This window comes from Bombina bombina, chromosome 4 (assembly GCF_027579735.1).
Source record: "Bombina bombina isolate aBomBom1 chromosome 4, aBomBom1.pri, whole genome shotgun sequence".
Taxonomy (NCBI): Eukaryota; Metazoa; Chordata; class Amphibia; order Anura; family Bombinatoridae; genus Bombina; species Bombina bombina.
Window position 1 is genome coordinate 791,576,105 of NC_069502.1, and position 243,793 is coordinate 791,819,897.

The 243,793-nt window shown below is 40.1% G+C and overlaps 1 protein-coding gene across 1 annotated transcript; it reads right to left on the reverse strand.

Annotated features, from left to right (window-relative positions):
• Positions 1–115,950: 115,950 nt before the first annotated feature.
• On the reverse strand, positions 115,951–243,398 carry LOC128656986 (zinc finger protein OZF-like). Its single transcript, XM_053711195.1, has 5 exons — positions 243,244–243,398; positions 230,233–230,340; positions 199,825–199,929; positions 198,062–198,175; positions 115,951–117,396 (listed from the first exon to the last, which is right to left on the reverse strand). The coding sequence occupies exons 1-5, from the start codon at positions 243,293–243,295 to the stop codon at positions 116,171–116,173; spliced, it is 1,605 nt and encodes a 534-aa protein (XP_053567170.1). The 5' UTR covers positions 243,296–243,398; the 3' UTR covers positions 115,951–116,170.
• Positions 243,399–243,793: the final 395 nt, after the last annotated feature.

The window sequence follows — 243,793 nt, forward strand, 5'->3', positions numbered from 1 at the left end:
TACCCTTCCTAGCAGTTAAGCAGGCAGAGAGAATGACTGGGGGGTGGAGCTAAGGGAGGAGCTATATGGACAGCTCTGCTGTGGGTGCTCTCTCTACCACTTCCTGTAGGGAAGGAGAATATCCCATAAGTATGGATGAATCTGTGGACTCAATACATCTTACAAGAGAAATGTTAATAGTTCAAGCAGGAACTCTATAGGGGGTCCCGCATATGCCAATGATTAACTTACCATGTACCTGACAGCCTATACCCCACCACCATGAGGGATGACAGTGTACAGACTGTCAACATCTATGGTTCCCAATAAGTCATCAGATTCTAACTAATCTATGTTGATCAGTTTCCTAATCAATGAAGGAGAGTCCAGTACAAAGGAGAATGACTCCTTTGCCACTGGTTGAAGCTGATGATCTATAAATTCAGCAACCTTAGAACACAGTGAGTCCCGAGCAGACACAATAGGTCTTCCAGGGGGGTTTACCAGAGTTTTGTGAACCTTGGGTAGTAAATAAAGTACAGGAATCACTGGAAAGGGTACATTCATAAATTCATATTCGTTCTCATTGATCATCCCTGCTTCAAAGCCACATTTAAGAATGAGATCTAATTCCTTTTTAAAGGATGTTTTACGCCAGATATATAGATGACGTATTCTCTATATGGAGGGGTCCTGTTGATTCTTTAGTCAATTGGATTGACACCTTAAACAAGCTTGAATCCACTATACGGTTTAAGTTTACATACAGTAGGGAGACCATATCATTTTTAGATCTAAATATTAATAAATATTTGGATAGTGATGGTTACAAATTTACTACATCCTTATACTCTAAGTCAACGGATACAAATTTGTTGCTACTTTCCACCAGCTTTCATCCTGAACATCAAAAAAGGAGTGTGATCTCCTCTCAGCTCACGCGAGTAGCATGCAACAACACACTTGTTGACACCAGGACTGCACAAGAAGAAGAAATTAAGTCTAAATTAAAACCGCAAGGCTACAGAACTGTGGATATTGAAAGGACTCACAGTGATATGTCACAATATGATCAGATGACACTGTTACAACCACAACCAGCTATAACCGATAATATGAATAATAATATTAATCTCATCACAACGTTTACTCCGTTACATAAAGTACTGGAGAAATCTGTGAAGAAAAACTGGGACATTGAAAAATCTAATAAATGACTCCCATTTACACGAATGGAAGCTCCTTGTATTGTTTATAGAAAAGCATCTAACTTGAAGGATATCCTTAATGAAGACCGGTGAGTGCAGCATTTTATTCTCCCTATAGGATAAATGCTACGGATACATATAAACACATACTAGCCAAAGTAAACTAGATGCCTAATTAGAATGCTATGTATAGAGGTAGTATCAGATGTGAAATGTGATAGCACCGAAAGGGTGTTAATACAATAATAGGGTTACAGTTAACTATGTGTACCAAGATGTGCACAAACATGTAACATGTGCAAATGTAAAGGCAAAGTACTACCATATTGAAACGAACAAGAAAGTGAGATCAGAAGGCTGCTAAATCCAACATCTCATTTAGGCCAGAGGGGAACAAAGATTGGAAACGATAAATCCAATAGGTCTCCCTCTGGCATAACTGAGTATAACTATTGCGACCCACAGAGGCAATTATATGTTCAAGTGGAGTTATTTTAAAAGTATGATTGTACTGTGTATAGAGACACTGTGTTTAACGGAGCGATATCTAATGTTCCTCCAGTGTTCACTCCATCTAGTACGGATTATTCTGCAAGTACGGCCCAAGTACTGAAGGCCACACCTGCAGGTCAAAACATAGATAACATAGTCACTGCCACAGTTAATATGGCTTTTAATAGTTACAACTTCTCCTGTTGCATGACATGTCACCGTTTTACTGCCATGTGTTATATGTTTACACATATGGGGGCATATCTATCAAGCTCCGTACGGAGCTTGAAGCCCCTTGTTTCACCAGAAGCCCTGTGAAACACCAGTTTTGAAGCAGCGGTCTAAAGACCTGCTCTGAGCAGGCGGACAGACATTGCCGCAACTCAACACTATCGAGTACGATCAGGTTGATTGACACCCCCCTGCTGGAGGCCGATTGGCCGCGAATCTGCAGGGGGCGGCGTTGCACCAGAAGCTCACAAGAGCTGCTGGTGCAATGCTGAATTCGGAGAGTGTATTGCTCTCCGCATTCAGCGAGGTCTGTCGGACCTGATCCGCACTGTCGGATCAGGTCCGACAGACCTTTGTTAAATAGGCCCCATGGCATCTACTTTTATTGCACCGAAAAGCTCTGATTTTGCCTCTATTATCAATAGAGGATTTTTTGTTATGCATATTTTTCTCTTTAGATATTACTACTTTACTTGGAGCTAGTTTCTGCTTTAGGGTCGGTGCTCTCCGAAACACTAATCTCATTTTTTTCATACTATTGGCCAATATTTTGTCATGATCTGTCTGATTTGTTTGTGCTCTGAATTGTATTGTGTAATAAAAGCTGGATTATCTAAATGGTTTTCATTCTTTGATTTGTCTTTTCCCTTTGCCAAAATATCAGCCCATCTCACCTTTCTTGCTCTGAGATAACTATCATTGATAAGGTGGGAGGGGTATCCTTTTTCTTTAAATCTTTTAATCAAAATCTCTGATTGTGTAGAGCTCCAAAATACTACAGTTCCTCCTAATACATCTAAACTGACTGTAGGGAATGTTCATCTTCCAGCTATTAAGATGGTTACTGGAAAAGTTGAGAAAGTTATTACTATCCACTTCTTTAAAATAGGTAGAAGACAGAACATTCCCCTTATAAGTCCACTCTAGGACTACGTCCAGATATTCAATTTTGCTAGGTTGCAAATTATAGGTAAAGGATATACCCATTTGGTTAAAATTTAGACTATTAGCAAAGAGGGTCGCATCCTCAATAGAACCCCTCCATATAAAAATGAGATCATCTATATTACGGCCATAGAATACCAGATTCGCCTTCCAGCAAGAGTTATAGATATATTTCTCCTCAAAAATGCCCATAAACAAATTGTCAAAGCTTGGGGCGAATCTGGTACCCATGGTCGTTCCCTTGATCTGTAAATAAGTCATCCAGAAATTGGAAATAATTATGAGACACAATGAATTCAATAATTTCCGATATAAATTGTTTGATAGGGGCAGATAAAAATCATTCTCCAAAAAATCCTTAACAGCCGCTAAGCCCAGTTTATGATTGGAATAAAGGGACCCCACGTCAAATGTTAGCCACAAATAATTGTTCTCCTTTTTATAAGGCATCAGTTTATTCAAAAGGTCAGTAGTATCCCTAATGTATGATGGTAATTGAATTACATATTTTTGTAAATAAAAATCGATGTATTCTGATAAGTGATCTGTTATACTGTTTATTCCTGCAATTATGGTCCTTTCTTTTGGTTTAATGTGGTTTTTGTGGATTTTAGGGAGATGATAATAAAAGGGAACACTGGGATGGTCCGGTAGCAAGTATTGTTTCTCTTATTTATTTAGAATACCTTTCGCAAACCTCTCCAAAATCATATTATTTAGAATTTTGCTAAGCGTTAGAGGCTCCTAACGCTGGTTTTAGGCTAACTCCGGTATTTGGAGTCACTCAAAAAAGGGTCTAACGCTCACTTTTCAGCCGCAACTTTTCCATACCGCAGATCCCCTTACGTCAATTGCGTATCCTATCTTTTCAATGGAATTTTTCTAACTCCGGTATTTAGAGTTGTGTCTGAAGTGAGCGTTAGAAATCTAACGACAAAACTCCAGCCGCAGAAAAAAGTCAGTAGTTAAGAGCTTTTTGGGCTAACGCCGGTTCATAAAGCTCTTAACTACTGTACTCTAAAGTACACTAACACCCATAAACTACCTATGTACCCCTAAACCGAGGCCCCCCCACATCGCTCGATTACATTTTTTTAACCCCTAATCTGCCGACCGCCACCTACGTTATACTTATGTACCCCTAATCTGCTGCCCCTAACACCGCCGACCCCTGTATTATATTTATTAACCCCTAATCTGCCCCCCACAACGTCGCCGCCAGCTACCTACACTTATTAACCCCTAATCTGCCGACCGCAAAGCGCCGCCACCTACATTATAGCTATGTACCCCTAATCTGCTGCCCCTAACACCGCCGACCCCTATATTATATTTATTAACCTCTAATCTGCCCCCCTCAACGTCGCCTCCACCTGCCTACACTTATTAACCTATAATCTGCCGAGCGGACCGCACCGCTACTATAATAAAGTTATTAACCCCTAATCCGCCTCACTAACCCTATAATAAATAGTATTAACCCCTAATCTGCGCTCCCTAACATTGCCGACACCTAACTTCAATTATTAACCCCTAATCTGCCGACCGGAGCTCACAGCTATTCTAATAAATGGATTAACCCCTAAAGCTAAGTCTAACCCTAACACTAACACCCCCCTAAATTAAATATAATTTTAATCTAACGAAATAAATTAACTCTTATTAAATAAATTATTCCTATTTAAAGCTAAATACTTACCTGTAAAATAAATCATAATATAGCTACAATATAAATTATAATTACATTGTAGCTATTTTAGGATTAATATTTATTTTACAGGCAACTTTGTAATTATTTTAACCAGGTAAATAGCTATTAAATAGTTAAGAACTATTTAATAGCTACCTAGTTAAAATAATTACAAAATTACCTGTAAAATAAATCCTAACCTAAGTTACAATTAAACCTAACACTATACTATCATTAAATTAATTAAATAAAATACCTATAATTACCTACAATTAAACCTAACACTACACTATCAATACATTAATTAAATACAATATCTACAAATAACTACAATGAAATAAACTAACTAAAGTACAAAAAATAAAAAAGAACTAAGTTACAAAAAATAAAAAAATATTTACAAACATAAGAAAAATATTACAACAATTTTAAACTAATTACACCTACTCTAAGCCCCCTAATAAAATAACAAAGACCCCCAAAATAAAAAATGCCCTACCCTATTCTAAATTACTAAAGTTCAAAGCTCTTTTACCTTACCAGCCCTGAACAGGGCCCTTTGCGGGGCATGCCCCAAGAAGTTCAGCTCTTTTGCCTGTAAAAAAAAACATACAATACCCCCCCCAACATTACAACCCACCACCCACATACCCCTAATCTAACCCAAACCCCCCTTAAATAAACCTAACACTAAGCCCCTGAAGATCATCCTACCTTGTCTTCACCTCACCAGGTATCACCGATCCGTCCTGGCTCCAAAATCTTCATCCAACCCAAGTGGGGGCTGGCGATCCATCATCCGGTGGTTGAAGAGGTCCAGAAGAGGCTCCAAAGTCTTCATCCTATCCGGGAAGAAGAGGCGATCCGGACCGGCAACCATCTTGATCCAAGCGGCATCTTCTATCTTCATCCGATGACGACCGGCTCCATCCTGAAGACCTCCACCGCGGACCCATCTTCTTCCGGCGACGTCCAACTGAAGAATGACGGTTCCTTTAAGGGACGTCATCCAAGATGGCGTCCCTCGAATTCCGATTGGCTGATAGGATTCTATCAGCCAATCGGAATTAAGGTAGGAATATTCTGATTGGCTGATGGAATCAGCCAATCAGAATAAAGTTCAATCCGATTGGCTGATCCAATCAGCCAATCAGATTGAGCTTGCATTCTATTGGCTGATCGGAACAGCCAATAGAATGCGAGCTCAATCTGATTGGCTGATTGGATCAGCCAATCGGATTGAACTTGATTCTGATTGGCTGATTCCATCAGCCAATCAGAATATTCCTACCTTAATTCCGATTGGCTGATAGAATCCTGTCAGCCAATCGGAATTCGAGGGACGCCATCTTGGATGACGTCCCTTAAAGGAACCTTCATTCGGCTAGTAGGCGTCGGGAGAAGAGGATGTTCTGCGTTGGATGGAAGATGATGGCTCCCGAAGAAAGAAGATTGAAGATGCCGTTGATAGAAGACTTCATCCGGATCATGGACCTCTTCAGCTCCCGCTTGGATGAAGACTTCATCCAGATCATGGACCTCTTCAGCTCCCGCTTGGATGAAGACTTCAGCCAGATCATGGACCTCTTCAGCCCCCCGCTTGGGCTTGGATCAGGACATCGGAGGAGCTCTTCAGGACGGATCGGTGAACCTGGTATGTTGAAGATAAGGTAGGAAGATCTTCAGGGGCTTAGTGTTAGGTTTATTTAAGGGGGGTTTGGGTTAGATTAGGGGTATGTGGGTGGTGGGTTGTAATGTTGGGGGGGGTATTGTATGTTTCTTTCATGTAATTAGCAAGAGTCCATGAGCTAGTGACGTATGGGATATACATTCCTACCAGGAGGGGCAAAGTTTCCCAAACCTCAAAATGCCTATAAATACACCCCTCACCACACCCACAATTCAGTTTTACAAACTTTGCCTCCTATGGAGGTGGTGAAGTAAGTTTGTGCTAGATTCTACGTTGATATGCGCTCCGCAGCAAGTTGGAGCCCGGTTTTCCTCTCAGCGTGCAGTGAATGTCAGAGGGATGTGAGGAGAGTATTGCCTATTTGAATGCAGTGATCTCCTTCTACGGGGTCTATTTCATAGGTTCTCTGTTATCGGTCGTAGAGATTCATCTCTTACCTCCCTTTTCAGATCGACGATATACTCTTATTTATATACCATTACCTCTGCTGATTTTCGTTTCAGTACTGGTTTGGCTTTCTACAAACGTGTAGATGAGTGTCCTGGGGTAAGTAAATCTTATTTTCTGTGACACTCTAAGCTATGGTTGGGCACTTTATTTATAAAGTTCTAAATATATGTATTCAAACATTTATTTGCCTTGACTCAGAATGTTCAACATTCCTTATTTTCAGACAGTCAGTTTCATATTTGGGATAATGTACTTGAATCAAATATTTTTCTTACCTTAAAGATTTGTTTTTTTTACAGGCAAAAGAGCTGAACTTCTTGGGGCATGCCCTGCAAAGGGCCCTGTTCAGGGCTGGTAAGGTAAAAGAGCTTTGAACTTTAGTAATTTAGAATAGGGTAGGGCATTTTGTTATTTTGGGGGTCTTTTATTATTTTATTAGGGGGCTTAGAGTAGGTGTAATTAGTTTAAAATTGTTGTAATATTTTTCTTATGTTTGTAGATATTTTTTTATTTTTTGTAACTTAGTTCTTTTTTATTTTTTGTACTTTAGTTAGTTTATTTCATTGTAGTTATTTGTAGATATTGTATTTAATTAATGTATTGATAGTGTAGTGTTAGGTTTAATTGTAGGTAATTGTAGGTATTTTATTTAATTAATTTAATGATAGTATAGTGTTAGGTTTAATTGTAACTTAGGTTAGGATTTATTTTACAGGTAATGTTGTAATTATTTTAACTAGGTAACTATTAAATAGTTCTTAACTATTTAATAGCTATTGTACCTGGTTAAAATAAATACAAAGTTACCTGTAAAATAAATATTAATCCTAAAATAGCTACAATGTAATTATAATTTATATTGTAGCTATATTAGGATTTATTTTACAGGTAAGTATTTAGCTTTAAATAGGAATAATTTATTTAATAAGAGTTAATTAATTTTGTTAGATTAAAATTATATTTAATTTAGGGGGGTGTTAGTGTTAGGGTTAGACTTAGCTTTAGGGGTTAATCCATTTATTAGAATAGCGGTGAGCTCCGGTCGGCAGATTAGGGGTTAATAATTGAAGTTAGGTGTCGGCGATGTTAGGGAGGGCAGATTAGGGGTTAATACTATTTATTATAGGGTTAGTGAGGCGGATTAGGGGTTAATAACTTTATTATAGTAGCGCTCAGGTCCGGTCGGCAGATTAGGGGTTAATAAGTGTAGGCAGGTGTCGGCGACGTTGTGGGGAGCAGATTAGGGGTTAATAAATATAATATAGGGGTCGGCGGTGTTAGGGGCAGCAGATTAGGGGTACATAGGGATAATGTAAGTAGCGGCGGTTTACGGAGCGGCAGATTAGGGGTTAAAAAAATATGCAGGGGTCAGCGATAGCGGGGGCGGCAGAATAGGGGTTAATAAGTGTAAGGTTAGGGGTGTTTAGACTCGGGGTACATGTTAGGGTGTTAGGTGCAGACGTAGGAAGTGTTTATGCATAGCAAACAATGGGGCTGCGTTAGGAGCTGCACGCGGCTTTTTTGCAGGTGTTAGGTTTTTTTTCAGCTCAAACAGCCCCATTGTTTCCTATGGGGGAATCGTGCACGAGCACGTTTTTGAGGCTGGCCGCTTGCGTAAGCAACTCTGGTATTGAGAGTTGAAGTTGCGTTAAAAATGCTCTACGCTCCTTTTTTGGAGCCTAACGCAGCCTTTATGTGGACTCTCAATACCAGAGTTATTTTTATGGTGCGGCCAGAAAAAAGCCGGCGTTAGCTTTTCGGGTCGTTACCGACAAAACTCCAAATCTAGCCGTATAATAGTTAGTGTCAAATAGAATACGTTTGGCTTCAGATACATAATCTTCATAGTCTTGTAAGACTATCTTGGCGGATTACTAAATTCTGGTCATTCACTAGTTTGTCGAGAGCATGTTGCTCATTCGGCCATATTCTCTTGTAATTATTCTTAGATGTATCATTTGTACTGAAAGCTCTTCTTAGATCATCCAACACTCATTGTTGGAAAAGATCTAAAAAGGATCCTTCATCTCTAGGTGGATTAAAGGAAGAGGTGGGTGCCAACGGGGTGTGAGATATCTGTTTAAAAAGATTGTTAGAAAGATCAGTAGTATCAGTGTATGCTAATGTTCCCAGATTTCTGGGATCCATTGTATCAGTTAGCAAGGGGGTATCCTCTAGTTTGTTTCTTTAATTATTTTCTATTTTAAGCATTAATGTCATAGATTACATAGATGTTAAAGATATTTGGTTTATTAGGGAGGCAATATGAAAGACCTCTACCCAAAATTCTAATTTTGTCATTCGATAGTATATGTTAAGATAAATTGAAAATCCCCTCTTTTAGTTTCTGTAATTTTGTTTATTTGAGGGTTTTCCCTCTCCTTCCTTGCCTGGGAATTATCTTTTTTTGTTGTTGTTTTGGTCCTTCCTCACTTGGGAATGATCTTTTTCAATTTCATTTTTTGTCTGGAGGATCTACACATGAAGCGACCCTTAGTACACAAAGTAAAAACTAATAAAGTATGTTAGGCGCTGCCCCAAAGAATAAGATTATATATACTCAATAAATTATAGTAAAAAGTAAAAGGTTACATATGGGTATATTGCAATAAATATTCCTGTATACAGTACAACTCCAAAAATCCGGACTGCTTGGGGATTTGCCTGGTCCGTATTTTTGGATTTTCCGGATTCTCGGACATTGCTGATAAAATACCTGTAAATAAAAAAATAAGACGTGCTAATGTTTTTTATTATAAATAAATACTGTACAGATCACCTTGTTTATTAAAATAGAATACTGCACCTTCCAATGTACATTCCTTTACGTTACAGGTATTTCTTTGGCACATACTGAACTGCTTGTTCACGGAGCGCTAGCATCTGCTGCGCCCGGGGAACCACTTGTGGATGGTGCTTCTGCTTTGCCCAGTGATTTCAGAGTGTTTCTCCTCTGCTTCTGTTTAGAACCCTTATCCACTTTAGGAAACATTGGTACAGTGTACACTACTGTACAATATAGTACAGTATATAGAGGTATAACAATACTGTGCAGTGTAAAGATGGTAACTACCTGCACAGGTACCGGTCATGTATGACAAACTGTAGTACGCAGTTGAGGAGCTCAGATTTCTCACTGCCTTCGTGTGCCGTCGCTTGTTGCAGCTCTGAATGCTAATTTGCACATGCACAGTGACAAACCAACACCCGGAAGTTGTAATCACTCCAGAGTCCGGATTCTCAGGTTGTCCGGATTTCTGGAGTCCGGATTTTTGGAGTTGTACTGTATATGAATCACAACACAAATAAGACTGCATTGAGTGAATATTAAATACACATATGAATATGTGTGTGTGCTCACGCACCCATAAGAGTTGCTTGTAACACTACTGCTCTCTATGCGGGAATGTTCCACTTCCCAGTGACCACTGAATGTACACAAAACAAGAAAAAGAAAGGGAGCAACTGCAACTCATATGAAGTGGTTATTTATTCAAGAATGCACTATATGAACAGACACATAATAGATATAAAAATATGCCACCATAATCCATAAAAGCACAGCCTCCACAGTGGTGGCCTCTGGAACTAGAAGCCTCTACATGCTCCATAGATTGGATATTCTTAATTGATAGGGTGACCATATTGCCGCTTTAAAAAGGTACCAATATGAAAAATACATATGTCAGGGCTGTTTCAGGGCTGTTTAAAGAAATGTTTTGTATAAGAACCCTGACACGTATTTTTCATATGTGTCCCTTTTTAAAGCGGCAATATGGTCACCCTACGGGTATATGACAAGCAATTTCAATGCAACACATTATGAACAGTTGATTACAAATAAACTACTGTTGCTGTGTTTATGTGTGCATACGATTTCCCTTTGATATGCCAGACCCCTCATAAATACTTTGTAGTATACACAGAAGAGACCATTATGGCTCAAACTGTCAGCAGAGGGCATGATGGGACACAGAGCCTTAAACTAGGAACAACACTGGGGTCATTGATAGGACAGCCAGCTCTGTAAATAAGTGCTTTTATAAGAAATAATGGTCAGAGACATAAATAATGCAATATATAATGTGTTGGGTATGAAAACTCTCCTTACAATATCCCTAAGAGATTGCCTTTTTGTATATATGTAAAAGATTTACCTAGCAGAAATTATAATGTGTTCTATAATTTCAGGCAAAGATTTAGGCCTCGATTTATCAAAGTCTGGCGGACCTGATCCGCCAGTGCGGATCAGGTCCGCCAGACCTCGCTGAATACGGAGAGCAATACGCTCTCCGTATTCAGCATTGCACCAGCAGCTCACGTACTCAATCGGGTTGAATTGCGGCAATGTCTGTCCGCCTGCTCAGAGCAGGCAGACAGGTTATGGAGCAGCGGTCTTTAGACCGCTGCTTCATAACTGGTGTTTCTGGCGAGTCTGAAGACTCGCCAGAAACACAGCCCTTCAAGCTCCGTACGGAGCTTGTTAAATGGGCCCCTTAGAGTTTATTGACTGTCATAAAAGATAGGGGACTTCCCAGCCCCTGCAAAGAGGGTTGGGCAAGCAACCTGATCTGAAAACTTGTATAAAGTTTTGTGTTTTAACATGTAAAGTTGTTCATTCTTACATGGGAAGCTGTTACTGACAGAGTAAGGGACAATTTTTTCCTGTCATATCCCTGGCGCAGATACCAAAGACTAGGAAAGTATGAGGGCTTCCTATTTTCTTATTTTTATTTCTTTCATGTAATTGGCAAGAGTCCATGAGCTAGTGACGTATGGGATATACATTCCTACCAGGAGGGGCAAAGTTTCCCAAACCTCAAAATGCCTATAAATACACCCCTCACCACATCCACAAATCAGTTTTACAAACTTTGCCTCCTATGGAGGTGGTGAAGTAAGTTTGTGCTAGATTCTACGTTGATATGCGCTCCGCAGCAGGTTGGAGCCCGGTTTTCCTCTCAGCGTGCAGTGAATGTCAGAGGGATGTGAGGAGAGTATTGCCTATTTGAATTCAATGATCTCCTTCTACGGGGTCTATTTCATAGGTTCTCTGTTATCGGTCGTAGAGATTCATCTCTTACCTCCCTTTTCAGATCGACGATATACTCTTATATATACCATTACCTCTACTGATTCTCGTTTCAGTACTGGTTTGGCTTTCTACTACTTGTAGATGAGTGTCCTGGGGTAAGTAAGTCTTATTTTCTGTGACACTCTAAGCTATGGTTGGGCACTTTTATATAAAGTTCTAAATATATGTATTCAAACATTTATTTGCCTTGACTCAGGATGTTCAACATTCCTTATTTCAGACAGTCAGTTTCATATTTGGGATAATGCATATGAATTATTCAATTTTTTTTCTTACCTTAAAATTTGACTTTTTCCCTGTGGGCTATTAGGCTCGCGGGGGCTGAAAATGCTTAATTTTATTGCGTCATTCTTGGCGCTGACTTTTTTGGCGCAAAATTTTTTTTCTGTTTCCGGCGTCATACGTGTTGCCGGAAGTTGCGTCATTTTTTTGACGTTTTTTGCGCCAAAAGTGTCGGCGTTCCGGATGTGGCGTCATTTTTGGCGCCAAAAGCATTTAGGCGCCAAATAATGTGGGCGTCTTTTTTGGCGCTAAAAAATATGGGCGTCACTATTGTCTCCACATTATTTAAGTCTGATTATTTATTGCTTCTGGTTGCTAGAAGCTTGTTCTCTGGCATTTTTTTCCCATTCCTGAAACTGTCATTTAAGGAATTTGATCAATTTTGTTTTATATGTTGTTTTTTCTATTACATATTGCAAGATGTCTCCGTTTGTCCCTGAGTCAGAAGCCACTTCTGGAAAAATGCTTAACTGAGTTTCAGTTCTACCAAAGCTAAGTTCATTTATTTTAAATGTTATAAATGTTTATCTCTAGCTATGGTTTGTAATAAGTTATTATGATATACTTTTACATGCAGATTCCATTAGTATTTATGCTTTATACATTTCCATTCTTAAGTGCAAGAAATGTTTAGAAGATTTATAAGAAATATTTTTTCTGATTAAGGCTATGTCTGACTTTGTGCCTTCTAATACGATTTTTAGGTCTTTTTCACTTCTTTTTTAATTATTGAAGTTTCAAATGACCAACAACATACTGATTTATCCTTCTCTGATGATGTTTTTTTCTCTTTCAGAAATTCTCTTCATCAGATATTGACACTAACAAATCTACTTTTTTATATAAAAATTTTTTTTATTATTAAAGTACATTTGTTCTTTGTTGAAGAGGTATTGATTATTTTGGATATTAAGGTAACTAGTTCTTTAAGACTAGCTGACACTATTTCTGCCTTTTTATTTCTTCTGTGATTTCAGAGGTTTTCTTTCCAATTCCCCATACTAGGGAATGGAATAGGCTGAGAATTGTCTTTTATTTTTAAACTATATTCTTTGTCAGCAGTTAAATTCAATTTGGAGGGTTCTCCAATTTATTGGAGCTATCTCTACTCCTACTAATTATGCTATTGTTTTTATAGCAAAATAGTATTTATTTTCCTTTATATAGTTGTATCTTATTTTTGGAAAATTATTTAGTTTCAGGTACTTTTCTTGGTCCTGTGATATTGCAATTGCTTCATTTTTTCTGTTTACTTTAAGATCAAGTATCAGATCATGATTTATTTTAGCATTGTTAAGGGACAACATTTACTAGACTAGGTGCCGTTTGCATTTGTCTTGTTGTTTTGCATTTTGCAAGTCCTCTGTTTTGACTGGTCCTTTAAACTGGACTATCATGCTAATGATTTCATTTGTGTCTTCATTTTATTGAATATATTCGCAAATGAGGGTTAATCTATGTCTTTAGCTATTTTAAATAGAAGAATTCTGTGATTTTTAAAAAAAATAAATAAAAAAAAATCCATATTTCTTTTGTTCTAAGATAATCAATTATAATTGGATTCAATTCTTAACTGTTACTATGGGCTTCAAGATTGAGTTCTAAGACTAAAACTTTAAGCTTATACTAGTTTGGTTGTTCTTATTAAGGAACGAATCCTGAGTTCTTTCCCAAGTAACATGTTTTTAATTGGGGTTCGAAATTAGCTCCCTAATGTTGCGATGCACATGCCGTATTCCAGCTTGGCTGGTAAGGGGCAGGTTAAGACTTCTTTGAAATTTATTTGGTTCTATTTTGTCCAAATTTCTTTGATTTTATTCCAGTAAGGCTAACACTTTCTTTCAGTGTGTTTCTGTCCTATATATTTTGGATACTGTTGAGGCATGGCTGGGTACCCATGGGGTTCAAGCTCTGCTCAGACCTGGAATCTTCTGGGGTTTTTATTCCAGTTCCTTTTCTAGGAACTGGGTTTTGTAGTTTTATTCAAACTATTTTGCCTTTTTGTGGTCATTGATAGCATTATTTGTTTTCTTTAGATACAATAAATGTGTATTCTTCATTTTTCTGTTTTCATTCAGATTATTTCCTGAGGATGCGGATTCTCATATGTTTCACTTGCTCTTCAGGACATAGTTAGAGGATCTTTTTTCAAAAGCTCTTAATTCCTCACGCAAGGGTCACCTTTTTTTTTAGGTTTCCAGATGGTTTATGTCACTATCTTTGTCTCTATCAGACAAGGGACAATTTGTATTGGGTTCCGTCTGTCGGTACCTTTAGTCTCTATTATTTCCTTCAGTTGCTATATATGCATAGAAGTTTTAACAGCATTGGATTCAATTCCCTTTGCTCATTTTCAATGGAAAGATCCTTTCCAGCTTTTTATGAGTGTTGTTTCTTCAAGAACATGGTTGGAGGATCAATTAACCAATCAGTTTGTTGATTCCTCAGACAAGAGTAACCTTTTTTAGATTTCCGGATAGATTCAGTGTCCATGACTCTGTCTCTGTTGGTCAGGAGACGTCTGAAATTGGTTTCAGCTTATCGAAACCTTCAGTCTCAATCATTCCCTTCGGTAGCCTTATGCATGGAAATTCTAGGTTCTTATGACTGCTGCATTGGACGTGTTCCCCTTTGCTCATTTTCACATGCAACCTCTTCAGCTCTGTATGCTGAACCAGTGGTGCCGGGATTATACAAAGATATCTCATTTAATATCTTTAAAACTGATTGTTTGACACCCTCTGACGTGGTACAGACCACCATCGTTTAGTTCAGGGGGCTTCTTTTTTTCTTCCAACCTGGACTGTGATCTCAACAGGTGCAAGTCTGACAGGTTGGGGAGCTGTATGGGGGTTTCTGACAGCACAAGGGGTTTGGGAAATCTCAGGAGGTGAGATTACCAATCAATATTTTGGAACTCCGTGCAATTTTCAGAAGCTCTTCAGTCATGGCCTCTTCTAAAGAGAGAATCGTTCATTTGTTTTCAGACAGACAATGTCACAACTGTGGCATATGTCAATCATCAAGGAGGGACTCACAGTCCTCTGGCTATGAAAGAAGTATCTTGAATACTGGTATGGGCGGAATCCAGCTCCTGTCTAATCTCTGCGGTTCATATCCCAGGTATTGACAATTGGAAAGCGGATTATCTCAGTCGCCAAACGTTACATCCGGGCGAATGGTCTCTTCACCCAGAGGTGTTTCTTCAGATTGTTCAAATCTGGGGACTTCCAGAAATAGATCTGATGGCTTCTCATCTAAACAAGAAACTTCCCAGGTATCTGTCCAGATCCAGGGATCCTCAGGCGGAAGCAGTGGATGCATTGTCACTTCCTTGGAAGTATCATCCTGCCTATATCTTTCCGCCTCTAGTTCTTCTTCCAAGAGTAATCTCCAAGATTCTGAAGGAATGCTCGTTTTTTCTGCTGGTGGCTCCAGCATGGTCTCACAGGTTTTGGTATACGGATCTTGTCCGCATGGCTTCTTGCCAACCGTGGACTCTTCCGTTAAGACCAGTCCTTCTGTCACAAGGTCCTTTTTTACCATCAGGATCTCAAATCCTTAAATTTAAAGGTATGGCGATTGAACGCTTGATTCTTAGTCAAAGAGGTTTCTCTAACTCTGTGATTAATACTATGTTACAGGCTCGTAGATCTGTATCTAGGAAGATATATTATCGAGTCTGGAAGACTTACATTTCTTGGTGTCTTTCTCATAATTTTTCCTGGCATTCTTTTAGAATTCCGAGAATTTTTCAGTTTCTTCAGGATGGTTTGGATAAAGGTTTGTCTGCAAGTTCCTTGAAAGGACAAATCTCTGCTCTTTCTGTTCTTTTTCACAGAAGGATTGCTATTCTTCCTGATATTCATTGTTTTGTACAAGCTTTGGTTCGTATAAAACCTGTTATTAAGTCAATTTCTCCTCCTTGGAGTTTGAATTTGGTTCTGGGGGCTCTTCAAGCTCTTCCGTTTGAATCTATGCATTCACTGGACATTAAATTACTTTCTTGGAAAGTTTTGTTTTCTTTTGGCCATCTCTTCTGCTAGAAGAGTTTCTGAATTATCTGCTCTTTCTTGTGAATCTCCTTTTCTGATTTTCCATCAGGATAAGGCGGTGTTGCGAACTTCTTTTAAATTTTTATCTAAGGTTGTGAATTCTAACAACATTAGTAGAGAAATTGTGGTTCCTTCATTATGTCCTAATCCTAAGAATTCTAAGGAGAGATCATTGCATTCTTTGGATGTAGTTAGAGCTTTGAAATATTATGTTGAAGCTACTAAGAATTTCCGAAAGACTTCTAGTCTATTTGTTATCTTTTCCGGTTCTAGGAAAGGTCAGAAGGCCTCTGCCATTTCTTTGGCATCTTGGTTGAAATCTTTAATTCATCATGCTTATGTCGAGTCGGGTAAATCTCCGCCTCAAAGGATTACAGCTCATTCTACTAGGTCAGTTTCTACTTCCTGGGCGTTTAGGAATGAAGCTTCGATTGATCAGATTTGCAAAGCAGCAACTTAGTCTTCTTTGCATACTTTTACTAAATTCTACCACTTTGATGTGTATTCTTCTTCTGAAGCAGTTTTTGGTAGAAAAATACTTCAGGCAGCTGTTTCAGTTTGATTCTTCTGCTTATAATTTCAGTTTTCTTCATTATAAGATTTAAACTTTATTTTTCAGCGGAATTGGCTGTCTTTATTTTATCCCTCCCTCTTTAGTGACTCTTGCGTGGAAGATCCACATCTTGGGTAGTCATTATCCCATACGTCACTAGCTCATGGACTCTTGCTAATTACATGAAAGAAAACATAATTTATGTAAGAACTTACCTGATAAATTAATTTCTTTCATATTAGCAAGAGTCCATCCTTTCTCCTGTTAAGTGTAGTCAGTCCACGGGTCATCCATTACTTATGGGATATTAACTCCTCCCTAACAGGAAGTGCAAGAGGATCACCCAAGCAGAGCTGCTATATAGCTCCTCCCCTCTACGTCATACCCAGTCATTCTCTTGCACCTAACTAATAGATAGGATGTGTGAGAGGACTGTGGTTATTAAAATTAGTTTTTATTTCTTCAATCAAAAGTTTGTTATTTTAAACAGCACCGGAGTGTGTTGTTTTTTCTCAGGCAGCATTAGAAGAAGAATCTACCTGAGTTGTGTATGATCTTAGCGGACGTAACTAAGATCCATTTGCTGTTCTCGGCCATTCTGAGGAGTGAGGTAACTTCAGAACAGGGGACAGCGGGCAGGGTTCACCTGCAAGGAGGTATGTTGCAGTATATTATTTTCTAAGGAATGGAATTGACTGAGAAAATACTGCTAATACCGATGTAATGTAAGTGCAGCCTTAAATGCAGTAGTAGTAACTGGTATCAGGCTGATATGTGTGTATGTTTGCACTGAAGTATTTCTGGGGAATGGCACTTCACTAAGAAAATACTGTATATATATATAACTTATAGCCTCTCTGCAGTGAAAGCGACTAGCAACAGGCTTTTTATTAACATCTCATATATTTATATTGAAAACGTTTACTGGCATGTTAAACCGTTTTTTCTCTGAGGTACTTGGTGAAAATTTTTCATAGGCATTATTTTTCCACATGGCTGTCGTTTGTTTTGAATAAAATCAGTTTACTGAGCTTCCCCACTGTTGTAGTATGAGTGGGAGGGGCCTATTTTGGCGCTTTTACTGCGCAGTAAAAATTCAGTCACAAGTCTTCCTGTTCTCCCTACATGATCCAGGACGTCTCTACAGAGCTCAGGGGTCTCCAAAACTAGTTTTGAGGGAGGTAATCACTCACAGCAGACCTGTGAGACTGTGCTTTGACTGTGATAAAAACGTATATATTTCTATTGTTATCCGTTTTTTGGTATTAAGGGGTTAATCATCCATTTGCTAGTGGGTGCAATCCTTTGCTAAATTAATAAATTTAATGTGAAAATTTGGTTTCTATAACTAATCCGGTTCATGTTATTTCAACTGTGACAGTTTTTTGTGTGCTTCTTAAAGGCACAGTAACGTTTTTTATATTCCTTGTAAATTTATTTGAAAAGTATTTTCCAAGCTTGCTAGTTTAATTGCTAGTTTGTTTAAACATGTCTGACATAGAGGAATCTCTTTGTGCAATATGTTCAAAGGCCAATGTGGAGCCCAATAGAATTTTGTGTACTAATTGCATTGATGCTACTTTAAGTAAAAGCCAATCTGTACATGTTAAGAAAATTTCACCAGACAACGAGGGGGAAGTTATGCCGACTAACTCTCCTCATGTGTCAGTACCTGCATCTCCCGCTCAGGAGGTGCGTGATATTGTGACGCCAAGTACATCAGGGCGGCCATTGCAAATCACTTTGCAAGACATGGCTAATGTTATGACTGAAGTTTTATCTAAATTGCCAGAACTTAGGGGTAAACGCGACCACTCTGGAGTGAGAACAGAGTGCGCTGAAAATACTAGGGCCATGTCTGATACTGCGTCACAATTTGCAGAACATGAAGACGGAGAGCTTCATTCTGTGGGTGACGGATCTGATCCAAATAAACTGGATTCAGACATTTCAAATTTTAAATTTAAGCTTGAGAACCTCCGTGTGTTACTAGGGGAGGTATTAGCGGCTCTGAATGATTGTAACACGGTTGCAATCCCAGAGAAAATATGTAGGCTGGATAAATATTTTGCGGTTCCGACATGTACTGACGTTTTTCCTATACCTAAAAGGCTTACAGAAATTGTTAACAAGGAGTGGGATAGACCCGGTGTGCCTTTCTCACCCCCTCCTATATTTAGAAAAATGTTTCCAATAGACGCCACCACACGGGACTTATGGCAGACGGTCCCTAAGGTGGAGGGAGCAGTTTCTACTTTAGCTAAGCGTACCACTATCCCGGTGGAGGATAGCTGTGCCTTTTCAGATCCAATGGATAAAGAGTTAGAGGGTTACCTTAAGAAAATGTTTGTTCAACAAGGTTTTATATTGCAACCCCTTGCATGCATTGCGCCTGTCACGGCTGCGGCGGCATTCTGGTTTGAGTCTCTGGAAGAGACCATTAGCTCAGCTATATTGGATGAGATTACAGACAAGCTTAGAGTCCTTAAGCTAGCTAATTCATTTATTTCTGATGCCGTAGTACATTTAACTAAGCTTACGGCTAAGAACTCCGGATTCGTCATTCAGGCGCGCAGAGCGCTGTGGCTTAAATCCTGGTCAGCTGATGTGACTTCTAAATATAAATTGCTTAACATACCTTTCAAGGGGCAGACCTTATTCGGGCCCGGTTTGAAAGAAATTATCGCTGACATTACTGGAGGTAAGGGCCATGCCCTGCCTCAAGACAGAGCCAAACCAAGGGCTAGACAGTCTAATTTTCGTGCCTTTCGCAACTTCAAGGCAGGAGCAGCATCAACTTCCTCCGCTCCAAAACAGGAAGGAACAGTTGCTCGCTACAGACAAGGCTGGAAACCTAACCAGACCTGGAACAAGGGCAAGCAGGCCAGAAAACCTGCTGCTGCCCCTAAGACAGCATGAAGTGAGGGCCCCCGATCCGGAAACGGATCTAGTGGGGGGCAGACTTTCTCTCTTCGCCCAGGCTTGGGTAAGAGATGTCCAGGATCCCTGGGCGTTAGAGATCATATCTCAGGGATATCTTCTGGACTTCAAAGCTTCTCCTCCAAAAGGGAGATTTCATCTTTCAAGGTTGTCAACAAACCAGATAAAGAAAGAGGCGTTTCTACGCTGTGTACAAGATCTGTTACTAATGGGAGTGATCCACCCGGTTCCGCGGTCGGAACACGGACAAGGGTTTTACTCAAATCTGTTTGTGGTTCCCAAGAAAGAAGGAACCTTCAGACCAATCTTGGATTTAAAGATCCTAAACAAATTCCTAAGAGTTCCATCGTTCAAAATGGAAACTATTCGGACAATCTTACCCATGATCCAAAAGGGTCAGTACATGACCACAGTGGATTTAAAGGATGCGTACCTTCACATACCAATTCACAAGGATCATTACCGGTACCTAAGGTTTGCCTTCCTAGACAGGCATTACCAGTTTGTGGCTCTTCCCTTCGGGTTAGCTACTGCTCCAAGAATCTTCACAAAGGTTCTGGGTTCTCTTCTGGCGGTACTAAGACCGCGAGGAATATCGGTAGCTCCGTACCTAGACGACATTCTGATACAAGCGTCAAGTTTCCAAGCTGCCAAGTCTCATACAGAGTTAGTACTGGCATTTCTAAGGTCACATGGATGGAAGGTGAACGAAGAAAAGAGTTCTCTATTGCCACTCACAAGAGTTCCCTTCTTAGGGACTCTTATAGATTCGGTAGAAATGAAAATTTACCTGACAGAAGACAGGTTAACAAAACTTCTAAATGCTTGCCGTGTCCTTCATTCCATTCCACACCCGTCAGTGGCTCAATGCATGGAGTTAATCGGTTTAATGGTAGCGGCAATGGACATAGTTCCCTTTGCACGCCTGCATCTCAGACCACTGCAGTTGTGCATGCTAAGTCAGTGGAATGGGGATTACTCAGATTTGTCCCCTATGCTGAATCTGGATCAAGAGACCAGAAATTCTCTTCTATGGTGGCTCTCTCGGCCACATCTGTCCAAGGGGATACCCTTCAGCAGACCAGATTGGACGATTGTAACAACAGACGCCAGCCTGCTAGGTTGGGGCACTGTCTGGAATTCCCTGAAGTCTCAGGGATCATGGACTCAGGAGGAGAGTCTCCTTCCCATAAACATTCTGGAATTAAGAGCAGTTTTCAATGCCCTTCTAGCTTGGCCTCAGCTAGCATCCCTGAGGTTCATCAGGTTTCAGTCGGACAACATCACGACTGTGGCTTACATCAACCATCAAGGAGGGACAAGGAGTTCCCTAGCGATGATGGAAGTCTCAAAGATAATTCTCTGGGCAGAGTCTCACTCTTGCCACCTATCAGCGTTCCACATCCCAGGCGTGGAGAACTGGGAGGCGGATTTCCTAAGTCGCCAGACTTTTCATCCGGGGGAGTGGGAACTTCATCCGGAGGTCTTTGCCCAAATACTTCGGCGTTGGGGCAGACCAGATATGGATCTCATGGCGTCTCACCAGAACGCCAAGCTTCCTTGTTACGGGTCCAGGTCCAGGGACCCGGGAGCGGTTCTGATAGATGCTCTGACAGCACCTTGGACCTTCAAGATGGCTTATGTGTTTCCACCCTTCCCGATGCTTCCTCGATTGATTGCCAGGATCAAACAGGAGAGAGCATCGGTGATTCTAATAGCGCCTGCGTGGCCACGCAGGACCTGGTATGCAGATCTAGTGGACATGTCATCCTGTCCACCTTGGTCTCTGCCTCTGAGACAGGACCTTCTAATTCAGGGTCCTTTCAAACATCAAAATCTAATTTCTCTGAAGCTGACTGCATGGAGATTGAACGCTTGATTTTATCAAAGCGTGGATTTTCGGAGTCAGTAATTGATACCTTAATACAGGCTAGGAAACCTGTTACCAGGAAAATTTACCATAAAATATGGCGTAAATACTTACACTGGTGCGAATCCAAGAGTTACTCATGGAGTAAGGTTAGGATTCCTAGGATATTGTCTTTTCTACAAGAAGGTTTAGAAAAGGGTTTATCTGCAAGTTCTTTAAAGGGACAGATCTCAGCTCTGTCCATCCTTTTACACAAACGTCTGGCAGAAGTTCCAGACGTTCAGGCTTTTTGTCAGGCTTTGGCCAGGATTAAGCCTGTGTTTAAGACTGTTGCTCCACCGTGGAGCTTAAACTTAGTTCTTAACGTTTTACAGGGTGTTCCGTTTGAACCCCTTCATTCCATTGATATCAAGCTGTTATCTTGGAAAGTTCTGTTTTTAATGGCTATTTCCTCGGCTCGAAGAGTCTCTGAGTTATCGGCCTTACATTGTGATTCTCCTTATCTGATTTTTCATTCAGACAAGGTAGTTCTGCGTACTAAACCTGGGTTCTTACCTAAGGTAGTCACTAACAGGAATATCAATCAAGAGATTGTTGTTCCATCATTGTGCCCTAACCCTTCTTCAAAGAAGGAACGACTTCTGCACAATCTAGACGTAGTCCGTGCCCTGAAATTTTATTTACAGGCAACTAAAGATTTTTGCCAAACTTCTTCCCTGTTTGTCGTTTATTCTGGACAGAGGAGAGGTCAAAAAGCTTCTGCTACCTCTCTCTCTTTCTGGCTTCGTAGCATAATACGTTTAGCCTATGAGACTGCTGGACAGCAGCCTCCTGAAAGAATTACAGCTCATTCTTCGAGAGCTGTGGCTTCCACGTGGGCCTTTAAGAACGGGGCCTCTGTTGAACAGATTTGCAAGGCTGCAACTTGGTCTTCTCTTCATACTTTTTCCAAATTTTACAAATTTGACACTTTTGCTTCTTCTGAGGCTATTTTTGGGAGAAAGGTTCTTCAGGCAGTGGTTCCTTCCGTGTAAAGATCCTGCCTGTCCCTCCCGTCATCCGTGTACTTTTAGCTTTGGTATTGGTATCCCATAAGTAATGGATGACCCGTGGACTGACTACACTTAACAGGAGAAAACATAATTTATGCTTACCTGATAAATTCCTTTCTCCTGTAGTGTAGTCAGTCCACGGCCCGCCCTGTTTTTTATGGCAGGTCTAAATTTTAAATTATACTCCAGTCACCACTGCACCCTATAGTTTCTCCTTTCTCGTTTGGTTTTCGGTCGAATGACTGGGTATGACGTAGAGGGGAGGAGCTATATAGCAGCTCTGCTTGGGTGATCCTCTTGCACTTCCTGTTAGGGAGGAGTTAATATCCCATAAGTAATGGATGACCCGTGGACTGACTACACTACAGGAGAAAGGAATTTATCAGGTAAGCATAAATTATGTTTTTTTGTGGTGGTTATGATTTTTTTGTATAAAGCACAATTATTCCAATTCCTTGTTTTTTATGCTTTCGCACTTTTTTCTTATCACCCCACTTCTTGGCTATTCGTTAAACTGATTTGTGGGTGTGGTGAGGGGTGTATTTATAGGCATTTTGAGGTTTGGGAAACTTTGCCCCTCCTGGTAGGAATGTATATCCCATACGTCACTAGCTCATGGACTCTTGCTAATATGAAAGAAATGAATTTATCAGGTAAGTTCTTACATAAATTATGTTTTTAAACTGTTTGCTTGTGTAATTCTATTTGTTAACATCTTTTTATTAATAATACATTATTCTAATTTTTCGCATAATAAATAATTCAGTTATTACGTTTTTTGCCTTTGTCTAATATTTAAACCATGTTACTGAAAGAGACTGATGGTATTAAGACTGGTAGTATTAGTACTGTAATTTTAGGTCATTTTTTGCTAAATTATAATCAGGGATTTAATTTGTAATTTTCTGGGTTTTCCTTAAGATTTCCCATATCATATAATCTTAAGTGGTGGCAGCTAGATATAGTTTTAGTTTATTGTGGGTGGCATAAAAGGGGAGTTATGGGCATTTCTTCTAAGTCTAGCGCAGACTAAAGATTGTTGTTAACCCTTGCACCCACTGAACTAAGTTACAGGCTTGTCTGGAGTGGCTAGACGGTGACACATTAGTGACAGTAGAAGGAGTCTGATAACCCTTTCTGTGCCAAACAAGTAACTGGCGCAGGGTTGGTTAACCCTTTTCGTCATAATGCATAATTTCTAAAGAATTATCCAAATCGGGATAAAGGTAAAACCTCTAAACAAAAAACAATAATAATAAGTAAACAAAATTAAACAAAATATAAGCATTGCTAAAAATGTTTGGTGACATAATGATATAAACACAGAGCTTATCAAACTATTTTGACTTAGAATCAAACCTGTATATTATACATAATTACATACATATAAGATGAACCTAACATAACTGAATAAATGCTGACATATATGAGTGAAAGTACATCTTCTCCCCTTTCTCTCCAATCCCATATGGGACTCAAATATATAGGTGCCCTAATGAATAACCACCCTATGCTTATTAATAGAAAACCTTGGAAGTGGAGATCAATATTGAGACCTAAGGGTCTCACTCTGTCGCAATCTTAGGAGTCTATTATGGTCTAGTGGGTTGGGTTTTACCCATTCCACTACCCTTATCTCCAAACCATCTGGTTTACCTTGATGGCATTTTTGAAAGTATATTGAAACACAGTCACCGAGATTACAAGTTGTGCGCTTAAACCCGGTGAGTAAATAGCGCAACATTATTGCACTCTCCATCGCTATAACGCAACCCCATTGATTTCTATGGGGAAAAGAAGATTATGTATATACCTAACACCCCAACATAAAACCAGAGTCTAAATACCCCTAATCCGCCACCCTCTGACATCGCCGACAATAAATAGTTATTAACCCCTAATCTGCCGCCCACCCAAATTGCCAACACTAAATAAACATATTAACCCCTAAACTGCCGGCCCCTCACAACGCTGCTAATAAAATAAACCTATTAACCCCTAAACCGCCAGCCCCCTAACTTTAAATTAAACACAATATAATTTACTTGTGAAATAAAAAAAAACCTGAGATTAAACTATAAATTAACCTAACATAATTATTTTATGAAAATAAAATAAAAATAAAAAAAAACTAAATTACAAAATTAAAAAATCCCAACACTACAAAAAAATAAAAAAAAACTAACATTACAAAAAAAATAAAAACACTAAAATTACGAAAAATAAAAAAACACTAAGATTACAAAAATAATAAACAAAATTATCCATTAAAATAAAAATTAAACCTGATCTAATACCCCTATAAAAACAAAAAATCCACCCCAAAATAAAAACACCCCCTAAGTTAACAATAAACTACCAGTAGCCCTTAAAAGGGCCTTTGTATGGGCATTGCCCTTAAAAGGGCAATCAGCTCTTTCGTGCCCATTAAAAAAAAAAAAACACCACAAAGAAACGAAACAAAAACCTAACACTAACTCCAGAAAATGTACTCACCATTCCTGAAGTCCGGAAGTCCAGGCCGAGCAAAGTCTTTATCCATGCGGCGAAGATCTTTTTCCAGGACAGCACCATCTTCTATCTTCTTCCCAGAGGTGTGGAGCGGTCTTCAGCGATGCGCAGATCCGTAGCACTGGTCCTCATCCACAGTGCTGGTCCTCTTCAGCGGTGGCGTCTTCGTCCACCGCACACTGAAGATTAAATGCAAGGTACTCCTTTTATATTGGGGTACCGTTGCATTCCTATTGGCTGAAAAATTGAAATCAGCCAATAGGAATGCAACAGTACCCCAATATAAAAGGGGTACCTTGCATTCAATCTTCAGTGTGTGGCGGACGATCGCATGAGGACCACCACTCCGGATCCGCGCATCGGGGAAGACCGCTCCGCACCTCCAGGAAGAAGAAAGAAGATATCCCCGTGCTGGATAAAGATGGAGCCGTCTGGAAGAAGACCTTCATCGCCGAACTTCAGGAACGGTGAGTACCTATTTCGGGGTTAGACTTAGATTTGTTTGTTTTTTGGGGGTATTTTTTTTTTTAAAATTAGGGCTTTTTTATTTTAATGGGCAAACAGTGCTGATTGCCCATACAAATGCCCCTTTAGGGGCAATGGGTAGCTTAGGTTTTTTTATTTTGGGGGGTTGGTTGGGGGGGTTACTGTTAGGGGTACTTTGTAACATTTTTTATGTAAAAGAGCTGTTTAACTTATGGCAATGCCCTACAAAAGGCCCTTTTAAGGGTTATTGGTAGTTTAGTGTCAGATTAGGGGGTGTTTTTGTTTTGGTGGGCTTTTTTGCTTTTTTAGGGGTATTAGATTAGGTTTAATTTTTATTATTTTGGATAATTTATTTATTATTTTTTGTAATGTTAGTTTTTGTTTTGTTTTCATAATTTTAGCCATATATGTCTGCTAGTTCTGAACAAAGGGGATCCCAGAGAAGCTTTTATAACCATTTGTGCCATGATTGCACAAGCGGTATATAAATAATTTCATAATTTGGGCTGTCCACTAAAAAAAATATATATTGTTTTAATAGGTAAATAAAAAAATAAACAAGGCTCTAGTGATGGCAAAAATGCTCTGGTCTGGGGGGACTTCCGGGCAGCGGCCATGATAGGTCGTGATATTGAGTGCTTCCCCAGTGTTCCAGGTTTATTTCTACATTACCACAAGTTTATGCTGCCATCTAAACCTGAGATATATAGAACCTGATTCGGATGAAATTGCTCTTCCGAAATATACCAAGACTCCTGGGATTGCTGTTAGCCCAATATTCTGGAACTTCTTTAGAGGTTGCGGCCTCTCCTAAACCCCCCCGTCTGTGCGCCTACGGGCCTCAGTCGATGCGCAGTGCCATTTGTACGCTGCTACCACACTTTTATTTAGCATAGACACATTCGCTGCCTATACGCCCAAGCTTACTGCAGAGAAGATGGATTGGACTTTAGCGATGTTCAAAGCCCTGCTAGACTTTCATCTAAACTCATTCTCCGAAACAATAAGAAGCGCATCACAACCCTCCACATGGAACCCTGATCTTAACCCCACAGAGGGACCGCAGGGTAGTGGCGGCACTCCGGAATCCCAGGACCTCTCACTTACCTCGGAGATCACCAACAATGAAATGGAAGTGATTGGTGAGGCCCGGAGCCAGAGCGAGATAGAAAGGCTCCCGTGCGCAGTACCTAGCAGCACCAAGGGGGAAAGTGCACAAACGGCCTGCACTACGGATCCATGTGAGGCTAACCCTGAGCTGGAGGATGGAACCAAAAGGAAAGGCGGCCCTGCCGACCGCAACTCCAGGACACTTGAGGTACACTTTCCACCAGCGGTATTCTACGCGATATACATACTCACTGATGCACGGAAGCCTCACCGGAGCATGCCAGTCGTTAATGCTGGAGACCTGCGTCGCCTATGTTATCCCTGGGCAAGTAGAATTTTTGAATGCTGCCTCTCTGGAGCTACAGAATGCTTCTGCATCCACTTACAACCTAGGAGCTCACACAGAGAACTATTACAAACTGTCCCTGTCAAGGTTCTATGCCCCTAGGATCGCAGGTACTGTTTTGAGGGCACTTGCGAAAGCTGGAATGCTCTCCTTTGCTGGTTCCATCTGGTCCGGCCAACATTGGCATATGTTGACCTCTCTCCCTATCCTTCATGCAGAAACCAGTACACACTTTCGGTCTGGAGTGGGGTAAATGTCTAAATGTACAGAGGGCCTCGAGGAGGCATTGACCTGACTGGGATACCGGTCTGATAATTCACTCTCTGTCTGTGTTACTATTCAGCTTTATGACAGATACTCCCCTTTGAAATATCCCCTAGCCCAATATGTGTATATACAATGATAACTCGGGAGTAGCATATACCATCCTCTCATTGTTTTATTTTATCACAGTCTTTCAGGAGGCAATAATAGGGAATCCTCTGTGTTATTTGTTATTTGTATCACTGTAGTATATGCTTTAGGTGACCTAAACAATATGTGACTTAGTTTTATTCAGCAGCATTGTACTACACAGAATGTCTTGCTTATTTATATATGCTGCTATCTAGGTATAATGCTACAGCCTCCCTCATCTACACAACTGAAAATTCTGCCCTCTCTGCCATAAACTAACAAGAGTCAATTAGTAGCCAAGGCAATGTCTCTCTGTATATTTAATCAGCCAGGTATAATATCAGCACCCATCTTTCTTATGTAGCCAAGGATTATAAAAACAGGTACCTGTCTTTCCTCCATAACTAAGCCAACTATGGCTGTGTTACATACCTCAATAGAACAAGTGGGGCTATTAACTATCTAGGGTGCTCCCTGTGGTCTGCAAAGACCTATAGTGACCTCCTCTCGTAAGGGGTGGTTGGTGAACTACTATCTGTTATATTTGAATGCCGCTAAGCTACAACCACAAATGCCAAATAACCCTTCTTGATATTATGGCTACCATTATTAAACCTTTATGCCCTTTTCCCTACTTCACCCCATTATTATTTAATTATTACTTGGGATGGCCCATGAGTTACCACTGACCATAATTAGGGGATTTATATACAATATACTGGCTAATCTATAAACAGGAGATAGCTGTCATAACCACATTAAGGGAAAATGAGGTCTGTTTCTAACTCTGGAACTGTGCATATATGTCATTGTAACAATCCACAATCATATTTGGCAATATCTCTCTTATGTGTGCCCTTATCTAGGCTGTTAGTCTATGCTATTTTTCTAGCTATTATGTTCTATGGCCCAAAAGTGGCCCTATATTCACGAGTCCCTCCTATTACCGTTTGTTACAATCTTGGGGGTCTACAAGTGACCTCAACTGCCCTGAGGAGGTAGGAAAAGGAAGGTTTGAGATTGATATTTTACGTTTCTGCTCACAGGTACTACTTGGATGGTTGGTTAGACCGTTAGGATTAATCTTTTTCTGTACCGGATGTATGTTCGGCAATTCTTTGCATGTATGCCAACTGATTATCATAGTTCACACTGCCTGTAACGTTTTTTGTTCTTGCTTATGTTTGATACCTGTATGTTCTATTCTTCAACCTTCAATAAAAAATTTATTAAAAAAAAAAAAAAAAAATGCTCTGGTCTTTTGGGGAAGTCTTAGTCAGAAGTGCCCGGTTCTTAAGGGGTTAAAGGGATAGAAAGGTTAAAATTGAAATGTGCATCAGTGCCTTTTAATGTGAAATATAAGCATCTTTACAATATACTTCCATTAGCAAAAATGTTTCTAATAAAAGTTATTACTGTTTTCTCTTGTTAAGTGTGTTCAGTCCACGGGTCATCCATTACTTATGGGATATATTCTCCTTCCCAACAGGAAGTTGCAAGAGGATCACCCAAGCAGAGCTGCTATATAGCTCCTCCCCTCACATGTCATATCCAGTCATTCTCTTGCAACCCTCAACAAAGAAGGAGGTCGCGGGAGGAGTTGGAGTTTTTACTTAATTATTCTTCAATCAAAAGTTTGTTATTTTAAATGGCACCGGAGTGTGCTGTTTTTCTATCTCAGGCAGTATTTGGAAGAAGAAACTGCCTGCGTTTTTCTATGATCTTAGCAGGCGTAACTAAGATCCACTGGCTGTTCTCGACATTCTGAGGAGTGGGGTAACTTCAGAACATGGGAATAGCATGCGGGGTCCCCCGCAAATGAGGTATGTGCAGTACAATATTTTCTGGGAATGGAATTGACTAAGAAAACACTGCTGTTACCCGTATGATGTAAGTACAGCCTTAAATGCATTAGTAGTGACTGGTATCAGGCTGATGAATGTATGCACAGTAGAGTTATTTTCTATGGACTAGAATTTGACTGAGAAAATACTGTTAATACTGAAATAATGCTTAAGCCTTATCTGCTGTGGAATCGACTGGTAGCAGCCTTAGTGATAACTTTGCATGACATTAAAAGAAGTTTGAAAAACGTTTACTGGCATGTTATTCGTTTTTGTGAGGTACTTGGTGATAAATCCTTTTGGGCATGAATTTTTTCTTATTTTCCACATGGCTAACGTATATTTCTGCATAGAAACCGTTATATCAGGTCTCCCACTGTTGTAAATGAGCGGGAGGGGCCTTTTTTAGCGCCTTATTGTGCAGTTAAAATTCTAGCACAGTCTTCCTGCTTCTTCCTCCTTGATCCAGGACGTCTCTAGAGAGCTCAGGGGTCTTCAAAATTCGTTTTTGAGGGAGGTAATCAGTCACAGCAGACCTGTGACAGTGTGTTAGACTGTGATAAAAACGTTTAATATTAATTTAATATTAATTTGATATCCGTTTTTTTGGGTACTGAGGGGTTAATCATCCTTTTGCTAATGGGTGCAATCCTCTGCTAATTAATACATTTAAAGAATTGTTGACTATAACTGAATTAGTTCTTTGTTATTCAACTGTGTTTTTTAAAAGCGCTGCAGCGTTTTTTATATTGCTTGTGAACTTATTGAAAGTAATTCCAAGCTTGCTAGCTTCATTGCTAGTCTGTTTAAACATGTCTGATACAGAGGAATCTGCTTGTTCATTATGTTTAAAAGCCAATGTGGAGCCCAATAGAAATATATGTACCAATTGTATTGATATTACTTTGAATAAAAGTCAATCTGTACCGATAAAGAAATTATCACCAGACAACGAGGGGGCAGTTATGCCGTCTAACTCTCCTCACGTGTCAGTACCTTCGTCTCCCACTCGGGAGGTGCGTGAGATTGAGGCGCCAAGTACATCAAGGCCCTTACAAATCACTTTACATGATATGGCTAATGTTATGAAGGAAGTATTATACAATATGCCCGAGTTAAGAGGCAAGCGCGACAGTTCTGGGTTAAGGACAGAGCGCGCCGATGACACTAGAGCCATGTCTGATACTGCGTCACAATTTGCAGAACATGAGGACGGAGAGCTTCATTCTGTGGGTGACGGTTCTGATTCGGGGAGACCCGATTCAGAAATTTCAAATTTTAAATTTAAGCTTGAGAACCTCCGCGTGTTGCTAGGGGAGGTGTTAGCGGCTCTGAATGATTGTGACACGGTGGCAATCCCAGAGAAATTATGTAGGCTGGATAAATACTACGCGGTACCGGTGTGTACTGACGTTTTTCCTATACCAAAGAGGCTTACAGAGATTATTAGTAAGGAGTGGGATAGACCCGGTGTGCCTTTTTCCCCTCCTCCGATATTTAGAAAAATGTTCCCTATAGACGCCACCACACAAGACTTATGGCAGACGGTCCCTAAGGTGGAGGGAGCAGTTTCTACTTTAGCCAAGCGTACCACTATCCCGGTGGAGGATAGCTGTGCTTTCTCAGATCCAATGGATAAAAAATTAGAGGGTTATCTTAAGAAAATGTTTGTCCAACAAGGTTTTATAATACAGCCTCTTGCATGCATTGCGCCGGTCACTGCTGCAGCGGCATTCTGGTTTGAGTCTCTGGAAGAGGCGATTCGCACAGCACCATTAGATGAGTCTTTGAGCAAGATTAGAACCCTTAAGCTGGCTAATGCGTTTGTTTCGGATGCCGTAGTGCATTTAACCAAACTTACGGCTAAGAATTCCGGATTCGCCATACAGGCGCGCAGAGCGCTATGGCTTAAATCCTGGTCAGCAGATGTAACTTCTAAGTCTAAACTACTGAACATTCCTTTCAAAGGGCAGACCTTATTCGGGCCCGGCTTGAAGGAAATTATTGCTGACATTACTGGAGGTAAGGGCCACACCCTTCCTCAGGACAGGGCCAAATCAAAGGCCAAACAGTCTAATTTTCGTGCCTTTCGTAATTTCAAGGCAGGAGCAGCATCAACTTCCTCCGCTCCAAAACAGGAAGGAACTACTGCTCGTTACAGACATGGTTGGAAAGGCAACCAGTCATGGAACAAGGGCAAGCAGGCCAGAAAGCCTACTTCCGCCCCTAAGACAGCATGAAGACAGGGCCCCCTTTCTGGAGACGGATCTAGTGGGGGGCAGACTTTCTCTCTTCGCCCAGGCTTGGGCAAGAGATGTTCAGGATCCCTGGACGTTGGAGATTATATCTCAGGGATACCTTCTGGATTTCAAAACTTCTCCTCCACAAGGGAGGTTTCATCTGTCAAGGTTATCAACAAACCTAGTGAAGAAAGAGGCATTTCTACAATGTGTACAAGACCTCTTAGTAATGGGAGTGATCCACCCAGTTCCGCGGACGGAACAGGGGCAAGGGTTTTATTCAAATCTGTTTGTGGTTCCCAAGAAAGAGGGAACCTTCAGACCAATCTTAGATTTAAAAATCTTAAACAAATTCCTAAGGGTTCCATCGTTCAAGATGGAAACCATTCGGACCATCCTACCCATGATCCAAGAGGGTCAATATATGACCACAGTGGATTTAAAGGATGCCTACCGTCACATACCGATTCACAAGGATCATTATGGGTACCTAAGGTTTGCCTTTCTAGACAGGCATTACCAGTTTGTAGCGCTTCCCTTCGGGTTAGCTACAGCCCCGAGAATTTTTACAAAGGTTCTGGGCTCTCTTCTGGCGGTACTAAGACCACGAGGCATAGCGGTGGTTCCGTACCTAGTCTCATACAGAGATAGTTCTAGCATTTCTGAGGTTGCATGGGTGGAAAGTGAACGTGGAAAAGAGTTCTCTGTTACCACTCACAAGGGTCCCCTTTCTAGGGACTCTTATAGATTCTGTAGAGATGAAGATTTACCTGACAGAGTCCAGGTTATCAAAGATTCTCAATGCTTGCCGTGTCCTTCACTCCATTCCAAGCCCATCAGTAGCTCAGTGCATGGAAGTAATCGGCTTAATGGTCGCGGCAATGGACATAGTGCCATTTGCGCGCCTACATCTCAGACCACTGCAACTATGCATGCTAAGTCAATGGAACGGGGATTACTCAGATCTGTCCCCTTTGCTAAATCTGGACCAGGAGACCAGAGATTCTCTTCTCTGGTGGTTGTCACGGGTTCATCTGTCCAAAGGAATGACTTTTCGCAGACCAGATTGGACGATTGTAACAACAGATGCCAGCCTACTAGGCTGGGGAGCAGTCTGGAACTCCCTGAAGGCTCAGGGATCATGGACTCAGGAGGAGAAACTCCTCCCGATAAACATTCTAGAATTAAGAGCAATATTCAATGCTCTTCTAGCTTGGCCTCAGTTAGCAACACTGAGGTTCATCAGATTTCAGTCGGACAACATCACGACTGTGGCTTACATCAATCATCAAGGGGGAACCAGGAGTTCCCTAGCGATGTTGGAAGTCTTGAAGATAATTCGCTGGGCAGAGTCTCACTCTTGCCACCTTTCAGCGATCTACATCCCAGGCGTGGAGAACTGGGAGGCGGATTTTCTAAGTCGCCAGACTTTTCATCCGGGGGAGTGGGAACTTCACCCGGAGGTATTTGCTCAACTGATTCATCGTTGGGGCAAACCGGATCTGGATCTCTTGGCATCTCGCCAGAACGCCAAGCTTCCTTGTTACGGATCCAGGTCCAGGGACCCGGGAGCGGTGCTGGTAGATGCACTAGCAGCCCCTTGGGTTTTCAACATAGCTTATGTGTTTCCACCTTTTCCGTTGCTACCTCGACTGATTGCCAGGATCAAACAGGAGAGAGCATCAGTGATTCTGATAGCGCCTGCGTGGCCACGCAGGACCTGGTATGCAGACCTAGTGGACATGTCGTCCTGTCCACCATGGTCTCTACCCCTGAGGCAGGACCTTCTAATTCAGGGTCCTTTCAACCATCCAAACCTAATTTCTCTGAGGCTGACTGCTTGGAAATTGAACGCTTGATTCTATCAAAGCGTGGGTTTTCGGATTCGGTTATTGATACATTAATACAGGCTCGGAAACCTGTTACCAGAAAAATTTACCACAAGATATGGCGTAAATATTTATATGGTGTGAATCCAAGAGTTACTCATGGAGTAAGGTTAGGATTCCTAGGATATTGTCTTTTCTACAAGAGGGTTTAGAAAAGGGCTTATCCGCTAGTTCACTAAAGGGACAGATTTCTGCTCTGTCTATTCTTTTACACAAGCGTCTGGCAGAGAATCCAGACGTCCAGGCTTTTTGTCAGGCTTTGGCTAGGATTAAGCCTGTGTTTAAAGCTGTTGCTCCTCCGTGGAGCTTAAACTTGGTTCTTAAAGTTCTTCAGGGTGTTCCGTTTGAACCCCTTCATTCCATTGATATTAAGCTTTTATCTTGGAAAGTTCTGTTTTTGATGGCTATTTCCTCGGCTCGAAGAGTCTCTGAGTTATCTGCCTTACATTGTGATTCTCCTTATCTGATCTTTCATTCAGACAAGGTAGTCCTGCGTACTAAACCTGGGTTTTTACCTAAGGTTGTTTCTAACAAGAATATCAATCAAGAGATTGTTGTTCCATCCTTATGTCCTAATCCTTCTTCAAAGAAGGAACGTCTTTTGCATAATCTAGACGTGGTCCGTGCCCTGAAGTTCTACTTACAGGCAACTAAAGATTTTCGACAAACTTCTTCTCTGTTTGTCGTTTACTCTGGACAGAGGAGAGGTCAAAAGGCTTTGGCTACCTCTCTCTCTTTTTGGCTTCGTAGCATAATACGCTTAGCCTATGAGACTGCTGGACAGCAGCCTCCTGAAAGAATTACAGCTCATTCCACTAGAGCTGTGGCTTCCACCTGGGCCTTTAAGAATGAGGCCTCTGTTGAACAGATTTGCAAGGCTGCAACTTGGTCTTCACTTCATACTTTTTCCAAATTTTCCAAATTTGACACTTTTGCTTCTTCGGAGGCTGTTTTTGGGAGAAAGGTTCTACAGGCAGTGGTTCCTTCTGTTTAGTGTTCCGGCCTTGTCCCTCCCATCATCCGTGTACTTTAGCTTTGGTATTGGTATCCCATAAGTAATGGATGACCAGTGGACTGAACACACTTAACAAGAGAAAACATAATTTATGCTTACCTGATAAATTTATTTCTCTTGTAGTGTGTTCAGTCCACGGCCCGCCCTGTCTATTTGAGGCAGGTTCTAAATTTTAAATTATAACTCCAGTCACTACTGCACCCTATAGTTTCTCCTTTCTCGTCTTGTTTCGGTCGAATGACTGGATATGACATGTGAGGGGAGGAGCTATATAGCAGCTCTGCTTGGGTGATCCTCTTGCAACTTCCTGTTGGGAAGGAGAATATATCCCATAAGTAATGGATGACCCGTGGACTGAACACACTACAAGAGAAATAAATTTATCAGGTAAGCATAAATTATGTTTTTATGCAGCATAAACACAAATTCTGTGAGGCTCCGTGCACCAGTATTCAAGAACAGAGAGCTGAAGATAGTGTGTATTGCTTCTGTGATGACAAAATTTGTGTCATATAAGCCACCACTGACTCTTTGAGCAGGTGTAGTGTTTGCATATTGGTGCACAGGCCCTTACAGGATATGTGCATATGCCAAAGAAACAAGCCAAAAATCAACACGCAAAAAAACTAAGCATGCCAAAAAAAGCCAACACACACAAACTGCAAGGGAAATAATATATAGTAAAGGATTCTGTGCCAGAGCCATATACAAAACAACAACAAAACAAGTGCCCATAACATACCTATAACGTATCTAAAATATTAATACATGATACTTACCACATAGACACTTGTCCAGCAGCAAATAAGCAGCAGACAGCCAAACCAGTACTGAAATATATCACCAGTGGTTATGGAATAGGAGTATATTGTAGATCCATAAAGGTAGGCAAAAGTCCATGCGACTGGGTTTTTGAAAACTTTGCCATGAGGTGAAAAAAGAATTATAAACCAAACCCCATATACAGGGAGTGCAGAATTATTAGGCAAGTTGTATTTTTGAGGATTAATTTTATTATTGAACAACAACCATGTTCTCAATGAACCCAAAAAACTCATTAATATCAAAGCTGAATAGTTTTGGAAGTAGTTTTTAGTTTGTTTTTAGTTATAGCTATTTTAGGGGGATATCTGTGTGTGCAGGTGACTATTACTGTGCATAATTATTAGGCAACTTAACAAAAAACAAATATATACCCATTTCAATTATTTATTTTTACCAGTGAAACCAATATAACATCTCAACATTCACAAATATACATTTCTGACATTCAAAAACAAAACAAAAACAAATCAGTGACCAATATAGCCACCTTTCTTTGCAAGGACACTCAAAAGCCTGCCATCCATGGATTCTGTCAGTGTTTTGATCTGTTCACCATCAACATTGTGTGCAGCAGCAACCTCAGCCTCCCAGACACTGTTCAGAGAGGTGAACTGTTTTCCCTCCTTGTAAATCTCACATTTGATGATGGACCACAGGTTCTCAATGGGGTTCAGATCAGGTGAACAAGGAGGCCATGTCATTAGATTTTCTTCTTTTATACCCTTTCTTGCCAGCCACGCTGTGGAGTACTTGGACGCGTGTGATGGAGCATTGTCCTGCATGAAAATCATGCTTTTCTTGAAGGATGCAGACTTCTTCCTGTACCACTGCTTGAAGAAGGTGTCTTCCAGAAACTGGCAGTAGGACTGGGAGTTGAGCTTGACTCCATCCTCAACCCGAAAAGGCCCCACAAGCCTCTTTGATGATACCAGCCCAAACCAGTACTCCACCTCCACCTTGCTGGCGTCTGAGTCGGACTGGAGCTCTCTGCCCTTTACCAATCCAGCCACGGGCCCATCCATCTGGCCCATCAAGACTCACTCTCATTTCATCACTCCATAAAACCTTAGAAAAATCAGTCTTGAGATATTTCTTGGCCCAGTCTTGACGTTTCAGCTTGTGTGTCTTGTTCAGTGGTGGTCGTCTTTCAGCCTTTCTTACCTTGGCCATGTCTCTGAGTATTGCACACCTTGGGCTTTTGGGCACTCCAGTGATGTTGCAGCTCTGAAATATGGCCAAACTGGTGGCAAGTGGCATCTTGGCAGCTGCACCCTTGACTTTTCTCAGTTCATGGGCAGTTATTTTGCACCTTGGTTTTTCCACACGCTTCTTGCGATCCTGTTGACTATTTTGAATGAAACGCTTGATTGCTCAATGATCACGCTTCAGAAGCTTTGCAATTTTAAGAGTGCTGCATCCCTCTGCAAGATATCTCACTATTTTTGACTTTTCTGAGCCTGTCAAGTCCTTCTTTTGACCCATTTTGCCAAAGGAAAGGAAGTTGCCTAATAATTATGCACACCTGATATAGGGTGTTGATGTCATTAGACCACACCCCTTCTCATTACAGAGATGCACATCACCTAATATGCTTAATTTGTAGTAGGCTTTCAAGCCTATACAGCTTGGAGTAAGACAACATGCATAAAGAGGATGATGTGGTCAAAATACTCATTTGCCTAATAATTCTGCACTCCCTGTACTGTACATTCCTTTTGACAAACACTGCACTGAGGGAAATAGGCTTCAATCTAGACTGAAAACCCCTCTGTCTGAAGAATCAAATGCACATCTTCACTCTTAAACCACCACCAGCGGAGACAAAGTAAAGAATGAGGTATATGTGAGGTGGGAGGGATTTTATAGAGCTTTTGGTGTTTGGGAATCTTTGCCTCCTCTTAGTGGTAGAGAAGAGTAATTCCCAAGAGTAAAGGATCGTGGCTCTCATTAACTGTATGAAAGAAATTGTATTCTCTCTCTTAATCATGTTGATTGGAGTAGCCGTGTTATTCCAGTAATTTAAATAACAAAATAACAAGAGTATTGTATTGAGCAATGATACTTTCGGAAGAGTTCCTTCCTTTATCAAGTCTAAAGCAATACTGACTAATTCAATGGAATTTACAGATTATATCTTGAAACACAGAATGGCTACAAAGGACAGAAAGTGTTACAGAGGTCTGAGTGCAGGGAAAGGAGGGGGTGTCGTAAAATCATGAGGGGGGCTTAGGTGACAGAGGCAGACAGTGTCCAGTGTAGGAGAACAGACAGGGGAAATATATAGTTTCACATAGAGCATATACTGACATGAACTTATATATCAACATGGAATCAAAGAATATATATATATATATATATATATATATATATATATATAATGGCAAAAGTATGGACTTCGGCTTACCTGTGTAACTTTTCATTTTAAAGGAACAGTCTAGGTCAAAATAAACTTTCATGATTCAGATAGAGCATGTAATTTTAAACAATTTTCCAATTTACTTTTAACACCAATTTTGCTTTGTTCTCTTTCTATTCTTAGTTGAAAGCTTAACCTAGGAGGTTCATATGCTAATTTCTTAGACCTTGAAGGCCACCTGTTTTCAGAATGCATTTTAACAGTTTTTCACCACTAGAGGGTGTTAGTTCACATATTTCATATAGATAACACTGTGCTCATGCACGTGAAGTTATCTGGGAGCAGGCACTGATTGGCTAAACTGCAAGTCTGTCAAAAGAACTGAAATAAAGGGGCAGTTTGCAGAGGCTTAGATACAAGATAATCACAGAGGTTAACAGTATAGTATTATAACTGTGTTGGTTATGCAAAACTGGGGAATGGGGAATGGGTAATAAAGGGATTATCTATATTTTAAAACAATAAAAATTCTGGTGTAGACTGTCCCTTTAAATGTTTTTCTTTCCATGGTGTTTTTGAAGAGCTTCAATAAAGCTCTCTGTAAACTATGTCAACACATTTGTGAAAGCAGCACAGCTAATGACAAGAGGAAATTCTATAACATTAAAGGGGCATATTCATGTATATCTGCAAATGTGGTATACATGATACATTGCACTGCATGTGAAGTGGGATGTTATATTGGAGAAACAAGTCAAAAAACAGACACTCAATCAAAAATCACTGTGAAACAAAATACTGTACACCTGTTGGTCACCATTTCACCCAACCTGACCACTCCATCTAAAACCTCCAAATCAAAATTCTCAGAGGCAACTTCAAAAACACCATGGAAAGAAAAACATTTGAAATGAAAGTGATAATGCACTTCAACTCACTATATTCTGGACTAAATGTGGACATTTTTTGTAATGTACTTTCATATAGTTTATTACATTGTATATTCCACACTCTTTATACATAGGTACACAGGCAAGCCTATGTCCATAGTTTTGCCATTATTAATATATATATATATATATATATATATATATATATATATATATATTTCTTCTTCTTCTTTGATTCCATGTTGATATATAACTTCATGTCAGTATATGCTCTATGTAAAACTATATTTTCTTCTTAAACGGGAAGAGTCCACAGCTGCATTCATTACTTTTGGGAATTCAGAACCTGGCTACCAGGAGGAGGCAAAGACACCCCAGCCAAAGGCTTAAATACCTCCCCCACTTCCTTCATCCCCCAGTCATTATTTGCCTTCCGTCACAGGAGGTTGGCAGAGAAGTGTCAAAAGATTGAAGATAGTCTCTTATGGAGGGCAGTACTCTTTGAAATTTGTTTACACCGGGGTTAGGTTCCAGAAGGAATGGTTGTAAATCGAAACCGTTGTAAATTGAAACCCAGTTTATAATGTGTCAATGGGAAGTGAGGGAGATAGGTTCCAGGCCCCACTCAAAATTGACATAAGTAACACGTAATACATTATTTTTAAAGCTTTGAAATGAAGACTTTAAATGTGAAACAGCATTATTAACCTAATAAAATAGATTGTATCATCATCAAACTAAGTTTAATGAACAAAAACATTTGCTAAACCGCACCTAATAAAATTATCACACAAACACAGACTGTATCATCATACCCCCCAACTGTCCCGATTTTCACGGGACAGTCCTGATTTTAGGGGTCTGTCCCCCTGTCCCGGGTTGCTAGCCATCTGTCCCGATTTGCCCCAGGCATAAAAAAAAAATGTATTTTATTTTTTTTAAATTCTATTGGGCCCATACTCAGAAGCAGCTGGCTTTGCTCTCACAGGGCTAGATACCTGTTATATTCCCTGTGGAAAAGGAATGTTGTGTGGGTTAAGCAGGAGTAAGAAGGCTGTATACACTCTGACCACGGGTAATGGTGACCTCTCTAACCTACCTCTGGTAGTGATGATGTCTAACCCCTGGTGATAATAATACTAGCATGCCTTCAGTTTTATACAATGAGCAGTGCTAATACCAGGGTAACGAACAGTGGCAGCCGCAGACTGCCAGCTAATGTGCTTGCCGACCCCAGGGACCCATACAATGAATTACAGATACCCATATATGATGTAGTGTACGTGTCTATCTGTATCCATAACTGTGTGTGTGTATCTGTATGTATAAGTGTATGCTATGTAGTGTGTGTGTGTCTGCATGTATAAATGTAAGCTATGTAGTGTGTGTATGTGTATCTGCATGTATAAGTGTATGCTATGTAGTGTGTGTGTGTCTGCATGTATAAGTGTATAATATGTAGTGTCTGTGTATCTGCATGTATAAGTGTATGCTGCATGTATAAGTGTATGCTATGTAATGTGTGTGTGTGTGTGTGTATCTGCATGTATAAGTGTATACTATGTAGTGTCTGTGTATCTGCCTGTATAAGTGTATGCTATGGAGTGTGTGTGTGTGTATCTGCATGTGTAAGTGTATGCTATGTAGTGTGTGTATCTGCATGTGTAAGTGTATGCTATGCAGTGTGTGTGTATCTGCATGTATAAGTGTATGCTATGTAGTGTGTGTATCTGCATGTGTAAGTGTATGCTATGTAGTGTGTGTGTATCTGCATGTATAAGTGTATGCTATGTAGTGTGTGTGTATCTGCATGTATAAGTGTATTATATGTAGTGTGTGTGTATCTGCATGTGTAAGTGTATGCTATGTAGTGTGCTACTGTGCATTTTTGCTGACTTTAAAGGCCAGAATCTAGAATATTAATGGGGAATGCAGAGAGCAGTTTTAAAGAATGTATTATTAAATGTCCAATTAAGATAAAAATATTTAGCAATGTCTTTGCAAAGGCTAATTAAATACATAGCTCACATAGCCATACCAGTGGTTTGAGCTTGTGTTTGATTTGCTGCCTAAGAGTATTAAAATATATGACTTTATCAAGAATTTTATTTATATTACTTTGGTCTTATGATTTTTTTAAGCCCCGCCCACCACATTCCAATTTTTTTTGCCGTGGGGGGTGTGTGTGTCCCTCTTTTGAATTTTGAAATGTTGGGAGGTATGTATCATCATCATCAATCTAAGTTTAATGAACAAAAACAAAATAATCACACAACAGACTGTATCATCATCAAACTAAGTTTAATGAAGAAAGGTTTCATAAAAATGTTTTTTTACTTGCATTTTTCTGCAGCTAAGGGAAGTGGCTGCTAGATCTTGTTGCTTTAAAAACGGCTCCATTGCTCAGGTCTGGTTATACACTGATTTCAGACTGCCTGTGTTTAATCACACAACAGACTGTATCATCATCAATCTAAGTTTAAAGAACAAAAACGTTTTTTACTTGCCTTTTTCTGCAAACAGTTCTCTGCATTGAGTCTGCAGCTAAGGGAAGTGGCTGCTAGATCTTGTTCCTTTGAAAGCTGATCCATTGATCATGTCTGGCTTTCTTTTCTTTTACATGTGTTTGCTGCAACACAAGCGGACAGCTCCTCCTACTGGCTATTTTAATATATGCATGTGCTAATGCTTTCAATAGCAGTCAATGCTTTTCAATAGCAAAAAAAAGGGAGTTATTCTGAAACGGCGCAAATTGAACCGTCGTAAACCGAGGGCCACCTGTATATATATATATATATATATATATATATATATATATATATATATATTTATTTTTTTTCTTCTTTGATTCCATGTTGATATATAAGTTCATGTCAGTATATGCTCTATGTGAAACTATATATTTCCCCTGTCTGTTCTCCTACACTGGACTCTGTCTGCCTCTGTCACCTAAGCCCCCTCTTGATTTTATGACACCCCCTCCTTTCCCTGCACTCAGACCTCTGTAACACTTTCTGTCCTTTGTAGCCATTCTGTGCTTCAAGATATAATCTGTAAATTCCATTGAATTGGTCAGTATTGCTTCAGACTTGAAAAAGGAATGAACACTTCCGAAAGCTTGTCAACTTATAAATATATAGTTAGTCCAATAAAAAGGTATCATTGCTCAATGCAATACTCTTGATATTTTGCTCTCTTAATCATGAAAGAAAAATGTGGGGTTTTATGGCCATTAAACGAGGTCAACATTTATTTAGCGCACCCTATACTTTGAATGGATATTGCAGGATGTGCTAGTAACGCTCATATTACATTGGCGAGATAAAGAGATAGTAAACCCCAAAATTTTATGTTTTGATTCAGATAGAACATACAATTTTAAACAACTTTCCAATTTTTATTTCTATTATCAAATTTTCTTCATTCTCTTGTTATCCATTGCTGAAGGGACAGCATTGCACTACTGACAGGAAGCTGAAAATATCTATCTATTTAGCCAATCACAAGAGACAAATGTGTGCAGGCACCAATTAGCAGCAGCTCCCACTAGTGTATGATATGTGCGTATTTCTGTATATAAACAAAATTCATGGATATGATTGCTAGTATTAAATGGGTCACATTTTAATGGGGTTATTTAAGCTTAACTGGAGCTTTTTGTAAGTATTTTAGATTTGTATAGGTTGAACTCGATGGACTTCAGTCTTTTTTCAACCTTATCTACTATGTTACTATGTTACTATGTATTCATTTTTTAATAAGGGATACTAAGAGAATGAAGCACATTTGAAAATAGAAGTGAATTTAACCCCTTAATGACAACTGACGTACCAGGTACGTCATCCAAAAACGAACAGTTAATGACAATAGACGTACCTGGTACGTCAGTTGTCTAACAGAGTGCTGGAAGCGATTGCAATCGCTTCCAGCAGCTCTCAGGGTATTGCAGTGATGCCTCTATATGGAGGCATCCTGCAATATCTTTTTACAAGCCTCCGATGCAGAGAGAGCCACTCTGTGGTCCTCTCTGCACCGGTAGCGATAGTGCCGTTCGTTGATGGGAGCGTAGCAGGGAGGCGGGTGGGCGGCCCATCGCTACCCGGCATCCGGTTCCTGTAAGTGCAATGTGCACGCCGGGTGCCGGGAGCGTGCAGGGGGACTGCACATTAGCCACTGACACCAATGAGGGGGGAACAAGTTAAATAAAACGTAAATATAAAAGGATCTTGGAGTGGGAGGGGGGTGGGGGTATTGTGGGGGGGCTGCTACACTACAGAAAAAGTTTAAAGCTCAAAAGAAAAAAAATACTTTTGTTTTTGGGGGCAAACTGGGTACTGGCAGACAGCTGCTAGTACCCAAGATGGCGGCAATTAGGGGTAGGGGGGAGGGTTAGAGAGCTGGGGGGGGGGGGTCAGGGAGGTTGGGGGCTAAGGCAGGGGTCCATCACAGCTAAAATATTTTATTATTTTTATTTAAAAAAAACAAAACTCCTTTTATTTAGTACTGGCAGACTTTCTGCCAGTACTTAAGATGGTGGGGACAATTATGGGGTGGGGGAGGGAAGAGAGCTGTTTGGGAGGGATCAGGGGGTGGGATGTGTCAGGAGGGAGGCTGATCTCTACAATAAAGCTAAAATTAACCCTGCAAGCTCCCTTCAAGCTCCCTAATTAACCCCTTCACTGCTGGGCATAATTCACGTGTGGTGCGCAGCAGCATTTAGCGGCCTTCTAATTACCAAAAAGCAACGCCAAAGCCATATAAGTCTGCTATTTCTGAACAAAGGGGATCCCAGAGAAGCTTTTACAACAATTTGTGCCATAATTGCACAAGCTGTTTGTAGGGTAAGAAAACTGAAAATGGTCTGGTCATTAAGGGGTTAAAAGTGTCTTAAAATTACATGCTGTATCTGAATCATTCAAGTGACTTTCCTATCCCTTTAAGTGCTATACTTGAGCGCATTACAAAATAGCACTGGAAAAATTAGTGCTTTTGGAGACCTGAAATAAAATTGTTAAAAGGACATAATAAACAAAAAATCTTCTTTCATGATTCAGATAGAGAGTGCAATTTTAAACAACTTTCCAATTTACTTCTAGTACCAAGAGAATTAAGCAAATTTTTGTTATCTTCTGTTAAAGGAGCAGGAATGCAGTACTGGGAGCTAGCTCTACACATCTGGTGAGACAATAACAAGAGGCGTATATGTGCAGACACCAAACATCAGCTAGCTAGTAGTGCATTTCTGCCACTGAGCCTACCTAGGTATCCTTGTTTTTTATGCAGAAAGGGACTCAGCAAGGTCACAATAGCCGACCTCCAGATGTTAGCGCTCTTGAGGCTTTGGCTATTGCGATAACATTTTACTTTTAACTTGTAATACCAGTACAATAATATGAGCGCTATAGATATAATTTTTGCGGAGTTAGCACTCAGTAGTGCTTATATTTGTGTGCTTCATTTGTAATCTATCCCTTAGTTATTCATACATGAGCTGCTCACTGACTTGTGTCTGCTGTGTAACCATTAATTAATGACAGACGTACTCTGTATGTCCGTGGTCATTAATGGTTTAACTAGTGCAGCTTCACCGGCAGTGGTGAAGTTGTGCTAGAACTCCATGACTTATTTCTGGAGAAATACAAATAGCAGACCGCTATATCTGACGGATGTTTTGGGGGTATGTCAACCACCACTGAAGGCATAAAAACAAGTCCCTGCGACCAATTATGGAAGGTTTGTGATACATTATGTTGTATTTTGGTTATGGTTTATGATTCAATGGTTTCACCTCATGGGAAATCTTTTGTAAACCCTCTGTAATCGGTCGTAGGGGCATGTCTTCTGCCTACCTTTATGGATATACTCCTATTTCCATAACCTCTGCTGATATGTTTGAGTACTGGCTTGATTGTTTGCTGTTTGTTTGTGAGTGTCTATTAAATAGTGCTGTTGTAGTACATCCTACCATGAAAATGTTTTCAAGGCTGCAGTTTTCTAATGATTTTCCTACTCGCTCCCTTTCAAACAAGCAGTAAAGTATTTCCTATGGGATTTCTGTCCTCAGATGTCACAGAGACTTTTACTGCAGACTTCTACTATGGGATTCTGGTATTTATTTCATGTAATTGGCAAGAGTCCATGAGCTAGTGACGTATGAGATATACAATCCTACCAGGAGGGGCAAAGTTTCCCAAACCTCACAATGCCTATAAATACACCCCTCACCACACCCACAATTCAGTTTTACAAACTTTGCCTCCTATGGAGGTGGTGAAGTAAGTTTGTGCTAGATTTCTACGTTGATATGCGCTTCTCCGCATGCTGAAGCCCGGTTCCTCTCAGAGTGCAGTGAATGACAGAGGGATGTGAAGGGAGTATTACCTATTGAATGCAATGGTCATCCTAATGGGGATCTATTTCATAAGTTCTCTGTTATCGGTCGTAGAGATTCTTCTCCTACATCCCTTTTCAGATTGACGATATACTCTTATATACCATTACCTCTACTGATAACTGTTTCAGTACTGGTTTGGCTATCTACTTTATATAGATGAGTGTCTTTTGGTAAGTTTGTTTTCTTTTATTTAAGACACTTTCAGCTATGGTTTGGCACTTTATATGTAAAGTTCTAAATATATGTTTTGTACTTATATTTGCCATGATTCAGGTTTATCAGTATATTTTTTTTTTTGCAGACTGTCAGTTTCATTTTGGGAAATGCATATAAAAATAAAAAAAAATTTTTTTTCCTTACCTGAAATTTTCAAATTGACTCTCTTTTCTAAAATGCGGGCTGTTAGGCTCGCGGGAGCGCAAAATGCTATAATTTATTGCATCATTCTTGGCGCGAGACTTTTTTGGCGTGAGAATTACGTTTGTTGCCGTAATTTCGTCATTTCCGGCATCTTAGTTGGCGCCAAGAATTTTCACGTAGCTGCATCATCTATGACGCTCGTGTTTGTTGCAGACGTTCTTGGCACCAAAAAATATTTTGTCAGTTGTGGGCGTCATACTTGGCGCCAGACTTTGACATTATTTAAGTCTTTATTTTATTTTGCTTCTGGTTTCCAGAGGCTTATTTTGTTTGCATTTTTTCCCATTCCTGAAACTGTCATATAAGGAAATTGATAATTTTGCTTTATATCTTTTTTTTTCTATTACATATTGCAAGATGTCTCAATCTGACCCTGTCTCAGAATATACTATTGGAATCCTGCTGCCTGATGTCGGTTCTACCAAAGCTAAGTGCATTTGTTGTAAACTTGTGGTAACTGTTCCTCCGACTGTAGTTTGTGATAATTATCATGTTAAACTTTTAAATGCAGACAATATTTCCATTAGTAGTAATCCATTACCTGTTGTTGTTCCTTCAACATCTAATGCTCAGGATATTCCTGTTAATGTGAGAGAATTTGTTTCTAATTCCATTCAGAAGGCTTTGTCTGTCATACCACCTTCTAATAAACGTAAAAGGTCTTTTAAAACTTCTCATAAAATTGATGAATTTTTACATGACCGACATTTTGATTTATCTATCTCTGATGAGGATCTATCTGGTTCAGAAGATTCTGCCTCAGATATTGACAATGACAAATCGTCATACTTATTTAAAATGGAGTATATTCGTTCCTTATTAAAAGAGGTGTTAATTGCATTAGATATGGAGGAGACTAGTCCTCTTGATATTAAAACTAGTAAACGTTTAAATTCGGTTTTTAAACCTCATGTAGTTATTCCAGAGGTTTTTCCAGTTCCTGATGCTATTTCAGATGTGATTTCTAGGGAATGTAATAGACTGGGTACTTCTTTTACTCCTTCTTCAAGGTTTAAGAAACTGTATCCTTTGCCGACTGATAGATTGGAGTTTTGGGAAAAGATCCCCAAAGTTGATGGGGCCATCTCTACTCTTGCTAAACGTACTACTATTCCTACGGCAGATAGTACTCCTTTTAAAGATCCTTTAGATAGGAAACTTAAATCTTATTTAAGGAAGGCTTATTTATGTTCAGGTCATCTTCTTAGGCCTGCTATTTCTATGGCTGATGTTGCTGCTGCTTCAACTTTTTGGTTGGAAACTTTAGCACAACAAGTACCAGATCATGATGTGTATAGCATTGTTAAGCTAATTCAACATGCTAATAATTTCATTTGTGATGCCATTTTTGATATCATTAGAATTGATGTCAGATATATGTCTTTAGCTATATTAGCTAGAAGAGCTTTATGGCTTAAATCTTGGAATGCTGATATGACTTCTAAATCAACGTTGCTATCTCTCTCTTTCCAAGGTAATAAATTATTTGGTTCTCAGTAGCGATGCACCGAAATTTCGGCAACCGAAATTTTCGGCCGAAAATGGGCCTATCCTATTTCGGCCGAAAGAGAGGCAAGCTGTCCGAAAATTGCATGTTACATTTGTGCCACACTTACACTTGCTGGCCGCCGCTAACCGCATCCACCCACACCTAAATTTAGACCGGTGTAACTAGAGGCTTTCTAGGCCATTAGGTTACTAAACTACATTTCCCACAATGCCACTCACGCATGAACAGCACAGCCTCCTCCCTCCCTTCCTATCTAGAGGAGTTTGTTTCAGAAGAATCTGCAGTGCGTGCACTTCCTGAAAGGCTCCGATAACTATTTTGCCGATTTAGTGCTGCTGACCTTAGTGAGGAGGAAGAGTTGCTCCAGTGCAGGTTCAGCTCTGTTAGAGACAATGAAGGTTTGATTTACAGCAGCCTAAAACTTAGCAACCCCCCTCTATCTCCAGGCACTACAAAGCTGTAAATCAAACCTCCGTTGTCTCTAAGGGAGCTGAACTGCTGAACCGGAGCAACTCTTCCTCCACACTAACAGCAGGTTAAACTCTTCCTCCTTACTAAGCAGCAGCAGTTAACCCTTAGGCAGCAAAAACTGCAATACTCTAGTCCTCAATCAAAGTCCCATAGGCAGGATAATAGCATACGTGGAACACCTTCCTGATTTAATTTTAGTCAGCTGACATGGGTGAAGTTAAAATATATTTACTAATGCTGCTTTTAAGGATTTACTATTTTTTATGTTTTGTTATAGAGCACAAGTATTTAGCAAATGTTAAACTATTAGAACTGTCATTTACATAAGTGCCTTAAACAGAGAGCTGCCACTCACATATGTGAATGACAACTCTCAGTATAAAGCACTTATGTTACTGTCTTCTCTCTATAAAACACTTCTGTAAATTACAGCTCTGTATAAGCCTCTTCTATGAATGACAGCTCTCTGTATAATGCACTGCTGCTTATTACAGCTCTCTCTTTTATATAGGGCACTCATGTGACTGACAGCTCTCTGAATAATGCACTTCTATTACTAATAACATCTCTCTGTATAATGATCTTACATTACTAAAAGCTCTTTGTATAAGGCACATCTGTTACTGACACCACTTTGTTGTATAAGGCTCTTCTGTTACTGTCTGCTCCCTGTATAATGAACTTCTGTTTCTGGATTCTCTCTATATAAGGTACTTATGTTACTGGCTGCTCTCTGTATAAGGCATTTCTCTGAATTACAGCTATGTGTACTATGAATGACAGCTCTCTGTATAAGACACTTATGTGAATCACATCTCTCTGTATAAAGCACTAAGGTACACTATTAATAGAGAGAGCTGTAATAAGCACCAGTGCATTATACAGAGAGCTGTCATTCACAGAAGAGGCTTATACAGAGAGTTGTAATTTACACAAGTGTTTTATACAGAGAGAAGACAGTAACATAAGTGCTTTAAACAGAGAGCAGCCAGTATCAGAAGAGCCTTATACAAAGTGCTGTCAGTAACAGATGTGCCTTATACAGAGAGATGTCAGTAACAGAAGTCTTATACAGAGAGATGTCAGTAACAGAAGAGGTTTATACAGAGAGCTGTTAGTAACAAGAGCCTTATAAAGAGAGATGTTAAGTAACAGGAGAGCTTTATACAGAGAGGTGCTAGTAACTGAATAGCCTTATACAGAGAACTGTCAGTAAAAGATGAGCTTCCAACAAATAAATATCAATAGCAAACTTAGAAGAGTCTTATACAGAGATTTGTTTAAATGGATAGGTAACCCAAAAATTTTCTTTCATAATTTAGATAGAGCATGTGATTTTACACAACTTTCTAATTTACTTCTATTCATTTTTTCTTAGTGCTCTTGGTATGTAATGTAAGCTTAGAAGCCAACCCATTTCTGGAGCACTATTTAATATCAACAATTATTCTTCATTCAGTCCTATATAATGGAAACAGATTTAACAGATTTTTATTTATATTGGTTTATTAAGTTTATTTTCTGTCTAATTTTGGTGAGTTACTTTCAATAAAAGTGTGGTTATTTATTTTAATGGCTTGTAGTTTTTCATTTTAGAGTAATTAAATTCATTAAAAAGTCTAATATTATTAATACAATTATAGAAAAAACCTATTTTAAAATCATTTGGGAAAAAGGTCATTTTCGGTTTCGGTTTCGGTTTTCGGCCAAGGGCATCCTGAATTTTCGGTTTCGGTTTCGGTCCAGAATTTTCATTTCGGTTCATCCCTAGTTCTCAGTTGGATTCTATTATTTCAACTGTCACTGGGGGGAAGGGAGCTTTTTTGCCTCAGGATAAAAAGTCTAAGGGTAAATTTAAAGCTGCTAACCGTTTTCGTTCCTTTCATCAAAATAAGGAACAGAAACCTGATCCTTCCCCTAAGGGAACAGTTTCCAATTGGAAGCCTTCTCCAGTCTGGAAAAAATCCAAGCCATTTAAAAGATCTAAATCAGCTCCCAAGTCCGCATGAAGGTGCGGCCCTCATTCCAGCGCAGCTGGTAGGAGGCAGACTAAGATTTTTCAAGGATGTTTGAAACAATTCAATCCAAAATCATTGGATTCAGAACATTATCAATGAAAACAAAATGAATTGCGCTAAAAAATATGACTAATAAATAAATAATCTTATTGTTACAAATTTGTGTCCCTATTCATATGGTGTCACCTTTTGATTAGAATATTCTATAATATATTTTAGAATTATACTTCAAAATTACGTTTAAAAAAACCATAAGAATCAAACAACCATAAGAGTCAAAGAAATTAGGAAAGGTTAAAAGAACAACATAAGTGCACAATCATATATAGATATATAACTGTATAACCTAATCCTATGTAGCCTGTAATTTGTCCAGGTAATATCAGTAAAAGAGTTTCAGCAAAGTAACGGCAAAATGACATATTGCAAGATGTCTCAATCTGACCCTGTCTCAGAATATACTATTGGAATCCTGCTGCCTGATGTCGGTTCTACCAAAGCTAAGTGCATTTGTTGTAAACTTGTGGTAACTGTTCCTCCGACTGTAGTTTGTGATAATTATCATGTTAAACTTTTAAATGCAGACAATATTTCCATTAGTAGTAATCCATTACCTGTTGTTGTTCCTTCAACATCTAATGCTCAGGATATTCCTGTTAATGTGAGAGAATTTGTTTCTAATTCCATTCAGAAGGCTTTGTCTGTCATACCACCTTCTAATAAACGTAAAAGGTCTTTTAAAACTTCTCATAAAATTGATGAATTTTTACATGACCGACATTTTGATTTATCTATCTCTGATGAGGATCTATCTGGTTCAGAAGATTCTGCCTCAGATATTGACAATGACAAATCGTCATACTTATTTAAAATGGAGTATATTCGTTCCTTATTAAAAGAGGTGTTAATTGCATTAGATATGGAGGAGACTAGTCCTCTTGATATTAAAACTAGTAAACGTTTAAATTCGGTTTTTAAACCTCATGTAGTTATTCCAGAGGTTTTTCCAGTTCCTGATGCTATTTCAGATGTGATTTCTAGGGAATGTAATAGACTGGGTACTTCTTTTACTCCTTCTTCAAGGTTTAAGAAACTGTATCCTTTGCCGACTGATAGATTGGAGTTTTGGGAAAAGATCCCCAAAGTTGATGGGGCCATCTCTACTCTTGCTAAACGTACTACTATTCCTACGGCAGATAGTACTCCTTTTAAAGATCCTTTAGATAGGAAACTTAAATCTTATTTAAGGAAGGCTTATTTATGTTTAGGTCATCTTCTTAGGCCTGCTATTTCTTTGGCTGATGTTGCTGCTGCTTCAACTTTTTGGTTAGAAACTTTAGCACAACAAGTACCAGATCATGATGTGTATAGCATTGTTAAGCTAATTCAACATGCTAATAATTTCATTTGTTATTAGCTAGAAGAGCTTTATGGCTTAAATCTTGGAATGCTGATATGACTTCTAAATCAACGTTGCTATCTCTCTCTTGCCAAGGTAATAAATTATTTGGTTCTCAGTTGGATTCTATTATTTCAACTGTCACTGGGGGGAAGGGAACTTTTTTGCCTCAGGATAAAAAGTCTAAGGGTAAATTTAAAGCTGCTAACCGTTTTCGTTCCTTTCATCAAAATAAGGAACAGAAACCTGATCCTTCCCCTAAGGGAACAGTTTCCAATTGGAAGCCTTCTCCAGTCTGGAAAAAATCCAAGCCATTTAAAAGATCTAAATCAGCTCCCAAGTCTGCATGAAGGTGCGGCCCTCATTCCAGCGCAGCTGGTAGGAGGCAGACTAAGATTTTTCAATTCAAAAAAACAATTCAATCCAAAATCATTGGATTCAGAACATTATCAATGAAAACAAAATGAATTGCGCTAAAAAATATGACTAATAAATAAATAATCTTATTGTTACAAATTTGGGTCCCTATTCATATGGTGTCACCTTTTGATTAGAATATTCTATAATATATTTTAGAATTATACTTCAAAATTACGTTTCAAAAAACCATAAGAATCAAACAACCATAAGAGTCAAAGAAATTAGGAAAGGTTAAAAGAACAACATAAGTGCACAATCATGTATAGATATATAACTGTATAACCTAATCCTATGTAGCCTGTAATTTGTCCAGGTAATATCAGTAAAAGAGTTTCAGCAAAGTAACGGCAAAATGACAGGTGAACATTAAGTAATACTTAATCTTCTATGTATTAGTGCTGCCCCTTTAAATGGTATATTATACCTTTTGCTGACTGAGTCCAATCAATTAGTTCTGTATTTTCCAAATGTGACAGAAAAAAGGAGACATATAATATTTTCCTTAAAGGGTTTTGGAAGTCGCTGTGTCCGTTCTGCTTGTAATCAGCTGGGTAATCCAATCCTCAGCTCCGATGTAGTAACATGTAAAAGAGAAAAAGAAAGAGGCGCACAGGGCCAAACTCAAGTGAAGTTTTTTATTACAGGTGAATACACACATAAAAACAGACACTTACAAGATTTGTAAGTGCTAAAAAGCACATCTGTTGAGCACTGTGTTAACACAGCTGCTAGTCCTCCGCACCAGGGTTAGATCAAGATTATCAGGGGTAGGATGTTTCAGCAGCTGTTCAAACACTTGTTTCTGGATAGCCTAACACGTTTCCCCCGGTCAGCGGCCGGTCTTCTTCATGAGGCAATGGTAATAGAGAATCTATTAATAGAATCTCTCTATTACCATTGCCTCATGAAGAAGCCCAGATTTTTTTCCTTTTCAGGAACGGGGTCTGGGGTTTTATTCAAATCTGTTCATTGTTCCAAAAAAGTAGAATTCTTTCAGACCAGTTCTGGATCTAAAAATTTTGAATCGTAAGAATACCTACATTCAAAATGGTGACTATAAGGACTATTCTGCCTTTTGTTCAGCAAGGGCATTATATGTCTACAATAGACTTACAGGATGCATATCTTCATATTCCGATTCATCCAGATCACTATCAGTTCCTGAGGTTATCTTTTCTAGACAAGCATTACCAATTTGTTGCTCTTCCTTTTGGCCTAGCAACAGCTCCAAGGATCTTTTCAAAGGTTCTCGGTGCCCTACTCTCTGTAATCAGAGAGCGGGGTATTGCAGTGTTTCCTTATTTGGACGATATCTTGGTACTTGCTCAGTCTTTACGTTCTGCAGAATCTAACACGAATCAACTAGTGTTGTTTCTTCAAAGACATGGTTGTAGGATCAATTTACCAAAATGTTCTTTGATTCCTCAGACAAGGTAACCTTTTTAGGTTTCCAAATAGATTCAGTATCCATGACTTTGTCTCTAACAGACAAGAGACGTCTGAAATTGGTTGCAGCTTGTCAGAACCTTCAGTCTCAATCATTCCCTTCAGTAGCTATGTGCATGGAGGTTTTAGGTCTCATGAATGCAGCATCAGACGCGATCCCCTTTGCTCGTTTTCACATGAGACCTCTTCAGCTTTGTATGCTGAACCAATGGTGCAGGAATTATACAAAGATATCACAATTAATATCCTTAAATCCCAATGTTCGACTATCTCTGACTTGGTGGTTAGATCATCATCATTTAGTTCAAGGGGCCTCTTTTGTTCGTCCAACCTGGACTGTGATCACAACAGATGCAAGTCTTTCAGGTTGAGGAGCTGTCTGGGGATCTCTAACAGTGCAGAGGGTTTGAAAATCTCAAGAGGCAAGATTACCAATCAATATTTTGGAACTCTGTGCGATTCTCAGAGCTCTTCAGTTTTGGCCTCTTCTGAAGAGAGAACCATTTATTTGTTTTCAGACAGACAATGTCACAACTGTGGCGTATGTCAATCATCAAGGTGGGACTCACAGTCCTCAAGCTATGAAAGAAGTATCTCGGATACTTGCATGGGCGAAATCCAGCTCCTGTCTAATTTCTGTGGTTCATATCCCAGGTATAGATAATTGGGAAGCGGATTAGCTCAGTCACCAGACTTTACAGCCGGGAGAGTGGTCTCTTCACCCAGATGTGTTTTTTCAGATTGTCCAGTTGTGGGGGCTTCTAGAAATAGATCTGTTGGCTTCTCATCTAAATAGGAAACTTCCCAGGTATCTGTCCAGGTCCAGGGATCCTCAGCGGAAGCAGTGGATGCGTTGACATTTCCTTGGAGTTATCAACCTGCTTATATCTTTCCGCCTCTAGTTCTTCTTCGAAGAGTGAGTTCCAAAATCATAATGAAGCGTTCGTTTGTACTGCTGGTGGCTCCAGACTGGCCACACAGGTTTTGGTATGCGGATCTTGTTTGGATGTCCAGTTGCCAACCTTGGCCACTTCCTTTACGGCCAGACCCTCTATCTCAAGGCCCGTTTTTCCATCAGGATCTCAAATCATTAAATTTGAAGGTATGGAGATTGAACGCTTAGTGCTTAGTCATAGAGGTTTCTCTGACTCAGTGATTAATACTATTTGTTGCAGGCTCGTAAATCTGTGTACAGAAAGATTTATTACCGAGTTTGGAAGACTTACATTTCATGGTGTTCTCATAAATTCTCATGGCATTCTTTTAGAATTCCTAGAATTTTACAGTTTCTTCAGGATGGTTTAGATAAGGGTTTGTCTGCAAGTTCCTTGAAAGGACAAATCTCTGCTCTTTCTGTTCTGTTCCATAGAAAAATTGCTAATCTTCCTGATATTCATTGTTTTGTACAGGCTTTGGTTCGTATCAAGCCTGTCATAAAATCAATCTCTCCTCCTTGGAGTCTTAATTTAGTTTTGAAGGCTTTACAGGCTCCTCCGTTTGAGCCTATGCATTCTCTGGACATTAAATTACATTCTTGGAAAGTATTGTTCCTTTTGGCCATCTCTTCTGCTATAAGAGTTTCTGAATTATCTGCTATTTCTTGTGAGTCTCCTTTTTCTGATTTTTCATCAGGATAAGGCGGTTTTGCAGACTTCATTTAAATTTTTACCTAAAGTTGTGAATTCCAACATTAGTATACAAATTGTTGTCCCTTCGTTGTGTACTAATCCTAAGAATTCTCTGGAGAGATCTTTACATTCTTTGGATGTGGTAAGAGCTTTGAAATATTATGTTAAAGCTACTAAAGATTTCAGAAAGACTTCTAGTCTATTTGTTATCTTTTCTGGTTCTAGGAAAGGTCAGAAGGCTTCTGCCATTTCTTTGGCATCTTGGTTAAAGCTTTTGATTCATTATGCTTATTTGGAGTCGGGTAAATCCCCGCCTCAGAGGATTACGGCTCATTCTACTAGATCAGTCTCCACTTCGTGGGCCTTTAAGAATGAAGCTTCTGTTGATCAGATTGGCAAAGCAGCAACTTGGTCTTCTTTGCATACTTTTACTAAATTCTACCATTTTTATGTTTTCTCTTCTTCAGAAGCAGTTTTTGGTAGAAAAGTACTTTAGGCAGCTGTTTCAGTTTGATTCTTCTGCTTATAATTTCAGTTTTTTTCATTATAAAGATTAAAACTTTTGATTTGGGTTGTGGGTTCATTTTTCAGCGGAATTGGCTGTCTTTATTTTTATCCCTCCCTCTCTAGTGACTCTTGCGTGGAGTTCCACATCTTGGGTATTTGCTATCCCATACGTCACTAGCTGATGGACTCTTGCCAATTACATGAAAGAAAACATAATTTATGTAAGAATTTACCTGATAAATTCATTTCTTTCATATTGACAAGAGTCCATGAGACCCACCCTTTTTATGGTGGTTATGATTTTTTTGTATAAAGCACAATTATTCCAATTCCTTGTTGATGCCTTTGCTCCTTTCTTATCACCCCACTTCTTGGCTATTCGTTAAACTGATTGTGGGTGTGGTGGGGGGTGTATTTATAGGCATTTTGAGGTTTGGGAAACTTTGCCTCTCCTGGTAGGAATGTATATCTCATACGTCACTAGCTCATGGACTCTTGCCAATATGAAATAAATTTATTTATCAGGTAAATTCTTACATAAATTATGTTTTCCTACATGATTTCCAAAGCAATACCTGTATCTGCACTGAATGAACTCTCTACTGGATACTGCTGCATCTGCATGCCTGGTAAGCTGGCGGAGGGGTGTTTTTCTAGGTAATCAATCAGGTACAACACAGCTAGGGGACTCACCCTGTTTCTACTCTTAACACACTTTTTTTTGCAGGTTCCTGCATTCTTTATACTGTTTTAAGACATTAGATTATACTGAATGGATTTATTAACTCTCTGGCAGGTCTGTGGAGACTTTTTTTTAACCACCTTTCTGATATAGGTGTTTGGCCCACTTGAGATATCTGCTGGCATTGTTGTGCAGTCAACAGTTTAGTTGCAAACTCTCTAGTTTTGTAGGGGATGTGTTTTTTAAAGGGGTTTTAATGCTTATTTTGCTCTGTACGAAAAATGTATGGTTATTTTGCCATTTTCTTTTTTGCCTTCACTCTGGCAGTTGGCCCCGCCTCCCTAAACTTTCTGGTCTTTTTCAAATTTCTTGAGGCCTACCTTAGTCTATATAAGCAGTGCAGTGTTCTGGGTCTGTAATTCATCCAGTTTAATGCATCTGATCATGTATTTGGTTGCTAGAAAGGGGTGAGAACTCATGCAAAGTGCTGACAGGGGGCGCATTTTAGTGTGCAGTCTGTTTTTTTTAGTGTATTTAACACTAAGCTTAAAGAGTGTCAGAGCATTTATACAAGACTCTCTGCTGCGATTACTTTAAAGGATATAACTACTGTTATGTCATCTATTCTTTCAGAGGCAGAACTTTTTTTCACTTTCTGCGATGAAATTTTTTTAGTGAAAATGTTTCTGCAGGTCATTTTTAAATAAAATTCAATTTTAAATTAGGCAGTTACACTAAAGCACCAGTATGATAGCAATGTGTTGGTTAACTGGAGAATAAAGCCATTTTTAAAGTTTTATAATATAGTGCAGTAGTTGAAAATTGCATTGCAAATTAGCTGCAGACAAAAAAGAAATTGTAAAATGTCTCTTGAATAAATTGGTTTCCTTTTCTCTTTGTCTAACATAGAAGTGTGGTATTAAAAAAGGTGCATTGCTCATACTAACGTCTTACATTAAAAAAACAGCTTTGCAGACTGGTAAAGGCTGGGGGGGGCGGGTTTGGAAAAATCCCTGAGAGCCAGTTAACAATCAATACACTGCTGCTTTGCAGCTCTACTGCATATTTGACTGTTCACTTCAAACAGCACTTTGCTCTGAATGCACTGTGTTAAGAAAAACATACACAATGGAGCCAGAGCACAGCTCTGTTTGAAAAGAACAGCCTAATGTGGAGCAGTGCTGCAAAGTTAAATCGCTGACAGTTCCTGCATGTGTCCCATTCTTTCTGCAGACATGCTGCATTTTCTGCGATGACATCTCAGATCACTGTATGTTCTGCCTTGGTGCGAGAGGCGTTATCTACCTTTCCTGTATTCCAAGGCAAATGCAGAAGGAAGGAAGCCCATGTGGTTAATACAGCTTCTGATGCTTTGATGGCAATCTCAGATATACCCTCCCAGAGCTCTGAATTGGAGGGTATGGAGGTTCTGTCCAAAGGTGAACTTTCTGATTCTGGTAGTGTATTGCCACTGTGAAATCACAAAATGGAAAACAGCACACCAATTTACCTCTTCCAGTGGGGCACGGAGTAACAGACTTGCCAAGTCTCACCAAAGTCCAAAAATTTCAAAAAACTCCAGCCACCAATTTCTTTAAAAGACCTTTATTCTTTTGTCATGGGTCCCATTGATATACAACGTTTCAAGCCAGCATTAGGCTCTTAGTCATGTACATGACTAAGAGCCTAATGCTGGCTTGAAAACGTTGTATATCAATGGGACCCATGACAAAAGAATAAAGGTCTTTTAAAGAAATTGGTGGCTGGAGTTTTTTGAAATTTTTAGTGTATTGCCACTGACAGATTCAGAAGTGGTTTCCTTCAGGTTTAAACTTGAACACCTCCGTTTGTTATTGAGGGAGGTTTTAGTTACTCTGGACGACTGTGATTCAATTGTGGTTCCTCCAGAGAAATTGAGTAAGTTGGACAGATATCTAGAAGTCCCTTCTTATTCTGATGTTTTTCCAGTTCCTAAGAGAACTTCAGAGATTATTGCTAAAGAATGGGAGAGCCAGGTATTCCTTTCTCTCCTCCCGTTTTCAAGAAGATGTTCCCTATAGCCGAGGCTATTAGGGACTCTTGGCAGACGTTTCCTAAGGTGGAAGGAGCTATTTCCACCTTGGCTAAACAAACTACTATTCCTATTGAGGATAGTTGTGCTTTCAAAGACCCTATGGATAAAAAATTGGAGGGTCTTCTTAAAAAGAGTTATGTTCATCAGGGGTTGCTATTGCAACCGGTGGCCTGCATTGTTACGGTTACAAGTGCGGCGGCTTATTGGTTTGATTCTCTGGAAGAATCTCTTAAGACTGAGACTTCTTTGGAAGAGATACAGGATAAAATTAAAGCTCTTAAATTAGCTAATTCTTTTATTACAGATGCCTCTTTGCAGATTACCAAATTGGCGGCTAAGGGTTCGGGGTTTTCCATCTTAGCACACAGAGCCTTATGGTTTAAAACTTGGTCTGCGGATGTGTCATCTAAGTCTAAGCTTTTGGCTATTCCTTACAAGGGGAAGACCCTGTTCGGGCCTTACTTGAAGGAAATTATTTCTGACATCACTGGAGGAAAGGGTCATTCCCTCCCTCAGGATAAGAAATCCAAGCAGAGAGGTCGACAGAGTAATTTTCGTTCCTTTCGAAATTTCAAGGGAATCCCCCCTTCCTGTAAACAGGAAGGTATCTATTCACAAACCAAGTCTACCTGGAGACCCTCTCAGTCTTGGAACAAGAGTAAACAATCCAAGAAGCCTGCTGCCACTACCAAGTCAGCATGAAGGGTTGGCCCCCGATCCGGGACCGGATCTAGTAGGGGGCAGACTGTCTTTCTTCATCCAGGCTTGGATAAGAGATGTTCAGGATCCCTGGGCATTAGAGATAGTGTCTCAGGGATACAAGCTGGAATTCAGAAATTCTTCCCCCAGAGGAAGGTTTCTTTTTTCTCGATTGTCTGTAGACCAGATAAAAAGCGAGGCGTTCTTACGTTGTTTAAGAGACCTCTCCTCCATGGGAGTAATCTGTCCCGTTCCAATTCAGGAACAGGGACAGGGTTTTTATTCAAATCTGTTTGTAGTTCCCAAAAAAGAGAAAATATACCGACCTATCTTAGACCTCAAGAGTCTAAACAAGTTTCTCAGAGTTCCATCTTTCAAGATGGAAACTATTCGTACCATTCTTCCATTGATCCAGGAAGGTCAATTTATGTCAACAGTGGATTTAAAGGATGCGTACCTTCATGTTCCTATCCACAGAGATCATCACAGAGTTCCTGAGGTTTGCCTTTCTGGACAAAAATGATCAGAATTTTCACAAAAGTTCTGGGGTCTTTATTGGATGTTCTAAGGCCACAGGGCATAGCGGTGGCGCCTTATCTGGACGATATACTGATCCAGGCGTCATCATTTCAACTGGCAAGGTCCCATACCGACATTGTGCTTTCCTTCCTAAGGACCCACGGGTGGAAGGTAAATATGGAAAAGAGTTAATTAGTTCCTCAGACAAGAGTACCCTTTTTTTTTTTTTATCATTTTTTTTATTGAGGTGTTCATACAAACATTACAAGTATACACAAGGTACTTCACATTCAGTACAAGGATTTTACATCGTGGAAAAATAACAATAATACCTCACAATGTACTATCTGAGCTTACTCAAACAAAAGTACTCTGAAACAAGCTAATTTAAAGCTCAATTACAACAAAAAGCTATAATATGCGTACCTAACAAGAGAAAACGAAAATATAACACCTAGTTTTTTCCATTTTTTTTTTTTTCTTTTTCCTTCTCTCTCTGTTGGGTATAAGATGTGTATCCCTCGATTTATTAAAAGCCCCTTTTGGACTTCCTGTGGTGTAAAAACTTATTCAACACGCGGGATATAATATGCTTATATCAAAACAGAAGAGGAGAACAATTAATTAATAAATTGACTAGTCACATAAGATTTTAATCATATACAACATTGGATATTTATATACTCGGCTAAGGTCATATACTATATGAATTGATTTCATATAAGAAGATAAAAAACATTTGAATTTTAAAAAGAAACAAAAAAAAAAAAAAAATTAAATAATTAAAGGAAAGGAAAAAGCTCCCATCCTATCCCTCTCCTCCTCCCGGTCTCCTACCAAATACCCAGTAAAACTATCTCCGAGTTCCTAAATGGGAAAATCAATTGGTCTATTTCATTAGGAGGGAATATTTTAATAAATTTTGACCACTTATTAAAAAAAGTTGTTATTTCTTGGTCGGAATTTAAATCTGTTGCCAATTGCTCAATAACATATTGTTTTTTGAGATAATTTTTGACTTCCGTAATTGTTGAAGGGAAATTATTTTTCCAATTCTTGAAAATTAGATTTCTAGCCGCCAAGATGGCTAAATTAATTATCTTTAATTCTTTTAAGGGTAATTTCTCATCCATTAAGAAGAGTATAGTATTTAAAGAGAATTTAAAGGGAGTTGTCTTGAGTGTAGTTACTAACCAGTGCTGCAATTTCAGCCAAAATTGTTGTATTTTGGGACAAATCCAGATCATATGGATTATGTTTGCAGCTAAAAGTCTGCATTTTGGGCATTTATAAAACAATTTATTGTGCCATCTAAATCCTTTTTCTGGGGTGTAATATGTGAGGTAGATCAATTTAATATGAGATTCTCTCCATGTTTCCGCTAATGTTGAGGTGTATAGTATTGATAAGGAGCGTGATATTTGCATGCTCTGAATAATATTATCTAAGGTGAGAGAAGTCCATTTCTGGGCTATGTGTTCAAGGTTGGCCCCACCCTTGTGTGATGTCAACAATGAGTACCATGTGGATATGGAAAGATGGCCAGCCTTGACCACTATTGGCCAGTTTTCTAATGCTTTCCAAGTCCAATTCCAAGAAAAAGAGTTTACTAACTGTTGGGTATAGTGTCTGGCTTGCAGATATGCAAAGAAGTCCTGGTTACTTAATACAAATTCTTGTTTTAACTCCTCAAAAGATTTAATATTTCTTGTTGCTATGTTTATAAATTGTGATACAAAGTATAAACCCTTAGTATGCCACTTCTTAAAAATAGGAGATTGTATCCCTTCTTGGAATTCCGGGTTTCCTAAAAAAGTTTGAAATTTAGGAATCGAAATATCTGTGTCAACCCGTTTACCAATTTTTTTCCATGCTTGGATTATTGTATATATAGATTTAAGTGACTTAACTTGCTTGGGAATTAAATTGTATGGTAAGTGGATCATAGCTATAGGTAAAAATGGATAAGTTAAGTTACATTCTAAATTGTTATCTGTAAAATAGTCTGTCTCTGTAATCCAACCCACAGCGATGCGACCAAGAAAAACTTAATTATAAGCCTGCAAGTCTGGAAATGCCAGGCCTGCACATTGTTTAGGAAGTGATAATTTGAGGAGGGATATTCTTGGTTTTTTAGATTGCCACAAAAAGTATCGGGCTACCGTGTTGAACTTCCTAACATCACATGCTCTTAAAAGGATGGGGAGGTTTTGTAATAGGTATAACATTTTAGGCAAAAGTACCATCTTAAAAAGTGCAACTCGTCCCGATATAGACAGAGGTAAGTTTTGCCAATTCCTCATGTATGTAAAAATCTGCTGAAACATTGGGGTAATGTTCAGGGAGTACCATTCTTTAGGGTCTGCAGAAACCTTAATCCCAAGATATCTAAATGAATTTGTGACTAATTTGAAGGGGATCTCTATTAAAGAGTGTTCTGTCTTCCTCAACCATAGAAATTCTGATTTAAGATTATTAACTTTATACCCAGAGAATTTACCAAATGTCTCAATTATTTTAATAAGTTTTGGGATATTTGAGGAAGTATTTGAAATATATAGTAATAAGTCATCTGCATATAATGCCAATTTCGTTATATTTCCTTGGATTTTTATGCCCTCAAGTTGTTGCCTTAATTTGACAGCTAATGGTTCAATTGCTATATTAAAAAGTAGGGGTGATAAAGGGCACCCCTGCCGAGTACCTCTATTTAGTTTAATTATACTTGTTTTTATGCCATTAATATTTAACCTAGTTGATGAGTGAAGACACAAATTATTGACCAAAGTTAAAAAGTTCCCATTAAACCCGAATTGTTGCAATGAATCTAGTAGATAGTTGTGGTTAACACTATCAAAGGCTTTTTCAGCGTCAATGGCTAGGACTGCTGCGTCAGGGTGATTTTTTAAGTTATTATTGTCAGTGTTTTTTAAATAATCAATGGTCAATAATAATTGTCTGATTTTTGCAGCTGAGCTACGATTGGAAAGAAACCCTGCCTGATCTTTATGTATTAATTCTGCTAGTCCTTCTTGCAATCTTTTCGCTAAAATAGAGACAAATAGTTTGTAATCGGTATTTAGGAGGGCGATTGGTCTGTAAGATTCTTTTTTATTTTTATCTTTTCCTAGCTTAAGAATAAGTATTGACTGTGATGCCAAAAAATTAGGGGGAATTTGAGAACTCTCCTTATAATAGATGTTGAATAATTTTGTTAAGTGTGGGAGGAAGGTTGATGTTAAATTTTTATAAATTTCGTTTGGAAGAAAGTCTGGGCCGGGGGCTTTATCTAATTTTAAGGATTGTATAGCTTGATTTATTTCTGATTCTAGAATAGGCGAGTTAATTTTAAGATTAAGATCAGGACTAATCTTTAATAAGGTCATACCTTCCCAGAATTCTTCCTGATTCTCTTCCCTGACAGTAGGGGAGGAGTAGATTGCTTTATAATAATTAAAAAAAGACTCTGAGATTGCTTCTGGCTGAATTAGTAGCTTCCCGCTATCTAAAATGGATTCGATTACTGATGAACTTTTGGAGTTTTTTATTAATTTTGCTAGTAACTTACCAGATTTGTTACCAAATTTGTATAGCTGTGCTCGATATTTTAAATCTGATTGTGTTGTGTGTGAGATTAGAAATGTGTCGCGTTCCTTCTTTACTCCGAGATATCTATTCCAGTTATCATTTGTGGGGGAATTTAAGTATCTGTTGTATGCATTTGTTACCGCTGCTGTTACTTCTCTCTCTTTTAATTTGATCTTTTTTTTTAATCTAGCAGAATATGCAATTATCTCCCCTCTTAGTACTGCTTTTGCAGCTTCCCAGACTAACGAAAAATCTTCAACCGAATCTGAGTTCAGTTGGAAATACTCCTCTATCCTGGACTTAAGCCAGTTCCTAAAATTCAGATTTTTATTTAAGTGTTTTGGATATGAAAAACCTATTGCTTGTGTCTGATTATTTATGTTTGGGATGTCTAAGTGTATAGGGGCGTGATCAGAGATGCAGATTTCGGATATTGAGGCTCTTGCTCCTGTTTTATATAAACTATCATTTATTAAAAATAAATCAATCCTCGATAATGATTTAAAAGCTTTAGAATAGCAGGTAAATCCTCTAGTATCCGGATTCTGCGATCTCCAAACATCTTTGAGTGCAAGGGTAGAAAGATTAGATTTAAATATTTTATTTTCCAGGTTATCTTTTTTTGTTTTTTGAATATGTATACCTCGCCTTAACCTGTCCAGTGGATATTGGGGTGCGATGTTAAAGTCACCTGCCATAATTAGGTGTCCTTCTGTCACCTGTAAAATTTTAGTTTGGAGAGTGTCCCAGAAATTTATATCGATTATATTTGGTGCATATAAGTTGCAGATAGTATATATCGTGTTAGTGATTTTTATTTTGAGGATTAAATACCTGCTTTCTGGATCTTTAATAGATACCATTATTTCATATTTTAGGTCTTTCCCTAGAAGAATTGCCACTCCTTTTTTCCTCTTCACAGATGGAGTGAAGATTGCTTCCGCGACCCATGAAGATTTTAACTTAGTAGACTCTTCAATGTTTAAATGGGTTTCCTGTAGGAGAGCAATTGTTGTATTGAGTTTTTTAAGATGTGCTAATATTGTTTTGCGTTTTATAGGGGAAGTTATGCCTCCTACGTTCCATGAGGTAATCCTCATAGAATTTTTCATGTTGTTTTATTTAACTTAAAAGATAATATGAGGTATGATCGGGATGGAGGAGAGGGAGAAGGGAGGAGATAAGGAAAAGGGGGGAGAAAAAGGAAAAAGAAAAAAAAAAAAAAAAAAAAAGAAGAGAAAAAAATGTAAAGTCTAGAATCAACTGTGTGTAAGAGCGAAGAAGTTGCAATATTCTATCTCCCTGCCTTTGGGAGTGGCAAGACCCTGTGGCCTTTGGTGTTGTCAGCATTTTTTGTAAATTCAATTTTAATCATTGGAGTGTTAAATCATCTTATCTCGTGCTTGTTTTAATTCCATGCTCCGCAAGTTTCTTCTCTGCCTCTGTTACTGAGTCAAAGAGAAAGATGCGCCCCTCAAGTATCAATTTAAGCTTGGCTGGATATATAACAGTAGCCTTCCATCCAGCATTAATCATTTGCCCACAGACTGGGGAGAGTTCCCTTCGTTTCCTAGATGTTTCAGCAGAGAAATCCTGGAAGAGCAAGACCCTACTGTCATTATGGAGTATTGGTTGATTTTTACGATAAGATTGTAGATACATTTCTTTATCTAAATAGTTAAGAAATCTTGCAATAATTGGTCTTGGTCTCACAGGACTCCCCGCGCTGTCAGCTAGTCTCCCCAGTCTGTGGACCCTTTCAATGATAATTGGCACTTGGGGTGGGGGAATCTTTAGTAGTTGTGGCAGAGTATAAGTCATTAATTTCATGAGGTCTTCAGGTTGGTTAGATTCTGGAATGCCAATAATTCTCAAATTATTTCGTCTAGATCTATTTTCCAATTCATCAAGTTTATTTTGGATTTTAGTTAAATCATTCTGGGTACTTTCTAGCTTTGGTAAAACTGTATTTGTCACATCCTCCAGGTCTGAAATCCTCTGTTCAGCCTCCTGGAGTCTGTTGGAAAATTGTCTCACTTCTGATGTCAAGGTTATTATATCTTGTTTAATTTCTAATTTTAATGATTCGAATTTCGGCGTAATTGCCTCTAAAATACTGGAAACTAGAGATTGTGTATCCTGAGATGTTTTAGGGTTTTGAGTGGTTGTGATATTACTTTCAGAATGAATTTCTGCTGAAGTTTCACTGTGATTCTTATTTCTACGTTCCCTGTGTTTGTTTGTCATATCTGGTTTAGATTTGTTTGTGACTGAAGGTGAAGTGATGAATTTGTCCATGTAGGTATCAAAAGGAAAAAAATAGGATGGAGTGTTTAGTTCCAATATAGTGGTGAAGGAGTGGGGTGTTCAGAGTGCTGGTAGTGATGAAAAGAGGGGGAGAAAAAAAAAAAAAAGAGGCCAAAAAAAGAATTTACAGTGTGAAGTGTGATTTAATTTATCTATGTGATTAAGACCAGAATATGGCACTTAGTGAGCTTCAGTTATAGAAGTTTTTTACTAGTTCTTATATCACAATTAAACCTCTGATTTCCAGTAGTATGAATATTGTATCATTCAACACCAGTCATAAATTTCAATGATTCCTAAATTAGAATAACTTTTTTACTAACTCAGCAGTTAATACTTAATTAAACTTAATGAGTTTAGAGATATTAGCAGTTAAAGAAAGTAAGTAACAATTCCGTATTATCCGTATTAACCTTTAATCTAACTTTCCTAGCTCAGGGGCTCCCCACTTTCTAAGGTTTATAAAGAGCCTCACAGGTATGATAGCCGAAAAGACATTAATTTATAACAATCTCTATATCCAACTATTGTTCAATTTGTTAATATCAACACTAATATCAACACACTAGCAATGTTTTAAGTTTCCTTTGTACTTATACGTAGCTTCTGATAGTATATAGAGAATGTCAGCATTAATTTTTGCTGCCGGGGTTGGACACAATTATAAGGGTTAATAGGTACTTTTGCAATAGCCCTTTGATCACTTAATTTAAAAGAATAACAACCTATTGCCTAAATAACAAAAGACTCCTAGGTATTCATCATGTTAACCCCTCCTAAATAGCAGCCTTTACCGCGTATAACATCTGGCTATATTTTGCCAATCACTACATTGATTCCAGAATCTTGGAGTTTATTGAGGTCCCTTATGCTTATAAACCTCTTTGAGTGGATTATTTGTATATAAATAATAATTCTTACCATACAATATACCCAAAAAGCAAAAAACAGTCAGAAGGAAGAAAAAAAAAAACAGCAAAAAAGAAAAGGAGAAAAACAAGAAAAGTATTTTAGCTAATATTTTCACGGGGTTTCACTATTCCCCTTTTAACTTATAAATCGCTAAAGCAAGAGAAAATTATTAATTTTGTTAGTATAATTGTCTACCTGTGGTTCGCAACATTGTATCTAATAATATCAGTTAAGGTAAACTCAGGCTACAGAAATCAGATACAATTACTAAATATGAGGAAAGCCTAGCAGCTTGCAGGAATAGAAAACTAAATCAAAAATAAACCCTTAATTTCAAAGGTATAGTTCAAGGAAAGGAAATATATCATAGGACATCAGATCCTGGCATTTAAGGTAAGTTCAGGAGGTATATAGAGTTCTTGTTTTTCCTCTCCTGTTTATTAAGTCTTTGTTGTTGCGAACAGGTTTGCTGCCAATTGGTCGTCCCCTAAGCCTAGGGTGTAAGCTGTTTTCTGCTTTTTCACTTATTTTCTCTCTATTTCTCTCCTTTTTACCTTCCCATATTAGCATATGTGCGATAGAACTCGGCAATTGGTCATCGCCAGATCAAATGCTAGCTAATGTGAAAATCCCATCTTGTTAAGTTTAACATATGGTATATAAAGAAAAAGTCCAACTTTGTCCCGCACTCACCTATCCAGTGACGATGAACTTTATCTTTAGCCCTGAAGTAGTAGAACAAAGCGATAATTTCCTCCCTGATTTAATTCTTCTCCTGCTGGGCTCAGTGACTGAAGTTTGCGCTAACACTGCCCACTCTCCTGTCGCTCCGATTAACCCGCTCTGCTGTTCACTCGGATCCTACGGCCACATCGGCAGCCACGATAGAATCCTTATCGCTGAAACAGGGGGAGATCAACAGTTGCACGGGAGGGTCCGTCCTGAGGCTATACCGGACACAGCCTTCTGCCTACTCCCCACGCGCAGCACCGGTGGGTGAGGAGGGCAGTCTGGGACTCAATCTCGGTGAGAGGCTCCCAGGTAAACAGACCGCAGAGAGGGAAAGAAAAATGCTGGAGCGGACACAGTCAGCTTCAAGTGTTCACCTTGTTGCACCAGCACGGTACAGGTCACAGCTGAGATAGTCTCTCCTTGATTACAATATCTCAGGTGTCTCAAAGTGTCCGCCTCTCCTTCTTCTCAGCAGCGGTAGCTAAGGAGAGCACAACCGGCAGTGGGCTTCCCAGCTGGAGCCTAATTTCTCCTGCACGCTCTTTAACTGGGGCAAAGTTTTTTTAGTTTTTAGACATTGGGGTGAGTGCGGGGTTTATCCTGTATTGACTGTCAATTTTTAATTTTTAGTGCCGATAAACCTGGCTGTCCGCTCCTCTCACCTGTCCAGAGTGAGGGGGGGGGGGGAAACAGTTCTTTCTTTACCCTATATGGAGCTTGTACATACAGCCAGCCAAGACCAGCTCCGGGTAGTAAAAAAATCCCATTCAGCGTAGATGGCACATACGCTATGGAGGAATAGCCAGGGTGTGATTAATAACTGGCTGCAGGTTTTGAGAGAACCCAGGTGTGAGTTGTTCTCTTCCCAACACAAGGTGAGCTCCTGGCGCGAACAACCGCCTCTAGAGAAACTGCAGGGGAACGGAGCCTGTTCATGCACTGACTCCTCCTCTTCCTCTCCCTTTGTTTCTGGGCTTTCTAATCGACTATATTTCAATGAAGAATTTTCTGACGGAGGTCAGAAAGTCAAAAATTCTGAATACATGTCGACTCATTCAGTCCAAGTCCATCAGTGGCTCAGTGCATGGAGGTAATCGGATTGATGGTGGTGGCAATGGACATTGTTACGTTTGCTCGTTTTCATCTCAGGCCTCTACAATTAAGCATGCTCAGGCAGTGGAATGGCAATTATACAGATTTGTCTCCTCAAATAAATCTAGATCAGGAGACGAGGGACTATGGTGGTTGTCGCTGGATCATCTATCCCAGGGGACATGCTTCCGCAGACCCTCATGGGTGATTTTGACAATGGATGCCAGCCTGTTAGGATGGGGAGCAGTCTGGATCTCCCTAAGGACTCAGGGTGTATTGACTCAGGCAGAGTCTCTTCTTCCCATCAATATCCTAGAGTTGAGAGCAATATTCAATGCGCTTCAGGCTTGGCCTTAGTTGGCTTCGGTCCAATTCATCAGATTCCAATCGGACAACATAATGACTGTAGCTTACATCAATCATCAGGGAGGAACAAGGAGTTCCTTAGCGATGACAGAGGTAGCCAAGATAATACAGTGGGCGGAGTCTCACTTTTGCCATCTGTCAGCGATCCACATCCCAAGGGTGGAAAACTGGGAAGCAGATTTTCTGAGCAGACAGATATTTCATCCAGGAGAATGGGAACTCCATCCGGAGGTATTTTCCAACCTGATTCTCAGATGGGGCAGGCCGGAGTTGGATCTCATGGCATCTCGTCAGAATGCCAAGCTTCCGAGATACGGGTCCAGGGATCCCCAGGCCGAGCTGATAGATGCCTTGGCAGTGCCTTGGTCTTTCAGCCTAGCTTATGTATTCCCTCCATTTGCTCTCCTTCCCTGGGTGATTGCTCGAGTCAAACAGGAAAAGGCATAGGTGATCCTCATCGCCCCTGCGTGGCTTTGTAGGATTTGGTATGCCGATCTGGTGGACATGTCATCTCTGGCACCATGGAAGCTCTCGTTAAGGAAAGACCTTCTCATTCAGGGTCCCTTCCATCATCCAAATCTAGTTTTCTGCAGCTGACTGCTTGGAGATTGAACGCTTAATTTTATCTAAGCGAGGGTTTTCTGATTCGGTCATAGATACCTTGATTTAGGTACGTAAGTCTGTTACTAGGAAAATTTACCATAAGAAATGGCATAAATATCTTTATTGGTGTGAATCCAAGGGCTATTCATGAAGTAGGGTCAGGATTCCCAGGATTTTGTCTTTTCTCCAAGAAGGCTTGGAGAAGGGGTTGTCAGCCAGTTCTTTAAAAGGACAGATTTCTGCTTTATCTATCTTACTACACAAGCGTCTGGCAGATGTTCTAGATGTACAATCTTTTTGTCAGGCTTTTACTAGAATCAGGCCTGTATTTAGACCAATTGCTCCTCCTTGGAGTTTGAATTTAGTTCTTAGAGTTCTTCAAGGGGTTCCGTTTGAACCTATGCATTCCATAGATATTAAGTTGTTATCTTGGAAAGTTTTATTTTTAGTCGCTATTTCTTCTGCTCGAAGAGTATCTGAGCTTTCAGCATTACAATGCGATTCTCCTTATCTTATTTTCCATTTGGATAAGGTGCTGTTACAAACTAAACCTGGTTTTCTTCCTAAGGTTGTTTCAAATAAAAATATTAATCAGGAAATTGTTGTTCCTTCCTTGTGTCCTAATCCTTCTTCTAAGAAGGAGCTTCTGTTACATAATTTAACGTGGTCCATGCTTTGAAGTACTAATTACAGGCGACTAAGGATTTTCATCAATCGTCTTCCTTGTTTGTTGTTTTTTCAGGGAAACGTAGGGGTCAGAAAGCTACGGCTACCTTTCTTTCTTTTTGGTTGAAGAGTATCATCCATTTTACATATGAGACTGCTGGACAGCAGCCTCCTGAACAACTTTTGGCTCATTCCACTAGGCTCTGGTGCTCTTTGCCTCCTCCTGCTGACCAGGAGGCGATATCCCACAAGTAAGGAGGAAATCCGTGGACTCATAGTATCTAAAAATAAACAAATTTATCAGGTAAGCATAAATTTCCTTTTTTTTTATATACATCTCCCTTTTCACAACATCCCATTTTTAAATATATTCCCCCTTTTTTAAATATATATTTCTTCTACTAGATACGACGAGTCCACGGGTTCATCCTTACTTGTGGGATATTATCCTCCTGCTAACAGGAAGTGGCCAAGAACACCACAGCAGAGCTGCATATATAGCTCCTCCCTTCTCTCCACCCCCAGTCATTCTCTTTGCCTATACTAGTAATAGGAAGAGGTAAAGTGAAAGAGGTGATAAAATGATAGTTTTTATTTTCTTCAAGCAAGACTTTTTTTATTTTTTTATATATTATTATTTTATTGAGATCATTCAACTTAAAAACAAAAACAAACTCTAACGCCAGGATCCTATTGAACGGAATCTTGTCCGACCCTTTTAAGATAACCAACGGCACCCGACAGGGATGTCCTCTATCTCCCCTTTTATTTGCATGCTTTATCGAAACCCTTGCAGCCAAGATTCGGCAAAATCCAAACATAAAAGGGATACAGATAGGGTCCCAAACATATGTCCTTTTCCTATTCGCAGACAACATTCTATTTACTCTTACTGACCCGGAACACTCCATCCCCCCATTATTAAGTGATTTTGAACAATTCCACATGCTCTCCAATTTTAAAATCAACTCTACTAAATCTGAAGTGCTAAACATAAACCTAGATACCTCTACCCTCCTTAGGGTCAAACAAATGACCCCCTTTATCTGGTGCAAACATTCGTTACACTATCTAGGTATAGAACTAGCAACTACACTAGAGGAGACCTTTTCCAAAAACTATGAACCCATTAAAAAAACTATTATTAGAGACCTATCCTCCTGGCAATCAAAAAGACTTTCTTGGTCGGGTAAAATAAATTTCTCCAACATAGGTGTGTCCGGTCCACGGCGTCATCCTTACTTGTGGGATATTCTCTTCCCCAACAGGAAATGGCAAAGAGCCCAGCAAAGCTGGTCATATGATCCCTCCTAGGCTCCGCCTACCCCAGTCATTCTCTTTGCCGTTGCACAGGCAACATCTCCACGGAGATGGCTAAGAGTTTTTTTGGTGTTTAAATGTAGTTTTTATTCTTCAATCAAGTGTTTGTTATTTTAAAATAGTGCTGGTATGTACTATTTACTCTGAAACAGAAAAGAGAAGAAGATTTCTGTTTGTGAGAGGAAGATGATTTTAGCAAACGTTACTAAAATCGATTGCTGTTTCCACACAGGACTGTTGAGATGAAGTAACTTCAGTTGGGGGAAGCAGTTGGCAGACTTTTCTGCCTGAGGTATGATGGCCACATTTCTAACACGACTTGGTAATGCTGGAAGGCTGTCATTTTCCCTATGGGGACCGGTAAGCCATTTTCTTAGATTAAGTATAAGAATAAGGGCTTTATAAGGGCTTAAAAAACTGGTAGACATTTTTCTGGGCTAAAACGATTACTTGCTAAGCATATTTGACAGATTATAGCGCTTTATAGTTATTATAATCTTGGGGATTGTTGTTAAAAAACGGCAGGCACTGTATGGACACCTTTTTCAGATGGGGGCCTTCTCTAGTCATAGGCAGAGCCTCATTTTCGCGCCACTAATGCGCAGTTGTTTTTGGAAGGCAAGGCATGCAGATGCATGTGTGAGGAGCTAAGATCCACTGAAAAAGCTTATAGAAGGCGTCATTTGGTATCGTATTCCCCTCTGGGCTTGGTTGGGTCTCAGCAAAGCAGATTCCTGGGACTGTATAGGGGTTAAATGTAAAAACGGCTCCGGTTCCGTTATTTTAAGGGTTAAAGCTTTCAAATTTGGTGTGCAATACTTTTAAGGCTTTAAGACACTGTGGTGAAATTTTGGTGAATTTTGAACAATTGCTTCATACTTTTTCGCATATTCAGTAATAAAGTGTGTTCTGTTTAAAATTTAAAGTGACAGTAACGGTTTTATTTTAAAACGTTTTTTGTGCTTTGTTGACAAGTTTAAGCCTGTTTAACATGTCTGAACCATCAGATAAACGATGTTCTATATGTATGAAAGCCAATGTGTCTCCCCATTTAAATATATGTGATAATTGTGACATGGTGTCCAAACAAAGTAGGGACAATGATGCCACAGATAATAATAGTGCCCAAGATGATTCTTCAGATGAGGGGAGTAAGCATGGTACTGCATCACCCCCTTCTGTGTCTACACCAGTTTTGCCCACACAAGAGGCCCCTAGTACATCTAGTGCGCCAATACTTATTACTATGCAACAATTAACGGCTGTTATGGATAATTCTATTGCAAATATTTTTTCTTTCATGTAATTAACAAGAGTCCATGAGCTAGTGACGTATGGGATATACATTCCTACCAGGAGGGGCAAAGTTTCCCAAACCTTAAAATGCCTATAAATACACCCCTCACCACACCCACAAATCAGTTTTTACAAACTTTGCCTCCAAGGGAGGTGGTGAAGTAAGTTTGTGCTAGATTCTACGTTGATATGCGCTCCGCAGCAAGTTGGAGCCCGGTTTTCCTCTCAGCGTGCAGTGAATGTCAGAGGGATGTGAAGAGAGTATTGCCTATTGAATGCAGTGATCTCCTTCTACGGGGTCTATTTCATAAGGTTCTCTGTTATCGGTCGTAGAGATTCATCTCTTACCTCCCTTTTCAGATCGACGATATACTCTTATATTTACCATTTCCTCTACTGATTCTCGTTTCAGTACTGGTTTGGCTTTCTACAAACATGTAGATGAGTGTCCTGGGGTAAGTAAGTCTTATTTTCTGTGACACTCTAAGCTATGGTTGGGCACTTTATTTATAAAGTTCTAAATATATGTATTCAAACATTTATTTGCCTTGACTCAGAATGTTCAACTTTCCTTATTTCCAGACAGTCAGTTTCATATTTGGGATTATGCATTGAATTATCATATTTTTTCTTACCTCAAAAATTTGACTTTTTTCCCTGTGGGCTGTTAGGCTCGCGGGGGCTGAAAATGCTTCATTTTATTGCGTCATTCTTGGCGCGGACTTTTTTGGCGCAAAAATTATTTTCCGTTTCCGGCGTCATACGTGTCGCCGGAAGTTGCGTCATTTTTTGACGTTATTTTGCGTCAAAGATGTCGGCGTTCCGGATGTGGCGTCATTTTTGGCGCCAAAAGCATTTAGGCGCCAAATAATGTGGGCGTCTTTTTTGGCGCTAAAAAATATGGGCGTCATTTTTGTCTCCACATTATTTAAGTCTCATTATTTATTGCTTCTGGTTGCTAGAAGCTTGTTCACTGGCATTTTTTTCCCATTCCTGAAACTGTCATTTAAGGAATTTGATCAATTTTGCTTTATATGTTGTTTTTTTCTTTTACATATTGCAAGATGTTCCACGTTGCAACTGAGTCAGAAGTTACTACAGGAAAATCACTGCACAGTGCTGGAGCTACCAAGCTAAGTCTGCTATAAACTTTTGGTATCTGTTTCTCCAGCTGTTATTTGTATTGCATGTCATGTCAAACTTATTAATGCAGATAAAATTTCCTTTAGTACTGTTACATTACCTGTTGCTGTCCGTCAACATCTAATTTTCAGAGTGTTCCTGATAACATAAGAGATTTTATTTTTTAAATCCATTAAGAAGGCTATGTCTGTTATTTCTCCTTCTAGTATACATAAAAGTCTTTTAAAACTTCTCTTTTTTTCAGATGAATTTTTAAATGAACATCATCATTCTGATACTGATAATGGTTCTTCTGGTTCAGAGGTTTCTGTCTCAGAGGTTGATGCTGATAAATCTTTGTATTTGTTCAAGATGGAATTTATTCGTTCTTTACTTAAAGAAGTGTTATTTGCATTAGAAATAGAGGATTCTGGTCCTCTTGATACTAAATGTAAACATTTAAATAAGGTTTTTAAATCTCCTGTAGTTATTCCAGAAGTGTTTTATCTCCCTGATGCTATTTCTGAAGTAATTTCCAGGGAATGGAATAATTTGGGTAATTTATTTACTCCTTCTAGACGTTTAAGCAAATTATATCCTGTGCCATCTGACAGATTAGAGTTTGTTGGGACAAAAATCCCTAAGGTTATGGGGCTGTCTCTACTCCTGCTAATGTACTACTATTCCTATGGCAGATAGTACTTCATTTAAGGATCCTTTAGATAGGAAAATTGAATCCTTTCTAAGAAAAGCTTACTTATGTTCAGGTAATCTTCTTAGACCTGCTATATTTTTAGCGGATGTTGCTGCAGCTTCAACTTTTTTGGTTAGAAGCTTTAGCGCAACAAGTAACAGATCATAATTTTATAGCATTATTATTATTCTATAACATGCTAATAATTTTATTGGTGATACCATCTTTTGATATCATTAGAGTTGATGTCAGGTATATGTCTCTAGCTATTTTAGCTAGAAAAGCTTTATGGATTAAACTTGGAATGCTGACATGTCTTCTAAGTCAACTTTGCTTTCCCTTTCTTTCCAGGGTAAATAATCATTTCGTTCCTTTCCTCACAACAAGGAACAAAAGCCTGATCCTTCATCCTCAGGAGCGGTATCAGTTTGGAAACTATTTCCAGTTTGGAATATATCCAAGCCTTATAGAAACCTATAGCCAGCTCCTAAGTACCTATGAAGGTGCGGCCCTTATTCCAGCTCAGCTGGTATGGGGCAGATTACGTTTTCTTCAAAGAAATTTGGATCAATTCCGTTCTTAATCTCTGGTTTCAGAAACATTGTTTCAGAAAGGTACAGAATTGGCTTCAAGTTAAGGCCTCCTGCTAAGAGATTCTTTTCTTTCCCGTGTCCCAATTGACACAGCAAGGCTCAGCATTTCTGAAATGTGTTTCAGATCTAGAGTTGGCTGGAGTATTTATGCCAGTTCCAGTTCTGGAACAGGGGCTGGGGTTTTATTTTATCTCTTCATTGTACCAAAGAAGGTCAATTCCTTCAGACCAGTTCTGGATCTATCATTATTGAATCGTTATGTTAGGATACCAACATTCAAGATGGTTACTGTAGGACTATCCTGCCTTTTGTTTAGCAAGGGCATTAAATGTCTACAATAGATTTACAGGATGTGTATCTGCATATTCCGATTCATCCAGATCACTTTTAGTGTCTGAGATTCTCTTTTTAGACAAGCATTACCAGTTTTGTGGCTCTACTATTTGGCCTAGCCTCAGTTCCAAGAATTTTTTTCAAAGGTTCTCGGTGCCCTTCTTTCTGTAATCAGAGAATAGGGTTTTGGTATTTCCTTATTTGGACGATATCTTGGTACTTGCTCAGTCTTCTCATTTTCGAAGAATCTCATACGAATCGACTTGTGTTGTTTCTTCAAGTTCATGGTTGGAGGATCAATTTACCAATCAGTTTATTGATTCCTCAGACAAGGGTAACCTTTTTAGGTTTCTAGATAAATTCAGTATCTATGACTCTGTCCTTGTCAGACAAGAGAAGTTTAACATTGATATCAGCTTGTCAAAACCTTCAGTCACAATCATTCCCTTTGGTAGCCTTATGCATGGAAATGTTGGATCTTAGGACTGCCGCATCAGATGCGATCTCCTTTGCTCGTTTTCACATGCGACCTCTTCAGCTCTGTATGCTGAACCAATGGTGCAGGGATTACTCAAAGATATCTCAATTAATATCTTTAAACCGATTTTACGACACTCTCTGACATGGTGGACAGATCACCATCGTTTAGTTCAGGGGGCTTCTTTGTTCTTCCGACCTGGACTATAATCTCAACAGAAACGAGTCTTACAGGTTGGGGAGCTGTGTGGGGGTATCTGACGGCACAAGGGGTTTGGGAATCTCAGGAGGTGAGATTTCCGATCAATATTTTGGAACCCCGTGCAATTTTCAGAGCTCTTCAGTCTTGGCCTCTTCTGAAGAGAGAGTTGTTCATTATTTTCAGATAAGACATTGTCACAACTGTGGCATACATCAATCATCAAGGAGGGACTCACAGTCCTCTGGCTATGAAAGAAGTATCTCGAATTTTGGTTTGGGCGGAATCCAGCTCCTGTCTAATCTCTGCGGTTTATATCCCAGGTATGGACAATTGGAAAGCGGATTATCTCAGTCGCCAAACGTTGCATCCGGGCGAATGGTCTCTTCACCCAGAGGTATTTCTTCAGATTGTTCAAATGTGGGAACTTCCAGAAATAGTTCTGATGGCTTCTCATCTAAACAAGAAACTTCCCAGGTATCTGTCCAGATCCCGGGATCCTCAGGCGGAGGCAGTGGATGCATTTTCACTTCCTTGGAAGTATCATCCTGCCTATATCTTTCCGCCTCTAGTTCTTCTTCCAAGAGTAATCTCCAAGATTCTGAAGGAATGCTCGTTTGTTCTGCTGGTAGCTCCGGCATGGCCTCACAGGTTTTGGTATGCGGATCTTGTCCGGATGGCCTCTTGCCAACCGTGGACTCTTCCGTTAAGACCAGACCTTTTGTCTCAAGGTCCTTTTTTCCATCAGGATCTGAAATCCTTAAATTTAAAGGTATGGAGATTGAACGCTTGATTCTTGGTCAAAGAGGTTTCTCTGACTCTGTGATTAATACTATGTTACAGGCTCGTACATCTGTATCCAGAGAGATATATTATAGAGTCTGGAAGACTTATATTTCTTGGTGTCTTTCTCATCATTTTTCTTGGCATTCTTTTAGAATACCGAGAATATTACAATTTCTTCAGGATGGTTTAGATAAGGGTTTGTCCGCAAGTTCCTTGAAAGGTCAAATCTCTGCTCTTTCTGTTCTTTTTCACAGAAAGATTGCTATTCTTCCTGATATTCATTGTTTTGTACAAGCTTTGGTTTGTATAAAGCCTGTCATTAAGTCAATTTCTCCTCCTTGGAGTTTGAATTTGGTTCTGGGGGCTCTTCAAGCTCCTCCATTTGAACCTATGCATTCATTGGATATTAATTACTTTCTTGGAAAGTTTTGTTCCTTTTGGCCATCTCTTCTGCCAGAAGAGTTTCTGAATTATCTGCTCTTTCTTATGAGTCTCCTTTTCTGATTCTTCATCAGGATAAGGCGGTGTTGCGAACTTCTTTTGAATTTTTACCTAGAGTTGTGAATTCCAACAACATTAGTAGAGAAATTGTGGTTCCTTCATTATGTCCTAATCCTAAGAATTCTAAGGAGAAATCGTTGCATTCTTTGGATGTTGTTAGAGCTTTGAAATATTATGTTGAAGCTACGAATTCTTTCTGTAAGACTTCTAGTCTATTTGTTATCTTTTCCGGTTCTAGGAAAGGCCAGAAAGCTTCTGCCATTTCTTTGGCATCTTGGTTGAAATCTTTAATTCATCTTGCCTATGTTGAGTCGGGTAAAATTCCGCCTCAGAGAATTACAGCTCATTCTACTAGGTCAGTATCTACTTCCTGGGCGTTTAGGAATGAAGCTTCGGTTGACCAGATCTGCAAAGCAGCAACTTGGTCCTCTTTGCATACTTTTTCTAAATTCTACCATTTTGATGTATTTTCTTCTTCTGAAGCAGTTTTTGGTAGAAAAGTTCTTCAGGCAGCGGTTTCAGTTTGAATCTTCTGCTTATGTTTTTTGTTAAACTTTATTTTGGGTGTGGATTATTTTCAGCAGGAATTGGCTGTCTTTATTTTATCCCTCCCTCTCTAGTGACTCTTGTGTGGAAAGATCCACATCTTGGGTAGTCATTATCCCATACGTCACTAGCTCATGGACTCTTGTTAATTACATGAAAGAAAACATAATTTATGTAAGAACTTACCTGATAAATTCATTTCTTTCATATTAACAAGAGTCCATGAGGCCCACCCTTTTTTGGGGTGGTTATGATTTTTTTGTATAAAGCACAATTATTCCAATTCCTTATTTTATATGCTTCGCACTTTTTTTCTTATCACCCCACTTCTTGGCTATTCGTTAAACTGATTTGTGGGTGTGGTGAGGGGTGTATTTATAGGCATTTTAAGGTTTGGGAAACTTTGCCCCTCCTGGTAGGAATGTATATCCCATACGTCACTAGCTCATGGACTCTTGTTAATATGAAAGAAATGAATTTATCAGGTAAGTTCTTACATAAATTATGTTATCTAAAATGCCTACTTATCAAAGAAAGCGCGATTGCTCTGTTTTAAACACTGAAGAGCAAGAGGACGCTGATGATAACGCTTCTGACATACCCTCACACCAATCTGAAGGGGCCAGGAGGGAGGTTTTGTCTGAGGGAGAAATTTCAGATTCAGGAAAAATTTCTCAACAAGCTGAACCTGATGTTGTAACATTTAAATTTAAATTAGAACATCTCCGCGCACTGCTTAAGGAGGTATTATCTACTCTGGATGATTGTGACAATTTGGTCATTCCAGAGAAATTATGTAAGATGGACAAGTTCCTAGAGGTTCCGGTGCCCCCCGATGTTTTTCCTATACCCAAGCGGGTGGCGGACATAGTAAACAAGGAATGGGAAAGGCCCGGCATACCTTTTGTGCCTCCCCCTATATTTAAGAAATTATTTCCTATAGTCGACCCCAGAAAGGACTTATGGCAGACAGTCCCTAAGGTCGAGGGGGCGGTCTCTACTCTAAACAAACGCACTACTATTCCCATAGAAGATAGTTGTGCTTTTAAAGATCCTATGGATAAAAAATTAGAGGGTTTGCTTAATAAAAATGTTTGTTCAGCAAGGTTACCTTCTTCAACCAATTTCATGCATTGTTCCTGTCACTACGGCAGCGTGTTTCTGGTTCGAAGAACTAGAAAAGTCGCTCAATAAAGAATCTTCGTATGAGGAGGTTATGGACAGAGTTCATGCACTTAAATTGGCTAACTCTTTTATTCTAGATGCCGCTTTGCAATTAGCGAGATTAGCGGCGAAAAATTCAGGGTTTGCTATCGTGGCGCGCAGAGCGCTCTGGCTAAAGTCTTGGTCAGCGGATGTGTCTTCCAAGACAAAATTGCTTAACATCCCTTTCAAGGGCAAAACACTGTTTGGTCCTGATTTGAAAGAGATTATTTCAGACATCACCGGAGGAAAGGGCCACGCCCTTCCTCAGGATAGGTCTTTTAAGGCTAGAAATAAGCCTAATTTTCGTCCCTTTCGCAGAAACGGACCAGCCTCTACTTCTACATCCTCTAAGCAAGAGGGTAATACTTCTCAACCCAAACCAGCCTGGAGACCGATGCAAGGCTGGAACAAGGGTATGCAGGCCAAGAAGCCTGCCACTGCTACCAAAACAGCATGAAGGGATGGCCCCCGATCCGGGACCGGATCTGGTGGGGGGCAGACTTTCTCTCTTTGCTCAGGCCTGGGCAAGAGATGTTCAGGATCCTTGGGCACTAGAAATAGTTTCTCAAGGTTATCTCCTGGAATTCAAGGAACTACCCCCAAGGGGAAGGTTCCACAGGTCTCAATTATCTTCAAACCAAATAAAAAGACAGGCATTCTTACATTGTGTAGAAGACCTGTTAAGGATGGGAGTAATTCATCCAGTTCCAATAAGAGAACAAGGGATGGGGTTTTACTCCAACCTGTTCATAGTTCCCAAAAAAGAAGGAACATTCAGACCAATTCTAGATCTCAAGATCCTAAACAAATTTCTCAGGGTTCCATCGTTCAAAATGGAAACCATTCGAACGATCCTTCCTACCATCCAGGAAGGTCAATTTATGACCACGGTGGATTTAAAGGATGCGTACCTCCATATTCCTATCCACAAGGAACATCATCAGTTCCTAAGGTTCGCTTTTCTGGACAAGCATTACCAGTTTGTGGCACTTCCATTCGGATTAGCCACTGCTCCGAGAATTTTCACAAAGGTACTAGGGTCCCTTCTAGCGGTTCTAAGACCAAGGGGCATTGCAGTAGTACCGTACTTGGACGACATCCTGATTCAAGCGTCGTCTCTGTCAAAAGCAAAGGCTCATACGGACATCGTCCTAGCCTTTCTCAGATCTCACGGATGGAAAGTAAACATAGAAAAAAGTTCTCTTTCCCCGTCAACAAGAGTTCCCTTCTTGGGAACAATAATAGACTCCTTAGAAATGAGAATTTTTCTGACAGAGGTCAGAAAATCAAAACTTCTAAGCTCTTGTCAAGTTCTTCATTCTGTTCTTCGTCCTTCCATAGCGCAGTGCATGGAAGTAATAGGATTGATGGTTGCAGCAATGGACATAGTTCCTTTTGCACGAATTCATCTAAGACCATTACAACTGTGCATGCTCAGACAGTGGAATGGGGATTATACAGACTTGTCTCCGACGATTCAAGTAGATCAAAGGACCAGAGATTCACTCTGTTGGTGGCTAATCCTGGACAACCTGTCACAGGGAATGAGCTTCCGCAGACCAGAGTGGGTCATTGTCACGACCGACGCCAGTCTGGTGGGCTGGGGCGCGGTCTGGGAACCCCTGAAAGCTCAGGGTCTATGGTCTCGGGAAGAATCTCTTCTCCCGATAAACATTCTGGAACTGAGAGCGATATTCAATGCTCTCAAAGCTTGGCCTCATCTAGCAAAGGCCAAATTCATAAGGTTTAAATCAGACAACATGACGACAGTTGCATATATCAACTATCAGGGGGGAACAAGGAGTTCCCTGGCGATGGAGGAAGTGACCAAGATAATTCAATGGGCGGAGGATCACTCCTGCCACTTGTCTGCAATCCACATCCCAGGAGTGGAAAATTGGGAAGCGGATTTTCTGAGTCGTCAGACATTCCATCCGGGGGAGTGGGAACTCCACCCGGAAATCTTTGCCCAAATAACTCAATTATGGGGCATTCCAGACATGGATCTGATGGCGTCTCGTCAGAACTTCAAGGTTCCTTGTTACGGGTCCAGATCCAGGGATCCCAAGGCGACTCTAGTGGATGCACTAGTAGCACCTTGGACCTTCAACCTAGCTTATGTTTTCCCACCGTTTCCTCTCATTCCCAGGCTGGTAGCCAGGATCAACCAGGAGAGGGCTTCGGTGATTTTGATAGCTCCTGCGTGGCCACGCAGGACTTGGTATGCAGACCTGGTGAATATGTCATCGGCTCCACCATGGAAGCTACCTTTGAGACAGGACCTTCTTGTTCAAGGTCCATTCGAACATCCGAATCTGGTTTCTCTCCAACTGACTGCTTGGAGATTGAACGCTTGATTTTATCAAAGCGTGGGTTTTCAGATTCTGTAATTGATACTCTGATTCAGGCTAGAAAGCCTGTGACTAGAAAAATTTACCATAAGATATGGAAAAAATATATCTGTTGGTGTGAATCTAAAGGATTCCCATGGAACAAGATAAAAATTCCTAGGATTTTATCCTTTCTACAAGAGGGTTTGGAGAAGGGATTATCTGCAAGTTCTCTGAAGGGACAGATTTCTGCGTTATCTGTTTTACTTCACAAAAGGCTGGCAGCTGTGCCAGACGTTCAAGCGTTTGTTCAGGCTCTGGTTAGAATCAAGCCTGTTTACAGACCTTTGACTCCTCCCTGGAGTCTTAATCTAGTTCTTTCAGTTCTTCAAGGGGTTCCGTTTGAACCCTTACATTCCGTAGATATTAAGTTATTATCTTGGAAAGTTTTGTTTTTGGTTGCAATTTCTTCTGCTAGAAGAGTTTCTGAGTTATCTGCGCTGCAGTGTTCTCCGCCCTATCTGGTGTTCCATGCAGATAAGGTGGTTTTACGTACTAAGCCTGGTTTTCTTCCGAAAGTTGTTTCCACCAAGAATATTAACCAGGAGATAGTTGTACCTTCTTTGTGCCCGAATCCAGTTTCAAAGAAGGAACGTTTGTTACACAATTTGGACGTAGTCCGTGCTCTAAAATTCTATTTAGAGGCCACTAAAGATTTCAGACAAACTTCTTCTTTGTTTGTTGTTTATTCTGGTAAAAGGAGAGGTCAAAAAGCAACTTCTACCTCTCTTTCCTTTTGGCTTAAAAGCATTATCCGTTTGGCTTATGAGACTGCCGGACGGCAGCCTCCTGAAAGAATCACAGCTCACTCCACTAGGGCTGTGGCTTCCACATGGGCCTTCAAGAACGAGGCTTCTGTTGACCAGATTTGTACGGCAGCGACTTGGTCTTCACTGAACACTTTTGCCAAATTTTACAAATTTGATACTTTTGCTTCTTCAGAGGCTATTTTTGGGAGAAAGGTTTTGCAAGCCGTGGTGCCTTCCATTTAGGTGACCTGATTTGCTCCCTCCCTTCATCCGTGTCCTAAAGCTTTGGTATTGGTTCCCAGAAGTAAGGATGACGCCGTGGACCGGACACACCTATGTTGGAGAAAACAGAATTTATGCTTACCTGATAAATTACTTTCTCCAACGGTGTGTCCGGTCCACGGCCCGACCTGGTTTTTTTAATCAGGTCTGATGAATTATTTTCTCTAACTACAGTCACCACGGTATCATATGGTTTCTCCTATGCATATTTCCTCCTGTACGTCGGTCGAATGACTGGGGTAGGCGGAGCCTAGGAGGGATCATATGACCAGCTTTGCTGGGCTCTTTGCCATTTCCTGTTGGGGAAGAGAATATCCCACAAGTAAGGATGACGCCGTGGACCGGACACACCGTTGGAGAAAGTAATTTATCAGGTAAGCATAAATTCTGTTTCCCTTAAAATGAATGTCTTTCCAAGACTATTATATATCATGCAAACGCTGCCTATCCCCCTGCCAAATTCTTACGTAGCGAGTGTCCAAAAAGCATTTAGTGATTTTGTATGGGCTAAAAAAAACCCTAGAATCAATCACCATACCATGCAAAAACCTAAATCTCAGGGAGGGTTGAGTATCCCTAATATAACGTTATACAGACAGGCTATCTTCTTACAAAGAATAGTGGATTGGCATATCCACTATGACCACAAAAGATGGGTACAACTAGAGCACCTAATCTCTGGGGTTTCCCACCTGGGCAGAATTTGTTGGAGGCTGGAGAAATCACACTACAAAAAGATACAAGGCTCCCCATTAGTTAGAGAAACCTACGAAGTATGGGAACGTGTACTCTCTAAAACCACACACATCTCTTCCAAACCATCACCCCTCACCTCACTCATAGTAAATGGACAAATCACAATAGGCCATAGCGTTCTAACAGACTTTGCAGACTCAAACACTCGTGACTTCCCCATTTATAGGATCATCGCGGGTGACAGGATCCTCTCCCAAAGCGAGATATTAGACAAAGGGTACTCATTGTTTCACAACTGGTTTAACTACCACAGAGTTAACCGATTTATCCTATCGCACGAACAGAGTAGAAACATGGTTAGACCACTAACAAACTTTGAAGCGCTTTGCATCCGAGATCCTCCGATCTCCCACACCCTATCGTTAATCTACAAATTGCTAACAACTAACCCCCCGGGCCACGTTCCACAATCCCTAGAGAAATGGGAGGATGATCTGGGTATCATAATTCTTCCCCAAACTGGCGCAACAATCTTTCAAAACATTACAAAAACATCAATTTCGCTCTCTATAATTGAACTAAATTTAAAAACAAAAACAAACTTACAGGACAGATATGGACATAAGCATATGTCTTCACAGTAATTCACATACAGCATATAGAGGAAATAGACATCTTCAAAAATAAACACATGTGAATATGAGTAATTATCCTGTAATATAGATTTCTGACCTCTTTTGTAACAATAACATATTATTTCCCAGACCAAATGATGGTCACTTTTGAACCAGGAATATAAAAAATGAACAAATTTGGGAATAATACTAGATTAAGTATGTCGTATAAGGTTATTAAGGATGGGGATATCAATAGCCATAGTGTTTCAACAAATATACAATAAGTAATAGGGAGAAGTTCGATGAAATCTATGTTCCATTGTTTACTAAGTAAACTAAACCCCCCCAAAAAAGGGGGGGGGGAGCTAAAATTCTACCCACTATAGATATATGGGGCAAGAATACCTAGCCTGACTTCTATCTGTCTTAGTGTAAATATAGTTTACTAGAACTCGTAATTAAATGGGAGAATATATGAAACCCAGGTTATATATAGGTGGCCAGCCACCTGGAATCTATTGCTAACAACAGTCAATAAATGGGCATAGATACAAACAGAACCAGAGTCAAACTATATGGATTGTTAGAGATAGTCTTAATTAAGACAACTACACTTCAGGATAGATCTGGGGCCAATCTCATAAAATAATTTTCTACAAAATTAGGACTTTACAGACATATTTGTAACTAGCATGTCATACATAGGTATTTCAGTCATAAGAGTCTAATAAAGTAGCGATACTATAGACATGGTGAGATCAACAAATAGACTAGAAATATATATCCACTATTGGTGGACACTACTGTGGCTAAATTATATCACATTAATTATAGAACAACTTAGGCACATACAAATAATATAAACATTACCGTGGCTAAATAGTATCATTCTAGATACAGAACAACCTAGGCATATAAAAATAGTATAAGTCCTATAACTAAATGTAGAAATAATAACATAATGTGCAAAACAATAATATTGACCCTCTAACATAGGTATAAAATAAGTGTGATAGCATCATCCCAGTAACAGCAAAGCTCTCATAAAGAAACAGGCGCACATGGTCTGCATATTCAATAACAGAAATGTAGAAACATACCATAACAAATTCCACATCAAATAGCAATATACCTCTATCTATGATATAAATACAGCAACCTAGGGTGTACATTACAAACTTAACCTATAGGATAACCATTGTGACAAAATATACATATAAAGTGACCAAAAAACTTGCAGAGAACAAACAGGGCAAAGCCAGTTAAATTAAATAAGGGTCAATAAACTAGAGCCTTCTCAAATCTCTAGACAAAAATGAGCAATTTAACTAAATGCAACAATTAAACAGAAATATCTCAGCCACATATATAAAATAGCTTGCAAACCTAAGGTAGAATTGGTGGCTTAGTATATACAGCTAACAAACATACATACCTAAATTATGTCTGCTGTAGAGGATTGACTTCAACTAATACTGTCCTTGCCTCCCCTCTAGTGGTGAAACTAGGAATCTACAGTCTGTCACCCAATAAAATATTTTATAATCCCCGTACTGTGTTTTAAGAAATTTGAGAAGATATCTTAGACATCCTAAGAAAAAATTCTTATTACGTACTATCTAGCATAAAATAAGATATACAATCACTACCCTACTTATCTCAGCTATATTCTCTTCTGTGCTGTGAATTAAACAAATATCCCATAACATTGCCATATCCTGTATAGACATATCAGAAGAACCTAGCCTGTAAACAAAGTATACCTGGCGAAATTTTCCTCATCCATAGAGTATATATTAAAAGCACATTTTCGCCAACTTATATAACAGCCAGGCATTAATTAGATTCTACTCCCCTCTAGTGGAGATGTCCGGTCACAGCAGCAGCTCATATATAAAAATACTTAATAAGCCATCTGATGATACACGATATGTCTTAAACTAAATGAAACACTGGGGAGGTAGAAGCTTAATTGGCCTGTTGGAAACATTATTGGCTAAACATTTTATGAAATATAAAAATACTCTTTTTTGAGGCATCAAATAACTAGCTGCTAGGGAAGAGAATTAAACAATTATCCCCCCATACGGACTTTCCCAATTTAAACTAGCAGAGTGATATTGCCTATAACCAAATAAAATCTAACAATACTATCTACAACATATAATTAGCTGAACAGAAGTCACATATTAAGGGTACATTTTCGGTAACCATATAATGACCTAGAGTATAACTCTCTTGAACCACACGTCAGTTAGAAACAGTTATTTGACATAGTCTGCCGTATGCCAGATCCCCGGCAATTAGCATAAACCTATGGATTAGGTGAAAGGATGAAGCTAGTAGCTATCCAACACCCTTCCTGAGGGCAATGCAATCTCTTGAAGGTAGATTAGAGATGTCGAGTTTCAAAGTCATCGTCTTGCACACAGTACAGGGTGTACAATTTACATGCACAGAGAATACTCCACATGGTATATAGAGCTGTGAGGCTAACTTCCTGTTGCGCTTCTTAAATTGAATCGTCCTCAGATATAGTCTATCTGGAGCGTTACAGAAAAAACTCAGATCTAGTGTAGATATTTCAGATCCCTGTGATATAGTGTCCACTGCATCTTGATTGCTAGGTAAATGTGTGGCTCCTGGCGATAACACGCTCTCTGCATAGTCCACCTGCTCTCCAACTATATAAAACTTATCATGTTCCCGAGAATCGTCCGCCTCCTCTGGGTCCAAGATAGTAGTATATCCAGACACAGGCACTTCTTCAGCAGTCTCTCTCCTGAGAGCCGTAGATAGATAGCTGGGCATCATCAGCTGTTCCTGTGTAGCTCTCACCCCACACACTTTTGTGCTTACTGTGCATGGATTCATTAGCTGAGAATTAGTTGACCACGAGGCCGTTCGCCCCACATTATTATCGGACCTTATTGTCGCTATTTCAATCACACAGTCCTGGGACCAGGTATCAGTACATATGTCTCCAGAGTATGTGGAATTAAACAATATATCCAACTGGTCGCAGAATTTGCGCTCAAAGCCATCTAGGAGCGCTTGAACTGTACAACATAGTTCCTCCATGTTTAGTAGGTATACGAGTGTCAGTATATCTGTACCGTTATGTAACCCTAGGAATGAGCACCAAAGATTGGTATCTGTGTACCTTGTAAACCAGAATCCTGGGGGGGGTATATGCAGCAGCCTTCACCTCGCAGATCTCTATACACAAATCAAATATGGCCTAGCAAACCGCGTTCATGTATGGCGCACTTGGATAACATAGGTCAGGGCATCAATCCTCCGCTTCTGTACAGTTAGCAGAATGCATAGATAATTACAGGGTCCCAATATTGAAGTCATAGCAGGTGAGATCTACCAACTTTATAAGTAAATAGGACCCATATAGGAAATATTAGACAGGAGCTTCATGAAGACACATCTGGCCGCTCCAAGCATAGGCTCCGCCCCAAGCAAGACTTTATTTTAAATGGTACTGGTGAGTGCTATTTTTCCTCAGGCAGCAGATGGAAGAAGATTTCTGCCTGGAGGTCTTCAGTGTGGGGAACGTTTTTCATGCTACAAGCATTGAGGTATGTTCAGTCATTCTGAATAGACTGTGGTATTTCAGAACCGGCTGACATAGTTCCCATGAGGGAAGGGGTAAGCAGTAATCCTACATGCAATGAAGGGATGTTACTGGGACCTGTTATATTATGGGCTAATTATTGAATGACACTGGTTGCATAATGTTTGAGGGAAAACGATTTTATGTGCAGGGGCAAATAATGTTTTTATGCACTAACGTTTGTGTGTTTGATGGCACTGGAGGGTTTCACATGGCTGACAGTATTGTATTGGGTGAAAACCCACATGGCTAGTTCCTATACCGCTTTACAGTGGTTTTTTACTAGGCAGAGACATCGTTCAAGATGGGCGGGGCCTAATTTCGCGCCTGAGATGCACAGTTGTATTTCACATGAAGGCAGCAAGCTCCAGCTCCGGGGGCCTAAACTGAAGAGATAGCCTTATCGAAGTGAGAGTGTAATTCTCAGACCCCAGAGGGCAGGTAGGCGCCACAGCAGAGCTGTGGAGAGGTGCAGGGGGTTGCTATTTTATTTTTCATAACGTTTTTGGGTAACGTTTTTTCTCATTGAGGGTTAATTGTCCCTTACTTGTAGGTGCAATCTTAGGCTGCCAGATAAAACACATATATGCAAAAATTGTGAGTGTTATAACTTTTTGAAGCAGTTTTTTCTCTTAAAGGCGCAGTACCGATTTTCAGATTGTTGTGTTTTTCATTAAATAAAGTGTTTTCAAGACTTTTTGTGGTTATTACTAGTCTGTTCAACATGTCTGACATTGAGGAAAGTCAATGCTCTATGTGTTTAGAAGCCATTGTGGAACCCCCACTTAAAATGTGTCCCTCATGTACTGAAAGGGCCTTACATTGCAAAGAACATATTTTAGGTGATAAAAGTATGTCTCAGGATGATTCTCAGTCTGAAGAGAATCAGGTTGTGCCATCTAATTCTCCCCAAGTGTCACAACCTTTAACACCCGCTCAAGCGACGCCAAGTACTTCTAGTGCGTCTAATTCTTTTACCCTGCAAGATATGGCTGCAGTAATGTCTACTACCCTTACAGAGGTATTATCTAAACTGCCAGGTTTACAGGGTAAGCGCAGTAGGTCAGGTATTAGAGTAAATGCTGAGCCCTCTGACGCTTTATTGGCCATCTCTGATGTACCCTCACAGTGTTCTGATTGGGGATGGGGGATTTGCTGCCTGAGGGAGAGCTTTCAGACTCAGGAAAGATGTTCCCTCTAACAGATTCAGATGTGACGGCCTTTAAGTTTAAGCTGGAACACCTCCGCTTGTTACTCCAGGAGGATTTAGCGACTCTGGATGATTGTGACCCTATTGTAATTCCTCCAGAGAAATTGTGTAAAATGGCTAAATATCTAGAGGTTCCTACTTACACTAATGTTTTTCCAGTCCCTAGAAGGATTTCGGACATTGTTACTAAGGAATGGGATAGACCAGGCATTCCGTTCTCTCCCCTCCTACTTTTAAGAAAATGTTTCCCATATCTGACACCATTTGGGATTCCTGGCAGACGGTCCCTAAAGTGGAGGGAGCTATTTCTACTCTGGGTAAGCGTACAACTATACCTATTGAGGACAGTTGTGCTTTCAAAGATCCTATGGATAAAAAATTAGAGGCTCTTTTAAAGAAATTGTTTATTCATCAGGGTTTGTTTCTACAACCTATAGCGTACATTGTTCTAGTTACTACTGCTGCAGCTTTTTGGTTTGAGGCTCTAGAGGAGTCCCTTAAGGTTGAGACCCCATTAGATGATATTCTGGATAGAATTAAGGCGCTCAAGCTAGCTAATTCTTTTATTACCGATGCAGCTTTTCAAATGGTTAAATTAGCGGCAAAAAATGCAGGCTTTGTCATTTTAGTGCGTAGGGCGTTATGGCTTAAGTCTTGGTCTGCTGACGTGTCATCAAAATCTAAACTTTTAGCTATTCCTTTTAAAGGTAAGACCCTATTCGGGCCTGAACTAAAGGAAATCATTTCCGACATTACTGGAGGTAAAGGTCATGCCCTTCCTCAGGACAAGACTCTTAAAATGAGGGCTAAACAAAATAATTTTCGTTCTTTTCGAAACTTTAAAGGTGGACCCTCTACTTCCTCCTCCGCCACAAAGCAGGAGGGGAATTTTGCACAATCCACGTCAGTCTGGAAACCTAACCAGACCTGGAATAAGGGTAAACAGGCCAAGAAGCCCGCTGCTGCTACTAAGACAGCATGAAGGGGCAGCCCCCGATCCGGAACCGGATCTAGTAGGGGGCAGACTTTCTCTCTTCGCTCAGGCTTGGGCAAGGGATGTTCAGGATCCCTGGGCATTAGAAGTTGTGACCCAGGGGTATCGAATAGAATTCAAGGATTTTCTCCCAAGAGGGAGATTTCATCTTTCAAGTTTGTCTGTAGACCAGACAAAAAGAGAGTCGTTCTTACACTGTGTAGAAGACCTATATACCATGGGTGTAATCTGCCCAGTTCCAAAACTAGAACAGGGGCAGGGGTTTTACTCAAATCTGTTCGTAGTTCCCAAAAAAGAGGGAACCTTCAGACCGATTTTAGATCTCAAATGCCTAAACAAATTTCTCAGAGTCCCATCATTCAAGATGGAGACTATACAAACAATTTTACCAATGATCCAGGAGGGTCAATATATGACCACCGTGGACTTGAAGGATGCATATCTTCACATTCCTATCCACAAAGATCATCACCAGTTTCTCATGTTCGCCTTCCTGGACAAACACTACCAGTTTGTGGCCCTTCCTTTCGGGTTGGCCACAGCTCCTAGAATCTTCACAAAGGTGCTAGGGTCCCATCTGGCGGTTCTAAGGCCACGGGGCATAGCAGTGGCGCCCTATCTGGATCATATTTTGATTCAGGCTTCAACTTACCATCTAGCCAAATCTCACACGGACATCGTATTGGCTTTTCTAAGAACTCATGGGTGGAAGGTGAACATACAAAAGAGTTCACTAGTTCCACTGACAAGAGTTCCATTCCTAGGAACTCTGATAGACTCGGTAGACATGAAAATATTTCTGACGGAGGTCAGAAAGTCAAAGATTCCAAATACTTGCCGAACACTTCAGTCCATTCCTCGGCCATCAGTGGCGCAGTGTATGGAGGTCATTGGATTAATGGTAGCGGCAATGGACATTGTTCCGTTTGCTCGCTTACATCTCAAGACCATTGCAGCTGTGCATGCTCAGACAGTGGAATGGGGATTATGCGGATTTATCTCCACGGATAAATATGGATCAAGAGACCAGAGACTCTCTTCTTTGGTGGTTGTCACAGGATCATCTGTCCCAGGGAATGTGCTTCCGCAGACCAGCATGGGTCATAGAAAGGACGGACGCCAGCCTCTTGGGCTGGGGTGCAGTCTGGAATTCCCTGAAGGCTCAGGGTGTTTGGATTCAGGAGGAGTCCCTACTACCAATCAATATTCTGGAACTGAGAGCAATATTCAACGCGCTTCAAGCACGGCCTCAGTTGGCTTTGGCCAAATTCATAAGATTCCAGTAGGACAATATCACGACTAGCATATATCAATCATCAAGGGGGAACAAACAGTTCTCTAGCGATGACAGAGGTTTCCAAGATAATTCAATGGGCAGATACTCACTCTTGCCATCTATCAGCAATTTATATCCCGGGAGTAGAGAACTGGGAAGCGGATTTTCTAAGTCGTCAGACTTTTCATCCGGGGGAGTGGGAGCTTCATCCGGAGGTGTTTGCGGCATTGATCCGTCAATGGGGCACACCGGAATTGGATCTGATGGCATCTCGTCAGAATGCCAAACTTCCTATTTACGGGTCCAGATCAAGGGATCCCCAAGCAGTACTGATAGATGCTCTAGCAGTACCTTGGTCATTCAACCTGGCTTATGTGTTTCCTCCTTTTCCTCTCCTACTTGTGCGATTGCCAGAATCAAACAGGAGAGGGCTTCGGTAATCTTGATAGCGCCTGCGTGGCCACGCAGGACTTGGTATGCAGATCTAGTGGAAATGTCATCTCTGCCACCATGGAAACTGCCACTGAGACAGGACCTTCTCATCCAAGGTCCGTCCCAACATCCAAATCTAAATTCTCTGCAGCTGACTGCATGGAGATTGAATGCTTGATTTTATCTAAGCGGGGATTCTCTGAGTCGGTCATTGATACCTTGATTCAGACTCGTAAGCCTGTCACTAGGAAAATTTAGCATAAGATATGGCGTAAATATCTTTATTGGTGCGAATCCAAAGATTACTTATGGAGTAGGGTTAGGATTCCTAGGATTTTGTCTTTTCTCCAAGAAGGATTGGAGAAGGGATTATCAGCTAGTTCCTTAAAGGGATAAATTTCTGCTTTGTCAATTTTACTACACAAGCGTCTGGCGGATGTCCTAGACGTTTAGTCTTTTTGTCAGGCTTTAGTCAGAATCAAGCCTGTGTTTAAACCTGTTGCTCCGCCATGGAGTTTGAATTTAGTTCTCAATGTTCTTCAAGGGGTTCCGTTTGAACCCATGCATTCCATAGATATTAAGTTTTTATCGTGGAAAGTTTTGTTTTTAGTTGCTATCTCTTCTGCTCGAAGAGTTTCTGAGCTTTCTGCATTACAATGTGACTCGCCTTATCTTATAGTCCATTCTGATAAGGTGGTTTTGCGTACTAAACCTGGATTCCTTCCTAAGGTTGTTTCAAATAAGAATATTAATCAGGAAATTGTTGTTCCTTCTTTGTGTCCTAATCCTTCTAAGAAGGAGCGTCTGTTAAATAACTTGGACGTGGTTCGTGCCTTGAGGTTTTACTTACAAGCGACCAAGGATTTCCGTCAAACATCTTCCCTATTTGTTGTTTATTCTGGAAAGCGTAGGGGTCAAAAAGCTATGGTTACCTCTCTTTCTTTTTGGCTGAAAAGCATCATCCATTTGGCATACGAGACTGCTGGACAGCAGCCTCCTGAAAAAATTACAGCTCATTCTACTAAAACGGTGGCTTCCACATGGGCTTTTAAAAACGATGCTTCTGTTGAACAGATTTGTAAGGCTGCGACTTGGTCCTCCCTTCATACCTTTTCCCAATTTGATACTTTTGCTTCTTCTGAGGTGGAGAGAAGGGAGGAGCTATATATACAGCTCTGCTGTGGTGCTCTTTGCCACTTCCTGTTAGCAGGAGGATAATATCCCACAAGTAAGGATGAATCCGTGGACTCGTCGTATCGCAGAAGAAATCAATTTATCAGGTAAGCATAAATTTCCTTTCCCACCTTTTTTAGTAGTAATAGTCTATTTCGGTATCTATTTCAATTTTCAGTGGTTATCAAAAGTTCTCATTCTTATGGTTAAATGAATTAATTGGTAAATTAATTGAATTTTTAATGGACTATTTGTTTTTTAAACTAATACTGCAATCATATTTCAAACTAATGGTGCAATTATGTTTGATTTTTCATTGTTATTAGTATTTACAAAAATACTCAATTATTTATGATATATGCACTAATTTATGTTAAATTTGTAGTATATTTTCTTGTAATTTTTTTGTATTTTTCTGTAATTTCTTTGTAGTTTTTTTCTGTATCCAATAGCGCATTGGTATTATGATTTAAAAGGCTCTGATTACAGTGTTTTACATATAGGTGATGTATAAATTTGGGTAATTTATCTAACCGTTGAAAACTCTCTAAAAAAATATGCTTAATGTAATAATACTAGGATCTACAAGTTCCTAATACAAGATAATGCTGCCAGTTTAAGGAGATATTAAGGTATGATGTGAATAGCTTGTAGTGTAATATCTAGATTGTAACTATCTAGCTTATAGTGTAATGAGTGGTCCCCATACAGTGTGTCTATTATCTAAGGAAAGATAGTTACCAAATAAAGATATTAGACCTGAATTATAATTTGAATATAAAAAATGGAGGAATAAACTGCATTGTGCAGTGGTTTAATTAAAGAATGATACTAAAAAGGAACAATTCAACTAGGGAAATCAAAAGATACCAGGTATGGCATTTTTTGATTTGCTATGTGTGGTGTGAACTAGCCTAGGTTACCAAAAATTAATTAAATCAAATTCTGAGTTGAGGCCTTCTGGAACTCTCGTTTTTAAACGAAATATCCAGAAGGCCTCTCTCTCACCCAATTTACGAGTCCTATCTCCCCCTTTAGTCTGGATAGGTACTCTCTCAATGATTGTCCACGTAAAGAATCTCTTATCTTTATTGTGAACATTCGAAAAATTATTGATTAATGGAGTGGTGAGAGCACCTTCTTTTATATCCAGCAAATGTTCTTTAATCCTGACTCTAGCTTCCCTCGTTGTGAGTCCTACATATTGGAGCACACAATGTGTACATGAGATCAGATACACCACGAAGGTTGACCTGCAATTCAGGCATAGCTTCTTTTGAAAATTCTCACCTGTGACCAGGGAACAAAAAGTATCCCCTGTAGTAACCCTTTCACAGGCCTTGCAGGTAAGATGGTTGCACCTAAAGGTGCCATTAAGTCTTAACCAAGAAGACCCATCCGTCTGTTCTTGTTTTAATCTCATAGGTGCAACCATGTTGCCTATAGTCTTGTTTCTTCTGTAGGTGCATCTGATACCCTCTGACACAGTTTCTTTAAGAGCATCATCAGCTAGCAATAGCTGGTAATTGTTCTTAATGATCTGGCATATCTGGGTATACTGCTGAGAGTAATCCGTCGAGAATGTGATTTTCTTCTCGATTTTCCTTTCAGTCTCTTTTCTATTCTGTTTTAGAAGGTCAGTTCTACTGATCTTGGTGACAGAATTCCTCTCTTTCGAAATAATTGACCTGGGGTATCCTCTTTCTAACAGTCTGTCCGACAGTTCATCCGCTTGTTGCTCATATGTACTGTAACTCGTACAATTTCTTTTTAAGCGGATTAACTGCCCTCTTGCTACACCCCTGAACACTCTCCTGGGGTGGCAACTTGAGGCATGCAATAGAGAGTTCCCTGTGATTGGTTTTCGATAGGTCTCTGTAATTATCTTGTGGCCTGCTACTCCTTTGAGTGTAATATCTAGAAAATTTACTTCGTGTTGTTGAATCTCTGAGGTAAAGCTGATTCCCACAGTATTGTTATTTAATCCCTTCACAAATTCCTCCAAATCCTGAAGGGGACCTTGCCAGATGAAAAGAAGGTCATCTATAAAGCGCCTGTACCACACCTATCCCCTGCCTGAAGGGATTCCTCTCTCCAAAGACGTGGGAGAGCTCCCACCACCCCATGAAGAGGTTGGCAAAGGAGGGGGCAAACTTGGCCCCCATTGCCGTCCCACGCCTCTGGAGAAAGAATTTCCCCTCAAACAGGAAATAATTGTGAGTCAGGAGGAATTTGGTTACCCTCAGTACGTAATCTATAAAATCCTGATCATGTGTATATTTTCTAGATAGAAAAAAATCCAGGGCCTCAAGGCCTTTCTCATGGGGTATGGTGGAGTACAGGGATCTTACATCCACTGTCAACCATTTGAAGTTGCTCTGCCAGGTGATTTCAGAGAGTAAGTTTAGTACATGCTTCGTGTCTGACAGGTAACTCCAAAGGGTGCTTACCATGGGTTGTAGGATACCATCCATCCATTCTGACAAGTGCTCTAGGAGGGAACCAATTCCGCTTACAATTGGTCTCCCTTGAACATTCTCTATAGACTTGTGAATCTTGGGTAGGTGATTAAACACAGGAATGCCAGGATTTTGTATCAGAAGATAATTCTTAGTTTCCTGATCCATATAACCCATCTCTACCCCATCGTCCACAAGGGAGACCAATTGTCGCTGGAATTGGCGTGTAGGATCTTGTGACAATATTATGTAATCCTGTTCTATACTTAATTGCCTAAGGGCCTCTTTATTGAAATCCTCCCTATCTAGGACCACTATAGCTCCGCCCTTATCAGCAGTTCTAATTACAAGGTTTTTATTATTCCTTAAATTTTCCAAAGCTGTTTTCTGTTTTTTTTTTGTGATATTTGAGTTTAGACCCCTCTGTGTAGTGTACTGAAGCTTGATCAAATCATTCTCCTCACGTTTCTGGAATTTCTCCAAAAGAGGACCCCTACTTTGAATGGGATAAAAGAGAGAATTGTTCTTAAGTGATGGTGTTTTAATGCTTCTTCCATCTGACAATTCTTCCTCTCCTTGGAGAGATTCCAGAACTCTCACATCACACAATTCCTGGAAATTTAGATCAGTGATGTAATTAGGCTCTAATTCGGAGCCATCAACAGATTGTGGACTCTCATCATTTCCACTTGAATCTTGGGTCCTGAAGAATTTCCTGAGTGTCAGATTTCTAATCATCCTGTTGACGTCTAACAAGGTCTTGAATAAATTAAAATCTGTAGACGGAACAAATGTAAGTCCCAAACTTAGCACCTCAAGTTCAGATTTGTTTAAAGTGTGGCTTGATAAGTTCAAAACATTCAGTCCCTGTAATGGCCCCTCCTCTGGCCTCTCCTTTGAGGGTATCTTCTCTGTTCTCTCGGTTGCTGCTGTTGTTTTTCTGGGTTTCCTCTTCCCCCTCTTCTGATGCTCTTGGGGGTACCTGAAAAACCTGTTCTAATTGAGATTTTTCAGACTCTCCTGTATACCTAAGTGTCCCTCCTCCCTGGGAGGTCTCCTCTCTGTAATGTGACGTGGAAGGTAGAGTATCGGGATCTCTGTTCTTCAGAATTGGGGGTAACCTATTTGGTCCTTCTTTTGGTCTCACTGTAGTTTCGTGAGCCCCAAATTCCTCACCTCCAGAGGACGAACCCTCGTCCCAAGATTCCCCTTCACTCTCCTGAAAACTCACACGTCTGCCTCTATTGCCTCTAAATCTGTTGCCACCCCTTCTTCTGTTGTAATAAGGGACAGATTTATTTTGTTCTTTCCTTAGGGCAAAACGATCCCGTCTGTTCCAGATATATACTCTGTTTAAATTATAATCTTGTAAGTCTCTTAGATATTTTGTGCGCTTAGTCTCCAATAGTAGTGTCTTTGCTTCTGCCAATACCTTTTGTAGGGTGGTGTCAAATTTTAGAAAGTTGGGTTCCTCACTCCTTTTATTCAATTCATCTTGTAGTTCTTTTATTTTAACAGCTAGGTCTTCAATTGTTTTTAATTTATATTCACAGATTAGTTTCATCAGTTTGAGTGAACATTGTGTTAGGTGATTGTTCCACTGTTCAATAAATGTTTTATTGTCCGTAACGAAAGTAGGAAATTTGTTAGTCTAAGACCCCTCGGTATGAGGCCTAATTCTAAATATTTGTTCAATGTATTAACATCCCATTTCAACTGATCCTCCTTCAATAAGAGGTTTTCAACTTCTTCAAATAGAGCTATCAAACTATAGTTAGTTTTATTAAGAGAGAAAATTTGATTGCAGTCCCACGCTGCTGCTTCCCTCTCCTTGGCTGTCCGTAGAGAAAATAATGCTGGTGTCCTTTGTGTGTTGCTCTCTCCCTGCATACTTTGACTGCGGAGGTTAAGCTAGAAAATATAATTGAATACAGACACCCAGAGCTTGGCCAGAGCTCTTAGCAATAATGCTTATTGTTAACATGAAAAGAGTGGGGGGAAATAGGTTGGGTGTGTGTATTAAGTAAATATATGAAAAAATCTGTAAGGACAGAAGATTCAGTTCAATAGTATGTTGTTAAAAGCTGCTGTGCAAATAGACTGTATAAGGTGTATATATGTACATACACTATGATGGCGGTGTTTCCCCCCAAAACACCTCCCACCATTCAGATTCCAATGAGGCAGTAACAATCCACTGTAGATGAAATTTTGTAATAAAGGTGACTCACCACTCACTGCCTCCTAGGAAAAGGGGCAGCCTTGTTCTTAGGTGCTGTGTCCCCTATGTTGGGGATGTCCGTCCTATTCTGCTCACCTCCGGCTTTTAGCAATGATATAGCAAAAATGCTTTAGCTGGACATATGAAGTATGGTTCAGGAGAGTGTTCAGGGGTGTAGCAAGAGGGCAGTTCATCCGCTTAAAAAGAAATTGTACGAGTTACAGTACATATGAGCAACAAGCGGATGAACTGTCGGACAGACTGTTAGAAAGAGGATACCCCAGGTCAATTATTTCGAAAGAGAGGAATTCTGTCACCAAGATCAGTAGAACTGACCTTCTAAAACAGAATAGAAAAGAGACTGAAAGGAAAATCGAGAAGAAAATCACATTCTCGACGGATTACTCTCAGCAGTATACCCAGATATGCCAGATCATTAAGAACAATTACCAGCTATTGCTAGCTGATGATGCTCTTAAAGAAACTGTGTCAGAGGGTATCAGATGCACCTACAGAAGAAACAAGACTATAGGCAACATTGTTGCACCTACGAGATTAAAACAAGAACAGACGGATGGGTCTTCTTGGTTAAGACTTAATGGCACCTTTAGGTGCAACCATCTTACCTGCAAGGCCTGTGAAAGGGTTACTACAGGGGATACTTTTTGTTCCCTGGTCACAGGTGAGAATTTTCAAAAGAAGCTATGCCTGAATTGCAGGTCAACCTTCGTGGTGTATCTGATCTCATGTACACATTGTGCGCTCCAATATGTAGGACTCACAACGAGGGAAGCTAGAGTCAGGATTAAAGAACATTTGCTGGATATAAAAGAAGGTGCTCTCACCACTCCATTAATCAATCATTTTTCGAATGTTCACAATAAAGATAAGAGATTCTTTACGTGGACAATCATTGAGAGAGTACCTATCCAGACTAAAGGGTGAGATAGGACTCGTAAATTGGGTGAGAGAGAGGCCTTCTGGATATTTTGTTTAAAAACGAGAGTTCCAGAAGGCCTCAACTCAGAATTTGATTTAATTAATTTTTGGTAACCTAGGCTAGTTCACACCACACATAGCAAATAAAAAAATGCCATACCTGGTATCTTTTGATTTCCCTAGTTGAATTGTTCCTTTTTAGTATCATTCTTTAATTAAACCACTGCACAATGCAGTTTATTCCTCCATTTTTTATATTCAAATTATAATTCAGGTCTAATATCTTTATTTGGTAACTATCTTTCCTTAGATAATAGACACACTGTATGGGGACCACTCATTACACTATAAGCTAGATAGTTACAATCTAGATATTACACTACAAGCTATTCACATCATACCTTAATATCTCCTTAAACTGGCAGCATTATCTTGTATTAGGAACTTGTAGATCCTAGACTTTAGTTCTCTATCTATTCATTGTTTGTCATATTTTTACCCCATTAAACTTATTTTTCCGCATGGAATGAAAAGCTAATTGCAGATTTTACCCACAGTCGGTTGCTAACAAACATGCATATGTCACGAATAGGAGGATACTGCAAGCGTAGGGACCCAATAGGAAACTGTGTTTCTCCATTCCAGACTTGTGCAGTGAGACTTGCAGGGTGATTGGCCAAATCTTACGATTTTCAACCTATCAGAATGTTTTGAACAATGACATGGGCAGCCACCCTTTACAAGCCACACAGCAGTGAGCGGACGATAACAAACGAGGCTAAATGCAAAAATTTTAAGGTAAACTTTAAAAAATCTATTATACACTAAAGCATATGATACGGACTAAAGTGTCCCTCCTAAATGAATAAAACATTAAGCACTTTCACACACAGTTGGAGCGATCGGCAAGTTTAACAACTACTTGTACACAGGTATATGTTTTAGCATGCACACAATCACAGCATGCATAAATTCATATTCAGACACAATAACAGAACAAAGATCAACATTATTCGAAACTCTAAGAGTGTTAAGGTGTATTAGTTTTGGTTTTGTATATTTGCATGCTTTTTGTGAACCATGTACCGTAGAGATTCAGGTGTCATTTAATGATCATTTAATTGAATGAAGCTGAGATTTGGGGGTGTGTGCCCCTGAACCAATGGTAACACAGATGAGGGTTTTTAATGCAGTAACTGTCAATCTGTTTTAAGCAGGCTAGGAGTAAGGCAACAGCCGAAACCGGTCAGCCATTGTTCATCTGTTTGTTACTTTTTTCTTTTTTGTGTGTTCTTACCCGGGGTATATACCCTTTTGCATTTAATAAAAAAATTTAAATTTTTATCACTTCACCTGGTGCTCCTGTTACACATTTTTTTCTGCAGTTAGGAGGATAGTATCTGATGGAAATAAGTTACAAATGAGAATTGAAGAAATAAGTAGCCAGTTTACTGCTAGAGGTTATCCCTAGCATTTGTTGGATAACATCAGGCAGAAATTAAGGATAAAAAGGAAGGACACGTTAAATATAACTGTTAGGGGTAATATGAACCTGACGGCAGCCATCTTGTTCCCTGCAGCCATCTTGTGATGATTAGCATCCATTTTGTAATGAATAGACTTTATTATACTGGGTTATTATGTAGTGAGAAATATGCTGATGTTAGTAAAATTGTATTAGTATTACTGGCCTTGTAGAAGGTTCCTGGCAAGGCGCCTGGAAGGCTGTTATCTAGGTAAGATGGCCAAACGACCTTGCTTTAGGCTGAAATATGCGCACAGATATATTTTTGCTACTGTCATAAGAAACACTCCTTCATACTCTTCTGTTTCTCATGTATTTTTGTAAGCTTCTTTTGTTCATGAAATATGGTACGAGATGACGTGGTTCAAACGTGTCATCCCCTTAACCCTATATGCTGGTACTGTACACTATAAGAACTGCTTACACTGTTCAATAAACATGATTGGCTTTAGATCATAATGCTGCGTGGTCTGAGTCATTCTAAGGGACCCTTATCAGATAATCTACATATTCCTCAGGTGGTACACTGGCCCCGTGGCTTCGGCCTGACCTGACACTTACCCCCCTGGGGAAACACCTAACAATTTTGGTGTCAGAAGTGGGATTCGCAGTGAGTAAGTATGAGTGCTTTTACCATGCTTTCCATCTGTGAATTTGAACCTAAATTTAGTCTGGTAATAGGTGTTGATAATATATGATAAAGGGTTAAAGGGGTTCCTGTGGTTGAAGCACAAGTTTGCGGAGGTTATAGTCCTGCCGGCAGTTGTGATACCCCTCCAGACAGGTGTAGAGTCCTGTGCTGGGATACGACAGGTATTGTGAGTCCTGTCTGTGATAAGCTCGCAAGAAATATATGAATGCCAGTTGACGGGAGGATATTTTAAGATAAGCTCCCCGGGCAAAGGTGGCAGTGAGTGAGTCTCACGTGTGTTAAAGTTTCCCATATTCATTCCCATAATAGAGTTTTTGTTACCCACCTGAAGCTCATGTTTATATCTGATGCTTGCTTTTGCTGCTATATAAAATGATGCTGTGCGTAGAAAATATTAAGTGGCTGTGCATGTTATTATTGTGGCTATTATTGTGTTGAGAAATGGGAACTGCTTATAGATAAGAATGCACAGAGAAAATTACATGTATAAGGTAAAAGAAAAAAAGAGTTAATAGTTTCTGCAAAAGACAGAAATATTTTTAAAACACTGTCAGTGAGTACTGCTGTGTGATAAATAGAGAAATCTCTGTGTTAAAAAAATGTAGCAGGCAAAGAAGGGGGGCCACCACTGAGCGCGCACATAGATCAGAAGAAAAAAAAAAAAAAAAGAGAAAAGAAACCTGTTACAGCAGCTCCGTTTGTAAGACTTTTTTGTTTGCTTGCAGTAACAAAAAATGAAATTTTGTTTATTGAGATGCATAATGTGTGATGGTCTGTCAGTTCTCACTGTGCTATGCGTGTAACAGATTTACTGGAGCAAAAAGGGAAAGAATACACTTGAAAGCACTCACAGGTCACTTATTGAGTAATATTGATGTGGAGAAATCAAAAAATGAAGTCCAAGGTTTGAGGAGACACAATACCTACGTAATACCTAGAATTCTTCTACAGACACTCTTGTGCGCAATTTGTATTGCAATTAATTTATCTGCTTATATTCAGTTAAATAAACGTGTATATTTACACTGATAATGAGTATAGATTCTATGCAGGTATGATATATAGAGTATCTTAGATTGAAAGTCATAGAATCTATACTCATTATCAGTGTAAATATACACGATTATTTAACTGAGTATAGATTCTATGCAGGTATGATATATAGAGTATCTTAGATTGAAAGTCATAGAATCTATACTCATTATCAGTGTAAATATACACGATTATTTAACTGAATATAAGCAGGTAAATTAATTGCAATACAAATTGCACACAAGAGTGTATGTAGAAGAATTCTAGGTATTACGTGACATTGTCACGCCAAGCCAAGTAGACTACAATCGGTACCTAAGTGTGTTTTTAAAGTTTTTCCTATTTTATATTTAGACCCCAATAAAAGTTAAATTTTAATTATAGCCAAGTTTGTGTCTCCTCAAACCTTGGACTTCATTTTTTGATTTCTCCACATCAATATTACTCAGTAAGTGACCTGTGAGTGCTTTCAAGTGTATTCTTTCCCTTTTTGCTCCAGTAATCAATGTTATACACATAGCACCAAACTTAGCCATTCAGTTGGCTGATAACACAAAAGGCCTTACAAGTTGGCCAGATATTAAACAAATCAGGTCCTATATATACCTGTAGTGCCATTGGTAACTTTTCTCATAAATTCGTGTAACAGATTTACTTTAAACCAAAGGCAGAATGCATTATTTGAAAATGATTGTCCCATGCCGTGCAAAAGTGGCCATTTTGCAGGGTTTCGGAAAAAAATACATTTTGGACTTGGTAAGAAGTTAATCTAGTGTTTTTTTTATATATATGTATCGCTGTAAAAATGTAAAAATGTTTCTTTCTGTTTCTCTGCTGGGAAATCAGACGTTGTAAGAAGATATTTGGTAATGTTATTTTATATACCTGTATTTTAAAGTCACCAGCATGTTTTAAGTATGTGGTATTCATATGCAGTTTTAGTTTTAAGAGATAATTGTTTTTCGGCATGTAAAGATATGATATTGTTTTAGCAAGTGAAGTAACGGCTTAGAAAGTGGCTTTGAAAGTGCGATGGTGTGTGTGATTTTTTGTCACGCTCTGGTAAATATGAAACTGTTTCTGGTATGATTAATGGGTTAACATATGTTGTATTTGTAAGGTCTGTGCACGGCGTGGGTGCTCACAATGAAATATATTTATAGGCTGTAATTGAAAGTTTTTCTAAAAGTGCGTCCGTTTTTGTTGCAAGTAAATTAATCTGCAGGTCATGCTACAGTACAGAGGTGAAATTTGTGTGGTATTTGTGTGGTAAATCATACAAGCAGCCTAAATTATGGTTGGGAGATATATATGAGATTTACATGATGAATGGTTAGTCCTTAAAGGGACAGTCCACTGTAACAAGGTGTTGCTATTAATGTATTGTCCATGACTTGTTATACAAGCTGCATAGTATAAAATATAGGAGAAATTGCATTATTTGTATATATATGAAGTAGCTGGCTTTATGCTTTCAAAACACAGTTGATTGCAATGGGTTGAATTTTAGATAATAAGAATATCTCATTATCTTATATTTGTCTGTAAAATCAGAGCTCAGTGTGTAGACGGAGCAATAGAAAATTTACATTTTATTATTTAAAGGACCAGTGCAATAACACTGTATTAGTAGTTTGCTAAATATATTTTAAGAGACTCTTCTTTGTATATATTTATTTTAAATCTGCCGTTTAGATAGCAGATGTTTCTTTTTGCAGTATAACTTAATTCTCTCTGTAATGCAAACTGAAGTGATAAGTTGTCTACAATTTTAGTGTAGGGATCCGTGAGACTAGCGGACAGAAAAAAAACCCCCCAAAAAAAACAGGAGTGAAAATATTTAAAGGGATACAGTCAAACTGATATAACATCTGAGAATTTAAGGGAATATTTACATAAAAGACAATGAGGTTTACTGTAAGCCTAACACTAGTATATTTCACTGTGTTAGCAGTTTCAATTAAAGATTATTTTTGCGTTTGGGTAAAATGTCCCTTTAACTAGCCTGCATCTCACTGTGAGTGCGTTCTTATGCTGCTTATGCTTGCTTAGGCTATTTAATGAACGTCAGTATACATTTTTATTATAAGTAAGGCCAATGGATCATTGGGAATAATTTAAAGGGGAAATTGTATTATTCTTTTGTAGAAAGCTTAATTTTTGTGTTATATGCGGTTGATTATATTTGGCTAGAGAGCTGCAAAATGGTGAATATCAAATTATACATAATGTTAAATCCAATAATTTTGTTGTTGTGGTTAAACTAATTAGCATTTATCAAGTTTTAGTGTGAATTTTATATTTTTAAGCAGTAAACAGTGTTTTTTCCTTTAAGTAAAAATGAAACTTTGAGCTTGCCTCACTATCCTTGAGAAAGACTGATCACACTGTGCATGTTTTGGTTTTCTTTAAAAAAAAAAAAGAAAAAAAGAAAGTTCTCTCTTGTGTTTGGCTTTGTCGAGAAAGATTTGTCCTTTACATTTAAAGAGGCAGTACTGGTGTTCTATGTTCTAAAAAAACATAAATATAAATTGCTTACTAAAAAGAAACCAGTATTTATATTATATTCTGTCACAGAATATAGCTTAAAAATGATAATTTTATTTCTGTGGCTGTCAAACTGGATCTCACAGATATTACAGAACTCTTTGTTATTTAAAATAACCTCCACTGCGTTCAATACATAAATGACATATTATTTAATGAAGTGATATCAGTGACACTTTAAAATATATATAGTTATTTGGTTATTAACTAGTCTACCCCTGTTATTGCAATGACTTTGATTGCTGCTTAACAGCTAAGCCGTGGGCTATAATGTGTCTACAATAAACACCCCTACTTAAGGCGATACGGGGATGGCAAACAAATGATGCACAATTTTATCTGATTCTACTGCATTTATATAACTTGCTAATTTATCTGATTACAGTTTTAGTTTTATTTATATGGCTAACGTGTATTTTGTCTCTTGGTGTTGTAATGAGATTTATACAGCCTGTGATAAGATGCAGCCCTCAAAGGCTTAAAAAATTAGCATATGAGCCTACCTATGTTTGGTTTAATCTAGGAAGGTTGGTTAAAATTAAAAGTCCTATCTGAATAATAAAATTTTCATTTCTCCTAGAATGTCCCTTTAACAGTGGCTACCGTGGTTATCTGATCTTTCCCAAATAAGCGCAATTTTATTTGTACAATATGCAACTGAAGTTTCTTGGGCATCTGCTGTGATTGTACATAGTGGATGTTTTTAATTGTTTGTAGTGTTTTGCGAGTGTTGCATTTCAGTGAATGTCAGAATATGTGTTGCATTTTAGGTTAATTGTGGTTGTTTGAAATTTGTGTCGGCAGCTAATGTTTTGTTTTGTGAAGGACAAGAACAATTTTTATGTTTTTCTCTTTTGCGACTACGTGTGGAAGCGTGCTGTATGGACAGCATAGTGAATAGTGAAGTGTATTTGATTTTGCTTGCTATTGAGTATTGTCTCTGCATGAGTGGAGTGCATGAATTGTTGTTTATTTTCTTATGTTGTGTTTGCGTGTCACATGAGATGTTTCACGCAAACAAGGGGGACGTTTTGATGAGTATCTTTATGTGATGGGGGTGATTGTTTTTAGGAGGTGAACCATTAGGGTTACTTCATTGTCTCTCTGTGTTGTATTTTGTTCTCATATTTCAGATGCCTAAAATGTTTTATTTTTCTATGTGGTTCTTAACACTATATTTGTATTTGCAGGATGAGAGTATGCTGTATTCAGAGATTGAAAGACACTAACTGAATTATTTTTGAGTTTCCATATTTAGGTAAAATCTGTACAGGCAAAATTCCATAAGTGCACTCTTCAAAAGATTAAAGATTGAAAGCAAGTAAACCTTTAAAGAAAGAAAAGATGAAGATGAAAGACCTTTTGTCAAGCTTGTTTTAACCACCATACTGCAGTAAAAGGTGCTGAACTATCTTTGGATCCATTCTTTGCTTTGCATGCTGGTACCAGCCTCAGAACTGGACTCTGGGTAATCCATGACTGTTTCCTCTGATGTGTGTCTTCAGGACATAAAGACTATCCTTCTCTGGACTGTGCCTTACCGCTCGATATGGAGGACCTGCTATGCTGTTACAGGGTCAACCAAGTCAATTAGGGGAGTATTGTTTTAACTCCATTCCTTATATTGCTTGTTTTGTATTCTCTTGTATTTGTTTTATTTTTTATTGATCATAATTGGTCTAAGAAATCATATGCTTCATTGGTATTAGTGCACATTGTAGTTTATGTGCTTAACAAAGTAACCCTTTAGATAAAGGTAACTGTGAACTTCGCAGTAGTGTACCCTATTGAATGGCCCACTGAGTATAAAAAATATGTTTAACCCCTTAACGACCAAGGACGTACGCCACACGTCCTCAAAAAAAATACACTTAATGACCGAGGACGTGTGGCGTACGTCCTTGGTCTGGAAAGCAGCTGGAAGCGATCCTGCTCGCTTCCAGCTGCTTTCCGGTTATTGCAGTGATGCCTCGATATGGAGGCATCCTGCAATAACCCCCCTTGGCCATCCGATGCAGAGAGAGCCACTCTGTGGCCCTCTCTGCACTGGACATTGATGGCCGGTATCGTTGGTGGGTGGGAGCTTACCTGGGAGGCGGGTGGGCGGCCATCGATGTTGTGTATGGAGTGGAGGGGGGCGGGACCCACGGGGGCGCGCACGGGAGCGCGCGCGTGCACAGGGGTTGGAGGGCGGGCGCGTGCACGGGGCGGGAGCGGGTGGGAACCGCTACACTACAGAAAAACATAGTAAAAAGTATTAAAAAAAAATAAAGTTTAAACTTTAAAAAATATAATCTAAGGGATCTGGAAGGGGTGGGGGGTTGGTCTTGGTGTGGGGGGATGGCGCCCATTAAGGCAGAGGGGAAGGGTTAGAGAGCTGTTAGGTGGGGGATCAGTGAGGTTGGGGTCTAAGGGGGGATCATACACATCAGCATATGTAAATATGCTTTTTTTTTTTTTTTTTTTTAAATGGCCAAATACCTTTTATTTTAGTACTGGCAGAGTTTTTGCCAGTACTTAAGATGGCGGGGACAATTGTGGGGTGGGGGAGGGAAGAGAGCTGTTTGGGAGGGATCAGGGGGTCTGATGTTTCAGGTGGGAGGCTGAGCTCTACACTAAAGATAAAATTAACCCTGCAAGCTCCCTACAAGCTACATAATTAACCCCTTCACTGCTAGCCATAATACACGTGTGATGCGCAGCGGCATTTAGAGGCCTTCTAATTACTAAAAATCAATGCCAAAGCCATATATGTCTGCTATTTCTGAACAAAGGGGATCCCAGAGAAGCATTTACAACCATTTGTGCCATAATTGCACAAGCTGTTTGTAAATAATTTCAGTGAGAAACCTAAAATTGAGAAAAAATTAACTTTTTTTTTAATTTGATCGCATTTGGCGGTGAAATGGTGGCATAAAATATACCAAAATTGGCCTAGATCAATACTTGGGGTTGTCTACTACACTACACTAAAGCTAAAACTATCCCAAAAAGCTCCCTACATGCTCCCTAATTAACCCCTTCACTGCTGGGCATAATACACGTGTGGTGCGCAGTGGCATTTAGCGGCCTTCTAATTACCAAAAAGCAACGCCAAAGTCATATATGTCTGCTATTTCTGAACAAAGGGGATCGCAGATAAGAATTTACAACAATTTATGCCATAATTGCACAAGCTGTTTGTAAATAATTTAAGTTAGAAACCAAAAGTTTGTGAAAAAATTTGTGAAAAGTGAACGATTTTTTGTATTTTATTGCATTTGGCGGTGAAATGGTGGCATGAAATATACCAAAATGGGCCTAGATCAATACTTTGGGTTGTCTACTAAAAAAAAATATATACATGTCAATGGATATTCAGAGATTCCTGAAAGATATCAGTGTTCTAATGTAACTAGCGCTAATTTTGAAAAGAAATGGTTTGGAAATAGCAAAGTGCTACTTGTATTTATGGCCCTATAGTTTACAAAAAAAGCAAAGTAAACATTGGGTATTTCTAAATTCAGGACAAAATTTAGAAACTATTTAGCATGGGTGTTTTTTTGTGGTTGTAGATGTGTAACAGATTTTGGGGGTCAAAGTTAGAAAAAGTGTGTTTTTTTCCATTTTTTCCTCATATTTTATAATTTTTTTTATAGTAAATTATAAGATATGATGAAAATAATGGTATCTTTAGAAAGTCCATTTAATGGCGAGAAAAACGGTATATAATATGTGTGGGTACAGTAAATGAGTAAGAGGAAAATTACAGCTAAACACAAACACCTCAAAAATGTAAAAAACAGAATTTATGCTTACCTGATAAATTACTTTCTCCAACGGTGTGTCCGGTCCACGGCGTCATCCTTACTTGTGGGATATTCTCTTCCCCAACGGGAAATGGCAAAGAGCCCAGCAAAGCTGGTCATATGATCCCTCCTAGGCTCCGCCTACCCCAGTCATTCGACCGACGTACAGGAGGAAATATGCATAGGAGAAATCACATGATACCGTGGTGACTGTAGTTAGAGAAAATAATTCATCAGACCTGATTAAAAAAACCAGGGCGGGCCGTGGACCGGACACACCGTTGGAGAAAGTAATTTATCAGGTAAGCATAAATTCTGTTTTCTCCAACATAGGTGTGTCCGGTCCACGGCGTCATCCTTACTTGTGGGAACCAATACCAAAGCTTTAGGACACGGATGAAGGGAGGGAGCAAATCAGGTCACCTAAATGGAAGGCACCACGGCTTGCAAAACCTTTCTCCCAAAAATAGCCTCTGAAGAAGCAAAAGTATCAAATTTGTAAAATTTGGCAAAAGTGTGCAGTGAAGACCAAGTCGCTGCCTTACATATCTGGTCAACAGAAGCCTCGTTCTTGAAGGCCCATGTGGAAGCCACAGCCCTAGTGGAGTGAGCTGTGATTCTTTCAGGAGGCTGCCGTCCGGCAGTCTCATAAGCCAATCGGATAATGCTTTTAAGCCAAAAAGAAAGAGAGGTAGAAGTTGCTTTTTGACCTCTCCTTTTACCAGAATAAACAACAAACAAAGAAGAAGTTTGTCTGAAATCTTTAGTGGCCTCTAAATAGAATTTTAGAGCACGGACTACGTCCAAATTGTGTAACAAACGTTCCTTCTTTGAAACTGGATTCGGACAAAAAGAAGGTACAACTATCTCCTGGTTAATATTCTTGTTGGAAACAACTTTCGGAAGAAAACCAGGCTTAGTACGCAAAACCACCTTATCTGCATGGAACACCAGATAGGGCGGAGAACACTGCAGAGCAGATAACTCAGAAACTCTTCTAGCAGAAGAAATTGCAACCAAAAACAAAACTTTCCAAGATAATAACTTAATATCTACTGAATGTAAGGGTTCAAACGGAACCCCTTGAAGAACTGAAAGAACTAGATTAAGACTCCAGGGAGGAGTCAAAGGTCTGTAAACAGGCTTGATTCTAACCAGAGCCTGAACAAACGCTTGAACGTCTGGCACAGCTGCCAGCCTTCAGAGAACTTGCAGTTAATCCCTTCTCCAAACCTTCTTGTAGAAAGGATAGAATCTTAGGAATTTGTATCTTGTTCCATGGGAATCCTTTAGATTCACACCAACAGATATATCTTTTCCATATCTTATGGTACATTTTTCTAGTTACAGGCTTTCTAGCCTGAATCAGAGTATCTATTACAGAATCTGAAAACCCACGCTTTGATAAAATCAAGCGTTCAATCTCCAAGCAGTCAGTTGGAGGGAAACCAGATTCGGATGTTCGAATGGACCTTGAACAAGAAGGTCCTGTCTCAAAGGTAGCTTCCATGGTGGAGCCGATGACATATTCACCAGGTCTGCATACCAAGTCCTGCGTGGCCACGCAGGAGCTATCAAGATCACCGAAGCCCTCTCCTGGTTGATCCTGGCTACCAGCCTGGGAATGAGAGGAAACGGTGGGAATACATAAGCTAGGTTGAAGGTTCAAGGTGCTACTAGTGCATCTACTAGAGTCGCCTTGGGATCCCTGGATCTGGACCCGTAACAAGGAACCTTGAAGTTCTGACGAGAGGCCATCAGATCCATGTCTGGAATGCCCCATAATTGAGTTATTTGGGCAAAGATTTCCGGGTGGAGTTCCCACTCCCCCGGATGGAATGTCTGACGACTCAGAAAATCCGCTTCCCAATTTTCCACTCCTGGGATGTGGATTGCAGACAAGTGGCAGGAGTGATCCTCCGCCCATTGAATTATCTTGGTCACTTCCTCCATCGCCAGGGAACTCCTTGTTCCCCCCTGATGGTTGATATATGCAACTGTCGTCATGTTGTCTGATTGAAACCTTATGAATTTGGCCTTTGCTAGATGAGGCCAAGCTTTGAGAGCATTGAATATCGCTCTCAGTTCCAGAATGTTTATCGGGAGAAGAGATTCTTCCCGAGACCATAGACCCTGAGCTGTGACAATGACCCACTCTGGTCTGCGGAAGCTCATTCCCTGTGACAGGTTGTCCAGGATTAGCCACCAACGGAGTGAATCTCTGGTCCTTTGATCTACTTGAATCGTCGGAGACAAGTCTGTATAATCGCCATTCCACTGTCTGAGCATGCACAGTTGTAATGGTCTTAGATGAATTCGTGCAAAAGGAACTATGTCCATGCTGCAACCATCAATCCTATTACTTCCATGCACTGCGCTATGGAAGGACGAAGAACAGAATGAAGAACTTGACAAGAGCTTAGAAGTTTTGATTTTCTGACCTCTGTCAGAAAAATCCTCATTTCTAAGGAGTCTATTATTGTTCCCAAGAAGGGAACTCTTGTTGACGGGGAAAGAGAACTTTTTTCTATGTTCACTTTCCATCCGTGAGATCTGAGAAAGGCTAGGACGATGTCCGTATGAGCCTTTGCTTTTGACAGAGACGACGCTTGAATCAGGATGTCGTCCAAGTACGGTACTACTGCAATGCCCCTTGGTCTTAGAACCGCTAGAAGGGACCCTAGTACCTTTGTGAAAATTCTCGGAGCAGTGGCTAATCCGAATGGAAGTGCCACAAACTGGTAATGCTTGTCCAGAAAAGCGAACCTTAGGAACTGATGATGTTCCTTGTGGATAGGAATATGTAGGTACGCATCCTTTAAATCCACCGTGGTCATAAATTGACCTTCCTGAATGGTAGGAAGGATCGTTTGAATGGTTTCCATTTTGAACGATGGAACCCTGAGAAATTTGTTTAGGATTTTGAGATCTAGAATTGGTCTGAATGTTCCCTCTTTTTTGGGAACTATGAACAGGTTGGAGTAAAACCCCATCCCTTGTTCTCCTATTGGAACTGGATGAATTACTCCCATCTTTAACAGGTCTTCTACACAATGTAAGAATGCCTGTCTTTTTATTTGGTTTGAAGATAATTGAGACCTGTGGAACCTTCCCCTTGGGGGTAGTTCCTTGAATTCCAGGAGATAACCTTGAGAAACTATTTCTAGTGCCCAAGGATCCTGAACATCTCTTGCCCAGGCCTGAGCAAAGAGAGAAAGTCTGCCCCCCACCAGATCCGGTCCCGGATCGGGGGCCATCCCTTCATGCTGTTTTGGTAGCAGTGGCAGGCTTCTTGGCCTGCTTACCCTTGTTCCAGCCTTGCATCGGTCTCCAGGCTGGTTTGGGTTGAGAAGTATTACCCTCTTGCTTAGAGGATGTAGAAGTAGAGGTTGGTCCGTTTCTGCGAAAGGGACGAAAATTAGGCTTATTTCTAGCCTTAAAAGACCTATCCTGAGGAAGGGCGTGGCCCTTTCCCCCGGTGATGTCTGAAATAATCTCTTTCAAATCAGGACCAAACAGTGTTTTGCCCTTGAAAGGGATGTTAAGCAATTTTGTCTTGGAAGACACATCCGCTGACCAAGACTTTAGCCAGAGCGCTCTGCGCGCCACGATAGCAAACCCTGAATTTTTCGCCGCTAATCTAGCTAATTGCAAAGCGGCATCTAGAATAAAAGAGTTAGCCAATTTAAGTGCTTGAACTCTGTCCATAACCTCCTCATACGAAGATTCTTTATTGAGCGACTTTTCTAGTTCTTCGAACCAGAAACACGCTACCGTAGTGACAGGAACAATGCATGAAATTGGTTGTAGAAGGTAACCTTGCTGAACAAACATCTTTTTAAGCAAACCCTCTAATTTTTTATCCATAGGATCTTTGAAAGCACAACTATCTTCTATGGGAATAGTAGTGCGTTTGTTTAGAGTAGAGACCGCCCCCTCGACCTTAGGGACTGTCTGCCATAAGTCCTTTCTGGGGTCGACTATAGGAAATAATTTCTTAAATATAGGGGGAGGAACAAAAGGTATGCCGGGCCTTTCCCATTCCTTGTTTACTATGTCCGCCACCCGCTTGGGTATAGGAAAAACATCGGGGGGCACCGGAACCTCTAGGAACTTGTCCATCTTACATAATTTCTCTGGAATGACCAAATTGTCAGAATCATCCAGAGTAGATAATACCTCCTTAAGCAGTGCGCGGAGATGTTCTAATTTAAATTTAAATGTTACAACATCAGGTTCAGCTTGTTGAGAAATTTTTCCTGAATCTGAAATTTCTCCCTCAGACAAAACCTCCCTCCTGGCCCCTTCAGATTGGTGTGAGGGTATGTCAGAAACGTTATCATCAGCGTCCTCTTGCTCTTCAGTGTTTAAAACAGAGCAATCGCGCTTTCTTTGATAAGTAGGCATTTTAGATAAAATATTTGCAATAGAATTATCCATAACAGCCGTTAATTGTTGCATAGTAATAAGTATTGGCGCACTAGATGTACTAGGGGCCTCTTGTGTGGGCAAAACTGGTGTAGACACAGAAGGGGGTGATGCAGTACCATGCTTACTCCCCTCATCTGAAGAATCATCTTGGGCACTATTATTATCTGTGGCATCATTGTCCCTACTTTGTTTGGACACTATGTCACAATTATCACATATATTTAAATGGGGAGACACATTGGCTTTCATACATATAGAACATCGCTTATCTGATGGTTCAGACATGTTAAACAGGCTTAAACTTGTCAACAAAGCACAAAAAACGTTTTAAAATAAAACCGTTACTGTCACTTTAAATTTTAAACAGAACACACTTTATTACTGAATATTCGAAAAAGCATGAAGCAATTGTTCAAAATTCACCAAAATTTCACCACAGTGTCTTAAAGCCTTAAAAGTATTGCACACCAAATTTGAAAGCTTTAACCCTTAAAATAACGGAACCGGAGCCGTTTTTACATTTAACCCCTATACAGTCCCAGGTATCTGCTTTGCTGAGACCCAACCAAGCCCAGGGGGGAATACGATACCAAATGACGCCTTCAATAAGCTTTTTCAGTGGTTCTTAGCTCCTCACACATGCATCTGCATGCCTTGCCTTCCGAAAACAACTGCGCATTAGTGGCGCGAAAATGAGGCTCTGCCTATGACTAGAGAAGGCCCCCATCTGAAAAAGGTGTCCATACAGTGCCTGCCGTTTTTTAACAACAATCCCCAAGATTATAATAACTATAAAGAGTTATAATCTGTCAAATATGCTTAGCAAAGTAATCGTTTTAGCCCAGAAAAATGTCTACCAGTTTTATAAGCCCTTATAAAGCCTTTTATTCTTTTGCTTAATCTAAGAAAATGGCTTACCGGTCCCCATAGGGAAAATGACAGCCTTCCAGCATTACAAAGTCTTGTTAGAAATGTGGCCAGTCATACCTCAGGCAGAAAAAGTCTGCCAACTGCTTCCCCCAACTGAAGTTACTTCATCTCAACAGTCCTGTGTGGAAACAGCAATCGATTTTAGTAACGTTTGCTAAAATCATCTTCCTCTTACAAACAGAAATCTTCTTCTCTTTTCTGTTTCAGAGTAAATAGTACATACCAGCACTATTTTAAAATAACAAACACTTGATTGAAGAATAAAAACTACATTTAAACACCAAAAAACTCTTAGCCATCTCCGTGGAGATGTTGCCTGTGCAACGGCAAAGAGAATGACTGGGGTAGGCGGAGCCTAGGAGGGATCATATGACCAGCTTTGCTGGGCTCTTTGCCATTTCCTGTTGGGGAAGAGAATATCCCACAAGTAAGGATGACGCCGTGGACCGGACACACCTATGTTGGAGAAATAGCCTTGGTCCCAAACGGACAGAAAATGGAAAAGTGCTGTGGTCATTAAGGGGTTAAGGAAAATGCTGCAATATATCATAATATCTTAGACCCTTCACCCTCTAGAACATAAGGAGGACACGTCTCAGCTAGAAGTTTATATTAAATATACGGAGAAATATTTGTTTAGGGAATAGCATAATTATAGATAGTCCAGGAAAGCAAATGTATTTTTCCCTTTTATTAATTAGTATGGTATCTGCAAAGTGAATTTGGTCATTCCTGATGTTTGTCAAAGAAAATAATTATCTTACCATAAAGATGTGTTTACCTTTAAAAGAGTTTGTAGTTTTAAATGATGTTCTGTTTATATGCATTCCTCATACAGGAGTGTGAGAGAATTTAGGTTGCATAAAATAATTAGTAAACTAGTAGTGTTTATATCAGATGAGATTGTTGAATATTAAGATCATGGTTGGAGAATTATAAACATTATAGATAGCAGCCATGCAGAATAAAGCAACACGAGGTTCTTTTATTTTTTAGAAGTTCAAAGTGACATTGTAAAGAAATTCATTTATTTTTATTGATTGTTTTCTTGTTTTTTCATTTTTGCTACAGGGCAGGCCTTAGCATAAGTTTTGGCATAACCCTTCAGGCCTTTGATGAAGTCTGGCAGGTTTTCACTTGCTTAGTGTTCATGAAGTATCATTTAAAAGTATATAGAGAAGTTGTAAATTATTCTTTGAGAAATATCAATGTATTTAGTTTGTATTATATATCAACAATGTTTTGTTTGATTTTAAATGACATAGGATGAAAGTGACGTTTTATTTGGACATAATTGTGATTGTATTGTGGTGTGTACTCATCCTGTACTGTTTCTGTTTGCTCCCTGTGACTCGAGTGTTTGCTTGCCATGGGTATCCACTGGTTGCCTTGTCTACCCCATGAACAAACCATCAGATTTCCAGCATCTCCCTGCGGAAGAACCGTGGATAAGCACCCCTACTGCAAATGAACTGTTGGAGAACTGTATTATAGCAAAGTGTCAAGGTGCAGCGCTCTCAAATGGACAAAGATTGTTCTTAAAGTGTTCAGAGGCCACCTAGAGACAGTTGTGCTGTTGCTATGTCATGCTTTACTGTGGAAAAGGAACTAACTAGATGGGGGGCTGGTTGGGTCTCTGTGCCGGTAAACCGGTAGTTTTGGGAAGGCTGGAAGATAGATGGAAGGTATTGGAGGGGCTGTACCTATATGCAGTGACAATTAGCCTATAAAAGTATATCACAACATAGGAATATTTTTCTCTTTAGTATTCTCACAGAGTTCTGTTACCATAATATAAGGCTTTACTAATTTTCTATGCTTGTCTATTTTTTATGTTATTCTGTTAGAATAAAAGGATGGTATGTTAGGGGTAATATGAACCTGACGGCAGCCATCTTGTTCCCCGCAGCCATCTTGTGATGATTAGCATCCATTTTGTAATGAATAGACTTTATTATACTGGGTTATTATGTAGTGAGAAATATGCTGATGTTCGTAAAATTGTATTAGTATTACTGGCCTTGTAGAAGGTTTCTGGCAAGGCGCCTGGAAGGCTGTTATCTAGGTAAGATGGCCAAACGACCTTGCTTTAGGCTGAAATATGCGCACAGATATATTTTTGCTACTGTCATAAGAAACACTCCTTCATACTCTTCTGTTTCTCATGTATTTTTGTAAGCTTCTTTTGTTCATGAAATATGGTACGAGATGACAAGGTTCAAACGTATCATCCCCTTAACCCTATATGCTGGTACTGTACACTATAAGAACTGCTTACACTGTTCAATAAACATGATTGGCTTTAGATCATAATGCTGCATGGTCTGAGTCATTCTAAGGGACCCTTATCAGATAATCTACATATGCCTCAGGTGGTACACTGGCCCTGTGGCTTCGGCCTGACCTGACACTTACCCCCCCTGGGGAAACACCTAACAATAACTAAAAATAATGGAGAGGGTATTGTTTATATCTCAGTACTGTAACAAGAGTGATTGGATTGCTAAAATTATAGGAAATTGTGAAGGAATACCATCCCAGTACTAATGCTTTTCAGAATACTCCCATGATAATTTATAAACATGCACCCTCATCAAAATATAATTTTTTTGGAGCAGATATTGGTTCCAATAGGAGACATAGAACAAGATATATAACTGGAAAAAAATCTAGGTTGTTATCCCTGCTTATTAGAAAGGATAAAGTATGAAGCAATGTTGGCACTTCCCTTCAGGTGCTCGCTGCCAGCCACAGTTCTCCCAAACCGTGTATAGAAGCAGAAAGTGTTGGAAATGGTGGCGCTGTGTCACCTCCAGGGAACTAAGCTGCCCACGTCCTCTGAGTCCACCATGTTGCTTTCACCTCCAAAATAAAAGAGCTCACAATAGCGTAGCAGATTTCAGACAATGTGGGAGGTACACAAACTGGTTATACTCACAAGATTGCAGTTAAAATAAGCCTTTTATTAAAATCATCACAAAGGTGTCTTCAGGTGCAGCTTCAGGTTTTATTTAAAATACAGCTCAACGCGTTTCGGCTAAAAGAAGCCTTTATCAAGAGCATAAAGTTAAAACAATTTCTGGAAAAAAACCTGAAGCTGCACCTGAAGACACATTTGTGATGATTTTAATAAAAGGCTTATTTTAACTGCAATCTTGTGAGTATAACCAGTTTGTGCGCCTACCACATTGTCTGAAATCTGCTATGCTATTGTGAGCTCTTTTATTTTGGAGGTGAAAGCAACATGGTTGACTCAGAGGACGTGGGCAGCTTGGTTCCCTGGAGGTGACACAGCGCCACCATTTCCAACACTTTCTGTTATCCCTGCTTAGGCTGAGTGAACTGCAGTAGCATGATTAAGGGGGACACATTTTGTTCATCCAATATCTGGTAAAAGATACCCTTTATGAGGGATACTTTGCACGCAATACTAATTTTATGGTCTTCATTATCAAGTGTCCATGTGGAAAAATTATATAGGAGCATCACCCATGGGGTGCATGATCACATTGTGGAACATAGGGCTAATATTTGTGCCCAAGATGAGGAAGCTCCAGTGTCACATAATTTTTTTTCTGCAGGCCACACAGTAGAGAATCTCAATTTGTACTTCCAAATACTAGAACAGGTAAAATTACCCAGACAAGGTGGATATAGAGAATTATTATTGAAAAGCAAAACATAATGGATTTTTCATCTTAATACCCTGGTACCCAATGGCATGAATAAAGAGTTATATTGGTCCCCCATTCATTAATTGTAATTCTTTTTAAATTTAGGGTTTGCCTATTACTCTTATGAGCAGGTTTTGTTAAAATCAGTTATATATTTGTATTAGGCTAATGAAATATAAGTAGGAATTTTAATTCACTAGAGGACCTATATTTAATTTTTACGAGTTATATTTATATAGGATGGTGCAGGGTTAATTTTCATTCAACATGACTATGGGGTAACTCCTAAAACTTTGTTGTGTAACTGCAGTGCCATGGAATAAATAATTGGAAGAATATACCTGGTGTTGCTGTATGCTTTTATTTCTTGTGGATCATTTTGGGTGTCGGTAGGCACCATCAGCGTGCACAGGATTGATATCAGTAAGTGTTTGCTGGACACTTTGTATTTAAAGTATTTTCAGATGTGTAAGATCTGATTTCCAAGCAAAATATTTCCCACATTCAGAACATGAGAATGCCTTCCATCTTGTATGAATTGTCTGATGTCTAAGAGGTGATTTCAAGGTAAAACATTTCCCACATTCAGAACATTAAAAAATACTTTCTCTCTTATATGTATTTTCTGATGTCTAATAAGAGTTGATTTCTCAGTAAAACACTTCCCACATTCAGAACATAAAAATGCTTTCTCTCCTGTATGAACTTTCTGATGTGTAATAACATGTGATTTCTGAGCAAAATATTTCCCACATTCAGAACAGGAAAATGCTTTCTCGCCTGTATGAATTTTCTGATGTCTAATAAGATGTGATTTCCGAGCAAAACATTTCCAACAGTCAGAACATGAAAATGCTTTCTCTCCGGTATGAATTTTTTGATGCGTAATAAGAACTGATTTCTCATTAAAGCCTTTCCCACACTCAGAACATGAAAAACGTAAAAAAGCTTTCTCTCCTGTATGAATTTTCTGATGTCTTATAAGACTTGATTTCATGGTAAACCATTTTCCACATTCATCACATGAAAATGCTTTCTCTCCTGTATGAAGTTTCTTATGTGTATTAAGATGTGATTTCTGAGTAAACCCTTTCTCACATACAGAACATGAAAATGCCTTTTCTCCTGTATGAATTTTCTGATGCTTAATAAGACTTGATTTCATGGTAAAACATTTCCCACATTCAGAACATGAAAAATCTTTCTGTCCTGTATGAATTTTCTGATGTGTAATAAAATATGATTTCATGGTAAAAGATTTCCCACATTCAGAACATTTAAAAGCTTTCTCTCCTGTATGAATTTTCTGATGAGTAATAAGATGTGATTTCATGGTAAAACATTTCCCACATTCAGAACATGAAAAATCTTTCTCTCCTGTATGAACTTTCTGATGTGTAATAAGATGTGATTTCTCAGCAAAACAATTCCCACATTCAGAACATGAAAATGCTTTCTCTCCTGTATGTATTTTCTGATGTCTAATAAGATGCGATTTACGAGCAAAACATTTCCCACATTCAGAACATGGAAAAGTTCTCTCTCCTATATCAATATTCTGATGTGTAAAAAGAGCAGATTCCTCAGTAAAATCTTTCCCACTTTCAGAACATGAAAATGCAATATGTCCTGTATACAATTTCTGTCTTAAAAGATTTGATTTCCTGGAAAAACATGTCCCATATTCAGCGCATACATTTCCCACATTGCTTCTTTGATTTTGAAGAAGCTTGAAAGAAGTATCTGTACTTTCACCATTACTAGGATTACTGCAGTTTGTAAAGTCACCTGTTGATAAGAAATACAATGCAGTTAATATTAGTTATGAATGATATTATTATAATTTGAGGACATTTTAACTGTTCAAAATGAGTGTCTACCAACAAGAGTAAGTGGCAGGCTATAACCCCTACACATTTCCCCAGCTTCATGCTAAGACTTAAAGGGATAGTCTAGTCAAAATTAAACTTTCATGATTCAGATAGAGCATGCAATTTTTTTTTTTTAAATATTTATTTATAACCAACAATGAATACAATATCCATATCGGCAAAAAAAAAAAAAAAAAAAAAAAAAAAAAAAAAAAACAAGAGATATTTCAGTTTGTCATACATGTTATGATAACAGAGAAGAAAAGAAAACGAAAAACAATATCAACCAAACATGAAGTATATATTATAATTCATATATACAATAGATTAACCTGAATTATCCACCTATTTGGTCATTACTCATTGTTGGAGTTTTTTTATTTTATTTAAATTAAAACAAAACAAAACAAAAACAACCCGAGAGAAAGAAAAAAGAAAAAAAAAAAAAAAAACAGAAAAAAGGGAGGGAGGGGAAAGGGAAGGTGGCCATCTCTCATTCATCTCGCCCAGCTACCAGATGCCTAGTAAGATTAGTTCAGAATTTTGAAATGGGAAGATCATATATTCTTTTTCATTTTCAGGGAGTGATTTAATATATACTGCCCATTTATTGAAAAAATTCCTTATGTCCTCTTCATTGTCTATGTCTGTATCTTTTTGTTCTAATAAGCATTGTTTTTTTAGACAGTTTTGGATTTCGCATACGCTGGGCGCTGAGCGCGTTTTCCATTTTTTACAAATTAAGTATCTAGTGGCTAATATCGAGACAGAGATCAAGTTATCATTGGGGTGGCGTTCAGTTAGATTATCGTTACATAATATAATTTGATATAAAGTGAGAGTTACAGGGGGAATTTTCAGCACCTTATTCAACCAATATTCAAGCTTGCACCAAGTATTTCTTACTTTTGGACAGAACCAAAGCATGTGTTCTAAGTTGGCTGCCGGGAATGAGCATTTGGGGCATTTATCGAAGCCTGAGTTGTGAACCCTGCGACCCGTTTCCGGAGTAAAATATGCCCTATGGAGAATTTTGATATGTGCTTCCCGCCAAGTAGCTGAGAGAGTTGTTTTTTTCACTTTGCTTATAGAATGTTGCACTATTTTTGAGTCTACCCTATTTTGTTCTGACAGTGAAGTCCATGTTAGAGCAAGTCTTGCTAAATTCTGGTTGCCCCTGCTAATAGCCAAAAGATGATAGCATACAGAGATAGAAATCCGATCCACAGACGTAAGTGTAAGCCAATTTTCAAGTTTACCTAATTTCCAAGACCATCCTACCTCTCTAGTTGTTTCCAAGAAATAATGCCTTATCTGTAAATAAGCAAAGAAATCTTTGTTGGGTAAGTTATATTCCCCTTTTAATTTTTCAAATGTTTTAATGGTTTTTCCGTCCCCATCTATCAGTAAGATCAGTTTATTTAATCCATTATTGTGCCATCTGTTGAAGACCTCAGACTGTAGACCGGGTTGAAACTTTGGGTTCCCTATCAAGGTGAGGTGTTTTGAAATTTTAGGGTTAAAAGATAAAAGCTTTGATATTTTCCACCAAGCCCTGATAGGGTTGGATATAGATTTAAGTCTTTTAATTTCTGGGGGTAGCTCTTTAGGAGGGGAGTGTAGGAGTGCTAGGGGAAGATAAGGATCGCAGACATTACTTTCAAGATGGTTATTTAGGATATAGTCCTTAGATAAGATCCAGCTACTAGATATTCGTGCCAAGGAGCTGAGGTTGTATGCTCTGATATCTGGCAGTGCCATACCTCCGGAATCGCATGGGAGAGAGAGTTTTTTAAGGGAGATTCGTGCTTTTCTCCCTTGCCAAAGAAATTGGCTAATCAAGCTATTGATTAGTCTTACATCCTTTTCGTACAGGATTACTGGGACATTCAGAAGTATATAAAGGAGTTTCGGGAGGAGAACCATCTTAAATATTGCCACTCGACCCGAGACCGAGAGTGGATGTGTGTGCCAGGTTCTCAGCTTTTCTTTAATTTGCCTAATAATAGGGGGTATGTTAAGTTCATATAGTTTGTCGGCATTCACCGGAACATTTATTCCCAAGTATTTAAATGAATCTGTTATTCTCTTGAAAGGGTTTTCTGTACAAGAGTCTTTATCCCTACGGATCCAGAGAATTTCTGACTTAGCTGTGTTTATTTTGTATCCTGAGAAGGTGCCAAAATGGTCTATTATTTGGATAAGTTTTGGGATGTTAATTTTAGTGTTAGATATATATAATAGTACATCGTCTGCATATAGGCCGATTTTCATTTCATGATTTGAGATCTTAATTCCTTCCAAGTTTTGTCTTACCATGATTGCCAAAGGCTCAATGGCCACGTTGAACAGGAGAGGGGAGAGAGGACATCCCTGGCGGGTTCCTCTTTCCAGAGTTATTGATGGGGATACCATGCCATTAATGATTAGGCGTGTAGCTGAGCCTTTATAAAGGTTCTTGACAAATTCAGGAAATTTGCCCTTAATTCCAAATTTTGTCAGGGAGGTGTTGAGATGCTTGAAAGTGACAGAGTCAAACGCTTTTTCTGCGTCAATGGACAGAATAGCCATGTCCGGTGCTCCGGGCATTTCCTCTCTCCCCCCTCCCGTCTGCCGGGCCTTTTCCAAATATTCAAGTGTAAGTAATAATTCCCTTATTTTTGCCGAGGAGTTCCGTCCATTCATGAAGCCCGCTTGGTCCGGATGGATTACCTGTGGGAGTATTTGCTGTAATCGAGCTGCTAAAATGGAGGTAAGAATCTTGTAATCTGAATTAAGTAAGGCTATTGGCCTATAAGATTCTTTGAGCCTTGGGTCCTTCCCTTCCTTGAGGATCAGAGTTGTATGTGATGCCGAGAATGAAGGAGGGACTGGTTTACCATTCATATAGAGATCATTATATAAATTTATTAAATATGGAGAAATTTCTAAAGAAAGAATTTTGTAAAATTCACCAGGCAATCCATCCGGACCTGCTGCCTTACCAGTGGGAAGACCAGAAATTGCCTCAGTTAGTTCTTGCGCTGATATGGGGGAGTTAAGGATACTGATATCTTCGTCCGTTAGCGAAGGGCTTTTGATCATATTCCAGAACTCCGTGGCCTTGTCATGATCATAGCCTTTGCAGGAGTATAACTCCTGATAATAGTTCACCAATGTGGATGCGATTTTATCCGGATTTAGGATTTGCACACCCTTCTCTAGAAGTTCTTCGATATAGGGTTGCTTTTTTTCGTTATTGACCATTCTGGCAAGCATCTTTCCGGACTTGTTCCCGAATCTATAAAGTTTAGCCTGGGTTTTTAATTCCTTTTGTGTTTGTTGAGTCAAAGAAAATGTATCCCGGGCTTCCTTAGCCTGTACGTACTTAGACCAGTTTAAGGCGTTCTTCTGTAATATGAATTTATTGTATGCATTAGTTAATGCTTTTTGTATCTCTCTCTCCCTTACCTTCAGTTTCTTGGTCAGGGCTATCTTGTAGGTTAGAATTTCTCCTCTAAGGACCGCCTTGGCGGCTTCCCAGAACAACTCTGGACGTTCGGTATATTCTGAATTAAACCGGAGATATTCCTCAAATTTAGATCTAATGTGGGTTTTGAATTTCATATCTGTCGCTAAATAATATGGGAAGAAGAAGCGCGAAGATTTGAATCTTGATTGTTCAGGCTTAATGTCTAAAGTAATAGGGGCATGATCTGATAGCAATATAGAGGTGATTCCTGCTTGGGCTCTCAAGGAGCCCAAGCGCTCATCTACGAGAAAGAGATCTATGCGAGACATAGTTTTATGCGCTTTTGAGAGGCACGTGAATTCCTGAACATCTGGGTTCTGACTTCTCCAGATATCGTATAATGCTAGGTTTTGTTTTAGTTTCTTAAACATTTTAAATTCTAAATTATCCTTTTTCTGTTTTTTTTGCTTCATAGATTCTCTAAGTCTATCTAATGGGGAGTGCGGTGCCATGTTGAAATCGCCACCTATAATTGATAGCCCCTGATTGTACAGGAGGAATTTAGTTTGGATTCTATTCCAGAATTCTGGGTCAAAGGTATTAGGGCCATATAGGTTGCAAATTGTATAAATTTCCTGGGCGATTTTTACTTTTATTAGGACATATCTCCCCTCCGGATCGGGCTCGCAGTGGATCACCTCAAGCTGAGCTCTTTTACCAATTAAAATTGCCACTCCCCTTTTTTTGCCTATGCTTGGCGAGAAGTATACGTCTCTTACCCATGAGGACTTAAGTTTGTTAGATTCTTCTGAATTGAGATGGGTTTCCTGGATTAATCCTATATCAGTCTGATATTTCCTTAGTTGTGTTAATATGGTTTTCCGTTTAATGGGGGTGGAGATCCCTCCCACATTCCACGAAACTATTCTAAGTTTTTCTATTTTTCTGTGTCTTTATAGCATGAAAGTAAGGTGAGGGAGAGAGGTAGGGGAAAAGGGAATGGAGAGAGAGAAAAAAAAAAAAAAAAAAAAAGGAAAACAAAAAAACAAGAAAAAACCACCTGACACATATGGAACTTGACCCATTTAGCCCTACATAAGAGGTCTTCCCAGTTATCGAACCTACACTGTTTAAGTGGGAGCTACATCGTCTGTTGCTAAGGAGTCTAAGGATGAGAAGAATTTCTCGGCTGCGTGTGCCTCCAGGAAAAGATGTGCCGTTCCATTCACAGTAACTTTTAATTTAGCTGGGTAAAGTATGGTCGCATTTATTCCAGAATTTATGAATTTAGTGCATATAGGTGCCAGATCTCTCCTTTTGGAAGCTGTCTCAGCCGAGAAATCTTGAAAAATAAGGATCTTAGCTCCATTAATAATGAGAGGTTGTGTTTTATGGTAATGCTGGAGAATAGAGATTTTGTCCTGGTAATTGAGTAGCTTTACAATAACAGGTCTAGGCCTGTTAGATTTTTGAGCTAATTGTGGTGGGCCCAATCTGTGGGCCCTCTCTACCAAGATGTTGTTGTATAAGGGCGAGAGTTTGAGAGCTGTCTTTAGTGTGTCAGAAACAAAGAGGGCAAGGTCCTCATATTGTTTCTCCTCTGGGAGACCTATTATTCTGATGTTATTTCTTCTGCTACGGTTTTCAAGGTCTTCTAGTCTCATAAGGATTTTTTGATTACTACTACTGATGCTGTCCAGCTTAGTGCCTTGTACTACTACCGTATCTTCCAGATCCGATACTCTCTGCTCGACCTCCTGCATTCTTGAGGAGAATTGTCTGATTTCCTGAGATAGAGAGGAAATATCCTGCTTAATTTCCATCCTAAGAGCATCGAATTTGGGAGAGAGGGCATCAGAAATGCTGGCAACTAAATTTTGGACATTTAGTACTTCAGGTGTGGCTGCACTTAATAAAGTTGATTGAATCTCAGCTATTGAGTCCTGTGTGTTTTTGGATTTCTTATCTCTTTGTCTACCTGCCATTCCTGGTGAGGATACTTTAGAAGAGATACCAAGAAATTTATCCATGTACTTCTCTATAAAAGAGAAAGAAGCAGAGAAAAGGAAAGAAGGGGGGAGAGGGAGAGGAAAAAAAAAAAAAAAAAAAAAAAAGGAAAGAAAGGACCGAAGAGGTGCAAGGGAAGTGGGGGACTGTGGGGAGATGGTACGTGACCTATGGGAGGTGGTTGAGTCGGGCAGGAAGTTGTGAGTACGCCAAATCTAGGGTAGTGCCTTCGTGTGGAATTTTCCAGTTGTGTTGTTTGTGATTATAAAAAAAAAAAAAAAAAAGGAAGAAGTGAGCTAAGGAGGAATATATCTCAAGATCCCTAAAAGGGAATCAGTGGGGTGGGCGTAGAAGAATGCACCAATTCAGTGTCGGGCTGTGGCTTGTGATGCCCTATTTAATTTACGTGCTATTTGGGTGATTTGTGTAGATGAGTGAAAAAAGAGAAGAAAGAGGGAAAAGAGGGGGGGAGGGGAGGGGGGAAAAAAAAAGGGAGAAGCGTTTAGAGTAACGTTGTATATTCGCGTTTACCCTATATGTTATTTATCTGCTCGCATTTTTCTAAGGTATGAGGGCTTTAGTATTTTTGATCACTGGGTTTAGGATATTTGGCAGAATAATAGCGACAGTAAGTTGGTGGGGAACTTCTTTAGTAATAAGAAGTCAATTATCAGTGCTCTTGTTGTATTTTTAGTTTTAGTGCAAAATCGCTGAGATAGAGTATCTTTCCCAAGTTTTGAAGCTACCGGATATTGCACAGTGCTAGATATATACTTATTTACTTATGGCCCAGAATCTTTCAGTGTACTGAGTATCAGGGGTTACCATGCTCTTATTGGTAATAGATGATATGAGTAAGCAGATAATATTGATTCAGGGAGTTCTTTAATATCTAAGGGGTTGATTAGAGGTATTTTATTTCTAAGAGAAGGAGCTAGGGGAGATTACCCCTGTTTACTATTATTGTGATAAAGTATTGAATACTACAGGTAGGTCAGGGGATTGCTGCCTGTATCCCTATTGTATTTTTTTTTTTTTTTTTCCCTAGACACAAGGCAGGGAAGAAACTCAGGTAATACAGATAAATTTTGGTTTTCCAGCTATACTAATTATCGTGTAGACCTTTCAAAGGGTCAGCGAGAATGTTGATTAATAAGAAGATTCAGTTTGAGCCTTAGTGACCCAGCTTTAGTAAGATACCTGTATATATAGCGTAGTAACGCCTTTAAAAAGCCATCAAACAAAAAACAATTCCTTTTTGCATATGCAGTATAAGTATGTACGCACTCTAACAAAGCTAGACAGTGTTATATACAAAACAAGAAGAAAAGTGCAACATAATCAGTTGGTAGTATCAGGTTTTGAAACTTTTGTATCAGAGAGGAAAACAAAAGTGAAGGAGCTTATTCAAGTTTGTTAGAGACTGAGACTACCAGATATTGCGCAGTGCTAGATATATGCTTATTTCATGTGGCACAGTAATTTTCAGTATACTGAGTATCAGGAGTTACCACGCTCTTATTAGTAGTAGGTGATATGAATAAGCAGGTAATTTTGATTCAGGGAGTTCTTTAAAATCTAAAGACTTGATTAGAGGTATTTTATTTTTAAGGGAAGAAACTAGGGGAGATTACCCCTGTTTATTATTGTTGTAGTAAAGTATTGAATACCACAGATAGGTCAGGAGATTGCTGCCTGTATCCCTATTGTATCTTTTTCGTAGGCAAAGAGCAGGGAAAAAACTCAGGTAATACAGATAATTTTTGCTTTTTGCAGCTATACCAACTATCATGTAGACCTTTCAAAGGGTCAACAAGAATGTTGGTTAGTGATATGATTCAGTTTGAACCTTAATGACCCATCTTTAGGAAGACATGTGTGGCGTAGTAACGCTTTTAAAAAGCCATCAAACAAAGACAATTCCTTTTTGCATAAATAGTATCAGTATGTACGCAATCTAGTAAAGCTAGACAGTGTTATATCCCAAATAAAAAGAGAAGTGCAAGATAATCAGTTAATAATATCAGGTTTTGAAACTTTTGTAACAGGTAGGGGGAAAGTGAGAGAGCCTATTCGAGTTGTTAAGGATTAAGCAAATATTCTCATAGAAGAAGTCTTTTTGTTCTCGGTCTCTTCTTAGGTTCAAATTGCCCCTGTATATATTTCTAGTCCACAGTTATGATATCAAGATAGGGAGCAAGAGAGCTTGTTGAATGTAATTAAGTGCTCTAGACGATTTAGCGTCTCAGGTTTATCCCCCTTGGTAAGCTTCCAGGCCATTCGCCATCAACCTGATTCTTTCCCTTTCTCCCCCCTTCCTCCTCCTATTCACCTCTGCCTTTAGCAAATTGACTTTTAACGGGTCTGGCCTGAGACTTTTAGGAGCCTCTTCAGGTATCCAGGAGCAGTGTTTGACCCACAGTGCAGTAAGAAAGAAGTTCAGGTAAACTCACCCCTTGCCTCCGCCTGTCCACTCGCCGTGTTCGCCAGCGACATCCAGGTCCCCGCAAGCCGACACGGGGCTGCCTCCAGTAGCCGTTTCCCCTCCGCCCCTATCGAGGATCACGCTCGGCTCTCCTCACGCAGCAACGGTGGGAGGAGAGCAAGAGGGCTGCATCAAACACCGGCGTCAGCCGGAGAGGGACGGCTCCAGCGTCAGAACCCCAATCCAAAATCGAGCCCAGCTCCCTCCCGCGCAGCACCGGTGGGGGAGGGAGAGGGCGAACACCAAGCTGCAACGCTGCAGGGGGGGCACTTCCAGCGGTGCCGCAGGTGAGGTTCAGGTAATTTACAGAGCGGTCGAAGATGCTGAGAATTTTCCTGGCGAGGGCTACAGGCGGAGTGGGGGAGATAAGATTTGAAGTTTGAGCGGAGTGGCAGAGTTTAGTTTTGAAGGAGGAGGGAGATACAGTCTAAAGCAGAGAACGTAAATAGCGTGGTGAGAGATAGTTTTTAGGCTGGATAGGTCAAAATAGAGACAAGATGAGTCCAGGCAATGAAAAGAGTTAGTATGAACCAGTGGGATGGTGGGCCACTGGTAAAGGGTTCCAGAGCTGCTTTTACCAAGCTGTCCTTACAAAGAGCCCCAGGACTTGGGGCAGGCGCGCAAAACAATCCACCGCCAGTATGTGTGTGGCTGGAGGTGTGGGCTCAGCAACACCTGTTGAGCTCCTCCTCCACCGGAACCTCTCTCTATGGCATGTCTCTAGAGCATGCAATTTTAAGCAACTTCCTACTTTACTCCCATTAACAATTTTTCTTCATTCTCTTGGTATCTTTATTTAAAGATATCAATCCAATCAGCAAGTGCTACCCAGGTCCTGAACTAAAAATGGGCGGGCTTCTAAGCTTACATTCTAGGTTTCTTAAATAAAGATACCAAAAGAACGAAAAACAATTGCTAATAGGAGTAAATAAGAAAGTTGATTAACATTGCATGCTCCATCTGAATCATGAAAGTGTAATTTTGAATAGACTATCCCTTTTAAGAACAGTTTACTAGACATTAAGGAATATTTTATATGTATTTTATAGCAAACATTTTAAAAAAATCATGTAACAAATATATTTTCAGAAGATCTCAGATCCAAATATTCTACAGCTGTAGCAAAACACATAAGAATCACTTATACAAAATCTGTAACAGACCACTCACTATTCTATAATTAGCAAAATAATCAACTAATAACATTTATGCTTACCTTAATTTATTTCAGGGTGGTGAGAGTTGTTGATACAATACTCCTGGGAATTACTTTTTCTATCCACTAGGGGGAGGCAAGCATTCCCAAACTTCAAGGGCTCTATAAAACCCCTCCCACCTCTAAGGTAACTATTCTAATGTATAGAAAAGCAAAAAAGAGATAGAAAAATGAGCAGGGAGAAAAAGAGGTGCTAAAAATGTAGAAGTACCACCAGAAAAACAACAACAGGGTGGGGTCTCATGGACTATCACTACCATGAAAGGAATGAATTTATCAGGTAAGCATAAATTATGTTTCTTTCATACAGGTGGTGAGAGGCCATTACTCCTGGGAACTAATATCCAAGAAGTGAAGTCCATGAGTAATGAGTGTCGGACCAGAATGATATATCATCTATAAAGACGTTTGTTTTTTCAACTTTTTTGTTCACAATACAAGACAGAGTTAAAATATAATATTTTTTTATATTACACAAAAAACAAGGAAAATAAGTATAAAAAAGAGCTTTCCTATTAAAGGCTACTTCAGAAGAAGCAAAAACATAAAAATGGTTTTCTTAAAGGCCCAAGATATGGCAACAAGCCAAGTAGATTGGCCAGTAATCCATAGACTGAACCCCCTCCAAGTAAGCCTGAATCAAAAGCTTAAGCCAAGAAAACAGCCATAGCTTTCTGAACTTCCCTAGAGCCAAAAAAATGAACAAACTAGAAGTTTGCCAGAATTACTTAGTTGCCTGTAATGAGTACAATGAGCTCAGACAACATCAACATTATGGAGAAGCCTCTCCATGGAATGCTTAGGATTAGGACAAAAGGAAGAGACAACAATCTCCCTACTCATATTGTCAGAAGATACTACCTTAGACAAAAAGTCAAACTTAGTTTTCAAAACTGCCTTACCATGATGAAAAATAAGATACAAATATTCACAAGAAAGAGCAGATAACTCAAACTTTTCTAGCAGAAGAAATAGCTAAAAGAAGCAAAACCTTCCATGAAAGAAGCTTGATATCCACTTTATGCATGGGTTCAAAAGAAGGAGCCTGCAAAACCTTTAAAACCAAATTAAGACAGAGGCTCTCAGAGATAATCCGCGTAGCGATTAGCGATTTTTTAAACTAACACAAGCACAACAAATACAGCTGAAGTGGCAGGCTGAATATATGTCGGTAACAGCTGTACAGTCAAAAGAGAAGAACAAGCATTTCCCACCTGCTGTTTAGAGTAAGTCTTAATACAAATACAGAGACGGGCAGAAGTTCTTGTGTGATCACACCGTGAGAGGAACTGACAGGCCGAAACACTGAATGCTGGGAAAACGGCACAGTACAATGTCTTAAGGTAAATACCTAACAACCTATACACTTATTGAGTAACACCACAAAGGTCCGACAGAGAAGTTAACAAGCAGATGTAATAGAGGTGTAGTGATTATACCTTTGATTACACCTTAGTAAATACAATTTAAAGGTAATCACCCAACTCGCAGGAGGTCTAATTGTCATAATACAATAGTGTGGAGAACTAGGAGGAGCATTTAGCCCACACAGAATACAACAGATGGATGTATCATTTAATTACTACAGGAGTTTTCTCAGGACTTCTCTTTTTATTAATATACTTTTTTTTTTTTTTTACCAATTTTTCACAAACTTTAATAGATTTTTACCACTTGGCCCCATGTAGACTATATTAGGTACTATATACTATATATTTTGTTATAGGACTTTTTTTATGATATCCGGATAATTTATTTATGTTTTTAATGATACTTTATATATACAAATAAATTAATTAATGGGTTAATCTAATTATCTTTCTTTGTTTTTTTATGCACTATTAAGTCTTTAGATTCTTTATGTATTAATCTGAATATTCTCTTTTGCATTTTTATGCACCTTTATGCTATATTAGATCTATGGTCTTTTTTAATTCCTAGTTCAATTTAATCCATAGTAGGTTCCTTGATTGCTGACTGAGCACTGCATTCTCTGTTTTACTCAAATTTATATCCACCTCTAGGGAGTAAAAACAGTGAAGATATTATCCAGGTAAGAAAATGCCAATAAAAATAATAGCAATGCCAATAAACCCAGAAACTTTGAAAAGATCTTGGAAGCAGAAGCCAAACCAAATGGAAGGGCAACAACTGATAATATTTGTCTAGGATGGCAAAGCTCAGAATTAGATTATGATCCTTGTGAATAGGAACATGAAGAAATGCATTCTTTAAATCTATTGTGGACATAAACTGACCTTACTGCACCAAAGGCAGAATAGTCCAAATAGTTTCCATCTTGAAGGTAGGTACTCTGAGAAACTTGCAAAAACTAAAAATGAAATGTATGCTTACCTGATAAATGTATTTATTTCTTGACACGGTGAGTCCACGGATCATCATCAATTACTGTTGGGAATATCACTCCTGGACAGCAGGAGGAGGCAAAGAGCACCACAACAAAGCTGTTAAGTATCACTTCCCTACCAACAATCCCCCAGTCATTCAACCAAAAGAAAGGAGAGAAAGGAGCAACAGAAGGTGCAGAGGTGCCTGAGGTTTAAATAACAAAAACCGTCTGAAAAAAAACAGGGCGGGCCGTGGACTCACCGTGTCAAGAAAGAAAGAAATTTATCAGGCAAGCATAAATTTTGTTTTCTTTCTAATGACATGGTGAGTCCACGGATCATCATCAATTACTGTTGGGAATTATTACCCAAGCTATAGGACACAGACGATAAGGGAGGAACAAGACAGGTCACCTAAACAGAAGGCACCACTGCCTTAAAAAAAACAAAAAAACTTTCTCCCAAAGGAAGCCTCAGTAGAAGCAACATATCAAATTTATAAATTTTAGAAAAAGTATGCATAGAGGACAAAGTTGCAAACTTGTTCAACAGAAACTTCATGCCTGAAAAGCCCAGTAAGAAGAACCAGCCCTCATGGAATGAGCCGTGATTCTCTCAGGAGGCTGATGTCTGGCAGTTTCATAGGCCAAACGATAATACTCTTCAGCCAGAGCGAATGAAAATGAGCCGTAGCTCTGACCCTTGCATTTCCCAGAGAAACAGACAAACAAAACAGAAGACTAGCGGAAATCCTTAGTCGCCTGCAAAAATAATTTCTGCACACGCACCATATCTAGGTTGTGGAACAAACACTCCTTATGAGAAGAAGGAATAGGGTGCATCTATTTCCTGATTAGTATTCCTATTTGAAACCACTTTATGAAGTAAAACTAAATTAGTACACAGAGCTACCTTATCTGGATAAAAGATAAGGGGAAACATACTGCAATGCCGAGAGTTCAGAGACTCTCCTAGCAGAAACAAAACCATCCAAGATAACATCTTAATATCTAAGGAATGCATAGGCTCAATCAGAGCCTGATGCAAAGCTATAAGAACAAGGGTAAAACTCCAAGGTAGAGCAACTGATTTAACACAGGCCTGACAAAAGGATTGGACACCCGGCACGTCTATGAGACGCCTGTACAGCAGAATGGATAGGACAGAGATCTGACCCCTGAGGGTACTGACCCAAAACCCCTTCTCCAAGCCTTCCTGGAGAAAGACAATTCCCAGGAATCCTGACCCAACTCCAAGAGAAACCCTTGGATTCACACCAATAAGATATTTACGCTAAATCTTATGGAACACTTTCTAGTAACTGGCATGTAAGCCTGAAACATGGTCTTAAAGACCGATTCAGAAAAAACACTCTTAGACCAACTAAGCTATCAATATCCAAGCAGTCAGCTTTTAGAGAAAACGAAAATAGAATGAAGGAAGGAACCTTGATTCAGAAGGTCCTTCCTCAGAGTCAGTCTCCAAGGAGGGAGAGGAGATGAAAATGTCAAATAAATGACAACTGAGGCCAAGCACGCACCCTGACAAATGTACTCCTGAAAACCAGTACAGGAGGGAGTCTCTTACCTACTGATCCAGATCTATCCACTGAGACAGATCCGAACATTTTCCATTTTAGAGAAAATAGCAAAAGGAATGATATCTATGGAAACCATCAGACCAATTCCCTCCAAAACATCTGGTTACAAAGTGACTAAGCTATCTACCGGACCACCAGAAGACAGCAGGGAGAACAAAAGGAAAAAAACTAATTGATTACCTGGTCCCAGTTAGAGATCTTCTAGTAGATAGAGAATCTATGAAGGTCCCCAGTAAATCACCCTTGCAGATGGAGCAAAGGAACTCTTTTCCAGAATAATTTCCCAATCCATAGGAAAGAAGACTGGACAAGGTCACTTGAAAAAAAGCTTGGTCGAAGGTATGACACCTGATCATATAGGATCCAGAATCCCCCTTACAATATTCCAAGACCGAGAAGTCCTTCTAGGATGACAAAACTCAGAAACTTTAGAAGATACCGATCATAGGAACAAAAAATACACATCCTTCAGGTCTATGTTCGCTTTGAACAGACCCTTCTTGAACCAAAAGAAAATGGATACTACTCTGAAGGTAACTTCTTCCCTGAGAGAACTTGAGGAATACATAGATCTCATTCCAAGAATGGAACAATCATTTCAAGAGATAAAGATCTTGAACCCAGTTCAAGGAAAACCTCTCATCAAAACTGGACAGCAGATACTCTAGAAGGAGAAATCTGCCCACGGGAAGAACTCTTAGATTAAACTAAGGTTAGTTGGATACCAAGACCTGACAAACCCTGCAGAAAAAGGAAAAGAAAAATTTTCCGATAGTCCTACTATCATGACATGTGGTAGAAGGATAATTCTGCCAGACCTAATCTAACAAGGTCTCATCCTTAAAAGGAAAAACCAGAAGCGTGGGATTGTAGAAACCTAAAATATTAACCACTGCAGAGCTATAACCCTAGGCTGAACCACAGGTAGGTTTCTCCCTTGAAAAAAATCAGCCACAATGCTTTAAAAGATATGCTGCTTTGTTAAGTATGGAAAGAAGGGCACAAAGGCCCATGACTGGGTTCGAACTCTAAACCATGAGCCTTCAAACCAAACCTGCTAACCACTAGGCCACAACAGCCATCAGCGGGCTTGCACAGCAAGTCTAAGACGACAATGCATTGCTCTGAAAGAACAATTAACCTCCAGCGTTAAAGACAATGCAATAGCACTTTGTATTGTAAACTTGAAAAGCACGGCTAATCCCCCCGTAAGGGTCTCAAGGTGCTGCTCATTTTATCAACCTCGGAAGGATGAAAGGCTGAGTGGACCTCGCTGGAGATTGAACCTTGGGCTGCTACAGAGCTCAGCCACAGTGCATTATCATGCTGAGCTATCTGTCCTTTTATCTAAGGACCCGTAAAGAGCTAGCTACCCTCCATAGGAGTCTAGGCTCTCTGGCCCAAATTGCACCATGCATTTAAATGGAGTCAGCAACAGAAAAAAAATGTTAAAGAATGGGAGACAGAGGGAAATGGTATCTCCAGTACCTCCTATTCCTGTGGAATCTCCATAGCACGACTAGAAACACTACCACCTAGGAAAGAAAATCGTAGAAACTGATAAAGTTTACAAAAGTTGACAACGATAGGAGTATCGGTGTCATCCAGGTAGCTAAAACCTCCTTTAACAGTATACGAGGTGTGCAAGCATACATCTGAAGTTGTCCACTCCAGCATCAGATGAAGGAATTATACTGTTCAAATATGAAATTCCCATCAGGAACCACCAGCGGAACCTCCTCACCAGTCCAGGAGAGGGGGCGATCTGAGTAACAGAATAAACAGAAACCTTACTATCCGAAAATGTAGATGTTCTCTTGCATTTTCCCTGTATGTAAGGAAAAACAGACAAAGCTGCAGATACCACAAAAGATACCTGAGCTGCAAATATGTAAGCAAATACACTCCTCCAGGAGAATGAGAGGAACCGCAGGGCACTGCATGTGACGCCATAGAGGCTTGGGACATAAAAGGAGAAAGCTGTGGCAGTGCCTTAACAGCATCATCCTGGGAGATATAAAGTTCAACCAATCTGTACATTTAATAGCCTTAGCTAGACCAGAGGTACAGAAAAAAATAAATATTTAAACTAAATCATAGGTGTACAAGACTCTCAAAGAAAATCCTTATCTCTTTAAAGATTGCATGTAATAATGAAGGACAGATGTACAATAAAACAGATTGTACATCCAGAGCAAAACACCTTTTTGATAATTCAAAGACATTAATACTGATAATAAAACACAATTTTATTAAACCTAGTTCCCAGACCATATGATCCCTACTAGGACTTAATGACAACTCCTATTGAAACACGGGCACTCATTTATGTGCTGCCTATAGCTGCTGCAATCTACAACTGCAGTGCTTAGAAGTTGAGAGTGAGGGATCTATAGCAAACATTCTCAATCAGACTTCTGGAAAACAAGGCAGAGTCTCCAGAAACCCTGTAAGGTCTAAAAATGGCGCCACTCCGCTTCCGAGAAGAAAGGGGCGAGCCCACAAAAACAGCATGGCATGAAGCGCTTAACTTCGCTGCAAAACTCCTCCAAACACACGAGGAGTTCCTGTACACAACCATATTTCTTTATCCCAGACTGACTACATTATCCTGTGTGTAAAAAGACATCGCTACCTGCCCTTCACTCCACAACAGTGCAACATGTCACCAGCCCCTTAGGAATAGCACAAACAGAAACCGCACTCTCCTAACAGTCCCTGACATAAACAGAAGGGACTCGGAGGGGGGCTGCTAAACAGAAAACTAGAAGCAGCAGTATATGAATCATGCTCAGAGGAAATAATATTACTCCCTTCCCATGGAACTGTAACCATAGGAGTACCAGGGATAGATTGAAAACTTTCAAAAGTTAATAAAATGACTTAAAAAGTACAGTTTGAACTCCATAGCTGGTTAACACCTTCCATGAAGAGAATTTACCCCCAAGTCTCCTCACATGCCATTAAAGTGCCTGTGCACTGCCATACTTATCCTTCATAAGGATATTTGTCCCACATTAAAAACAGACAGGGCTTAACCCCTTTAGTGCCAGCCTCCTAGCCCCAGAAGACAAAAATGCACTTACCTGCAGTCTTGTCGTCCGGCAGGAGGATGACTTACAAAGCTTGAGAGGATGTCACTCCTCACAGAGACCTGTAACCAAAGAAAGGATAGAGTAAACCTACTCATACTTTCTATACCAGGGCAGCAACATGTTAGCAAAATGCAGTGAAGCCTCCTCCACAAGTTCCTAACTGCTTTAAAGCCACCACTGCCCTGCTGAAGAGACTTAGGTGAAGTACAGCTACACCCAGCACATAAGGGAAGATCAGAGCAAGCTTGCCGAAGCTTCCAAAATAAAAACTCTTGATAGAAGAATCATTAACAGACACCTAAACATTCACCTCCTCATTGCACCTAAGGCAAAGAGAATGACTGGGGGATTGTGGGTAGGGAAGTGATACTCAACAGCTATGCTGTGGTGCTCTTTGCCTCCTCCTGCTCTCCAGGAGTGATATTCCCAACAGTAATTGATGATGATCCGTGGACTCACTGTGTCATTAGAAAGAAAAGTGCGCTAAACAGCTACACATTAGCCAGTATAATAAAATAATATGATTTTCCTTAAATGCTGCTTGCATAAACAGATTATATCAGTATTGCATACATTTTACATAAAATACTTTGATACCCTAAAAATACCACCAAGTGACACAAAGTTAAAATATAAGAGTGAAATCGTAGAAAACAGTCCAGGAAAGCTTCCGGATATGAAATCAGCAGAAAGACCTGTGTGTGTCACTGCTGAAAATCAGTTCCACTATATGTAGACCTTGGTGTGTTTAAATCCCCCGGTTCATCAAATTTGGTAAGAACTTGTGTGTATTCACTTGCCTTGTATTTCGCTACACATTCGTCTCAAATAATGTCCTTTAGGGGCTCTCGCGGACCTTACCACTTCTGCGTGCGACTCAAAGGCACTGTTTCTCCTCTGCTTGCCAAAATTCCGTGTTTGCGGTCATGTGGTTCTATTCGGCCAATGAGAGTGCTTCTTGAGCCGTAACCACACTTAGTACAGCAAGTAACTGCTCCAGGATTCTATTCCTCCTCTGTTCACGAAATCCAGATGCAACATCTATGCATTTCAGCCTCTTACAGGCCTTTATCAAGATGACTGGATATCTCACTTGCTTCCCTTTATAAAGGGTTTATCTCTTTGTGGGAGTGGTCACACAGGCTCAATGATGAAAGAGCGTTTCAACCATAATTTCACGTTTTCCATCTTGTTACATTGTAAATTAGAGAGAGGGGGTAACTACAAGAAAAAATTGCTATACCAAGAAGCCAATCACATCTTCGCATTTGGTAACTATACCCAGAAGGACTTAATGTTAGATTAGACCTAAACCCATTCAACTAGTGGAGATATATATATTATTTTTGACAGCGCAAATATACCAAAACTTGATTCCCATATCTGAACATCCACTTTTTAAGACATACATAATACTTAGTACAGTGCTTGACTGGCACCTTGAAATTAACCCCATGTGGCCCAGATTTTAATTCCCCAAAGTGTTCTCCCACTTTTCTCACCTACTGCTATTAATCGTTATAAGCCGCATCTTAATTTAGTCCCTCGGTGGGGCTGGTTAATTTCTAGGCCGCAATCAACTAAACGCCTCAGAATGCTGCGCGTGTAGAGGGGTGTGTGGTTCTGTTGGCTGTTCACATGAACTTCCTTGTTGCGCCGCAAAGTGAGTCATCATCCAGAGATGAGTTCTCCTGTCAGTGCACCCTGTGTGTGAGGCGTATACCTGCCCTTCAGCCCTTGCATATATTCACCCTTCCCTGGCTCCCTGTCATTCTGTGGCTTTATTTAAAAAAGCATCTCATTGTGCAGGACTCCGGAGGAGGTTACCACCACTGCTAGTAGTGTAATGACGCCTCACTGCAGCCCTTCCTGTTTGTTTCCAAAGAAGCCCGTTTCATACCGCACTGTGCACAAATAAAGCTAGTTCCTATACCAATGCTTTATTTGTGCACAGTGCGGTATGAAACAAGGAAACAAACAGGACGGGCTGTAGTGCAGCATCATTACACTACTAGCAGTGGTGGTAAACTCCTCCTCCTGAGTCCTACACAATAAGATGCTTTTTTTAAATAAAGCCACAGACTGACAGGGACCAGAGAGGAGTGAATGGGAACTCGTGATTTTTACATTTTATCTTAAGCAGCTGTTTCTTAAAATACTTTTCAATAAGTTAAGGATCTCTGCTACGGAGCAGTAACAGCAATAGAAGTGTTTAAGAGGGAATGACTGAAAAGCTTGTGCTCACACTGCTGTCCCTGCTAATATTTCATGTGGCTACTAAGAAATTGCTATTGCTATTTTCTGTGAACTAACATAGAAAAGTGCTGCACAAGTTATTTCAGACTCCTGTTTGAGAACGTTAGAGTATTTGGCTACATTTGTTACAATTGTGCTCTGGGCAGACAGCCAAAGAATGCTGACATTTTTTATTTTTTTTAAATAATTAACATAGGCTGCTATTTTACACTTAGTGAGACACATGGTACCAGATAGCTACTGCAGATTCACCAGTTACCATTTCAACGTAATTATCTAAACTCTCTGTGATACATTTAATAGTCTCTTGTTGTCAGGGTACCAGGAATCAGACTGAGACGTGAAATGCAAAAATAATCACAAAAAATAATAGAGTCCAAAAGCAAAACGACAAGCCAGGAGTCAAAACCAGAGCAGGTAGTTAGACGAGCCGGGTCAGGAGCCAAAGCGAGTAGTCAGACGAGCCAGAGTCAAGAACAAAGAGAACAGCAGAATCAGGAACAAGCCAGGGATCAGGAACCAGAAGGGACGTCAGCCAAGCCAGGTAATACACAGAAACGGAACACAGGAACTCTGAGCAAATGTAAGGGCAAAAGCATACTAAACAGAGGCCCTTTAAATAATAAGTGATGACATAAGTCTGAGACTGCAACCTGTCACACACTGATGATGTTCACCAGTTTGGTCATAAGAGGGCGCTTAGGTGAGTGAGCAGCATTAAACACTCTGCAGTAGATTCAGTGAGAGAGGTGAGTAAAATGGCAGCCAGCAGCAAATAGCGAACAAAGCAGGATGAAACCCTGACACTTGTGAAGCCATAATTTATATGGTATTTGATAGCAGTAATATTGTAAATTAATGTCAGTGAATAAAGCATTCATTTAATAAGATCTGTGTGACCGATATTATACTTCCTTATGAAGCCATAATATTCAGCAGAGATGATAGTTGCTGCAGAGTTTAACTTTTTTTAATTATTTTTATTAATTAATTTTTTTAATAAACATTATGCTTTAATTAATATAACACAAGATGTACTAAAATTGTATTTATAAATATACTTGGGTCCATGTGTGCTTTATATATATATATATATATATATATATATATATATATATATATATATATATATATATATATATATATATATATATATATATATATATATATATGTATGTGTATATATATATATATATATATATATATATATATATATACACTTTACCAGCAAGACAGGATCTTAAATCACTTGTCCAATCACCACAACAGACTAGCACTCCAAAAAAGGGAGAGGGCAGATTCAGGTACCCCAGCAGAATACAGAAGAACCACAACAAATAGGGGCAGTTGTTAACCTCTCTAAATATGAATTGACTACTGCACAGTTATCACTTTTAAATAAAGGTTTAAGTTTTTCACCAGTCACAAATTTTGATTTATTTCACACATTCACAATTTTAGATGTGAATAATTATATACGTAAAATTGTTTTAAAAAAACACTTTTCTACTATAGATACTGAATCAAACACTCATACATCTATAGCACAACTATCTTCACCCTTTCCATCAGTTGGATTACACTATGCTGAATTAAAAGATCTAACACATCTTATCACTCTATCTGCACAATCTAATACACACCAACAAATCACACCGGATGTTAAATTTAATTTTAAGGACAAATCGTATTTCTATCCTATCCATAGTCGTGATATCAATATTGACATGTATCAAAGAGCCATTGAAAGGGATCTTATATCTCTCAACAAATACAGACTGAGACGCATACAACAAGGGATAATCTCTCTAAATTAGAAAGGAAAGCACTATACTCTCTCAAAAATAATAGAGACATTGTAGTCACTCAAGCGGACAAAGGAGGGGCTGTTGTGATTCTTGACAAAGAACAGTACCACAATGAGGTTATGTCTCAACTTAATAATGATAGCTTATATACTAAGCTTTCTTACAACCCAACCTTGGCCTATAGACAGATTATGATGTCCCTATTAGATACAGCCATAGAAAATAACGTTATGGATAAGGAACTAGTAGATTACCTTCTAATTGAAGATCCAAAAATACCATATTTTAGAATCACACCTAAGATTCATAAGACTACTACAAATCCACCAGGCTGGCCCATAGTGGCAAGCAATGGCTCTTTGTGTGAAAGATTAAGCGAATGGCTTGACCACATACTTCAACCTGTAGTACTTGCACTCCCAGGCTATATCAGAGACAGTTCGCACTTGATACAACAACTTAGTGATATAACCTGGAAAGAACAATATTGTTGGCTTACAATAGATGTCATAGCTTTGTATTCTAACATACCCCATAATCTAGGTCTTGAATCCCTGTCCAATATGCTATACAGATACACAGATTATGACTGTAACTTCATAACATTTATTGTTACAATTGCAGAATTTTTGCTGTCTCATAATTATTTTGTCTATAGAGGTGAATATTACCTACAAAAAAGCGGGACTGCCATGGGGGCTAAATTTGCCCCCGCATTCGCCAATATTTACATGGGCTGGCTTGAATTCTGTCTAATTTTTTCTGATCAGTGTCCCTTTGCAGACAATATAATTATGTATGGTAGGTTCATTGACGATCTCATTATAATATGGAATAATGAAGGGACAAACACCATTGATAATTTTACAGCATACATTAATTCTAATAAGTTTAATCTGAAATTTACCAGTATAAGCAATAAAACAGAAACAGACTATTTGGACGTCCATCTTAACATTGATACAGACTATCAGATACTGACCTCAATATATAGGAAACCCTTAGCAAAAAATACAATATTACATGCAAACTCTTGTCATATACCACATGTTAAGAAAGGAATTCCTAACGGTCAATATTTGAGAATACATAGAAATTGTTCTAATATGGCTATGTATCTTAAACAGGCTACTGACCGAAAGACTAACATCTAGAGGTTATAATAGAAATAGCCTTTTACAGACACAACATCAAGTCTCTAAAATTGATAGGACATCACTTTTTCAGTGTAGAAAGGACTCTAGAATAGAATACAAGATGATAAAATATTGTTTATTACTAGGTTCAGTTCACAATACAATCAGATATGTGATATTATATCTAGGAATTTGCCTATACTACATGTTGATGATAATCTCAAAGTTATTACTGATAGAAAAAAATTGAAATTTGTAGCGAGAAGGGCCCAAAGCCTAGGTGACATCACTAAAAGTGATTTGTCAGATAAAGAAAAACAGAACTCTAAATTTTAGTGGCTTAACCCAACTAATGGCTTCTATAAATGTGGCCATGTCCCTTGTAAAAGTTGTAACTTAACGTAAAAAGAGAAGTCCTTTCGCTCGACAAATACAGGCAAAAAATACGATATAAGGAGTAGGATAGAATGTACTACACAATTTGTCATATACCTAATTACTTGCCAATACTGCCAGTTACAATATATTGGGATTATGACTAGAACTTTGAAAGAAAGAATTAGGCAATATTTACTATCTTTGGATGAAAAAGAAGCTAAAACACCTGTTGCCAAACATTTTAGAGTACATGGGAAAGGTACTAAACATTTTTCATTTATTGGCATAGATAGTATACAAAAAACAGCTAGAGGAGGCAATAGAACTGATTTATTATTAAAGAGAGAAGTCTTTTGGATTATTGAGTTAAATACAAGAGCTCCTTATGGGATAAATAAGAGACTTGATATGGATGCATTCATTCATTGATATATAAATTGTTCTTAATTCATTTGGATTGGTATTTACTATATATTTTCTAAGAATTTTCTCTAAGAATTTTCTTTAAGAATCTTCCCTAGGAATACACTGATAGTGTGTGATAGTATGGATTGGTATTTGCCGTATTTACTTAGTTGATGTGCCATTAGGATATTGACTAAGATTAATAAATAAATAAATAATTAAATTGGTTAAATTTTACCATATATCATTATCAGTATTGACATAGATAGGTATTTCTCTTATCCTATTGGAAATAATATGGACTGGTAATCCTTGTATAATTCTATCCATTTATTATAGAATTAGGATCCTTACACTTACGGATGGTATCAGCTATATAATTTGGAATAAAAATACATAAAAATTAAGAAAAGTTCTTTCATAAATTAGGCCCCCCCCTCCCTATCTCTCTCTTTGCTAAATAACACCAAGTAACTATAATTATAATTATTTTATAGTGTGTGCTTTCTTAGCATTGATTTTATCTTCCTCCCTTATCTGTCTAGCTTAAATGCTAGAATGAGTTGAGTTTAGCTATAGGTATTTCATATTAAACATTACATTTAATTTTATACTTTCATTATGATTATGTATTTAATAACTATTAATTTATTAATTTATTTTTAGTTTTTAATATGTTTATACTTACTTTCATTTTATTTTTATTGTTCTAATTACTGTTTATTCTTTATTTATTGGTATACTTATTTGATTTTGTCTATTCTGTCTTATTTATATTTTTGATTTTTTATTATTATTATTCTTAATCATTACTGTTTATGTTACATTTTATTTATGTACAGTGAGTGCAGAATTATTAGGCAAATGAGTATTTTGACCACATCATCCTCTTTATGCATGTTGTCTTACTCCAAGCTGTATAGGCTCGAAAGCCTACTACCAATTAAGCATATTAGGTGATGTGCATCTCTGTAATGAGAAGGGGTGTGGTCTAATGACATCAACACCCTATATCAGGTGTGCATAATTATTAGGCAACTTCCTTTCCTTTGGCAAAATGGGTCAAAAGAAGGACTTGACAGGCTCAGAAAAGTCAAAAATAGTGAGATATCTTGCAGAGGGATGCAGCACTCTTAAAATTGCAAAGCTTCTGAAGCGTGATCATCGAACAATCAAGCGTTTCATTCAAAATAGTCAACAGGGTCGCAAGAAGCGTGTGGAAAAACCAAGGCGCAAAATAACTGCCCATGAACTGAGAAAAGTCAAGCATGCAGCTGCCAAGATGCCACTTGCCACCAGTTTGGCCATATTTCAGAGCTGCAACATCACTGGAGTGCCCAAAAGCACAAGGTGTGCAATACTCAGAGACATGGCCAAGGTAAGAAAGGCTGAAAGACGACCACCACTGAACAAGACACACAAGCTGAAACGTCAAGACTGGGCCAAGAAATATCTCAAGACTGATTTTTCTAAGGTTTTATGGACTGATGAAATGAGAGTGAGTCTTGATGGGCCAGATGGATGGGCCCGTGGCTGGATTGGTAAAGGGCAGAGAGCTCCAGTCCGACTCAGACGCCAGCAAGGTGGAGGTGGAGTACTGGTTTGGGCTGGTATCATCAAAGATGAGCTTGTGGGGCCTTTTCGGGTTGAGGATGGAGTCAAGCTCAACTCCCAGTTCTACTGCCAGTTTCTGGAAGACTCCTTCTTCAAGCAGTGGTACAGGAAGAAGTCTGCATCCTTCAAGAAAAACATGATTTTCATGCAGGACAATGCTCCATCACACGCGTCCAAGTACTCCACAGCGTGGCTGGCAAGAAAGGGTATAAAAGAAGAAAATCTAATGACATGGCATCCTTGTTCACCTGATCTGAACCCCATTGAGAACCTGTGGTCCATCATCAAATGTGAGATTTACAAGGAGGGAAAACAGTACACCTCTCTGAACAGTGTCTGGGAGGCTGTGGTTGCTGCTGCATGCAATGTTGATGGTGAACAGATCAAAACACTGACAGAATCCATGGATGGCAGGCTTTTGAGTGTCCTTGCAAAGAAAGGTGGCTATATTGGTCACTGATTTGTTTTTGTTTTGTTTTTGAATGTCAGAAATGTATATTTGTGAATGTTGAGATGTTATATTGGTTTCACTGGTAAAAATAAATAATTGAAATGGGTATATATTTGTTTTTTGTTAAGTTGCCTAATAATTATGCACAGTAATAGTCACCTGCACACACAGATATCCCCCTAAAATAGCTAAAACTAAAAACAAACTAAAAACTACTTCCAAAAATATTCAGCTTTGATGTTAATGAGTTTTTTGGGCTCACTGAGAACATGGTTGTTGTTCAATAATAAAATTAATCCTCAAAAATACAACTTGCCTAATAATTCTGCACTCCCTGTATATATACGCATGATTTTATTTTATGTAATTAACAAAATAACATATAATTACATTCCCTGTGAACTTGTTTGATAAATGCTGTTTTGCATTTAGGGGGTATACATTTTTGAGACAAATTTCATTGGTGTAACTCAGCTTTAAAAGGTGTTCACCTGTGGTGGATAATCACCTCTGATGAAGCGCAGGTACGCCTGCGCGAAACATGTCAGGTGTTCTGATGTCTGACTTTTTCTAACTTTTGTGGAGAAATAAACTTCTTGACTACAACAGCACTCTGATTGCCTGTGCAGTGTTTGCTTTTTTATACTACTATATATATATATATATATATATATATATATATATATATATATATATATATATATATATATATATACACACATATACACACACACAAAAAGAGAGTTGTAGATCAATCTGCTAGATGTATCCAATAGAAAACCAATATTTCTAGTATCTCTGATGTATGTATCTACAAGTGGCCGTAAGAAACAGATGTCCAGATGTCTACCGGTAGGTAGATTTGGGCAGCAACTTGCTCTTTAGTCCTCGGGGACATCTCAGCAGCAGTGTCACACGTTTTTCTAGCATATATATATATTTGTGTGTGTGTGTGAGTTTATATATAGTTTTTGTTTTGTTTTGTTTATATATATATATATATATATATATATATATATATATATATATATATATATATATATATATATATATACTGTATATACACATACATACATACATGGACATCTATGAGCCGTTCACACTCACAGTGCACTGACAAGAAAACTATGCCCCAGCCTGATGCCCTAAAACTTAACCGTTTGCTTCCTGCTGTGGAGATTGGAAGTGAATTTGAGCAAACCTTTTAAAAGTGACATCACATATATTAAAAGACTATATAAAAGACAGGTTAGTAAATATTATGGCATGGAAAAAGAAGTTCAAACCTATTCTATTATGTGTGTGTTTTTATGCATGTATACACACACATTATATATATTATACAAATTTGTCAAGCCCTGATTTAGTAGCATATTTGGAGCCTAGTATTGGTGAATGGCAACACCACTTAATACTAGATCTGCATAAGAGACTTTTTATAGAAGATATTATAACCATACAATGTACCCTTAGACAACTGTTCCCCTAATGTATATGAAATATATCTTGCAGTAGAGTAATCAAATTGATTAATAATTTGATATGTTAAGCTGCATGGTTATATCATCTATTTCATTAAGCCTTGATAAAGTGATTGTTTTTAGCTGTAAACAGGACGCAATACGTGGAAGACAATTTACTGGGATCTCAATGTTTCATCACTTTAATACTTTTTAACGCTAAAAGCATAAAAATGTGCTTTTAATTTACAATGCAACAAGATGGAAAACATGTGAAATATGATTGAAACACTCCATCATTGAGCCTGTGTGATCACTTCCACAAAGAGATAAACCCTTCATAAAGGGAAGCAAGTGAGAAATCCAGTCATCTTGATAAAGGCCTGCAAGAGGCTGAAACTGGATTTGCAGCTCATACTTTGAACAGAGTGCTCTGTGAACAGAGGAGGAATAGAATAGTGTGGTTACGGCTCAAGAAGCACTGTCATTGGCCGAATAGAACCACGTGACCGCAAACACAGAAGTGTGACAAGCGGAGGAGAAACAGTGCCTTTGAGTCGCATGCCAAAGTGGTAAGGTCCATGTGAGCCCCTAAAGGACATCATTTGAGACGGATGTGTAGCCAAAGACAAGGCAAGTGAATACACACATGTGCTTACCAAATTTGATGAACCGGGTGATTTAAACACACCAAGGTCTACATATAGTTGAACTTTGATTTTCAGCAGTGGCACACACAGGACTTTCTGCTATTTTCATATCCGGAAGCTTTTCTTAACTGTTTTCTACGATTTCACTCATATATTTTAACTTTGTACCACTGGTGGTATTTTTAGGGTATTAACTTTTTTTTATGTCAAATGTATGCAATACTGAAATAATATGTTTATGCAAGCAGCATTTAATAAAAATCATATTATTTTATTATACTGGCTGATGTTTCGCTGTTTAGCGCACTTTTTAGTTTTTGTTTTGTATTCTTCTAGGGAAGGCTGTAGAGGACTCCCCCATTTTTAAGTTGCTTCACACATCAGTGAGTGACAAAGAGTTAATTTTGTGTTTATTGTATACTCTGAGAAACTTGTTCAGATCCTTCAAAACCAGAACTGGTCTGAAACTTCCCTCTTTCTTTGGAATAATGAAAAAGTTTGAATAGAAACCTAAGTCCTGTTACAAAATTCCCCTTGGTTTGGTTTGATTAGTTTTAAAACGAATCAGAGCCTGAACAAAACCAAGAAAATAAGTAAGATTAGCAGTCTTCCTATGAAACAAAACTGAAAGAGCAGAAATCTGCCTCTTCAGAGAACTGGCAGATGCAAGGAATAACCATGATCTATACACCAAATAAAGGTCTTCCAGAGATTATGATACATTTTCTCAGTTACAGGCTTACAAGCCTGAATTAAGGTTTCAATCAAAGAAACCCCTATGTCTAAGGACTAAAGTTCAATTCCCATGCCATAAAGTTCAGAGACTTGAGATCCGGATGGAAAAATGGTCCTTGAAACAAAATGCCTAACCACAGAGGCCAAGGAGGAAAGTTTGAACCAGATCTGCATACAAAATCCTGCGAGGCCAAGCTGGAGCAACCAAGATTACTGAAGATTTCTCTAGGCTTATCTTGGAAATCCGCCTGGGTAGAAGAACCAGAGAATGAAAAAGATAAGCAAGCTGAAAATGACCAATGAACTACCAGAACATCCACTAAGCTTGAGGATCCCTGGACCTTGCAAAGTACCTGGGAAGTTTGTGTTTCAAACGAGAGGCCATCAGATCTATTTCTTGGAGACCCCAAAGATCTATAATCTGATTGAACACATACTGGGGAAGATACCACTCCCTGAATATAGAGATTGAAAACTGAGAAAGTCTGATTCTCAGTTATTCACCTCTGGAATATGAATCACAGAAACTAGACAAGAATTGATTTCTGCCCATGAGATAATTTGAGACTTCTCCCTTTTGGCTAGGGAACTATGAGTTCCCCCCTGATGGTTGACATAAGCCACTGCTGTGACATTGTCTGAAAACAGAGATGAGATTCTCTTTTCAACAGAGGCCAGGCTTGAAGAGCCCTGAAAATTGCAGGGAGTTCGAGAACATTTAATAGGTAACCTCGGTTCTCGAGGTTACCAAACTCCCTGTTCTCTAAAGGTCCCCCAAACAGCTCCTCAACCTGAGAGACTTGCATCTGTAAAGACCACAGTCCAGGTAGGATGAGCAAAAGAAGCCCCCTGAATAATAAACTGATGATCAAGCCTATAAGTCAGAGACTGACTTGTTTTTGGATCCAAAAGTTTTTTTTAGAGACAGCTGAGTATAGTATCTGCACCACTGACAAAGCATACAAAGCTGAAGAGGTCTCATGTGAAAACAATCAGATGGTATTGCATCTAAAGCTGCAATCATCAGACCTAGAGTTTCCATACAAAGATCAACCAAGGGGAAAGAGAGAGACTGAAGGGTCCGACAGGCTGACACCAATTTTAGTGATGGGAAAGAATCAGCGCTAATTTCAACCTAATGCCAAATACAAATAGGGTCCCTCTCAAAATTACCCTTGGGTTTAGAACAAAATAGACAGAAAAGTATTGGCGCTAACAGCTAGGTGTCGTGATCTATACGTATAAGAGAAAATCTCAGTATATATATATATACACCGAATCTATGTGGGAATGATAAGACTCATGAAAACTAATTAATACTAGATGGGTCAAAAAGGTGTGTTCCGTTTAAGATATCAATATATCAAAGAAGACTATTTCTCAAATGTGTGTTTTAAAATGGATTTAATAACTATTTAATAATAAAAAACAAAATTTATGCTTACCTGATAAATTACTTTCTTTTACGATATGACGAGTCCACTGATTTCATCCTTACTTGTGGGATATTAACCTCCTGCTAACAGGAAGTGGCAAAGAGCACCACAGCAGAGCTGTATATATAGCCCCTCCCCTTCCCCTCCACCCTCAGTCATTCGGCTGAAGGTATAGGAAAAGAAAAAGGAAAGGCTAAAAGGTGCAGAGGTGACTGAAGTTTACAAAAAATATAAAGAAAAACTGTCTTAAAAAGAACAGGGTGGGCTGTGGGCCGTAAAAGAAAGTAATTTATCAGGTAAGCATAAATTTAGTTTTCTTTTACAAAGATATGACGAGTCCACGGATTTCATCCTTACTTGTGGGAAACCAATACCAAAGCAATAGGACAAGGATGAAAGGGAGGGACAAGACAGGAACCTAAACGGAAGGCACCACTGCTTGAAGAACCTTTCTCCCAAAAATAGCCTCAGAAGAAGCAAAAGTATCAAATTTGGAAAATTTGGAAAAGGTGTGAAGGGACGACCAAGTCGCAGCCTTACAAATCTGTTCAACAGATGCATCACTTCTAAAAGCCCATGTGGAAGCCACAGTCCTAGTAGAATGAGCCGTAATTCATTCAGGAGGCTGCTGTCCAGCAGTCTCATATGCCAGGCGGATGATACTTCTCAGCCAAAAAGAGAGGTAGCCGTAGCTTTCTGACCCCTACGCTTTCCAGAATAAACAATGAATAAAGAAGAAGATCGACGGAAATCCTTAGTTGCCTGTAAGTAAAACTTTAAGGCACGGACCACATCCAAATTATGCAACATACGCTTCATCTTGGAAGAAGGGTTAGGACATAAGGAAGGAACAACAATTTCCTGATTAATATTCTTATTTGAAACAACCTAAAAACAGAACTTTCCAGGATAACAATTTGATATCCATGGAATGCATGGGTTCAAACGGAACCCCTTGAAGAACTCGAAGAACTAAATTCAAACTCCAGGGAGGAGTAATGGTTCTAAATACAGGCTTAATTCTAGATAAAGCCTGCCAAACGTTTGTGAAACAGAATTGACAAAGCTGAAATTTGTCCCCTTAAGGAACTTGCTGATAACCCTTTCTCCAATCCTTCTTGGAGAAAAGACAGAATCCTAGGAATCCCAACTTTACTCCATGAGTAACTCTTGGATTCACACCAATAAAGATATTTACACCATATCTTTTGATAGATTTTTCTAGTGACAGGCTTTCTAGCCTATATCAAAGTATTGATGACCGAATCAGAAAATCCTTGCTTCGATAAAATCAAGCGTTCAATCTCCACTCAGTCAGCTGCAGAGAAATTAGATTTGGATGTTGGAAAGGACCTTGAATGAGAAGGTCCTGTCTCAATGGAAGTTTCCACGGTGGCAGAGAGGACATGTCCAATAGATCCGCATACCAAATCCTGCGTGACCACGAAGGCGCTATCAGGATCACTGAAGCTCTCTCCTGTTAGATTCGAGCAATCACGCGTGGAAGGAGAGGAAATGGCGGAAACACATAAGCTAGGCTGAACAACCAAGGCACTGCCAAGGCATCTATTAGTTCGGCCTGAGGATCCCTTGACTGGGATCCGTATCTTGGAAGCTTGGCATTCTGTCGAGATGCCATCAAATCCAATTCTGGTCTGCCCCATCTGAGAATCAATGAGGCAAATACCTCCGGGTGAAGTTCCAACTCCCCCGGATGAAAAGTCTGCCGACTTAGAAAATCTGCTTCCCAGTTCTCTACTCCTGGGATGTAGATTGCTGACAGATGACAAGAGTGGGCCTCCGCCCAACTGATTATCTTGGATGCCTCTATCATCGCTAAGGATCCCCTTGTTCCCCACTGATGATTGATAAATGCCACAGTCGTGATGTTGTCCGACTGGAATCTGATGAATTTGGCCGAAGCCAACTGAGGCCACGCCTGAAGCGTATTGAATATTGCTTGCAGTTCCAGAATATTGATTGGAAGTAGAGACTCCACCTGAGTCCAAACACCCTGAGCCTTCAGGGAGTTCCAAACTGCACCCCAGCTGGCATCTGTTGTCACTATCACCCACGAGGGTCTGGGGAAACAAGTCCCTTGGGACAGATGATCCGGCGACAACCATCAAAGAAGAGAGTTTCTGGTCTCTTGATCCAGATTTATCTGAGGAGATAAATCCGCATAATCCCCATTCCACTGTCTGAGCATGCACAGTTGCAGTGATCTGAGATGAAAGCGAGCAAACGGAACGATGTCCATTGCCGCTACCATAAATCCAATTACCTCCATACATTGAGCCACTGATGGCCGAGGAATGGACTGAAGTGTTCGGCAAGTATTTAGAATCTTTGATTTTCTGACCTCCGTCAGAAAAATTTTCATGGCTACCGAGTCTATCAGAGTTCCCAAGAAAGGAACCCTGTCTGTGGGACAAGTGAACTCTTCTCTATGTTCACCTTCCAGCCGTGGGTTCTCAGAAAAGACAACACTGTGTCCGTGTGAGAGTTTGTCAGATGATATGTTGACGCCCGAATTAGAATATTGTCCAAATAAAGCACCACCGCTATTCCTTGCGGTCTGAGAACCGCCAAAAGAGACCCTAGAACCTTTGTGAAAATTCTGGGTGCTTTGGCCAACTTGAAAGGAAGAGCCACGAACTGATGTTTTTCCAAGAAGGCAAACCTTAGAAACCGATGATGATCCTTGTGGATTGGAATATGAAGGTAAGCATCCTTTAAATCCATGGTAGTCATATATTGACCCTCCTGGATCATTGGTAAGATTGTTCGTATAGTCTCCATCTTGAACGATGGGACTCTGAGAAACTTGTTTAGACACTTGAGATCTAAAATGGGTCTGAAAGTTCCCTCTTTTTTGGGAACCACAAATAGGTTTGAGTAGAACCCCTGTCCCTGTTCCAATTTTGGAACTGGACAAATTACTCCCATAGTAGAAAGGTCTTTTACACAGCGTAAGAACGCCTCTCTTTTTATCTGGTTTGCAGATAACTTTGAAAGATGAAATCTCCCTCTTGGGAGAAAGTCCTTGAATTCCAATTGATAACCGTGGGTCACTATTTCTAGTGCCCACGGATCCTGAACATCTCTTGCCCAAGCCTGAGCAAAGAAAGAGAGCCTACCCCCTACTAGATCCAGTCCCGGATCGGGGGCCGTGCCTTCATGCTATCTTAGGAGCAGCAGCAGGCTTTTTGGATTGTTTACCCTTATTCCAGTTCTGATTAGGTCTCCAGACTGACTTAGATTGGGTAAAATTCCCTTCCTACTTTGAGGAAGAAGAAGCGGGGGGTCCTCCTTTAAAGTTTCGAAAGGAACGAAAATTATTCTGTTTACCCCTCATTTTAACCGATTTATGCTGAGGTAGGGCATGGCCTTTAACTCCTGTAATATCAGAAATTATTTCCTTCAATTCTGGCCGGAAAAGGGTCTTACCTTTAAAGGGAATAGCTAAAAGCTTATGCTTTGATGACACATCAGCTGACCAAAATTTGAACCGCAATACCCTATGTGCTAAAATAGCAAATCCTGCATTTTTTGCCGCTAATTTAGCAATTTGAAAAGCGGCATCAGTAATAAAAGAATTAGCTAGCTTGAGAGCCTTAATTCTATCTAAGATGTCATCTAATGGAATCTCAACCTTAAGAGACTCTTCTAGAGCCTCAAACCAAAAAGCTGCTGCAGTAGTTACTGGAACAATGTAAGCCGTAGGTTGTAAAAGAAACCCCTGATTAACAAATAATCTCTTTAGAAGACCCTCTAATTTCTTATCCATAGGGTCTTTGAAAGCACAACTATCCTCAATGGGTATAGTAGTACGCTTAGCTAGGGTAGATATATATCCCTCTACCTTAGGGACCGTTTGCCATGAGTCCCGAATGGTATCTGATATGGGAAACATTTTCTTAAAATTAGGAGGGGGAGAAAACGGATTACCTGGTCTATGCCATTCCTTTCTAACAATTTCCGAAATTCTCTTAGGAACCGGAAAAACATCAGTGTAAGTAGGTACTTCCAAAAATTTATCCATTTAACACAATTTCTCTGGAGGAATCACAATAGGGTCACAATCATCCAGAATCGCTAAAACCTCCCTAAGTAACAGGCGTAGGTGTTCAAGCTTAAATTTAAATGACATAGCATCCGAATCTGTCTGAGGCAAAACATTCCCTAAATCAGAAATTTCACCCTCAGACAGTAATTCCCTGATCCCCAACTCAGAGCACTGTGAGGGAACATCGGAAATAGCTAATAAAGCATCAGAGGATTCAGTATTTACATTAATACTTGACCTACTGCGTTTACCCTGCAACACTGGTAATTTAGACAATACCTCTGTAAGGGTAGTTGACATAACTGCAGCCATCTCCTGCAGAGTAAAGGAATTAGACGCACTAGAAGTACTAGGCGTCGCTTGTGTGGGCATAAAAGGTTGTAACACTTGGGGAGAATTGGATGGCATATCCTGATTCTCTTCAGACTGAGAATCATCCTTAGGCACACTTACTTTATTTAAAATATGCTTTTTACATTGTAAAGCCCTTTCAGTACAAAAGTTACACAATGTTAGAGGGGGTTGCACAATAGCTTCTAAACACATAGAACAATGAGAAACCTCAATGTCAGACATGTTGAACAGACTAGTAATACCACAAAAGTTGTTTAAACACTTATTTATAGCATAAAATAAACATTAGAAAAAACGTGTACTGTGCCTTTAAGAAAAGAAAAAGTCAACAATTTTTCCAAAATGCACAAAAAAACGTTAAATTATTCCCAAATTTAACTTAAATATTGTTGGTTAATCCAAAAATTACTGCACCCAGAAGCAAGGGCAGAAATAAGGCTTTTGAAGTCTTTATATCAACATCTAGTCAAAAGATAGATAAAAATACCCTCTACACCTCGCCACAGCTCTGCTGTGGCTCCTACCTGCCCCCAGGGTACTTCGAATCAAGTTTCCAACCCTTCAGACCAGCTACACAGTCCAGGAGCCACCGAGTTACTGTTTGCTGCTGCTAAGCCTGAAGGAAATGCACCAAAATAGGCTCAAACAACACCGCATGGGAATGCAGTTTTGCACTAAAGTAGAAATACACACAATACAACCCTCAAGCATAAAACCAATAAGTTTTAAGTGCCAAAAATAAAAAACATAAAACATTTTTACATTGTCTCCCATGTCACATAAAGAGATTTTTCATAAATATTTTCAGAATATATATGCGGCGAATGAGATTAATTTTGAAAATAAAGATGGTTTTTGGAATATGGTTGAAACTCCTAAAATCTCTCTAGATTTTTTTAGAAATCCTAAATAGTCCCATCACTGTGGAAGAAGTAGGTGAGGCAATAGACTATGCCAAGTTGAACAAGGCTCCTGGCCCTGATCAGCTCACATCAGAATTTTATAAAACTATTCGATGTGATATACTTCCTACTCTGGTCAAATTATTCAATGAATATTTCATAGCTGGGAAGCCCATGTCGGAATACTTCTCGGCGTCGGCGGTTACTCTAATATTAAAGAAAGGTAAAGATCCTCTTGACCCATCTTCTTATAGGCCTATATCACTTTTAAATGTAGACTATAAATTACTTACTTCTATAATGGCTAAAAGACTTAAATCTGGTATAGGACAAATTATACATGAGGATCAATCTGGCTTTATGCCTGGGAGATCCTCTATCAGAAATATGCGTCATGTTACTTCTGTATTGGAATATTTCTGGTATAAGTTGCAGGATAATGATCAAGGTTCAAAACAAGACTATGCATTGTTAACCGCCGACGCCGAGAAGGCTTTTGACTCAGTTACATGGGATCACTTATATACTGCCCTTGATAGATTTGGATTTAAAGGGAACTTTCTCTCACTAATAAGGTCCATTTACAACTCACCTACTTCGTATGTCTTAGTTAATGGTGCCCCAACTCCTAGGTTTCATATTTTTAAAGGAACAAGACAGGGCTGCCCCCTGTCTCCCCTCTTATTTAATATTGCAATAGAGCCCCTTGCAATCTTACTGAGTGATACTATATCAGGCATAGAAATTGGAGACCAACGAATGGTCTTATCACTCTACGCTGATGATCTGCTACTATTTTTACAAGATACTAAAATTAGCATCCCTCTTGTCTTAAATACGTTCAAACAATTTAGTTCTTTTTCGGGATATAAATTAAATTTAAGCAAGTCAGAAATTTTGTGGATACATCAGAATAAAGATAGCTGTAGGGAACATCCTTTGCAGGTGGCAGAAAGTATTAAATATCTAGGAATAAATTTACACAGAAATCCCAATTTCTGGTACGCTAACAATTTCTCGGCTTTCTTTGTAAATGCCTCTGAGAAATTAAATAGATGGGCCCTGTTCCCTATCTCTCTCTCGGCCAGAGTCATGCTAATCAAGTCTATTCTCTTTCCACAATTAGTTTACCTACTCCAAAATCTTCCTGTCTTTATTTCTAATAAAGATCTAAGGCTCTATAATAAGAATTGTTCATCCTTTGTTTGGAATAGGAAAAGGCATTACTTATCTAGAACTAAACTATTCCAGTTATCAGAATATGGAGGATTTGCCCTCCCTGATATTAAATGGTACAATATAGCTATCCTTGCACGTTTTGCTTGTGACTGGATTACAGATACTAACTATTTTACAAATTCTTTGATGGAAAAACAGATGGTTGCCCCTCTCTCTCTCAAAGCCATTATCCATTGCCCAATGACACAATTACCAAAATATATTAAAAAGCTATCGGTCATCAGTAACGTAGTCTTAGCTTGGCAAAAATTATGTACTGTGCTAGACATAAATTACCGTATATCATCATATCTTCCTATTAGAGGTAACAATCTCTTCCCGCCGGGTCTGACATCAGGAATTTTTACAAGGTGGGAGGAAAATGGTCTAATTTATATTTCTCAAGTCCTTGACAATGAATGCATAGTTAGAACATTTGAATCTATTCTGCAAGAATATAATTTATCAAATCAAAACTTTTATGCATATTTGCAACTTAGACATTTTATAAACGAATTACCAAATATCAGACAAGACTTCAGAAAATTTGGTAAGCTCGAAGATTACATTATTCTACATAAAAATGGCATTCATACTATCTCGTTAATATATAACATTTTAATGTCGAAACAAGGTCAATTGGGGCTAGAAACTTTAGCTGGTTCCTGGAGATTTTATTTTCAAGAAATAACAGCAGAGAAAATCAATCTTAGTATTAAGCGGGTAAGAGAGGCCAGAATCCCTACCTCTTGGAAAGAATCTCATATCAAATTAATTAACAATTCATATATTACACCGAGAATATTAGCTAAATGGGCAGGTAATAAATCGGCTAATTGTTTTAAGTGTAAAAAAATGGAGGCTGATCTCCTCCACTGTTTCTGGTCTTGCCCTAAAATTAGGCAGTTTTGGTTTAAAGTGTCCTATTGGGCTTCTAAAGTCTTACATGAAAATGTATCATTAGATATGTACCAGGTTTTTTTTCTAACTAATGAGACTAATACTACATCTCATAAATCCATTGATACACTGATCTTGATAGGACGTAATTTAATTCTTAGATATTGGAAGAAGAAGATTGCCCCTCCGTTTGGTTTATTTAAACAAGCCGTGTTCTCACAAATAATGTTTGAACAATTAAATATCAATTTGCTTCTAGAGAAACAGATAAAAAGCTTCTTTGATAAATGGCTTACTTTAATCTTAGAGCAATCTAATAATTTGCAATATGCATTTTCCAAATGCTTTCATAAATCAGATTTTTTTTGGAACTTTGACCTTGAATAATATATTTCCTCATTCCTGGTATTAATGTCATATTTCCATGCTGGTAAGATGGGCATGTGAAATGGGAGGCAATTGACCCCTTTCTCTTGCTCCTTTCTTCTTTCCTCCCCCCCTTTTTTTTTTTTTCGTTTCTCTTTCTTTTCTTTTATTTGTGTTTTTGTTTTTGCTATGTTATTTTAGGTAAATAGGAAAATGGCACAACTGTACAATAACAAAGAGTATGACTCAGGGAAGCATACGGTAGTAATCTTCTTAATATATGATTGTGTGGATTCTTTGAATTAAGAATAACTTAAAGGGACACTAAACCCAAAAATTTTCTTTCATGATTCAGATAGAGCATGCATTTTTATGCAACTTTCTAATTTACTCCTATCACCAAATTTTCTTCGTTCTCTTGCTATATTTATTTAAAAAGCAGGAATATGATGCATAGGAGCCGGCCCATTTTTGGTTGATAACCTGGGTTATTCTTGCTTATTGGATGGTATATGAAAGCATCAAATCAGCAAGCGCTATCCATGGTGCTGAACCTAAAATAGGCTGGCTGCTAAGATTTACATTCCTGCTTTTAACATAAAGATAGCAAGAGAACGAAGAAAAATTGATAATAGGAGTAAATTAAAAAGTTGCTTAAAATTTCATGCTCTATCTGAATCATGAAAGAAAAAATTTGGGTTCAGTGTCCCTTTAAGTAATGATTGCTAAATTCTGGTTGATATATTGTATTTTGATTGATAACTATTCTTTTTCCTTTCTGTTAAACAAGAAATCTACCTATGCGACAAATCTGTATTTGTTAAATTGTACTTTGTGCTTGGAAATAAACAAATGTTTAAAAAAAAAAAAAAGAAAAAACGTGTACTGTGCCTTTAAGAAAAGAAAAAGTCAACAATTTTTCCAAAATGCACAAAAAAACGTTAAATTATTCCCAAATTTAACTTAAATATTGTTGGTTAATCCAAAAATTACTGCACCCAGAAGCAAGGGCAGAAATAAGGCTTTTGAAGTCTTTATATCAACATGTAGTCAAAAGATAGATAAAAATACCCTCTACACCTCGCCACAGCTCTGCTGTGGCGCCTACCTGCCCCCAGGGTACTTCGAATCAAGTTTCCAACCCTTCAGACCAGCTACACAGTCCAGGAGCCACCGAGTTACTGTTTGCTGCTGCTAAGCCTGAAGGAAATGCACCAAAATAGGCTCAAACAACACCGCATGGGAATGCAGTTTTGCACTAAAGTAGAAATACACACAATACAACCCTCAAGCATAAAACCAATAAGTTTTAAGTGCCAAAAATAAAAAACATAAAACATTTTTACATTGTCTCCCATGTCACATAATGCCCAAATATCAACTAATGTTAAATATAATATAGGGACTCCAGTAATACCCCACTTATAAATTAGGATTACTGCTTACCCCATTCCCATACAGGGAAATAACTGCCAGCCAGTTCTGATACACCAAGTCTCCTCAGAAAAAAAAGGCTACACATACCTTAATGCTGCTTGTAGCATGAAACCGGTCTCCACACTGAAGATGTCTCATGGTTACCTTCAGAAGTCTTGTGGGAACCAGCGTGGATCTTAGTTACAAATGCTAAGATCATCAAACCTCAGGGCAGAAATCTTCTTCCATATCCCCCTGAGGAAAATAGTACGCACCGGTACCATTTAAAATAAAAAAACTTCTTGATTGAAGAAACTAAAACTAACACCTCACTTTACCATGTCTTCCTAGTATAACACAGGCAAAGAGAATGACTGGGGGTGGAGGGGAAGGGGAGGGGCTATATATACAGCTCTGCTGTGGTTCTCTTTGCCACTTCCTGTTAGCAGGAGGTTAATATCCCACAAGTAAGGATGAAATCCGTGGACTCGTCATATCTTTGTAAAAGAAAACAGTAGTAAACATAATACCCCTCTAAAAAAGTCTAATGTAAGATTATATTAAAATCAACAAAAATAGAATAAAACACATAATATTTGGTAAATACAGGGAAAGAAATTATAAGGCAAATTAACCTAACTCTAAGGATGAGCTTGAAAAAGCAGATTACAGTAGAGAGGTATAGTGACTTGCAATGTAAATCCCTAATAGATTCAACCTAAATAAATAAATTGTAGCAGGGTACCGTCTATCCTAAAAATAAGCACTATGTAAGTGCGGTGTGCCTATGTCTAGGTTATCAGGCACTGTGTTAACACTCTCAATACATATAGTGGTCAGTAACACCAGAAAATTAAAGTAATCAATAAGATCAAAGAAAACACATATATCTGGATGTCCAGTTAAAATGGTTAAAAAAATGCAAATAGTAAAAATAGCAAGCTTGCTCGTAACAATAGTAGCTTTTCCCCGTGGTAAAATTGAGTGATAGAGGTAATACAAAGTTGCTAATTTACCTTCAGTTCTGACTAATAGATCAGATTCAATGTGGGTGATTGACAGTTACACTCTCATATGTAGTTGATCTTGCTCAAACGAGTATTGGATCATACTAGACACATATGAGAGGGGTACCTTTGATCGTAACGGACGATTTTATCTTCAAGCAAGTGATTAGAAGAAGCTGTCTGCTTCTTTCTCAGTCTGGGCGTTCTTGGCGGTGTCCGGCTAATATTGTATCAGTATTCCTTTTGCCGCTTTCTCCAGATTTAAAAGTGTGGCTGATGTTTACAGAAGATCGATCCGGCGCTGGTGTCTGTATGTCAGAATGACGCTCCTATCCACGTGTCTCAGATTACGTAGAGATGTGCCAGCTGTTTCTAATAGTTGGACTCTATCCAAATTCCCCGCTTTCAGTGAAAGCTCGCCAGATGCTTTGACTCAGCGTCCGTTGCAGCAAATCTTTCTCTTCAATCACATCCGATAGGGAGTGCTGTGTCGTTCTATGAGTTTAGTAGGCAGGTGGGTAACTTCACGTATCTCAGCTCTCATAAAAGTGTATTAGCTGTTTGTCAATAATTGGACTGTATCCAAATACTCCACTTTCAGTGAAAGCTTGCCAGATGCTTAGAGTCAGCGTCTGTGTGTGCAGATCTTTCTCCTCAGTCGCATTCGATAGAGGGTGCTGTATAGTTCTAACAGTTAGTAGGCAGGTGAACAACTTCAACGCATTTCTCCCCTTCCTTGGGGCTTTTTCAAGAAGTGTTGCTGGCTAGTGTAGGTCTTCTTATATACCCCTCCTATGGTATTTCATTGGTCAACCAAAATAGGGGGTGTGTTTAGGTTCACAGCTGGTCCTTAAGGTGGTATTTATCAATCCAGATACTTGCAAAGACCATTGTGAAAATTAATATTATTTCTAACAATAGTCTCAGTAATCTTAGGATTAACAAGCACACCAATTGACACCAATTTTAGACTTGCTCTGTTAGAGAAAGACTCATGGAAACTGAATCTATTTGAAACCCCAAAAAGTTACTTTAGTTCAAAATATCAAAGACTCTCTTGGAAAATTGATATTCCAACCATGCTGTTGAAGAAACAACAAGTCGGTTGGTGAGAGATTTTGCAAAAGGAAAAGATGGAGCTTGAATAAAGATGTCGTCCAGGTATGGAAACACTGCAGTACCCTGAATTCTGATTACAGACAAAAGGGCACCATGAACCTTTGTAAATATTCTTGGAGCTGTAGCCAAACCGAATGGTAGAACAACAAACTGAAAATGTCTGCCCAGAAAGGCAAACCTCAGAAACTGGAAATGTTCTCTGTGAATTGGAACATGAAGGTACGCATCCTTTAAATCTATTGTGGACAGAAACTGACCTTGCTGAACAAAATGCAGAATAGTCCAAATAGTTTCCATTTTGAAAGATGGAATCCTTAAAAACTTCTTCAGAGCTTTCATATCCAGAAATAAAAGTACCTTCCTTCTTTGGAACAAAGGAGAGATTTGAATAAAATCCCAACCACTCTTCCTGCAAAAGAACGGCAACAATCACCCCCATAGCTTCCAGATCTGAGACAGGCTGAGAAATTATATTCATAACCCAGGGATCTGGAACAGACTAAAACCAAGCCTCCTAAATGAGGCTTAACCTGCCCCCACCAGAACTTCTGGATCGGGGGCTGCACCTTCATTCAGATTTGGTATTATGGATAGATTTCTTAGACTGCTTTGACTTGTTCCAGTTAGCACTAGGTCTGCAGATGCCAGAGGTGCCTTGCTTCTAAGCAGGGGAGTCACCTTTTTTTCTGTATGCTGACGAAAGGAACAAAAAAGATAAGAAGCTTTAGATTTCGCTCTGGACTTTTTGTCCTGAGGAAAAAAAGCCCCTTCACCACCAGTAACAGTAGATATTATAGAATCTAAATCAGAAGTAAGCTTCTTTCCATGAAAGGAAAGAGACAATAACCTGGATTTAGACATCATATCAGCAGACCAGGATTTTAGTCATAAGGCTCTCTTGGCAAGGACTGCCAAATACATGCTTTTGAAATTGATCTTCATAGTATCAAACACAGCATAACAAATTAAAGAATTGGTACTTTTGAGCAAATCCAAAATATTTGCACTAGCAGAGTCATCAGAACACTGTTCTGAGAGACTAGACAACCAGTATGTTGAAGCAGCAGCCACATCAGCAATAGAAATAGCTGGCCTGAGCAAATACCCTGCTTGCAAAAAGGCCCTTCTATGAAAAGACTCTAATTTTCTCTATAAAGGGTCCATAAAAAAAGGGTCCTTTTGGGTCTTCCAAAAGAAGGGTAGTACGTTTAGCCAGAGTGGAAATGGCCCCATCCACCATGGGAACAGTTTCCCACAAATCAACATTAGCAGCAGGTAAAGGATATAACTTTTTAAACCTTGAAGGAGTAAATGAATTTCCTGGCTTAGGCTATTCCCTAGAAATCATGTCAGAGATAGCGTCAGTAATAGGGAAAACCTCAGTGATTTTAACAACAGTCTTAAAAACTGAATTTAAATGATTACACGGTTTATCATCCGACACTTTAGGATCTTTAATCTGTAAAATAATTAAGACCTCCTATAAAAGGAAACAATTTACGCCATAGTATCACTGTATACACAGCTTTTAAGCTTAGCTAGGGTTAGTGCAGTGATTTAGAACCATCCAAGGACAGCTGTTTTGTAGTTTTTGCCAGTCATCAGCTTGGAGTAGGTTGACTCACTGCTGGGCGAAGTTGATTTCTGGGCGAAATACAACAATTTTTAAAATTAGCTAAGCTTAAAAGGGGTGTATACAGCGACCTGCCTAAAAGCAGGCTGAAGTAAAAAAGTGAGTCATTGTGAACCTAATTTGCAGATCTTACCCAGAATCCTTTGCTGCATTGGAAACAATGTAATTCAGATGTTTTCTGTGGGAAAAGCAAGCCTTCTGACAATACATTATTTTTTTCTACTTTTTGTGCTTAGTGGAAGATTTTTTTTTTTTTCCATAATATTTTTATTGAGGTTTAGTGAAAGGGATACATAGATCATAATAACACATTCTTTTGTCATATGAAATAAGGCTTCAATATTACAGGAGTAATAAAATAAACATTCAAGAGACGCTTAGCCAACAATTTACATAGTTTGCAAACATTAGACAGATAAGGTGTTAATCTTTCAGGAACCTTCTGCAAGATACAATATATTACTTTTGGGCCAACAAAAGTAGTGGGAAAAAATGAAGCGAAAGAAGGAACGTGTTACCAGGAGACCGCTTTTGGATCTCAATGATAAACCTCCATTTTCAGGATTAATAGCGATATTGTTCCTGAGGACCTGAAGATACATATAACATAAAACATGAGGGGTATGAACTAGGAATGCTGATGTATCCACAGGGCTACTCATAATTTGTGTAGATTCAAGCGTGTAGCAACTTACTTGTGGTGAATAGGGTAGTTAGAGTATAGCCAGAGATATAATGCTATATAAGATGCAAAATGATAGTCACTTCCTATAGTGATAGACATAATCTGTAGTGGAGTGTTTAAATATAATATTTGCATCCTGTAACAAAAGATGAAGCCTGAAATGGTATATCCAAGCTAGTACCTTGATTGGGGCTACCAAATGCAGTGTGAGGATCAAATATATAGATGGAAGACAACAGTGATCAGACAACAGTGATCAGACCTTCTGATCCGGATGGTCTTACAGACTCTCCACTTAAATATTATAATGGAATTAAGGCTTAGGAAATGAGAAAAGCAGTAGTTAGATTGCGGTATACACAAGACAAACCGCGTATTGAGCCCCTCGCAAATAGAGGATACATTATTGTGGGTGGGGGGGGGGGGGGGAGGTGAATGAAATATATGAAGTAGCCCATATAACTAATGTACCAATTATTGGCTCCAAAAAGGTTATTTTTCTGTGAAGCTATTTTTATACATAGAGATATAATTTCCTAAATGGGTATTTAAGACCTTTTAGGCTTGATTAATTATATAGGAGATGTTTAGGAGAGTATATAAATTTGGTTTGTGAGAAAAGGCGAAATCATTCTAATATTTGAGAAATATGGTGGAATGTATATGGATAATGGTGTGGTGAGGGCAAGAGAGCCACAAAGATGGCCCTTCTAAGTTAGGAGGCATATTCCACTGTGTGTGTGTGTGTGTGTGGGGGGGGGGGGGGGTATGGGGGGAGTGGTATGCTGAACATAAAGAATAAAAAGCTAAATATAGGTAAGGGTCCAGCCTGCTCTAAAAGAAAGGGCATCCTGGAGAGACTTAGGTCATAACATAGAATAGGTATTAGTTAGCAGTACTGTTGTAGCTCTCTTATATATATATATGCAAATAAGTACCATTGACAGTGCAGAAGTATGCCATGGTTACACAACATTTACAGATAGATAAGCAAGGTCACATCAATAACTTTAACCCAAGGTGAGCCATTAGATCAATATTCATATACAGGGAGTGCAGAATTATTAGGCAAGTTGTATTTTTGAGGATTAATTTTATTATTGAACAACAACCATGTTCTCAATGAACCCAAAAAACTCATTAATATCAAAGCTGAATATTTTTGGAAGTAGTTTTTAGTTTGTTTTTAGTTTTAGCTATTTTAGGGGGATATCTGTGTGTGCAGGTGACTATTACTGTGCATAATTATTAGGCAACTTAACAAAATACAAATATATACTCATTTCAATTATTTATTTTTACCAGTGAAACCAATATAACATCTCAACATTCACAAATATACATTTCTGACATTCAAAAACAAAACAAAAACAAATCAGTGACCAATATAGCCACCTTTCTTTGCAAGGACACTCAAAAGCCTGCCATCCATGGATTCTGTCAGTGTTTTGATCTGTTCACCATCAACATTGCGTGCAGCAGCAACCACAGCCTCCCAGACACTGTTCAGAGAGGTGTACTGTTTTCCCTCCTTGTAAATCTCACATTTGATGATGGACCACAGGTTCTCAATGGGGTTCAGATCAGGTGAACAAGGAGGCCATGTCATTAGATTTTCTTCTTTTATACCCTTTCTTGTCAGCCACGCTGTGGAGTACTTGGACGCGTGTGATGGAGCATTGTCCTGCATGAAAATCATGTTTTTCTTGAAGGATGCAGACTTCTTCCTGTACCACTGCTTGAAGAAGGTGTCTTCCAGAAACTGGCAGTAGGACTGGGAGTTGAGCTTGACTCCATCCTCAACCCGAAAAGGCCCCACAAGCTCATCTTTGATGATACCAGCCCAAACCAGTACTGCACCTCCACCTTGCTGGCGTCTGAGTCGGACTGGAGCTCTCTGCCCTTTACCAATCCAGCCACGGGCCCATCCATCTGGCCCATCAAGACTCACTCTCATTTCATCAGTCCATAAAACCTTAGAAAAACCAGTCTTGAGATATTTCTTGGCCCAGTCTTGACGTTTCAGCTTGTGTGTCTTGTTCAGTGGTGGTCGTCTTTCAGCCTTTCTTACCTTGGCCATGTCTCTGAGTATTGCACACCTTGTGCTTTTGGGCACTCCAGTGATGTTGCAGCTCTGAAATATGGCCAAACTGGTGGCAAGTGGCATCTTGGCAGCTGCACGCTTGACTTTTCTCAGTTCATGGGCAGTTATTTTGCGCCTTGGTTTTTCCACACGCTTCTTGCGACCCTGTTGACTATTTTGAATGAAACGCTTGATTGTTCGATGATCACGCTTCAGAAGCTTTGCAATTTTAAGAGTGCTGCATCCCTCTGCAAGATATCTCACTATTTTTGACTTTTCTGAGCCTGTCAAGTCCTTCTTTTGACCCATTTTGCCAAAGGAAAGGAAGTTGCCTAATAATGATGCACACCTGATATAGGGTGTTGATGTCATTAGACCACACCCCTTTTCATTACAGAGATGCACATCACCTAATATGCTTAATTGGTAGTAGGCTTTCGAGCCTATACAGCTTGGAGTAAGACAACATGCATAAAGAGGATGATGTGGTCAAAATACTCATTTGCCTAATAATTCTGCACACAGTGTACACATAAACACCTTCTACAGAGGGTAGAAATTAATCAGCAGTATGGTTACAGCGCTCCCAAGCTGCAGTCACATATAAGTGTTGCAGAATTCACATAGGTTTGCTATGGTTTTACAGCATTTGTAGGTAGGATACTAGGGGAGGATCTAAATGTTGAGCTTATAGCAATAAATTAGGGCTTTGCTTATGTACATTGACATGTAATGTGGCGAGGGCTGTATCTGGAGCTCTGCTATGGAGCTATAAATTTGTTAAAGAAAGGCATCTCGCTGCCCCGGCCGCTGGCAGCGTGATGACATGCTCACAGATCTCACCCCACTCCCCTACATTTTCAAGCAATATAAAAGCCCACAAACATGGAGGAGTATGTAATAAGGCAATTGGATTCTGTGTCCCAGAAGGTGTAGACAATAAGAAGCATGCCGATACTTTGTAATATAATAGGTCGTACAAGCATTGCTGTTGTCTTGTAAGACACACTAGTTGGCATACATTAAACAGAGCTTTGTTTGTCGTCTGAATATTGTGTTGTCAAGATACCTAAACAGACTATACAGGAGAGTATGTCCATAGCGTGTGAACTTGACTGTGCCCATGTCTATGACAGAGGTATATTGCTTATGCGGAGATAGAAAAAAAAAAAAAAATGTTCCACAATAACTTTGAAATCCTGTGAAAAAAAAAGAATAACCAAAACAAGCAGCAAGCACGCATACTAATAATCTATAAGAAAACAGGAGGCAAAACGTAAAGAAAACAAACATGGCAAATAAGTCACCAGGGTCTCTCAACTTGTAGTCTGTAACTGAAGACAGGCTGGACAGATGACTATGGATAATAGGGTTTGGAAATAACTGCAATAGTAGCAATAGGTTTCTCTAGCCAATGCCTCTGAGAATCGCCAACTCTCTATCTGACAGCAGACACTGCGTGAATGTGGAGACTGTGTTCCGCTTAGCCACTGGTACTTCTAATCTTAGTAATGGGTGCCAGACCGGGACCGAAGGTAAGTTCTGAGGAGCCCCACACTGCTGCGACATATCGCATCCCAAAGCACTCGGCTCCGGGTTGTCACCATTACAAAGTCCGTGTGCCCCCTAGGAGTTCCAGGAGAGTGGCTGAAGGGCTAAGATGATGCGCAGGATTCCTACTTTTATTCGCCCGCCATTGCACTGCGGTGCATCAATCAGTGGTGCTTTTCCGGGTCTGGTATCAAGCTTGTTTGCTCCCAAGCCATACCGCTCAGTAGTGGCTCCTAGAACTGCACTGTTGCTCTGTCCAGCTTGCTCTTGCGTGAGGCGGTGTGGAGGAAACTGCTCCGAGGCTGGCATTAAAGATGGCGGCTGGTGGGGGACAATTGTATCTGGTGTTCGGTGCTCCATGTAAGTAGTTAGGGCAACGGGAGGGATAGAGTGAGCAGCAGAAGGCTTGAAAGCTTTGTCTACTGCTTCTAGGAGAGCTGCGTTGTGATGATTGAGCAGTTCCTTTATCTGGGTGAGAAGGAGCGCGGCCATGTTTCCACACGCTCAGCATACAAGCGGGAGTTAGAAGACTGGGGCAATAGGACTATTCAGTAAAGTATAGTTTCCCCACAGGCAGTAGGCAGATAGAGTTCCATAAAAGTAGCTGAGAAGGTTTTAAAAAGTGAGTAAGATAGGCATTGAAACCATTAAGATCGTTGTAATTATCAGGAGCTCTTGAAAAGTGCGGCTTGCTTCCCTTAGTGGAGGATTTTAAGCTCTCTTTTCGCCTCCCTATAATTTTAAAAGTTGTTATACAATAATGTACTATTAAATATTGATGATTTTTTCAAAGCTTTTATATTAGCAGTTTTTACACCCTCTCCCTTTATCAGGGGGTCTTCTAAACTTACATATGTATTTAAAGTGACATCATTATACTTTAATTCCTTATAAATTTAAGCCATATTCTAATACTAATTCATTATTTATTTAGCTTGCCTTTGCAAAAAAAACAAAACAAGAAATTTGCCAAAGATGTATGGAACTTAAAGACCCTGCTCTGGTCCAATCAGCAGCGCTAATTGTACATGCAGCACTTCTACTGTGTGTTTAACCCCTTTGCATAGTCGATGGTCATAAAATTACACGCTCTAACGGATAATCAAAATCAGTATTCCTTAGAACATTATTATTATTATAAAACAAGGCAGAACAAGCACTTTGGGCAAACTGTAATTAAAACATAAAAAGCAATATTCCTCTGTATAGTGTTATGCAAAAGAGAAACACTTCTGGCATGTGAAGCCATGCTGTATGTTACATGATAAATGTTAAAAAACATAATTTATGTAAGAACTTACCTGATAAATTAATTTCTTTCATATTGGCAAGAGTCCATGAGCTAGTGACGTATGGGATATACATTCCTACCAGGGCAAAGTTTCCCAAACCTCAAAATGCCTATAAATACACCCCTCACCATACCCACAATTCAGTTTAACGAATAGCCAAGAAGTGGGGTGATAGAAAAAGGAGTAAAAAAAAGCAAACAAAAAAAGAGGAACTGGAAATATAATTGTGCTTTTATACAAAAAATCATAACCACCAGAAAAAGGGTGGGTCTCATGGACTCTTGCCAATATGAAATAAATAAATTTATCGGGTAAGTTATTACATAAATTATGGTTTCTTTCATGTAATTGGAAAGAGTCCATGAGCTAGTGACGTATGGGATAGAAATACCCAAGATGTGTAAGTCCACAGAAGAGTCACTAGAAAGGGAGGGATAAAATAAAAACAGCCATTTTCCGCTAAAAAATAATAATATATAAGTTGAAAAGAAAAAACTTAAAACATTAGCAGAAGAATCAAACTGAAACAGCTGCCTGAAGAACTTTTCTACCAAAGACTGCTTCAGAAGAAGCAAATACATAAAAATGGTAAAATTTAGTAAATGTATGCAAAGAAGACCAAGTTGCTGCTTTGCAAATCTGATCAACTGAAGCGTCATTCTTAAAAGCTCAAGAAGTGGAGACTGATCTAGTAGAATGAGCTGTGATCCTCTGAGGTAGGGACTGTCCCGCCTCCAAATAAGCTTTATGAATCAAAAGCTTCAACCAAGATGCCAAAGAAATGGCAGACGCTTTCTGACCTTTCCTAGAACCAGAGAAGACAACAAATAGACTAGAAGTCTTTCTGAAATCTTTAGTAGCTTCAACATAATATTTCAAAGCACTTACAACATCCAAAAAATGCAAAGATCTTTCAAGAGCATTCTTAGGGTTAGGACACAAGGAAGAAACAACAATTTCCCTACTAAGGTTGTTAAAATTCACAACCCAAGGAAGAAATTTAAACAAAGGCCGCAAAACAGCCTTATCCTGATGGAAAATCAGAAAAGGAGACTCACAAGAGAGAGAAGACAATTCGGAAACTCTTCTAGCTGAAGAGATAGCCAAAAGAAACAACACTTTCCAAGAAAGTAGTTTAATTATCCAAAGAATGCATAGGCTCAAAAGGAAGAGCGCCTGCAAAGTCTTCAAAACCAAATTAAGACTCAAAGGAGGAGAGATTGATTTAATAACAGGCTTGATACGAACCAAAGCCTGAACAAAACAGTGAATATCAGGAAGCTTAGCAATCTTTCTATGAAATAAAACAGAAAGAGCAGATATTTGTCCCTTCAAAGTACTTGCAGTCAAACCTTTATCCAAACCATCCTGAAGAAACTGTAAAATTCTAGGAATTCTAAAAGAATGCCAGGAGACTTTATGTGAAGAACACCATGAAATATAGGTCTTCCAAACTCGATCTTTGGTACTGTGTAAATGTATGGATACTTGGGGTGATCAGTTATAAAGAACTTCTATATGGTTTCATCAATGTGACCTTGTAATGCTGCATCAAGGGATCTATCCAATACTTTTTTATACTCCAATGTATGGTTTTAGTCTTATATATGTCTGGGTGTCATTTAGTTGCCCTAATAGTTTGTTCTATAATATTCATTATCCAGTATGACAATGGCCCGTCCTTATCGGCAGGGCTAATAACAATAGATTGTTCATTTTTAAGCTCTTTACTTAATAATTGTCTTAGCTATGCCCCTACTCCAAAACATGATGAATTCAATAACCAAGTAGATTTCAATAGATTTCAATGCCAACTGAAACTAAAAGACCACTTTAAAAAGAGTCCAACAAATTATAGTAACTGGAAAAATCGAGTTTTTGAACCCAGTACCACCCACCCTACTATAAAAACATATATGTCAATATCAGTGTTCCCTCTAAGGCCAGTTTTGTGTGTGGTCCAGCAGTGAAGCAGTTAATAAGAGAACCATACCTTGCAGACTGCATTGTGCAGTGTTTGCTAATTGCAGGGTGTGGTTACCTAATTAACTGTTTCATGGCTGGGCCGCATACAAAACTGGCTTTAGAGGGAACACTGGTCAATATGCACTAGAAACATCCAAACACAGTGTAATACATCTACAAAACACGGGTGGGGTCAGCACTCTCAGGCTGGACCGGGTACACATCCTATGACCCTGTAACATGCAGGAAGCTGCACTGTCACCAGAGTCACAGGCAGTTAACCCGAGACAGGCCTGGGTGCAAGGCCCAAACAGGGAAAATTACAAAAAATAATACATTAATATAGCACACAGAGAAAGTCCAGCACTCACTCACAAGCTCTCAACTAAGATAAAAAGCAGCAATGGAAGAGTTAACTCTTCCATTGCTGATGTTTATCTTAGTTGAGAACTTGTGAGTGAGTGCTGGACTTTCTCTGTGTGCTATATACAGTGTAATACATCTGCCAGCCATAAAAAAGGAAATTTATGCTTACCTGATAAATGTATTTCTTTTATGATATGACGAGTCCACGGATTTCATTCTTACTTATGGGATTACGCCTCCTGGTCAGCAGGAGGAGGCAAAAAGCACCACAGCAGAGCTGTATATATAGCTCCTCCCTTCCCTCCCACTCCAGTCATTCGACCGAAATTAGGAAGAGAAAGGAAAAGCCAAGGTGCAGAGGTGACTGAAGTTTAACAAAAACAAATACCTGTCTTAGAAATGACAGGGTGGGCCGTGGACTCCTCATATCGTAAAAGAAATAAATTTATCAGGTAAGCATAAATTTCCTTTTCTTTTACAAGATATGACGAGTCCACGGATTTCATCCTTACTTATGGGATACAATACCAAAGCTATAGGACACCGATGAAAGGGAGGGACAAGACAGGAACCTAAACGGAAGGCACCACTGCTTGAAGAACCTTTCTCCCAAAAACAGCCTCGGATGAGGCAAAAGTATCAAATTTGTAAAATTTGGAAAAAGTGTGAAGAGACAACCAAGTTGCAGCCTTGCAAATCTGTTCAACAGAAGCATAATTTTTAAATGCCCATGAGGAAGCCACAGCCCTAGTAGAATGAGCCGTAATTCTTTCAGGAGGCTGCTGTCCAGCAGTCTCATATGCAAGACAGATGATACTCTTCAGCCAAAAAGAAAGAGAGGTAGACGTAGCTTTCTGACCCCTACGCTTTCCAGAAAAAACTATGAATAATGAAGATGATTGACGAAAATCTTTACTCGCCTGCAAGTAAAAAAAATTCCTGATTAATATTCTTATTAGAAACAACCTTAGGAAGGAAACCAGGTTTAGTACGTAACACCACCTTATCAGAATGGAAAATAAGATAAGGAGAATCACATTGTAAAGCGGAAAGCTCAGAAACTCTGCGAGCAGAAGAAATAGCAACCAGAAATAAAACTTTCCAAGATAACAACTTAATATCTATGGAATGCATAGGTTCAAACGGAACCCCTTGAAGAACACTAAGAACTAAATTCAAACTCCAAGGAGGAGCAATTGGTCTAAACACAGGCCTGATTCTAGTCAGAGCCTGACAAAAAGATTGAACATCTGGAACATCTGCCAGACGTTTGTGTAGCAAAATAGACAAAGCAGAAATCTGTCCCTTTAAGGAACTTGTTGACAACCCTTTCTCCAATCCTTCTTGGAGAAAAGATAAAATCCTAGGAATCCTAATCCTACTCCATGAGTAGCCCTTGGATTTGCACCAAAAAACATAATTTATGCTTACCTGATAAATTCCTTTCTTCTGTTGTGCGATCAGTCCACGGGTCATCATTACTTCTGGGATATAACTCCTCCCCAACAGGAAATGCAAGAGGATTCACCCAGCAGAGCTGATATAGCTCCTCCCCTCTACGTCAGTCCCAGTCATTCGACCAAGAATCAACGAGAAAGGAGTAACCAAGGGTGAAGTGGTGACTGGAGTATAATTTAAAAAATATTTACCTGCCTTAAAAAACAGGGCGGGCCGTGGACTGATCGCACAACAGAAGAAAGGAATTTATCAGGTAAGCATAAATTATGTTTTCTTCTGTTATGTGCGATCAGTCCACGGGTCATCATTACTTCTGGGATACCAATACCAAAGCAAAAGTACACGGATGACGGGAGGGATAGGCAGGCTCATTATATAGAAGGAACCACTGCCTGAAGAACCTTTCTCCCAAAAATAGCCTCCGAAGAAGCAAAAGTGTCAAATTTGTAAAATTTGGAAAAAGTATGAAGCGAAGACCAAGTTGCAGCCTTGCAAATCTGTTCAACAGAGGCCTCATTCTTAAAGGCCCAAGTGGAAGCCACAGCTCTAGTGGAGTGAGCTGTAATTCTTTCAGGAGGCTGCTGTCCAGCAGTCTCATAGGCTAAACGTATTATGCTACGAAGCCAGAAAGAGAGAGAGGTAGCAGAAGCTTTTTGACCTCTCCTCTGTCCAGAATAAACGACAAACAAGGAAGAAGTTTGGCGAAAATTTTTAGTTGCCTGCAAGTAGAACTTGAGGGCACGAACTACATCCAGATTGTGTAGAAGACGCTCCTTCTTTGAAGAAGGATTTGGACACAAGGATGGAACAACAATCTCTTGATTGATATTCCTGTTAGTAACTACCTTAGGTAAGAACCCAGGTTTAGTACGCAGAACTACCTTGTCTGAGTGAAAGATCAGATAAGGAGAATCACAATGTAGGGCTGATAACTCAGAGACTCTTCGAGCCGAGGAAATAGCCATTAAAAATAGAACTTTCCACGATAACAATTTTATATCAATGGAATGAAGGGGTTCAAATGGAACACCTTGTAAAACGTTAAGAACTAAGTTTAAACTCCATGGCGGAGCAACGGCTTTAAACACAGGCTTGATCCTAGCTAAAGCTTGACAAAAAGCCTGGACGTCTGGATTTTCTGACAGACGCCTGTGCAACAAGATGGACAGAGCTGAAATCTGTCCCTTTAATGAACTAGCCGATAAACCCTTTTCTAGACCTTCTTGTAGAAAGGACAATATCCTAGGGATCCTAACCTTACTCCAGGAGTAACGTTTGGATTCGCACCAGTATAGGTATTTGCGCCATATTTTATGGTAAATCTTTCTGGTAACAGGCTTCCTAGCCTGGATCAGGGTATCAATAACCGACTCAGAAAAACCACGCTTTGATAAAATCAAGCGTTCAATTTCCAAGCAGTCAGTTTCAGAGAAGTTAGATTTTGATGTTTGAATGGACCCTGTATCAGAAGGTCCTGTCTCAGAGGTAGAGACCAAGGCGGACAGGATGACATGTCCACTAGATCTGCATACCAAGTCCTGCGTGGCCATGCAGGCGCTATTAGAATCACAGATGCTCTCTCTTGTTTGATTTTCGCAATCAATCGAGGAAGCAGCGGGAAGGGTGGAAACACATAAGCCATCCCGAAGTTCCAAGGTGCTGTCAAAGCATCTATCAGAACCGCTTCCGGATCCCTGGATCTGGACCCGTAGTGAGGAAGTTTGGCGTTCTGGCGAGACGCCATGAGATCTATCTCTGGTTTGCCCCAACGTCGAAGTATTTGGGCAAAAATCTCCGGATGAAGTTCCCACTCTCCCGGATGAAAAGTCTGGCGACTCAAGAAATCCGCCTCCCAGTTTTCCACTCCCGGGATGTGGATTGCTGACAGGTGGCAAGAGTGAGACTCTGCCCAGCGAATTATCTTTGATACTTCCATCATTGCTAGGGAGCTTCTTGTCCCTCCCTGATGGTTGATGTAAGCTACAGTCGTGATATTGTCCGACTGAAACCTGATGAACCCCTGAGTTGTTAATTGGGGCCAAGCTAGAAGGGCATTGAGAACTGCCCTCAATTCCAGAATGTTTATTGGAAGGAGACTCTCCTCCTGATTCCATAATCCCTGAGTCTTCAGAGAATTCCAGACAGCGCCCCAACCTAGTAGGCTGGCGTCTGTTGTTACGATTGTCCAGTCTGGCCTGCTGAATGGCATCCCCCTGGACAGGTGTGGCCGATAAAGCCACCATAGAAGAGAATTTCTGGTCTCTTGATTCAGATTCAGGGTAGGGGACAAATCTGAGTAATCCCCATTCCACTGACTTAGCATGCACAATTGCAGCGGTCTGAGGTGTAGGCGTGCAAAAGGTACTATGTCCATTGCCGCTACCATTAAGCCGATCACCTCCATGCATTGAGCCACTGACGGGTGTTGAATGGAATGAAGGACACGGCATGCATCCTGAAGCCTTGTTAACCTGTCTTCTGTCAGGTAAATCTTCATTTCTACAGAATCTATAAGAGTCCCCAAGAATGGAACTCTTGTGAGAGGAAAAAGAGAACTTTTCTTTTCGTTCACTTTCCATCCATGCGACCTTAGAAATGCCAGAACTAACTCTGTATGAGACTTGGCAGTTTGAAAGCTTGAAGCTTGTATTAGAATGTCGTCTAGGTACGGAGCTACCGAAATCCCTCGCGGTCTTAGTACCGCCAGAAGGGCGCCCAGAACCTTTGTGAAGATTCTTGGGGCCGTAGCCAATCCGAATGGAAGAGCTACAAACTGGTAGTGCCTGTCTAGGAAGGCAAACCGTAGATACCGTTGATGATCTTTGTGAATCGGTATGTGAAGGTAAGCATCTTTTAAATCCACTGTGGTCATGTACTGACCCTTTTGGATCATAGGTAAGATTGTCCGAATAGTTTCCATTTTGAACGATGGAACTCTTAGGAATTTGTTTAGAATCTTTAAATCTAAGATTGGCCTGAAAGTTCCCTCTTTTTTGGGAACCACAAACAGGTTTGAGTAGAAACCTTGTCCTTGTTCCGACCGCGGAACTGGATGGATCACTCCCATTAATAACAGATCTTGTACACAGCGTAGAAACGCTTCTTTCTTTATCTGGTTTGTTGACAACCTTGACAGATGAAATCTCCCTTTTGGGGGAGATAATTTGAAGTCTAGAAGGTATCCCTGAGATATGATCTCCAGCGCCCAGGGATCCTGAACATCTCTTGCCCAGGCCTGAGCGAAGAGAGAAAGTCTGCCCCCCACTAGATCCGGTCCCGGATCGGGGGCTCTCGGTTCATGCTGTCTTTGGGGCAGCAGCAGGTTTCCTGGTCTGTTTGCCCTTATTCCAGGACTGGTTAGGTTTCCAGCCTTGTCTGTAACGAGCAACAGCTCCTTCCTGTTTTGGTGCAGTGGAGGTTGACGCTGCTCCAGGTTTGAAATTCCGAAAGGAACGAAAATTAGACTGTCTAGCCTTAGCTTTGGCTTTGTCTTGAGGTAGGGCGTGGCCCTTACCTCCTGTAATGTCAGCGATAATTTCTTTCAACCCGGGCCCAAATAAAGACTGCCCCTTGAAAGGTATATTAAGTAATTTAGACTTAGAAGTAACATCAGCTGACCAGGATTTTAGCCACAGTGCTCTACGTGCCTGTATGGCGAATCCAGAGTTCTTAGCCGTAAGTTTAGTTAAATGTACTACGGCCTCCGAAATGAATGAATTGGCTAGTTTAAGGACTCTAAGCCTGTCCATAATGTCGTCTAGCGTAGACGAACTAAGGTTCTCTTCCAGAGACTCAATCCAAAATGCTGCCGCAGCCGTAATCGGCGCGATACATGCAAGGGGTTGCAATATAAAACCTTGTTGAACAAACATTTTCTTAAGGTAACCCTCTAATTTTTTATCCATTGGATCTGAAAAAGCACAGCTATCCTCCACCGGGATAGTGGTACGCTTAGCTAAAGTAGAAACTGCTCCCTCCACCTTAGGGACCGTTTGCCATAAGTCCCGAGTAGTGGCGTCTATTGGAAACATCTTTCTAAATATTGGAGGGGGTGAGAACGGCACACCGGGTCTATCCCACTCCTTAGTAACAATTTCAGTTAATCTCTTAGGTATAGGAAAAACGTCAGTACTCGCCGGTACCGCAAAGTATTTATCCAACCTACACATTTTCTCTGGTATTGCAACGGTGTTACAATCATTGAGAGCTGCTAAGACCTCCCCTAGTAATGCACGGAGGTTCTCCAATTTAAATTTAAAATTTGAAATATCTGAATCCAATCTGTTTGGATCAGAACCGTCACCCACAGAATGAAGCTCTCCGTCCTCATGCTCTGCAAGCTGTGACGCAGTATCAGACATGGCCCTAGTATTGTCAGCGCACTCTGTTCTCACCCCAGAGTGATCACGCTTGCCTCTTAGTTCTGGTAATTTAGACAAAACTTCAGTCATAACAGTAGCCATATCATGTAATGTTATCTGTAATGGCCGCCCAGATGTATTAGGCGCCATAATATCACTCACCTCCCGGGCGGGAGATGCAGGTACTGCCGCGTGAGGCGAGTTAGTCGGCATAACTCTTCCCTCGCAGTTTGGTGAAATTTGTTCACATTGTACAAATTGACTTTTATTTAAAGTAGCATCAATACAGTTAGTACATAAATTTCTATTGGGCTCCACCTTGGCATTGGAACAAATGACACAGATATTCTCTGAGTCAGACATGTTTAACACACTAGCAATAACTTGCAACCTGGTTATAATCTTTTTTAGCAAAAACGTACTGTGCCTCAAAGAGGTACTTTAACGATTAAATGACAGTTGAGATAATGAACTGAAACAGTTATAGCATCAAGTTAAAATAACACAACTTTTAGCAAAGGTTTGTTCCCATTAGTAAATAACTAAATTTGACATAAAAAATTATAGAGTAACGTTTTTATTCACAGTCAATAAAAATTCTCACAGCTCTGCTGAGAGAATGTACCTCCCTTCAAAGAAGTTTGAAGACCCCTGAGATCTGTCAGTGAACCGGATCATGCAGGAAATATAATAGTAGCTGACTGGAATTTTTTGATGCGTAGCAAAAGAGCGCCAAAACGGCCCCTCCCTCTCACACACAGCAGTGAGGAGAAACGAAACTGTCACAATTTAAAGCAGACAACTGCCAAGTGGAAAATAATGCCCAAACATTTATTTACTCAGTACCTCAGCAATGTAAACGATTCTACATTCCAGCAAAAACGTTTAACATGACAATATTTATTAAAAGGATTAGTGACCTTTAACAGAGTAGTTCCGGTGAAAAACCATTCCCAGAATACTGAAGTGTATACATACATGTCATTATAACGGTATAGCAGGATTTTTTCATCAATTCCATTCAGAAAATAAAAACTGCTACATACCTCAATGCAGATTCATCTGCCCGCTGTCCCCTGATCTGAAGTCTTTACCTCCCTCAGATGGCCGAGAACAGCAATATGATCTTAACTACTCCGGTTAAAATCATAGTAATAAACTCTGGTAGATTCTTCTTCAAACTCTGCCAGAGAAGTAATAACACGCTCCGGTGCTATTGTAAAATAACAAACTTTTGATTGAAGTCATAAAAACTAAGTATAATCACCATAGTCCTCTCACACATCCTATCTAGTCGTTGGGTGCAAGAGAATGACTGGGACTGACGTAGAGGGGAGGAGCTATATCAGCTCTGCTGGGTGAATCCTCTTGCATTTCCTGTTGGGGAGGAGTTATATCCCAGAAGTAATGATGACCCGTGGACTGATCGCACATAACAGAAGAAAAGATATTTACGCCATATCTTATGGTAAATCTTTCTAGTAACAGGCTTACTTGCCTGAATCAATGTATCAATGACCGAATCAGAGAACCCTCGCTTAGATAAAATCAAGCGTTCAATCTCCAAGCAGTCAGCTGCAGAAAAACTAGATTCGGATGATGGAAGGGTCCCAGAATGAGAAGGTCCTACCTCAATGGAAGCTTCCACGGTGGTAGAGAGGACATGTCTACCAGATCGGCATACCAATTCCTGCGAGGCCACGCATGAGCGTTGAGAATCACCGAAGCCCTCTCCTTTTTGATCCGAGCAATCACCCGGGGAAACACATAAGCTAGGCTGAACGACCAAGGCACTGCCAAGGCATCTATCAATTCAGCCTGAGGATCCCTGGACCTGGATCCGTATCTCGGGAGCTTGGCATTCTGACGAGACGCCATAAGATCCAGCTCCGGTCTGCCCCATCTGAGCATCAGGGTGGCAAAGACCTCCGGACGGAGTTCCCATTCCCCCAGATGAAACGTCTGTCTGCACAAAAAATCTGCTTCCCAGTTGTCCACTCCTGGGATGTATATTGCTGACAGATAACAAGAGTGAGCCTCCGCCCACCAAATTATTTTGGATACTTCTGTCATCACTAAGGAACTCCTTGTTCCTCCCTGATGATTGATGTAAGCCACAGTCGTGATGTTGTCCGATCGTAGGATTACGGCCATTTAGGCTGAAACGCATCAGCGGACAGTCCTTTGAGTGATATCCTCATAACCCACTAAGCCACTTGTTTGTATTCACTGCTTTTAAGGAAAACAAACTCTATAATAAAGGTTTTTAACTGCATCCTGCCTGCTGGTGCTCCTTTCTCCTCACTACCTGTATGACTAACCCTAACACCCCCTAACTTAAATATAATTCAAATAAATCTAAATAAAAATTCCTATCATTAACTAAAATATTCCTATTTAAAACTAAATACGTACCTATAATATAAACCCTAATCTAGCTACAATATAACTAATAGTTACATTGTAACTAGCTTAGGGTTTATTTTTATTTTACAGGCAAGTTTGTATTTATTTTAACTAGGTAGAATAGTTACTAAATAGTTATTAACTATTTAATAACTACCTAGCTAAAATAAATACAAATTTACCTGTAAAATAAAACCTAACCTAAGTTACACTAACACCTAACACTACACTACAATTAAATAAATTACCTAAATTAAATACAATTACCTAAATTAAATACAATTAACTAAATTAAATAAAATTAGCTATCCCCCGAAGATCCACTTACCTTACCTAAGTCTTCATCCAAGCGGCAAAATGTCCTCAAGGAAGCCGGCAGAAGTGGTCCTCCAGACGGACAGAAGTGGTCCTCCAGACGGGCAGAAGTCTTCACCCAGACGGCATCTTCTATCTTCATCCTTTCGACGTCCCTTAGATTCCGATTGGCTGATAGAATTCTATCAGCCAATCGGAATTAAGGTTGAAAAAATCCTATTGGCTGATGCAATCAGCCAATAGGATTGAACTTCAATCCTATTGGCTGATCCAATTAGCCAATAGGATTGAGCTCGCATTCTATTAGCTGATTGGAACAGCCAATAGAATGCAAGCTCAATCCTATTGGCTGATTGGATCAGCCAATAGGATTGAAGTTAAATCCTATTGGCTGATTGCATTTTCTTTCAGCCAATCGGAATCTAAGGGACGCCATCTTGGATTACGTCACGTAAAAGTACCTTCATTCCAGAAGAAGACGTCGATTGAAGAGGATGCTCCGCGCCGGATGTCTTGAAGATGGAGCCACTCCGCGTCGGAAGTATGAAGATAGAAGATGCCGTCTGGGTGAAGACTTCTGCCCGTCTGGAGGACCACTTCTGCTGGCTTCATTGAGGAAATCTTGCCGCTTGGATGAAGACTTCTCCCGGTAAGTGGATCTTCGGGGGTTAGTGTTAAGATTTTTTTAAAGGTGTATTGGTTGGGGTTTTTTTTTAGGTTAGGGCTTTAAGGGCAATGCCCATCCAAATGCCCTTTTCAGGGCAAAGAGGAGCTTAGTTTTTTTTTAGTTAGGGTTTTATTTGGGGGGTTGGTTGTGTGCGTGGTGGGTTTTACTGTTGGGGGGTTGTTTGTATTTTTTTTTACAGGTAAAAGAGCTGATTTCTTTGGGGCAATGCCCCGCAAAAGGCCCTTTTAAGGGCTATTGGTAGTTTAGTTTAGGCTAGGGTTTTTTTTATTTTGGGTGGGCTTTTTTTATTTTGATAGGGCTATTAGATTAGGTGTAATTAGTTTAAAGATCTTGTAATTTGTTTTTTATTTTCTGTAATTTAGTGGGGTTTTTTTTGTAATTTAGCTAATTTTATTTAATTTAGTTAATTGTATTTAATTTTATTATTATTATTATTATCGGTTATTTGTAGAGCGCCAACAGATTCCGCAGCGCTAATTTAGGTAATTTATTTAATTGTAGTGTAGTGTTAGTGTAACTTAGGTTAGATTTTATTTTACAGGTAAATTTGTATTTATTTTAGCTAGGTAGCTATTAAATAGTTAATAACTATTTAGTAACTATTCTACTTAGTTAAAATAAATACAAACTTGCCTGTAAAATAAAAATAAACCCTAAGGTAGATACAATGTAACTATTAGTTATATTGTAGCTAGTTTAGGGTTTATTTTAAAGGTAAGTATTTAGTTTTAAATAGGAATAATTTAGTTACTGATAGGAATTTTTATTTATATTTATTTGAATTATATTTAAGTTAGGGGGTGTTCGGGTAAGATTTAGATTTAGGGGTTAATAAATTTAATATAGTGGCGGCGACGTTGGGGGCGGCAGATTAGGGGTTAATTAATGTTGGTAGGTGGCGGCGATGTTAGGGACAGCAGATTAGGGGTTAATAATATTTAACTAATGTTTGCGAGGCAGGAGGGCGGCGGTTTAGGGGTTAATATGTTTATTATAGTGGCGGCGATGTCCGGAGCAGCAGATTAGGGGTTAATAATTTAATTTTTGCAATTTGCAATGCGGGAGGGCCTCGGTTTAGGGGTTAATAGGTAGTTTATGGGTGTTAGTGTACATTTTAGCACTTTAGTTATGAGTTTTATGCTACAGCTTTGTAGTGTAAAACTCATAACTACTGACTTTAAAATGCGGTACAAATCTTGACGAGTACAAATCTTGACGGGGTAGGGTGTACCGCTCACTTTTTGGCCTCCCAGGACAAGCTCGTAATACCGGCGCTATGGAAGTCCCATAGAAAAAAAACAGAATTTATGCTTACCTGATAAATTACTTTCTCCAACGGTGTGTCCGGTCCACGGCGTCATCCTTACTTGTGGGATATTCTCCTCCCCCACAGGGAAAGGCAAGGAGAGCACACAGCAAGAGCTGTCCATATAGTCCCTCCCAGGCTCCGCCCCCCCCAGTCATTCGACCGACGGTTAGGAGAAAAAAGGAGAAACTATAGGGTGCCGTGGTGACTGTAGTGTATAGAGAAAGAAATTTTTCAAACCTGATTAAAAAACCAGGGCGGGCCGTGGACCGGACACACCGTTGGAGAAAGTAATTTATCAGGTAAGCATAAATTCTGTTTTCTCCAACATTGGTGTGTCCGGTCCACGGCGTCATCCATTACTTGTGGGAACCAATACCAAAGCTTTAGGACACGGGTGAAGGGAGGGAGCAAATCAGGTTACCTAAACAGAAGGCACCACGGCTTGCAAAACCTGTCTCCCAAAAACAGCCTCCGAAGAAGCAAAAGTATCAAATTTGTAGAATTTTGGCAAAAATGTGCAGAGAAGACCAAGTCGCTGCCTTACATAACTGATCAACAGAAGCCTCGTTCTTGAAGGACCATGTGGAAGTCACAGCCCTAGTAGAGTGAGCTGTGATTCGTTCAGGAGGCTGCTGTCCGGCAGTCTCATAAGCCAATCGGATAATGCTTTTCAGACAGAAAGAAAGAGAGGTAGCAGTAGCTTTTTGTCCTCTCCTCTTACCAGAATAAACGACAAACAAAGAAGAAGTTTGTCTGAAATCCTTTGTTGCTTCTAAATAGAACTTTAAAGCACGGACTACATCTAAATTGTGTAACAAACGTTCTTTCTTTGAAACTGGTAATCGGACACAAAGAATGAACAACTATTTCCTGGTTAATATTCTTGTTGGAAACAACTTTTGGAAGAAAACCAGGCTTGGTACGCAAAATAACCTTATCTGAATGGAACACCAGATAGGGTGGATCACACTGCAAAGCAGATAGTTCAGAAACTCTTCTAGCAGAAGAAATAGCAACCAAAAACAGAACTTTCCAAGATAGTAACTTGATATCTATGGAATGTAAGGGTTCAAACGGAACCCCTTGAAGAACTGAAAGAACTAAATTTAGACTCCAGGGAGGAGTCAAAGGTCTGTAAACAGGCTTGATTCTGACCAAAGCCGGTACAAAAGCTTGTACATCTGGCACAGCTGCCAGTCGTTTGTGTAACAACACGGATAAAGCAGAAATCTGTCCTTTTAGAGAACTCGCTGACAACCCTTTATCCAAACCCTCTTGGAGAAAGGAGAGAATCTTAGGAATTTTAATCTTACTCCAGGAGAATCCCTTGGATTCACACCAACAGATATATTTTTTCCATATTTTATGGTAAATCTTTCTAGTCACAGGTTTTCTGGCTTGAACCAGAGTATCTATCACTGAATTTGAAAACCCACGCTTGGATAAAATCAAGCGTTCAATTTCCAAGCAGTCAGCTGTAGAGAAACTAGATTTGGATGTTCGAATGGACCTTGTACTAGAAGATCCTGTCTCAAAGGTAGCTTCCATGGTGGAGCCGATAACATATTCACCAGGTCTGCATACCAAGTCCTGCGTGGCCACGCAGGAGTTATCAGAATCACAGAGGCCTTCTCCTGTTTGATCCTGGCTACGAGCCTGGGAAGGAGAGGGAACGGTGGAAACACATAAGCTAGGTTGAACGACCAAGGCGCCACTAATGCATCCACTAGAGTCGCCTTGGGATCCCTGGATCTGGACCCGTAGCAAGGAACCTTGAGGTTCTGACGAGACGCCATCAGATCCATGTCTAGAATGCCCCATAATTGAGTCAACTGGGCAAAGACCTCCGGGTGGAGTTCCCACTCCCCCGGATGGAAAGTCTGACGACTCAGATAATCCGCTTCCCAGTTGTCTACTCCTGGGATGTGAATTGCAGATAGATGGCAGGAGTGATCCTCCGCCCATTTGATAATCTTGGATACCTCTCTCATCGCCAAGGAACTCCTTGTTCCTCCCTGATGGTTGATGTAAGCTACAGTCGTCATGTTGTCTGACTGGAATCTTATGTATCCGGCCTTCACTAATTGAGGCCAAGCCCAGAGAGCATTGAATATCGCTCTCAGTTCCAGGAAGTTTATCGGAAGAAGAGACTCTTCCCGAGACCATAGACCCTGAGCTTTCAGGGAATCCCAGACCGCGCCCCAGCCTAATAGACTGGCGTCGGTCGTGACAATGACCCACTCTGGTCTGCGGAAACTCATTCCCTGAGACAGGTGATCCTGATTCAACCACCAACGGAGTAAGTCTCTGGTCACCTGGTCTACTTGAATCTGTGGAGACAAGTCTGCATAGTCCCCATTCCACTGATTGAGCATGCACAGATGTAATGGTCTTAGATGAATTTGAGCAAAAAGAACTATGTCCATTGCTGTAACCATCAATCCTACTACTTCCATGCACTGAGCTATGGAAGGCTGCAGAATAGAGTGAAGAACTTGACAAGAGTTTAGAAGCTTTGACTTTCTGACTTCTGTCAGGAAGATCTTCATTTCTAAAGAATCTATTATTGTTCCCAAAAAGGGAACTCTTGTTGACGGAGACAGGGAACTCTTTTCTACGTTCACCTTCCACCAATGAGATCTGATGCTAGAACAATGTCTGTATGAGTCTTTGCCTTGGAAAGAGACAACGCTTGATTTAGAATGTCGTCTAGATAAGGTGCCACTGCAATGCCCCTCGGTCTTAGAACCGCCAGAAGGGACCCTAGCACCTTTGTGAAAATTCTGGGAGCAGTGGCTAAACCGAACGGAAGAGCCACGAACTGGTAATGTTTGTCCAGAAAGGCGAACCTTAGGAACTGATGATGATCTTTGTGGATAGGAATATGTAGGTACGCATCCTTTAAATCCACGGTAGTCATATATTGACCCTCCTGGATTGTAGGTAAAATTGTTTGAATGGTTTCCATTTTGAACGATGGAACTCTGAGAAATTTGTTTAGAATTTTTAAATCCAGAATTGGTCTGAAAGTTCCCTCTTTTTTGGGAACTACAAACAGATTTGAGTAAAAACCCCTGTCCTTGTTCCACAGTTGGAACTGGGTGTATCACTCCCATCTTTAACAGGTCTTCTACACAATGTAAGAATGCCTGTCTCTTTATTTGGTTTGAATATAAGTGATACATGTGGAACCTTTCCCTTGGGGGTAGTTCCTTGAATTCTAGAAGATAACCCTGAGAGACTATTTCTAGTGCCCAGGGATCCTGAACATCTCTTGCCCAAGCCTGAGCAAAGAGAGAGAGTCTGCCCCCTACTAGATCCGGTCCCGGATCGGGGGCTACCCCTTCATGCTGTTTTGGTAGCAGCAGCAGGCTTCTTGGCCTGTTTACCCTTGTTCTAGCCTTGCATTGGTTTCCAAGCTGGTTTGGTCTGGGAAGTGTTACCCTCTTGTCTAGAGGCTGCAGAGTTGGAAGCCGGTCCGTTCCTGAAATTCTTAGCCTTGAAAGGTCTATCTTGTGGGAGGGCATGGCCTTTTCACCCAGTGATGTCTGAAATAATCTCTTTCAATTCTGGCCCAAAAAGGGTCTTACCTTTGAAAAGGATATTAAGCAATTTTGTCTTGGAAGATACATCCGCCGACCAAGACTTTAGCCAGAGCGATCTGCGCGCCACAATTGCAAACCCTGAATTTTTCGCCGCTAACCTCGATAACTGCAAAGCGGCGTCTAAAATAAAGGAATTAGCTAAGTTAAGGTGCGTGAATTCTGTCCATGACTTCCTCGTACGGAGTCTCCCTACTGAGCGACTTTTCCAGTTCCTCGAACCAGAACCACGCTGCTGTAGTGACAGGAATAATGAACAAAATAGGTTGAAGGAGGTAACCTTGCTGTACAAAAATCTTTTTAAGCAAACCCTCCAATTTTTTATCCATCGGATCTTTGAAAGCACAATTGTCCTCAATAGGAATGGTCGTGCGCTTGGCCAGTGTAGAAACCGCTCCCTCGACCTTAGGGACTGTTTGCCATGTGTCCTTCCTGGGGTCGACCATAGGGAACAATTTCTTAAATATAGGAGGAGGGACAAAAAGTATGCCTGGCTTCTCCCACTCCTTATACACTATTTCCGCCACCCGTTTAGGTATCGGAAAAGCATCAGGGTACACCGGGACCTCAAGGAACTTGTCAATCTTGCACAATTTTTCTGGGATGACCAGATTGTCACAATCATCCAGATTAGATAGCACCTCCTTAAGTAATGCGCGGAGATGCTCTAATTTAAATTTAAATGTCACAACATCAGGTTCTGCCTGCTGAGAAATTCTTCCTATCAGAAATTTCCCCATCTGACAAACCCTCCCTCACTGCCACTTCAGATTGGTGTGAGGGTATGACAGAAAAATTATCATCAGCGCCCTCCTGCTCTACAGTGTTTAAAACAGAGCAATCGCGCTTTCTCTGAAATGCTGGCATTTTGGATAAAATATTAGCTATGGAGTTATCCATTACTGCCGTCAATCGCTGCATAGTAACAAGCATTGGCGCGCTAGAAGTACTAGGGGTCGCCTGCGCGGGCATAACTGGTATAGACACAGAAGGAGATGATGTAGAACTATGTCTACTTCCTTCATCTGAGGAATCATCCTGGGCAACTTTACAATTTGTGACAGTACTGTCCTTACTTTGTTTGGATGCTATGGCACAATTATCACACATATTTGAAGGGGGAACCACATTGGCTACCATACATACAGAACATGATCTATCTGAAGGTACAGACATGTTAAACAGGCTTAAACTGGTTAATAAAGCACAAAAACCGTTTTAAAATAAAACCGTTACTGTCTCTTTAAATGTTAAACAGGGCACACTTTATTACTGAATATGTGAAAAACTATGAAGGAATTATCCAATCTTTACCAAATTTTCACCACAGTGTCTTAATACATTCAAAGTATTGCACCCCGATTTTCAAGCTGTTAACCCTTAAAATGTGGAAACCGGAGCCGTTTACAATTTTAACCCCCTTACAGTCCCAGCCACAGCCTTTGCTGCGACTTCACCAATCCCAGGGGGGTATAAGATACCAAATGAAGCCTTCTAGGAACGTTTTTAGTGGATTTCAGACCCTCACACATGCAGCTGCATGTACTGTACTCAAAAGTAACTGTGCAATAATGGCGCGAAAATGAGGCTCTGCCTACTACAGAGAAAGGCCCTTCCTGACTGGGAAGGTGTCTTAACAAGTGCCTGGTGCTAAAAACGTTCCCCAATGTTATAAAAGTGTGAAATTCAACTTCAAACTGCATATAATACTTAAATAAAGCAATCGATTTAGCCCCTAAAAGTGTCTACCAGTTTATAGCCCATAATAAGCCCTTTTTTCTGTTTGATTTGTGACTAAGAAAATGGCTTACCGATCCCCATGAGGGAAAAAACATAATTTATGCTTACCTGATAAATTTATTTCTCTTGTAGTGTGTTCAGTCCACGGGTCATCCATTACTTATGGGATATATTCTCCTTCCCAACAGGAAGTTGCAAGAGGATCACCCAAGCAGAGCTGCTATATAGCTCCTCCCCTCACGTCATATCCAGTCATTCGACCGAAACAAGACGAGAAAGGAGAAACCATAAGGTGCAGTGGTGACTGGAGTTATAATTTTAAAATTTAGAACCTGCCTTAAAAAGACAGGGCGGGCCGTGGACTGAACACACTACAAGAGAAATAAATTTATCAGGTAAGCATAAATTATGTTTTCTCTTGTTAAGTGTGTTCAGTCCACGGGTCATCCATTACTTATGGGATACCAATACCAAAGCTAAGTACACGGATGATGGGAGGGACAAGGCAGGAACATTAAACAGAAGGAACCACTGCCTGTAGAACCTTTCTCCCAAAACCAGCCTCCGAAGAAGCGAAAGTGTCAAATTTGTAAAATTTGGAAAAAGTATGAAGTGAAGACCAAGTTGCAGCCTTGCAAATCTGTTCAACAGAGGCCTCATTCTTAAAGGCCCAGGTGGAAGCCACAGCTCTAGTGGAATGAGCTGTAATTCGTTCAGGAGGCTGCTGTCCAGCAGTCTCATAGGCTAAACATATTATGCTACGAAGCCAAAAAGAGAGAGAGGTAGCCGAAGCCTTTTGACCTCTCCTCTGTCCAGAGTAAACGACAAACAGAGAAGAAGTTTGTCTAAAATCCTTAGTTGCCTGTAAGTAGAACTTCAGAGCACGGACCACGTCTAGATTATGCAAAAGACGTTCCTTCTTTGAAGAAGGATTAGGACATAATGATGGAACAACAATCTCTTGATTGATATTCCTGTTAGAAACAACTTTAGATAAAAACCCAGGTTTAGTACGCAGGACTACCTTGTCTGAATGAAAGATCAGATAAGGAGAATCACAATGTAAGGCAGATAACTCAGAGACTCTTCGAGCCGAGGAAATAGCCATCAAAAACAAAACTTTCCAAGATAAAAGCTTAATATCAATGGAATGAAGGGGTTCAAACGGAACACCCTGAAGAACTTTAAGAACCAAGTTTAAGCTCCACGGAGGAGCAACAGCTTTAAACACAGGCTTAATTCTAGCCAAAGCCTGACAAAAAGCCTGGACGTCTGGATTCTCTGCCAGACGTTTGTGTAAAAGAATAGACAGAGCTGAAATCTGTCCCTTCAGCGAACTAGCGGATAAACCCTTTTCTAAACCCTCTTGTAGAAAAGCCAATATCCTAGGAATCCTAACCTTACTCCATGATTAACTCTTGGATTCGCACCACTATAAATATTTACGCCATATCTTATGGTAAATTTTTCTGGTCACAGGTTTCCGAGCCTGTATTAATGTATCAATAACCGAATCCGAAAACCCACGCTTTGATAGAATCAAGCGTTCAATTTCCAGGCAGTCAGCCTCAGAGAAATTAGGTTTGGATGGTTGAAAGGACCCTGAATTAGAAGGTCCTGCCTCAGAGGTAGAGACCATGGTGGACAGGACGACATGTCCACTAGGTCTGCATACCAGGTCCTGCGTGGCCACGCAGGCTCTATCAGAATTACTGATGCCCTCTCCTGTTTGATCCTGGCAATCAGTCGAGGTAGCAACGGAAATGGTGGAAACACATAAGCTATGTTGAAAACCCAAGGGGCTGCTAATGCATCTACCAGCAACGCTCCCGGGTCCCTGGACCTGGATCCGTAACAAGGAAGCTTCGCGTTCTGGCGAGATGCCATGAGATCCAGATCCGGTTTGCCCCAACGACGAATCAGTTGAGCAAATACCTCCGGGTGAAGTTCCCCCTCTCCCGGATGAAAAGTCTGGCGACTTAGGAAATCCGCCTCCCAGTTCTCCACTCCTGGGATGTAAATCGCTGACAGGTGGCAAGAGTGAGACTCTGCCCAGCGAATTATCTTCGAGACTTCCAACATCGCTAGGGAACTCCTGGTTCCCCCTTGATGATTGATGTAAGCCACAGTCGTGATATTGTCCGACTGAAATCTGATGAACCTCAGTTTTGCTAACTGAGGCCAAGCTAGAAGAGCATTGGATATTGCTCTTAATTCTAGAATGTTTATTGGAAGGAGTTTCTCCTCCTGAGTCCACGATCCCTGAGCCTTCAGGGAATTCCAGACTGCTCCCCAGCCTAGAAGGCTGGCATCCGTTGTTACAATCGTCCAATCTGGTATGCGAAAGGTCATTCCTTTGGACAGATGAACCGGTGACAACCACCAGAGAAGAGAATCTCTGGTCTCCTGGTCCAGATTTAGCAAAGGGGACAGATCTGAGTAATCCCCGTTCCATTGACTGAGCATGCATAGTTGCAGCGGTCTGAGATGCAGGCGCGCAAATGGCACTATGTCCATTGCCGCGACCATTAAGCCGATTACCTCCATGCACTGAGCTACTGATGGGCTTGGAATGGAATGAAGGACACGGCAAGCATTGAGAATCTTTGATAACCTGGACTCCGTCAGGTAAATCTTCATCTCTACAGAATCTATAAGAGTCCCTAGAAAAGGAACCCTTGTGAGTGGTAACAGAGAACTCTTTTCCATGTTCACTTTCCACCCATGCGACCTCAGAAATGCTAGAACTATCTCTGTATGAGACTTTGCATTCTGAAAACTTGACGCTTGTATCAGAATGTCGTCTAGGTACGGAGCCACCGCTATGCCTCGTGGTCTTAGTACCGCCAGAAGTGAGCCCAGAACCTTCGTAAAAATTCTCGGGGCCGTGACTAACCCGAAGGGAAGAGCCACAAACTGGTAATGCCTGTCTAGAAAGGCAAACCTTAGATACCGACAATGATCTTTGTGAATCGGTATGTGAAGGTAAGCATCCTTTAAGTCCACTGTGGTCATATATTGACCCTGTTGGATCATGGGTAGAATGGTTCGAATGGTTTCCATCTTGAACGATGGTATCCAAGATTGGTCTGAAGGTTCCCTCTTTTTTGGGAACCACAAATAGATTTGAGTAAAATCCTTGTCCCTGTTCCGATCGCGGAACTGAGTGGATCACTCCCATGATTAAGAGGTCTTGTACACATTGTAGAAATGCCTCTCTCTTTACTAGGTTTGTTGATAACCTCGATAGATGGAAACTCCCTTGTGGAGGAGAGGTTTTGAAATCCAGAAGGTGTCCCTGAGATATAATCTTCAACGTCCAGGGATCCTGCACATCTCTTGCCCAAGCCTGCGCGAAGAGAGAAAGTCTGCCCCCCACTAAATCCGTCTCCGTATAGGGGGCCCTGTCTTCATGCTGTCTTAGGGGCGGGAGTAGGCTTTCTGGCCTGCTTGCCCTTGTTCCATGACTGGTTGCCTTTCCAACCCTGTCTGTAACGAGCAGTAGTTCCTTCCTGTTTTGGAGCGGAGGAAGTTGATGCTGCTCCTACCTTGAAGTTACGAAAGGCACGAAAATTAGACTGTTTGGCCTTTGGTTTGGCCCTGTCCTGAGGAAGGGCGTGGCCCTTACCTCCCGTAATGTCAGCAATAATTTCCTTCAAGCCGGGCCCGAATAAGGTCTGCCCTTTGAAAGGAATGTTAAGTAGCTTAGATTTGGAAGTTACATCCGCTGACCAGGATTTAAGCCAGAGCGCTCTGCGCGCCTGTATGGCGAATCCGGAATTTTTAGCCGTAAGTTTGGTTAGATGCACTACGGCATCTGAAACAAACGCATTAGCTTGCTTAAGGGTTATAACTTTGCTCAAAGCCTCATCCAATGGCGCTGTGCGAATCGCCTCTTCCAGAGACTCAAACCAGAATGCCGCTGCAGCCGTGACAGGCGCAATGCATGCAAGAGGCTGCAATATAAAACCCTGTTGAACAAACATTTTCTTAAGATAACCCTCTAATTTTTTATCTATTGGGTCTGAGAAAGCACAGCTATCCTCCACCGGGATAGTGGTACGTTTGGCTAAAGTAGAAACTGCTCCCTCCACCTTAGGGACCGTCTGCCATAAGTCTCGTGTGGTGGCGTCTATAGGAAACATTTTTCTAAATATTGGGGGAGGGGAAAAAGGCCCACCGGGTCTATCCCACTCCTTACTAATAATTTCTGTAAGTCTTTTTGGTATAGGAAAGACGTCAGTACACACCGGTACCGCATAGTATCTATCCAACCTACACATTTTCTCTGGAATTGCCACAGTGTCGCAATCATTCAGAGCCGCTAATACCTCCCCTAGTAACACACAGAGGTTCTCAAGCTTAAATTTAAAATTTGAAATTTCTGAATCCGGTCTCCCCGGATCAGAACCGTCACCGACAGAATGAAGCTCACCGTCCTCATGTTCTGCAAATTGTGACGCAGTATCAGACATGGCTCTCGTGTCATCAGCGCGCTCTGTCCTTAACCCAGAGCTATCGCGCTTGCTCCTTAATTCGGGCATATTATATAATACTTCTTTCATAACATTAGCCATATCATGTAAAGTGATTTGTAAGGGCCTAGATGTACTTGGCGTCTCAATCTTACGCATCTCCCGAGCGGGAGACGCAGGTACTGACACGTGAGGAGAGTTAGGCGGCATAACTTCCCCCTCGTTGTCTGGTGCTAGTTTCTCTATCGGTACAGATTGACTTTTATGAAAGGCAATATCAATACAATTGGTACACATCGTTCTATTGGGCTCCACATTGGCTTTTGAACATGATGAACAAACAGTTTCCTCTGAATCAGACATGTTTAAACAGACTTAGCAATGAAACTAGCAAGCTTGGAAATCACTTTCAATAAGTTTACAAGCAATATAAAAAACGCTGCAGCGCTTCAAAAATACAGATATAATTAAACAATTCTTAACAAGAAGTGTATTATTAGCAGAGGATTGCACCCAATAGTAAAAGGATGATTAACCCCTCAATACCCAAAACGGATAAAACGGATATCAATTAAGATTTAACGCTTTTAATCACAGTCAAACACACTGTCACAGATCTGCTGTGACTGATTACCTCCCTCAAAAATGAATTTTGCAGACCCCTGAGCTCTCTAGAGACGTCCTGGATCAAGGAGGAAGAAGCAGGAAGACTGTGCTAGAATTTTAACTGCGCAACCAGGCGCTAAAACAAGGTCCCTTCACTCCTATTACAACAGTGGGAGCCCTGATATAACGGTTTCCATGCAAAAAATATATGTCAGCCATGTGGAAAAAAATCATGCCCAAAGAGATTTATCACCAAAGTACCTCACCAAAACGAATAACATGCCAGTAAACGTTTTATTAAAAAAACAACATTTTCCAATGTCATGCAAAGTTATCACTAAGCCTGCTACCAGTCGCTACCACTGCAGATAAGGCTTAAGTATTATTTCAGTTTTAACAGTATTTTCTCAGTCAAATTCTAGTCCCTAGAAAATAACTCGACTGCGCATACATTTATCAGCCTGATACCAGTTGCCACCACTGCATTTAAGGCTGCACTTACATCATACGGTAACAGCAGTATTTTCTTAGTCAATTCCATTCCCAGAAAATAATGTACTGCACATACCTCATTTGCGGAGGACCCCGCATGCTATTCCCAGTTTCTGAAGTTACCCCACTCCTCAGAATGTCGAGAACAGCCAGTGGATCTTAGTTACGCCTGCTAAGATCATAGAAAAAAAACGCAGGCAGTTTCTTCTTCCAAATACTGCCTGAGATAGAAAAACAGCACACTCCGGTGCCATTTAAAATAACAAACTTTTGATTGAAGAATAGTTAAGTAAAAACTCCAGCTCCTCTCGCGACCTCCTTCTTTGTTGAGGGTTGCAAGAGAATGACTGGGTATGACATGTGAGGGGAGGAGCTATATAGCAGCTCTGCTTGGGTGATCCTCTTGCAACTTCCTGTTGGGAAGGAGAATATAGCCCATAAGTAATGGATGACCCGTGGACTGAACACACTTAACAAGAGAAATGACAGCCTTCCAGCATTACACAGTCTTGTTAGAAAAATGGCTAGTCATACCTTGAGCAGAAAAGTCTGCAAACTGTTCCCCCCAACTGAAGTTCTCTTATCTCAACAGTCCTGTGTGGGAAACAGCAATTGATTTTAGTTACTGCTGCTAAAATCATACACCTCTTTTAAACAGAACTCTTCATCTCTTTCTGTTTCAGAGTAAATAGTACATACCAGCACTATTTTAAAATAACAAACTCTTGATAGAAGAATAAAAAACTACAACTAAACACCACAAACTCCTCACCATCCCAGAGGAGATGCTACTTGTTCAGAGCGGCAAGGAGAATGACTGGGGGGGCGGAGCCTGGGAGGGACTATATGGACAGCTCTTGCTGTGTGCTCTCCTTGCCTTTCCCTGTGGGGGAGGAGAATATCCCACAAGTAATGGATGACGCCGTGGACCGGACACACCAATGTTGGAGAAAGACTATACGCAATTTGCGTAAGTTGATTTGCGGTAAGGCCAAAAAAGTGTGCGGTGCCCCAAAATCTGCAAGACTCGTAATACCAGCGGTAGTAAAAAAGCAGCGTTATAAGGCTTAACGCTGCTTTTTTACTCATAATGCAAGACTCGTAATCTAGCCGAAGGTTTGTTATTGAAATACATGGTCAAACAGTGATTTAAAGGGATATGGTCTATGACAGGGTTCAAACCACAGGTTGGGACCCATTACTGGGTCGCAACACTAAGTTTACTGGGTCGCGACTTGTGTGTGTTATATGAGAGTGTGTGATGTGTGTGTTGTACAGGGAGTGCAGAATTATTAGGCAAGTTGTATTTTTGAGGATTAATTTTATTATTGAACAACAACCATGTTCTCAATGAACCCAAAAAACTCATTAATATCAAAGCTGAATAGTTTTGGAAGTAGTTTTTAGTTTGTTTTTAGTTATAGCTATTTTAGGAGGATATCTGTGTGTGCAGGTGACTATTACTGTGCATAATTATTAGGCAACTTAACAAAAAACAAATATATACCCATTTCAATTATTTATTTTTACCAGTGAAACCAATATAACATCTCAACATTCACAAATATACATTTCTGACATTCAAAAACAAAACAAAAACAAAACAGTGACCAATATAGCCACCTTTCTTTGCAAGGACACTCAAAAGCCTGCCATCCATGGATTCTGTCAGTGTTTTGATCTGTTCACCATCAACATTGCGTGCAGCAGCAACCACAGCCTCCCAGACACTGTTCAGAGAGGTGTACTGTTTTCCCTCCTTGTAAATCTCACATTTGATGATGGACCGCAGGTTCTCAATGGGGTTCAGATCAGGTAAACAAGGAGGCCATGTCATTAGATTTTCTTCTTTTTTACCCTTTCTTGCCAGCCACGCTGTGGAGTACTTGGACGTGTGTGATGGAGCATTGTCCTGCATGAAAATCATGTTTTTCTTGAAGGATGCAGACTTCTTCCTGTACCACTGCTTGAAGAAGGTGTCTTCCAGAAACTGGCAGTAGGACTGGGAGTTGAGCTTGACTCCATCCTCAACCCGAAAAGGCCCCACAAGCTCATCTTTGATGATACCAGCCCAAACCAGTACTCCACCTCCACCTTGCTGGCGTCTGAGTCGGACTGGAGCTCTCTGCCCTTTACCAATCCAGCCACGGGCCCATCCATCTGGCCCATTGTAAGGAAAGTGGTTGCAGTAATTGCTCATGCGACACTTGCTTAAACTTGTGTGACTTTGCCTTTAAGAGAGTGTGAGCATAAGACACTTGCACTAACTTGTGTGACTTTGCCTTTAAGAGAGTGTGCCTTTAACAGAGTAAAAAACATTAATTAACTTCAAGTAGATGACAGTGAATTTCGCTAAGTCATGCTACAAGTGGTAAACAACCGATGGAGGCTGATGATAAGAAGTCAAAACCCAGACAGAACAAGGGTGCGACCTTGGCAGGGGTCACTTACTGACATTCAGGAACATCTTGATAACACATTGGTATAGGGGCTAATGCCTAGTAATATTGTTAAACAATGAATTATTATTAATTGCAATAGGCTAAGTAATATCAATTGCAATAGGCTAAGTAATAAAGCCATTATGATGTTTAGCTATTAATTATATCTATGGAAAGATTGTTATAACTATTATTGATGTATTTGACAGAAGTAACTGCATAAGACCACATAATCAGATATATAATGTTAAGCAGAAAAACATGTTTGTTTGAAACTAAAGATGACGGCATCACAGTTTAGTAATACGTCAGAGATAGTACCTGGGCATGCCCTGATAAGCTTGGTTGAGGCTAAGACAGACTGGCCAGATGTCTTGGACCATAGCCAACCTCAGAGGGAGCGGGAGCGCCAAAACTGTGAACAGTATAAAGAGGGGTACATCTAGGCAATCTGATCATGTCTGAGTCTGAGAGTCTGAGTGTCTGTGTATTTGTGGTGTGTGTATTTGAGTGTATTTTTGGGGCCTGTGGATGGATGCATCTTCAGTGTTGTTTTTCCCCGCTGATCGCCTGTTTTTCTCCTGGTCCAAAGATTGCCCAGATGTCCCCTCCCATTGCGCCCCAGAAGTGGCAGGATAGGATGATGCAACCAGAGATCACGGTGATGTATTAATTTGTTTGTATAAAACTAGCTAGACTTGTTTTAGTGGTAATGCAACATAAGATTGTTATCAGTCGTTGCGCAGGCAACTCAATGTAACTGAAAGCTGCATAGATGATTATATGAGTATTGCAATTGCATAGAGTGTTATAAGCAGGAACAGTGGTTTGTGGTATTTCGTTGTTATAATTATGTGCAGAATAAAACCATTATTGTTATTATAAGATTGCAATTGCATAATACCTTCTATATTAAGGAACTGAACTGTTCTATATTGAGTTTTATTGCGTCTCTACACTAGCCAGGACACCTGGGGGCTTAGCGCTATTGTCTTGCTACTAAAAAGGTTTTGGTTTCAGCGGTCACACTCCTGCTGATCCATTTACCTCTTTGCAAGTTTGGCGATTTGAAGCATTTGTTACAGCATATCTGCTTTTGTACCCTTACATTGTGGTGTTATCAAGGCTTATGTGACACTTTTATATATTTTAAAATAAATTTGTATCCAAGTTTTGCCTAGTGTACTGTTTTCCCATCAGTATAAAGTGGGAGTGCGCATATCCTTGAGCTTAGTGGAAAGCTCCAACAAATGTGAGTAGTCATTTGTTACAAAACAACTACTTCCTCAAAGTGCCATTACAGATTCACACTATGTTGCAATTTTCTGTTTCCTTTTTTATGGGATCTCACTGAGGAATGCTAACAAGCTGAAAAACTCATCCAGAGGACACAGACATATCCTTGATTCAGAACTTTATTTGGTTTTCCTTTTATGATTTTTGTTATCACATTTATTTCACATTTTTTTCTTTGTGATATTCGGTATATTTATTGTAGTTTTGGGAAACTAGCCCTGAGGGGAAAATGTCCCTAGTTGATTCCCAAACAAAGTCCACTGGAAAAGGATACCAATACCTGGATGGGACAAAAAGGGCCAGTGCCCCTGAAGCCCCAGGGCCAGGGTTGGACTTTCTTTCGTTGGAGGACCTGGAGTAATATTTCCAGGGCCCATACGAAACAGGCCAAGCTCCCAGTATCAGTATGGTCTATTTTAAGCAGGCTTTGATTGATACTGGAGTGGAGGCAACTTAGATTTATTAGGGGGGGGGGGGGGGACACTATAGAAGTAAAACAAGCAGGGGTGGCATTGAAAGTAGGAAGTCTCCCTAAGCAGTGATGTTTTGTTTTAATTGTACCCATCCCAGAGTATTTAATTAGCATAGATGTATTAAAAGTGAAGTTACAATGTAGTGAATGTAGTCAAGGATAGGGAGCAATGATTGGCTGCATGTGCCTGCGGGCAAGTGCTATTTACGGAATTAATTTGAAGTATGTTTCCTTCCTAGATTCTTGTTGACAGGGCTGTTATTGTAACTGGTGCTCTGTTGGGACTCCTTTTGGTCGTATGAGCCAGAGGATGAAACGTGAGGTGTCCGGTGTCAGCTATCACACCTTCTATGAGGGAAGCATGACCATTCCGTATTGCACAACATGGGCATCCTACTCCATCCCATTTACCTTTGATGACGACGTAACCTGTTTGACCAAAAATGAATATGGAAGTTGGATGTTCCTTACCAAGCGGGAAAGGGTGGTATTTGGACTATCAGAAGAAGAGACAATTACCTGTGACATCCCTTCCTTCACTGTACATTGTGTAACTAAAGATTTTTGTTCTGCTGCAGTGACCAGGGAAGACTGTAAGGACTCTAAGGAGGACGAGAGCTGGACAATTGTTTTACCGGATGAGAACTTGATATTTGAATTTGCAAGAAGGGGTTGGGTTAATTTGTGAAAATCCCAGTACGCCTTCCACTTCCCCAAAACTAACAGTGGGGATTCAGGAACGCATTTTAGGTTGCAAAACATCCACTAATACACAGGTTCGTGCTGTAATGTTAAACATATCATACACTGATGGGGAACCAGAGGGACTGACATATGTGTGTAAATATACAGGAAAAGAGTCATCTGAACCTCTTTTAATGTATATCAGGAGACCTGTAATGGATGGGAAATTATTAAACAACCGACACAAGGGAAAGAGGGACCATGCACGGCGCCATTTAGGCTCCCTGCATGCCTCCTCATGGGAACTTGATAATACCTTTGTAAAAACTGCCAAAGATGTGTTTAATGTGACAAATGTTCAGGGACCATGTTGGGTATGTGCCTCACGGGCAGACTAGGGGTTACCTTTATTTAGGTGTCCCTTTAACCATGAGTATGCTTGCCGATATGATTGGGAATAAGACTGTGTGGAATTTTACAGGTCTTAACACACCAGGTAGGGATGACTTGCTGGATAAGTTGCATCTAGCTAATAATGTGACTACAGGTGCTATTATGTTTCAGAATCTAGATGGGAATATATATAGTACTAATAACCTAACCCAGCTACCTGACATGATAATGTTAATGTATAACATAGGACGGCTAGTTAAAAATAGGACAGGGGTATTCAACATTAAACTGAAATTCTATGACTTCTCAAATTTGACATATGCCCATGAGAAATGGAAGACTAAGTTTGGTGAGCCCAGAGACCTTATTAAAGACTGGTACCAGCTTAATAGGGAAACACTAGCAGGTAACACACGGACTAAGGATGGGAGGAAGCGATTGAATAGGATATGTCCTCCTTTTGTTAAACTGCCAGTGGGATATTATTGGTTGTGTGGGAGGTGGGCAGTAAAGGTAATACCTTGCACCCATTATGGCCCATGCTTTTTAGGATATATATTCCCTGCTTTTAACATAACCACCACGCTTCCACCACCTAAATTGCATAGAACACGAAGATACCTTGACCTGGACAAAATACACAATGGAGTTAAAATTAGTGAAGGTATGCGTCTGCTTGCAACATTTGTCCCTCATTATGGGGCTGCTACAGCCCTCACTAGGTTGAATACGCTAGCTGATTTAGTAGATGGAGCTTTTAATGTAACTAGAGATGCAATAGAGCTTTTAGCATTGGAACAGGAACAAATTAGGATGGTGGCATTACAGAATAGAATGGCTCTAGACTACCTCCTAGCTGCAGAAGGAGGAGTTTGCCAAAGAATCCACCAGCAATGCTGTGTGTACATAGAAGACAATACAGGTAAAATCAAACATGACCTACACAGACTAGAAGAAGTGCAAAAGCACATACGTGAGGTACATGATGATTCATTTAGCAAATGGCTTAAAGACTTTGACTGGACTTTTGGACTGGGGGGATGGCTTGGAAGCTTAGGCAAAACTATAGTTAAATGGCTATTAATAAGTCTGGCTTGCTTGTGTGCGATATTCATTATAGTAAAAATGTTTGGATGTTTCTGTAATACATTAGGTAGGATGTGTTTTAAACCAAAGGACAATATTACTTGAGTGGATAAGTTTTAATTATTAAGGTATGTGTTTAGAAACAAGCAAGGTGTCACATAACCAAGGGGTGGAATGTAAGGAAAGTGGTTGCAGTAATTGCTCATGCGACACTTGCTTAAACTTGTGTGACTTTGCCTTTAAGAGAGTGTGAGCATAAGACACTTGCACTAACTTGTGTGACTTTGCCTTTAAGAGAGTGTGCCTTTAACAGAGTAAAAAACATTAATTAACTTCAAGTAGATGACAGTGAATTTCGCTAAGTCATGCTACAAGTGGTAAACAACCGATGGAGGCTGATGATAAGAAGTCAAAACCCAGACAGAACAAGGGTGCGACCTTGGCAGGGGTCACTTACTGACATTCAGGAACATCTTGATAACACATTGGTATAGGGGCTAATGCCTAGTAATATTGTTAAACGATGAATTATTATTAATTGCAATAGGCTAAGTAATATCAATTGCAATAGGCTAAGTAATAAAGCCATTATGATGTTTAGCTATTAATTATATCTATGGAAAGATTGTTATAACTATTATTGATGTATTTGACAGAAGTAACTGCATAAGACCACATAATCAGATATATAATGTTAAGCAGAAAAACATGTTTGTTTGAAACTAAAGATGACGGCATCACAGTTTAGTAATACGTCAGAGATAGTACCTGGGCATGCCCTGATAAGCTTGGTTGAGGCTAAGACAGACTGGCCAGATGTCTTGGACCATAGCCAACCTCAGAGGGAGCGGTCTCAGGATCTGTGGAGTTGCGCCAAAACTGTTACACAAGTGAACAGTATAAAGAGGGGTACATCTGGGCAATCTGGAGTCGGAGTCTGAGAGTCTGTGTATTTTTGTTGTGTGTATTTGAGTGTATTTTTGGGACCTGTGGATGGACGCATCTTCAGTGTTGTTTCCCGCTGATCGCCTGTTTTTCTCCTGGTCCAAAGATTGCCCAGATGTCCCCTCCCATTGCGCCCCAGAAGCGGCAGGATAGGATGATGCAGCCAGAGATCACGGTGATGTATTAATTTGTTTGTTTGAACCTAGAAAGAATTGTTTTAGTGGTAATGCAACATAAGATTGTTATCAGTCGTTGCGCAGGCAACTCAATGTAACTGAAAGCTGCATAGATGATTATATGAGTATTGCAATTGCATAGAGTGTTATAAGCAGGAACAGTGGTTTGTGGTATTTCGTTGTTATAATTATGTGCAGAATAAAACCATTATTGTTATTATAAGATTGTGAAAACCTGTGTAATGTGTCAGTCATTTCCTTGCTGAAAAGTGATATATGATAACATCATATCCTGAAAAAAGAATCACATAACACCCATCAAGACTCACTCTCATTTCATCAGTCCATAAAACCTTAGAAAAATTAGTCTTGAGATATTTCTTGGCCCAGTCTTGACGTTTCAGCTTGTGTGTCTTGTTCAGTGGTGGTCGTCTTTCAGCCTTTCTTACCTTGGCCATGTCTCTGAGTATTGCACACCTTGTGCTTTTGGGCACTCCAGTGATGCTGCAGCTCTGAAATATGGCCAAACTGGTGGCAAGTGGCATCTTGGCAGCTGCACGCTTGACTTTTCTCAGTTCATGGGCAGTTATTTTGCGCCTTGGTTTTTCCACACGCTTCTTGCGACCCTGTTGACTATTTTGAATGAAACGCTTGATTGTTCGATGATCACGCTTCAGAAGCTTTGCAATTTTAAGAGTGCTGCATCCCTCTGCAAGATATCTCACTATTTTTGACTTTTCTGAGCCTGTCAAGTCCTTCTTTTGACCCATTCTGCCAAAGGAAAGGAAGTTGCCTAATAATTATGCACACCTGATATAGGGTGTTGATGTCATTAGACCACGCCCCTTCTCATTACAGAGATGCACATCACCTAATATGCTTAATTGGTAGTAGGCTTTCGAGCTTATACAGCTTGGAGTAAGACAACATGCATAAAGAGGATGATGTGGTCAAAATACTCATTTGCCTAATAATTCTGCACTCCCTGTATGAGAATGTGTAGTATGTGTGTGTATTATATGAGTGTGTAAGATGTGTGTGTTGTATGAGAATGTGTAGTATGTGTGTGTATTATATGGGTGTGTAAGATGTGTGTGTTGTATGAGAATGTGTAGTATGTGTGTGTATTATATGAGTGTGTAAGATGTGTGTGTTGTATGAGAATGTGTAGTATGTGTGTGTATTATATGGGTGTGTAAGATGTGTGTGTTGTATGAGAATGTGTAGTATGTGTGTGTATTATATGGGTGTGTAAGATGTGTGTGTTGTATGAGAGTGTGTGTTGTGTGTGTTGTATGACAATGTGTAGTATGTGTGTGTATTATATAAGTGTATAAGATGTGTGTGTTGTATGAGTGTTTGTGTGTGTGGTGTGTAAGTTGTATGAGAGTGTGTGTTATTACCTTTTACAACACTTTCAAGTTTGACTACAATCAGGTATAAAATTCACACACATTTCACTTTACCAAAAATTGCAGCTATCTTGTTGTATATTACTTCAGAGATCTTCAGACCAAGCATAATAATAGGGTCGCAAACATATGGGGTATCATTGCACTGGGTCTTTGGGGAAAAAAAGTTTGAAGATCCTGGTCTATGATCAGGTGCACTGGGATGGACACAAAGGTGTATATGTATGTGTTTTTATTTATATGTGTATAAATATGCAGACGACTATGCAGAAAGGGACTCAGTGAGGTCACAATATCCGACCTCCAGATATTACAGTGCCTGAGGCTTTGGCTCTTGTGATAACATTTTACTTTCAATTTGTAATACAAGTACAAGAATAGGAGCTCTATAGATATAACTTGAGTGGAGTTAGCACTAAACACTGATAATAGTTTTGTGCTTCATGTGTAATCTATCCCTTAGTTATTCATACATGAGCTGCTCACTGACTTGTGTCTGCTGTGTAACCATCTTAGAAAATATAACTTATTTACATGAGACAAAATTACACTATCACAGAATATTTCGTTTACTTAACGACAGACATACCCAGTACATTTGTGGTCGTTAAGGGTTTAACTAGCGCAGCTACGCTGCATTCCTTACTTCCGGAGACATACAAATATAGCGAAGACCTTCGCTATATCTGGCGGATGTTTGGGGGTATGCCAACCATTGCTGATGCCCAGGGTACATTGGTGGTTAAGATGTTAAATAGCGCTAATCACCTGTAGCTGTATTTATAGGAACTTCATCCTCCTCAGTCTTTACGTGATCAAACACATATGCTTCTCCTCTGTGCTCAACCGCTGAGCCCTCTAAAGGCGTCACATTCATACGGCCTGTGCAATAAGAATATACATGCATATGTGTAAGTTGTTTGTAGTACTTATGGGATGTATCAATTTATCTCTCATTATATATAAATACAAATCATGTGATGACCCAAAAATTACTATGTGCACAGAAGAGAATTATTTAGTAAACTATCACACTTTCTATGTACACTCAACTGTAGCCCACATACCTCACACACAATATATATGCACACTCAGCTGTAACCCACTTACCTCACACACAATATATGTGCACACTCACCTGTAACCCACGTACCTCACACACAATATATATGCACACTCATCTGTAACCCACGTACCTCACACACAATATATATGCACACTCACCTGTAACCCACGTACCTCACACACAATATATATGCACACTCACCTGTAACCCACGTACCTCACACACAATATATATGCACACTCACCTGTAACCTACATACCTCACACACAATATATGTGCACACTCACCTGTAACCCACGTACCTCACACACAATATATATGCACACTCACCTGTAACCCACGTACCTCACACACAATATATATGCACACTCACCTGTAACCCACGTACCTCACACACAATATATATGCACACTCACCTGTAACCCACGTACCTCACACACAATATATATGCACACTCACCTGTAACCTACATACCTCACACACAATATATGTGCACACTCACCTGTAACCCACGTACCTCACACACAATATATGTGCACACTCACCTGTAACCCACGTACCACACACACAATATATATGCACACTCACCTGTAACCTACAAACCTCACACACAATATATGTGCACACTCACCTGTAAACCAGGTACCTCACACACAATATATGTGCACAGATCTCGGTCTAAATATCTAAATATGCCCAAATCGACACCTATATAAAGTGTTAGATTCATTTTCTATAAAAAACAAAAAACTGTAGCATCTTTAATTTTTTTTTAAACAGCACAAAGCAGTTTTTAGGAGTTAAAGTGAGTGGGTGTAGGGATTTAGAAAAAACACGGCACTGCTATGGGGACTGTGGTATTCCTATAAATACAGTATATATGTATATGCTTATATACATATATATTTATGTGTTAATATGTGTATATACACATATAAACACATAAATATGTGTATTCATTCATATACATCTATATTTTAATTTGCTGCCATCACTGTGCGACTTACCATCTTCGCTGTGCTAGGTTCTCATGCCATGTCTTGATATTTTGCGTTCCATTTGTAATCTGGCCCAATATACGTGCACACTCACCTGTAACCCACATACCGAAAAAGACAACATACATGCACACTCATCTGTATCCCATGTCCCTCAGACACAACATACACACTCACTTGTATCTTGTGTTCCTCACACACAACCTTCATGCACACTCACCTGTAACCCACATATCTCAAACACAACACCCATGCTACTTTCATCCCGCAGACACAACATACATGCACAATCACCTATAAACCAGTGTTCCTGAGAAACAACACACATGCACACTCACTTGTAAACCATATTCATCAGAAACAACATATATGAACACTTACCTTTGCACTACATCCTTTAGGCACAACATACATGCACAATTACCTGTAACCTGTGTCCCTCAAACACACCACATGTGCACACTCACCTGGGCTGATACTGTCACTGGTTTCCTCATCCAGCAATCCGAGCTGATGCCTCACACACAGATCTTCTGTTATCTCCACTTTCACTATATCAGTGTTATCTTCATCTGTACAAATAAAGCAGATCACATGATCTAGTTTTTATAACTTTACCATAAAACAGTTTGTGTATTTCCCAGACAGACAATAGCACCAAATACACACATTCTCCTCCTTTTCCCTCTCTATTCCTTTCTTTCTTTTTTTTTTTTTACCAGGATCCTCTATATTCCAGTATAAAACTGCAACATGAACGAAACAAGGGTTAAAGATGATAACAAGACAATACAATAACACTTAGTCTGAACTTCAAACAAGTAGTGGATTTTCTTTCTAATGACATGGTGAGTCCACGGATCATTTAATTACTATTGGGAATATCACTCCTGCCCAGCAGGAGGCGGTAAAGAGCACCACAGCAAAGCTGTAGAATATCAACTCCCTTCCCTCTAACCCCAGTCATTCTCTTTGCCTACGTTAGAGCAAGGAAGTGGTAAAGTTAGGTGTTAGAAAGAAGATTCTTCAAGCAAGATTTTATTATTTTTCAGCAGTTTAAGATTGTTCTGCTTTGTCCTAGGGTGTAGCCGTAGTCCATATCAGTCTCTTCAGTAGAACAGTGGTGGCTTTCAAGAAATGGGAACTTGTGGGGTACAATCCTCACTGCGCCTCCCATGTATTTAATGCTGCCCTATCCATGCAAGCCTGAGTAAGATTACTTAGTCTTTGTTTTTATCCACAGGTCCATGTTAGGGAACTGGCCTCTCAAACCTAGTGAGCTGCCGTGCTGCCTGGCAGAAGTCTAAAGGTAAGTGCTAACTTTATTTTTTTCTGGGACAGATTGCAGAAAATAAAGGATAGCACTTTAAAATACGATTGTGGGACAAGAGACATTCGCCTATTGCTAGGGGGATTGTTTTATTAATGGCAGCAATAGCAGGCACTGAGGCTGAGGAGACTCATGGCTCAGTAGATGGTGGTTTTGTTGTTACTTTACTCCCGACGGCTTTAGTAATACATTTAGCCGATCGGGAGGTTAACGTAACGTCCACGATGGGCGGGGTTAGCTGAGGCGGCAATTTCTATTGCGCGCCTTTTTCCTCCTACACTTCCTGTGTTCTGGAGCCGAGAAATAGCTTTGTCACAGATATAGCAGCGTTGCGGTTAACGGACTACAAATTACTGAAAAATAGAAGTTGAGTCCGGTTTATCTAGCAGAATAGTCACTCCGTTTGCAGTCAGGCAGGTAAGCACCTCAGGAAAGCTAAGCTAAGGTGCAGAGGTTGTCCGGAGTGTTTTTTGGGGATACTTTGTTGTTTTTATTGCAGAAAAATAAAGCAGTTTCTTTTTAAAATTTAAAGGAACAGTAACAGTTTTTTGTGGGGTATTTTCTAAATAAAATATCCATTTGTTTATCTGTTTATTCTGTTTATTGGTGAATAAATATGGACCAAGAGGCCCTGCAAGATGTTGCATGTTCTTTATGTTTCGGTGCTAATGTGGAACCACCAATCCCTTTCTGTTCCTCATGTATTGAGAGAACTTTGCATTACAGGGATAGAGGTTTTTCTGAGCCAACATTGTCTAAGGTGAATGCTGTTCAGAAGTCTTCTGACAATGTTCAAGATATGCCACAGCTTTCTCCTCAAGTGTCCCAAAATTTATCGTCCACACATCCAGTGCCCTGCGCTTCCTCTCTTACTCCACCTGGAGTTACGTTGCAAGACATCGCTTCCCTCATGTCCTCAGCGGTATCTGATGCGTTGTCTGCTTTTCCCATGCTGCAGGGAAAGCGCAAGAGGAAATGTAAGGTTGTGTAAGGTTTCTGACACAGTCGTGGCTATTCCGAATGTCTCCTCCCAGAAATCTGAGGAGGAATTAACTTCGGTAGCATCTGAGGGTGAAATCTCAAGACTCAGACAGTGTAATTCCTTCTGCTAATACTGAAGTTGTATCTTTCAGGTTTAAGCTTGTACATCTCCGTTTGTTACTTAAACGAACACTGAACCCAATTTTTTTATTTTGTGATTCAGATAGAACATGCAATTTTAACCCCTTAATGACCACAGCACTTTTCCATTTTCTGACCGTTTGGGACCAAGGCTATTTTTACATTTCTGTGGTGTTTGTGTTTAGCTGTAATTTTCCTCTTACTCATTTACTGTACCCACACATATTATATACCGTTTTTCTCGCCATTAAATGGACTTTCTAAAGATACCATTATTTTCATCATATCTTATAATTTACTATAAAAAAAATATAAAATATGAGGAAAAAATGGAAAAAAACACACTTTTTCTAACTTTGACCCCCAAAACCTGTTACACATCTACAACCACCAAAAAACACCCATGCTAAATAGTTTCCAAATTTTGTCCTGAGTTTAGAAATACCCAATGTTTACATGTTCTTTGCTTTTTTTTGCAAGTTATAGGGCAATAAATACAAGAAGCACTTTGCTATTTCCAAACCACTTTTTTTCAAACTTAGCGCTAGTTACATTGGAACACTGATATCTTCCAGGAATCCCTGAATATCCCTTGACATGTATATATTTTTTTTTAGAAGACATCCCAAAGTATTGATCTAGGCCCATTTTGATATATTTCATGCCACCATTTCACCGCCAAATGCGATCAAATAAAAAAAATTGTTCACTTTTTCACACATTTTGTTACAAACTTTAGGTTTCTCACTGAATTTATTTACAAACAGCTCGTGCAATTATGACACAAATGGTTGTAAATGCTTCTTTGGAATCCCTTTTTTCATAAATAGCAGACATATATGGATTTGGTGTTGCTTTTTGGTAATTAGAAGGCCGCTAAATGCCACTGCGCACCACACGTGTATTATGCCCAGCAATGAAGGGGTTAATTAGGGAGCATGTAGGGAGCTTGTAGGGTTAATTTTAGCTTTATTGTAGTGTAGTAGACAACCCTAAGTATTGATCTAGGCCCATTTTGGTATATTTCATGCCACCATTTCAACGCCAAATGCGATTAAATAAAAAAAAAAGTAAAATTTTTCACAATTTTAGGTTTCTCACTGAAATCATTTACAAACAGCTTGTGCAATTATGGCACAAATGGTTGTAAATGCTTCTCTGGGATCCCCTTTGTTGAGAAATAGCAGACATACATGGCTTTGGCGTTGCTTTTTGGTAATTAGAAGGCCGCTAAATGCCGCTGCGCATCACATGTGTATTATGGCTAGCAGTGAAGGGGTTAATTAGGTAGCATGTAGGGAGCTTGCAGGGTTAATTTTAGCTTTAGTGTAGAGATCAGCCTCCCACCTGACACATTACACCCCCTGATCCCTCCCAAACAGCTCTCTTCCCTCCCCCACCCCACAATTGTCCCCGCCATGTTAAGTACTGGCAGAAAGTCTGCCAGTACTAAAAAAAAAGCTATCCTTGATAAAAAATAAATAAAAAAAAAGGCATATTTACATATGCTGCTCTGGAGGATCCCCCCTTAGCCACCAACCTCCCTGATACCCCCCAAACAGCTCTTTACCCATCCCCCTCTAACTTATTAGTAGCCATCTTTGGTACTGGCAGCTGTCTGCCAGTACCCAGTTTATAGTAAAATATGTTTTTATTATTTTTTTTTAAATGATTTTCTGTAGTGTAGCTTGCCCCCCCCCAAAAGACCAACCCACCACCCCTCCCAGATCTCTTAGATTGACATATATGTAAATATATTTGGCAATCACTGCCACTTTAATCCCATCACTTTTCTGTAGTGTAGCGGTTCCCACCCGCTTCCTACCCCCTCGTGCACGCGCGCGCACCCGCGCGCGTGCCCGGCGTTCCCGCCCACGATCCCGCCCCCCGATGGCCGCCCACCCGCCTCCCAGACTGGCTCCCACCCACCAACGAAACCGGCCATCGATGTCCGGTACAGAGAGGGCCACAGAGTGGCTCTCTCTGCATCGGATGGCCAAGGGGGGTTATTGCAGGATGCCTCGATGTTGAGGCATCACTGCAATAACCGGAAAGCAGCTGGAAGCGAGCAGGATCGCTTCCAGCTGCTTTCCAGACCAAGGACGTACGCCACACGTCCTCGGTCATTAACTGTATTTTTTTTGAGGACGTGTGGCGTACGTCCTTGGTCGTTAAGGGGTTAAGCAACTTTCTAATTTACTCCTATTATCAAATGTTCTTCATATTCTTAGTATCTTAATTTGAAAAGCAAGAATGTAAGTTTAGATGCCGGCCCATTTTTGGTGAACAAACTGGGTTGTCTTTGCTGATTGATCAGCACCAATAAACAAGTGCTGTCCATTGTTCTGAACCAAAGAGAACAAAGAAAAATTGATAATAGGAGTAAATTATAAAGTTGCTTAAAATTGCATGCTCTATCTGAATGACAAAAAATATTTTTGGGTTCAGTGTCCCTTTAAGGAGGTTTTGGCTACCCTTGATGACTCCTACACTACTGTCGTAGTCAATCCTAAGAAGTTTAGTAAACTAAACAAGTACTTTGTAGTACTTTCTATGGTGGAGGTTTTCCCTGTACCAGATCGAGCTACAGAGATTATTGCTAAGGAATGGGAGAGACCGGGTATCCCCTTTTCTCCATCCCCTATATTTAAGAAGATGTTTCCTATAGCAGACTCTATCCAGGAGTCTTGGCAGACGGTCCCTAAGGTGGAAGGGGCAATTCCCACTTAAGCTAAGAGGACCACTATTCCCATAGAGTATAGTTGTTCCTTTAAAGATCCGATGGATAAGAAGTTGTAGGGGTTGCTCAAGAAGATGTATGTACACCAGGGTTTACAATGGCAACCTGCGGTGTGTATTGCTACCGTCACTAGTGCAGCGGCATACTGGTTTGATGCGTTGTCTGATTCTATTCGGACAGACACTCAAGATCAAGGCCTTTAAGTTGGCCAATTCCTTTATTACGGATGCTTCCCTACAGGTTATTAAGCTGGGAGCAAAGACTTGTGGGTTTGCCGTCCTGGCCCGCAGAGCCTTATGGTTAAAATCCTGGTCTGCGGATGTGTCTTCTAAATCTAAGCTTTTGACATTACGGGAGGAAAGGGTCATTTCCTCTGTCAGGATAAGAGGAATAAGCAGAAAGGATGGCAGATTCATTTTCGTTCCTTTCGAAACTTCAAGGGTAAGCCCTCCTCTTCCTCTACCAAGCAGGAACAGTCCAAGTCTTCCTGGAGGTCCAACCAGTCTTGGAACAAGGGAAAGCAATCTAAGAAGCCCGCAATTGACTCAAAGTCAGTATGAAGGGACTGCCCCCGATCCGGGACGGGATTTTGTGGGGAGCAGACTTTCTTTCTTCGCTCAGGCTTGGTTTTGGGATGTTCAGGATCCCTGGGCAGTGGACATCGTGTCCCAGGGATACAAATTAGAATTCAAGACCTTTCCTCCCAGGGGCAGGTTTCTGCTTTCAAGATTATCTGTAGACCAGATAAAAAGAGAGGCGTTCTTACACTGTGTTCGGGACCTTTCCGACCTGGGAGTTAAAGTTCCTTTTCCAAGGCAGGAACAGGGTCTGGGGTTTTACTCCAATCTGTTTGTGGTTCCCAGAACCTTCAGACCAATTTTAGATTTCAAAAGTCTAAACAAATTCCTCAGAGTACCGTCCATCGTCCTTCAAGATGAAAACTATTCGTTCCATTCTTCCCTTGGTTCAAGAGGGTCAATTTATGACAACGGTAGATTTAAAGGACGCGTACCTGCATGTTCCCATCCACAGGGATCATCACAAGTTTCTGAGGTTCGCATTTCTGGACAAACACTTCCAGTTTGTGGCTCTTCCTTTCGGCCTTGCCACAGCTCCCAGAATTTTTTCAAAGGTTCTGGGATCCCTGTTGGCGGTGCTCCGGTTGCGGGGCATTGTAGTGGCGCTTTATCTGGACGACATTCTGGTTCAGGCGCCATCCTTTCAACAAGCAAACTCCCACACGGAGATGTTGTTATCCTTCCTGCAATCTCACGGATGGAAGGTGAATTTGGAAAAGAGTTCCTTAATTCCAACTACAAAGGTAGTGTTATTGGGAACCATAATAGATTCTCTATCAATGAAAATATTTCTGACAGAAGTCAGGAAATCAAAGATTTTCAATTCTTGTCTGGAGCTTCAGTCCACTTCTCGGCCATCAGTGGCTCAATGTATGGAAGTGATCAGTCTGATGGTAGCTGCCATGGACATCATTCCGTTTGCCCATTTCCACCTCAGACCACGGCAGTTATGAATGCTCAGGCAGTGGAACGGAGATTATGCGGACCTGTCTCCACGATTGGATCTGGATCAGGAGACAAGGGATTCTCTTCTTCGGTGGTTGTTTTAGGATCATCTCTCCCAGGGAATATGCTTCCGCAGACCCACCTGGGTGATTGTAACAACGGACGCCAGCCTCCTGGGATGGGGAGCAGTCTGGGGTTCTCTAAAGGCTCAGGGGACATGGACTCGGAGGAAGTCTGTTCTACCCATAAACAATCTGGAGCTGAGAGCAATCTTCAATGCTCTTCTGGCCTAGCCTCAGCCCGGTTTATCAGGTTCCAGGTGGAATACATAACTTCGGTGGCTTACATCAACCATCAGGGAGGAACTCGGAGTTCCTTGGCCATGACAGAGGTAGCCAAGATAATTCAGTGGGCGGAAAACCAAAACTGCTGTCTGTCTGCGATCCACATTCCAGGAGTGGACAACTGGGAAGCGGATTTCCTGAGCAGGCAGACTTTTCACCCGGGGGAGTGGGAACTCCATCCGGAAGTGTTTTCCAGCTTGATTCTCAAATGGGGACAGTCGGATCTGGATCTCATGGCATCTCTGCAGAATGCCAAGCTCCCGAGGTACGGGTCGTGGTCAAGGGACCCCCAGGCGGTACTGATAGATGCTCTGGCGGTCCCTTGGAATTTCAGTCTCGCATAACTATTTCCTCCGTTCGCTCTCCTTTCTCGGGTCATTGCTTGAATCAAACAGGAGAGGGCGTCGGTGATCCTTATTGCACCGGCGTGGCCTCACAGGATTTGGTATGCAGATCTAGTGGAGATGTCATTTCTCCCCCCTTGGAGACTTCCTCTAAGGAAGGACCTTTTACTTCAGGGGCCCTTCCTTCACCCAAATCTAGTTTCTCTGAAGCTGACTGCTTGGGGATTGAATGCTTAATTTTAGCTAAGCATGGTTTTTCAGAGTTGGTCATTGAGACCATGATTCAGGCTCTTAAGCCTGTTACCAGGAAGATTTACCATAAGATATGGTGTAAATATATGTATTGGTGTGAATCCAGAGGCTAATCTTGGAGTAGAGTTCAGATTCCTAGAATTGTATCTTTTATCCAAGAGGGTTTGGAGAAGGGTTTATCGGCAAGTACCTTAAAGGGTCAAATATCTGCCTTGTCTATTTTATTACACAAACGTCTGGCGGATGTACCAGACGTACAATCATTCTGTCAGGCCTTGGTCAGGATGAGGCCTTTGTTTAAACCGGTTACTCCTCCCCGGAGTCTTAACCTTGTTCTTAAGGTTCTTCAAAAGGCTCCGTTTGAGCCTATGCATTCCTTAGATATTAAACTGTTATCTTGGAAGGTTTTGTTTCTTGTTGCCATTTCATCTGCTCGTAGAGTTTCAGAACTCTCGGCATTGCAGTATGAGTCACCTTACCTTATTTTTCATTTGGATAAGGTAGTTTTGCGTACTAAGTTAGGGTTTCTCCCTAAAGTGGTTTCAAATCGGAACATTAATTAGGAGCTTGTTGTTCCTTCTTTGTGTCCTAATCCTCCTTCTCAGAAGGAACGTCTGCTGCACAACCTAGATGTGGTGCGTACATTGAATTTCTATTTACAAGCGACTAAGGATTTTCGTCAGTCTTCTGCTCTGTTTGTGGTTTTCTCTGGGAAACGTAATGGGCAGAAAGCTACGGCTACTTCTCTTTCTTTCTGGCTCAGGAGTATCATTCGCTTGGCCTATGATACTGCTGGACAGCAGCCTACTGAGAGAGTTACGGCTCATTCTACGAGGGCTGTTTCCTCTTCCTGGGCATTCAAAAATGAAGCTTCTGTGGAACAGATTTCCAAGGCTGCAACATGGTCCTCTCTTCACACTTTTTCTAAATTCTATAAATTTTATACTTTTGCCTCCACTGAAGCTTCTTTTGGGAGAAAGGTTCTTTAAGCAGTGGTGCCTTCCATTTAGGTTCCCTGTAAGGTCCATCCCTTATGTCTGTGTCCTCTAGCTTGGGTATTGATTCCCAATAGTAATTAGATGATCCGTGGACTCACTGTGTCATTAGAAAGAAAACGAAATTTATGCTTACATGATAAATTTATTTATTTCTTGACACAGTGAGTCCACGGCCCGCCCTGTTTTCTTAAAGACAGATTTTTTTATATGTTATAAATTTCAGACACCTCTGCACCTTGTTGCTTCCTTTCTCTCCTTTACTTTGGTCGAATGACTGGGGTTAGAGGGAAGGGAGGTGATATTTAACAGCTTTGCTGTGGTGCTCTTTGCAATTAGATGATCCGTGGACTCACAGTGTCAAGAAAGAAATACATTTATCAGGTAAGCATACATTTGATTTTTTTTTCTGCCAAATTTCAAAGTTATGTCTATTTCTACTCCCCCTGTACCATGTGATAGCCATCAGCCGATCACAAATGCATAGATACGTATAGTCTGTGATTCTTGCACATGCTCAGTAGAAGCTGGTGACTTAAAAAGTATAAATATAAAAAGTCTGTACACAAAAACAAAGAATAAAGGAGTCCTAAGTTAAGAACATATCCCTGACCATAACAAGAAAGGATATGGGAGTTTATATCTGACAGAGCGATCCAACTAACCCACGAAACCCACGCTCTGATCTCCTGTTTCATTACTCCTAATGCTTTCACCTAACAGCCAGCCACCTAGTCAGCCTATACGAAGATGGATGATGAGCTGCTGGGAAAACTTATCTGGTGTGATCCGGTATCGCAGTGAGTGTACAACTAACTACATGGAAGCCTGAGGTACTCCCTGACACACAATCCTCACTCGTAACGCAGTACCTAATTACTGGCTGGCATGCAATACGGCCCTTGCCGCATATTGTTCGCTCCTCATAGGGGCTTTAGCACAGCAACAACATCAGGCTCTGTGCCACTTACTAACGGCCTCTGTTAAGATGGACGATTTTTCCACCCTAATGTATGCTCTCCTAGCTGACCCAGAGAGAAAAATGAACCGAAACTTTGAAAGCCTTACTTTATTAATAAAAAGGGGATATACGGAGGATTCCATTATAACAGATGAGTCATCAGATTTCCAAAGCAAAGATGGCGAAGATGTCATTGCGCAGCAGGAAAATTCTCCCACTGATTCCCTCTCAGCAGCACTTCAGGTTGGTGTACTCGGCAGCCTGATAAACGGCAATGCTTGCACAAAAGCAAGGAGTTCAGATAACCAGAACTTGATTAAGCAGTGTGAAAATGAAGGCCCCAGACACCGTAATACAAGCTATGGGTCTAAATGCACAATCAGTCACATAACATCTATCATTACAGGCCTGCTCACTGGTCCTGTCATTAGCCGATTCAGCTTATCTGCACAGTGGCGATCCTTATCATGCTGCACTTCCGGACTAGTACAGATACACAGAAGTGGAATTGGCTAAATAAAACGCCACGGTTAGCTCCTATCTGGATTGGGTAGGTTTTTACCTCTCCGGTAGTGGCTATAACATAGAAGATGGAGACGTTAGATCAATACCTTAAAGATATTAAGGACTATTAATCTACTATGTTGATCTCAGAGAATTCCATTGTTTGGACCTGCTTCTACCCATCCTACTTATCTGTACTAAGTTTCATTTGGTTGCACAGACTTGTCTTTGTATTATTCGTTATATAAGTTCATATAGTTTAAGACCCTCTCCCAACCTTATATACATATCCTTAAATCTAGATGGGAGCCTTACCTATACACTAGATGAAAAGTGTTGATTTGTTCAGATATATTAACAATTTACAATATATAGATCTCTAGCGGAATAAGTATGATTCTTCAGTACAGTATGTAATGTTCAAAACCATACTATTATAGCCCATTTTTTATTAAAGCTAAGGTCTCTCTGGTTATATACTATTATAACAATAGGTTATCATGCCCTTCCCTAAAAAGGGATATGCAGTCATCGCTTTATTAGAGAAGCCATAGATTACCATCTCAGTATCATAACTATGTATTTATGCTGCAAGTATTGGGATGCAAGCTATATGAGATTTTTCATATCCCTGAATATATTACTTTGCTCTAGATATAGTATGGTTCACCCTCTACTTATATGCAGCTTCAGGGTTTGCCAGACTTTTATCTCTTATATAATTATGTGACTCCCTCTATGTTTCTTGGTTGCACAAATATGTTAAGTCTATTTATTTACTATGTGGCTCTTTACACATACAGATATATAATGTCAACTGACCTCGTGCACACTAAAAAATCACACAGAAATTTGAGTAATGTTTCTATATATTGCATATCGAGTCTCATAATAGATAGCTGTATATATTCTTAGTAATCCTGCGCTTAAAGAGGGGTATTTTGCTAGATACCTGTTCTCCTTGTTAGCTTACCCTTCACATGCCTAATGAAGAACCTAAGAGTGTACTTTATTTTGATAGGGCTAATTTATGTCATGTTATTTTCAGTAGGTTAGATTAGTTTACCCACTGTGTACCATAATCGTGAGGGCATTGGTATATTATATGGTGTCCCTGGACATTTATTGCTATACTATCTCAAAGGTTAAGCGTAGTAATACTTATAAGGCCTATACCCTATATTTGTTTTCCAGTATAACATCTTACCTAGCTCTGCTCCCCCCCACTTGTCTTATTCAGAGCGGCTCTTGCCCGCTGAAATTCCTTCCCCCAAAAACCCATACTACTAACTCCCCCTTTTGCCTCCATTATTTTCTCTTTTTAGTTTAGATAAACTAGTTCATGTTTCCCAGTGCAAGGCGGGGGCCATTCTTATTCTTGTTAGAATATAAAATAGAGGTTCTATGCCACTCTACATAAAAGTTTTCTGGACATACCAGCTCAATTTACTTTTGACTATTAATCCCACCCACTAGTTCTCTATGGTAGATTAGCATATCCTAGCACAGTCTGATAGAATAGAGGACTACGTCATAAGCTCTTTAAGCACAGTGTCTGTACACATTTCTTTCCTAAGATATGGAGAGTCCACGACGTCATCAATTACTAGTGGGAATATCACTCCTGGCCAGCAGGAGGAGGCAAAGAGCATCACAGCAAAGCTGTTAAGCGTCACTCCCCTACCCATAATCACCAGTCATAATCTTTCCCTTCGTCAATGGAGGAGGTGAAGTTTTGGTGTCGGAAGAAAATTAGATTTCCTTTATCTACAAGCAAGATGTTTGGGTATAGCTGTAGTCCACTTCAATCTCTGCAGTAGAGTAGTGGTGGCTTTAAAGCAGTTAGGAACTTGTAAGGTGGGCCTTGCTGTGTTTTCCTAACATATTGCTGCCCTAGTATAGAAAGCCAGAGTAGGTTTACTCTGTTCTTTCTTTTTTCCATAGGCATCTGTAAGGAGTTGGCGTCCTTTCACGCCTTGTGAGCTGTCCTCCTGCAGGACATCTAGAAGTGCAGATAAGTGCCTTTGTCTTCTGGGGCTGGGAGGCTGGCACTGAAGGGGTTAAGCTACAACTCTCTGCATTCACTTATGGGACTAGAATCCTGGGTACATGATTAATTCTAGGCAGTGGGAAGGCACATTTGGTATGTGAGACAGATACTGGGGTTAATCTCCTTTATGAGAGGAAGGCATGAACCCTATTTCGGTGGCTCATGAGTTTATTTATTTATTATTTTTCTCAAGCATGCTTAGTTCACAAAAGGTTTGTGTGAGCAAGTTGTTTGTGGGCACGTTTTACCATCTCTGACGCAGTATTTTGTCAGGTAGCGGCTTTTACCTTTTTTGCATACAGCTCTTCCGGCCTAAAGCGCGCACTTTACATTTGTGGAGCAGCTTCAACTGCCGGTCACGTGACCTTCCGGCTCTGCTCCTGGAGACTTATCGAAGCAGTTACAGCGACTGCACTGTAGAGTCCTGATAATCCTACGCTTGTTTAAATATGAAGGGGCAGGTAGGCCCTCAGTCACAGGCCGAGGTGTAAAGGTGTACTTATAAATTGAATTTGTACTTCTAAATTTTTTCTGCCCCAAAAAAATAAAATAATAATAATTTATTTGCATCTGGTTAGGGATAAATTCTGCAAGCAGTGAAGCGCAGTATACTTCTTTTGTCAAAAATCTATATTGCCTTGTTTTTTTTTTAAAGCGACAGTACCTCAAAGAATTTTTTCTGCAAATTTTTTTAATCTCAATTATGGAACAGGATTCTGCTCCTATGGACAGGTGCCTGCTTTGTTTGGAGAATCAAATTGTGTTGCCTTTGCAATTTTGTTCCACATGAATAGATAGGACTTTTAAAACTCTTTGTTTCTGAGCCAACCATCTCTCAGGATGATGCTGTTCAGGCAATGCCACAGCTTTCTCCTCAAACGTCCCAAGCCTTAGTGGCGTCACATACAGTGCCCTGCAGTTCCTCTCAGTCTCCTGGAGGAGTTTTATTTTCCTGCAGAAATTGCTGCTCAGGTATCTTCGGCGGTATCTGTGGCTTTATCTGCTATTCCTATGCTAAAGGGAAAATGCAAGAGGAAAATTAGACACTCGATATTAAGGTTTCTGTTCAAACCTCTGCTACTCAGGTCGCCCTCTCTCATAAGCCTGATGAGGGTGAAATCTCAGATTCGTACAGTATAATTCCTTCATCTGATGCTGAAGTTGTATCCTTCAGATTTAAGCTTGAACACCTATTTGTGTATTGTTAAAGGAGGTTTTGGCTACTCTGGAAGACTCCGATACTCCTGTCGTTGTCAACCCTAAGAAATCTAGTAAATTTAATAAATACTTGTTCCTTCCTCTGTGGAAGTGTTTCCCGTTCCAGACCATGCAATAGAGATTATTGCACAGGAATGGGAGAAGGCCAGGGATTTCTTTTCCCCCGCCTCCTGTCTTTAAAAAGATGTTTCCGGTCGCTGACTCCATAAAAGATTCTTGGCACTCGGTACCTAAAGTGGAAGGGGCCATTTCTACCCTAGCTAAGAGAACTACTATTCCTATAGAGGATAGCTGCTCTTTTAAGGATCCAATGGACAAAAAGCTGGAGGCTTATTTGAAGAAGATGTATGTTCATCAAGGTCTCCAATGGCAACTTGCAGTTTGTATTGCCACTGTGACAAGTGAGGCCTCTTATTGGTTCAACGCTTTGTCGGATTCGCTTCAGGAAGAGACTATTCTGGAGGAGATCCAAGACAGAATTAGGGCTCTCAGGCTAGCCAATTCTTTTATTTCTTATGCTACCATGTAAGTTATTAAACTGGGAGCCAAGATATCTGGCTTTGCTGTTCTAGCTTGCAGGGCATTATGGCTGAAATCTTGGTCAGCTGATGTAACGTTACTTCCAAGTCCAAGCTTCTGGCGCTTCCTTACAAGGGTAAGACCTTGTTTGGACTTGGTCTGGCAGAAATAATTTCTGATGTCACAGGTGTAAAAGGGTCTTTTCTACCACAAGACAAGAAGAATAGACCTAAAGGACGTCAGAGTAATTTCCGTTCCTTTTGTAACTTCAAAGGAAAGTCTTCCTCTTCCAAGCAGGAACAGTCCAAGTCTTCTTGGAAACCCAATCAGTCTTGGACTAAGGGGAAACAATCTAAGAAACCCGCAGCTGAGTCTAAATCAGCATGAAGGGTTTGCCCCTGATCCGGGATCAGATCAAGTGGGGGCCATACTTTTGCTGTTTTATCAAGCTTGGATACGAGATGTCCCAGATCCTTGGGCTGCGGACATAGTATCTTAGGGTTACAAAATAGAATTCAAAACTTTTCCTCCCAGGGGCAGGTTCCTCCTCTCAAGATTATCTGCAGACTAGATAAAAAGAGAGGCATTCTTGAAATGTGTTCAGGATCTTTCCTCTCTGGGAGTGATAGTTCCAGTTCCAACAGAGGAACAGGGCCTAGGATTCTATTCCAATCTGTTCGTGGTTCCCAAAAAAGAGGGAACCTTTCAACCTATTCTAGACTTGAAGTGTCTCAACAAGTTTCTCAGAGTACCATCCTTCAAAATGGAAACCATTCGTTCCATTCTTCCTTTGGTCCAAGAGGGTCAGTTCATGACGGCCATAGATCTGAAGGATGCATATCTACATGTTCAGGTGTGCTAGCTGGAGGCGCTGGTTCAGCTTGTATCAGTCGTTGGTATCTTCCTTTCCTTCCTCGGTTGTATAACTCTAGGTGCACTGTCTCAGGGACCATTCGGATCTGTCTCAGAGGATAGATTTAGATCTCTCCTGTGGTGGCTTTCTCAGGACCATCTGTCTCAGGGCTCTGTCTCTGCTTCCGGAGACCTTCCCGAGTGATCGTGACCACGGACGCCAGCCTGCTGGGCTGGGGAGGAGTCTGGGACTTGTTAAAGGCGCAGGGACTCTGGACTCGGGAGGAGTCTGCTCTCCCCATAAATATCTTGTAGTTGTCCTTAGCCCGGTTTATCAGGTTCCAGTCGGACAATATCACCTCAGTGGCTTACATCAACCCCCAGGGAGGAATTTAGAGTTCCTTAGCCATGAAGGAGGTGGCTCGGTTTGTTCAGTGGGCAGAAGCTCACAATTGCTGTCTATCTGCCATCCACATTCCAGGTGTGGACAATTGGGAAGCGAACTTCCTGAGCAGACATTTCATTCTGGGGAGTGGTTTCTCCATCTGGAGGTGTTCTCCAGGTTAACCCTCAAATGGGGGGGTGGTGCTGAAGTTGGATCTGATGGCGTCTCAGCAGAACACCAAGCTTCCAAGGTATGGTTCAAGGTAAAGAGATCCGCAAGCCATCCTGATAGATCCGCTGGCGGTTCCTTGGGATTTCAGTCTGGCATATCTGTTTCCTCCGTTTGCTCTCCTTCCTGAGTCATTGCTCATATCAATCAGGAGAGAGCATCTGTAATTCTAATAGCTCCTGCATGGCCTCGCAGGTTCTGGTATGCAGACCTAGTGAAGATATCATCTCTTCCACCTTGGAGGTTGCCTCTGAGGAAGGACCTTCTAACTCAGGGTCCGTTCCTTCATCCAAATTTTGTTCTCTGAAGCTGACTGCTTGGAGATTGAATGCTTAGTTCTACCATAAGGTATGGCGCAAATACCTTTATTGGTGTGAATCCAAAGGCTACTCTTGGAGTAGGGTTATGATTCCTAGGATTTTGTCTTTTCTCCAGGAAGGTCTGGAGAAGGGTTTGTCAGTCAGTTCTCTGAAAGGTCAGGTTTCTGCATTATCTATTATGTTATCTGGCGGATGTGCCAGATATTCAATCTTTTTGTCAGGCCCTGGTCAGAATCAGGCCTGTTTTTAAGTCTGTTGCTCCCCCTTGGAGCCTTAACCTTGTTCTTGAAGTTTTGCAGCAGGCTCCGTTTGAGCCATTGCATTCCATAGATATTAAGTTTTTATCTTGTTTCTTATTGCTATCTCTTCTGCTTGGAGAGTCTCGGAACTCGGCTTTGCAGTGTGATTCGCATTACCTTATCTTTCATGCTGATAAGGCGGGTTTTTTTCCTACTAAATTGTGTTTTTTTCTTAAAGTGGTTTCGGATAGAAATATTAATCAGGAAATTGTTGTTCCTTCTATATGTCCTAATCCTTCTTCTCATAAGGATCGTTTGTTGCGCAACTTGGATGTTGTGCATGCTCTAAAATTCTACCTACAGGCGACTAAGGATTTTTTGCCAGGCCTCTGCCCTGTTTGTTTCTCTGGTAAACATAAAGGTCAGAAAGCTACTGCTACTGCTCTTTCTCTCTGGTTGAGAAGTATTATTTGTTTTGCTTATGAGACTGCTGGTCAGCAGCCTCCTGAGAGAATTACGGCTCATTCCACAAGGGCTGTCTCCTCTTCTTGGGCTATCAAAAATGAAAGCTTCTGTGGAACAGATTTGCAAGGCTGCAACTTGGTCCTCTCTGCATACTTTTTCCAAATTTTACAAATGTGATACGTTTGCCTCGGCCGAGGCTTCTTTTGGGAGAATGGTTCTTCAAGCGGTGGTGCCTTCTATTTAGGTCTGCCTGTCTTGTTCTCCCTCCCTAGTCATTTGTGTCCTCTAACTTGGGTATAGGTTCCCACTAGTAATTGACAACGTCGTGGACTCACCATATCTTAGGAAATAAAACAAAATGTATGCTTACCTGATAAATTTATTTATTTCCGGATATGGGGAGTCCACGACCCCACCCTTATTTTAAGACATTTTTGTCTACACCTCAGGCACCTCTACATCTTTGTGTGATTCCTTTTCCATTTGCCTTCGGTCGAATGACTGGGGATTATAGGTAGGGGAGTGACACTGAACAGCTTTGCTGTGGTGCCCTTTGCATCCTCCTGCTGGCCAGGAGTGATATTCCCACTAGTTATTGATTGATCATGGACTCTCCATATCTGGAAAGAAATTTATCAGGTAAGCATAAATTTTGTTTTTGTTAATGGAAGAAATTGGAAAGTTGTTTAAAATTGCATGCTCTGGTGGGTGGAGTTCCGGAGGAGGAGCTAGTGCATTGGTCTCGCTGTGCAAACCTCTAGATCCCTGCAGCTGAGTCATTGGCGGTTAATCATGTCGGACGCCCTGGAGCTTGTAGAAAGGCCGGTCATCACTCTGTGGGACTCCTGTAAACGCATCCCTTCATCTGGCGTTTTAAACCTTGTGCCTTGGAGCCACACAAATTCATGTTGTGATTAGTGCTCCTGAAGGTAAAAGATTCATCGTTCGGCAGTCCGCCATCCCACCGGTGTTGCGTGAGGGGGTTAGATAGCCTATTTATCGGATAATCTTATCCTTGCTAATTGACTCACAACGCGTTCTATATACGCTGATAACCCCCCCTCCCACCGGTGCCGTGAAAGGGAGTCGGACAATTAAGCCCCCAGCGAGTCCTGATCCACGGGCTGAAATCCTATCACCCTGCTTCAACAGCTGCAGTTCCCACCTCCCACTGGTGCTGCGTGAGGGGGTTGGAGAGCCTGTGCGAAGGACATTCGGCCATCAGTGTAGCTCTGCTGTTTCATCGCTTACTGGAAGCTTCCCCTCCCACGGGTATTGCACGAGGGAGCCAACAGCATTCTACCAACTAACCTCCAATCCTCGGAGCAATCCGGGTGATCTACCGCAGTACAGCGGAATACAATAACCCCCTTCTCGCTGGAGCCTCTTCATGCTGGTGGAGTGAGTGAGTCATATTCAGCGTGGCGCTTCCTCGCTGTCTGTGGCTCTTGTTTCTTTTCTCTTTTGCTTTAGTGTACAGGAAAATAAAAAAAAAGAGAAAAAACAGGGCTAACAGAACCGTGAAGGAAGGGGTTGAGGTGATACAGGGGCAAGGAGACGGGGATGATCCTGCGAAAGTCATTAGTCAGTAATCAGCCCTAACACCACATGAAAAGTTTAAAGTTAATTCAAGTGTTTTCAAGGAGTTGTTTCTCTGCTCAAATCAGAACCTGATATACATAAAGTTCAGTTTTGTTTCTTTTTCCTTTCTCTTTTCCTGCTATCCTCAAGATAGCCAACTTGAAATCTCAAATCGAAAACTAGCTACTAGCTCTGGAACTTAAAGTAACAAGTAAATGGTGAATGATTTAAAGGGTCTGCTTTGAGTGTGATATATCTCTCTCTTCAAGGGGTTGTTTCTTTGTTCCAACCAGAATCTGATGCATATGAAGTTCAGCTTTTTCCTCAAGTTACCCTCAATATAGCCTATTTGGCAATCATTGACTTACATGGATTAATACCCTCCCACCACTTTTCAACAGTGGAAAGGGTAAAAAGGGAAGAAAATTTGGCTAAAAATCTTTAAATAGGTTGTTTTCTGCTGAAACCTTTCTTGTTTATGCAGAAATTTCTAACTGAACATGTGTTACTAACTATGGAACTCAGAGTAACAGTAAATGGCAAGCTATTTGAAGGATCTGCTTTGATTGTGATACATTTCTCATTTAGAGTATTAGGTCCTGATACAGCACCCTTTAGATGTATATGTGTAAACTTTTGTCCTCTGATTTCAATATTGTGATATCCCATTGTACTATAGGGGTTATATACATAGAAGTCATCTTGTAGTTATTTCTATGTATCTTATTTGAAATTCTTTTTACTATTAATTATTGGGTAGGGCTGATTGCCTTGATTCAGAAATTTTTGTTTAAGTAGTATACAGTTACAAGAGCAGTCCTTAGATTTAGCAATATTATATTGCAACATATTCAATTGTTACACTTTTTTTTTCTCACTTAAATTGGATTAGTCTCACTGGTTCAATCCATGATCATATTATTTTAGGCTTGAGACTTATAATTTACCTAGGTTAACTCTGAGGATAAAGTAAAGTACTTAAGTCATATAAGTTCAGATTAACATAGACTTGCTCGTTTATACTCTTATAGCTTAAATAGTTGACAAAATATTTATTCAAGGACAAATACAGCAGGAGTGTAATCCTGTATGTATATCGTCCCTTTAAGGGGCTTGCTGAAATACAACCGAAACTCATCTATTTTTAGGACTACCTTATATCATCTTATTTCCTTGAGTAGGGAGCTTTAATTAATGATATTAACCTCCTAAAGTAGTCAGGTCTAGAGGGTTTAAGAGCTAGCATCTACTGGGTCTCTTATATAACGATTTAATTGTTGAGCTCAGTCCAGTGCTTTTGGTGCCATCTTCTGGTTTATTTATTTTTTCTTCATCACTCACTTTAAGTATACACTTGTTTGGTGCTTCTTGCTCTTCTTCAACACAGTTTGCACCATCCCTTTCCTCGTCACTCCCTGATAAATTCCCCTCACAGAGTCACCGGCTCCTTATTTTTATTTTAGTTTGTTCTCTTTTTTTATATATATGGACAAATTCCTCACTTCACCCCCTCCCACGATTAAATCTCACCCAGGCATGGCATCCAAGCACAGGGATCGGCAGAACAAGAATTCTATAGAAGCCTTGGTAGAAGTTCACCCTGAAATCACTCCAATCAAATATCCTCAATTTTAAAACAACTCAGGAATCTCAATTATTAGTTTTTAATATAATTGATGCTATAACACCCACATTTGATCTACTAAGAACTGAAATTAAGCAGGAGATTTTGTCCTTGACCACAGAAGTCAGGCAATTCTCCAAAAGGATACAAGAAGCTGAGCAGAGAATCTCAGATCTAGATGAGACTAATTCATATCTTCCTAAGATCGAGAGCAATCATACTGAGTTAGTTAAACTACAGACTAAAATAGAAGATCTCGAAAATAGATTGAGAAGAAACAATCTTAGAATTATTGGGGTTCCAGAATCTAGACAGCAGGAAGATCTGATGAAAGTCAAATTACATACTCTCCCACAAATATTAAATATTCCCCCCATCTTTGTCACCCTTTGCAATTGAGAGAGTTCACAGACTGGGGAGACCCTCGGAAACCTCAGGGAGTGTTACCAAACCGAGGCCGATAATTGCTAAATTTTTAAACTTTCAGGACAAAGTATTGTTTCTACAACATTATCGTAAAAAACAACCAATAGTATATAATGAAGTTAAAATATTGCTTTTTTAAGACTTCTCTCTGGAAACTTCCTTGAGGCGAAGAGAGGCAGGATGGCAGGCTGCGGTCATATACCCACCCAGATTGAGGGTGATATTGGAGGGCCAAACTTTATACTTTGACTCAACTCAGGAGGCAGAAAAAAAACTAGCCGAGTATGGAACTACATAAATTAGGAATAAGCTATCCAGAGTCTTTTACACAATTAAACTGCTCTACGGGCCTACGCCTAAGTAGTGTTAATTCAATCAGACAACCATTTTCTGGGGAGGCCTTTTTTTTTCTCTCCCTCTCTTTACCCTTTTATTATGCCCGTCCTTACTAATAAACTATGGCTAGGGATAATTTTCTCAGGCTAACCTCGTGGAATGTTGGTGGCATAATGTCACCAATAAAATGTAAAACAATTATATCACATTTACAAAAACTCAGCACGAGCATTGCTTTTATTCAAGAAACACACTTAAATTCAGAAGAATCTAAGAAATTAAAAACTTCCTGGGTAGGGGAGGTGTTTCCCTCTCCCACTACAAATAGGAAAAAAGGAGTTGCAATTCTTTTGGTGAAAAACAGAATTTATGCTTACCTGATAAATTACTTTCTCCAACGGTGTGTCCGGTCCACGGCGTCATCCTTACTTGTGGGATATTCTCTTCCCCAACAGGAAATGGCAAAGAGCCCAGCAAAGCTGGTCACATGATCCCTCCTAGGCTCCGCCTACCCCAGTCATTCGACCGACGTACAGGAGGAAATATGCATAGGAGAAACCATATGATACCGTGGTGACTGTAGTTAGAGAAAATAATTCATCAGACCTGATTAAAAAAACCAGGGCGGGCCGTGGACCGGACACACCGTTGGAGAAAGTAATTTATCAGGTAAGCATAAATTCTGTTTTCTCCAACATAGGTGTGTCCGGTCCACGGCGTCATCCTTACTTGTGGGAACCAATACCAAAGCTTTAGGACACGGATGAAGGGAGGGAGCAAATCAGGTCACCTAAATGGAAGGCACCACGGCTTGCAAAACCTTTCTCCCAAAAATAGCCTCTGAAGAAGCAAAAGTATCAAATTTGTAAAATTTGGCAAAAGTGTGCAGTGAAGACCAAGTCGCTGCCTTACATATCTGGTCAACAGAAGCCTCGTTCTTGAAGGCCCATGTGGAAGCCACAGCCCTAGTGGAATGAGCTGTGATTCTTTCAGGAGGCTGCCGTCCGGCAGTCTCATAAGCCAATCGGATAATGCTTTTAAGCCAAAAAGAAAGAGAGGTAGAAGTTGCCTTTTGACCTCTCCTTTTACCAGAATAAACAACAAACAAAGAAGATGTTTGTCTGAAATCTTTAGTGGCCTCTAAATAGAATTTTAGAGCACGGACTACGTCCAAATTGTGTAACAAACGTTCCTTCTTTGAAACTGGATTCGGACACAAAGAAGGTACAACTATCTCCTGGTTAATATTCTTGTTGGAAACAACTTTCGGAAGAAAACCAGGCTTAGTACGCAAAACCACCTTATCTGCATGGAACACCAGATAGGGCGGAGAACACTGCAGAGCAGATAACTCAGAAACTCTTCTAGCAGAAGAAATTGCAACCAAAAACAAAACTTTCCAAGATAATAACAATATCTACGGAATGTAAGGGTTCAAACGGAACCCCTTGAAGAACTGAAAGAACTAGATTAAGACTCCAGGGAGGAGTCAAAGGTCTGTAAACAGGCTTGATTCTAACCAGAGCCTGAACAAACGCTTGAACGTCTGGCACAGCTGCCAGCCTTTTGTGAAGTAAAACAGATAACGCAGAGATCTGTCCCTTCAGAGAACTTGCAGATAATCCTTTCTCCAAACCTTCTTGTAGAAAGGATAGAATCTTAGGAATTTTTATCTTGTTCCATGGGAATCCTTTAGATTCACACCAACAGATATATTTTTTCCATATCTTATGGTAAATTTTTCTAGTTACAGGCTTTCTAGCCTGAATCAGAGTATCTATTACAGAATCTGAAAACCCACGCTTTGATAAAATCAAGCGTTCAATCTCCAAGCAGTCAGTTGGAGGGAAACCAGATTCGGATGTTCGAATGGACCTTGAACAAGAAGGTCCTGTCTCAAAGGTAGCTTCCATGGTGGAGCCGATGACATATTCACCAGGTCTGCATACCAAGTCCTGCGTGGCCACGCAGGAGCTATCAAGATCACCGAAGCCCTCTCCTGATTGATCCTGGCTACCAGCCTGGGAATGAGAGGAAACGGTGGGAATACATAAGCTAGGTTGAAGGTCCAAGGTGCTACTAGTGCATCTACTAGAGTCGCCTTGGGATCCCTGGATCTGGACCCGTAACAAGGAACCTTGAAGTTCTGACGAGAGGCCATCAGATCCATGTCTGGAATGCCCCATAATCGAGTTATTTGGGCAAAGATTTCCGGATGGAGTTCCCACTCCCCCGGATGGAATGTCTGACGACTCAGAAAATCCGCTTCCCAATTTTCCACTCCTGGGATGTGGATTGCAGACAAGTGGCAGGAGTGATCCTCCGCCCATTGCATTATCTTGGTCACTTCCTCCATCGCCAGGGAACTCCTTGTTCCCCCCTGATGGTTGATATACGCAACTGTCGTCATGTTGTCTGATTGAAACCTTATGAATTTGGCCTTTGCTAGATGAGGCCAAGCTTTGAGAGCATTGAATATCGCTCTCAGTTCCAGAATGTTTATCGGGAGAAGAGATTCTTCCCGAGACCATAGACCCTGAGCTTTCAGGGGTTCCCAGACCGCGCCCCAGCCCACCAGACTGGCGTCGGTCGTGACAATGACCCACTCTGGTCTGCGGAAGCTCATTCCCTGTGACAGGTTGTCCAGGATCAGCCACCAACGGAGTGAATCTCTGGTCCTTTGATCTACTTGAATCGTCGGAGACAAGTCTGTATAATCCCCATTCCACTGTCTGAGCATGCACAGTTGTAATGGTCTTAGATGAATTCGTGCAAAAGGAACTATGTCCATTGCTGCAACCATCAATCCTATTACTTCCATGCACTGCGCTATGGAAGGACGAAGAACAGAATGAAGTACTTGACAAGAGCTTAGAAGTTTTGATTTTCTGACCTCTGTCAGAAAAATCCTCATTTCTAAGGAGTCTATTATTGTTCCCAAGAAGGGAACTCTTGTTGACGGGGAAAGAGAACTTTTTTCTATGTTCACTTTCCATCCGTGAGATCTGAGAAAGGCTAGGACGATGTCCGTATGAGCCTTTGCTTTTGACAGAGACGACGCTTGAATCAGGATGTCGTCCAAGTACGGTACTACTGCAATGCCCCTTGGTCTTAGAACCGCTAGAAGGGACCCTAGTACCTTTGTGAAAATTCTCGGAGAAGTGGCTAATCCGAATGGAAGTGCCACAAACTGGTAATGCTTGTCCAGAAAAGCGAACCTTAGGAACTGATGATGTTCCTTGTGGATAGGAATATGTAGGTACGCATCCTTTAAATCCACCGTGGTCATAAATTGACCTTCCTGGATGGTAGGAAGGATCGTTCGAATGGTTTCCATTTTGAACGATGGAACCCTGAGAAATTTGTTTAGGATCTTGAGATCTAAAATTGGTCTGAATGTTCCCTCTTTTTTGGGAACTATGAACAGGTTGGAGTAAAACCCCATCCCTTGTTCTCCTATTGGAACTGAATGAATTACTCCCATCTTTAACAGGTCTTCTACACAATGTAAGAATGCCTGTCTTTTTATTTGGTTTGAAGATAATTGAGACCTGTGGAACCTTCCCCTTGGGGGTAGTTCCTTGAATTCCAGGAGATAACCTTGAGAAACTATTTCTAGTGCCCAAGGATCCTAAACATCTCTTGCCCAGGCCTGAGCAAAGAGAGAAAGTCTGCCCCCCACCAGATCCGGTCCCGGATCGGGGGCCATCCCTTCATGCTGTTTTGGTAGCAGTGGCAGGCTTCTTGGCCTGCTTACCCTTGTTCCAGCCTTGCATCGGTCTCCAGGCTGGTTTGGGTTGAGAAGTATTACCCTCTTGCTTAGAGGATGTAGAAGTAGAGGCTGGTCCGTTTCTGCGAAAGGGACGAAAATTAGGCTTATTTCTAGCCTTAAAAGACCTATCCTGAGGAAGGGCGTGGCCCTTTCCCCCGGTGATGTCTGAAATAATCTCTTTCAAATCAGGACCAAACAGTGTTTTACCCTTGAAAGGGATGTTAAGCAATTTTGTCTTGGAAGACACATCCGCTGACCAAGACTTTAGCCAAAGCGCTCTGCGCGCCACGATAGCAAACCCTGAATTTTTCGCCGCTAATCTAGCTAATTGCAAAGCGGCATCTAGAATAAAAGAGTTAGCCAATTTAAGTGCTTGAACTCTGTCCATAACCTCCTCATACGAAGATTCTTTATTGAGCGACTTTTCTAGTTCTTCGAACCAGAAACACGCTGCCGTAGTGACAGGAACAATGCATGAAATTGGTTGTAGAAGGTAACCTTGCTGAACAAACATCTTTTTAAGCAAACCCTCTAATTTTTTATCCATAGGATCTTTGAAAGCACAACTATCTTCTATGGGAATAGTAGTGCGTTTGTTTAGAGTAGAGACCGCCCCCTCGACCTTAGGGACTGTCTGCCATAAGTCCTTTCTGGGGTCGACTATAGGAAATAATTTCTTAAATATAGGGGGAGGAACAAAAGGTATGCCGGGCCTTTCCCATTCCTTATTTACTATGTCCGCCACCCGCTTGGGTATAGGAAAAGCATCGGGGGGCACCGGAACCTCTAGGAACTTGTCCATCTTACATAATTTCTCTGGAATGACCAAATTGTCACAATCATCCAGAGTAGATAATACCTCCTTAAGCAGTGCGCGGAGATGTTCTAATTTAAATTTAAATGTTACAACATCAGGTTCAGCTTGTTGAGAAATTTTTCCTGAATCTGAAATTTCTCCCTCAGACAAAACCTCCCTCCTGGCCCCTTCAGATTGGTGTGAGGGTATGTCAGAAACGTTATCATCAGCGTCCTCTTGCTCTTCAGTGTTTAAAACAGAGCAATCGTGCTTTCTCTGATAAGTAGGCATTTTAGATAAAATATTTGCAATAGAATTATCCATAACAGCCGTTAATTGTTGCATGGTAATAAGTATTGGCGCACTAGATGTACTAGGGGCCTCTTGTGTGGGCAAAACTGGTGTAGACACAGAAGGGGATGATGCAGTACCATGCTTACTCCCCTCATCTGAAGAATCATCTTGGGCAATATTATTATCTGTGGCATCATTGTCCCTACTTTGTTTGGACACTATGTCACAATTATCACATATATTTAAATGGGGAGACACATTGGCTTTCATACATATAGAACATCGCTTATCTGATGGTTCAGACATGTTAAACAGGCTTAAACTTGTCAACAAAGCACAAAAAACGTTTTAAAATAAAACCGTTACTGTCACTTTAAATTTTAAACAGAACACACTTTATTACTGAATATGCGAAAAAGCATGAAGCAATTGTTCAAAATTCACCAAAATTTCACCACAGTGTCTTAAAGCCTTAAAAGTATTGCACACCAAATTGAAAGATTTAACCCTTAAAATAACGGAACCGGAGCCGTTTTTACATTTAACCCCTATACAGTCCCAGGTATCTGCTTTGCTGAGACCCAACCAAGCCCAGAGGGGAATACGATACCAAATGACGCCTTCTATAAGCTTTTTCAGTGGTTCTTAGCTCCTCACACATGCATCTGCATGCCTTGCTTTCCAAAAACAACTGCGCATTAGTGGCGCGAAAATGAGGCTCTGCCTATGACTAGAGAAGGCCCCCATCTGAAAAAGGTGTCCATACAGTGCCTGCCGTTTTTTAACAACAATCCCCAAGATTATAATAACTATAAAGAGTTATAATCTGCCAAATATGCTTAGCAAAGTAATCGTTTTAGCCCAGAAAAATGTCTACCAGTTTTTTAAGCCCTTATAAAGCCCTTTATTCTTTTACTTAATCTAAGAAAATGGCTTACCGGTCCCCATAGGGAAAATGACAGCCTTCCAGCATTACAAAGTCTTGTTAGAAATGTGGCCAGTCATACCTCAGGCAGAAAAGTCTGCCAACTGCTTCCCCCAACTGAAGTTACTTCATCTCAACAGTCCTGTGTGGAAACAGCAATCGATTTCAGTAACGTTTGCTAAAATCATCTTCCTCTTACAAACAGAAATCTTCTTCTCTTTTCTGTTTCAGAGTAAATAGTACATACCAGCACTATTTTAAAATAACAAACACTTGATTGAAGAATAAAAACTACATTTAAACACCAAAAAACTCTTAGCCATCTCCGTGGAGATGTTGCCTGTGCAACGGCAAAGTGAATGACTGGGGTAGGCGGAGCCTAGGAGGGATCATGTGACCAGCTTTGCTGGGCTCTTTGCCATTTCCTGTTGGGGAAGAGAATATCCCACAAGTAAGGATGACGCCGTGGACCGGACACACCTATGTTGGAGAAATATTAGTCTATGAAACACTATATACAATAATAGACCCAGATAGACAATTTTTGATAGCAAATTCAACCTATACCCTTTGTAACCTTTATGCCCCAAATGCCATAAACTCAACATTTTGGGACTCTCTCCAAGCCAAGATCCTTCAGATAATTGAAGGTCACCTGATAGTGGCAGGAGACTTTAACATGTCTCCTCGACATCCATTGGACAGGCTTAGACAAGGTAGCCTTCAAAAGAAAACTAAAATGTTTAAAACTATTTTTAAAAATCTTGCAGTCAGAGATATCTGGAGATCACATCACCCAGACACTTGTAATTATACTTGTTACTCCAGTTCCTTTAAATCCTTTTCAAGGATTGATCTCATCTTGACAAGTGATAGTTTATACAAGCTGGGGGCAAAATCCACAATTTCAACAATCTGTATATCAGATCATGCTCCTGTACTATTGGACATCCCACTCAAAAATATCCAGGGGCGAGCAATGCGTTTTATATATCCAAAATATTTGAATAAAAAAATTCAAATTTAGAAGCTGGTTAAAAATAAAGATGGATGAATATCTTCATTTTAATGTAGGCTCGGTTGCTAACCCCTCATTACTATGGGAAGCTGCAAAAGCAGTAATAAGAGGGGAGCTCATTGGATATACTGCAAGGATTAAAAAAGAGTCCAGATTTAGAGAAAGGGAAATTTCAGCGGCAGTCATGAATGCTTACAACAGATATTTAGAAGCTCCCTCTTAGAGGATAATTGGAGATGTTCAGAGACAAAAAAAAGAGCGGGACACCTTTTTACTGCAACATACAACACAGTCAGATCTAAAATACCAGGCAAGGTTGTATAAGTTTGGTAACAAATCTGGCAAATTACTATCAAATTTAGTGAATAATACCAAAAAATCTTCTTTCATAGAATCATTACAGGACAATGGAAAACTGCTTTCCTCACATGAAGAAATCTCAGAGTCCTTCCATGACTATTATAAAAAAATCTACTCTTCTAGGTCTGTGGTAAATACAGTAAGTGAAGAAGGTTTAACAGAGATTATTCATAAAGACCAAGCGAGTTTCCTCTTTAATCGTAGTTCTGCCGCAAAGATTAGACAATTACTTTTACTTATTTATTACTTCAAAAACTCTGAAAAAGGTAATATTGAAGATCAGTCTGACGTTGCAATACTGGCCATTAAAGCCGAAAAAGTGTTTGATTGCGTACATCATGATAATTTGATAGACACCCTGACCAACTTCGGATTCGAAAATAATTTTTTAAAGGTGATGAAAAATTTATATGCACATTCTTCTACTAGTTTAATCACTAATGGTATGGAGTTGCGCATTATTACACTTAAAAGAGGTACTCGACAGGGATGACCTTTATCCCCACTACTCTTTGAGCTTGCAATCGAACCCTTGGCTATTAAGATCAGGCATCAGAAGGCATAAAAATCGGGACAAGGGAGGTGAAGATGGCATTGTATGCCGACGATTTGCTAGTCTATTTGTCTAATACCTCAATAAATATCCCAAAACTTATGGGGATAATTGAACTATTTAGCCAATTCTCTGGCTACAAAATTAATACCACAAAATCAGAGCTACTTTGGTTGAAAAAAAATCTAAAGATTCCCAATCTGAGATCCCTTTTAAGATAGTTACAAATTCTTTTAGATATCTCGGGGTTAATATATCTTCTGAACCTCAGAACTGGTATTCTCTGAATATTCCTCTAATTTTCTCTCAAATTAAAACATATATGAAGAGATGGCAAAACCTTCCCTTATCCATTTCAGGTCGTATAACCCTATTTAGGATGGTGCTCCTGCCTAAAATATTGTATATTCTACAAAATCTTCCTGTCCTTCTTAAAAATAAGGATATTAAAAACCTAAATATTGCAATCCGTCAGTTTATCTGGTGGAATAAGAGGCCCAGACTCTCTATCCAAAAGTTATTTCTACCAAAACATTTAGCAGGCTTTGCCCTTCCTAATATGTACATTTATAATTTGGTTTTTCTTGGTCGTATTGTTACAGACTGGATTATAGATCTAGATTATTTTACAGATAACATCTTAGAATCTAACATGATTCATCCATTTTCTCCGATCTTCCTGATTCACTCTCCTCTTAATTTAATTTCTAAACAGGTGAAACAATATAAAACAATATATACTGTAATCCAGGCCTGGAAAAAAATTGGGATTTTGGCAAAGACTAATTTGAATATGCCTAGATTCCAGACCTTTTGGGGTAATCCGGAATATCAAGAGGGTACTCAATCCTCAGTGCTGCATGACTGGTGCAAGAAAGGCCTATACTTTGTGTCACAATTTCTGAATCAAACAGCAGAAAACATTAAATCATTTGAAGAATTAAAACAGGAATTTAACCTAGTAAATTGCAATTTTTTCGCATATCTTCAGGCCAGGCACTATGCAACCCAATTAGTTAACACATCTCTATGGAACTGGTCATGGGGCAAGCTTGACCACTGGCCAGTGTTGGCCAAAACGGGACACTTATCTATTTCTACTTGGTACGATTATCTTGTCTCTCGAACGGGAGAGCTGAATGTGTCAAATATAGCTCAAAAATGGGCAAATTTTATTCCTGTATCTACTAATTATATTGAACGTGTAAAATCGATCTTTAATCTTTGCTCTATCGTGCTACAATCTCTGTGACTTGGAGAGAGTCCCATCTCAAATTATTATACCAGACCTATTATACCCAAGAAAAAGGATACAAATGGCATAACAGGAATTTTAATAAATGTCCAAGATGCAACTTACTGGCTGCAAATTTAATTCATATGGTTTGGTCATGCCCGAAAATCTTTCAATTTTGGAAAAAAGTAGAATTTTGGCTATCTAATACACTTAAAATTACCTCCACTGAAATCGTAATAACAAACTTAGTAATATTAGCAGCTAGAAACTTAATTTTGAAGAGTTGGAAGGTTAGATTTGTTCCCACTATACCAGAAATCAAAAATTATCTTAAAAAGCAGTGTATTATTGAGCAGTTGGCCACAGATATGAACTCTGACCAAGAGATTATTTCCTTCTTCAAAAAATTGTCAAAGTTCATAAAGATATTTCCTCCCAGAGAAATAAATCATTTAATTTTTACTTTCAGGAATACAGAAATAGTATTATTGGGTATTTGGTAAGGTAACCCTCCTCCCCTTTTTTTCCCACTCTCTTGTGGTTGGATTCATAAAAAACTGTATTAACAACATTAGGCCTAAAGTATAGTCCATATGTCCAGAGTTGCTACATTTAGTACAAAAACCTTAAAACCTTTAAAATCTTGGTAATCTCTGTAATGAGCAAGGTACCCTCTGAGCTGGGTCAAAGAGCTCCTGCTAGTAAATAACACTCTCACCTAAATTGTCCTTACTATTTAGTTCTATTGCTTTGATTTATTTTTAGGTTAACATTTTGCGGCAGAAAGATATTCTGCACACCTTATTATCCCTAGATATTATTAAAAAATTATTAATACCCAGATAGGAGCTAGGGGGGTAATCAATTGTGCTAGGTATTTACTTAGAAACTTGACAATGACCTATTATGATTATAGATCAGCAACTTATGTATAGTAAGTCAGGTTATAGCCTTTTAAGTTGGTATTTTATTTTTTAGGACTGGTTTTGTTTTCTTTTGTTTTTTTCTCGTGTATAACAACTGAAAATGAATAAAAATTAAATGACAAAAAATAAATAATTGCATGCTCTATCTGAATCATGAAAGTTTAATTTTGACTTGAGTGTCCCTTTAAACTCATGTTGTTATCTGAGCTTATAAAGCAGACAGTAAACTACAAGGGAGAGCAGTAAGTAACTGTGTGCACAGCCCCGGCAGACTCTCACGTATTACTACTCACCGGCAGGGAGGGAGAGCAGTAAGTAACTGTGTGCACAGCCCCGGCAGACTCTCACGTATTACTACTCACCAGCAGGGAGGGAGAGCAGTAAGTAACTGTGTGCACAGCCCCGGCAGACTCTCACGTATTACTACTCGCCGGCAGGGAGGGAGAGCAGTAAGTAACTGTGCACAGCCCCAGCAGACTCTCACGTATTACTACTCACCGGCAGGGAGGGAGAGCAGTAAGTAACTGTGTGCACAGCCCCGGCAGACTCTCACGTATTACTAATCACCTGCAGGGAGGGAGAGCAGTAAGTAACTGTGTGCACAGCCCCTGCAGACTCTCACCTATTACTACTCACCGGCAGGGAGGGAGCAATGTATTTCAGTCTGATGACTATTCATGTCATCTGTCTCATCCTCTTCCTTCACCTTTAATAGCCCAGTGCCCGGGTTTTCCTCTAGACGCCCTGTAATTACAGCAGGAAGTTACCTGAGAGTACAGTACAGGGGGTAACATAAACTTATATAAAAGACGTTTGTACTTTCTGATTTTGTTTTTTACACAATTAGTAAAAGCCTAATAATTTAGCTAATAGTATCATAAAAAAAAATAATCAGGTGTGCATGTGTTATCCATTTGCCAGAACACTAGATGGCAGCACTATTTCCTGCTCCAGACTCCTACCTTATTGTCTCTTCAAGAAAGAATATCATAAGAACAAAGGAAACTTGAAAATATAAATATATTGGAAACTTTTTTTAAATTGTATTATCTGAATTATAAAAGAAAAAATAGGGATTGTATATCCCTTTAAAAGGTTAATAGGAACCAGCTACGGGAAGAAAAAAAAATCAGCATCTTGGAAAAATTTTGTTATTTTGTATGTAAATGGATTCTTGATCTCACACTCTCTGGTAAATGATCTGTACACACATAACAATTGTCCTAATAGAGGTGTCAGCATGCAGTAAACCCGGGAAGCTAGATATATATATATATATATACACATACATACATACACACACATACATATATATATATTTGCAGCAGCTGCGTTGCTCTGTATTATTCATGTGGCTTTTTATACGTTATTTAACTTTAACACTGCAGAAAAACTGCAGAAATATAAAACCTTGCACAATGTATTATGTGATAACCTGAAGCACACAATACTGCTGTGAAAAAAATCCAATATGGCGTTTTCCAGTATTAAAGGAAAATATAACCAAGAATGTTTCTTCCATAATTCAGATATAGCATACACTTTCAAACTTGCCTAATATTGTTGATATCCTTTGTTGAAGAAGCAGCAATGCAAAGGGAGCTAGTTTAACATAATCAGTAAGCCAGTAACATAAGGCATATATGTACAGCTACCAATCAGCAGCTCCTGAGGCTACCTAGGTATCCTTTTCAACAAAGGATACAAAAAGAACAAAACTAATTAGATAATAGAAGTAAAATGAAAGTTTATTAAAAATCACATGATCTATCTGAAGTACAAAAAAACATTGGGTTTCATGTCCCTTTAAAATACAAAGCTACAGCATTCAGCACCTGTAAAGATGTGAAATATGAGGAAAGCTTTAAAGGGACATAATACTCATATGCTAAATCACTTGAAACTGATGCAGTATAACTGTAAAAAGCTGACAGGAAAATATCACCTGAGTATCTCTATGTAAAAAAGGAAGATATTTTACCTCACAATTTCCTCAGCTCAGCAGAGTAAGTTCTGTGTAAAAAGTTATACTGAGCTGCTCCCAGCTGCAGGTAAAAAAAATTAAAAAAATGAAGAAATGAACAGCAGCCAATCAGCATCAGCAGTGCTGAGGTCATGAACTCTTACTGTGATCTCATGAGATTTGACTTGACTCTCATGAGATTTCATAGTAAGCTTCCTTTACCTGATTGGTGAAATAATATGAGAGTGCACGATTCTCATCCCTTCAGATGTCCCAGGACAGACACACTAAAATGCTGCTTAGAAATCCTTTACAATGGGAGGTGGCTACTGAGGAACTTTTGAGGTAAAATATCTTTCTTTTTTACATAGAGAAGTTCAGGTGATATTTTCTAATCAGCTTTTTACAGCTATGCTGCATCACTTTCAAGTGTTTAAACATTTGGGTATTATGGCCCTTTAAAGAGAGCTGTAGGCAGAAGAGGAAAAACAATAAGATGGTGAGTAGTGACCGTTGAGTTGTAGTTGTGCCTAGTTTAATATCCCTTTAATGCTAAATAGTGACGGTTATTTATTGAGGTGAATCTGTAATGATCTATGTCTATGACAGTATCAAACTGCAGTGGGACCATAACAGTAGGAAACTTCATTAGAACCCAAGTAAAACCCCTGATTTAGTGCTCCCTCTATGTGACCAACAACACCAAATACACATTATAGTAACACAGCTATGTGCCTATAAAACTTATTAAACCCCTGATTTAGTGCTCCCTGTATGTGACTAACAACACCACATACACATTATAGTAACTACACAGCTCTGTGCCTATAAACCTTATTACTCCCCTGATTAAGTGCTCCCTGTATGTGACCAACAACACCACATACACATTATAGTAACTACACAGCTCTGTGCCTATAAATCTTATTAAACCCCTGAGTTAGTGCTCCCTGTATGTGACCAACAACATCACATACACATTATAGTAAAAACACAGCTATGTGCCTATAAACCTTATTAAACCCCTGATTAAGTGCTCCCTGTATGTGACCAACAACACCACATACACATTATAGTAACTACACAGCTCTATGCCTAAAAACCTTATTAAACCCCTGAGTTAGTGCTCCCTGTATGTGACCAACAACACCACATACACATTATAGTAACTACACAGCTCTGTGCCTATAAACCTTATTAAACCCGATTTAGTGCTCCCTATATGTAACCAACAACACCACATACACATTATAGTAACTACACAGCTCTGTGCCTATAAACCTTATTAATCCTCTGATTTAGTACTCCCTGTGTGTGACCAACAACACCACGTACACATTATAGTAACTACACAGCTCTGTGCCTATAAACCTTATTAATCCTCTGATTTAGTACTCCCTGTATGTGACCAACAACACCACATATGCATTATAGTAATTGCACAGCTCTGTGCAGTATGCAGTACAACCCATCACACTAGAAACACTGTGTAATGCAAAGTGGGTAAAAAAAACCCAAAAAAACATAAAAACTGCTTTAGGCATATTTAAAGATGAGGGGCGAGATTACATATGCGGCGCAAGCTTCAGCGCAACTGCTGAAACCCACGTTGCCCGTAATTTTACCTCGCACATCGGGCTATCACGTAAACCCTGCCGGCAGTTCATAAAGTGTTGTAAGTCGACTAAACTACCGTTGTCCAGAAATGAGCGTAAATACAAATTTCTGGAGTCGCCAGTGACTTATGCTCTTTAAAAACTGCCGGCACCTAAAAAAATAAAAATAAATATCAAATCTCCCGTAAAAGTCTTACCCGCCTCCCAAAAATAAACCCGATACGTAAAACCCCTATATCCACCATCAAACCCACATCGGAACTAATAATAATAGTATTAACCCATAAACCGGCAACCCCCCACAATGCAATATGCCTAATTAAACTATTAACCCCCTAACCTGCCATTAACCCACATCTAAAAGTACCTATTAAAACTATTAACCCCTAATCCGCAATTAACCCACATCGCCAAAACCTTATAAATCTATTAACCCCTAATCCGCCAAACCCACACAACGCAATAATCCTAATAAAACTATTAACCACTAAACCACCACAACGCAAATAACTAATTAAATTACTATGCCCCATAACCTAACATCCCCTAACCTAACACCCCCTAAATTAACCACAATTACCTGAAAAAATACTAAATTACAAACAATTAAAATAAAAAGCTAACATTACTTAAAAATAAAAAAACCTAAGAATAAATTAATCTAAGATTACAAAAAATAAAAAAGTCTAACATTACATAAAATAATAAACCAAATTATCAAAAATAAAAAAATTAAACCTAATCCCTACTAAAATTAAAAAGCCCACCCAAAATACCCCCCCCATCTAATGCTAAAGTACCAATAGCCCTTAAAAGGGCCTTTTGTAGGGCATTACCCTAAGTTAAATAGCTCTTTTACCTTAAAAAAGTCCCCCCTCTAACAGTAAAAACCCCCACCCACCAAACCCCCCAAAATAAAAAAACTAACACTAAAAAATCCTAAACTACCCATTGCCCCTAAAGGGCCATTTGTATGGGCATTGCCCTTAAAAGGGCATTCAGATCTTTTTCAAAAGCCCATTAAATCCCTAATCTAAGAAAAAACAAGCCCCCCCAAAAATTAAAAAAAAACCTTGGTCTAACCCTAGATAGATACTCAGGGTTCCTGAAGTCTGGCAGTGAAGTCTTCTTCCAAGCAGCGATATCTTCTGCCTTCTTCCAGGAACAAGCCAGCGCAGAGCGGAGTGCGGAACTGAAGACCAGCGCCAACGGCACTGAAGACCGGCAACCGCGGAGCCATGGAGCGTGGAGATCCTCTTCGTACGATCACCGCCGTACACTGAGGATTGAATTCAAGGTACGCGTTTAAATATGGGGTACCTTGCATTCCTATTGGCTGATTTGAGTCTTCAAATTCAAATCAGCCAATAGGATGAGAGCTACTGAAATCCTATTGGCTGTTCAAATCAGCTCCGCAGTCACCGGTAGATAGAAGATATTGCCACTTGGAAGAAGACTTCACCGCCAGACTTCAGGATCCGTGAGTACCTATCTGGGGGTTAGACTTAGGCTTTTTTTTTTTTTTTTTTGGGGGGGTGTTTTAGATTAGGGAATTTAATGGGGCTGAACTCCCTTTTAATGGCAGTAAAAGAGCTGAATGCCCTTTTAAGGGCAATGCCCATACATTTAAAAAAAAAAAAAAAATCTTTATGGGCTATATAAATAGACCATCTACAAAACATTTATGCAAAGAAAAAATGAGTGTATAATGTCCCTTCAGGGCCGGAGTGGGAAGTCAGACCGGCTCTGGAAATTTATATGGCCCAGCCCTGCCCCCCCGGCTCAGCCCCGCCCCTTGCTCACCCCTGCCCCCCTGGCTCAGCCCCGCCCCCCTATGGCCCAGTCTCCCTCACCTCCTCACACTGTGTTAGCAAGTGACTTTTTGTCTAGGCATAACAACTGTGTCTTACATACTATTAGCTTTAAAAGCTAAACAAACAATCATGCTTTTGTAGAATCCATGTTAGTTTATACATAAAGTTTAAAGTAATACATTTAGGGCTTAATAAAAAAAAACTCAAACTGCACAGTGAATTTTTATATTAAAGTTTTTCATTAGGAATCACATTTCTATGTGGTGCATCTGGCCTTTAACGTTAAAGTTAGTTCCACTGAATTGTAGCATATCTTCCAAGTTGCACTCCCACACCCTTACCCCAATGATTCATAGCAACCGGCCTAGTAAAGAAGATATATTAGTTAAAAAAGGCTGTTCTGTAGCATGAAGTGAAAGGGCATGCTGTAGACAGACACATTAGCTGTCATTTTCTGGAGGGGGAGCCTTAAGCCTGGCAGCAAGAAAAAAACACACACACAGAGTCACACACATCTCTGTCATCACCTCATGTAGTGGCTAATCTATCCTCTCCGTTTTGAAAGCCCAATCTCTGCTGAAATATTCAGTGCTATGTTGGCAGAGGAGTTATTCTCCCAATAGAGCATTATAGTGATAGCTGCAGTGCAGACTGACACTGACAGTCTGTGTTACTCTTAATAACTCCTCTGCCGAACATAGTACTGAATTTTGCAGCAGAGGTTGGGCTTTCAAAACGGAGAGGAAAGCCTGTGCATAGCAAAGCATAGTCATACCGGTGAGCAGTGACCGGTCCGGTGCACAGGTGAATCAGCAACAACCCAACAGGGGAATTTCAGTTACTAATAATCTGCCCTCAGTGCCTTGAAGAAAAAAAAAAAAAAATATATATATATATATATATATATATATATATATATATATATACTTACCGTAAATGTCGCACCAGATTGTGGCAGGTCATTCTATCTCTCAGCAGCTCTGTCTTGTCCTCCTCAGCAGCTCGTTTGGCTCGCTACTACACACTTCCTGCCTGTAAGCTCGGCGTGAGGAGGGGAGTCACACTGTGCAATGTTGTCCAGTGAGCTGGTGGTGTTCTCAGACTCAGTCTCTGCGTTGCCGGCCGTGAACGTCCATCCCACACACTGCGCACACGTTACCCCACATGGCCTGCTCCAACTTACTCAACTAGGCGGCTTGCTGATGCTCCCTCCACTATGTCACGTGTGACAGCGTAACATGAGACGAAGTCAGTCCCATTCAAGCCTGGCCGACCCGGCCCGGCCCACCCCCGCATTCCCTGTCGGCCTAATCATCCAATTGGCAATTGTGAGTGACAGACACAGGCTTAGTCTGTCTGATCATTGGTAGGTTGCTTTGCGGTTGTGGTTGGTTGGTTAGGTTATTATTGGTTACGGTTAGAAGTAAAGGTTAGAAGTAGGGATGCACCGATACCGATACTAGTATCGGTATCGGTACCGATACCAAGTATTTGCATGAGTACTTGTACTCGTGCAAATACACCGATACTTAAACCGATACCTCTACTTCCTACCCATATGCTATCTTGTGGCGTTTTTTCAAACTGCATGATCTCATTTCATTTTAAACTGGAGAGGAGACTAAACTAAAAATTGTTTACTACTATTCTGACAATACAAATTGCTGTTATTTGTATTATTGTAGTAGAGATCACTGTATCTCATTCAGACAAACCCCTGAAGTACTAGGCAGTTATTAAACAGATTTCCAGCTCTGGCTAAAATGGTCCAAAAATATCTTTCTGCCCCATGCAGTAGTGTGGAAAGTGAAAGACTGTTCAACTTAGAGTCGAACCTCCATACAAATGTCAGATTGATGTTATATAACAGCCCTACAACCCAATTGTATCACCCCTTTAAATTTAATATTTTATTGTAATATTTTTTATTTATAAACATGTTCAGTGAACTTTTTTATTATTTCATAATGTCTTTTGAATTACAGCCCTTTATAATTATAAAGAAGGAATCTTAAATAATTAGTCTGTATTGTGCTTGGTAAACTGTCACATGACATTAAAAAAAAAGTATCGGTAATTGGTATCGGCGAGTATTTGAAAACAAGTATCGGTACTTGTACTCAGTCATAAAAAAATGGTATCAGTGCAACCCTAGTTAGAAGTGAACTTGAAGAATTTTAAGTAGTAAAATTAAAGACACCGACAGTTTACTGGTGTGCCACTGCCTCCTGCCCTTAGCCTAAAGCAAGCATCATATTATTATCACAATCGTTCACAATATATATCGGCAGCCGCATAGCATCAAAAATTGGCTTCTCTCAGACAGTCTTTACTGCAGCAGCTGAGCCAGCCCCGCTGCAAAATCCGGCCCTGTGTCCCTTTAAGGGCAATGGGTAGTTTATTTTTTTAGTGCTAGGTTTTTTTATTTTGGGGGGTTTGGTGGGTGGGGGTTTTACTGTTAGAGGGGGGAACTATCTATCTATTGGGTTCTTGTAAAGCGCGGCTATTCACCCGTAAGGGTCTCAAGGCGCTGAGGGTTGCAGTTCAGTCGAAGAGCCAGGTCTTGAGGTCCTTTCTGAACTTTGTTAGGGTGGTAGCTTGTCTGAGGTGCAGCGGGAGGGTGTTCCAAGTCTTGGCTGCCATGTGAGAGAAGGATCTGCCTCCCGCTGTGGTTTTCCTGATGTGGGGGATGACAGCGAGGGCTTGGTCGGCCGATCAAAGTTGTCTGGTAGGGGTGTAGAAGGTAACACGGTGGTTCAAGTATTCGGGACCGATGTTGTGGAGGGCCTTGAATACGTGGATGAGAAGCTTGAAGGTTATTCTTTTGTTGATGGGGAGCCAGTGCAGGTCCCGCAGGTGTTTGGTGATGTGGCATTGACGAGGGATGTCAAGGATTAGTCTGGCCGAGGAGTTCTGGATGCGCTGTAGTCTCTTTTGGAGCTTGATGGTGGTGCCGGCGTAGAGTGCGTTACCATAGTCCAGTCGGCTGCTGACGAGGGCGTGAGTGACAGTCTTCCTGGTCTCGGTTGGGATTCATTTGAAGATCTTTCGCAGCAGGTGAAGTGTGTGGAAGCATGCAGAAGAGACGGCGTTGATTTGCCGGTCCATGGAGAGCGATGAGTCCAGTATGACACCTAGATTTCGTGCACGGTCGGTGGGGGTTGGAGGGTGTCCGAGGGCTGTGGGCCACCATGAGTTATTCCAAGTGGATGTGGTGGGACCGAGGAGGAGGACTTCGGTCTTGTCTGCGTTCAGCTTTAGGCAGTTGTAGTTCATCCAGGTGGCGACTGCTGTCAGCCCTTCGTGGACGTTTCTCTTGGCTGTGGTGGGGTCACTGGTGAGTGAGATGATTAGCTGGGTGTTGTCGGCGTAGGAGACGATGTTGAGGTCGTGTCGTTGGGCGATGGCAGAGACAGAGGCCATGTAGATGTTGAATAGGGTGGGGCTCAGTGAAGAGCCTTGGGCTACAACGCCGCTGATTTCTGTGGGCTTGGAGGTGAATGGTGGGAGTCTAACTTTCTGGGTTCTGCCGGTGAGGAAGGAGGTGATCCATTACAGGGTTATGTCGCGTATGCCGGCATCATGTAGTCGGTTGCGGAGGGTGAGGTGGGAGACAGTGTCGAATGCTGCTGAGAGGTCTAGGAGAATGAGGGCGGCGGTCTCTCCTAGGTTGGGTAGGGCAAGGATGTTGTCTGTGGCGGCGAGGAGGGCGGTCTCGGTGCTGTGATTGCTCCTGAAACCGGATTGGGAGTTGTCCAGGGTGTGGTTGGCTTCGATGTAGTCAACGAGTTGCACGTTGATGGAGTTCTCGATGACTTTGGCCGCAAAGGGGAGCAAAGAGAGATTGGGCGGTAGTTCTTCGGATCATTGGGGTCAGCCGTGGGTTTTTTCAGTAGGGGTTTTAATTCTGCGTGCTTCCAGTCATCCTGGAAGGTGCCGGTTTCGATGGAGCAGTTGATGGTGCTGCAGAGCTCGGAGGCGATGGTGTCACCCGCTTTGTTGAAAATGTGATGTGGGCATGGGTCCAAGGGTGCTCTGGAGTGGATCGATCTCATGATTCTGATGGTGTCCTCTGTGGTGAGGGGGCTCCAGATGGTCAGTGGGGGGTAGGTGGTGGTGTATTTGGGTGAGGTATCAGTGGGAGTTGGTGGGTAGGCGGTGGTGGATGAGTTCTGGGGCGCGAAGCTGTCATAGATGTCGGTGGAAGTACATTGCAAGGTTATCGCAGAGGTCCTGGGAGGGCGGGATGTCATTGGTGTCGCTGTTGGGATTGGAGAATTCCTTGATGACTGTGAATAGCATCTTGCTGTTGTGGACGTTGGCATTGATTCTATTTTTGGATGGCTGTCTTCTTGGTGTTTTTGATGAGGTGGTGGTGGGTAGTGATGGCTTCTTTGTAGGCTGTTTTATTTGAGGGGGTCTTGCTGGATCTCCAGGTCCTTTCCAATCGCATGCAGTGGTGTTTGGAGTCCTGGAGGGCAGGTGTGAACCAACTAGCCTTGTTGGTGGGTTGGCGGTTGGACGGTTTCTTGAGAGGGGCAAGGGTGTTGGCGCAGTCTGTGAGCCAGTGGTGGAGGTTGCGGGCGGAGGAGTTGGCATCTGATGAGGTAGCTGGGGGGCACTTGTTCAGGGTGGAGTGCAGTTGGTCTTCAGTGATGTTGTTCCAGTTTCTGCGGGGTGGGTGGTGCTGCCGGAGGTGTGCGGTGGGTTTGTTGAAGGAAAAATGTATGCAATGGTGGTCGATCCAATGGAGTTCGGTGATGTGGTTGCCTGCAGAGAAGATAGGGTAAAGTGTGTGTCCGGCTAAGTGGGTTGGGGAGTCGACGAGTTGCTTTAGTCCGATGGTTCCAAGGTTTTCTAAGAGGTTGGCAGTGTTGTGGTCATTGGGGTTGTCTAGGTGGAAGTTGAGGTCACCGAGGAGGATGTAGTCTGTTCAGGGGAGGGTGTGGGGTGCGATGAGGTCGGTGATGGAGTCACAGAAAGCAGGACGAGGTCCGGGAGGTCTGTAGATGAGGGTGCCACGGAGGGTAGTGTTGGGACGAGCTGGTTGTGACGTGGAGGGAGTGTTTGTGGACGATGGCGATGCCTCCTCCAGGTCGGTTGCTGTGGTCCTTGTGGGAGATCTTGTATCCATCGGGAATGGCGATGTCCGGCGTTGATGTGGGGTTCAGCCAGGTTTCAGTAAGGAAGGCAACATCTGGGGAGGTGGAGTTGAGCAGGTTCCAGATTTTGACGGCGTGCTTGCGGACAGAGCGGGTGTTGAGGAGGATGCAGTTGAGGTGGTTGCGGTTGTTTTTGCGTGAGCTGACTAGCAGGTTAGTGGTTCGGAGGGAGGAGAAGGCGTGCGAGGTGACTGGCAGGTTAGTGGTTCAGAGGGAGGAGAAGGCGCAGTTGCGGCAGGTGAAGGGTCCTATGGTGTTCGTCGGGGATGCGTGGTGGCAGGCAGATGATCAACCAGTGTTGAGATGGAGGAGGGTGCTGGCGTCGTAGTGGCGGTGGTTGTGGGAGCCAGAATTAGTGGCGCTGGATGCCGTCCAGTCACGGACAGGTGCAGACGGGCTTGCCTTTGGCCTTCCATTAAATAGGTGGTGGGAGGGCTGGGAGGCGGGGGGCAGGGCAGTGGCTGTGGAATAAAGTTAACAAAGGGAGTTACCTGTGCCATGCTGGTAGGCGGGGGGAGGGCAGTGGCTGTGGCATGGGAGAGACAAGCAGAAAGGAGAGCAGGCTAGAAGAGGCTGCAGTCTCAGAGTAAGGCAGCAGCAACTTCCATTAAATAGGTGCTGGGAGGTGGGAGGGCTGGGAGGCAGGGGGCAGGGCAGTGGCTGTGGAAGAAAGTTAACAAAGGGAGTTACCTGTGCTGTGCTGGTAGGCGGGGGGAGGGCAGTGGCATGGGAGAGACAAGCAGAAAGGAGACCAGGCTAGAAGAGGAAAACTTAGTATTTTTTAAGGTAAAAGAGCTGTTTAACTTAGGGTAATGCCCTACAAAAGGCCCTTTTAAGGGATATTGGTAGCTTAGCATTAGATTAGACTGTGTTTTTATTTGGAGGGGGGGGCTTTTTTTATATCCATAGGGATTATGTTTAATTTTTTTTTTTTTGATAATTTAGCTTATTATTTTATTTTTGTAATGTTAGATGCTAAAGTTACCTCTATGTCTATCAAGCATAGCATTATGGCTGAAAAATCTATATAAGTTTAATTCATCATTTTATATATGGTATTGAATATATCAAGTTATTACCTTTAGAATGCATTTTCTTTACGTCCTCTAATTCAACCCGTATATTATTATTTTTTTCCGCTCTTGATCACATTTTTTTCAGCACTAATTGAAGTTTTGTCCGTTAGGTGGCCGTCCCTCCGCGTCATTCGCCCCTTTACTCATCTGCGCATACAATATTGAATGTACACATTGATTACCATGAGCATTATCGTTTTGCACATGCGTATTACTTCGAAGTAAGGAATCCTTTCAATAGCAATCTATGCAGCTGCTGTCGGTCACGTAGCTAATGGTAATGAATGGAGTAATATTCATTCAAAACTATATTACAATGCAAGTTAGCGCGTTAGCATTTGGAAATCTTGAACGGCGATTGGAAGGAGTCGTGAGCGAAGCGGGAGGGATTTTCAAATATAATTTTAATGAAAAATATAAAACGTAATAAAAAAAAAAAAACTTAGCGACTAGATTAAGGTCAAATGGATAGATGCTAAGTTGTGTTGAATAGTGTCAAACTTCACTTAATATCTTAGCTTTTTTATTTTTAAGTAATGTTAGCTTTCTTATTTTAATTGTTTGTAACTTAGTATTTTTTAATTTAGGTAACTGTGGTTAATTTAGGGGATGTTAGGTTAGGGGGTTTAGTAATTTAATTATTTTCGTTGTGGGGGTTTTGGCGAATTAGGGGTTAATAGATTTATTAGGTTTGTTGCGATGTCTGTTAATGGCGGATCAGGGGTTAATAGGTTAATTAAGTTTATTGCGTTGGTGGGTGATGGCGGTTTAGGGGTTAATAGTTTTAATAGGTACTTTGCGATATGGGTGAATGGCGGATTAGGGGTTTATAGTTTATTAAGGTATACTGCGCTGTGGGGTGATGGCGGTATAGGGGTTAATCACTTTATTAGGTATATATCATTGTGGGGGTTTGGCAGGTAAGCGGTTAATAGGTTAATTAGATGTTTTGCAATGTGGGGTTGGCGGATTAGGGATTAAAATAGTTTTTAGTTATTGCGGTGGGGGTTGGCGGTTGACAGTTAGATAGCTATTGCGCATGCATTAGGTGTTATTTTCAGGAGGTAGATAGATATTGCGCATGCATTAGGTGTTAGTTACTATTTTCAGGGGGTTACGGTGCTCACATACTCAGCCCAAGTCTTGCTGCGCCTGCCTATGTGTGGCGAGGTGAAAATGGAGTCAAATTTCTCCATTTTCGCCGCGTAAGTCCTTGCGCTGAATATGTGATAACGATTTGCGATGCGATTCTAGGATAGCTTATGTGAGAAAAATTGCGGGCGACGGGTGAAATATACGCACCTGATTTATATGCGGCGCTGTATATGTGATACCAAAACCGTGTAAAAACAGGCGCCGCATATGTAATCTTGCCCGAGATCAGCAACACGTGCAAGAGCCAATTGGTAGGTACACTATGTGCTCTGTTCATGGAGCTTACCTACCAACCAGTGCCCATGTAAGCACAGACATTTACACTGGGTGTGAGCACTTTGTTTCAATCTTGTTGTTAACAATAAGACTAAAGCAGGTTTTTAAAGGGACAGGAAACCCCAAAATGTTCTTTTCATTATTTGGATAGAACATACAATTTTAAACAACTTTCCAATTTACTTCTTTTATCAAATTTGCTTCACTCTCTTGTTATCCTTTGCTGAAGGAACAACATTGCACTACTGGCAGCTAGCTGAACACATCTAGTTAGCCAATCACAAGAGAAAAATGTGTGCAGGCACCAATCAGCAGCAGCAGCTCCCACTGGTGTAATATATGTGTGTATTCTTTTTCAACAAGGGACACCAAGAGAACAAAGCACATTTGAAAATAGAAGCAAATTTAAAAGTGTCTCAAAATTGCATGCACTATCTGAATCATGCAAGTTTAATTTTGACACTGTCCAGTAGAAACTTCTGTACAGCCTGAGCACACTACTAATCGATATGTACTTTTAATATTACTGTAATTATTCCATTCTGACGAAAAAACCAGGTGACAGTCACGTGACGTTCTGCTTACCTCCATGTGCATCAGGAAGGTCTGAGGTTTGGTTCTCGGTCTTGTCAGACATTGTCTTGTTCAGCACAACTGAACTTGTCAGATATTCTTATGTTTCTGCTTTGCTGGCAAACACAGTGATGTGTATTGTACGTGATCTTCACAGTAACAGGAGCCTAAACACAGAAGAGAGAGAGATAATTATGGATAAACAACACTTGCATCTGACCATCATGCACAAATCACGATACAACAATCACTTGTCTTGGTCATAAAGGGATTAAATTGAATACAACGGATTAATGAAACAGGGGGAAATGATTATCCAAATACAACACATCGAGCATTTTTAGAAACAAGTTTGAATTAATAACCAATATGATAAAAAAAAAAAAATGCTTACCTGATAAATTGATTTCTTCTAAGATACGACGAGTCCACAGATTCATCCTTAACTTGTGGGATATTATCCTCCTGCTAACAGGAAGTGGCAAAGAGCACCACAGCAGAGCTATCTATACAGCTCCTCCCTTGACTCCACCCCCCAGTCAATTGACCGAAGGTATAGGAA

Bases quoted from the DNA above. Each gene is read 5' to 3' on its own strand.
- LOC128656986 (XM_053711195.1), bottom strand. From the start codon at position 243,295: ATGTCTGACAAGACCGAGAACCAAACCTCAGACCTTCCTGATGCACAT. The intron at 199,930-230,232 runs GTGAGTAGTAAT...TTATTTGTACAG, and splicing joins ACATTGCTCCCTCCCTGCCG to ATGAAGATAACACTGATATA. The intron at 198,176-199,824 runs GTGAGTGTGCAC...CTTATTGCACAG, and splicing joins CAGTGACAGTATCAGCCCAG to GCCGTATGAATGTGACGCCT.